Raw genomic sequence first — 253,139 nt, 5'->3', positions numbered from 1 at the left:
CAATGCCTTGGTAAGGCCACACTTGGCATACTGCATCCAGTTTTGGTCACCACGATGTGAAAAATGATGTTGAGACTCTAGATAAGAGTACAGAGAAGAGCAACAAAGATGATTAGAGGTCTGGAGGCTAAAACATATAAGGAACGGCTGCTGGAATTGGGTATGTGTAGTTTAAGGAAGAGAAGAGTGAGGGGTGACATGATAGCAGTGTTCCAATATCTCAGGGGCTGCCACAAAGAAGAGGGAGTCAAGCTATTCTCCAAAACACCTGAAAGCAGGACAAGAAGCAACGGATGGAAACTAGTCAAGGAGAGAAGCAACCTAGAACTAAGGAGAAACTTCCTGGCAGTTAAAACAATTAGCCAGTGGAACAACCTGCCTCCAGAGGTGGGGAATGCTCCAACACTGGAAGTTTTTAAGAAGAGACTAGACAGCCATTTGTCTGAAATGGTATAGGGCAGGGGTGTCAAACTCAATTTCATTGAGGGCCGCATCAGCATTGCGGTTGCCCTCAGGGGGCCGGGTGGGTGTGGCCAGGGTGGGCGTGGCTTACTGGGTGGGCGTGGCCTGAGTGCATATGGCCTACTGGGTGGGTGTGACCAGCTCTACATCCTTCGCATCAAGGGTGCCTATAGGGCCCTGGGCAGGAGTGGGACAGATCTGAGGGTCTCTGGCAGAAGGAGGGTCTCTGGGCCAGGGACCATTCCCTCACTGTTTCCAGGATGGCTTCGCGGGCCGCATGAAACCACTTCGCGGGCCAGATCCGGCCCCCGGGCCTTGTGTTTGACATGTCTGGTATAGGGTTTCCTGTCTGAGCAGGGGGTTGGACTAGATGACCTCCAAGGTCCCTTCCAAATTGTTGTTGTTGTTATTGTTGTTGTTATCTAATCAAGGAGAGAAGTAACCTAGAACTAAGGAGAAACTTCCTGACAGTTACAACAATTAATCAGTGGAACAACTGCCTCCTGGAAGTTGTGAATGCTCCAATACTGGAAATTTTTAAGAAGAGACTGGACAGCCATTTGTCTGTAATGGTATAGGGTTTCCTGCCTGAGCAGGGGGTTGGACTAGATGGCCTCCAAGGTCCCTTCCAACTTTATTATTATTTGGGTGGCTAATCTGACACCAGTACGTATGATTAATTTTGATGAGATACGTGCTTTTGAGCAGCTTTTATTCTTTTTCCTGGTTTTACATAGAAAACCTGGTTTGCATGAGATAGACTAAATGTCCTTGGTGCTCTCTGATCTTGCTTGCTTGTTGCTTGACTCCTTACTAGCACTAATGATGTCACCTTGTTAGGGTAATGAAATGTTTGCAGGAAAACAAGCTCAGAGAGCACAAAGAGCCCTCATTTCAACACTGAGCTACAAATATTCTCCTTCATAGGCTAAATATGGTTACCTAATTTGGGGTCCTGTTTAGCATTGATCTGGGTTTCTCAACATTGGCAAGTTTAAGATGTGTGGACTTCAACTCCCAGAATTCCTCAGCCAGCATGATGGGGGTTTGGAAGTCCACCATCTTAAACTTGCTAAGGTTGAGAAAAACTGGTTTAAGAATCTTTGTACTAAACTACCCTTGAGAACAGGTGTCACCACCCACAGGGATTATTGGGGGGGGGAATTACCACTGAGATTTTGGGGCCATGCTGAGTAGGCATTATGGAAGTCCAGTATATCTGAGGGCACCTGTTCTCTCTTTCCTTAAAGGCTGAAAAAAATGCAATGGAATTTTTAGATGCCTAGCTATTCCACTACATGAAGTGAGCTGTATCTTGTGAAAATTTATGTCTTCCAATATGATTTGTTAGTCTGAAAAGATGCTTCCAGACTCCTGATTTTTGGCTATAGTAGGCTAATACTGCTGTTCTTACAATGAATAGATGTATTTCTTCTTTCGAGTCACAAGGTGTCACTCCAACCATGCACTGTGTTGAGTTTAAGACTAAATTTGAAAATAAGACTTGATAAAATAATGCGTGCTACACTCACTAATATTCCTGAATCATATGTGGTGGATTTCCATAACACACTAGCCTAAATCCTACATTGGGCACATTATGCCAAGACCCAGCTCCTGAAGAAGATACTAATGCAGGGAAAGGTAGGAAGAAAGAAAAGAGAAGGATGAAAATCAGCAAGATTAATGGATTCAGTTACAGTGATGACAACCTTTACATCTGAAAAAGGTGAAAGATAAAATCACCATGTAAAAAAGTGTGTAGTTGCTAGGAGTAAAAAAATGACTAGGTAGCACAGAATCAATCAAGTCTACATTGTTTGAGTGGACCTATAAATGCAGCATAGCCTGGTATAAGTACCAAAGGATAATGGTATTATTGTGAACACAATTCCACATTGTTAATTAACGTCAAGGAGAGGAAGGGCAAGACCATTTCCTTTCCTGAATGTCTGTATCTCAGTTTATTCAAAGATGCTGAGAATGACAGAGGTGATTTTGGAGAAACTGCAATTAAAACTTGATTTAAGTCCAGGATAGGAAGAAAACATTAGAAAGAAACTCAAATTACTTCTCCCTTAACTCTATAGTAGAAGAGGGAAGGGGGAAATATATTGTGGGGCTTCAAGGTTTATGCCAGCCCTTCAAGCTGGGCCTGATGGGGAAAAGATTCCACAAGGAATACTGAAACTCGGCTTTATTGATACAGGCTATCATAGCAGAATTTTGAAAGGTGGACAGCATTTTCCATCCTTCCTTACACGCAGGAGATTCAAGTTTCTTTCTAATCTTTTCTTCCTGTTTTGGACTTGTTACGTTTTGCTAACTGCTGTGGCCTAATTAGTCCAAGGTCATCTCTGTGGCTCTTGACAACAAGCCAGCTGTGTGCTTGTCAAGAAGATCCTGCAAAATACTATCAGGATTACACTTTGCTTGGAGAAGTAGAAATGATCAACATTTTCCTAATTGTTTACTAGGATCCAGCTAATCTGAAATGGGAGACCAACAAATCCTATTGTGTGGCTTATGTGAGGCAATTCCTTTTTTTACTGTACTTGGTTTTATTTCAAAATGCTAAAGACTGCATCTTTTTCCAAATAAGGAATTTAAGGGTTTATGATAAAATCAGAAATTTAGCTGACCTAAATCAGAAATGAATCTGACCTACAGGTGCATTCAGTATCAGCTTCACCCTGAATTTGAGCAAATAAAAAGAGACCAGAAGAGTCCTTAGCCGAGAACTACATTTTCCAGGATGTATTATGACAGATGCCTGACTTATACCAGCCTGTGCCTTGTTTGAATTCCCTAATATGGAAGAGGATTCAGTTTTGACAGTTGCTTAGTCTTCAACAATTCTTTTTCTATGTCTAACAAGGAGAAGGAAGAGAAGAATTCAAATAAGGGGTTGAGGTTAAGTAAGTTAACAGCCTGCATATATTCAAACTTGCATGTTTGTTTTTAGAACACAATCAAGATTTGGTTGACAGCAGTGCTTCCAAAATCTGGGTAAATTACCCCAAATGGGGTGAAAGTTGTTTTTACTTGGGTAATGACATATGAACATCCCAATCACAACAGAGACACTTACATTGTGTTTTACCTATAAAGGGATTTTCTGGTAAGTGGTTTGGAGTGATAAAGTTTGGAAAGAATTGGTCTACACCAGGCATGTCAAACTGCCGGCCTGTGGGCTGGATGCATTAAGATGGAATCGTGCCCATCCCATTGCCGGCAATGGGGAAAAAGTCGCGATACATTATGCAACATCACGTGATGTCGTGAGTTTGACATGCCTGGTCTACAGGGCGGATAAAGGATTGCAAGACTTGTTTTTCTGGAGCTGGAAACCCTGAAATTAATCATATTCCTATTTCCAATTAAAACAGTAAGGAATAAGTAACTGTAAGTGTCCATATCTCAACTTCTGCTAACCAGCAAGGCCACAGTCAAGCATAAATTAATCCATAGTTTTTGAGATAATTAATTGTATCCTCTGGCATGAAAGCAAGCCCCATTTAATGATAGGGAACAATACCTGACCTTATTTATTTGTTTGTTACTTTATGACCAAAGAATGCAAAGCCATTACCTCAGGTATAACCTGTGGCTTCATCAGCCCTAGAGATATTCATAGAAAATTATGTAATTACTGCATAATCCAAGTATAGATTCTTGTGAATGGCTGCACCAACAACAGCATCCATTTTGTGAGAGTGGACACGGTGTGCTCTCAAAATTCCAAATATGTCTTTAAGGGCATTTTGAGTATTGTTTCTTATCCAATCCAGCCAAAAGATAAAAGGCACCCTTGAAGCACATCAATTGCAGAGAGGCAAAGCTACTACACGTGTTAGATTTTCCCATTGGGACCAATCATTGCCTGTGTAAAAGAAGAATTTTGTGTAACGGAGATTGGCATTCAATATTTTGAATGCAAGTTAATTTCACAAAAGGTGCTGACTCACCTTAATTGTAGCGCAATCAACCCAATTTTAAATTTTCTAAATTAGTGCTATTGAAGAGATTAATGACATTTTCTGTCGTGGCAGATAAATGTTTTGCACTGATACAATAAATACTTTGGAGAATGCAGGTTTTCCCATTTCCTCTTTTGACCTATAGAGTGTAGTGTGGGACTGCACAAAATCAATCTCTTGATTTTCCGATCACCTAGGCTTGTAATTTAATATTAGAGGCTGAAATAGAAGCAGGTGAACATTATCATCAGCTCGACCACATGGTAAGCGACACCAGGCCAGCTGTTCCTTTTGGAAGGACAAAACACTTAGGGGACCCAAGGTCACGAAAGGAGTTTAGGAGACCCTGCTTAGAATAAAACAGGTTTAAAAATATGCTGCAATTTGATATTTTCTGCATAAGCACAACAATTATATTACTTTGAAAGAACATCATTATCAGTTTTAAAACCTTACTCTGTACTCCCAAAGATGCTTTTTCCAAAAGGCAATTGGACTTTCTTGGTGTTTTTTCCCCCCCTTTTGCTTCTCATCCAAGAAGCTTCTTCACTTCTGTTTCTTGGATGAGAAGCAAAATATTTTTGGGAAAAACTCCCAAGAAAGTCCAGTTACCTTTTGAAAAAAAAAACACCTTTGGGACAACCACAACCTGGATGATTGAAAATCTCCATATACACTTACTGGTTACTGTACTGCATTGTACTTACCTCATTTTACCCACTTCTCCGGTAACCCCATAATTTTGAAGTTAAAAGGCAGAACTTTCTTTCTATGCATAATTTCCACCTTTACCTGTTCACTTTTTTCTAGCTGCTTTTACATTTTTCCTAGTTTTGGATGCCACCCATAATCTACTGGAACATTTTAATGTACATGGTGCGCCAGTTGCGGCCCTATCTAAGCCGGGATGATTTATGCACGGTCACTCACGCGCTCGTGACCTCTCGTCTAGACTACTGCAACGCTCTCTACATGGGGCTTCCCTTGAGGACCACCCGGAGGCTCCAACTGGTACAGAATGCAGCCGCGAGAGTTGTGTTGGGAGTCTCCCGATACTCCCATGTTACACCTCTGCTCCGTGAGCTGCATTGGTTGCCAGTTGTCTTCCGGGTGAGATTCAAGGTGCTAGTAATGGTGTTCAAAGCCCTCCATGGCATGGGGCCGGAGTACCTCAGGGAACATCTGCTGCCGGCATCAAGCTTCCTGCGCCCTGTGCGTTCCCACAGAGAGGGCCTCCTCAGGGTGCCACCGGTCAGAGAATGCCGACTGGTGGCCCCCAGGGGGAGATCCTTCTCTGTGGGCGCCCCGGAGCTATGGAACCAGTTACCGGTTGAGCTCCGGACGGCGCCCGATCTGCGCTCCTTTTGCCGCGATCTGAAAACATACTTGTTCGAGCAAGCCGGCCTGGCCTGAGGGGGGATTGGTGGGGTTTTTTATTATTTTTATTGGGGTTTTTTACTATGTATCAATTGTATTTTAATCGGGCATGCATTTAATTATCTTTTAGTTTTTGTAAATTTCTGTGTTTTATTCTTGCCCTGTACACCGCCCTGAGTCCTCCGGGAGAAGGGCGGTATAGAAATATTAATAAATTAAATTAAATTAAATCAAATTTAGATATCACTCATCTCACTCTCAGGGTGACTCATATGCTGATTTGAAGACTTGGACCATAAACTGAAAACTTATCTGAATCAGTTTCTCCCATCACCCAAAGCAGAATTTGCCAAAAACCCAGACAACACTTAAGGACAGGAAGAAGGGGGTGTTTCCATCACAGCCTAAACTGGCCCACAGGGCTGGGGTGATCCTGCCCCAAAGGTCACCTGACTGCACTACAGCCAGTGATGCTTAATGAAGTACCTCAGATTGCTCCATGGCAAAACCTGTATCATTTTAACCTGTATCATTTAAGTCAGGAGTCTTCAAGCTTGGCCCTTTTATGACTTGTGGACTTCAACTCCCAGAATTCCACAGTCAGCATGCCTGGCTGAAGAATTCTGGGAGTTGAAGTCCACAAGTCATAAAAGGGCCAAGTTTGAAGACCCGTTTTAAGTGGTTAAACATTAGCTTAAAGCAGGTCTTGGTTCATGTCTGAATTGCGAATTAAGACAATAACACAAGGACACAAGGAAGAAAGTATTTTCTGGGAACATTTGTGTTTCAGTTAGATCTAAATAAGAAATGTAGTGGAGAGGTACATATGATCAACCTGTTTTTCTTGAAGCCCATTCAAAATGTAATATTTAAAGTAAGAGTTGGGGAGGGAGATTAAGTACCCAGAGAATAATAGTGTTAATTGCATTACATTATATTCTATTTTAATCAAACATAAATTTTGTCTGAGCTCTGCTCATTTTTCAGGCCCAGGCCTACTGATTTTGGAATGGATCGCCACACTACACAAAGTTGGCAGGAACCCTAACTTTATTCTGGATTCAAACCTTCCTTATATATTCAGAGGTATAGGCCCGTTTGCACTCTTATCTGTCTGACAGCATGTGTGAATTAGCCTTGTAACGTATTTTTTATTATTCAGCCTGGAAGACCTTGAGGGAGATAACTCAGAGCAACTAGGAGAGGGTTAATGAAAGCTTGCTTTGTAAAAGCTTGCAGTTTTCTGCAGTTGCTAGGAGACGTTGCCCAAATCTCCAGAATGGATGGGCTAATTAAAGATCATCCTAGTGATGAAATGCTCCTGTCTTTGTATCCCATTGGCCAATGCAACTGTCATTCCAATTTCTACTTGAGGAATAGCTGAATTGATTTCAGGAACTGAATCTTAGGTTCAGATATATGTCTATGAAATTATATTTAAATTAAATATAGATAATATTGCACCCACCTGTTTGAAACTAGGAAAACCTCAAGCTTCTGTCTAGTGGAACAGATGGATTTTGAAATATGTGGCGACAGAAGGATACTAGAGTTCAATAGATGCAAAAAATAATCTTTTATATTTACTTAAGTAAAAGCTGTTGCAAACAAAAAAAGAGGCTGCTAGATGATTTCTGAAGGTGATTTTTAATTTCAAAATCATTTGTTTATTTTGAAGCTACACATTAGATACAGTCTTTTTTAGGTTACCGTCGGCCTCTCTGGGATTAAATTAATAGAATTCAAGTAGAATTATTCTTGAATAGAAATACATAAGAATCTATTTTTCCTTAAAAATCTTCGGGAGTGGGGTTTGTATTGGCTAGATCACAGGTGTCAGACTCAATCGTCTCACGTGACGTATCTCGATGTTTTTTGCCTTTGCAGAGCTGAGGTGGGCGTGGCCTGCGCATGATGCATCTGGCCTGCAGGCCACCAGTTTGACACCCCTGGGTTAGATCATGCTGGCTGGGGAATTCTGAGGGCTAAAGTCCACACATCTTAAAATTGCCCTCTTTGTCAACTTTAAGATGTGTGGGCTTCAGCTCCCAGAAACACTGAGATAGATCATTTTCATCTCAAGAACTCCTAGAGTAGAGCTGGACAAAGCAGGAATTTGATTTCTAATTAATTGTCTCAGGGCAGTTGGTTAGCAGAAGGAAGTTGGGACAATATTTTTTTTAAAAAATGATCCTAACTTTCTTCCTCACCCACTCACCTGTAAATAATACCTGAATTCAGAGGCATAAGTTTCAACCTACCTATAGGCAAGATTTGTATATTCTGTATGAGGATAACTTTCCTCAGCTGGCACTTTTCAGATAAGTTGGACTAAAATAGTTTTTGGGTCCTTTTTTGCTTGCAAGAAAGATTTTACCGACCAGTGAGTTTTCCATACCAGTTGATTATGCCTGATATTTTGGTTCACCCTTTTTTATTGCCAAATGAATTGGGGTTAGGTCTAGGTTAAGGTTAGGATTATTGATCAGTGGTGGACAATTACATCTGTAAATTTATACACCTACACCATAATCACATAATATTGCACCAATCCTTTTCATCTGTGGCAGGCACCAACTTTTCCAGTCTAAGAATTTAATCCTAGAGGTGAGCAAAAAAGGGAACAAAACCCTTAAAACGTTTAAAAAGCCATCTTTGCATGCTTAAGGACTAGAAACTTTTGAAAACTAAAAATGCAAAGGTGAGATTCTCCATTAAAAGTCTGAAATGCAGCCTGAACACTGCAGCTTGCTTGCTCTTTGTGACTTGAGTGAAATTGGAGAAGGTTCAAGAGAAAAGTTGGCAGGTCATCTGGGGACCCCCAACTCCTAGGAACATTGTTCTGAATGATCTAGAGGTGTTGATTCCTTTCTGGAACACTTCAAGGGCTCCTGCTCAATGTCTCTTCACTCTCGAAGACAGGAGACACTCAACATTCCTTTTTGTACATTGATTTGCTTTATCAACGAGCTCCAAATAGGTCCCCTTATAAGACAGCTGCATTGTGTTACAGCAGCCCTTTGCACATGTTGAAGTGTGGCTGCCATTAATAGCATTTGCGCAAGCTGTTCGCACAGGTGCAGTCCATGCAGAGGCTCTGAACGACAATGAAAAGTCTGATGAATAATTAAAGCACACTGTTTATGCAAAGGTGTGGTGCTTGGACTACCACAGCCATCATCATGATACTGTACTTCGGCTGAAAAGTATGTAAGAGATCATGGCTTTGGCAATCGTGCATTTATAGAATTGTAAAGTTCAACCTTGGGCTACTCATATTTCTTCTGTTGGGAGTGTAGAATTAGTATTAGAATAAGTCTGGCAGTCCTGTAGGCCACTCCTGACTTTGGGCTTTCTCCATCTGGCAAACCATTCAGGAGTTCTATGGATGTACAAGACAGAAAGAACTGGGGGCAGAGTTAAATGTGTCATCAGCAGGCCTTTTTTTGTCATAGAATGCTCAGAATGGAGTTCCGGCACCTTTTTTGGATGGAACCTTGTAGGGTAGGCAAGGCAGGTTGTATGACGTGTGAGTTCCGGCACCTTTTTCTTTTACAAAAAAAGCACTGGTCATCAGCTTAGAGTCGTTATGTTGCCATAAAGCAGGAGTGTCAAACTGCCGGCCCACAGGCCAGACACGTCATGAAGAAACCGCGCCCACCCCATTGCCGGCAATGGGGGAAAAGTTCTGATATGTAGTGTGACGTCATGTGACGTCGAGAGTTTGACATGTCTGCCATAAAGAATCCAATTTCAACCCCTCCCCCTTGAATTCTGTTGACCCTTATCTAGGGCCAATTTAGTGCTGGCTGTTGGTTGACTAGAGTTCTGCGTATAGCCTTGAAAATAAATGTTCTGTGCTGCAACTTAATGAATGGTTCTCATCCTTTGCACCTGACAATTCCCCATTCACAATGGCAAGTCTTCTCTCCAAGAAATTATGGTTATGGCTCTTTTACTTCCCTTAAATGTGGGTTAGTGGCAGTAGGTCAGACATGAAGGCTTCATCATGTCTGACATTGCCATTTCAGTGCTTTTGATAGACTTCACTTAGGACTGTTTCTGAGGTCATATAGTCACCATTTGCGACCGTCTCAGATGACTTCCAACAAGAAAAGTCAGTCGGGGAAATTGGATTCATTTAACAACCTCATGATTCACTTAAGAACTGCAGTGATTTGCAGAACCATGCCAAAAAAGTTTGTAAAATCAGACATGACTCACTTAACCACTTTGCTTAATAATGGAAATACTGGACACAGTTGTAGTTGTAAGTTGAGGACTACTTATATCATGCTCCTGGCTGAAGAAACATCCTTAGAAGGAGACGACCAATACAAGGTAACCAGGCAGCCAGAATCATGTAGCCTAGCCTCCCCACCCCCCTCCCAGTGGTGAGATAGAGTGGTGGGATGGCTGTAGCATTAGTAGATTACTTTGTGAACTTGTGATACTGTTCCAGAACTCATCCAGACAACCACAGGCTCAGTACTGGTTCCACATGAAGAGCCAGAAAGTGGTGGATGGAGGACTTCTTGAGAAAACCTGGTTTTAAAACCAGGGGAGGCTGGGAATTTCTTCCATTAAGGTCATCTGAGCTGGTCTTGGAAGCCTTCTGAATATAGCTTCAAATTATATTTCTGGTACTGATAGAGAAGAACATTGGTGCTCTCTGTGCCTGGCTATTTTGATGCAGACATTTCAGTTCCCAAACTAGAGTGTGGTGCACTGCAATGATGATGTTACCTAGTTTGGTTAATGAAATGTCTGCAAGAAAATAACCAAGGTCAGATAGCATCTAATTCCTGGTGCTATTATGCAGCCTTGCTTGGTTCCTTGCTATGAAATAAGAACTAGGAGTACTTCGTGACCTCATGAACGTTGCCTATTCCTTTTGATCCCAAACTTTATTTATAGCTTTGCCTTTACCAGCTGGATTTATAGCCGTGTACTTGATTCTAGCTTCAAGGAATCCAGGCTGCAAGGATTTTCCACAAGGTCAGAGGTTCTCAAGCTTTGTCCTATTGTGATTTACTCTTAAGATGATCAATGAATTGGTGCAACAACCCCCCCACACACACACAAACTCCTGAATAAAATGAATATTTTTAAGGTTGAACTACAAATATACCACTTACTTTTTATCATAAAACTTCAGTCTACAGGATATAGTTCAATATCTCAGTTTACATCTCAAAAACAATAAAATACAAGGGCACAATCTAATGCAGATTAAGATAGCCACAGAATAAAATCAAAGTGTTTTAAAAATCTAAGAAACGCTATTTTGTTGTTGACTGTAGAATTTAAAAGCCTAAAAAATGAAGATTGTTTACTTGCATGAAAAAAACACATAACTCACTATTTCACACATCATTATAAACTAGAAGCTTGCCCCAATATGCTGTTGGAGAAGCTTAATATAATATGTAACTTGGGCTTTAATCAGTACAAACAGAGAACAAAAGCAGACTTCATTTTAATGTTTGCTAATTGCTTTGTCCCATTGTTGTTTTCTGGGCAGACAAAGCCAGAATTCTACATTTATAAAATGGTCTCAGTTTATTTTTCTAAGTCTTGGACAACATGTGGGTCATTTCTGCTTAAAGATGAACTAAACCTTCTAATATTTAGAACTGTGTACAAATTAAGGTAGTATAATAACCCACAATAGGGGTTTCATGCCTGGAAAAGCTTTCTCTTGAACCCGTAGTGCTGGTGTGCATATTGATACAAGCTTTATTCTGACAATTGTCTCACAGAACAACTGTAGATGGACACAGTTTTCAAATCCAGCTTTGGGGAATACAACAAAAGCACATTCAACAAATAATAGCAGGTAGAAAAGAAACTTCAGAATCAGGCAGAATGCCGTTTTCTTCTTTATTTTGTATTATAACAAGGCAAGGAAAAAACCTTGACAACAACACAGTAACAATAAGTAGAAACAGGAGTTGGGGGGGCAGGAGTATGTGAGAAATTCTTTTCCAACTTCTTATTTTTCTATTCAAAATTCATTTTGCTTCCACTTCATAAGAAAATACGCATTTTTCCTTGCTGGAGCAGAGATAGGTAGCATCTTTTTGTACATTTGGTAGGGAAAGGGAGAAATGTAAACATCTACACCAATTGACAACACTGTAGTCCAGGGGTCTTCAAACTTGGCCCTTTTATGATTGAATGAATGGATGAATGAGCCTTTATTATCAAAGTACAACATGTGTACAGTGAGATTGGCTGAGCCTTCCTTCGTGCCCCCCCCCCCCGCCACAACTCCCGGTACTTATAACTTGTGGAGTTCAACTCCCAGAATTCCTCAGCCAGGCACACTGGCTGAGGAATTCTGGGAGTTGAAGTCCACAAGTCATAAAAAGGCCAAGTTTGAAGACCCCTGCTATAGTCTCTCCCATAGCTGTTTGTGCCCATGTGTCTGTCTTTCTTTAATTGGAGCCAGAGAATGCTAGCAGGTACAACGTGTAATGCTTGGGTTTTGACTCATAGTGAGTCTGGTTGTGATAACAGATACTGAAGAGCTGAATTGTTCTTTTTTCCCCCCTCTCTGAGTAATATACAAAATAGCTTCAAAGAAGGCTTTCTCAGATTTTAGCAAAATCTAAGACTCCTGAAGCTGGGGCGTGATGTGTGTGTGTGTGTGTGTGTGTGTGTGTGTGTGTGTGTGTGTGGTGGGAGAGGAGACAATGCAACATTCTACAGGTAGTCCTTGACTTACAACCATTCATTTAGTGCCCGAAGATACAGTGGCACTGAAAAAAGTGACTTATGACCACTTTTCACTCTTATATGCAGAAGCCCCTTGGTGACGTGATCAAAATTTGAGCCCTTGGTAACTGGCATGTATTTATGCCGGTTGCAGAGTTCCAGGATCATCACCATTTGTAACCTTGCCAGCGGGCTTCTCACAAGCAAAGCCAATGGGGAAAAGCTAGATTTGCTTAATGACCACACAATTAACTTAAGAACTGCAGTGATTCGTTTAACAACTATGGCGGAAAAGGTCATAAACTGGGGTGCAACTTACTTAGCAACTGTCTTGCATAGCAACGGAAATTTTGGACTCAACTGTGGTTTATAAGTCCATGGACTACCTGCATAGAGGTGGCTATTGAATTTGCCCTCCAGGAATAAGACTTTTCAGAGGGACCCCATCAGTGCAGTTGGAGGTGCAAATAGTGCCAATATCTCCGGATTGCACAGCAATGTAACGAATATGATTGTTATTCTGTCTGCTTCCTCCTTACACCTCTCCTTAAGAATGAACAAGATCCTGTTGCTACCCTTTAGCAGAGAGGCATTATTGCAAAAAGGAAAGAAAAGAAAGAAAAGCATAGAAAACTTTAGGAATTCTTTTCCCCCCATAAATGCAGCCCAACTGGCTATGGGTCTCATCCAAACTATCGTCGTTTCCTTTTTCTTTTCTTTTTTAGGTCGTTTGCCTGCTAGACTTAGCTGATACCCTTTGAATCTTCTGCCGTAATGACAAAATATTTGCACAGCTGTATGGCATGGGAAAGAGAAGGCAGCAAGGAAAGGAAAGCTTGTCTGATTTTATTTTAGAGCTGCAAATCATTAATTGTAAGCAGAGATGGCTTAATCTCTGCCTCCCTTCAGTCCAAAACATCTTTGCTTCAGCTGTTAAGCCATTCATTCATCCTCCCTGCACACCAAACTTGTCACACACATCTTGATGTGATCAGAAAACCATTCATCCCATCATTGGGACTGTAGGAATGAGGTAACTCAGAAATAAAACTAGCTTTAGTAGAAAGGAAGACTTGAAAATAGTAGTGAGGAAGAGTCAGTATGAATTGACAGGGTTTGAAGGAAACAGCACTCCCTCATCTGAGATGAGTTTTATTTCACACTGGCAGCTGTTCTATTCATTAACCAAAGATACATGAAAAGGAGAAAATGTTATCTTCACTAATATTGGGGTAGTAGAGCCTGCAAAGTGACTGCATTGCTACGAAATGAATGGTGCTCCCCATCAATGGTGTGAGGATTTTCTACAGTTTTTACTGTAATGATGTATGTTGTGGTTGTTTTGTATATTTTTTAAAAAAAAATTATCTTTGCAAGCTGCCCAGAGGTCTAGAAATAAGATGGTACTTTAGGTAAGGTAGTCCTTGACTTACAACATGGGTGTCAAACTCACGATGTCACATAACGTGTTGTGACGTATCGCCACTTTTTTCCCATTGATGGCAATGGGGTGGGTGCGGTTTTGGCGTGACGCATCCAGCCCATGGGCCAGCAGTTTGACACCCCTGACGTACAACCACAATTGAGCCCAAAATTTATGTTGCTAAGTGAGACATTTGTCAAGTGAGCTTTGTCTCATTTTACAATTTCTCTCGCCACAGTTGTTAAGTGAATCATTGCAGATGTTAAGTCAGTAACCCAGTTAAATGAATCTGGATTCCCTTGTTGGAATAAAAGTCTTCATCATATTACCATCCAAGCCGGGGATAAACAACATGGCGACTGCTTTGGGAAGAGGGTTACAGTTTATTGCGCGGGGGGGGGGGGGAAAGCCAGACAGGAAGATGGATCCAGAAAAAAAGGGCTGACCACATGTGAGTAGTGGGTTTTTATACCCCCTGGACTCTTGTTTGGAGATATTTTCAGTTCCTGTTTGGGCTATTTCCTGTGTGCCCTTAGTCCAGGTGTGCCTTTCTAGGAATCTTGCTGGTTGTATGTTTTTGTCTTGCCTAAGCTCCTGGCTCCAACCTTCTTGATGGCTCACATTTGCATGTCTATAGAACTGGTTTTCTGCTTGTGGGGAAGGAGACCTGAGACCATTAAGAAACCTGGGCGTGCTTTCCTGGTTCTTCAATATTTTTTTAGGAAATATTTTTTCTACCCTTTTAATATTTCCTTCTCTGGGGAGCTGACTTCCCACATCCTATTGACTTTGCTTGTCAGAAGGTCACAAAAGGGGATTACATGACCCCGGGACACGGCAACTATCATAAATATGAACCAGTTGCTAAGCATCTGAATTTTGATCAGATGATCATGGGGATGCTGCAACGGTCGTAAGTGTGAAAAATGGTCATGTCACTTTTTCAGTGGCATAACTTTGAACGGTCACTAAGTGAATTGATGTAAATTGAGGATTACCTATAGATAGATAGATAGATAGATAGATAGATAGATAGATAGATAGATAGATAGATAGATAGATAGACATACAGACAGACAGACAGACAGACAGATATGCATGAAAACACCATCTCTGTAGACCTTAGCCATTGATGGATTTACAGCAAAGACTGAGAAATTAAGCCAGTTGAAGAAATTGTACAGTGGCCATGTTATATAGCAGGAATGTCAAACTGCTGGCCCACAGACCAGATGCATCACACCGAAACTGCGCCCAGCCCATTACCGGCAATAGGGGAAAAGTTGATTTGTGATTGTTTCATTCACTTTTTAGGAGAATAAGCAGCTTTGGCAGGGACTTCCACCCTGAAAAGCCCCATTCAAGTATTATAAATAAAAGAAATAAACATGGATTACTTTCTCAGCATCAGCAGATAAGCATTTGAGGGACTTTGCCGCTCCATCAGATACGGCAACCTTTTGCACTGGGAGCTATGATGATGAGGTGGCTGATGAAAATGGCGCCTGCCATTAGCTGCTGTCACATTAATGTCCTCCTTGTGACAGATGGAGCACATGAGGCCTCTCGTCCCATTAACCGCTCCAGCAAGATGTGAAAGCCGCCAACTGCTGCCAAGGGAAATGGGCATGGCATGTTGCAGGCGGAAAGAATCCACAGGTGATCAACCCTGCAGAAAAAACAGGTGAATTTTACAGGGCCAAACGGATCTGAAAAGGCCATTTCTACACTGAATTGTAAGTCCCAGATTTGTCTTGGAAAGTACACGGAGGAAATCAGGCTTGGTTTTTTTCAGTACAAGTGTATAAAAGGTGCAAAGCCAGCCCATTGCCAGAAAATTCAGAACTTTTTTCAGGACCCAACAAACAACAGGCAAATGTGGCAAAGAATCCAGGCCATTATGGATGATAAGGTGGCTCCATCGAGATGCAAGGACGACACAGACTTCCTAAACCAGCTGAATACATTTTTTGGAAGATTTGAGGCATCAAATAGCACTCCTGCTAGGAAAGCTGTGGCCCATCCTGACGAGCGAGTGCTTAGATTTGATGTCACCTCTGTCCAAAAACACTGTAAACATTTGGAAAGCAGCAGGCCCAGATAATATCCCTGGACATGTTCTTAGGAAATGCGCAGATGAGCTGGCTTGTGTTCTCACATATATTTTCAATCTCTCATTGCAGCAAGCAGTGGTCTCATTGTGTTTTAAGATGGCCATCATTTTGACAAAGTCAAAAAAAGTCCACAATTACAGGCCTCAGTGATTACCCTCCGGTTGCACTGACATTCATCATTATGAAATGCTTTGAGAAGCTGATAAAAGGACATAGTTATATCTAGCCTTCCGCCAGCATTTGATCTGCTTCAGTCTGCTTATCGACCAAATTGCTCTACGGCGAATGTTATTTCTTCTGTTCTCCATCTGAGCTTGAAGCACTTAGAGGAAAGAAATACTCATGTGTGTTTGTTGTTTGTCGACTTCAGTTAGGCATTTAACACAATCATTCCCCAGCATCTAATAGACAAACTGGGCCTTTTAAGCTTAAACATTCCTTTGTACAACTGGATTCTTGATTTTCTTACTAACAGGCCCCAATATGTGCGAGCTGGAACAAATACCTCTAATACCATTTTCTTGAGCACAGGTTCTCCTCAGGGCTGCATCCTAAGTCTGCTGCTGTTCACCCTGTTGACCCATGACTGTTGTGCTAGGTTTGCCACCAACCATATTGTGAAGTTTGCAGATGATACAACAGTAGTGGGCCTTATTCATGATGACAATGAAGGTGCTTACCGCAAGGAGGTTGTGTTTGGTGAACTGGTGTAAGGAAAACAGCCTAGTTTTAAACACTGGAAAAACCAAAGAGATCATTGTCGATTTCACAAAAGGCAAGCACAGCCACACTCCTCTGTGCATTAGTGATTTACCTGTGGAGATGGTTACCAGTATCAAATTCCTGGGTGTGCAGTTAACAAGTAGTCTGGCTTGGTCACTCAACAGCGAGACACTGGTAAAGTGGGCACAGCAGCACCTGCATTTTCTGCATCACATGAGAAAAGCACATCTTCCTTCCCCTGTCCTGACCACTTTCTACAGGGGAAGGATCAAAAGCATCCTGTCATACAGCATCACAGTCTGGTTTGGAGGCATCCCTGCTTCAGACAGGAAGGCGGTGCAGAGAGTGGTGAGGATGGCTGAAAAGATCATTGGCAATTCCCTCCCTCCCATAGCACAGAAGCTTACACGTCCTCTTCACAACCTGTTTTCTTTGTTACCTTCTGGGAGGAGGCTTCATGGTATCCGAAGCAGAACATCCAGAGTCAGTCACAGCTTTATTCCATACAGTATTAACCTTGTGAACTCTAAAGCTTCCTCCTTCCATTATATATTCAAGATGGACAGTATTTAATATTTATTTGTTATTTATATGTAGGGGTATAGGTCTATACATATGTTGTATATAGTATGTTTACTGAGAGCAAGCAACTGAATTTCATTTTTAACATGTGCCATTGTGCTCACAGTAAAAAATGACAATAAAGGTTATCTATCCTCGACTTACAACCATTTGTTTAGTGACCGTTTAAAGTCACAAAGGCCCTGAAAAAAGTGAGTTATGACCATTTTTCACACTTATGACCATTGCAGCATCCTCACAGTTACATGATTAAAATAGGATGTGTGGCAACTGCTTCACATTTATGACATATTTACAACTGCAGTGATTGATGTAACAACTGTGGCAAGCAAAGTTGTAAAATAGGACAAACCTCACTTAACAAGTGTCTTGCTTAGCAACAGAAATTTTGGGTCAATTATGGTCGTAAGTCAAGGATGTATGGTGGTAAATGCTCTCTATCACCTATTTGTAACATTGATGTATAACTTTGGCGTACAACTGGTTAGTTAGTGACTATCAGACTAACAGTTAAAACAGACCCAGATTCGAAGTGTCAAAGCCCCCACACCTTGCAGTCACATGATCACATTTTTGGCACTTGTCAACTGGCCCAAATTTACGGCCATTTGCCTCATCCTGCAGTCACATGATTGCAATTTACAATGTTTTGTGCTGGCATTTACTTCTGTTTTCAGCAAAAAAGGAAATGATTCCATCAAGCAAATCCTAAACATTATAGATTTTAATTGCTGTCATTTTGAATTAGACTTGGATGCTCTGTTGCAACCTAGCAGTTAAATTGCACATTGAATGACCAATTAATTTTAAAAAGTAAATTATTACCGAGACCCTACAACAGGATTGTTCAGGTTGAGGATACCAGGCAGATTGTCCGACAATAAAAATTCCAGGCAATCATGTGTGAATTATCTCTCAGTCTGTCTTGAGAATAAAAAGTCTGTGGAAAGGCATGAAAGACTACAGATAGTCTTTGATTTATGACTGTTCATTTAATGACTGTTCACATGATCAAAATTCAGGCATTATATTTACAATGGTTGCAGCATTCTGGAGTCATATGATTGTCATTTACAACCTTCCCCAGAAGCTTCTGACAAACAAAGTCAATGGGAGAAAATAGGATTCACTTAACAACCATGAGGTTTGCTTAACAACCACAGCAAAAAAGCATATTGTGCAAAAAAAAAATCACACAAATCAATGACTGCATCACTTAGTAATGGAGATTCCTGGTCCCAATTGTAGTGGTAAGTTGTGGACTATTTATAATGAAACCAGACAGCATAAATTGCACTTAATTAATTAAAAGTTCTATTTAGGCAAATATTGGAGCTGTCCTTCTGGCTACTGAGATATATGAACTATATAAATGTATAGCAACTTGGAGCTGAAGAGATATTGATTCACTCCAGAAAAATTTGCTTTCTAATAACTCTCAAGTGTCCAAAATCATTCTCCATGCATTTTTCCTCTAATATAGTTGGCAAAGTAGCTCTGAACGTTTTCTGTTATTTCACCAAGAGGCTCCTCAAGGATTAGATTTGTTCAGAGGATTAATGAACATAAAACAACATTTTAAAATCCATATTCAGACAAGATTTCAGAAAACTGGTAAGCAGCTCTTAAGTTTTCCAGAAGTCTTAATCAAGCTGAGATTGTGATGGAAAGAAAAAAAGAAACTTGATGCTTTTAAAGGAAAGTTTATAAAATTTATATCTACTGCATGGAGCCTCATCAACTGCAGCAATAAATTCCATTAAATATTAATTCTCCTTAACAGAATTTCTTCTTGGCTACCAAACATTTATTTGAATGATAATTGCATCATTTATTTTGCCAAAAGCCAAGCAGTTTACTCATCCCAGTTTATCCTTACAATTAATCAGAAAGACCTGTTCTTGATAAGTAAAAATGCAGATCTGAAAACTGAGGATGGAGTTCACGCAACGCATTCATGTTCACTTGTAATGGATTATAGCTTTGTGATTTATATGAACTCTTCCATTGTTTATTCAATTAGTCATAGTTAAACAAATCATGGATTAGTATGATGTCTAATTCTGTTTGAAACTAAGACTGCTTAGTAAAAATCAACTTAGATTAGGGGAGCACTTTTGAAACTGGTACTTAGTTATCTCCAAACTGACATCCTTAAATAATTTTCAATTTCTAAAATTCTCTGCTTGCAAAAACAGTTTTACTATCAGAGGTTTTGCTACTAATAGTTAGTAAGCTCCCTGCCTGATATATTGAATTGTAATAAGCTTCACCACATATTAATGTCTGATTATCACATTGCTGAACAAAGCCCAGTAAAAATAGTTGCCAACCTAAATGTCTATGGAGACTGTCAGTCATCTGGGTTATAGTTGTCCCAAAAACCAACTGGACTTTCCAAGAAGCTTTTTCAGTTCTGAGAAGCAAAACGTTTTCAAAGGAAAAAACCCCCAAGAAAGACCAGATGCCTTTTATAAAAAACCACCTATGAGACAGTTGGCAGCCTAAATATAAAACATATGTTTGTGTAAAACGTGAACACATTTATGGAATAAGCATTATTTGTCTGCATACAATTGCACTGGCCTGGTGAAAAACTGGCATCTCTCCTTGCCTTAATATCCCAAATCTGGATTAAAAAAAAGACTTCTGGTAAGACCTACCAATCAGAAATCTATTGTACAAATTACTCAATCTTTCAGTCTTTAACATCTTCCTGGGATTAAATAGAAGGCACGTGATGAGAATAATGAGTAACCTCTTTTCAGATTAAAAGGTAAAGGTTCCCCCGCACATGTGTGCTAGTCGTTTCCAACTCTAGGGGCTGGTGCTCATCTCCGTTTCAAAGCTGAAGAGCCAGCGCTTGTCCAAGGACGTCTCTGTGGTCATGTGGCCGGCATGACTAGACGCCAAAGGCGCACAGAATGCTGTTACTTTCCCACTGTAGTGGTCCCTATTTTTCTACTTGCATTTTTACATACTTTCAAACTGCTAGGTTGGCAGAAGCTGGGATGAGTAACAGGCACTCACTCTGTTACGTGGCACTCGGGATTCGACCTGCCAAACTGCCGACCTTCTGATCGACAAGCTCAGCGTCCTAACCCACTGAGCCACCACGTCCCTATACTTTTCAGATTACTATACAGTAAAATAATTTTACTTTCTTAAACTGGCAGGAGCCTGTTAAAGAGGGAGGTAAAGCAAGGAAGAACTATTGGCAGGCTTCTTAATGGGGGAGCACAATTCAGTGCTAAGCAGCTTATACAGCTAAGATGGAGTCAGCAATCCAATCCAGTCAAATTTATGAACCTGTAATTTTTGCCAATGGACAACAGATTCTTCATTAGCGTGGAAATGGCCTAATTTCAAACATACACAAGATATTAAGAGAGGTATGCATAGAACTGCATTATTGTAATCTACTGAGAAATCTCACTACTGTCTGACACATATACCCAAATAATTATGCATAAAATTATTCTCCTCTAATCTTTAGATTTTAGCCTTAGATACTTCCATTGTAAACATACAGATGGTTCATCATATTTAAAAAAAAATATCAGGAATTTTTGTGGACGTTCTAAAACTACACAAAATAGGGTAATGGCAGAAAAAAATGGTGTTCTGAAAATTGATACTTTTTTAAAAAAAAAAAGGCATATATGAATGGAAATGTCTCTGGTAGCCTCTCCCCATAACATACGCTACACAAAATGTGTGTCCTACCTTTGCATTTGCATCATTCTGCCATAGGGACCACATTTTGGTTGTCATGGCAACAGTGACGACCAGAAGCCTGCTGCATCATCACGCCATCTCCAGAAGACCCTAATAAGATGCTCACTGAAAGAGATGCGCATTGAAAATAGCAGATTGTTTTCACCTTAAGTTTTCTGTTTCCTCCATTTCTCCAAACAGGGTTGAAGAAAGGAAATAGTATCTGTACGTTTTCCAAAGCAAAACAATTTTAAAAAAAAACTCTGCAAAGCTGGAGGCGCCGGAGAACAAAAAAAGGAATTTATGATGCTGGAGATTTACCAAGTCAGAGGCTGTTAAAACTATGAGCATGCTAGTTAATGGCAAGGTTTTAACCATGGAAAAGAAGAAGAGGACAGCTTCATTTCTGTCCTGTAAGTATAAATCCTTCTTATATATATTCTAATAGATGTTATTTGCCTTGTTGGAACTGAAGTGTTGTTTTTAATGTAGGAAAGCAATGCAAATAAGTCTCTTTGTTAACTGGCTCAAGCAAGATATTCTAAGGGGTAGATTGAGGCATATTATCAGTGCTGTCAACTAACTGAATATGCCTTGGAGATTGTTACTTTAGAACTGGCTCTGATGTTTCTGTTGTTCTGGTGTAAATGTAAATGATGCTTTGAGGAACTTTGTTTTTCAAAAATGCCACTTTTGAAGGTTTGGTTTTGCTGTTGTTCACATTTTGGTGTTTAATGGGGGGAAAAACAAAAACAGAATGAGGAAATTGTCCAGGGATGTTCACTCATTCAAATAAGCATGTATTACCCTAAAACGATCCCTTAAAAGAGCGATTTAAGCAAAAATACAGATTCCTGGAAGCTGGTTAATCTAAATTACAATAGAGGGATAAATAAGAGTGAAAATACTGGGAAGTACAGGGACAACAACAAATATGTAACATGGCAGATAAACACAAATCTTATCAATGCAATCCTTTACATGCTCGTTTTGATTTAAACCTTATCATTTCTATTGGAATCAGACCCCTCATGTCTGCATTTTAGATAAGGGCTCCAAAATCGAAGATATGTATTACAAAATAATAGGGAGCAAACACAGCAGTGTTTGTATCCAGGTAAATGTGAATACAATTGTATTAAACATACTTTTACTACATGAGGGTATGAGGGTGAAATATTGCAGACCTCTGTTCAGGGAGAGATGGTTCCAAAATCTGTATGGAAACAAAATTGTTCTGGTGCACATGTAATTGTTAGCTGGTACCAAACAGAAAGAGTTCCTCAGCTATGGAAGCTCATGATTTGACTTTGAGCAAGTTGTTGTTTCTCACCGCACTTTATCTCACAGGGTTACAGTGGAGGAAGAGATTGCAGGAGAGATTGTTGGTTATATCTTTGATGACCCTTGTTACAGCTTCAACAACAGCTGAGAAACAAGAAACAGGTCCTGTTAGAATCCCTCTAAGTTAAGACTATCTACTTGTCAATGCCTCTCCAGTAGGGTGACAAAATACAGAATCCTTTACTGTACCTTGAATAGCTACGTATATAGGAGAGGGAATTTCAGCAAGTGTAGATTGCATGCTTGCCCTTCTGTTGCATCCAGCAGGAGAAGTCAAAGGCAGGTTGTTAATTGGGAAGAATTAGTAGCTTCTTTTCCCAGCCAGAATTAGAAGGCCACATTGGCAATATAGCAAACATTCTTCTCTGAGGGTTGCAAGTTAGCTTGGGGAATGCAGAAGGGGTTGTGTTACCTTCTGCCCTTCTAATTCACAGTGTCCCCTGTCATCGCCTTCACCACCTTCTGTGGTGTTTCATTCAGCTAATGATAGGCTGAGCCCTGACATTTGACCACTTTAGGCTCCAGTATCTCAGATAGATGTCCCCAGTGCTTTTTTTGTAGAAAAAAAGGTGCCGGAACTCACGCACGTCATACAACCCGCCTTGCCTAGCTTACAAGGTTTACCTTTGTAGTTGAACAAAAAACCTTCAGTTTTTAGCGTATCTAAAAGACTAGGATTTTGTTCAAGGTAAGTTAATGCTATTCATGTTACCGTGCACAAATCCATTAAAAAAAGGTGCCGGAACTCCATTCCAGTGCGTTCTGTGACAAAAAAAAGCCCTGAATGTCCCTCATCACATACTTCCTGCTCCTTTTAAATTGAAGATGCTAGAGACTAGAACTTCTATATGAGAAAAAAAAAGTTCTCCATAAACTTTCTTTTTAGGACTGATCAATTGATCGATCGATCATATGATGCCACTGAAACTATAGATAGCTTTCCTCCAGGAAGATCTGTCCCCCAAACTACCCCTTAAGGTCTTCCAAAGGTGCACCCATCACCACTGTAATCTAGCCTATCCTTGTTGCTGGTTGCACTCTTCTCATTCCTTCCACTTTTCCCTCTTTAAGGAAACTGTATTTTTACACTGTGTGTCCAAAATATGATAATTTGAGCTTGATTGTTTGAGATCGTCCAGTGAGACTCTGGACGGATTTGTTGTAGTATCCATTGGGAAGGAGGGAAAGGTTAGCTATGTATACATTAACCAATGATATTGTTCATTTTTATACTTTAATAAAAGTTCCATGCTAATTAACTCCATCTAAATCCATAGAAGCCAGATTTTGGTTGTTGGCAGCCCTACTTTGTATTACTTATCTGTGTCTAGACAGTTCAAGAGTAGCCCCTGAGCTCCATTTTTGTTCCCTTCCTCAGATGCCTCTGAAAAATGTTAATAGGTCTCAAAACAAGATTAATATAGTTTTAAAAGTTCCAAAAACCAAAGCAACTCTGCCAAAGACAGGAGGTGGGTGTTTGTGGGGAGGAGAAAGTCTCAGCTCTGCTTACATATACCATCCTGCCTGCTTTTTTTTCACCACAGTTCTACCCATTATGGTCTTCTCCACTCATAAAGTTAAAATATTCTCCATCTTAATGCAGCCCCAATTTAATATAGCAGGAAAAAAGAAGAAGCACTTCTTGCTGAAACATAATTTATAGTCTTCAACGAAGGGAATTGCAGATCCAGATTACTACCACTGAGAAGGCCCTGAATATTGCACATTACAGAGCCTCAAAAAAATTTAACTAAGCAGATTCACTTGGAATTAGGCACTCACTTGTTCAACATGCTGTGGAATCATGGAGCTTATATAACTTATATGATCGGGGAATTTCATTATTTATTCAATTTGGCTGACCCGCCTAAACCAATGTTACTTTCTCTGTTCATATTTAGTGCTTGTTCTTTCCTTTCAAACAAGCACTTGAGAATGATGCTCAATGAGGTGGCATTGGACGTGGTTATTATAAGGCTATTACGTTGTGGCTCTATCCTAACGAGAAGTTTAGATGGACTTGAGAGGAGAGCAGAATCTCTCTCAACAGAGAGAGAGAACAGAGCTGATTTTGGATCCAGAAAGGGGGGGGGGGGAAAGGCCCTGATGATCTTACCCTAATCAAGTAACAAACTATCTACAAGAAAAAACCAAGTTTAGAAAGCAAGGGATTTGGCTCAGCTAGACAAAGGAAAAGGTATGCACACATCTCCTCACAGTGCTAATGGAAGTCACGAGATGAAATTCTCTAAGACCCATGAGCCAAAGCCACCCCCTCAGTGTTCAAGCAGTATAAAGACGTGTCTGTGTATGTGCTGGCATGGCCACAAGCCTAGCATGAAAGAATAATAGACATCAGAAATGTACATGAATTATTTGTACATCTTGCATATCCCCACAGAAACCACCCCGGGTTACACTCTGCTGTCTCCTCTGGAGAATACAGCCCCCAGTAAACAAACACACACAGAGAAGTGGAACTCTATTGAGATCATTCTGCAGCTCAACCACAGAGACCCTTGGAGGCTAGTTCTGGTTGAATTCTCCTCGCCTTCATTCATCAGCACTGTTTTGTATTAATCATATTTGTAGCCAATTGTTTCTTTAGGGTGCTTAGTTGTCCTGTTTATCTTCAGAATCTCTATTTGATTCCTCAGACGAACTAATCTAAGGGATTTTCACAGCTGAGCAGAGCTCTGAAGCCACATTCTAAGTCCAAGACAGTTGAATGTGTCATACACTGACCTAATCACATGTCACGTTAGACTAAAACAGGGTTCATTTGGTTTCGGCTTAGCATATACTGTGAATCCATCCATTGTGTCTTGGAAAGCATCCTTCATCACTCAGCTTGTTCTGTGAATTCAGCCAATGTATAGTTTATTCATTAAACCCAGGTTAAGAGAATCTTAGCTCATGTGAATTGAAAGGAAGATTCTGCAATATAAAATATAAATAAAAGGAGTGGGAACAGGGAAACAAACCATTCAACACAACCCATTCACTCACTAGTCATACAGAGAATGTTTGGATGAAGAGAGAGAACATCAGGATGGTTAAAAGATGGTGGAAGAAAAAGCTCATAGATCTCTCTAAAAAAAGAGACCATTCACAAGCAGCCACAGAATGGCACACTACATTCCTTGGCATTTGCAGTAGTTCTCCTCATTATTTCAGCTGTTAGGTCTGTAAAAGTAAAGCGGGCCTATCAGTTATCCTTGTCCTAGATCTCTATATCAGAGCCTTAAATCTGGCTCACTAGATAATTGACAGCCCAAGATCCATCAATTGTAATGGGCAAAATCCTCTGGGTCCAGGGAAGATTCTTTCAAGAGTGGGCAGGATGTAGCTTACTTTCAGTACAACACATAAAGGAGTATCCCTTCTCCCTAGTCAACCCCCCTCAGCTAGCATTAATAAGCCAAGATGGGTACAAGTTAAGGGAATTTAAGATAAGTTTCTGGCCTGTCTTGGATGATGTCTGTTATATTATCTATTTACAGGTAATAACAAATATATTTTGCTCTCTAGTATTTAGGAAGGGTTGTTGATGTTCAGTCGCTAAGTTGTGTCTGACTCTTTGCAACCCCATGACCCGTAGCGTGCCAGGGTCCCCTGTCCTCCACTGCCTCCTGGAGTTTGCCCAAAACCACGTTCATTGCATCGATGACACTATCTAATTATCTCATCCTCTGCCATCCCCTTCTCCTTTTGCTTTCAATCTTTCCCAACATCAGGGTCTTTTCCAATGAGTCCTCTTTTCCAAAGAATTTGAACTTCAGCTTCAGTATCTTTGCTTCCAAAGAACAGTCAGGGTTTCCTTTAGGATTGACTGGCTTGATCTCCTTGCATCCCAGGGGACTTTCAAGTGTCTTCTCTAGCACTGCAATTTGAAAACATCAGTTCTTCGGTGCTCAGCCTTCCTTATGATCTAACTCTCACAGCCATACCTTACTACTGGGATTTAGGAAGAGTAGAGCAGTGTAAATCTAATCAGATTTTTTTTTCTCTAACAAGTCCATCTTTTGACAACCAGGAGCATTGGAACATCCCACGGTTAAAATGATTTTCCAGATAAAATATTCATATACTATATTTTAATTCATCACAGGCCAATTACCTGCTTACCAACAACTTTCAAATTGCTAACTGGTGTGGTAGCTGATGCACTACAACAGCATCTAGTTGAAAACAATCTCTTTCCACCTGAGAAGAAAGGAAATCACCCCAATAGCAGAGGAACAAAAGATCAACTCCTAATAGACAAAATGATCTTGGAAAACTGCAAGAAAATGAAGACCAACCTGAATGTGGCATGGATTGACGACAAAAAGGCATTTGACTCTCTGCCACATGAATCAAATGCCTAGAAATAACAGGAGTCAGTAGAAACATCAGAAAATTTTGCAAAGATCGATGGCACAATGGAAGACACAGTTGCAGGTCAATGGTGAAAGACTGGGAGAGGTTAATATCAAGAGATGAATATTTCAAGGAGATTCATTATCACCACTACTATTTGTTATTGCACTGTTTCCTCTGTCAACAATACTGAATAACTCAATACATGGCTATCAAACATCCAAAACATCTGTCAGCCTATCCCACCTCCTTTACATGGATGGTCTGAAGCTGTATGGAAAAACATAATCTGAAATAGAATCGCTGCTGAAGACTGTCCATATATATATAGCCAAGATATTGCAATGGACTTTGGCTTGGACATATGTACCACACTTACTCTCAAACAAGGAAAAATAGTGAAAACTGAAGGAATAAAGATGCCCCACGAAAATAACATTAAGAGGCTGGATGAGGAAGATTACTACAAATACTTGGGTATCCTTCAAGCTGACAACATCAAGCACACTGAAGTCAAGAAAAAGATTAGAGGTGAATACATCAAGAGAGTGAAGAAGATCGTAAAGTCCAAACTCAATGGAGGAAACACCATGAAGGCAATCAACACCTGGGCAATTCCAGTCGTTAGATACACAGCTGGAATAGTGGACTGGACTCAAGCAGAACTAAAAGCAATGCATAGGAAGACCAGAAAAATAATGACAATGAATCATGCCTTTCATCCACGCAGTGACATTGACAGATTCTATCTATCAAGGCAAATGTTTATGTTTATGTTTTGTTTATGTTTTATTTAATTTATATACCACCCTTCTCCCTGGGGACTCAGGGCGGTTCACAGGGCATATAAATAAAAATACCATACTATACAAAAGTTAAAACAAAGATTAAATCAGTGCCCAATTAAAAAAACAATAATGCAATCTAAAATAACAATTTAAAACCCAGCTCCCCCATCAGGCCAGACCGGCCAATTCAAACAAATGGGTCTTCAGACCACGACGGAAAGTTCGGAGGTCCGATGCCGTCCGGAGCTCCACCGGCAGTTGGTTCCACAAAGCCGGGGCACCCACAGAGAAGGCTCTCCCCCTGGGGGCCGCCAGTCGGCATTCCCTGACCGGAGGCACCCTGAGGAGGCCCTCTCTGTGGGAACGCACAGGGCGGAGGGGAGTTGAAGCCGGCAGCAGGTGGTCCCCGAGGTACCCCGGACCCATGCCATGTAGGGACTTAAAGATCATAACTAATACCTTGAACCTCACCCGGAAGACAATAGGTGGATGTGGAATGCTGCAAGTACATCAGATGGTTGAAGAAGAAAAAATGGCTTTGGAAGAATATCTGAAGGACAATGATGAAGATGCACTGAAATTAGTATATCAGGAAGGCTTACAGACTACTGGAGAGACCAAACTGGCCTACAAGAAAGACCAAATGAAGAACAGAATAGAGGCATGGAAAGACAAAGCACTACAGGGCCAGTACATTAAAAAAAAAGCTGGGAAAGCAGATAATAAGATCTGGCAATGGCTAAGAGCAGGAAAGTTGAAGAAAGAGACAGAGGGACTAATTCTGGCTGCACAAGACCAAGCCTTAAGGACAAATCCATACAAAGTCAAAATTGAGAAGACAGCAACAGACAGTAAGCGCCACCTATGCAAAGAAGCTGAAGAAACAGTGGACCACCTGGCAATCTGCTGCAAGAAGATTGCACAGACTGACTACAAGCTGCGGCATGACAAAGTAGCAACAATGGTGCATTGGAAGATCTGCAAGAAATATCATTTGCCTGTAAGCAAGAACTGATGGGATCATAAAATAGAGAAAGTCACAGAAAATGATAAAGTTAAACTGTTCTGGGACTTCAGAATTCAAACAGACAAGCACCTGCAACATAACACCCCGGATTTAACAATTGTCGATAAGAAAGACAAAAAAGTCTGGATAGTGGACGTGGCAGTGCCTGGAGACAGCAGAATAGACAAGAAAGAACTGGAGAAGATAACAAAATACAAAGACCTACAAATAGAAATAGAAAGACTGTGGCAAAGGCAAGCAAGGGTAGTACCAATAGTAATAGGTGCCTTGGGTGCAATCCCAAAACAACTGGAGCACCACTTGAACACCATTGGCATTGACAAATTCACCATTAGTCAATTGCAAAAGGCGGCCTTACTAGGAGCTGCTTCCATCCTGTGACGATATCTATAATAGCATCAAACATCCATATCTGCCTATCCCAGGTCCTTTGTAAGGACTTGATAGGTAGACAAAAATCCCAAATCCAGTCTGAACATCTGGCTGACTGTGTGAATAATAATAATAATAATAATAATAATAATAATAATAATAATAATAATAAAATAATAAATAATAATAATAGTTGGAAGGTACCTTGGAGGTCATCTAGTCCAACCCCCTGCTCAGACAGGAAACCCTATACCATTTCAGACAAATGGCTGATTAGTTTCTTCTTAAGATCTTCCAGTGTTGGAGCATTCACTGTTTCTGGAGGCAGGTTGTTCCACTGGTTAATTGTTCTCATTGTCAGGAAGTTTCCCCTTAGTTCCATGTTGCTTCTCTCTTTGATTAGTTTCCATCCGTTGCTTCTTGTCCTGCCTTCAGGTGCTTTGGAGAATAGCTTGACTCCCTCTTTGTGGCAGCTCCTGAGAAGACTGCTATCATGTCCCCCCTCGTCCTTCTCTTCATTAGACTATTCCCAATTGCTCTTTGTAACATGGTTTAATTCAAGGTTAAGAGACACTGCTCTATACATAATATGAAGTTATCTTTCATTTGATTTTCCTTTTTAATTTGTTTTTATGTTAAAATGTCATTTTAGTCAATGGGATTTCTGTATTGTAGTCTGACATATGCATCCTACCAATGAATCATTCAATATCTTCCTGTTTTTGAATATGGCTTTATAGTATAATGACTCACTTCATAACCAAGAATATCATAGATACGTTCAGCTTGCTTTTTAGTACTAAAAAAATTTCTCAGAGGTTAAAAATATTTTACTTTGCTTTCCTGACTATAAAACTGGAATATTTGTTGTTACCTGCACACACACATACAATCTAAGTCTCTTAAAATAGATTTTTAATATATCCAGAAGAAACCTTGGCTATTATGATAGATTATGAAAATAAAAGCATACATAGGGTACTGTAAAGGGGAGCAGGCAAATGAGTACAAATGAGTACTAGGAGAAATATATACCTGTGCAATTTTTTAAAATGAACAGATTATAACAAATTTTCCAATCCTAAAATTAAGCATACAAGTCATGCATCTTAAAGTTGTAAATATTTTAACGTTACTTAGAATAAATCCAAAGATTAAGCTGTGAAACCTAACAGAGTTGAATAAATATTGTTCTGAACAAAGAACTGAATCTGCTGAAAACAAGGGAGAGGTATTATGCAAATAAATCACATCTGGTTCTATTTATGTTTCAAAAATGAAAAAAAAGATTAAAAAGTAAGTAGAGGTTTAGTTATTGTTTTCCTTAGCCTGCTTCTGCAAGGTGTGTGGGGGGATGACTGACTCAAATACAGATTTATAATATTTATATAGCAGAAGGAATTTCAGAAAGTGTGTCTATAGTATGTGTGTATGTGTAATTGTTATTCCCACAGCCCACAGATTTGCTCTTTGTAACATAGTTTAAGCCTCTATACCAAGATTTCTCAACCTTGGCAACTTTAAGATGTGTGGCCTTCAACTCCTAGAATTCCTAAATCAGCCATGTTGGCTGGGGAACTCTGGGAGCTGATGTCCACATATTTTAAAGTTGTCAAGGTTACGAAACACTGCTCTATACATAATATGAAGTTATCTTTCATATAATTTTCCTTTTAAATTTGTTTTTTTATGTTAAAATGTCATTTTAGTCAATAGGATTTCCTTATTGTAGCCTGACAAATGCATCCTACCAATGAATCATTCAATATCTTCCTGTTTTTGAATATGGCTTTATAGTATAATGACTCACTTCATAACAAAGAATATCATAGAAAGCTATTTTAAATGTTCAGCTTGCTTTTCAGTACTAAAAAAATTTCTCAGCGATTCTAATGAGTCTCATGGCAGCTCAACAAAACACATAAAGAACTTTTCCTAGATTGTTTAGTATTTTCTAATTCTGAGTATTATTGATGAATCTTGATGAGTTCTTAGCTTTAGTTGAAAGAAATTAAAACAGGTTACAGTATAGATTTTATCGTTTGGAATCAATACAATCTGGAAGAGAAGTATCAGTAATTGGGTAGGGGTTAGGATACAAATAACTGCCCAGAGTCACTGGGAGTCAGATGGTGTAGAAATTGAATAATAATCAAAATGGCAGCCTCAATTGCAGATTTGAAATGCTGCAGGTAAAATTGGGGCAGGGCTTCTATATCATGGCTGACGAATTGACTTTTTTTAACCTCTCCTTCTGTGGATACTTTTATTAAAGACTAGTCTAGCTCTCTGCGTTCAAAATGTCTGACACAGAGCAATGGGAGACAAGACCAATAAAAGTGAATACGGGCTAAAATTGGTTCCATATTAGAGGCATTGGAAGGCATCAGGGAAAAGTGGAAGGAAGAAGAATTTGGGATGCAATTTGGAAAGGAGGGTTTCCAAAAGAGGGCAAAAATGTTTTCTTGGACTTCAGGTGCAGATGAGATTTGTAAAATGGTAAGCAAAGAATTAAATGCCCTACTTTATAGGCCTGGCAACTGGCCTAGTGTCTTGGTAGATGTTGATGGATTATGGAAATTGTTTTCCATAAGGAGAGGCTACCCTATTCAGTCACAAATCTCACTGAATGACTTCTTAGCTAAGGACTCTGTTTCAGCCTAATTAATTATACGTGGTTGGAATGAGGATAAAATGAAGGGAAACTCTACTTGCTGAATTCCTAAAAGAAATGTTAAATTAATAATTACTAAAGAAATAAGCAGTCCAATATCTTCTGTGGGGAAAAGTTTCAGATCTTGCAGCTTGATATCAGCAAGGTCATCAGATAATTGTTGGGCAATTTTGAAGTTAACACCAGCAAGAAACCATGAAAAAAGTAATTGCAGGGCTATATATAGTGTAAACTTTAATCAAATTAAAACTAATTCTGGTATATCAGTATTCATGATACCAAAAATATATCTTTCTTTCACGACTTTGCTTGGATTGTTCCTATGGAAAAATTAATGTATATTTAAAAAACAAATCAAAACTTGTCAGAACATGGAAATATTAAGTACATTGGCAGAAGCTCAGTCTGAGATTAGGTTCAAATAATACATCAGAACATAATATCCTTTGTTTGGTGTTGACTGGTACTTTGTTTAAACCCACCCTTTTTTATTATTAAAATGTGCATTATGGCTTAGGGATGGCTCAGGAATTTTGGGAGTTGAAGTTCACAGGTCGTAAAGTTGCCATAGTTGCCTGCCCCTGGCTTAGCGTATTGATACCCAAGCTGTTGTGATTTATTCAGTAAAACACATTTTGCTGCACAATGGTTGTCTGAATACGTACTCAATCTTTGGCTTAAGATGCTGCATGAATTCAGAACAGGTTTTATCCCTGATATTGTCAAACCCATAGAAACATTTTTAAAAAAACTTTCAGTGTTCTCTTCTTGCTCCATAGAGAATTGCAATCTGATTAAATCTTATTTTAGCATTTTGATCCCTGTAGTTTATCAGTTAGAAAGTACCGCTTGTTTCTTAAGAGGCAATGATATGTATCTTTCTCAATTAAAATAACGAAGGGCTCCTTCGGGAAAAGTAGTAGTATAAAAATAAACTAAATATTAATGCTAAAATAATGTGTATAGGTTGTAAAGATAGGGTTTATAACTGACAAGTGTTAACTTGCAATAAAATGTTGGAATTTTATTTTACTGTTCAGCCGCATGCCTTTCCATTCCAGCCCCCAGCACCACCACAGGTCAATCAAGTTTGTGGCCACTGATGATGATCTCTTCCAAGTTTATTGTTGTTGGTGGGAATGTTCTAAAAATATTTTCTGCCTCTTCCTCCAGATCTGCTGATACCTCTGTCTTTTGGATGGGTGGTTTATTTTTGGCTACATGAACAAGGCATTGCCCATGTTGAGATCAGAAACACAAAGGGGATCATGAGAGTGGTATTCTTAGGCCAGAAATTGACAATTGAAGGTGTGGGAAGTCAGCCCCCCCAGAGAAGGGAAATATTAAAAGGGCAGAATATATATCCCTAAAGGATTTTAAAAGCAGAAACCAGCCCTGCCCCCAAGTCTCTCTGTTCCAAGCAAAAACCAAATCTGGAGGAATGTAGATATGATAATCTTGTCAGGAAACTGGGATTAGGAAGAAAGATCTCTAGAATCAAACAGGAATAGGAAACAACCTCAAGAGTCCCAGAAGGTATAAAAACTCACTCCCTACATGTGCTCAGTCCTTTTTCTGCTAGAACCATCTTTCTGTCTGGCTCTCCTCTTCAATAAACTGTAACCTTCTTCCTAAAGCAGTCACCATGTTGTTCATCCCCAGCTTGAACTGAACTATGGTGAGCACTTTTCCTTCAACAAAGGGAACAAGGCTCTCTTTGGATGTACACTTAAAGCTGCCTAAACATAATGGCTGAATTGCTTTTAAGTGACCAAATGGTAAAATGATGTTTCCTTAGGGTCAGCTGGTAACTTCAGGGATGTGACTATGCAGTTTAATAGGCAGTATGGAAATGTCTTGTTTTCTCTTGGGATAATGCTTCCAACGTCCCTGCTGTAGGTGCCCTCACCAGCCTGGGTTCCCTCATTACACCCACTTAGTTTCCAAGCTCAGACAAACCCAAATGCATGAGAATACAATGCTAATTGCAATGTATTTTAATTTGATGTTAAATATAACAGGAACTTATATCATTTTTCTGTTTTGGCCCTGTTGGCTTTAGGAACCACAGCCTTGGTGGAGCAAAAGGCTAATGCCTCCTTAAGTAACATCAGCTACCTGCAATTAGTGCAGGTTCGCATTCCACCAGGCTCAAGGTTGACTCAGCCTTCCATCCTTCCGAGGTAGGTAAAATGAGGACCCAGATTGTTGGGGGCAATAAGCTGACTTTGTAATAATGCTGCTGGGGGCCCCCGAAAGCCCTAATAAGCAGGCATATACATAGAATGAAGGCTATTGCTAAGCACATTGATTTGTGCTTTAGATTGTAAGCCGCCCTGAGTCTTCGGAGAAGGGTGGGATATAAATGGGATTTTTTTTTAAAAAAAAAGACACAACGCCAAGTACAGGTAGTTCTTGACTTAAACAATATTTGTTTAGTGACTGTTTGAAGTTACAATGGCACTGAAAAAAGTGACTGGTGACCATTTTTCACACTTATGACTGCTACAGCATGCCCATGATCATGTGATTTACATTTGGCTGCTTGACAACTGACTCATATTTATGACAGTGTCCCGGGGTCATGTGATCACCTTTTGCAGCCTTCTAACAAGCAAAGTCAATGGGGAAGTCAGGTTCAATTAACAAGGGTGGCAAAAGAAGTCGTAAAATGGGGCAAAACCCACTTAACAAATTTCCCACTTAGCAGCATAAATTTTGGGGTCAATTATGGCCGTAAGTCGAGGACTAGCTGTAGACTTTTAGACCCTCAAAAACTTAGTCACCTCTACCTGTTGTATGCCAACCATTGTTAGCAATCTTCAGGACATGTGCCATGGTTTACACAGAATCTCTTAAAGTGGAGGATACTTGGGTTTACAGATTATAGACCTAGAAGCATTGTACTTAGCCTTGATGCTAAGTAATGCTAATATGAACATTTGAGTTGGAAGTCATAGAAGTTTATTCTTGTTTTGAAGGCCATTCTATTTTTCCTCCAGAAATGTTTCACAGCTTCACAGAAATGTTTATTGTTTTTGACTCTGCAGATTAATATACCCATTAGTTCTGAAACATATCACTACAGGAATGGGCATTAGTGAAATCATGAATCCCCAAAATGAATTGATTTCTCTTCCAATTCATTCTTAAAATTTAATATAATGGGTGTATCAGAATTTAGGAGACTTGCCCAGGCAAATGTAAACAAACTGTGACTTGGATGATGAAAATAGAGGGATTCCCAACAACTAAATGGATTACTATCTGCCATGAAAGAGCCCTTGTTAGTCTTAACACAATAATCCATTATGCTGGGTGTTTATAATTTGACAGCAGTTAAGTTTTTGTCTTTCTCCTTAGTTTTTGCTTGTTTTCCCCCCTTCACTGAATAGACAAATGTAAGAGAGGCAGCGCTGTGGTGTTTATGGGCAAGAAAAGGCTGCACCAGGCAGGGAACCTGAGGACAATTATGTTGTTTCATTAGAGAAAGAAAAATCTGCACCTGAGTAGCTGTTACTCAGACACACCACTGAGTAACCATTAAGCAGCATTTAAACAGGCACGTGAATCAGTACAAGCAAAACCCCCAATACATTACACCCCTCTCCCCTAGAATGTACACACATTTACTAACTTAATCTTGAAGATATTTCGGTGATCTACGAGACCACTCAGAACGCTTGGGGGTTCCGGGAAGCTCCCGGTCTATCTGCTTGCCTGCCGGGCTGTGTAGACCAGGAAGGGAACTACCTTGTAAGGGGGTCTCTGTTCCTTGTCCTGGTGTCGTTGAATCTTGTCGACTTCGTGGTCAGAGTTGATGTCTTCTCATTGCTTGGCATCCTCACGGTGGACAGCTTCTTCATGTGGTGTGCTTTTGGCAGGCCGCAACACCTTCACAGCCCCGCTGGCGGCTTCGTCCGCCACGACCTCTTTCAAAGCTTCTTGGAGTGAGAGAGTCTCCTTCGTGAAAAGGTTTTGTTGGAGCTCTCTACTCCTGAGTCCACAGACAACACGATCTCAAAGTGTTTCTTCCAAGTCTGTGAATTGACAAAGATGCGACAATTGCCTCAATGCTGCGATGAACTCCGTGGCCGTCTCGCCGGGTTGTTGTTCTCGCTGTTTGAAGGCATGCCTCCATGGTACCAACGACAGCTTCAGTTGAAAATGGTCACCAAGCCGTTTCTTCAGGTCCACGTAAGTAATGGGCTCCAGGGTGACCAATTTCTCGGCAATGTCGAACGTTGCAGGCCTGCACACACAGAGGAGTGTTGTGGACTTCAGTCCATCTCTGGTGACTTGATTTGTCTGGAGGTAGTTCTCCACCCTCAAGATGTAGGATGACTATCCGCGTGTGTGACATCGAATTCTTCGAGCTTTCCGACCTTCGACATGGTGAGAAGTCTTCGCAGCTCATGTCTCGCGTTGCCTCGTGCTGCTGGCTTCTTCGTAGGCCCTGGGGCTGATCCTCAGGGCGGGGTGGTCTCCAGCGTGGCTTGCTAGGCAGACCAGGGGGGGGAAACACTGTCCCTACCAGGCGCTGTGCTGGTCTCACCCCCCTAGTGACTTCAAGCTCTTATGAAGAAGCAGCATCCCACCTTCGTCGCCAGTGTTGTGTAGCCGGTTCTTTGCACGCAATAAGCGAGACGGAAAGTTCCAAACAGAAACATGCTTTATTGGAGTCAAGCAGAACAGAACTGAAACAGTGGCTGCTGCGCAGCTACTTATATGGTTGGCCACTAGGGGGTGGCCAATAGGTTTAAAGGAACTTGTTCCCGTCCCAAATCTACCAATGATATTCCTGGAGACAACAAGTCTGGCTTGATCCATACCTGTTACACAGACACACCATTGAGTAACTGTTAAGCAGCATTTAAACAGACACGTGAATCAGTACAAGCAAAACCCTCAATACATTACATCTGGTTTAAAGTAAATCAATGAAAGAGTGAAGTTCTTTCTCAGTCCTGTTCTTATTCTTTAATCTACTCTAGGCTCAGCACACATTCGGGATCAGAGTACCAAGTACTTGGGTAATTTATAATTTAGCCGGGTGGGTGAATCAGGCCATCCTGTTAAATCATCATATAGTTATTTGATGAAGGATACCATGTGAACATAGACAATTGTACACTTTTCAAATTGGGATTTATAAGTTCATATGTTGTACGAACCCAATCATTGCTAAAGACCTAATATGCTGAACAATGAACAATCACAGTGGCTGGATCCACAGAATACAATGAGCCAAAAACCTAATAAATCACATTATGACTTTATGTGAATCAGTTTTAGGCTTCTACTTGCTGTTGGAGCCATTGGAAATTTCTAGCATGGATACAAAACAATCTGAACTTCTCTGGCACATTGGCATAAAAGATGCTGGGATTGTTCTGAGAAACCAGAAAATAAAAACTATGCCTTGTAGTGATGGTTGAGCCCACCTTCCACTAATATAGAGTGTGAATGTATTCATAAAAAGCTATGAAAAATGATGCCGATAACCCTTTTGTAGGATTAAGCCAAAATTTGAGTTTAAGAACAAGACTGATTGTGTAAATTTGAAGATGTATGGATTTGCATGGTGGCATGAAGAATTCTGGGAGTTGAAGTCTTCCCATCTTCAAACTACCAAGGTTGAGAAGCACTGCTCTGGAGAAAATTGCTTTGGTCTTTATTAGCATTTTATGGTGATAATAAATAGATGAGAAGGACAAAGAAATCCTAGTTCCATCACAGTAGCAGTACAAGGGACCCTGCATCAGTAAGGCTAATGTGTGTTTTCCTAGCTGTGAAAACATTATTTACTTGGTCCTTTTCTCCTCTTTTTGTCCTCCCTCTTCCAACACATAATTTCCATCTCTTTCTCCAGCATGTCTTTTACCGTAAATCTGACATTTCACAGCAAATGGTCAAGAATGTGGATGTTGACGCCCAAAATCCTGGGATTAATTACACAATTATGCAGCAGTCTGGTCACAAATCATTCAGAATGGAGCAGTGGGAACTAAAGTAATTTACAACCATGACTGTATTGCAGAATTGATCTAGGTATCATAACTGTGATTAAATGCAACCCATTGGAATCTTCTGCTCTTTGTAATAGCCAGTATATATAGAAAAGCATGCTGTGATGGTATAGAGAATATGTGTATTACTTCAGCCAACTGCAACATCTGTTAATGCTGTGGGAACTCTTTCACAATCAGTGTAATTCACATATTAAGCTACTCTACAAGCCCCTATTGTAAGTAATATGATATATTTTCCCACTGGCTTTGATGCTGCGATTGGAGAGACTAGCTATAAAATATGAGAAAAAGAGGACACTGAAGTTTCATTCCAAAGTATACATGTGTATGTGAGTGTGTGTTTGTGTGCATGTGTGTGTGTGTGTTCAGATATTCTTCTTAACCTTTCTTTTTCAAGATGTTTGTTTTGAATAGAATAGAATAGAATAGAATAGAATAGAATAGAATAGAATAGAATAGAATAGAATAGAATAGAATATTCTTTATTGGCCAAGTGTGATTAGACACACAAAGAATTTGTCTCTGATGCATAAACAACAAAGTAATGATAATAACAAAGTATTAATAAATAATGATACCAATAAGAGAAGATAGTGCAACAGGTGAGAACGGTATATGGGTAAATAGACATAAGACAGACCTGTGGGTTTAGGTGTTCCAATAGACTGATGGCATGAGGAAAAAACCTGTGTCTAGTTGTTTTGGCATGCAATGTCCTTAAGGAGTTGAAACAGATTATGTCCAGGAATGTACATTTAAAAGGTAAAGGTAAAGGTTCCCCTGCACATGCGTGCTAGTCTACTACTTAATTACTGCATTGGGAGTGTGTACTGCAAAAATGAGAACTAGGACCAATTTCTGATGTTTCCCTGGAGTTTGTGGATAAGATGTAAAACATAACATTTAGTTGTGACCTTGGTAAATGAGCACGTGTCTCTGAGTTTGGGTTTGGTTTTTTTTTGACGGATGTTTACAGGATTACCCGTCTACGCATCACAGCAAAATAGTATGTAACGTGCATTTCAATTGAGGCACTTCGTCTGGGTTGCTTAACAACGCAAAACTACAATTCCCAGGTTTCTTTCGAGAAGCAACAGTCTCCGTTTTGTTTTTCCGGCAGTTAAGGCTTCCATAGAAACGGCTTTTTAAGGCATTAAGGCTGCGATGTCCTGCGCTTCCTTGGAGAGTTACCTCCGTTACCCCCTCCCTCCCTCCCTCCCGTGTGGACTCTGGAGAGGGCAGCGACAAACATTGATCTATTAATCCAGCGTTTCCCAACCTTAGGAACTTGAAGATGCGTGGACTTCAACTCCCAGAATTCCCCAGCCAGCATAGCTGGCTGGGGAATTCTGGGAGTTGAAGTCCACGTATCTTCAAGTTCCTAAGGTTGGGAAACGCTGGATTAATGGCGAGTCGGTTGGGTCTCTTTCAATTTCGGTTTACTTCGTCGCAGCTCAAGCAACTCTGTTGCGAAATCCTAACGATCACAATTCAAATATATTGTTAAGCGATTGTGCGTCAGGCGTTTAAGGGTACATAGAGCGCAATTCTCTGAAGTTTACGCTGGAACAGGGCTGCAAACCTACAGCTCTATTTACCTGATCCTAAGAAGCCCTTTTCTGGATTTAAAAGGCATAGGATCGCATTGGGGGAGGCTCAGCTAATCTCAATGTACACATGTTGTACTTTGACAATAAAGGTTTATTATTATTATTATTATTATTATTATTATTATTATTATTATTATTATTATTATTATTATTATTATTATGCGTTTAAGGCGCCACAACGAGAGTCTTGGTGGTTTATATTTTCGAATACAAATATTCGGGAGGTTTTGACATATCCTCGCCCTCCCTCGTTGCTAAACTTAGCGCAGGATTTCTAACGCGCTGCTCCGACTGGACAGTTGGGTGTCCAACCTTGGCCGCTTCGAGTCTTGTGGACTTCAACTCCCAGAATGCCCTGGGAGAATGGGGGAATTCTGGGAGTTGAAGTCCACAGGTTTTCATGTTGCTAAGGTCGGCAACCCCTGTTGTACAGTGTTAAGGAAAGCCTTCGTAAACTCGAGCTGGCGGAAAAATACAGCGCAAAATCCTCAATGGCTCTCCTGAGCAAAGTCGCTGCCAGAACAATTTTCCCGAACCTAGAGGCGCCTCCTGGAATTTTCTTTTTTTTTTTTAAAAAAAAAATGTTTCTTTTCGGGATGCTGCCGTTTTGCCCACAAGGGAGGTCACCGCTGGTCTCTCCTCACGTAGCCTGTGACGTGGCCAGCAGGGCGTATGTTGCTTTCTTCCGTGTCTCCGCGCGCGGTCCTTTTCTCTCCGGTTCTTGGGACGTTTCCAGACACCTGAACTACCCGTCCCCGCCGCGGTCGCGGCTCCTTTAAGGGTATAGCGCCTTGGCCCTGCTGCAGTCCTTTGAGCCATGCTTTGCGCGTCTCCATTGGCCGCTCCGCTTCGCATCCCTCCACCCCTAATCGAGCCTTAACCAACCGCTGCCCTTGAGTTTGTATCAAAATTGGGAGCGTACCAACGCGGCCCCCGAGAGAGGGGTAGCACTTGGAAGCAACCATTAAAGGGGCGCTTATCCCCGCGCCTTGGGCTGAGCGTGTTCCCGCTCCAGCCGGAGAAGAGCACCCCCTGGCCCTTTAAGGAGCAAAGAGCAGGCTTCTCCCTCCCGCGTGTCCAGCGGAGGATAACCGCGGCCAAGGTGTGTGCGATTGCTTGGCGGCGCGGGGCGGCTGCTCTGGAGATTCCACCGCTTCCCTCCATCGCCCGCCGGGCGAGAACAGCCTGGAGCGCTCCTAAAAACGCCAAAGCGGAGCAAGGAACGCCGAATTCCCGGGGCGGCCGCGCGCTCTGCGGTGGGAAAGAAGCAGCCGCCGTCCTGCAAAGCGGGCTTGCCCGGGCTTCAACTTTCCCCGCGCCAGGTACCGGTCACGAGCGGGAGGGCAAGTACGGGGAGGCTGCGGTCTACCGGCCGGAGGGAAGGAAAGGAGGAGGGGCGGGAGGGGCGGGACTGTGTCCCCGCTGGCTGGCTTCCAGCCCGGGCGATTAGAAGCCAGCTTTGGCTGGCGGTGAGCTGGCATCGACCACTCTGCCGTTACATTCGTGTAAGCCGTCTTTGCATGGCGTTGGGAAAGGTGATCGGGCGGCGGCGGAGGCCGTCCTCCGCAGGGCAGTTTCGATGCCGCTGGCTCGAGCCTCGAGCCTTTGCAAGCGAATAAATGGAGATTATGGAGAGGTTGATTTTCTGGGAACAGCGAAGCCTTCCTCGCTCCCCTCGTTCCTTCCCTAACGGGAGAGCAGCGCCCTCCCTCGGTGCTCCCGGAAGCCGAGCCTTTCCCTTCGGACCTGGGGGGCGTGGGGGGGGGGAGACGGAGACTGCCGGAGAGAAAGCGCCGGGCAATTAAAAAAAAAACCCAAAAAAGGCTGCAGCGCCTGAGTTCATTCCCGATCCCTAAGGAGAGAGTAGGGTTTGCACAGGCGGTATTAATTATTCCATACGGCATTCCCCCTTTTTTTTTGGATTATTCCGATCTTGGGTAATCCAGGTTTCGTTCAACTCGGCGGCTTCCCAATGGGTTTAAGCTCACAATGAATACGATAAGACAGGTAGCCTGCCGTGGCAGGACGAATTATAATCTTGCGTATTTCGTGCCGACGAGGGCGAAGAAAGCTGTAACCTTCGACGGATCGTTTGGAAGCTCCTCACCCCCTCCGTGCCCCTTGCGGCGTTCAGGCTGGCGGAAGGAAGAGCCTTGAGGTGCAATGGGTAGTGTTTTAATTTCTACACTGCAGATGCTTCGGTTGGCCCTGGGGCCTGGACGTTACGTTTTTGATCTTGGACAGTCTAAATCAGGGGTCTTCAAACTTGGCCCTTTTATGACTTGTGGACTTCAACTCCCAGAATTCCTCAGCCAGCGTATGCTGGCTGAGGAATTCTGGGAGTTGAAGTCCACAAGTCATAAAAGGGCCAAGTTTGAAGACCCCTGGTCTAAATCCACCCAGTGTGTAGGCTGCCAGAGAAAGCAATTTTGCCCTTACTGTATATGTCTTGTAGATAAGTGATGATTTGGAGAGCAACAGGGTCGTTCCGTCTCAAAAACACTGAACTCTTGTCTGGGGTGGGGTGGGGGGAATGTCGATTTTGCAATCTAGTATCATTCCTGGTTAGGCGAATATATTAGCCCCTTAGGATGAGAGTGGATGGAGTTCAAGTTTGCAAATTCTGTATCCTTTCCTCCAGGACTCTGAGCCCAACAGTAATAGCTGATTGCAAAATGTATGCATGTGAAGAGTCCAAATAGTTAGAAATTTGTCCTTGCACACATTATGGTTGTTGGTTGGAGCTGCCAAAAACCATGGGACAGTCTGCTGTATAGCAGGCATCAACCAGTAAATCCAGAACCACCACCTGTGTCCCGTTGCTCACCTTATGCCATTTCAGCCCATTTTGCTGGGTGAAAGCATGATCTGGTGCCAAGGGCTGTAAGGCAGAGCAATTATCTCCAAATTGAGCTTAGGCTGGATTTGTGAGCATGCTAAATCCTGTGTGGGGTTAGTTGTGGCTAAAGGAAAGCCAAAAGAAACAAATGGAAAACAGCCTACATTTTTTTAGTGGTGGAGTCTTAAGGGAAGATAATACAGTTTTACTTGTGAGTAGTCTTCCAGGGGCAGAGTCAAGTTTAGAACTTAAATAGATTTTGGAATTGCTCTAGAAAGCTCAGCAACCTTTTCCCAAATGATTTCAAATGCAGTCATTTGAACAGGATTCATTGATGGGTTCTCTTGCTTCAGTATAAAATGAGAGATGAATAATGAACTGGTAAACTGTTTCACCTCTCTTATCTAAAGTGGTCTTTTGGATTAGACACGACTCATTGCTTTTTCTACCTCCTGGGATTATTTTATGTATTAGTTCCATTGTTTACTCCAGGCACTCCTTAGATTATTACTTAAAGCATCTTTCCCCAGGAGAAGTGTAAATCTTTCCATTCACATCGATCTGCAAATAAAAGAACCTGGTTTCTGCTATGCCTGTGTGTTACTTTGATATGCCTGGAGGAGATGTCCTTTGGGATGCAAAACTCTTCATCAGGTTTCATTGAGTCAGGTGTTGGTTGTACATTAACTGTGAAGTGAAGGAGGAGATCAGTTGCTACCATTTTTCTTTAGCAGGAAACTACCTCCAGTCATTCAGAAGAATGATTCCCAGTACTGACGTCAGTCTCTAAAATGCCTGTTGGATTTTCAAGTATCATCATGTTCAGAACTGATGATATATAGTGAGGAATTTTTGGGTGACGTTCAGAATGGGAGGGAAATATTTTTCAGTAGTACATATCTAAATGTTTCAGCTAAGATTTAGAGCAATAGTATGCGTATGGATTGTTGGACCTGATTTTCAATAGATATATTAGTGCCCAGTTGATTAAATAAATATTCTTCAGTTCAATAAGTATATCTCTTAGTACAGGTAATGGATACTAGGCAGGAGAAAAGGCCATCATCCATTTTCCTAGGTATATATAATCTCATCCTGACCCAGCTATGGCTGCAGAATTGTACAGGAAGTCCTTGCTTACTGACTGCTTTGTTTCATGACTGTTTGAGGTTAAGAAACCTTTGCAACTAATCCTTGTAGCAATAGCACTTAAACTGCTTTACAGCACTCTGAGTGGTTTACAAATGTCAGCGTATTGTCTCCAACAATCTGGGTCCTCATTTTATCGACCTCAGAAAGATGGAAGACTGAGTCAACTTTGAGTCGGTTAGGACCAAACTCCCAGCAGTGGGCAGAGTTAGCCTGCAATACTGCATTCTAACCACTGTGCCACCAGGGCTCTTTACAACCATCACAGCGTACCATGGTCATGTGATCGCCATTCAGATGCTTTGCAGCTAGTATGCATTTACGACCACTGCAGCATCCCACAGTCATGTGATTGCCATTCTTGTTCTTCACAACAAGCAGAATCAGTGGATAGTCAGCAGTAAAATTGCAGCTGGCATTGATCTAACGCAGGCATGTCAAATTTGCGACATCATGTGACGTATTCTTCCCCATTGCCGGCAATGGGGTGGGCACGGTTTCGGCATGACGCATCAGGCCTGCGGGCCGGCAGTTTGACATGCCTGATCTAATGTTTCACTTAACAGCCAAGTGGGAAGAGACATTGTAAGCCTATTGCAGATGCATGATTTTTCACTTGGTGGCCCTAGAGCTTAGCAAGAGAATTGTGAACATCTTGTGCCAACTCTGGTTGCTAATCATGGATTACCTGTGAACCCAAACACCCAATTTGAAGGGATTTTTCATTTGCCTTCCTTTCAGGGACCTCCTCCAAATCTTGATGCTCCTGTGGAGCAGAATGGTGCTTTGGTTTCTCTCCCCCCCCATTTTAAATCCCATTTTGCAAAAAGTGTTACCCCCAGGGAGTGGAGAGGTATGCTTGAACAGACTTAGACTGTGTTCAGATATCCAGCTCTGAAATCACAGACCTTATGCAATCATTATTTCCAGTAGAAGCTATCTTCCAGGGTCATTGCAGGGATACAGTGAATAGTGGAAGAACTGTGGATGTGCCCTCAGGGTGAGATGTTTGCAGTTAAATGCATTTTTCATATTTTGACTCATACATACAGCACATAACTCGGATTTGTAAAATGTTTTGAATTTGAAAAGCCTCATTTTTGAGTGTGCGACAGTTCAAGCAGTTCTCTTTCACTACACTTACTTACCTTAATTCTTAGTGTTTTATGCCCCCTTCCTTATTATATAACACTTACGTGTTGATGGTGAATTCCCCTGGCTTATTTACTGCTGGCACGTCAACTTTAATATATCAGTTAGCACCAGTGTATGTAATAAGTGCTTCAATATGATGGTGCGTTCACTGAAAGCTTACATGTGCATGGTCTCTGTCTTAACTTTTTTTGGAGTAATAATGTAGACCATATGCTCTTATCTCTGCTTTATTAGAGATATCTTTTTCCTTTCTGAATTGGAGGAAGGCCATCTACACTCTTAGCTATAGAAGGAAATAATGGAAAAGGAGGTTTATTTGTGAAATTACTTTTGCGTGCCATCCTTGATTCAATGCACATAAGGCATCTTTCTCTTCTTCCAGCAACCTTGTAAGACTCTTAAAATTTAATTTATGTCTCCACTAGCATTCAGTTTTGCAGAGGAGGAAGATATGGACTCAAAATCTCCACGTCCCATTTCACCTGTTAGGATTTTGATCATAGAGTTGATATCCTAGATCTGTCTCTCTAGTCCTCTGGGAGGTCAATGCCACTCTATATCTGGGAATGGTTTTGTAATATTTATTTATTTATTTATTTAGATTTATATACCGCCCTTTCCCGAAGGACTCAGGGCAGTTTACAGGGCATTTAAAAGAAAGTCAATACAAACGTTAAAACAAATTAAAAAAGATTAAATAGAACCCTGAGAAAATTAAAACCCAGTTAAAATTAAAATTAAAAAATTCTCAGCCTGGGCCAGAGAGCTCGAAGAGCCAGGTCTTCAGGTCCCAGCGGAATGAACGGAGGTTGGGGGCAGTCCTAAGCTCCGCAGGCAGCTGGTTCCACATGGCAGGCGCACCCACTGAGAAGGCCCTATCCCTGGGTGTTACCCCGCCGGCAGTCTTTAACCGGCGGCACCCTGAGGAGACCCTCCCTGTGGGAGCGCACTGGACGAAGGGAACTTGATGCTGGTAGCAGGTGTTCCCTCAAATATCCTGGACCCTCGCCATTTAGGGCTTTATAGGTCATCACCAGCACCTTGAATCTCACCCGAAGGGCAACTGGAAGCCAATGCAGCTCGCGGAGTAGAGGTGTTACATGGGAGTATCGGGAGACTCCCATCATGACTCGCGCGGCTGCATTCTGCACCAGCTGAAGCCTCCGGGTGGTCCTCAAGGGCAGCCCCATGTAGAGAGCGTTGCAGTAGTCTAAACGGGAGGTCACGAGCGCATGAGTGACTGTGCGTAGGGCATCTCGGTCCAGGTAGGGTCACAACTGGCGCACCAGGCGAACCTGGGCAAAAGCCCCCCTGGTCACGGCTCCTATATGGTCTTCAAAAGTGAGCTGCGAATCCAGGAGGATGCCCAAGTTGCGAGCCCTATCAACGGGGGGTAACACCTCACCCCCTATCATTAGAGATGGAATAGTCTGGTTGACCCGAGATGCCGGTATGCACAGCCACTCAGTCTTGGCAAGATTGAGATGAAGTGTATTTCTCCCCATCCAGACCCGGACCGCTTCCAGGCAACGGGACATCACGGCGAGGGCATCGCTGGGTTGGGGGGTGGGGGTGTGCTTTTTCCCTGACAGACTACTTTTCCAAATACAATTCTTTATCCAACCTCCCCCCCCCCCTTGCTATAAATCCAGAAGGAGTTTACTGTCTGTTGAAAGCTAGAGGTAAGATACAGCTCTACATTGCCAAATGCTATCCGTTGTAAAACAACAGCTGCTGGAGCCAGCAGACTAGTGTCTGTCTAATTTTCACACCATTTGAGATTTGCCTAGCTCAATGCTTGGATAAAGGTAAAGGTTCCCCCGCACTCGCGTGCTAGTCATTTCTGACTCTAGGGGCCGGTGCTCATCTCCGTTTCAAAGCCGAAGAGCCAGTGCTTGTCCGAGGACGTCTCCGTGGTCATGTGGCCGGCATGACTGGATGCCAAAGGCGCACAGAACACTGTTACCTTCCCACCGTAGTGGTCCCTATTTTTCTACTTGCATTTTTACGTGCTTTCGAACTGCTAGGTTGGCAGAAGCTGGGACGAGTAACAGGCACTCACTCTGTTACGCGGCACTCAGGATTCGACCTGCCAAACTGCCGACCTTCTGATCGACAAGCTCAGCATCCTAACCCACTGAGCCACCGCGTCCCTTCAATGCTTGGAAGGTTGATATTAATAGAGTATAGGAGAAATAGTATCTCTGTGCTACACCTGTAGGGTGATTAGTGTTTATGCTTCTGCTTGTGGTTCCAAATTTATCTCAAGAACGTTGGAAACATAGTAGGTTAAACTCACTTTTATGCTGAGAAGAGGGCAGGTTTCTCTCCCTAACATTTTAAAAAACTATTTAAAACCAATGTGAAACTTCATTATAGTGAGTTTCAAGCAGATTTAACAGCTCTACAGGTAGTTCTCAATTACGATCACAATTCAGCCCAAATTTTCAGTTGCCAAGTAAGACAGTTGTTAAGTGAGCTTTGCCTCTTTTTACAGCCTTTCTTGCCACAGTTGTTTAAGTTGCATCGTTGCAGTTAAGTGAGTAACACCGTTGTTAAAGTGAATCTGGCTTCCCCATTGACTTTGCTTGTCAGAAGGTTGCAAAAGGTGACCACATGACTCCAGGACACTGCAGCCGTCATAAATATGTGAATATTGATCACGTGGCCATGGTTTTTTTTGCTGCAATGGTCATGAGTGTGAAAAACGATCATAAGTCACTTTTTCCAGTGCCGTTGTAACTTCGAACAGTCACTGAACAAATGGATGTAAGCTGAGGACTACCTGTATTTGTTGATACTTATTTTGGGAGAGGATTTTAGGCTTTCCATTGGGAACTCGTTAAGTGTAGAATTATCGAAAAGTAAAGATATAAATATGTAATTTTATGTAATGCGTGCATATTCACTGTATTAAAGTGTATTAACTATCTTGGCCTAGTTTCTTAGAATTGTGGACATCCTGTCTTTGTTAATGTTAGGTATTAATTTATAAATAATCTTTGAACTACTGCATTCACTGTAAACTTCAGCAACACCAAATGACAATGCATGGATATTGGTTCGATTGCACAAATGCTGCTATTATGTATCTTTATTGAGATATCTTGTGGTATGTACCTTGTGGTACTCCTCTGATTGTGTCATTGTACAGGTATCACTATTTGTGCCTCCTTGAGCCCTGCAAACCTTTAAGATATGCGGTAAATTTAAGCAAGATGTCCCTCTTGTATAGCATAGCTCCTATTTTGCATAATGACTAAGTCTTATTTGATGTAATTAACAGCATTGTTTCCAAAACTGCCATCTGTTCAACAGTTTTGGAAGCTAATTAAAAATTATATAAAAGTGAGAATTTTATACACAACTATCTAGCATAGAGGGACGCGGTGGCTCAGTGGGTTAGGACGCTGAGCTTGTTGATCAGATGGTCGGCAGTTTGGTGGGTCGAATCCTGAGTGCCGCGTAACAGAGTGAGCGCCTGTTACTCGTCCCAGCTTCTGCCAACCTAGCAGTTCGAAAGCACGTAAAAATGCAAGTAGAAAAATAGGGACCACTACGGTGGGAAGGTAACAGCGTTCCGTGCGCCTTTGGTGTCTAGTCATGCCGGCCACATGACCACGGAGACGTCCTCGGACAAGCGCTGGCTCTTCGGCTTTGAAACGGAGATGAGCACCGGCCCCTAGAGTTGGAAACGACTAGCACGCATGTGCGGGGGAACCTTTACTTTTTTATCTAGCATAGAAGGGATGCGGTGGCTCAGTGGGTTAGGACACTGAGCTTGTCGATCAGATGTTCGGCAGTTTGGTAGGTCGAATCCCGAGTGCCGCGTAACAGAGTGAGCACCTGTTACTTGTCCCAGCTTCTGCCAACCTAGCAGTTCGAAAGCACGTAAAAATGCAAGTAGAAAAATAGGGACCACTACGGTGGGAAGGTAACAGCATTCCATGCGCCTTTGGTGTCTAGTCATGCCGGCCACATGACCACGGAGACGTCCTCGGCCAAGCACTGGATCGGCTTTGAAACGGAGATGAGCACCGGCCCCTAGAGTTGGAAATGACTAGCACACATGTGCGGGGGAACCTTTACCTTTACCTATCTAGCACAGACATGTCAAATTCGCATCGTAATGGAGCATTTCCGCCACTGCTCGGCATGGTTTCCCTATGATACGTCCGGCCTGCGGGCCGGCAGTGTGACACCCCTGATCTAGCAGATTCACACTGAATAGAATACATGTTTTGATGAGGTGGAAAAGAAAAGTCTAAAAGTGAGGTGAAAGGTGAGGAGAAAGCAGGCATTCCTGTTACCACACACACAAAAAAATCCTTTCCTCACCTTTTTCTACCCACACTTCCCTTGATCAAAAATTGGTCCTATTTTTTCCTCCCATTTATTTTTTAAAATCCTCACCATTTCCCTCTCCTTGCTTCTCTTAGATTAATTCTGCTTTCCCTCAATCTTTTCCTTCAGCCAAAGTTAGTCTGTGATTTTCCTGCTGAAACCTTTGGGCCACCCTCATGTATTAAACGACCATATTTATGCTGAGGATCATATTTATCTCCTGGGGAACCTGGTAGCTTCATAATGTTAGGTTTGAAGGAATAGTGAAAAGCTACTGAAATCTTAAAAATCCACAGCTGTAGTGTTCCTTGCAGAATTTCTGTTGAGGCCCATTATTTAATATATACAGATCTACCAATTATGTCTTAGGTAATAGGCTCCAGTTAACTACTGTCTGAAATCATATTTATTGACAAGTCCTGGACATGTTAAGGCTTCTGAATCATTGCCTAATTTAGCAAAGCAAGTCAGAATCTCACATAGGTTTAATGTTAAGTACCAGCCATCACAATTCTCAAATTTAAAAAAATAACTGAAATAGTTGTTAGTTGTTAGTTACAACTATTTCCACAAATAAATGGAGAATATTGGATTTTCAGTCTTGGTTCGTTAGTTGTATTGACCTTAAACCTGAAAATCCAGCATTGTCTTCTATTGCTTCCTCAATTTCTTAACCTATTTTTACACTCCTGTGAGGAATTGCAAAATATTAACACATATTCTTAAGAAATCGTACCCTGAAGTGTTCAGAAAATAAGGTCACTAATATTCATCTTACATAACAGACATTTCTTTTCAAGAGCTAAATTTGGAACAAAATAGAGTTCACGCTTGTCTTAAAGAGGTCATAATCAGTGGTATGTTCAGCAATAAACTTACATGTTCTGCACAGCTTGAATGTGGAAGAAGATTCTTGGCAGAAGAATTAATTACATATAATTATTGTACTTTAGTCCTGCAAATTCAAGAACTGTATTTGTATTTCTGCCATGGTTTTATAGAGAGGTAATCATTGACATAGATTTATTAGAGACATAGGATAGTACGGAATAGATAGTTGTGAGGCGTATAAAAATCCCTGTCACTTGAACGCTGCACAGCCAACTTAAGTAAATGTCTACTAAACTTTGATTCCAAAGGCCTTCTGTTCAAGATTTTCAACTTATTGTTCAAATTAAATAATTCATTATATAGTAAAATCTCAACAGACCTTGATGCAATGGATTTTGGCTGCAGTGGGCTAATTTTTCACTTAAACTGCTTCTAGAAAGAGGAGACAAATCTGTTGAATCTGAAGAGTGTTCCTGTTGTTTTTTCAGCTCAGCTTTATCTACGTAGAGTATTGCCACCCCTTCTACTGCCACTCACCACCCTAGAATAAATAGAATAATAGAGTTGGAAGGGAACCTGAAGGCCTTCTTGTGACTAGTCCAACCCCCTGCTCAAGCAGGAGACCCTGTATCATTTCAGACAAATGGTTGTCCTGTCTCTTCTTAAAAGCCTTCAGTGATGGAGCATCCACAACTTATGAAGGCAAGTAATTCCATTGGTTAATTGCTTTTGCCGTTAGGGGACCAAGTACTTGACTTGAATAACAGTGACAGCTCAGAGTTCTGCTGACTAATAGAGCAGTGAGCAACAAGGCGTTGACTGTCAGTAGAACCAGGCACCAGCAGAACAAGACATAAAAATGGCAAGGATTAACATTGGTGCCAAAATTTGCCCCTGAGGTGGCAGTTTAACGGAAGACTAAAAGAGAACAAATACCGCTGTGTCCTCAGTTCAGCTTAACATGGATGAGACTCTTGTCAACACATACTGTTCATCAGTGCTATGGTTTACAGCATTTTTTTAAATTAAATGGTTAATTTGATGTGACACCCATGAAAGCTCAACTCTTAAGCATCAAAAACATCTTGAAAGTATTAATATTTTATCACAAACATGAAATAAAAACTTTTTCCAAGAATGGGACCTGTTAACTAAAGCCTAGATCCTATTGTTTTCAGGGGCAGGTTAATTCCTATTGCTGGACCATCCCTGAGAATGAGAAGTGAGTAATGTTGGGACTCTGCACATCCGGACCACAGCATTTCTCAGGTGTGTTGGGTATGGCACTGGCTGAATTTCATGGCAGTCAGGAATTTGAGTCCTGCCCATCTAAGAACGATCAAGTGGAAGAAAGCTGGTGCACCCAGCCACACCTGAGAGAGAGAGAGAGATTGAAAGAACCTGGGAAAAGGTTATATCAGCCAAAAGTTATACATTGGTCCAAAGATCCATTGGGACAAAACCTTTTTAGGACCTTTCTGAATGCAAATAGAACAACCATATATCAGCCATAAACTGGGTTTCACAGACTGGGGATTGAAGGCTTGGGATCTTGCCACTGTCCCATGGATTTCTCAAGGGAGCAGAATCCTTAGCAGGCTTTGTCTAGATGACCAACCTGGACAGGTTGATAAGATGGTCCTTCATCTGACTTGGTGCCATGTTGTACAGGTCTTTATAGGTCATGATCAGCTCTTTGATTTTATCTTGCCCCCCCTGGCATGTAGTGCACCATATATAAGAACATGGATTTCCCCATGCACTTGACCACCACATTCTGTGCCAACTCTATTTTCCAAAATCATTTTCAAATATAGCCCTATGTATTATGTGTGGTAATAAACCACGGGTGATGATCAGGTGCCAGTCACCATTTTGAGAGCATCCTGGTCTAAACACAGCTATAACTTGCACATCAATTTAGTTATTTTATATGCTACTGAAGTAGATACACAGAAATGCAGAATACAATAAAGTCTCACCGGAATACATCTGATATGCATTACAATTTTATTTTAAACTAGCATTCTATATTAAAGAACTTAGAAATAATAAACTTCATAGTTTATTATAGCTTGCTATTGGCGCTGTTGGAAGGTAAATTTTGGGAAAACTCCCCCTTATTTAACCCTTTTCTGGAATGAACATAATAATAATAATAATAATAATAATAATAATAATAATAATAATAATAATAATAATAATAATAATAATAATAAAATAAATAATAATAATAATAATAATAATAAAAATAAAAATAATAATAAAAATAATAATAATACATATAGTATATTTTGGTGAATAAAGAGCCTAAAATAACCCTTACCATTCCTAAGCTTATAATTGTAGCCTACAGAGTTTGTGCTTTGCTAATAGCAAAATAGGTTAAGCACTATCAGAGGTCTATTGATTACATGTACGGTATTATTGTGTTTTTGTGTTGTCTGGGTCAATGACCATAATAAAATTACTGGTTTACCCTCAAAACATCTGATATGTAGGCATTGTCACCTGATTTCAAGAATAATGCTGACATTTGGTGGCAAAATGGCTGAATTCTTGGTGTGATTTCAGCTTGCTTTTCAAGGCTTGGGGTCGATTCGGAAGATAAGTATGCAACTAGTTTGTGTTCCCATGCCAACCATTAAAATCCCTCCCCAGAATCAAAAGATTTCAGCCACATCTCTTTTGGTAATGGCACACCAACCTCCCAATGGCCAGTTGTGTTCCGAAAGTCAGGAAATTGAGTTTGAGTCCTTCGTTGTTTAAACTCCGCCTGCCTCTTGATGTTAAGATTCATTAAACCTCAACATGGATTTTTTCCCCCTTCTCTTGTAGGAGTAAAATAAAATTGTACAGAGTATCAAAATTCTATGTATTATTATTGCGTTCAAGTCAGTGTTGATTCGTGGTGACTGCCAGTACTGGTTCCTGCACTTTACTTGGCAAGATTTTTGGAAGTAGTTTGTCATTGCCTTCTTCCTAGGGCTCAGAGTGTGTGACTGGCCCAAGCTTACCCAGCAGGCTTTGTGCCTAGGGCCAGGTTTAGAACTCTGGATCTCTTGGTTTTTAGCCTGGTACCTTAACCACTACACAAAACTGGCTCTTTGCTTTATTACTTGATTTTCTTAATTCTTGGGTGAGAATTTACAACACCATGCTGATATTAGCCATTTACAAGGCTAGTAATCTCAAGTCCCAAATATTTGCAGAGCATCAGATTGAAGAAGAATGTGAATCAAACCTCAGAGTTTGCTTAACTATGGCTTGTGGCTTTGTGTATTGAGCAAAGACAGTCAGTTGGAGTTTTATTAAGTAAGACATGTGTAAGGAAACCTTGCATGATGTATGAGCTAAGTCTATGCCCTTTGCACAGTCAGTATATCTGCTGTTTTACCACAATGGGATATAATAACCCACTATTTGTTATATATGTATTTGTTTAGTTTAGGTCTGCAACCCGCGGCTCCAGAGCCGCATGCGGCTCTTTCAGCCGTCTCCTGCGGCTCCTAGTCCTCTGCCATGTGCAGTCCAAAAAAAAAGTGGGACTAAAAAAGTTCAACCAATCAATTCAAATATGCAGGGTAGGTGCATATCTCGCCTTGGCTCCACTCTTCAGTCAAACCCTGTTCTGCGCATGCGCCCATGTACGCGCATGTGCACACATTTTTTGCGGCTCCCAGTTTTTCCTTTTGTGAGGGAACCGGTTCCGAGTGGCTCTTTCACTGTTTCAGGTTGCTGACCCCTGGTTTAGTTAGTATTTTTGCTTGATGTTTCTGGATATGGTATGTTGCTGCTTATCAGAGACCACAGCTAGGTGAGGCTGAACACTCTTAATATTTTTAATCTTGGATCATTTTGAAGGGAAATTTGCATGGAATTTAAGTGGTTAAGGAGCTGATTGTTTCAGTCCGGCAAACAACCTCTTAATAAGTACTGTATTGCGTTCTAAACACTGTATTTTAACATTTGGAAATTTTATACCTTGTTGCTGAAAACAAACTTTTAGGAGTGGTTTTTTTTAAAAAAAAATTGCTTAAGCTTGTAGCCATTGTGGGGAAAAAATAGTCTAAAAGGATATTGCATTTCATAATATGTATAGTGTGGAATTCAGCCAGTAATATTTCTTTCCTATTTTCCCCATGACTGCAGTGCATAACAATAAATTATGATTCAGAAAAAATATAATTGTTGTAGAATTAACTCATTGAAAGCTGCTTTTTAGGGCTAGTCACGACATTTGCAAATCATACTTTTCTTTTTTCTCTCTGTGTATGAGTTTCAATTTATGAGTAATTCATATATTATGTCTTGCGGTTTGCCCAAGTAGATTCTCTCTTCTGCTTTTTAAGCAGCAAACCTTGTGCCAACTGAGAACATCCTGTTAAGATCATCCATCCGTAAGTCATGAATACAGCAAAAGCTCTCAAATATTGACCGCCCAGGAACTAAGTAACTACTTATAAAAGCAAGTGTTGGCATATCTTAATTATGAATACTTCAGTCATGATGAATTACATGTTCTGTTTATAATCTAATATTTGCCATAGTCTCTTGCCATTATATGTGCTTATATAATTTTTTCTCCATATATTTTTGTGTTTCGATTTGTCTACCTGAGGCATTGACTCGGGCTAAAGCAAATTATTGACATTCTTCATTAAACTTCCTTATTGATTAGAAAAGAGAATATTTTCTGTGGTATTTTTAAAAATTATTTAAAATTTCAATTATTCTATGATATTTTTTAAAAATTCTTAATCTTAACATTAATATTTTAATGTTAATTTTGTTTGGTGTATACCAACCAGAGCCTTGGTTAAGAATAGAAAATATAAATAAATTAAAAACATAAAATTATATAAAAAACATAATGTTTTTCTCCAAAAAAGCTATGGGAAGTTTTTGCATTCTTTTTTTTTAACTCCAGCACAGCCTTTAAACATTGGGTTGTGAAAGGCCCAGCAAAATGGTTCTTTTCACATATCAAATGCTCTGCAACTCAGCCTTCTAAATATTAAAACCTTAGATTTCACAGGGAAGTTAAAAACACATGGAAATGTATGTGCTTCATTTTAGATTGCAAAACTGTTGATTTGTTAAATCAGCATGCCTGGCTGAGGAATTCTGGGAGTTGAAGTCCACAAGTCATAAAAGGGCCAAGTTTGAAGACCCTTGTGCTAAATACAGACGCTCTCCATTATGGGTGAGAGAAAATATATAATATATAAATATATAAAGGTTTCTAGAGGAGCAGCTTCCTTGAACTAGGGCCCACATCTGGTAAGTTAGTGTTTAACCAAGTTTTATTAAGTAAACCATAACTGACTGGATTCATACGACTGTATTTTACAAATACAGTAGTCCAAAAACCATGTTATTTATTTATTTTATTTATTTTAATTCCATTTATATCCCGCCCTTCTCCGAAGACTCAGGGCGGCTTACAAGCTTAGCAGTAGCCTTCATTCTATGTATATGCCTGCTTATTAGGGCTTTCACACACACACCCAAGCGGCATTAGGCTTTTGTCTGTTGCAGCTTAAAAAAATGTTGTGGCATCTTAAATCTTAACCCAGAGAGGTTTTTGTTTTTAATTACATTCTGCATTGTATTGAGCAGATTGTGATTCATTAATGTTTGTCCTTGTTAAAGTATTACAAGAGCTTTTTTTTCAAAGAGTAAGAATGATTTTTTTATCAAAAAATCCCAACAATTAATATAAGTGAGATTTCTTAAAAAGAATAGAAATAAAAAGTATACCTCACAGAGAAAATAATTAGGACAAAAGCTATCCACTATTAAAGATATATTTTACCCCAAAGGTTTCAGCATCATTCACAAGTTAAGCCTTGGTCTCTCCCCTGTCTCCAGTATGATTGTAGCTGCTTTAGCATAGCTGCACAGTTTTGCTTTAAATACCTGAAATGCATTAAAAATGGTGGGCCAGGGAAAATAATAGTTAGTCCTCGACTTTCAATAGTTCATTTAGTGACCATTCAAAATTACAATGTCACTGGAAAAAATGACTTAGGTTACGGCCAATTTTCACACGGCCATTGCAGCATCCCCATGATTATGCGATCAAAATTCAGACAGTTGGAAACTGACTCATATTTATGACGGTTGCAGTGTCTTGTGATCCCCTTTTACCACCTTCTGACAACCAATGGGTAAACCGGATTCACTTAACAACCGTGTTACTAACTGCAGTGATTCACTGAACAGCTGTGGCAAGAAAAGTCGTAAAATGTGGCAAAATTCATTTAACAAATGTCTCGCTTATAGCGACCTAAATTTTGGGCTCAATTGTAGCCGTAAGTTGAGGACTACCTGTAGCCCAAAGTCTCAGATACAGTTATTGCAAAGGGTAAATCTGCTAACCAGAAAGAGCAAAAGGGATGAAGGAAGACAAGTAGCAGATTTACCTCTACTAACGGCATTTACAGATTAAGATGTGGAGGACCTATTTCCTCATAAAATTACCCTAATGGAGTCTCCAGAAAACAAAAACAAAACAAAACACCCACCTTCATCTTTTTTCTGGGTTGAATAGATGCCACGCTATCCGAATAACCCTCCCACGCTAAACAGAAGCCTGGAATGGTATTGTTAATGGAGTTTACAGACAAAATAATAGCATTTCAAAGCAAATAGCAGTCTCTTGTTGCAAATGTAATCATATACAGTAGTACAGCGAACTAGCTATTTTGGTTAATCCTCATTAAACCCCTGCAGGAAATACCTTAAGAGAATTCAGTTTGGAAGTTTCGTATCGCCCACTTTGGAGGAAGCACAGAATGATCTTGTTGGTTATTCACCCATGGAAGGTTCCCACAAGCAATGAATGAGTAAATATTTACATTTATATGGAAGTATTGTTTTGCAAACAAGGTCAAAGCAGGCTCTTAAATAGAGCTGATAAACATTTTGATTTCCTAAGTATCATATTTATATAGATGTATTATTTTGCAAACAAGATCAAAACAGACTCTTACATACGTTGGAGCTGAGAAATATTTTGATATCTTAAGTATCCATGTGTCAAAAACTGTTTTTAATCTCTTAGAGCTATGTGTACCATTGAGATTTCAACCAGAACATCCTGTTTCTATCACTGAAAGATTTCGGGCAATTTTCCTAACATCGTAGACAGGGGTGTCAAACTCAATTTCATTGAGGGCCGCATCAGCATTGTGGTTGCCCTCAAGGGGCCGGGTGGGTATGGCCAGGGTGGGCATGGCCTACTGGATGGGCGTGGCTAGAGTGGGTGTGGCCTACTGGGTGGGCATGGCCAGCTCTACATCGTTCGCATCAATGGTGCCTATGGGGGCCTGGGCAGGAGTGGGACAGATCTGAGGGTCTCTGACAGAAGGAGGGTCTCTGGGCCAGGGCCAAGGCTGTGGGGGCCGTTCCCTCACTGTTTCCAGGATGGCTTCGTGGGCCACATGAAACCACTTTGCGGGCCGGATCCGGCCCCCGGGCCTTGTGTTTGACATGTCTGTCGTAGACCAACCTGTTTAGATAACATGGTATCTAAACAGGTTGGTCTACGATTCCTTATATTCAGAGATAGAATGGTTGAGGAAGGGCAGGCCTACAAATAGATTGGGAGTGGGAGGCTTATTCACTTTGCTATTGCTGGATTCAATTTCACCACGTTCAGTTGTAGCTTGGCACATCTGGAGGGAGAATGGGTTATGCAAAGTTTGGATGCTGAAATCATAACTTTAAAAATATGCACATGATCCCGGAGCAGTATAATTTCAAATCCCTTGTGATTTCAGACAGCTATCTCTATCCTGACTTGGTTATGTTGAATTTGGACATGGATCTTTGTCTGCCAACTCTTGGCGTCAGAACGGTGACCTTTTTGTGTCTCTTTGCATCATTTTCAAGTTGTGGAACCTTTGCCAACTATGCCTTATGTTTATGGTGTTAAATCCAAGTGTTTGGAGGGTTCTAAAAGTAATATCAAACAAGTCCCAGTGGTTTGTAGCAAAAATTATGACTCAGTTGTTGATTATATCAGTTTTTCCTTTTTCCTTTATACTGTGTCATACTCAGTGCGAAGCCCCCTTTTTATTGTTTAAAGAGAGTGCTATCTACTTAATGTACTTTTCCACTTTTCCCATTTTTTTAAAAAAGAAAGCTGTAACAACAATGACGAAATATGCTGTAAGAAACAAGCAAAGAGCATTCCTTTTCCTTTATTGCCTCTTTGCTGACTGACCAGCCTTAGGTCATATGATGGCATGTTGTTGCCAAGTCTAATGCAGTTTTGTGGGCTGTTGTCATAGAAGGATCTATGTTTTATATCAGCCTTTTTTTTAAAAAAAAAACAACAACAAACAGGCTGTTAATCATCATGATTTCATATTAGACAAGTGTTAGCAGATAAGGACACACCAGAAGAAAAAAAAGATTGCAATTAAAATTCTGCAGATGTGTTTATTTCAATCTGAAAAATTGCACTGCAACCGCCTTTTTTAACTGTTGCCTTTATCAAATAAAGTACCGTATGCGGTTTTTGGAAGATAGCTTACTTTGGCTTGGTTTTTATCGATTCTCCAAAGCGTAATAAAACTGCACAGCAACTTTCTGTACTTATACCTTATTGTGCGGTTGGAGAAGCTGTAACGTGTTTTTATGTGTGTGTGTGTGTGTGCTTAGTTCTACTTTATCTCCTTTTCGTGCTGTCAGGAAGCTTGGTAAGCAGAGCAGCAAAATCCAATTAATAGTATTCCTTGTTCTATATAGTGTTCTAAATAGTATTCTCTTTTTAGAAGCTTCATCATGGGGAATGCCTGGATGGAGACAGTAAAGACGGTTCCTGATTTTAGGCCAAAATGCCATTCATTCAACATTTCCATTTAAGAGAGTGCATTTATTGTTTCAGAAGAGAGAATGAAATAAATACATATTTTTCAGGTTCCTGTGCTTTCAAGTCAAACTTCACTGCTGGTGACTGCCAGATCACTCCCTTTGGTTTTCTTGATAGCATTTTTGGAAATCTTTTGTCTTCTCCTTCTCCTCCCCCCTCCTTTTTTCTCCTTCTTTCTTCCTCCTCTTCCTCTTCTTCCTGTCCTTGTCCTCCTCCTCCTCGCTCTCCTCCTCCTTGATATAAAATATAGGGCTTTTTTAAAATGCAAACTATAAATCATTACAGAAACTAGTAACCCATTTTTCCCCCTTGGGAATAATTTGCAAACATGCAGCAAATTATTTTACTGCATAATGATCTGTTTTTATCACCCGAGATCAGGAGTAAGGATTGGTAGATAGCTACTACAGAGAAAACTATTTGGTATTTTGATACCAAATTCTGTAACTTTCCCCCTAAATATTGATGGTCTGGGTCTTTGAACCTGGAAAGGCTAGCACAGGGGTAGGCAACCTGGGCTCTTTTATGACTCATGGACTTCAACTCCCAGAATTCCTGAATCAGCTGAATTCTGGGAGTTGAAGTCCATGAGTCATAAAAGAGCCGAGGTTGCCTACCCCTGGGCTAGCATAAAAAAAAAGGTTGCCCCATTTTATTTTATTTATTTTTTGCCTTTTGAGCTGTCCTAAATTGCTTGTGTGTTGGATTTTCCCTGAACATTCAGTGATGGTCTCTCATATATTTGCTTTTCCTTTGTTTTAAGTTTTGTTCCTGTTGTGAATCCTGTTGAACTACAATGAATAAACAATTTTGTTTCATCACAGTTAATTCCTGTAGTCTAATTTTCCTTCTCCCCCTCCATGGCCTTCCTAAATGAACTGTTGTAAGTCCAGGAACACCTGTACTCATATCCACAGCACAGGTATTCCTTGACTTACAACAATTCCTTTAGTTACTATGTCACTGGAAAAAGTGGCTTAGGACCATTTTTCATGCTTAAGACAGTTGCAGCATCCTCACGGCCTTGTGATCAAAATTTGGGTGCCTGGCAACTGACTCATATTTATGACCATTTATATTTATGATCATATCCCAGGGTCACATGTAATCACCTTTTGCCATCTTCTGACAAAGTCAATGGGGGAAGCCACATTCACTTAACAACCATGTTACTGACTTAACAACTGCAGTGTTTCGTTTAACAACTGTGGCAAGAAAAGTCATACCGTGGGGCAAAATTCAGTTAATAAATGTTTCACTTCGCACCAGAAATGTTGGGCTCAATTGTGGCCATAAGTTGGGGACGACCTATATGTACTGCATAGTATAACTTCTCCTGTATTAAAAATCTGTCTGGGAAGCTGCTGAGTTGTGCTTTTAAACACTGTAACTTAAAACTAAAAGAACTACTCCAGTTATATTTTACCCAAAAATGCATCCTTTCAACACCTCACCAGCTGTTAACATTTACTAAGGAATCTGTTGAGGGTGTTTCAGGCAAATGTTGGAAACCAGAGAAGGCGAGCACGTGACTTCCCATGGAACAGTTGAGCTTTTTAATCAAAGGGATTAGCAAAGCCTCACAATCCCTAAGATTCAAAATGCTGGCAGACTTTGCAGATGTTACTTGAGTGTTTGTTTGAAAGGGCGCCTTTCCCAAACTGGTTGTCTCCAGATGTGTTGGATACAAGTCCTGGAATTGCCAACCATTTCGCTTATTTCTCTGCCACTTGAGCAGCGTACCAGCGGTAGATCAACTTATGTGGAGGGCACCAGGTTAGAGAAGGTTGGTTATCTGGCTATGTAGGTTGTTGGATCAAAATATACGGTACTATAAATAGATCTGCCGTATTTCTGTCAAAGCTCATTCCCTTTGCCAGGCAGCCCATAAAAAGGAAACAAAGATAAACATTGGCTATAGGATACTTGGTTTCCTTTTTTAATGTCCTTTAGACAGTTGTATGCATCCTTTAGACAGTTGTGTGCATCCCAAATGGCTACCTGTATTGTGAAATGTTCAAACATAAAGCCGAACAGAGAGAGACAGAGTTGGTAGCAAAGTCCTTTTCTACTCTTAGACTAATATTTTTTTGGAGATGGTGTATAAATTTGCTTTAGGAATATAGTGTCTGATGCAAATAACCAGATCCACACACCAAAGTTCAAAATTACTGATTTATTGGTCAAGCTTATGCACATGAATCTTCTCAGATTAGTGGTTTGTACCTGGGTAAAACTAGATAAGGGTCAGTTTGTTCAAGGGAGGTTGGTCTTTGTCCCCTTGTGGCTATGTAGAGACTCTAAACTGATGCCTCGTTTGACTCCTCCCCCTGACTCTGCCATTCTGTCTTCTGCATAGAGGTAGTCCTTGACTCATGACTACAATTGGGATCAGAACTTCCATTGCTAAGCGAGGTGGTTGTTAAAGAAGTTGTTTCTGATTTTACAACCTTTTTGCCATGGTCATTAAGTGAATCTGGCTTCCCCCTTTGACTTAGTTTCTTGGAAACTATATGGGAAGATTGCCAACGGCGATTATGTGAAGCCTAGATACTATGACCATTGTAAATACAGGCCAAATGTCAAGGACTCGAATCACAGTGACTTGATTGTGAGAACAGTACAACAGTTGTAAGTGCAAGGATCCTTACAGGTTACTTTCTTCAGCATTGTCCTAATGCTAAACAGTCATTAAATGAATGGTTGCAAATTGAGGACTACCTTTATAGGCAATGATGTTAAGATTGTGCTTTTGTTGCCTTTGATAAAGATGTTTAGAAAAGTTGTGTTTGTGGTGGTATCTGATAATGCCCTGCTGCTTTGTCCAACCCTAACATTCTTTTGTTTAGCCTTAACAATACTAGGACTTATTGGTACTTACAAGGCTCTGTATCATTTAGAAAAAATTAAAAATTTAATTAATTAAGATGACAAGAGCAACATCTTACAGGCATTCTTAGAAAATAATAACCACAAAGATCTGTATGGAAGTAAGCAGGCCAACATAATCCTCTTAAAATGGGCTTAGAAAATCCTGGCTTGTTAGATCACAAAATTAACTTGGAATTAAATGGATTACAAATCATGGTTAATTGAAAATGAAAAGAATATATATATATATATATATATATATATATATATATATATATATATATATATATATATATATATATATATATATATATATATAAAAATCTGGCTAATTCCTATCTGGCCTTTGAAAATGGAAGCAGCACTGTGCAAAGTTACAGAAGATTCTCAGTCATCCAGGTCACGGTTGTCCCAAAGGTGCTTTTTCAGGAGGCAACTAGACTTCCTTGTTTTTCTTTGAAGATGTTTCGCTTCTCATCCAAGAAGCTTCTTTAGCTCTGACTGGATGGTGGGGAATGGAAGGATTTATACAGGTAATCCCCAAGTTACGCACGTTCACTTAACACTCGTTCAAATTTACATGATGAGCGCCCTGTGGTGCTTACGAGTAAGTCCCGAAATTACGAATATTGCAGCAGCACCCACAGCAGTCGTTCGCCCTTAGGAGCGACTGCAGTAGCTCTGCAACATTCACCCTTGTTATTCCCTCCCTCCCCACCCCTGCCTTGGGTCTTCCTAGGCACCAGGCCTTCAATACTCACCCTGTGAAGATCGGGATCCTTTGCAGAAGCATTCCTCGGCCTCAGATCTGGACGGCAGTGGCCTGGAAAAAGTGTCCAAAGCCCTGATCGGGCTGCGGGAGGGTGGGGGTGGGGGGAGGAAACATTAAATGAGGACTACCTGTATTTTTAAAATAGGCTTGATTTTTATTGCGTCCTCTATTTCAGAAGTCTCTAATAGGTGAGCATATTTGAAGTTTTCAGAGTGGACATTATCTTTTTTGACGTGACGGTGAGTAAAAAACATATTTCGGAAGATCCAGAGATGTGAACTAAAGAAAAATTAAAGTCGATCAAGAATCTTAATTAAGGGCACAATTGAAATACATTATATATTGTTAGTTGTTGTATGAGAAGAAATATAGGTAATAAAAAGGATCTCCAGGGGTGTGGGTGCACTGTAGTATTTGTACTTTTTTATATACTGTTTTTTATTTAGATGTATATGTGTTATGTTTGTACTGTTTGTATTTGAATAAAATGCAATTTAGAAAGCCAATATTTTTTTTAAAAAAGAATCTGAATTAAAAAAAAATAAACCTGTTGGTAGTTGCTCTAACCTTGTACCTCATTTTACTTTCCATCCTGTTAAAAAAGAATCTTAGCAACATAGAGCCTTTTAAGGCTTATTGGGAAGTTTTGGAAATATATTGGCAGCTATAGGCACTGCCTTGACAACCTAGAACTAGGAATGAAATACTGCATTCTTTAGATATTTTTAACCTATGCACAGATTCAGAAAGGCTGCAGCGGTCCGTCTGCAGTGGTTGCCAGGGTCAAGTGCCCATTTTGCTAGTGTATTTTCCAGTTGGACAAAGCATGATTTCAGCCAACCTTATCTGGAGAGCCAGATGTGGCATTTTCATGTTAGTCCTGAAAGCAAGAGCAGCCTCTTTTTCTACCTTCGGTATTCTTACCTATCTTATCTGTCAGTTCTGCACTGCTTGTAATAAAGATAGTAATGATGGTCTGAGGGACTCAAGCCTTTCCCCCTTAATGCTTCTAGAGAAATCAGATAAATTATTTCCCTTTCTTAGACGTGCCTCTGGTGACTGAGCATAAGCTAGAGTCCCGAAAGAACCCTTTCATTTGGATGTTAAAATTAAATTTAAAATTGGCCAACTCAGTCATATCTTCGACGGAAATAGATTTAGCAGATCTGTCAGCAGTGATTTGGGTAAGCTTCCCTTTTTTCAAATAAACCACTCGAAAGCAACCACACATTGTGCTGCTAACTGGAGATTACAATGTCCGGAACGACAAGAATTGTCTGTTTCTCTTCTTGTTACTGGAAGGCCAATATTTTCTACGTGGCCTTAGGGATTGAAATCTGCATTGAAGGCTGGCTGAAAGTGCCCTGTTGGGTGGATTGCTCACATTCGATTGTCCTTAAGTGTTCTGAGTGCCTTAGCTCTCTTTGGTCTACTGCGGTGCTCTTCCCCTCCTTAATTTTAGGAAGAAAATACTCAGAAGTAGGGACACAGGTAATCCTCGACTTATGACCACATTTAAGCCCAAAATTTAGATTGTGAAGTGAGACATTTTGTTAAGTGAGTTTTGCCCCATTTTATGACTAGTCTTGCCACAGTTGTTCCTTCAACCCATGAGTTATCCCTTCTAGATCGGGGGTCCCCAACCCCCAGTCCGTGGACCGGTCCCGGTCCGTGGCATGCCAGCAACCGGGCCGCACAAACAAGCAAAGTTCCATCCATGGGATGAAGGCAGCACACAAAACCACACACCCTCCAGTCCATGGAAAAACCCCTCTCCACGGAACCGGTCCCTGGTGCCCAAAAGGTTGGGGACATCTGTACATTATATACCATTATATTAATGTACATCATATACCATTATTTGCAGCTTTATTGATACAGCACATCTCAGTGAGAGAATGTCTATTTTCCCCAAGGCAGACAACTAACTAAATACAGGTAGTCCTCAATTTAGAACCACAGCTGAATCCAAAATTTCTGTTGCTAAGCAAAATATTTGTTAAATAAATTTTGCCCCATTTTACGTCCTTTCTAGCCACAGTTCTTCAGTGAATCCCTATAGTTGTTAAAATAGTAACCCTGTTGTTAAGTGAATCTGGCTTCCCCATTGACTTTGCTGTCAGAAGGTCACAAAAGTTGATCACATGACCCTGGGACACTGCAACCGTCATAAATATGAACCTGTTGCCCTGCATCTGAATTTTGATCACATGGTCATGGGGATGCTGCAATAGTTGTAACTGTGAAAAATGGTCATAAGTCACTTTTTTCAGTGCTGTTGTAACTTTGAATGGTCACTAAATGAACTGTTGTAAGTCAAGGACTATCTGTAAAGAGGATACAGTTGGATACTGTCTTGATCTGCTGCGGTCTGGAGATATTTTCAGCTGAATTGTCCTAGCCAGGCAAGATGGGAGTTATGATATAACATCCTTAAAGGAGACCAGAATTGCACACAGCAGTGCAATGATGTATAAAATCACACACAATTTGGAAAAGCATGTAAAATATTTTTCTTTTAATTGCAGCAAACATGCGTGATGACAGATTAAACAAGCGGTGGCCAGGATTTTTTCCAAGATGCTAGTATTTATTAAGCCAATTGGAAACAGTGACCACAATGCTATTTTATTCAATGCAGACATTATTGGATGCTTGCTGGGGGGAAAAGAAGTATGACATCACATTTGACTGAAAACAATTTCCTTCATGATGGGGAGATTAATAAAAAAAACCCACTGAAATGCAAAGTCAAGGGGATTGCCTTATTGAGAAAGCCATAAAATTAAATGTTATCTTGAGTGACAAAGGAAGCATGCCTTCTCTATTGTTGTCCATGCCCTTTGGGGGCAGCATCTCCCAGAGATCTGAATAGGGCCCAGGGGCTCCATTTTAACTTTGCTCTCAGGCTGGGCCTGTTTTTTATTGTTATTTTTAATTCAAGCTATCACATAACTTTTAATTCAAACTATCACATAACACATAATTTTTTTTAACTGTTTTAACTTTGCATTTGGATTTTGTAAGCTGCCCATAGCCTACTGATGGCCATAATAAACTTAGTAAAATAAATTTAAGAAAATAATAATTTTTCAAAGCCAAATTGTAGTAGTTTAGCTAGGAACTTTAGCTCGTACCCTGAAGAGCCTTGGTGGAGCAGTGGGCTAATGCCTCCTTAAGTAATACCAGCTGCCTGCAATTAGTGCAGGTTCGCATCCCACCAAGCTCAAGGTTGACTCAGCCTTCCATCCTTCCGAGGTAGGTAAAATGAGGACCCAGATTGTTGGGGGCAATTAAGCTGACTTTGTAATAATGCCGCTTGGGGTGTGTGTGAAAGCCCTAATAAGCAGGCATATACATAGAATGAAGGCTACTGCTAAGCTTGTAAGCCACCCTGAGTCTTCGGAGAAGGGCGGGATATAAATGGAATTAAAATTAAAATTAAAAATTAAAATTAAAGAGTGCCATCCAATTATGCTGAGGATTGCCAGCATGGTACCAAAGCTGATCAGAGAAACTGGTAACAGAAAGATGGTTTCCTTCAAGACAATGAAAGTCTTGTGCATCTAAAGAGGAGGAAAAGAAGGGAAGAACAGTATTGCAAATATTGTCTTGCACAGACAAATCCTTAGTCTCATTCATTGGGACAGTTCTTGTGTCCCTTGTTTGCTCATTTTTGAGGTGTTGGTAGCAACTACCTACCAACTTTAAGAGTGCTTCGGGAAATTTGTTGTCTCTTTCTGGTAAATAATGATAAAACTTTATCATTATTAACATTGCTTTGACCATCTCTTTCTTTTAAGTGTCCCTACTTCGTGCTCTTATTAGAGTTGTTTTTAATTACTCTCTGTGAGAGATCCTTAAGTTTGAATAAATCACCTTTCCCCTAGGATTGCAAAGCTGTTTGAATGAGCACCAAAGATGATAAAGGGTCTGGAGGCTAAACCATAGGATGAATGGTTGAGGGAACTAGGCATGTCTAATCTAATGGACTAGGGGGTGATATGACAGCAGTCTTCCAGTACTTGAGCGGCTGTCACAGAGAAAAAAGAAGCAACTTATTCTCCAAAGCACCTGAGAACAGCACAAGAAGTAACAGATTGGAAGCCTATCAAATAGAGATCCAACACAGAATGAAGGAGAAATTTCCTGACAGTGAGAACAATTAATCGGGAACAACTTGACTTCAGAAGTTGTTGGTGCTCCATCGCTGCAGTTTTCAAGAAGACTGGACAGCCATTTGTCTAGAATGGTATGGATCTCCTCCTTAAGCAAGGGTTTGGCTAGAAGACCTCCCTTCCAACCCTATTATTCTGTGCTCTATTACTGTAGCTATCACCTGGAAAATGAATTGCCTCTGTTCAAAGAGCTAGGATTATTTATACATTCCATAGTTTGCATCTGATTCATCTTATCAGTTTTTTTATAGCTACTTTGCATACTTCATGAGGGGCACATTTTCACCTTCTATATGTACTGTAGCCTTCAATATACTTTTTATAATTGAATGACTTAATTGGCCTATCTGGATTCTGTATGTGCTTCTGAATAGGAAACCCTATTCTGCCAATAACCCTATTCTGCCATCTGGTATCATCTTTTCAATATTTTGATTTGGTGATAAGGCTGTAGCTCAGTAATTAGATTACAAGTTCTTTTTCAGTATTTGTATCTTCTGATCTGTTCAAACAACAATGAAGGTTTTTTATAATGTATAATATTATCAATGTATAATATAAGCATTTAATCAGTATAGCTTCACTCAGTTGTTTGAATGCTGCAGATATCAACTGTTCCCCAGAAACATTGGTATATAATTTCTGAACTTCTCAATAAGAGTGGTGAAAAGTTTTTGACTTTTCATTGCCTGGTTTTATATCTGTCCGGGCTAAATAAAATTCTCTGTGCTGTTTTAAGTTATCTTTTGTTAAATCAGACTTTGAAGTGTGGATATTGTCAGTTCTTCATGGATATAGAACCAGTATCCTAAAAGGTTGTAAGAAGTCATGGATATCATGTTTTTGTTTTCTTTTAGGGAACTCTGTGGAATTGGTAGGAGACATGACAAAACAAATTCCTCTTTTGAGGTTTCTGCATGGACTCTGTGATTTTTTTAAAAAAATATCTGACCTTCTGGTTTACTTAAAGTCTCTTGCTGTGTGATTGCAATTTCCTTTTATGGAATTGTTAAATGTCGTGCCAAAGGATATTTGCAAAAGCTTTGCAACCAGAATTGCAGGTTTATAACCTTTATCTTACTTATCTAAATTAACAGTTGCATATTTCCTCCCATCATAAATATTTTATAACATGCTCTCTTCTCTAATTTATTTATTTTGCTTAGGTACAGAGGACTTAGGTAGAGAGGTAGGTTTGGAGGTAACTTACTCTCAGCCCAGTTATCTTAAGTCATTCATTCATTCATTCATTCATTCATTCATTCATTCATTCATTCAATAAATAAATAGGAAAGCTCTAGATTAGAAAATGCTTCTCTGCTTTTGGTTTAAACCTAATCAATCAAAGCAACTTGTATCTTGAGATTTTTCAGAGTAGGAGAGTGAAGAGTTTGGTTTGGGATAGAGCTGAGTTCAAAAACTTCTTCTGGAATGTGTTTTCTTGGAATGCGTGAAAAGATGGCAAACCAATGCTTAATTCAGTTGCCCCCCCCGCCCCTCCCAAAAAAAGTTTCCATGCCTCCCAATAGGGTCATCTGGGACATATATGAATGGGGGTGCATATGTATACTTAAAAATGTCTATTTGGGGATGTTGGTATTTGGGAGACCAGGTAAAAATCTGCCTGCACAATATGTGCTAGAAGAAGATCCCTAAACACCAGGAGATTTAATAAGGAGACAGCCCATAAGCCAACTCCCTCTACTTTGGGGAGAACTTACCCTGGTTAAAAAAAAGAAGTTGAGTCCCCACCTCACATTTCAAAATATGGTGACATCTTTACTTTCTCATAGAGCTTTCAAAGCTTGAGGGTTCATGTGCATTTATGGGAATGTTTTTCTCCTGGGTGATAGACGGTGTGTGGAATATGGGCTGACAGTACTTTGAAATTCAATTAGTTGAGGGGAGGGGTATTATGTGCATTTACAGAATATATTGTTAAATGTTGTCTAGGCCAGTGAGGGCGAACCGTTTAGAGACCGAGTGCCCAAACTGCAACCCAAAACCCACTTATGTATCATTGGGTGATGGGTGGGCGTGGCCCATTGGGTGGGCATGGATGTGGTGGTAACGGCAGACTGGGTGGGACTAAAAAGTTCAATCAATCAATTCCAACTTTGCGAGATCCTTTTTTTGCCCGTGAGAATTTCAAATTGATTGATTGATTGGAACTTTTTTTTTTTGCACATGGCGCTGGAGGCCTAAAGCGAAATGGTTTTATAAAACCCAGCTGAAGGCCTAGGACTGGGGCGACGGTGTGCGTGCCCACAGAGAGGACTCTGCGTGCCACCTGTGTCATGCGTGCCATAGGTTCACCACCACAGGTCTAGGCTTTGTGGGCTGCGTAGAGTCATTAGATTGAAGCAGCATAGAAGTCCCATTAAATAAATAAATAAACACTAGTATTGCAAAAGAAATCCTTCTAAGACTGATCTAATGCAGCATTCTTCATTATCTTGTCACTTGAAATTATGCAAGTGCACATCTAGCACAAGAGGAGAATTTGGATTAGCTCCATAAACAGGCAGTTGGCCTCAATAAATAATAAATAGTCCCATCCCTGCATGTGTATGCTGATTTCCCTGTCCTGCCTCCAAGAATTTGCAAAAAAAAAAAAGGGGGGGGGCTGCTTTTTTAGCCAGCTTGGTCATGAGGCAGTCTTTACAGCTGAAGCAGTGGTACGAACTTACTTCTTGATAATCCAGCTGCAGACTTCAGAAAAAGGCAAAATAGCATGGTTATCTAGCTGTTGATGCTGGAAAACTGACAACCCAGCCACCTGCTGCTTTGCATCACAGCCGCCTTTACACTCTGTTGTTGTTTTTTTTTTATTGGCAACTCACGCTACTTGGAGGAGACACAAAGCTTGTTTCTGTATTGGAAAGATAGCTCTAGTTGGATAGCTTTTGAAGGGCCCTGGGTTCTTTTCTCTGATGTTGTTATGGGGCTGATTTAAAATACAGAAGAAGGACACGCTGCTGTTCTTCTAAAGATAGTTCTTCTGGGGAACATGTCCCTACAAGTTGCCTTCAATTCCTGTGGGAAGGGCAGTGTTGATCTTGGTCACTCCCCATTAAGAGCTGGATATTTACATTCAGTTATTTAAAAGGGCATCTGCTTTTATTTGGCTAATTAGCTAGCAGTGTTTCAATGGACTTTGTTTTATACCCTTCTTCCCCTCTCACATTTAGAAGGAGATATGACTTTTCCCTTTCGGGTTTCTGAGCAAACAAAGAAATGATAATGATGCTCCAGTTTATCTGAGAGTATGTCCTTAGTACCTGGATGCTTGCTTGTTTGCAGATTACGGGAGGATGCTGGAAGCTGGTAAGGACAAGAGTCTTCTTTCATCTTCTAGGTTCACCTATGTTATATTATTGCCAAATACGCTCAGTTTAAATTAAGTAATAATTTATCTCAAATAATGCAGAGGAATAAACATTATAACATCAGAGGCTCGGATGAGTAGGGACTAGCTGCTAGGACTTCTTCCAGTCTTTTGTAAGTTTGCTTTTAGTGCTTCAGGAGCATAGAGTTGCTTACATATTTTATGACCTAGGATCCATTAACTGAAGAGAGTCTTATTCTCGTACTGCATGGACCTGCCCATGGCTGAATGTAATGCAGGCACCTAATCAGAGTGTGCCTTCAGTCTTTTTGGAAAAAAGAGGTGCTGGCTAATGTGTATTTGGGAAACACTGAATTTAGCTGAGTGTTGACATCTCTCCTTGTTCTTCTCCTGTGAATATTACTGTGCTTTCTGTGTCACTTGCTAGTGACAGTAGATTAATTTTTAATCTTTAGGGAAAATCAAAAGCAACATCCTCCGCAAGCTCAATTTTATTCCTGGTGCTGCATTCAATATTGACTATACTTCCCAACAGATTGTGCTAGGTTTATAGAATAGAATAGAATAGAATAGAATAGAATAGAATAGAATAGAATAGAATAGAATAGAATCTCAGATAAGTAACTGTCTAGCCTTTTTATAAAAATCTCCAGTGATGGAGCGCCCACAATTTCTGGGGGCAAGCTATTCCACTGCTTAATTGTTCTAACTGTCAGGAAGTTTCTCCTTAATTCCAGGTTGCTTCTCTCTTTGATCAGTTTCCAACCATTGTTTCTTGTCCTGCCCTCTGGTGCTTTGATGAATAATGTGACCCCCTCTTCTTAGTGGCAGGCCCTCAAATACTGGAATACTGCTATCATGTTTCCCCTATTTCTTTTTTTCTTTAGACTAGCCAAACCCAAGTCCTGCAGCCGTTCTTCGTATGTTTTAGTCTCCAGGCCTTTGATACTTGCTTTTCTCTGATTTTTTTCCCAAACTCTCAACATCTTTTTTGTGATATGGTGGCCAAAATTGACTGCAGTATTCCAGGTTTTACTAGGGTTTTATAAAGTGGTACTAATACCTTGTGTGATCTTGATTCTATTCCTCTGTTTATAATACAACCCAGGATTGTATTAGCTTTTTTTGCTGCTGCTGCACACTGCTGGCTCATAGCTAAGTGATCGACCACTAGGACTCCAAGGTCCTTCTCACAGTTACTGTTTTTAAGCCAGGTCTTGCCCAATCTGTACTTGTACCTTTGATTTTTCCTTCCTAAATGTAAAACTCCACATTGAAACTCATTTTGTTGGATAGGGCCCGTTGTTCAAGTTTGTCAAGATCCTGAGTTTGTCTTCTGGGGTGTTGGCTATTCCTGCCAGTTTGTTGTCATATGCAAATTCAATTCCCTCATCTAAGTCATTGATGAAGATATTGAAGAGTACTGGGTCTAAGACGGAACCTTGTGGTACCCCACTGCTTACTTCTCTCCAGGTGGATGTAGTGCCGTTGAGGACTACTCGTTGAGTACGGTTTGCTAGCCAGCTACAGATCCATCTAGTGGTGATCTTGTCTATTCCACTTTTTTCTAGCTTACCAAGGAGTAGGTTGTGATCTACTTTATCATCTTTTCTAGGATCTTCCCAGGTATTGATATTGAACTGATTGGTCTGTAGTTTCCTGGGTCTGTTTTTTCCCCTTTCTTGAAGATGGGGACCACATCAGCCCTTTTCCAATCCACAAGTATTTGCCCGGTACTCCAGGATGTAAAGATTTGGTGCAATGGTTATGAGATAACATCTGCCAGCTCCTTCAGAAGTCTGGGATGTAATCTGTTGGGCCCTGGTGATTTATATTCGTCAATGTCGAATATACCATTTCTCATACCATTTTCTTGCTTATTTTAATTTTTGTTTCTAATTTGTCTTTTGCAGTGGTTTTTTTTGTATGTTGGGCTATGGTTTCTTTTTGTGTGAAGACTGATGTAAAATATGAGTTAAGCAGCTCTACTTTTTCCCTGTTGCCTGTTATTTCCTTTCCTTCTCCGTTTAGTGGACCTACAGTTTCCTTGACGTTTTTCTTGTTGTTATGTTGGAAGAACCTTTTTCTATTATCCATGATTTCTGTTGCAAGTCTTCGTTGGTTCTGAGCCTTTGCTTTCCTGACTTCATCTTTATATGTTCTGGCTGTCTGTTGATAATCGGCCTTAGTTATGTGCCCTCTTTCCATTTTTTGTATTTGTCCTTTTCATCTTTCAATCTGTCAGAGAGATCTTTTGTGCAGCCATGCTGGTTTCTTCTTGAATTTCTTGTTTTTCTTTTTTAGTGGTATTGTGCTGGTCTGGGCTTTTATGATCGCATTTTTCAGAGTTTCCCACGCTTCTTGGGTTGTTTTTCACTTTAGGATTTTCATTCATGGGATCTTTCCTAGGTTCTCTCTGAGTTTGTTAAAGTCAGCTCTTTTGAAGTTCAAGACACTGGTTGGATTGTTGTCTGTTGCTAGTGTTTGCGTTATATTAAATTCCAGTATGACGTGATCTCTTTCGCCCAAGGTTCTGGCAACTTCAAGTCTCTCCATCACTTCTTCTCTATTAGTTAGAATTAAGTCCAGTATGGCTTTATGTCTAGTTCCCTCCTCCACCTTTAAGATGACAAAGTTGTTGGCTAGCTTGGTTAGGAATCTGTTTGATCTCCCACTCGCTGCAGAGTTTGTCTTCCAGTTGATATCTGGATAGTTGAAGTCTCCCATTACTATTGTGGTATGCTTCCCTCATACATTTGTTAACTAGTTGGCAAGGAGTTCATCTATTTCTTTTGATTGGTTGGGTGGTCTGTAATATACACCTATGGCAATGTCACTTTTTTCTCTCTTATATTGACCCATATGCATTCTGGAGAGATTTTATCTTTGATCATGTGCGTTGCTGTAGATATGTAGTGTTCTCTTACATATAGCGCAACTCCCCCTCCTCTTTTTGTAGAACCGTTTCTTTTGAGCAATTTGTATCCATCCATCAGTCCATTCCATTCATGAGTTTCGTCCCACCAGGTTTCTGTAATACCAACTATGTCATACCTTCCCTCGTGTACTATTGCTTCTAGTTCGCCCTTTTTGTTCCGCAAGCTTTGAGCGTTTGTATATAAGCATTGAAAGCTTTTATGCCTGTCCGTGGGCATGTTTCCTGCATCTCCTGATTGTTGAGTTTTTCTTTTTTCTCATCTCTGTTCACCTGATTGTTTGACAGCAGGCCTTGGATGAGGTTGGCTTTTTGGAAGTACTCTTATTCATTTAAGAGCAGAAAGTAGCTGCCACCTAAATTTGCAGGTAGAGCAGCTTCAGAACCCAACTGTTCACATGGCAAAGTGTTCTGTGTTGCCAGGGAATAGCTTACTACAACCCTGCCAGTACATCTCGGGTGTGTAGTGAGCTTCTCTAGTTCCTCTAAGAAGCCCTCTATCCTCAGGATAATAATACAAAAAATTATAGAAACAAATTTGAAAGGGATTCAGATGAATGTGGCCTTTTTTTATATTCAACATTGACTTGGTGGTTTGGGTTGGGTTCTGATAGTCTGTAACTTCCCTGACTCTGCATGGCATTTCCTCTTTCTAGAGTTGTTTGGGTCATATCCTGCAATTGCTCCCAGTGTGTGTTTGACAGTCGCATCCTCTTCCCTGATTCCAAAGAAATAAAGCTTCCGAGTCGGATCGAAACAAAAGGCTTTGTTAAGCAGGGATTGTACTCTTTGAGGATATAACCACTGCAAAGTGATGACTTTCATTCTGGAATCCAGGCTGGAGTATAACCTCTTCAAACCAGGTCTCCTTAATCACAGGAGGGGTTTTTAGAAATGTACTGCAGATTTGCCCAACTTGGTAAACTCCAAATGGGTTGGACTTCAACTCCCAAACTCCATAGCCACCGTGGCCAGCTACTTATATTGTATGCTGGCACAGACTCAGGCTATGAAACTTTCCAATGCACAGATATGTTTACTGCCTCATGTTGCCAACATATTCTTCTAGTCATTTGTGGCCCTTTCCCTCCTGTCCAAAATCCCATGTGTTGGCTTCTGTTGATGGGATGTAGAAAAAGTGGTATCCACACACATGTAGGTCAAGGGTTCATACTATCTCACATATTTTACTCTATACTCCATATTTTCCCATAAGGTTACCAAATCAGTAAACCCAGCAACCATCAGGCTATTTCACTTATTTGTACTTTTCTGACATTCCGCATTGATGTATAGATTAGTTGCAGCTCTTCAGATTCTTTACATTTCAGAGCTCTGGGTATACAAAACTGTATATAAATAACTTCGCCACATTAATTCATTGCAGCCTTGTATGCTTTTGTAATTCATAGGATAGTCGTGAGCGTACGTATTTTAAGACTTTACATTCTTGGTTCCCACCACAGCCTGTAGCAAGCTACTCCATAGTTGAAATGTGCATGGCTTGAAGGGAAATATTTCCTTTCTGTCTGTTGTCTTTTCCATATGGAGGGTCTGCAGCCCCTGAGAGCTGAGGCTGCGTTGAAAGAAAATATATTTCCATTAAAAATGACTCTCAGTTCATAGGGAGCAATGGAACAATAAAAATGAAACCCAAAGGCTGATTATGGCTCTGGAAAATGCAATAGTCTTTTATCACTCTTCTTATATTTTTTTCTTTCTGGCAATGTTTTTTTTTGTTGATGCCAAGTGGCATATTCAGTCTTCATGTTAAGACTGCTCCAGTTATCCACACACATTATCTTTTCACACAGACCACCTTCTTTATCTCAGTCACATAAGAACAAAGCTCTAGCTTCTTCTCTGTCTCGGTTGTGTGCAAGCAAGATTAGTATGAATTTAGTTTTTACATCTGGCAAGGTACTGCAGGTTGGGCTTTTTTTAGTGCTGCTTGCAATCATCCGATAAAATAGGGTAGAGCAAAAATAGTGAGTTCAGCAAGGGATGTTTTGAGCTTCATGGCCGTGTAGATGCATTCACCGGTTTCTCATTCCACGTCACTGTCCTTTATCCTATTCCTGCTTGCCACAGTATTATGTATCAGGAAACAGCTGAAGCCTCAGAGGGGATCATATTCTGAAACCCACAGATCTTGAGCCATTGTCCCCTGTCTAATTGATTGCTGCATTCAGTTCTTCTAGGAAACTTGGGCTGAGGCGTTGCATGACAGTCTGAATTTTGACATGGTGGTTGCCTGTCTTGTTATAGCCATCTCCAGTAATTATTTTTCCCACACAGCTTCCAATCTCTGAGTCTAGCGTAGTTTGCAACTGCTATTCTGTTTTTACAGCACGGTTTTTACAGTTAAATACTGTACATGATCATAGCTAAATAAATACAGGTAGTCCTTGACTTATTACCATTTATTATTATTATTATTATTATTATTATTATTAGTAGTAGTAGTAGTAGTAGTAGTAGTAATAGTAATAATAATAAAGTTGGAAGGGACCTTGGAGGTCATCTAGTCTAACCCCCTGCTCAGGCAGGAAACACTTTATCAGGGGTCTTCAAACTTGGCGCTTTTATGACTTGGACTTCAACTCCCAGAATTCCTCAGCCAGGCACCCTGGCCAAGTTTGAAGACCCCTGCCATATACCATTTCGAACAAATGGCTGTCCAGTCTCTTCTTAAAAACTTCCAGTGTTGGAGCATTCACAACTTCTGGAGGCAGGTTGTTCCACTGGTTAATTGTTCTAACTGTCAGGAAGTTTCTCCTTAGTTCTAGGTTGCTTCTCTCCTTGACTAGTTTCCATCCGTTGCTTCTTGTCCTGCTTTCAGGTTGTTTGGAAAATAGCTTGACTCCCTCTTCTTTTTGGCAGCCCCTGAGACCAGAATTTCCATTGCTAAGCAAGGCAGTTGTTAAATGAGTTACCCTTAATTTTGCAACCTTTTTGCCATGGTTGTTAAGTACGGTAAATCACGGCAGTTGCTGGGTGAACCGCGTGGTCATTAAGCACATCTGATTCCCCCCATTGACTTTGCTTGTTGGGAGCCAGCTGGGAAGGTCTCAAGTGGTGATCACGTGACCCCAGGATGCCGCAAGCATTATGAATACGTGCTAGTTGCCAAGGGTCCTAATTTCAATCACATGACTGTGGGGATGCTGTGAGGGTTGTAAGTGTGAGGAACAGTTGTCAGTTGCTTTTTTCAATGCTGTTGTAACTTCAAGGGTTCACTAAATGAATGGTTGTAAGCCAAGGACTACCTGTATATAGAAATAGCAACACTGGTAGTAGTAGTACAGGAAGAGGAAGAGGCCAAAAAGAAGAAGGTAAGGAAAAATACAATGTAAAATTACTTGTTTTACTCAAGAATGTGAAGTGCTATCTTTCAAACAAGAAAAAAAAACGTGATAGTCTTTAGTCTATCACAGCTGGAAAAGGGAAATGGTATAGGATGAAATGAAAGAGCTGCAATTTGGGTAGTCTGTGTTGGAGATGTCATTTTTTTTTCTTCCAGCTTGCAAACCTACCAGGGTGAATAACAGAATTTAGCAAGACAAGTGGATTTTTACATAAATGCCCGGCCCTTGACCCAACTATAGAGATTGCTACTCAGGTCAATTAAAAATAATGCAGAAGAACTACCCGAGCCTTGGTGAGGGTACAAGAAGAGTGAAGTGTGAAGTGTTTTTTCTGCTTTATCTTCAGGCCATTAAGGTTCTTATTTTGCCTCAAAATGGATAAAGATTTAAGTAGTTTTCACCCACAACAGCAAAACTGGAAACATTTCTATACTTGTGTTGACACTAATTTACCTGTGTACTATTGAAGTTTATTTTATTTATTTATTTATTCGGTTTATATACCGCCCTATTCCCAAAGGACTCAGGGCGGTTTACAAGGCAAAATTTAAAAACAATCCAATATAAAATTAAAATAAAATTAAATTAAGTCTAGCCGCAAAAATTAAATCAAAATTTAAAAACATTAAACCCCTCAGTCCAGACCAGATAGCTCAAAGAGCCAGTTTTTTAGGTTTATCCTAACACTATGAAAGCAGAGCAATAATTCCTAAATTTTGTGTCTTGAAATAATTGCTGGTCTTCTCAGAGAAATGCAACCTATAAAATAAAATAATAAAACCACAGTGCTACCGATAGCTTTCTAGTCTTTGAATAATTATATATTGCACTTCACATATGGTGGGCAATTTTGAGTATAATCATCCTGATCTCATATCAAGAATCAAATGTTCTTCAAGGCTGAAAGGTCTGTCGTTATTCTTCATTCTTGGTACTGTATCATTGAGAGAAACAGTCAAATTATCCCTCTGGCATGGTTGAACTTGATCATCTTCCTGGCTGCACTAGTCATGACTGTATAAAACAGAGGTATCCAATTTTGGCAATGTTAAGACTTGCAGACTTCAACTCCCAGAATTCCCCACCCAGCTCTGCTGATCTAAAGCAGTGGCCCCCAATCTTTTGGGCACCAGGGACCAGTTCCGTGGAGAGAGTTTTTTCTGTGGACCGGAGGGGACGTGGTTTCGTGTGCTGCCTGCATCCCATGGATGGGACTTTGCTTGTTTGCATGGACCAGTTTCTGGCTTGCCATGGCCTGGTGCTGGTCCACAGACCGGGGGTTGGGGACGCTTGATCTAAAGTATCTGATCTCTTCCTACCATTAGCCCTTCTCTTTCTCATACACTACAGATCCACCATAGGCAAGTATTTCCTCAACTTTTCAAGGCTATGAAATGTTTAAAATGTTTAAAAAGCTAAAAACAATACAAATATTAGAAAAGAAAATAAGAAAATATAGTAAAAAAGTAAAATAGAACATAGAAATAGAAAAGAAAGAAAAGAACAGAAAAGATGATAAAGAAACAGCTTCCAAACTTTTTGACATTGTAAGATTATAAATGCATTTATATTTTACTCTCAATAATTTCATAACTACCCTTTCTAATCTTCAAACTCATGAATCGTAAGTTCATTTTTCTTCTTGTTCAGCAAAAAATTCATAAAGGTTTCCAGTCACTGATAAATGTGGTTATTGATTTTTTCCCCCTTAACCAAACAAATTAATTTTGCCCTATCTGCTAGTTTGTCATGTCCGTCAACCAGTTCTCTGTTGCAAATATTTCAGAGTTTTTCTATTTTTTCACACATAGTAGTTGCATAGCAGTAATTATATCTAGTCTTCCATGGCTCTTTTTAATTGACTGTCAATTAACACAGGGGTCCCCAACCCCCGGTCCATGGACCAGCACGGATTAGCGGCCTGCCAGCAACTGGTCTGTGCAAACCAGCAAAGCCCCATCTGCAGAATGCAGGCAGCACGTAAAACCATGCTCCCCCTGGTCCGCAAAAAAACCTCTCTCCACGGAACCGGTCCCTGGTGCCCCAAAGGTTGGGGACCTCTGCATTAACCCCAGCAAGAAAAATTATTTTTCAGCTGAAAGCTGAATTTAAACATCCTTTGTATCATTGCATATATTTGAGCCCAGAAATTTCTGGCTCCTTTAAAAGTCCACAGGCATGATAAAATGACCCTTCATGTTTTCCATATTTCCAACATTGATTTGAAGTAACTTTATAGTTTTAAGACAATCTGTCTTCAGGGAGAAAGTACTTACTTTGCAAGTGGAATTCAGTGGATCCAAAGCCCAGACTGATTAGGGTTCTGTCTTGTGGCATTTTACAAAATGTTCATGTCCTCTTGCTAATTTATATTATAAATTCCACATATATCCTTGTTGGCCATGCTACTCGCAGCTGATAATTTCAATTCTTGGACACAAAATAGGATATAAATCAAACAAATAAATGAATAATTGCGCTTATTGTAGGATAAGTTGAAGAATTTCAAGTATGCAGGATGAACATCAGATGTTATAGGAGCCCTATGTTATCCAATAAACTTTCAGGGCATGTATGATTTGGCCTAAAAACATCTCCCAGCTCTTCTTTCATCGTTTGTCTCATGTCAAAAGCAATGTGAAACAATTAAATATATTGGTTTCCAAGGATTTTTTTTCTATCTGAAAGTCTACACAAATTTCAAGATGAAAAACTTGGAAATCTAATCAGCATTTTTTGTTCTGTCAAAATTAATAATAGAGCCACTTTGCAGAAAATGAATGTTTGTTTTATTTTGAAGTGATTTTAAATTTGAACAATTAGTGACATGCGTTATTATATATTTTTTAAAATAACATGATTAATTTTGCACCCTAGTCTTAGTAGTTAACCTTTTATATCTCATACCACATAACAATTGCAAGAAACAATGCTGTCAAGCTGTCTTCCTCCTACATATGTTGCAAAATAAAAGTATTCTTTTCCTCTCTTTCTTCTGTCTTTCATGAAAGTTGTCCAGCAGCAATATTGTGTAGGGTTAATTCAGGGTTAAGCTGTGCTGGCTCAGGAATTCTGGGAGTTGAAGTCCACGAGTCATAAAAGACCCAAGGTTGCCTATCCCTGGGTTAATGCATTGGCCTTGAACCAGAAATTGCAGATTCAAGTTCCCACATAGGCAAATATCTCGTTAACTGACTTTGAGCTAATCATGTCACTCTCAGCATAACTTATCTCATGAGATGATTGTTGTGAGGATGTAAAATAAAGGGAGACCCTCAAAGTGCTCTGTCTTGAAATCCTAGAGAAAAAAAGATGGGATATTAAAGTAACAAATATCTTTTCAGTTACGGCCTGATGTTGGTAATGGACTGGATGAAATTAACAGAATAACAGACTTGGAAGGGACATTGGAGGTCTTCTAGTTCAACCCCCTGCTCAGTCATGAAGTCCTATACTATTTCAGACAAATAATTGTCTAATCTCTTCTTTAAAACTTCCAGTGTTGGAGCATTCACAACTTCTGGAGGCATAAAAACTTCCAGTGTTGGGGCATTCACAACTTCTGGAGGCAAGCCGTTCCACTGATTATTTGTTCTAACTGTCAGGAAATTTCTCCTTAGTTCTAGGTTGCTTCTCTCCTTGATTAGTTTCCATCCGTTGCTTCTTGTCTTGCCTTCAGGTGTTTTGGAGAATAGCTTGATTCCCTCTTCTTTGTGGCAGCCCCTGAGATATTGGAACACTGCTATCATGTCACTCCTAAGTCCTTCTTTTCATTAAACTAGACATACTCAATTCTAGCAACAAATTAAAACAACTTATATCCATGCATGACAGAGATGATCATTAGTTGTAAACTCAATCAAGAAATAACAGAATTGATCTTCAGTGGGTGGTGGTGCAGTTCTCATGATTCATTTTCACAGCTGGGTCTACTCTCAAATCTAACTCTGAGCTTAGATACTCTATTTTAGAGAAATACTTAAATATACTAACTGCCTGCTGATATTAGACATGTTGACATGTTCCTAATCTGCTACAGTGCATTCTAGGATGTGGTGGACATGCTGTAAGATTTTTCAGAGAGTTAAACCCATTCAGAATTCTGCATTGAATGGAACTATTCATTGAGATTTGTAGGATGGACTGGTTGTAGGGGGTATGTAATTTGCCTGGTGCAATAATTTCATTGAGAACAATTCAAAGGACATGCCTCCAGAAGTTGTGAGTGCTCCAACATTGGAGGTTTTAAAGAAGAGATTGGACATCCATTTGTCTAAATGACATAGGGTTTCCTGCTTGAGCAGGGGGTTGGGCTAGAAGACCTCCAAGGTCCCTTCCAACTCTGTTGAAGTGCTGGCAATGTCCTACAAACCTTGGACAATTTGGAACGGTGTTATTGGGAAAGCCATGCTTTCTGCTGTGACTCTGCCTGGTGTTTCAGATCACTGGAAGGTACCTTTGGATTCATTGAGATGAAGAGAGGGCAAGAGATAAAGATCTTGAAAGACAGAACTAGTTTCCAAAAGGGTGAATAATTTTACAAACTTTGATAGATGAATATTTAAACAGATGTCTTACTCTGGACAAAACATTGAAATAATCTATATAAAGTCCCTTCCACGCACATCTAGTTCTATTCTGTGCCAAAAGAGGGCTGTTGAACTACAATTCATGTGGGACTCACTAGTTCCCACCCCCCAGTCTAAATCTGAAGGTGTAAAGCTGTTCTTTCAGTTAAACCCTTCTAGTATTACCTGTTCATCAGTATAGATCAGTGTTTCTCAACCTTGGCAGCTTGAAGATGCATGGACTTCAACTCCCAGAATTCTTCAGTCAGCCATGCTGGCTGGGGAACTCTTTAAGAGTTGAAACCCGTGCATCTTCAAGCTGTCAAACTGCTGAAGAGCATCGAAAGTGTTGCTCAAAGATAGCTGAAAGCCACAGCCACACTGGCGGAAAGGCACAGAACTAAAATAGATCTTTATTCCCACTGTGTAAACAGGTCCAGCTTCTATATTTATCTCTGATTGCCCTGCGCTAGCAAAACTCGCCTTGGGGTGAAAAGAAATCTGGGCTCTTGCCTGGAGAATGTGGAAGCACAGGATTTGGATTTGCACTGGGTTAAAATTTCTCTCTCCAAAACCATGGTTCAAGGGATCAATACAGAACCTAAGTAACAAGAGCCAGCGGAAAGCAAGACCAACATTAGCCGAGAGCTAGTGACCCGTTTTTCCTTTTATCTCTGCCAAGAATTTTCAGAGACGATTTGGCTGCCCAGGAATAGAATGAATTTTGCCAAAGCAGAAGTTTTCAGGCCTCTCTCTTGCTTTGGTCATTGTGTTCGTACACTTGGCCCTGAATGCTCCCCTTGTGCCAATATGTAAAAATAGGTAGGATGAGGAGAGTCAGTTCTCCATTGTGCCCCCAAACTTACTTTTTTCTTGGTGGTTCATCAAGCATAATTTTAATTTAGGTTGAGTGTTTGCTTTTCGCTGCTGTCTGTTCTGGCCTTCTCCTTTAGCTTTTTCTGGATATATTTTGAAGCAAGTTAAGCGCAATGGTTCAGCATGCTCCCAGCTGCTCATTCTATGGACTGAGAAATATAGTTCATTATATATAAATCATTATATATTTGTTACGTATGACACATCACGACTGCTGGCTGTTGTTCCAACAAAGCATTCACATATAAGCCAAACTTAAGCTTGGATGCTACATAGAAAGTAACACACACTTCTGTGCCTTCTTTGTGCATTTTTGTTTAATCTTTGCTTTATATAAACTCAGTGACCGTTTATAATTTATAATCCTCATTTATCAGTTAATAGTGGAGATAAATGAGGAGGGAAAATAGGAATTTAATAGAGAGATTCTCTCGAGCTTTTGCTCAAGAGAAAATAATCTGCTGTTATCTAACCTTGTTTACTCCATATCTTAGTATCTCTTGAGCGTAAGTCGATTCAGATATGAAATCAGATCCAATGTTGAGGACATCTCATTGTAATTTGGCATCCTGACTAGCCCGCACACCTCTTTTCATAAGGTAGATCTCTAAGTCATATTTTTTGCTAATCAATAACATTAATACTTGGCTTTCAATCAAATGGCTTTGTAGGAGGAAAGATCTGTTGGTTTATGATAGCAAAAGAGAGAGAGAAGGAGTTGAATAGCATCCTTTTAACTGACAAATGTTATTAAAAGGTGTGTTTATGAAGCTTTCCAAATGAAATTCCACATCAGTTTAGTTCAGGGGTAGGCAGCCTCGGCTCTTTTATGACTCATGGACTTCAACTCCCAGAATTCCTGAGCCAGCATAGCTGGCTCAGGAATTCTGGGAGTTGAAGTCCATGAGTCATAAAAGAGCCAAAACTGGTGCGTTTTAATAAGTTAGTTGAAAAAGGTGCTACCAGACTGCTCCTGACTTCAAACCTGTAGCTTACAACCCACTTTTGAATTTTCAAACCAACCTGTCCAGGTCTTATTTGGAAATCTTCACTCTAAAAAGTTGCATTACGTACATAATAATACAACATTCAAGTTAAAACATTTTTTCTTATGTCCTTTCCATTTGTGTGACTTCAAAGTGAGACTTTGTAATTTCACATTGTAATTTGAGTTTTTAGTTGTTGCCTTTCATTACAACCACTGGGTGTTAGTTTATATAAGACTCCTAACATAATGTATGCAGGACTGCAGGCAGCCTGCTATGGAATTTTATATTAGCCTAGTAACGTTTTAAGTAAATATAGAAAACAATAGTCTGGCTTGATGAGCTGTAACCCAGCCGCTGCCCTGCTGCCTGAACAGCCTTCCCAATCTAACTCTGTCCGTAGATGTTGAGGCACAGTTCCCGTAATCAGAAGCCGTCATGCAATAGAACATATCCGAAAGGCATCAGATGAGGAAGCGGCTTTTTCTTTCTTCACCCAGCAGATGAAAATTCTAGGGCTGATTTATCTCGTTGGCCTCTTTGGAAAAAAAAATATTCTTAAATTCTTTCAGTATTAGATTCATGTACAAGTATACTAATTGAGCTTAGTTTAATTTGGAAAGGATAGTTCCTCTAGTATCATATCTGAATATATTCAAAGAAGGCATTTCTGTATCTCAGATGCGGCTCCCGTCTCTTTTTTCAGTATGATTCCAAAGAACGGGCACTTGCTGTTATCCATACATACCCCAAATTCATCCAGCCATTGTCTTCAACATGGTTGTCTTTGTGTTCATGACATTCCAGAAAGGCTTGGCTTCCAGGACCGATTTTAAGAATTAACTTCTGTTGATAGACATTACCTGACTATCTTGGCCCCTTCACCACAATTTGCTTGGGAAAAAAACGCATGGCCCAACGAGAGTATTGGGATACATAATGCCATGCTTAAAAGCAGAACTCATAAGTTCATGTGCTGTCAAGGAGAGAAATCTAGTGATTGCAACCTATTTCAAGGGATACCTAACATTCAATATCAAGAAGCTCTAATAAGAGAATTTTCTGGTGCTGTGTTGTTGTTAGCTGCAAAGTTGTGTCCGACCCATCGCGACCCTATGGATAACGTTCCTCCAGGCCTTCCTGTCCTCTACCATCTTCTGGAGTCCATTTAAGCTCACACCTACTGCTTCAGTGACTCCATCCAGCCACCTCATTCTCTGTCGTCCCTTTCTTCTATTGCCCTCAATCTTTCCCAGCATTAGGCTCTTCTCCAGTGAGTCCTTCCTTCTCATTAGGTGGCCAAAGTATTTGAGTTTTGGCTTCAGGATCTGGCCTTCTAAAGAGCAGTCAGGGTTGATCTCCTCTAGAACTGACCGGTTTGATCTGGTGCTGTAGAGGCAGATTTTTCCGGATTGCAATACAATGGTACCTCAGTACTCATCATTAATTAGTTCTGGGAGGCACAATGAGTACTAAAAATGATGAGTATCAAACAGATTTTTCCCATAAGAAATAATTTAGTGAGCCACAAGTCGACACTAATAAGTTCTAGCTTGTTTGTCCCAAACAAGGGGATAAAATGTTCACATCAAAATGCATCAAGTACCAAAATTCGATGAGTTTCAAAGCAGTTGAGTACCAAGGTACCTCTGTATGTATGTAGGTAGGTATTTGTTTGTTTATATTTCATACTTCCTAACTTCCCTTCTCTCTTGGAGAGGGGCTCTGGGAAATGTAGAATTTAATCAAACTGTTCTGTACCAGCCTACTACCGGCCCTGCAGAAAAGGCAGGAACAACCCCTTTACAAAACGGCAAGAGGCTGGAACTAAGCCTGCCAAATTTATTAACATAAAACAGAGCAAACAGAACAAACAGAGCAAACACGAACCATGAAACAGGAACTATTCAAACGGTTGCCTTCAGCAAACCAGCCCTCCCACACATTCCCCTTTTAAACAGTTCAGGGCGTGGCTTCTCTCTGCCTCCTTCCGAGGTGCCCCATTGCCTTCCTCTGTTTACTCCTGATTGACTGCCTCCTGCGTTGGGCGTCCTTGAACAGGGCCAGCTGTGGGTCATCTTCATCCTCGCTGTCAGGCTCACACAGCTGGGTCTGCGTCGTAACCAGATGGGAGGGGCCTGGCTGAGGGCTCTGTGGAGCCTCAATATTATTCTCAGCAAGCTCTTCAACACCCCCCTCCTCCTCCTCTGAGTCATCCGACCCAACTGCCGAACCCACAGGCTGACCCTGAATCACAACACAAACATTAAAATCAGAATAATTTAGGATTAAACATTTTAAAATTATAAAACAACTTTATAAAAAAAAATCCAAAGATGAACTATTTGTGGTGATGATGATTATGATGGAGACTTGGAGGAAAAGGAATCATGCACTGTTAAGAATGTGGAAAGTGGAGCATTTTGGATTCTAGAGAACTGCACATAAGCTGTTGGAGCACTTGCATTAAGCTTGCTGGCCAACATTTCATACCCCACTCCCCAGCAAACATACAGTATAATCACTGAGCTATCTTTAGTCCCTCAGTGGCTTAACTTCACCTCGGTAGAGACAGGGCAGCACAGATGGCCTACGTTTTACTGTGTAAAAAAACATCTATGCCAACAAAGAATATATCTTTATTCCCGTCTACCAGGTCCAACAGATTTCCCCTCCTCCAAGCAAAGCATTGTTCAGTGGACTTCCCCTGCTTTTTAAATTTCCTTTGGATGACCTGCTGAAAAAGTTATATATGAAACTGACATAAGTTAAACCTTAACCTTTGTTCCTTTACTTAAAGTTTTTATTTTCTTTCCTTTACAATTACATTGTGCCTTTCCTTTCAAAGGGTTGCATGTGCTTTTTGGTTACCCTTGCAATGTATTGTGTGTAGCGATAAAAAAACCTTGTTGTGTTTTAGTAACTGGCTACAACAGTATTCATAGGAGCACTGGAGGTAACAAAACTTACTCAAGCAGTTAAAAAAAACACCACAAGTCCTGGACAAAATATAGTTTTAAGATCTCTACTTGGCAAAATTTTCTCATTGATGACTTGTGGTTTAGTTTTAAGACGTGCCTATCATTCTCATCATTCAAAGTATATCTTTGGGACTAGTTTACATTAAATGAGCACGTGAATCCTTGTGTTGAAAATTAAATGCGGTGAACAAGCCTTTCTTTTGCTTGCTTGTTACTTTAAAAGGAAAGTTTCAGCTTAATAGAATTTATTGCTGGACTTGCACAATAAGATGTTTGATTTATTCTTACAGCGGCCTGACAGAATTTTGCAGCCATTTTTTTTGAGATGATCTGTTTGAATACTGAATTAGAAATCTGTGGGACAAAAATATAGATTAAAACTCCATAGCTATCTGAGCATATTTTAACTGGGTAATATTTCAATGTCACAGACAATTTAAATGTAAAGCTGAAGTTTTATTGAGGCTTAATTGTGACTGAAATTATTTACAAACCTGTTTTGGATGAATACACAATTTCTAGAATATTGCTTAAGGCTGCTGCTAACTTAACAAAATAATGTACAGTTTCCATGTCATAATTTAGATAGATGATGGATGGACGGATAGGTAGGTAGGTAGGTATAGAAAGATAGAGTTTGGAATTATCTATCAGGAAAACACTTAGGATTAGATATCTACAGATTCCATTGTGAAATTTGCCCTAATTAATCTTGTTATCGATCAGCTGGTAATTAGGCTTTGCTCATCCATGATCATATTATCAATGAGAAGATCAATCTAGCATGTACTATTGAGTCCTGGTTGGCCATGGAGGGTGGAATTCTCAGGATTGGGTCTACCTAAATTGTAATCCCAGGTGAGTATGTTATATTCATCCAGGAATTTTGAATCACACCTTTCTCCCAAGCTAAGCCAGTGCTTGCCCTCTCATTGTTGAATTCCTCTATACCAGGGGTAGACAACCTTGGCTCTTTTATGACTCGTGGACTTCAACTCCCAGAATTCCTGAGGCAGCATAGCTGGCTCAGGAGTTCTGGGAGTTGAAGTCCACGAGTCATAAAAGAGCCAAGGTTGTCTATCCCTGCTCTATACCAATTCCCCACCATAGGGTGGAAGGACCTATAGATTGATCCTTTCCAAGCTCTTAATGAATTATTCTGGGTTTCAGAGAGTATTTAGGGAGGCTTTCAAGGATCTTGTGCACAGATTGACTGAGGTCTATTATGGAAGTCAGTCAACTCTTGTAAAAACAGAACAGTTTGAGACCTCTGGATCTGGAGCTTTTCTTTCTGTATTTCTAATGTGCATCCCCAGACAGAGCTGGTGGCTAATCTGCTTGTCTTCTTAGACTTATAGCCCCTACTTTGAATAACAGGTAGCAGCTGTGTTCTTGTAGAAATCCATCTTGGAATCTTTCTGTAGCAATGAGCCTTGCAGTCATTCATGCCTTGGTCATCTTTTTGCCTGATGTTATACAGATGATTCTATTTGGGACTAGCTTTTAATTCCACGTGAAAGCTGTACCTGATCCTGAATCCAGTGACACAATTATGGGTGCACTGTGGCAGGGCCTATTACCACCTCTATGAGTTACATTGGTTCTTAGAAATGCAATTTAAGAAACTGATTATCACTTTTATGGCCCATTGTGGCATTGGACCAGATTATTTGGAAGATAGCATGTTCCCAATCAGGTCTGCCTGCTCAGTAACAATTAACAAGCTCAAAATCCTGTCTTTTAAACAGTTTCTTCTTATGGGACCTAGTCATTGTGTCTTCTCTGTTGCTGGGCATACTCTATGGAATAAGATTTCTTGAGATATGGATAGCCCTCCTGCCTATTGTAGAGCCTTAAAATCTTGGCTTTTCTCCCAGGCCTTGGATCAGAAAGATTTGTGATTTGGTCCAATAAGACTGACTTTTGGATTCATGTATAGTTTCTCATATTTCCTATGAGAGTATATTCTTGTTTTGTTTTTAGTTATATTAAACACCCTGGATAAGGAGTTCCACAAGAAAGTTTCACAAAGTCAGAGAAGATGGAGATTCAGTTGGCCATTAAATTGCAACAATAGGGATATCCAAAGTGAGTTTTAAAAAGTTGAAATAGGTAGAAAGTAAAATGCAGAAAAACATAGTTCTTCAATGAATGGCAGTAGCCCTAAAGATGAGAAATGTCTACCCTAGCATGACTTTGTTCTAAGGAAACAAATCAGATGGGCTTCACACAGCTGGTTTGAAAGCTAAACCAAATGTTCTGCTTTTCCACTCCATTAGTCAATGGTGAGATAGCCTTCTGCGATAAAAAGGAGCAGTCCAGAATTTATTCTCTGCATGTGGAAGAGTTCAGCCTGTTCTTTTCTTAAGACCATTAGTCTTCTGTTTTTCACCATTCCTATAATAATCTGAGAAGCCAAATGAAGAATGATGCATTTTTTTTGCATGGTGGACAAACCCATCTTCAATTTCCATTTCAATTGTTTTGCTAGTCCATAATGGAACCCTACAGAAGTGAAGTAGTAATGCTTTTGGTACTTATTATGAATTGGAGGTAGGAGTTAAAGAGGGGGTAAAGTTTGACAGGAAGTACAATCCCAGTTTCCTACCACTCCCTGCTCCAGGTTGACACATTGCCTCTTGCATATCTCTCCTCTCCTATCTGTGAAAACTATGAAGTCACAATCACTCTAGTTCTTGTCAGTCTGTTGGCCAAAGGTCATTAAAGAGGGGGTATTCCAGCTGCTTTTTTGGAGATAAAACTTGTGGTCTTCTTACCATGGCCAAATGTGTGCCCTTTATTTGATAGTTGGCAATACTTTTCAGTGAAGCCCTCTTACTAGAGTTGAACCCAAGTATTCATATAAGTTTCTCTATCCACATAAATTCATATTGTATATGAAGAAAAAATGAACCTATTTAACTTTTAATGAACCTTGGACTTCTGCAAACTATCTGGAACAAACTTTTTATATAGTTACTGTGTTTATTGCCACAATTCTTTTCTCATAAAATTCATATTGTGATGGCTCCATCCATTTGGAGTGGAAAAACAGTAGTGAACTATTACCGAATTTCTGGAATACCTTCTGGTGAAGTGGAAATATTTACAACTCTTGTCACACTCACTTTAAAAATTATCTCAGATTTGTCATTCCTAATTTTAGCTCCAAAGAATGTATTTTAAAACACTAAGGATAAAGTGTAAGTTGGCTGTTACTGTGCATGGATATACTCTCTAAATTAATAAACAGTTATTGCTGATGTGTTTTTAGTCAGCTTGGTCAGTTCATTGCTTACATTTTGTGTTGAATATATTCTACAGGGTAAAAAGAAGGCAGATCTTGGAGGTGGTTGATAGCAATTTCCTGAGTGACTGGCTTAGTATTTATTTTGACATTCCTCCTGGTTGAGTATTTTTGACCTTATGGGCACTTCCTTATTGGAGAAGGCTAAGAGTCTGGAGTAGAGAGGGGGGAAAACAATAGTGTTTCCTTTCCACCAGAAAGCTCAAAATTATCTCCAGGATCCTCTAAAAAGGGGAATTAGGCACAAGCTTGCATTCTGCCTTCCTCCTTTTGTTTCCCTGATTTGGCAGTTACTGAATTGGACAAACTTGGAAAATGAATAATGAATGTTGACTCTTGGTGACTGCCAGCAGAGCTACTTTGAGCAGGAACAACTACCATAATACAGTATGTGATCTCAGTTGTGCCTTATTCCACCTCGAACAAGACATGATTTGATTTTTGTATTCAGGTTTGTTAGAAGCCTAAGAATCAGTGGTATTAATAGAACATGTGTGCTTCTTTTCAAAACTTACATTAACTTGTAAGGAAACAGTTGCCACACACACACACACACACACACACACACACACACACGGTATAAACATGAATGTCTAGATTTTCTAGGCAAAGAACAATTTTGAATTCAGTTTTTTTCTCAGAAAATAAGATTGGGGTGGTGAGGTACTGCAGGGTGGGTGTGGCTAGAGTAGGTGTGGCCTACTGGGTGGGCGTGGCCAGCTCTAAATCGTTCTCATCAAGGGTGCCTATGGGGGCCTGGGCAGGAGTGGGACAGATCTGAGGGTCTCTGGCAGGAGGAGGGTCTCTGGGCCAGGGCCAAGGCAGTGGGGGCCGTTCCCTCACTGTTTCCAGGATGGCTTTGCGGGCCACATGAAACCACTTTGCGGGCCGGATCCGGCCCCCGGGCCTTGTGTTTGACATGTCTGTGTTAGATGATAGCTGTAGCTGAACTTGGTCGCTCTGAAAAGGCTAAGGAGAATTAGACGTAGTTGGTTAATATTTAGAAAGAAGACTTCCGAAGGATAGCAGTACTGCCGACAAGAATATAAAGTTAAAGAAAACCCCAACCCTGACACTTCCATAAAGCTGCCAAGAAAACAATAGAGAAGTATCTAAGATGGTTTTGAGTCACACTGAACATTTCAGTCTTTGCCTTTTAGAGATTGCTTGTTTATGAGCTATCCAAAATACATCTAAAGTCTGACAAAATGCCAGTTTGTTTTTCTCCCTCTGCTCCTTGTTTCATTTCTTAAGCTTAAGAAAATACTTGATTCATAGCATAAATATTTTCTTTGTTTCCTCCAATACTGTAACTTGATAGGGCCTATCATTTAAAAACATCTTAATTGTTCTTAGTTGCCCTGTAAGAGAAGACTTCACAAGCTCCTTCACTTAAAGCTGAAGGCAGAACAGGAACTTGCAACTGATCTTCTACAGTTGAGAATCAGATCTGAGCATTAAGGAAGTATATACCTATTTTTAACAACTTAGATTTTTGGCTACGTTCACAGAATCTTTCTTTAATGTCTTGCCCTCTATTGCCCATCTTTCTTCTGGCTGTTATAGTTGGGTTTATTTATTTTGAATTGGGTCAAACATCGAGGCTCCTTGGTAGAAGCTGCCACCAACTTCTTCCATGTGGTGGCACTTTTATGTGATGATTCTCCATACATTTGCCTCTTATTTTATGCTGACAATGGCGAGAGATTGGTAGTGTTTGGAATGCAGAATGAGCTTTTAGTAATATCTTGGTGATGTAATTCTCAGTTCTTCCCTTGTCAACCAGAGGCCTATCCTATCTATATCTTTTAAAAATAAGAAATAATAACGTGACTTACTTGCTAGAAATCAGGTGTTTTAACAGCACAGACAAACGTGGCCATTGTTTTATGAAGCATTGATATTATAGTATGGAAAAAAATTTTTGTTGGAACTGAACATTTTATTCTTGAGTGTTTCAGATGGCTCTTGGTAATCTTTGACATGGTTTTCTCTGAAAAGGGCTGCAGCAACCTTAGTGACTGTAGATTTGCAGGCACACATTCTCAGGTTTACTCACAAATCTCCAGGTATGTATGTTTGGCTGAGATTCTGCCGTTTGCTTGTCTGTCCGTCCGTCCATCCCTCCATCCATCCATCGCAAATGCTATTACTAGAGTCTTCTGCAAATAAGATAGCTTCTTTTTAGCCATTTTTAGCCAGATCTGCCTCTTTGATTTGGGTTCAAAATATAGAGTCATTTACCAAGAACCTAAAGACATAAGAGGTCTCTTTTTCCAAAGACTGCTTTTACTTTGTTGCTCTTCCAAAGGTGCTTCATACAATCACGTCAGAGACTTTAATTATTTGGATCTATTATAGCAGGGGTGTCAAACTCGCAACGCCACACAACGTGTTGCGACGTATCGCAACTTTTTTCCCATTGCCGGCATTGCGGTTTCAGCATGACGCACCCGGCCTATGGGCCGGTAGTTTGACAGCCCTGTATTATAGTCTCAAGTGAAAGGGCATAACCAGACTTTCAAATCCTGGAGAAAGACTTGAAAATAGTCTACTTTTCATCTGGGGATGTAAATGTTAAGAAGTTGAACTCAGACAAGGACAACATGATCGAAGCCTTTATTTAACCATTGAGAACATTGACAAGAGAGACAAAACTTTATTTCAATCATTGACCAATAAACTTACAATCAATAACATGAGCAATACAAAACTATACCCTCTAACAACAACTATTACCAGCCATTTATCTGAGATCAACGGGTGACTTTGAACCACTTACTGTTTCCCAGTAGTACCAATTTTAGAGGACCGTTCAGAAAATGAGAAACAACCCCTCAAGAAATAAGACACAATACCCATGCACCGTAATAAACAAATCAATTGCCTCTTCTTCTTTTTTTGAACTGCTTGGATCTTTTGGACTACCGGTACTTTAGAAATATTGTAGATTATCTCTATATTACATTGTACTTAGCAATACACATTTTTTTGCCCTTTGATATATAATCAGCATTTAGGAAGTTATGCCATCCTATAATTCCTGTTTTAAGTTTTTTGAATTATGTTAAAACACTGAAGTTTTGTTTTTTTTAATTGCCATGTGATTGGTAGCTCTGATTTTTTTCACCAGGAACTGCTCTGTGAACTTTCAATATCTGTCAGTCCTCAAAAAGTTCTTTTAGCTGTTAAGGTTTGTAACCATCCTTTCAGCTTAATCATTTGTAAGCTTGCTTGAATCCTATATATAGTGCACAGACACACTTCTGCTGTAGGCTCACTGAACTGCTTAGGTTACTCGTGGATATAGTTGACCAAAAAATACATACCTCAAAGGATTTTTATTACACTGTGTACAATAAAAGGTAATAATACACTTTGTCAGCTGAAAATGATAAATGGGCACTACTAAATGAGGTGTTTACCTTAAAACCATCCACAGCCATGTCCTGATTGGACTTCTTAGAAAGTAAGAGAATGTGTGCTTTTTGCTAAAAAGAATAATCTCAGTGCAGTTTCCAACAACTCAAGAGTTAAGAATCATTCAGCAAATTTTGTGAGAAGAACTTAAGAACTGATATTGGAGTGGACACCTCTGGGATGACTAGACAACAGTTGATGTGGCAGAGAGCAATGACCTGTGTCAGTGCCCGTGTGTATTTAGGAAGAGGGGAATGCTTTTGCCCATGCAAGTAGTGGATCTCAGTGAGCAGAGATCTGAAAGATTTGCCACAAAACAAAGACAACCTTCAACCCATGAGGTATCCCTTCTAGATCACATGTACATTATATACTATTATATTAATGTACATCATATACCATTATTTGCAGCTTCATTGATACAGATCTCAGTATCTATTTTCCCCAAGGCAGACAAGTAACTAAATGCAGGTAGTCCTCAATTTATGAACACAATTGAGCCCAAAATTTCTGTTGCTAAGTGAAACATTAAATGAATTTTGTCCCATTTTACGTCCTTTCTTGCCACAGTTGTTCAGTGAATCCCTGCAGTTGTTAAGGTAGTAACAAGGTTGTTAAGTGAATCTGGCTTCCCCATTGACTTTGCTTGCCAGAAGGTTGCAAAAGGTGATCACATGATTCCGGGACACTGCAACCGTCATAAATGTGAGTCAGTTGCCAAGCCTCTGAATTTTGATCACATGGATGATGCTGCAACAGTTGTATGTGTCACTATTTTCAGTACCGTTGCAACTTTAAAAGGTCATTAAACAAGCTGTTGTAAGTTGAGGACTATCTGTAAGAGTACTCAAATGGAGTATTTCTCATTCACAGAAATATGAAGCCTGCACTATATATTGCTTAAGCTTGCTTTTGAAGAATATGGTCTGCGATCTTTGTAAGCCCTGTGGCCTAAGATTTTTGCAATTTCAATTTAGGATTGAAATTGAAGTTTGTCTACAAAACATGTTCTGTCATTGTCTATTGTATGCTTTAATGTGGATGTTGCCCCAGTTTGTATAGTCTAAATCAGTGATGGCAAACCTTTTAGAGACCAAGTGCCCAAACTGCAACCCAAAACCCACATGTAATAGTCAGGTGTCGGGTGGGTGTGGCCAGTTGGGTGAGCATGGCCAATTGGGTGGGCATGACTGCGGTAACGGCATACTGGGTGGGACTAAAACATTCAATCAATCAATTCCAACTTTGCGAGATTTTTTTTCTTGCGAGAATTTGAAATTGATTGATTGAACCTTTTTTGTGTGTGTGCACATGGCAGTGGAGGCCTAAAGCTAAAGTTTTATAAAACCCAGCTGAAGGCCTAGGACTGGGGCAACGGTGCGCGTGCCCACAGAGAGGGCTCTGCGTGCCACCTGTGGCATGCGTGCCATAGGTTCGCCACCACGGGTCTAAATGGTTACTTCCAATTCTGTACATCCATAGGCCTTCCTCTGCCTGAGCTGGGTTAACTGTGTTGTCAACATTTGTTTGATTCTCTTTGGGGTAGGTTCTGAAGAAAAACCAGATGTCAGTCACTTCCCTTTCAACTTTTTCTGAGATTTATAACAACCGCTCTATCTGTACATCATTCCTGCTTTGCAATATGTGAACTTCAGGAAGACAACTTTAAAATACCAATATTTTGTTGTAGGTTTTGCAGTTGATTCTCTTTCCTCGATACACAGAAAATGCATCAGATGTTATAATGTGGAATGTTGCAGCTCTGAATCTGTGCACTGCTGTTCTTTTTAGAGTTCAGTTTAAGTACTTATTATATGTAGCCTGTACTTACATCCATGGGTGCCTAGGCAAGCAGGGTGAATAAAAAATGAAACAGTCTGTAGTGGAATCTAGCTTACATTTTAAAAACAAGTCGGTACTCACTCTTTTTTAAAAAACAAGTCGGCAGCCTTAACCTGAATCGAGTGTTGATTATAGTACAAGCTAATTCCCTGCTAAATTATAGACAAAATGGAGATAATACTACTTTATTTTCCTTAAAAGTAAAATTTGGTACTTCTGCAAGGGTTGTGAAGGGACTTTACACCATTTCACTTCCAGCAAGCCTTCTACAAACCCTGGAATGTGGAGGAGTCCTAGCGTGGATCTGCTTGGTGGTTCCAAGCACAGATGATGTATCCTTGGAGATGCCTGCAGGCTGGATGAGCAACACTGCTAATCTTGTTACCACCTATTGATAAAACTGATTTCTTAGTAGGATTTTATTAGCTCCTGTTTCTAAAGTTTTAGTTCCTTTCCTAGCTTAGACAGAGCTGGTGTCTTGAGGCAAGTCCCTGTGAATGAACGTTACTTCCAGCCTCAAGTAGGAGTCAGGTGTCCAAGCTGGGAAGAGAACATGTTGCCCAGTTGCTATTTTTAAGTGCTTGAACAGTGCACGAACACTAGTGGCCATCTTCTGAAGCAGAAACTCTGGTTGTAATCAGCTGTTACTTTTGCCAAATCTAGGTCAGGGCTTCTATAGAGTGCTGTTTGCACAAGAAATTGCAGCAAGCAATTTCCAAAGAGAAACTGCATGGCCCTTGCCAATCCTACGAGAGTGCTTCATGGGAAAATAATTTGTTTTGTTAACCCGGCTAACAAAGCCTGATAATCTGCCTTTGCAGACAGGGGAGGATTGATACAACACCAACCTAACAAAACAAGATTTGTTTTCTGGAATTCTTGGTCTCTTCCACCACTGAGGAGATGTGGTAAATAAAGTGTGGTTGACTTGAGAGTGTGGAGTATTGAATGTAAAAGCCTAGCAAATTTGTTCCTAATTGCTTTGCTTGATCTTCTGGTTTCCATGATGGCAGTGCTTTTTCTTCAAAAAACAAATAAATAAATAAATTATGGGAACAGAGACTAATGGAAATTTAGATAATTGATTTGGTGTGGATTTAATAATCCAAAACTGGAATAAACAAAGTAGAGCAATGCTCTCTCTCTGTCTTCGGGATACATTCTGAGGATCATGTAATTCAAGTTGCTTTATGGGTTTAACCTGTAAGTCTGTAAGGAATGAGGAGATGCTAATTAACCTAATCATCATAACATACTTGAATTGTGTGCTGAATATGCAGCTGGAGAAAATTAGTTAATTACATCTTATTTTCTTGAGGTTTCACCTTTCTAATTTAAACAGGTGGCCTTAGGGAACCCAATAGTTCCCAGATGAATCTTAGTCTTCATGCGATATGTTTTGTTTTGGGTTAATATTGTATGTAAATCTAATCATGTAAGCCACAGTTTACAATTGCTGTCATCCTGACAAGTTGTGATTTATTCAGTAAACTATAGTTAATAAGCCATGCTTTATTGTAATGTTCAAATCAAGTCAATATTTCTCAGTCTCATTTGTCTTGTACTAATTCCAGTGGAAGTTGTTATAAAGAATACAGAGATGCCTTAAATGCTTTTAAAGTTGCCTAAAATGGTAATGTTATCCCTCACTATGATGGGGCTCGGGATCTTTTAATGGAGTCAGGCTCTTAGCACAATAAAATGCAAGTATTTTGATTCCTGGTATGTTAGTGCATTTATCTGGTAGAGTAAGAACTGGGAAAGAGAGAGATAATTAGAGATTGTAATGTGGCTGTTGCAGGGAATAGGATGGACTAGTGGTTGGTCCCCTATCCCAGGGGTCTTCAAACTTGGCCCTTTTATGATTTATGGACTTCAACTCCCAGAATTCCTCAGCCAGTGTGTACGACTGATGAATTCTGGGAGTTGAAGTCCACAAGTCATAAAAGGGCCAAGTTTGAAAACCCCTGCCCTATCCCTTCTGATTGAGTTTAACCAGGGAAACATAGAGGATAGAAACAGTGAACCATTTAGACTAAAGTTCTTGCTTTTTAATGTCAGGTCAGTTGCTCATAAAACATCCAGAATTCAATGCTGGATAAAAGCATTGATTTGCCAAGTATTAAAGAGACCTGGCAAGGGAAAAGAAAATCAGTCTCTTTAAGCTCTAGCAAAAGTTGGAAAACATAAATTTGTTTATTTAAAATATTTATATGGCTGCCCATCTTTCAGACAACTCCCAATAAAATCATTTTAAAAACTATAAAATACACTCAAAATATTAAAACATTAAGAAAAGTAAAAACAGAAATCTGGTGCCAGTCCAGGTCAGCATATCATTGTCTAATCTCCCAACACTTGAGGGCAAAGCCAGGTCTTTAAGACTGTATGGAAGGCTAGAAGGGTGAGGGCCTGACAAAACTTCAGGGAGCAATATGTTCCATAGACAGTGGTTGTCACAGAAAAGGCACACTTCTTAGTTTGCATTAGATGAAAATATTTCAGGAACCAGGAGTGTGTCCAGTCCTATCTGACTTGGTTGAATGGGTAGATGTTCTTAGGGAAAGATGATCCCACAAGTAGCCAGGCCCTGTGCCATATAGGACATTAAAGGTGATGGCCAACACCTTGAATTGCACCTGGAAAGAAACTGAAAGCCAGAGCAGCTCATGCAACAGAGCTGCACTCCATTACTGTGTGTGCTGTTGTATTCTGGACCAGTTAAAGTTTCCAGGTGGTCCAAGGGCAATCCCACGGAGAGCATGTTGCAATAATCCAATTGGGAAGTGATCAAGGCATGGGTGACTAAATATAGTGTGTGCTGCACTCAATAACTTTCCATATTTCCATGGTATTTTTCTTGGCCATCTAACAGGGTTGGACCTTGGAGGTTCTTTTTTGCAATGGTTCTGGTCCTTCAGTTGGGATGTGCCCAGAAAGTGGTGCTGAGAGGTTAATGAAACTTATAGATTGCTGACCTATTCTGTGAGGTTCTTCTGTCTTCTCTTATCTACTGTTTAACTTGCAGAAGTTTGGAGCTTGGGATATTATTAATGTGCTGATGAGCACAAATCTACTGCTCTCTACCTTGAAACTTCACAGAAGCAATCTGTATTCTTGATCATTGCCTAAATGTGAAAGTGAACTGGTTGAGAAAGGACAAGCTTGAAACTAAAGCAAGACAACGGTGCTGTTAGCAAGAGAAAAGCTGACGGGAATGAAGGTTGTTCTGGATTTGGGTCTGCACTTCCCCCAAAGAAGTAGATTTGCAATGTGAGAATATTCTTGGCTGTCACACTTTGCTGGCTGAAGTTCACGGTGGAGAGTGTATTTTTTTTTTTTACATCTATGCAACTCTTCTGGACTGGTAGGACTAGCTAACATTTGGCATGTTTTAGTTACAAACTGACTTGGCTATTATATACTCTGGTTAGACTGCTGACTAGTGCAAGATGCAGAGATCATATGATGTCTTTACTGAAAGATCGGCGCTACTTGCTGAGCACAACTGAAGATGTTGGGTGTTGAACTATAAAGTCCTAAATGGCTTAGGGACTGATGATCTTCCAGACCACTTCTCATCTTATCAGCTGTCTGGTTACTGAGACCAGCAGAAGAAGCTTCCCAGTACCAGATGCTCATCTACGGTATACACAAGAAAAGGTCGTCTTTATGGCTCTCAAGCTATTGAGATGTTTTCCTAAAGCGCTTTCTTTGGCTTTCCCTGTCGCACTAGTTAGGAAGGTAGTGAAAACGCATCTCTTTCTCAAAGCTTTTAGTTGTCAGTTGTTTTAGTCATTGGTTTTAATTGTATTACTTTACTTCTGTTTTGTATGTTGTATTGTTTTTTTATTGTTTGTAAGTTGCACTGGAATAAAAAAGAAAAATGGGGTATGAATTGAGTAAAGGTAAAGGTTCCCCCGCACATGTGTGCTAGTCGTTTCCGACTCTAGGGGCCGGTGTTCATCCCCGTTTCAAAGCCAAAGAGCCAGCATTTGTCCGAGGACGTCTCCGTGGTCATATGGCCGGCATGACTAGACGCCAAAGGCACACGGAACGCTGTTACCTTCCCACCGTAGTGGTCCCTATTTTTCTACTTGCATTTTTACGTGCTTTCGAACTGCTAGGTTGGCAGAAGCTGGGACGAGTAACAGGCGCTCACTCTGTTACACGGCACTCGGGATTTGACCCGCCAAACTACCGACCTTCTGATTGACAAGCTCAGTGTCCTAACCCACTGAGCCACCGCCCACCGTGTCCCTCATGAATTGAGTAATACATATCAATTGTCCAGTTCGTTGCCTTAACTGGAACTTGGTTGTCTCTCTGATCTCTGTTTGCGAAATTAATACTTACCGTACTACTTTTACCTGTACACAGGTGTGACTGCCCTCTCCTGGATGGGATTGGGCAAATTAAAGAATTGGTTGCCTTTTATCTCAGTAGAAGGCATCCATCACCTGGCAGACCATGTCTGGCCTTGAAAGATAAGCAGGGCTGGGCCTATTTAATATTTAGAATATTCTGGGGACTACCTGGCTATAGACTAGACTAGGAAGTTGAAACATATCCCAGGGAAAAAAAATTAGAAACGTTGCCAAGAAAACTGCATAGTTGTGACATACATTCACTAGGAGCCAAGCTCAGCTTGAACGTAGCTTTACTGCTATTTTTTGTTAAGCTCAGACATGGCATACTGATTAAGAGCCAGAATAGAAAATAATCACTTTTGCAAAGCAAGGATAAAAGCATGGTGGAACAGTAGAGAAGACTGTCAATTCAGGGCGGAATTGATTTAAATGGAAATAAATTTAAAAAAAACCACTCAGGGGGAAAATACTCTTTAATTAATTAGGCCACTCAATTCTGCAATGACTCTGGGCAATATATAGTAAAAGCAATTGTGCCTCGCAGTTTAAAAGAAAAGCACCATCAAATGCTATTTAAAAAACAGGCAAACACACAGAATCCACAAGTCTGGGGAAACAGCCAGTTTTAGAGCTCTTTTATAGAGGACCAACGTAGGGGCCAGTTGCATGGGGAAGGGGATGGTTTCCAGTATTCAAATCACTAATCAGGAAAATTATGAGTGGTGGTGTTGTTTACTCACTAAATTGTGTCTGACTCTTCGCAACTCCATGGACCATACCATGCCAGCCCCCCTCCCCCCCCGTTCTCTACTGTCTCCCAAAGTTTGCCCAAATTCATGTTCATTTTGTCAATGACACTAACCATCTCATCCTCTGCTGTCCTTTGCCTTTTGCCTTGTCTTTTCCAAGGAGTCCTCTCTTCTCGTTTTATGGCCAAAGCATTTGAGCTTCAGCTTCAGTATTTGGCCTTCCAAAGACAAGTCAGGGTTGATTTCCTTTAGGAAGAGTGTATGCAATCAACATTTTCTTTTAAAAATGCATTTGCATCTCTCTTCTGTGCAAAGATATCATGGCAAAATGCATATTTAAAGGCCAGATACCAAGAAAGAATCTTGGCTTAATAGAATGTGAGACAGGAGTGGATAGTGTGCGAAATGAAAAGGCTGAAATAGCTTCCCTTAATATAGGTGCCTTTGGCTGTTTGCACTTCGATCTTTAGCCATCATAAAGGGAATTGAGTTAATTAGGATAAATCAGAATACTTTATTGGCCAGGTTGATTAGGCACACAAGGAATTTGTCTCTGATGCAAAAGCTTTCGGGGTAAATGAAAAGCAACAGAATAATGATAGTCATAATAATAATACCAATAACAGAGGGGAGTAAGAAGGGTAAATAAGAAGGATAAATAATATTACAGCCATACTACATGGGTCAAAAGACATTGATATTAGACAGCCCTGTGAGGATTAGGGGTTCAGCTGAGTGATGGCCTGTGGCTCCATCACCTCAGTGCTTGCCATAATGAAAACAATGAAATTCTGCAAATGGAAATAAGCATGTTAGTAAGGAAATTATCCAGAGGCATCTCCCTAGGATGCCGACATTGTTTTGCGAAGGAAATTTGTGGGCTGGACAGGAACCTTCTCCTGGTTGTGGATCTTGGGTCATCCTGAAGAGCTGCTGACCAGAGCTCCAACAGAAGCAACTGAATGCCTTAACCACAACAAAACATCTAACATATGATCCTCCTCCCACCTTTCACTGAGATCATTTGTAAATAACATTCAAGTCAGTAATGCTTCCTATACTCATGCTTAAAATTGGCAGTCGGATTCTCCAGAAGCGACTAGAAGTTAGTACAGAAAAGATATAAATTTTGAACTGGGGGGGGGGGTTTACTGATCCAGACCCATTTCAGCGGTGAAGTTTTTAAAGGCAGCCCAAGTCTTATTTCTTGGTGCGCTTAGAAGAAAATATTTTTTTCCTGTATTTATTTTTAGCTCCCTAACTGATTTCCATGTGCTCTTATAAGGCAACATCTAGCAGCAAGAGATGCCCTAACCCTTGGTAGCTTTTTCCCCTCCATTTTTCTTGGAAGGATCAGCATAGTGTTTGTGAACATAATGTGGTTATGATTACTTAGAATGTGACTCATTCATGCAGCTCAAAATGAGCCTCCAGGCACAAAGTCCACAACAGAGTTGGCAAAGATCACCTGTTCTCTTCTGTTGTATAAAAATTGGAAGGAAACTCAACACATAGTTCAGCTTTTGATGTTCTTCCTACATAAATGGAAAGATGGCTAGGTGACCACACCTACATATTCAGCCTGTTTTTACTGGATATTCATTATAGGAACTTTCTACATTTTTCCATCCATGATTGGAAAGCTGCCATGTGCCATTGTGGGTACATTGAAAGAAGTAATAGCTGTGCTTTCATATAAGAATAAACTGAATTCTGGCTTGCTCAATTGCAGTATAAACATTCAGGATTCTGATTCATATCATTGCTCAGTATGCTTTCTCCTTTTTCCAAGTCATCCATGCTCATTGGTTTATAATGCCCAAATAAGCCACCTGTAAACACTAGTTTGTTAGCTTAGAAATTCCTACCAAACTATATGTCCGAAGTTCTTTACCTACTCATCTGAAAATTGGAGCAAGAGGAAGAGAAACAAGCTGTGCCCTTACTATATGTTTTTTCTTCCTGAGCTTAGTGAACACTTGCCAGTAAATGGTTGAAGAATGAGACAACTTTTCAACCCATTTCTGAAGTGTTCTTTTTTTTTTTTTAAGCAACATTGGTTACTCAATTCAAACTTAGAGTTTTGATAGAGGAAAAACCCTCTGCCTCCTGGATCTAACAACTGATTTCCCATAATTTCCAACAGCTGAGAATTTGAAGACTTGAAAGCCACTTCCAGAGGGCACCAGATCAGAGAAGGTTGGCATTGAATAATGAAATATGTTTCACAAAGAACACTGAATTTATACCAGCCCTGTGTCTTGTTGAAGCAACATTGTGAAATGTTCTAAGGATGAACACTGTATGTGTTAGGTGTTGTGCTGTCCTGCCAAGTATAGGAAGCATTTGTTGTTCATTATGATATGCAGGGCTTTTTCAGTTGTGATACTAATGTCTTGAGATTCCCTCCTGAAGCAGCTTAATTGCTGGTTGCTTTAATTTGCTTTTAATGCTGTTAGAATATATTTTTCTTTTAAGACAGCTCTCTGTCTCTCTCTCTGTCTCTCTCTGTCTCTGTCTCTGTCTCTCTCTCTCTGTCTCTCTCTCTCTGTCTCTCTCTCTCTCTCTCTCTCTGTAAAAAATATTTTTGGATTGCTAACAAAGAATTTTTTGGAATTAGCAATCCAAAAAAAAAAAAAAAGAATTTACACAAATATGAGCTGTCACTGCTGTGACTACTGCCTGTGGATGGCCTTGGGTTAGGCTGAAACAGAAAATAAGATTTGTCCCGTGTTTGGGGCCTAGCAAGGTATTTTATATATATATATATATATATATATATATATATATATATATATATATATATATATATATATATATATATATATATATATATATATATATATATATATATATATATAACACTGCCTTGTATGCAATCAGCCCAGGTTCGAATCTCAGAAGGGTATAGCTGACTGATGAAGACTAAAGAGTTAGAAATGCATCTCAGTTTCCCTTTAAAAAAATTCTTTGTTAGTAATTTACACACACACACACACACACACACACACACACACACACACACACACACATATATATATATATATATATATATATATATATATATATATATATATATATATATATATATATATATGTTAAGTCTCATTTTATCTTGATAGCAATCCTCCATGAAAAAATTGACAGATTAAATTAAATTAAATTGTATGATTTGATAGATCCAAAATCATGTTCTTGGGGTGATTTGAGCAAACTTCACCCAGAAATCAGATCTGTATAGGAAAGGAAAAGTCAGCATTAAAGTTGTTAAGGTTAAGAAACACTGTTCTACAGTATCGTTAGTAGGATTCCTAGTGATAATATTTTATCAATCTTGGCCATTTTAATTAGTTTTACCTGAACAGTTGGGTTAGCTTGCATGTAATTTCTACCAGTAGAATATTTGTAGCTTAGGGTTGAATGGTGAAGCCCTGGGTGGACTGACTGTGAATTTGATTGTTTTCTTGCAGACATTTCAGTACCCAGCAAGGTAACATCTTCAGTGCTAGAAGAGAGTGGAGTTTGCTCTCTGTTCATATAGAGTGGCTTGCCTTGTCAGTGTTGTTGGTATTTCCTTGATCAGGCTCTTGTTTACTATTTGATTGTACTGTGTCTGCATGTTGATTGCTGGTGAGAAGGAGTTCTGGTCTTTTTGTTTCTTTTTATAATGGACAAATATATCAATAAATCAGAGGAACACTCATGGGATCACCACGGCCAGGATTCAAAGCAGGGACTGTAATGCAGTGTTTAGAAAGTATTGTTGTGATTCAGGGTCAGCCTGTGGGTTCGGCAGTTGGGTCGGACAACTCAGAGGAGGAAGGGGGTGTTGAAGAGCTTGCTGAGGGGGTTGAAGATCTTGCTGATGAGAGCCCTCAGCCAGGCCCCTCCCACCTGGTCACGACAGAGACCCAGCTGTGTGAGCCTGACAGCGTGGATGAAGATGACCCACAGCTGGCCCTGTTCAAGGACGCCCAACGCAGGAGGCAGTCAATCAGGAGTAAACAGAGGAAGGCAATGGGGCACCTCGGAAGGAGGCAGAGAGAAGCCACGCCCTGAACTGTATAAAAGGGGAATGCGTGGGAGGGCTGGTTTGCTGAAGGCAACCGCTTGATTAGTTCCTGTTTCATAGCTCCTGTTTCATGGTTGGTGTCTTGTTTTGCTGTTTTATGTTAATAAATTTGGCAGGCTTAATTCCAGCCTCTTGCCGTTTGTAAAGGGGTTGTCCCTGCCTTTTCTGCAGGGCCGGTAGCAGGCTGGTACAGAACAAGTATAATACTCCCATGCATACAACCACAAGTATAGATCTGGTATGGATTCAGTATCAACACCATCAACAGAAAAACTAGGATTAACACTAAGATTAATCCCAGACCAACGATCAAGTGGCAGAAAATGTGCAGCCAAGAAACGACCAAATCAGACAAACAAACAGTAAAAGACAGCATAATCAAGGAACTACCAAGAAGAAAACAACACTCCCACACTGACAGGGCAAGCTACTGTATATAAACAGGGAGCAAACCCCAATCCCGGCTAGCACCGAATGTGTTGCCTAGTTGGGTGATGAAATGTCTGCAAGAAAACAACCAAGCTCAGAGAGCATCAAGGTCTCCATATAAATTTCTTTTTGCCGGTATTCCCGCTTCTGTTTGTTGTAGAGCTCAACTCAGATATGTCTTTCTGTACATCCTCCTCAGCAACGTAACATCTGGGCAGGCCTAACGCATGGTTTCTATAGCTCAGCTTTCAAGGCATGGATGTCCTCATCGTTTTGAGCCTCTTGAATTGGCTTTCTGTTTGTTTATATAAATGTTAAAACAAATACGTTTCTTCTGCCAGACTGCAAAATTCTGCCTGATAATTATGGATGGTTTACAGTACGTTCCTCTTTTCTTTCCCCCTCTACTGATTATAGGCAGCACATCTGCCATACTTATAATTCACAAAGCTATCATGGAGGAGTGGAAAGAATTAGGCTGCTTTTCTTGGTCTGCCTGGTGGCCTTGCCCTTTGCAACTGGAAATCTTCTGATGTCAGCACACACCAAAGGATTGAAAAGGTGTTTCAGCAGCTCTCTGAAACAAAAGGAAAGATGCACATGAGTGGCGTAGATGTTTTTATCTTGTTGAAGGGTGGATGGACAGTGGCCTTTCTTTGATCTCTGCTACTCTATTATGAATGATCTCACTAAATTGCTATGGGCCTCTGACCCAATCTCTTCGCTTGGAGTCAGAAACTGTCAAGCCGGCTTGTAAGACTTATATTGATCCTTTTTAGCCTGGTTGTCTGCATTATGAAGCACCAATTCTCCTTCTGCTGACTGTGGAGTGCTAAGTGTTGAGTAGATTCATGCGGAGAAAAATTAGTGTACCGCATTTCCCTTAAGTTTGTTAAGTAAAGCTGCAAAACACAGCTGTTTTTCTCGGGAAAAACAACAACACCTGGTTGGGACTTTTTGCTATCTTTTAGGGACTTTTTGCTATCTGTCCTCGTATTATTTAGTCTTTTGTTGTTAATTCTTTTTGTTCTGGAACCCAAGAGGCACATGGAGTCGTGAGTCAAGGACAAGCACTTGCCAGCAGTTTTACAGAGGAAAAGGGATCTTCCTGCGTCTTTCCTCATGGATTAAAAATCCATCTGTTCCCTTTCTTTCCTTTCTTCCTCCTCTCCAATGCATGGACCAAGGAATATATAGAGGCTCTGAGTCAGGGTTAGGACAAAGTATTCAAGATGTTGCAGGCTCATAGCAACATCCAGCCCAGACATGCATAAGCAGCACCTTGGAAATTTGGCAGGCATGTCTCCCATCTTACTTCCTGCCCTTGGGATTCAAAGGGGGCGAGGAGGGGGTGCCTCCTCTTGGGAGTAGGATGGAAATTATGGAAGATAGATCGTATATTACAGTTAGTTTTCCCACTAACAGAATTTCCAATCTTGTCTGGAACTCTTGACTGCCCCATCTTGGCATCATGCAAAGCTTTGAGTATATTACACCAGGAAAAAAAGGTAAAAGATTTCTTTCCCCTGTCCAGTCGCGTCTGACTTTAGGGAGTGGTGCTCATCTCCGTTTTTTAGCCAAGAGAGCCAGTCTTGTCTGTAAAGATGATCAGATTTCTTTTGGCAGAGTTTTTTTTTTCCTAGAGCAGATCAGAGTTCATTTCCACAGATGTCTGAAGGGTTAGCCTCACTTGGTCAGTGGATCACACGTGAAGAATGGGCTGAATACACGGAGGGAGATCCTATTGAGGACTTGGCATATGGTACATTTTGGTTCTTGGAGATGAGAGAATTGCAGGATTTTCTGTTTTAGGCTCCTTGGAAATTCTTTACATACACCTTATCAGTGCTTTTTTTGTTAAAAAAAAAAGAAGTGCCGGAACTCACACACGTCATACAACCCACCTTGCCTACCCTACAAGGTTTACCTTTGTAGTTGAAAAAAAAAACCCTTCAATTTTTAGTGTATCTAAAAGACTAGGATTTTCTTCAAGGCAACTCTGGAAAATCCGTTAAAAAAAAAGTGCCGGAACTCTGTTCTGGTGCGTTCTATGACAGTGATGGCAAACCTTTTAGAGACCAAGTGCCCAAATTGCAACCCAAAACCCACTTATGTATCGTTGGGTGCTGGGTGGGTGTGGCCCATTAGATAGGTGTGGCCAATTGGGTGGGCGTGGCTGCGGTTCTAATGGCAGACTGGGTAGGACTAAAAAGTTCAATCAATCAATTCCAACTTTGCACACGGCGGCGTGTTCCTAAAGCGAAAAGGTTTTATTAAACCCAGCTGAAAACCTAGGACTGGGGTGACGGCGCGCCGCGCGTGCCCACAGTGAGGGCTCTGCGTGCCACCTGTGGCACACGTGCCATAGGTTCGCCACCACAGTTCTGTGACATCCAGGTTAGGCAAAGTGTCTTTTTCTCCTTCCAAAGCAAGATGCAGCAGAGGATATGATGTGCTAAATATAGCTTTAAATTTGGTCTATAGATTTCTCTTAGTACTTAATTGCTGAGTGTTCTTTGGTGTATGGTCCCTATTAATATATAAAGTGTTTTATCCGTAGTAGATGAGCATAAATGTAACTTGGCACGCTAAAGAGGTTTGGAAATACATGCAGATAGGGTTTCTGAGAAGACACATTCTTTAGTAGGGATCAGAAGATTTAGAATACGGTACTTGCCCAGAGTTCTTTATTATTGTTGTTTTTGTTATTGCCCAGAATCTTTCGAAACAGGGCAAACACATTTAAATGATAATAATAATAATAATTGGTCTCTGTTTATATTTTTTTTAAAAAAATGGGTTTTTACCTTAGATTATCAACAATTGTCAGAAGAGAGGAAACAGATAGCTGCTGTTTATGTTTTGCTCACTTGTTAGTGGCTTTATAGTGATGACTATTTGTGCTATACACAGCATTTGAAAAACAAGCTTTGCAGACCATGGCCATGCAACTGAGCAGTTTTATTCGCAGCATTAGCACAGCTGCATCGTTACACAGTTTGTATCACTGCTTCAAAAGTTGTCTCTGGTTGCCTTTTCTTACATATACATGCACAACTACTTCACCTGCCTGGGAGTCCCAGTGGAAAGGTTATTTGCACCTGGACACAAATGTGGAGACATCTGCTAAACCAGCACATGAAACTTTAAAAGGATGCAGATGCTTTAATGTTTCCAAAAGAGGAGTCTTTTGAAAGAGCTCTTTTGAATGTTTTGCACAGCTTTAAGCATTTGTTTTTGTATACATTAGGTGTACAAAGTATACTTTGCATGGAAATAAAAAGTGTCCCTCTGATAAAGGGACATAGTGCTGCCTTTGTGTCAATGCTGAACCAGGATTTTCAAGCCGTAGTCAACCCTATCAATCGTAGTGATTTGACTTACAAATATTGAAGTGTTAAAACCTGAAGCAAGGATGGACAATTGTTTGGTAGCTGCAGGCCACATATTTCAGAGAAGTCTCATACCCATAGTGGGTGGAGTCATTATGCAGATGGATAGCTTAAAAGATTTTTTATTTTTATCTTCCAGAGATTGGGAGAATAGTTAGAGCTTTCTAAAGTTTGGCTGAGACTATTTTAAGACCTATATTATAGTTTTCACATGTTTCCTGACTCAGAGTGCTAGAAAACCACATTTTCAGCGCTTGTCAGAGATGGCTCTATAGTCCTCAAGTTAGAGTCATCCAGAAAGTTATGGTGATACCCAAGCAGTTGAAGCCTTGCCCTTTTTATATGTGAGTATATGACACATATACCAAAGGGATTAGATTTTGTGCTGTTGCAGACATCTTTGACCCCTCCCACACCCCAGGCTCAAGCAGCCCTCTTGTTACAGATTTCCCACCTTTGCTGCAAAAGCCAGTTTGCACTTCATGCTAAATGAAAGCCAGGATGCACAATGGTATTCATGAAACATCTAAGGCTTACATCTAAGGTTCCTCAATACCTTGATGCCTTTAAAGAGGGAGACAATGGAAAGGTAGTGCTTGGGGAGTTTATTCAACACAGCTGCACTTCTATGTCTGGACAATAGACAATAGCTAATCTGTCATGTAATTAGTCTAGGATTTGTTTCAGGAAGTGGGTGGGATATGCAGCATGGCTAACTCATTTTTAAACCATATTAAGTGGGTAGAATTGGATTGCTGGCTCTGTAATGTATATAATCTTTGGTTTTTCAACCGGCACATATTGCGAGTCAAAAGGGAGTTTGGTCCAGAACAAATAACAAGCCCATCATTTGTGGAGGTTGCTCTGCCTGGGAGGCTCAATGCATCCTTTGCTATTTTAATATATTCCTTAAATATGGTATTAAAAAACCAAATGCCTCATGATGTTAGTGGCTATATGTAGGTATATATTCTAATAGTTGTGTAACTATAGTTAAGCATTATGTCTGAAGATATACTGACTCCAAGTGTCGGCCATAACCCATGTAACACCGTAATTTGAAGTTGATTTGTAAATCATAATTGCACTGACCAAAATTAAGCAGCATATTTGACCTAAAGCACACTTATGGCAACATCTTCTTTGCTTATACATTCCTAAAAAGATTTTGCTGGTAGTTTATTATATGAATGCTGCTGGATATAATTTATAATGTCTAGTTTAATGAAAAGAAGGACTAGGAGTGACATGAAGCAGTGTTCCAAAATCTAAGGGGTGCCATCAAGAAGAGGGAGTCGACCTATTCTCCAAAGCACCTGAAGGCAGGACAAGAAGCAACGGATGGAAACTAATTCAGGAGAGAAGCAACCTAGAACTAAGGAGAAATTTCCTGACAGTTAGAACAAATAATCATTGGAATGGCTTGCCTCCAAAAGTATTGGACAACTATTTGTCTGAAATGGTATAGGGTTTCCTGCTTCAGCAGGGGGGGGTGAATGAAAAGACCCCCAAAGTCCCTTCCAACTCTGTTACTCTGTATTCTGTAATCCAGGGGTCTTCAAACCTGGCCCTTTTATGACTTGTGGACTTCAGCTCCCAGAATTCCTCAGCCAGGTATACTAGCTGAGGAATTCTGGGAGTTGAAGTCCACAAGTCATAAAAGGACCAAGTTTGAAGACCCCTGCTGTAATCCCTGTCACGCTTCTCTTGTGATGTATAATCAGAGTTGGCTACATGCAAATCCCATTGATTTCACAGCATTTCTTTGTTCCTTTTTCTTCTTTGTCCTGCCTCAGGTTGTGAAAACAGCTCTTCTTGGAGGGCCATAAAACAGCTGTTCTCAGACATTTTGGTTTTAAGACCCTATACCAGGGGTAGGCAACCTCGGCTGTTTTATGACTCATGGACTGGGAGTTGAAGTCCATGAGTCATAAAAGAGCCGAGGTTGCCTACCCCTGCCCTATACATTCTGAGGGATCCTTGGTGCTCTCTGAACTTGGTTCTTTCTTGCAGAATTTCATTACCCAAATTAGGTAACATCATCATGACTAGCACTGATGATGTTACCAAGTTTGGATAATGAACCATTTGTAGGAAAACAACTGAGTTCAGAGAGCTCCAAGGACCCCTCATTTCAACCTTGAGCTACAAATATTATCCTTGATTGATACATTTATATTCTTAAAATTAACTGAGGGTCCTGAAGACTTTGGTTTTATGTGACATATCTTTCAATATTTATTGTATTAGAAATTAAAATGGAGAAACGTTAATCTATTTATTTCCTTGACTTTGTGACACTTTGTGACCCTTCCTGAAAGGGTATCAGGGAGCAGCAGAATGACTACTATAGAGTCTACATAGAAGTAGTTGTTTTAGCTCTGCTTATTTTCCTCACAGAACCTCATTTGCTCAGAGACTGAAACTGATAGACCAAAATAAGATGTGTAGTAAGAAGCAGGGGAAGAAGTACACTATATATGTTTTGGAAGTACACTTTTCGTTGATAGTTGTGCGGCTTTCCATGATTGCTTTCATTTTGGAGGAAGAGGTAGGCAGGCTTAACTCTTCTACAGAGAGAAAACTCCTAGATACAGTAATGCATTGTGGATTTACTAATGATGGACGAATGATGTAGAGATCGATAGAGCTCACGAAGCATTTTTTTAAAAGTCTTCCTTAAAAACAGAATTCCTAACATGTATTTTGCTAAAAACATGAAATCTCTGCTTGATGAAATTAAGGATGTGATAGAAGGCAGCACATATGGTTTTATTATTCAGAATGGACCTTTCTGTGCCCTTCCCTCTGTTTAGCAGATATAAACTGAGTGGGTTTTTTATGCCAATAACAAGATGTGAATGTAGATATAAATTCATCTGTGCCTATCTAGTAATCTTTTTTCTTTTCCTTTGTCTAGATTAATTATGTTTATGGAGTAAAAGAAGCAATTATTGATGAGCAAAATACTGGACCAGAAGACAGGTAGACTGGAACGTATCAGCTGTCCGGGGGTCCCCTGGCTGAACTGGAAGCATGGAGGAGGGGATTAATGGAAAGATGAACCAGGCCCACGTCCTCTTTGACCGATTTGTCCAGGCTTCCACTTGCAAAGGAACTCTAAAAGCCTTTCAAGAGCTCTGTGATTATTTGGAGCTGAAGCCCAGGGATTATCGTACTTTCTACCACAAGCTCAAATCCAAGCTCAGTTATTGGAAAGCAAAAGCTCTTTGGGCCAAGTTGGATAAGAGGGGCTGCCACAAAGACTATAGGAAGGGGAAAGTGTGCACCAACACAAAGGTGAGCATGGAAAAATGGCTTACGTTTCTTTGACTCCTACTTACAAGAATGGCTTCTGTACGCTATATGTAGTTAATTATGTGTGGATGAACATAAAGCAACAAACTTTATTTTCCCAAAGCATTGGTCCATGTTTTGCTAAATTGAGCTGAACTATGTTCTTTGTAATGTTCAGATTCCCTCCTTAAAAAGGAAAGACCCTGATGGCTTATGCTTGCTTGTTTGTGCTGTTTGCTCATCTGGGTTTGTGTTCAGTTAACAGCCTGATACATGACTGCCTTCATTGGCAGTTACTCATGGTTTTGCTTGAGTAATGTACATGAATAGATGAAATAACTATTACAAATGCTGGTTTGTTCCCATTGCATCTATTATGCCACTTAAAATGATGGTTGGCTCCCCCAAAGCCAGTGTTTGCTTAGAGCAGCGTTCCTCAGCTCAAGCAACTTTTAAATGGTTGGTCTTCAACTCCCAGAATTTCTCAGCTAGCATACCAATTGGGGAAGTCTGGGTGTTGAGGTCCAACCATCTATAAAGTTGCTAAGATTGAGAAGAACTGGTTTAGAGCAGTGAACAAGTCAGTCCCCCGTTTAATGTCCTGCAAATTGCTTTTTTCTTTTTAAGTTCATCACCAATTTCTCTCTTACTTCATTCCAGTCAAACAGGGAAAAATCTGTTTACGTTTTGAGAAGAAAAAAAAAACATTCGGCAGAAGATATTAGGCCACTTAGCAATACATTAGACAAGAAAGTGTTTATTTTATTTTTTTAAAAAATTCTATTTGGATTTTGATCTTAAGAAGGCTCTCTTGAATAAACAAGTCACCAGTTTTATATAAAATGGTATAAAGTGACGTTAGTCTCTGAAAGCGTCGGTTAAACTTCAGTGCCTGACTTTCTTGATCTAGACTCCCACTTCTGTCAGCAAATCTAGTAACTTTTCTGGGTTCTGTCAAACAAAGTCATATTTAAGCAATGATTCACTTGAGCATGTGGCCTGCCTTGTACCAGCCATGAGGAGAGAAATGGTCAGCAGCTGTGTCTGCTTCTATTCCTTATGTGCAGTTACGACAGGTTCCTAAGCTGTGTACAGTTCACTGTGTGCTTTGGGGACCATCTGCGCATCGTTTGTCAATATCCAACTTTTTAGCCTTATGGTTTCTATTCTGGCTGCCTGGTAGCTTAATGAGGCATATCCAAATATGTCTCCCTAAATGAAATGAATCAAGGGTCATGATCCCCCAAGAGGAAGACAGATGTTTTCTTCCCCCCCCCCCAAAAAAATAGAAAGAGAAATGAAGCAGTTCTCTTACATTCTAATGATAAGAAGAGCTGTTTGAAAACAAAGGAACAGGCAGGAGATAAAAGGGACTGTAAACACGAAACACCGTGCCTTTGAAGATTAGGCTGAAAATTAACTGGAGGGGGTATTTTCCTGTGGTTTCCAGATTTTTTTCCCTATATTGTTTCTCTCCCGTGGCATTTTTTTAATAGAATCATAAAGTTGAAAGAGACCTTAGAGGTCTTCTAATCCAACCTCCATTGCATTCAGTTACTTTCTTCCTCTGGTCCTGGGGCACTACACCCTTTTGACTTACTTCTCCCCCTTTTTAAACTGTTTTGCCTAAATTAGGGGGTCTTTTATGGACTTCATCTCCCAAAATTCCTCAGCTTGCTGTCTGGTGAATTCTGGGCGTTGAAGTCCACAAGTCTTAAAGTTGCCAATTTTGGAGACCCCTGTGCTAAATGATGGAGGGAAGGGTGTTTGTGTCTGTGTCGTATGTTTCTGAAAATATTTTGGGTATGCAAGAAGGAATGGTGTGTGAAGATGAGCCTTGGTGGATCAGTGGGCTAATGCCTCCTTAAGTAACACCAGCTGCCTGCAATTAGTGCAGGTTCGAGTCCCACCAGGCTCAAGGTTGACTCAGCCTTCCATCCTTCCGAGGTAGGTAAAAATGAGGCCCCAGATTGTTGGGGGCAGTAAGCTGACTTTGTAATAATGCCGCTTGGGGTGTGTGTGAAAGCACTAACAAGCAAGCATACACATAGAATGAAGGCTACTGCTAAGCTTGTAAGCCGCCCTGAGTCTTCCAAGAAGGGCGGGATATAAATGTAATAAAAATAAAAAAATAATAAAAGATGGAGATCACTTTATTTTGTAAAGGTGGTGTCTTGATTTACAGACCATTAATTGCAATTGTACGTTTTTCTTCTTCTTTTATGTCCCAGGTGGTCCTTGTTTGTTTGTTTAAAGAGCATGAGTTCTCTAGGTATATTTGCACACATTTGAGGGGTGGATGGAAAAATCCCCAGGTCTGATCTCAGATTAAAACCAGTAACCCAAGTTGATGCCAAGATGTAAAAACTAGGCAAACCACAGGAATTTTCTGCTTGCTTTTAATTCATTCTGATTTCTTTGTCTAATCTCCCTTCTGTGGGATCATCTTAAATTTAGGACCATCCGTTTTTTGAGTAAATGCAGTATTTCCTTTGTAACGCTGAGCCATGGTTGGTCCCACCGCATTTGCTTATATGTCCCAAAGGTACTTTTTCAAGAGGCAACTGGACTTTTTTGTTTTTCTGTGTAGACGTTTCGCTTTCTCACTCAAGAAACTTCGTCAGTTCTCTTGTCGCTTTCTCACTCAAGAAACTTCGTCAGTTCTCTTGCATGAGAAGTGAAACGTCTTGAAAGAAAAACAAAGTCCAGTTGCCTCTTGAAAAAAGCACCTTTGGGACAACTGTGACCTGGATGTTTGAGAATCAATCTCCATATAGACATTTGCTTATATGGATATTTGCTGTGATAATGTCAGATGTCTTTGTTGTTTTGGATAAATATCTCCCATCAATTTTGTTTCATTCTAGTAATACCAAGAGGCAAAAGAGAATAAGACAGGGAGGGTTTGAGGTTCAAATCTGTAATGTGGTCTGCATATGCAGCAGAAACAGGGTTCTAATATGTGTGTGTGTGTGTGTGTGTGTGTGTGTAGTTATAAGTAGTCCTCGACTTAAGATCACAGTTCAACCCCAAATTTCTGTTGCTAAGCAACAGAATTTTGCCCCATTTTGCGACCTTTCTTGCCATAGTTTGTTAAGTGAATCACTGAAGTTGTCAAGTTAGCAACATAATTGTTAACTGAATCTGGCTTCCCTATTGATTTTTCTTGCCGGAAGGTCACAAAAGGTGATCCTGGGACATGGCAACCGTCGTAAAAATGAGTCGGTTGCCTGGCGTCTGAATTTGGATTGTGTGAACTTGGGGCTGCTGCAATGGTTGTAAATGTGAAAAGGAATTATAAGTTACTTTTTTTAGTGCCGTTGTAACTTCAAACGGTCACTAAATGGTTGTAAGTCAAGGACTATCTGTACTTCTGGCTGTAGATGTGGGTTGCCCTTAATACTTGATTAAAGATGGACAGTATTTAATATTTATTTGTTATGTATATGTAGGGGTGTGGGGCTATACCTATGCTGTATAATATATAGTATGTTTAGGTGTGTGTCATGTATGTGTTTCACTTTGAGAGCGGGCAACTAAATTTCATTTTTGATGTGTGCCGTTGTGTTCACAGTAAAAAAAAATGACAGTAAAGGTTATCTTCTTATCTCATCTTAAAACTCCTCTGCAAATAAAAACTAGTGCAACTAAGATGGGACTTGGAACCTTTCTCCATAATTTGTTCCCCCCTGCAAATTTTCAGGGACTGATCTGGATAAGGGGAGTCATTCCAGAGCTATGTGACCTCTGAAGTTATATGTTTTGCTCCATCAAGTTGCACAGCTGTATGCCCGTTTGACCTCTTGGAGGGCGTAATTGGAGCTTCTGGACAGCTGCAGGTGGCTAACCAGATGTTCTCCCTGGAAAGAGCAGAGCTAAAATGTTTTAACTTAGTTAGAAGGGGAGGGGGAAGGGATTCCTTTGAGAAGCAAGCTAATTTGGTAGTCTTCCTGAATTTTGAGATGGTACCCACAGGTGGGTACTTCATTTAGCCCACAAGCTACCAGTTTCCTGCTGTTTTAATTCAGCCATCCATGGCCTGGTTTGGTTTTAATTGTGGTGTCTTGGAACTTGCTTGAAATTTTGTAGAGGGTCTCACTTGAAGCTGCAGGATTATTGTAAAGGAAAATATAAGTACAACTCAGGCAATAATCTTCCTGAACATCTGCAACTTGTAAGAATTTTTAGGCTTCTGCCACTGAGCTTTACTTCTCCCAAAATGCTCTGATGTCTGAATTGGAAGTCTACTAACTGCTTATTTGGAATCCCATCTGTTTCTGTGCCAAATGGCTTACATGTTGTAAAGGTAAAGGTAAAGGTTCCCCCCCAAATGCGTGCAAGTTGTTTCCAACTCTAGGGGCCAGTGCTCATCTCCGTTTCAAAGCCGAAGAGCCAGCGCTTGTCCGAGGACATCTCCGTGGTCATGTGGCCGGCATGACTACACGCCAAAGGCACATGGAACGCTGTTACCTTCCCACCGTAGTGGTCCCTATTTTTCTACTTGCATTTTTACGTGCTTTCGAACTGCTAGGTTCGGGATTCGACCCGCCAAACTGGCAACCTTCTGATCGACAAGCTCAGCATCCTCAGGATTCGACCCGCCAAACTGGCAACCTTCTGATCGACAGGCTCAGCGTCCTAACCCACTGAGCCACCGTGTCCCTACATGTTGTAGAACTGCATTATTTTTGCAAAGCAGCATATGCATGCAGGTAGCATTAACTTTTCTAAGTTAACAAAACTATGTTGTAGTGGAACTTGTGGTCTGAAATCCTGCAGTTCCTTGATGCAGGTAAGTGGAGCTTTGAAAAGGACTAGATTTGTTGTTATTGTAAGTGTTCAGACTGAAGCTATGACACTGTTTTGCAGCAGTAACTCTGGGAAGCTTATTTAGGATATTTAGGATACAAATAGTCTTCACTGTCTGCTTCAATGGGATGCAGTGGCTCAGTGAGTTAGGACACTGAGCTTGTCGATCAGATGGTCGGCAGTTTGGCGGGTCGAATCCCGAATGCCGCGTAGCAGAGTGAGCGCCTGCTACTCGTCCCAGCTTCTGCCAACCAAGCAGTTCGAAAGCACGTAAAAATGCAAGTAGAAAAATAGGGACCACTACGGTGGGAAGGGAACAGCGTTCTGTGCACCTTTGGCGTCTAGTCATGCCAGCCACATTTATTTATTTATTTATTTATTTATTTATTTATTTATTTATTTATTTATTTATTTATTTATTTATTTATTTATTTATTTAGATTTGTATACCGCCCTTTCCCGAAGGACTCAGGGCGGTTTACAGGATAATTAAAACAAGAAACACAAAAGTTAAAAACGATTTAAAAAATTACAACAGTCCCTGAAAAGGTAAAAGCCCCCAATTAAAATTAAAATTAAAATTCTCAGCCTGGGCCAGAGAGCTCGAAGAGCCAGGTCTTCAGGTCCCGGCGGAATGAACGGAGGACGGGGGCAGTCCTCAGCTCCACGGGCAGCTGGTTCCAAAGGGCAGGCGCACCCACCACATGACCACGGAGACGTCCTCGGACAAGCGCTGGCTCTTTGGCTTTGAAACGGAGATGAGCACCCGCCCCTAGAGTTGGAAATGACTAACACGCATATGCGGGGGAACCTTTACCTTTATCTGCTTCAATACCTCCCTAGTTTTTTGATTCATAGAAAGTCTGTTCATGTGTGCATAATAATGCCTGTTCTTTCCTTCTCTCCTAGTGTCTCATTATTGGGGCTGGACCCTGTGGCCTTCGGACAGCCATTGATCTCTCCTTTTTAGGAGCAAAGGTGGTGGTGATAGAAAAGCGTGATGCCTTCTCCCGCAACAATGTTCTGCATCTGTGGCCGTTCACCATTCATGACTTGAGAGGCCTTGGCGCCAAAAAGTTCTATGGCAAATTTTGTGCAGGAGCCATCGACCATATCAGTAAGGACCACTTGCAGTTGGAAGGAGTGGATAGTATATATGATGTCACCATAGTAAAGGTTGAGGACAAATAGATTGTGTCAGGTTTCATGGATGAGGTAGACAAGAACGAGGTGCTAGTGTGAAAGTCTAAGCATAAGGCATAGTTGAGGAGAAAGCATGAGTAATTTAAAATTTGGAAGTTTATTTTTTATACATATACCACCACCTTTAATAAAATCTTCTTTAAAAAATCAGAAGTATGCTTTTATTCCAGGAGTGATGCTGAGATCCACAAGGGAGGTTTCAGGCCTCCTATCCCAAAACTCAATTGGGTTCTCATTCTCTAGCCCCCTGCTTTGCATTGTGATAGCAGCTGTGTGTTTCCTGTTGCTACCTACTATTATTCAGAAAGCTTATCACCTGGCATCTATACTATAAGTCCAGTGGGAGAGAGTGGAGCAGGATCTTGTACCCTATGTTGCCTTTCTGGTGCTTAAAAGATAACAATACGAAAGATGAAATAATTTCTACCTGGTTATATATCATAGAGATGTGGTGATTAGAAGATTCCCCTTTACCTCAGTCAATCTCACAGAAAACAAAGAAAATCAAGCTCTTATAAAGTAAAATGAAAAATTGGGTGTTTTTTTCTTGCAAGTATTAAAATGATAACATTTAGTATGGGAGAAAATAGATTCAGGAAACCCCAGTTCATGGTAATGCGACACCTTACAAATTCATTAAGAAATAATATTCCAGAAGATAATGCAGTATTCTGAACAGACCAGCAGGTGGTGGTGTCTGTCACAAATATTGTAGATCATAAGTTTCTTTTTGAAAAAAGTTATATCTTCATCAACATAGCCTGCAGCATAAATGAGAGTTGAAATTAAACACCCATGTCCAGGATGTTTACAGATATAAAGAAAATGAGGATTAGAACAGCACAGAAAACAGAAGTCAAAAAACCTAGCACAAATTCTACGTTTTACCCGTATACCAGAAATACCAGGTTTCCTGAAGGATCTTGGCTTCAATTTCTTGGACTTCTTGGAGATCCCAAGTGTTCATCAAAATCTACTGGGAACAATAGAAATTAGTATTCAAACCTTTTTATAGCCAGCATTTGGAAGTTATGGGTACTCTGACTCCATATTAGTCAATGTATGTGTCAAAGAGCCATCCCTCACTTTTAGGGATGTGGATTCTGATTTCACATGCAGCTTACATTCACAACAAACTCTGGTTAATAACAGATCCAGTGTGATGCTTTTAGACTGAAATGTAGCTGTCATCTGTATACGACAAATTTAATAAAATTTAATCAACTCTCCATGGAATAATCTCTTATTTTGGGAGCTGTTACTACCTGAAAGAGAACCCTAAAGGTGCCATAGTCAGCTTAGTTGTTCAAGAAGGAAATCCACATAATAATTTTCTCCTGACCATCTTGAGTAAATGGAGCAGAACTTGGAATAGTGGTGTGTTTTTTTTGGTCCGATTTATGGCCAGTTGCATTTGAAACTTACTTTGGAATGTTCTTCTGTAGACAGCATTTTCAGGTGCTTTTAATCATATTGTTGACTAGATTACATTTTAAGTGACAAATTCTCCAAGCAATCTTTCAGATTTTGGAGTGTTGCATCAATTGTGAAGAATGTCTCATCTTTATTATTTATGCTTCTGTTTCTCAGGTATTCGTCAGCTTCAGCTGATACTCTTGAAGGTCTCCTTAATCCTCGGTGTTGAGATCCATGTCAATGTGGAATTTCAAGGTCTTTTCTGTCCTCCAGAGGACCAGGAGAATGAGAGTAAGTAGGGTTGGCATTTATAGCAGACTCTGGGTGAAAGTCTTGCTCTTTATACAATATCTAAGGAATTACTCTTATATAATGCAGCGTGATGGCTCAGCGGTTCAGACACTGGGCTTTTCAGCTGGAAAGCAGACAGCCCAGGTTTGAGACTGGAGCATCGCACAACGGGGTGACCTCCCGTCCTCATCCTAGCTCCTGCCAATCTAGCAGTTTGAAAGCATGCAAATGCACGTAAATTAGTAGATACCCCTTCAGTGGGGAAACATTGCTCCGTAACATCCCGCTGGCCACATGGTCGCGGAAATGTCTTTAGACAGTGCTGGCTCAAAGACCCTTGAAGCAGAGATGAGCGCTGCCCCCTGTAGTCGTCAATGGCTAGCAGAGTAAGATCCATGGGGATTTCTTTACCTCTACTCTTGTATAATCAGGCCATCTTGGGGAGTGGCTGTATGTGACCATTCGAGTTTACAAATATAATGAGGTGGATAACTTCCCACGCTGATGCTGAAAGGCCTAGTTAAATATTGCTTGATTGTTCAAGCCATTTACATGTCTGTATCCATTTTTGTACATGCTTTGTTAATATATAATTTATCCACAGGGATAGGTTGGCGTGCACAGGTCTATCCCAAAACACATCCTGTGTCAGAATATGAGTTTGATGTGATAATTGGAGGGGATGGAAGGCGAAATACTTTGGAAGGTAACTGTGGCTGATGTTTATGCTGATGTGTAGGGCATGCCTGCAACCCAACTATTGCCAGGTTAGCCATGGTGGCTGAGGATGATAGGAAAAGAAGTCGACCACAGAGGCAAGACTTTTGTAGCCTCTGCTTATTACTGCATTATGCTGTTTTTCTTGTGGCCCTTTATTTATCCAGGGAGACATTTCAGTGAGAATAGATTATAGTAGATACATAGATTGTATGTTGAAGCATGTTATTTGCATACAAGAGATTCCTTATTAAGTTCTTTTCCAGTTTTATGTCCTAGATAATGGAACTGGGAAAAGAATTTTCAGCTAAGATCTTCCAGAATTATTATAAGGCAGAGTTGAGAAAGGCCAGACAAAGTGATGATTTAACTTAAGTGTGGAATTGTTTGGATTGTATTTTTTCTGTAATGTTTCATTTGTTTATCGTGTTTCAAAAAAAAATAATATTAATTCCATAGCTCTTTACACATTACTTTGTATATGGACATGATAGTGTAGTTTCATTTGGAGGGGAGAAAATTTAATCCATGGTAGATTACTATAGATGTAGAACTAGAGTCTTTTTTCCCCCCTCAGGCAGTTGATTTGAAATTTGAGGCCTGTTTTGTCATGGTGTATTTGTTCTGTAGGGTTTCGGCGAAAAGAATTCCGTGGGAAGCTGGCAATTGCTATTACGGCAAACTTTATCAACCGGAATACCACAGCTGAAGCCAAGGTTGAAGAGATCAGCGGTGTGGCTTTCATTTTCAACCAGAAGTTTTTCCAGGATCTTCGAGAAGCAACTGGTTTGTAGAAATGATTGATAGCTGGAAATAAGCAATGTTATCTCATTATGTCTTTGTTCCAGAGATGCTCCTAGCCTATGAATGGTGTGAGTTTTACAGTTTGCATATAACTAATGAATTAAAAGAAGGGGCTTGTTTTGCAGCTTCTACAGAATGTTTTCTTTGTGTATTCATGGCAACCAGAACTTCTGCAACTAGAACAGATAGTCTTCATTTATTTTTTATTTTTTATTTATTTATTTTAATCCCATTTATATCCCGCCCTTCTCCAAAGACTCAGGGCGGCTTACAATCTAAGCACAAATCAAATGTGCTTAGCAATAGCCTTCATTCTATGTATATGCCTGCTTATTAGGGCTTTCCCCCCCAAGTGGCATTATTACAAAGTCAGCTTATTGCCCCCAACAATCTGGGTCCTCATTTTACCTACCTCAGAAGGATGGAAGGCTGAGTCAACCTTGAGCCTGGTGGGATGCGAACCTGCACTAATTGCAGGCAGCTGGTGTTACTTAAGGAGGCATTAGCCCACTGCTCCACCAATAACCACAATTGAGCCTGGAATTTTGGTTGTATGTCGTCGCAGTCATTAAATGGGTTATGTGATCTGATTTAATTTTATGACCATTTTTACTATGGTCAGAGAGTGAGACCCTGTAGTTGTTTCTTGAACAGGCATTATTTTGCCAGAAACCAGCATCAAATGTCACAGATTATGGTTGTGTTATTACAAGGCACTACAATTGGTCGTAAATGCAAGCCCGAAGTGTGACTTCGAATGTTTGTTAAGAACTACCCATATGTGGTTTCTTAAAGCTTCTGAAATCATTAGAACTTTGCCAGTGCTGTGATAGGCCTTATTTGAAATACACAGGAAACATTTTTTAAAAAAACCATTAAAGGAACCAGATTTTTCCCCTGGCTCATGCAGTTGCTTTGGGAGCTGTTGTCATTTGTCTCTGTACACAAAGTCATTTTCCCAGCAAGCAAAACAGTTTACTGGGTTCAACGTCCAAAGCAATTGGACATGCCCGGAAGAAGATGATTCTGCTTTGACCATTTAAAAGAAAGTGCTTCCTAATTTGTGCTTTCAGAAGCCGTTCTTTTGAAAGACAGCCAAGAATCAGTATTAAATGAATCATCCAATATTGGAGTGGAAGGAATTTTATAGAGAACCTGACCTTGTGAGTTATGTTCTAAGTGATCTTTTGAAGCTGAGTGGAAAAACGTGCTAAATTGATCTGCACAACTACTATTGGTGGCAATGTTTAGCTCATTTTGCTGATTTGGGCTCAAGCATTTATGGTCCTATTCTTTGACCCTTGATCTTTCTTGTTTCCATTTTAGGCATTGATCTAGAGAACATTGTCTACTACAAAGATGATACCCACTATTTTGTCATGACTGCCAAAAAACAAAGCTTGCTGGACAAAGGGGTCATATTACATGTAAGTGTTCTCATTGCAACTTCAGTTATTTATTTATTTATTTTATTTATTTAGTTACATTTATATACCGCCCTATTCCCTGAGGACTCAGGGCGGTTTACAGGGAATTAAAAAATCCACCATACAAAAGTTAAAAAACCAAATTAAAAAATATTAAATTGACCCTGTATACTTAAAACCCCAGTTAAAAATTTCTCCTCAGCCTGGGCCTGAGAGCTCAAAGAGCCAGGTCTTCAGGCCCCGGCGGAATGATCGGAGGTCGGGGGCAGTCCTCAGTTATATCTTGATGAGGAGGCCATTGACCTGCTTAAAAAGGTTAGGGGATCATAATATTAGTTTTCATTGCCCTATAATCCTTCAGAACAGATTGTAATGAACAATTATCCATCTTTCTGTTTTGCTGAAGGAAATTTACCTTGCAGCAACCACTGTGGACAGCCCAATGTCGCAGGAAGGGTTATTTGAACAATATCTTTTTGTTTTAAGACAGCCAATGTGAAATCAATTGTCCTTGGTAATTATTTCCTTCTAATTTATTCAAAATAATAGAATTTTTATACTATTGTATTAAATGTCATTTGCCAGCTTGTTCAAAGTATGGAGGGTTTTTCTCCTGCATAAGCTTCAAACAATGAATTGCACCCATTTTTTCTTTCTCTGGAGAGACATACAGATTTGTGGTGTGTCACAAAAAGATCACAACAGGGAACGATTGAGAAACAGATAAAGGAAGATGCGTCTACTTCCACTCATGTTCCCCAGCAATTGATGCATTTCATATTTTTTTTTATTTAAAAAGTTTTACAATACATTTTGACTTTAATCCCCCCCTCCCCCACCCCTATCCCTCTCCCCCACTCCCTCCTCCCCCCCCCCGACTTCCCAGAGCTAAATACAGGGCATAAAATCAAAAAACAAACATAAACACCCCTATATTATCAACAATAAACTATAAATTCTATCTCTCTCTAGCTCATATAAAATGAATACAAACAATATTAATATTACAAATAAAGTAGAGAAGAAAAAGAGGAAAACAAAAAAAGATCTTTACTCAAAATAAATTTTCTTAATCCCAGTCCTTATTCATATTAATTTCAAAAAAAAAAGGGAAAAGAAAAAAAAACTTTCACCTGCTATTTGCATTCTCCCACCTTTCTCTAATTTCCAAACAAATTCTCAGTTACGCACCAAAAACGCTTATCTCTGTTAATCTTAATAATCTCCAACCAAACTAAACTATAATCTAAAATAGTTCTTGCGTGTATCACGCCAAATGTCTCACAGTTCCAAATCATCCTTAAGTTCAAATAAAAGTTCAAATAAAAAGAGTATATATAAAAAAAAAAATTTTAAGCAATCTCTAAGACAACTTGTTATTAATTAGGAGCTTACATACCCACTCTTAGTTCAACACATATTTTAAGTCCGTAACCCTAATATACTTTTCTAGCAAGCAAATAACATCAATCTTAAATTGTATAAAATATTAAAAAAAAGAAAAAAAACTTTCTTTCTCCTCTATAATAATTTTACTCCATTGACATTCTAATCTAAAAATTTAATCAGCAATCTTAACGCCCCAAAACTTTTGGAGCACCTGTCATGACCCCCAAAACTTCTTTAGACCGCTCTCCTCCTACATCTTCATTGTAAGCACACTTTGAAGATTCCATAACTTTCCGCTGGTCTTGCTCTTGCTCTCGTCTCGCTCTTCTTAGGGCGGCATGCGTCATCTTCTGGCCTCCTGCAGCAACCGATGAGACTGTAGCTTGATCCCCTCCACCACCATTGTCCTCTGTCTGTCTGTCTGCAACATCTTGAAACTTTCCCACACCGTGTCCTTTTGCAACTTCCAAAAATGATAGGGGGGTTGCTTTTAACACATTACTATAAAAATCACGTGCCTGAGCCACAGTAACCAAACGATGTCTTTTACCTTCGTGCGTTGTCACCAACCCAACTGGAATCTCCCATCTGAACTTAATATCACGTTTCTTAAGTTCCTGTACTAGAAATGCGAAATCTTTCCTTCTCCTTAGGATCTTCGGAGGAATCTCTTTTAAAACCAAAACTTCTTGCTCAGCCACTACCAAATTAGTATCATAAGCAGCTTGAATGACTTCATCTCTAATTACTCTCTTTGTAAAATAGACCACCACATCTCTGGGTAACTTTCTCTGTCTTGCAATCCATGAATTTACACGAAAAACTTTGTCCATATTTCCCTCAATTTCAGATGCTGACTGGCCCAGTACCCCTTCCAGAGCCTCAGAAATCAGCTGCTTTAAATCTTCTTTACCATTCTCCTTTAAACCCCTAATTCTAATAGCATTCTGCATCTGATTATACTGAACAAGGCTCAATTCTTCATCCATTTTATCCCTTATATTTTCATTTTCTAATACCTTTGCTTCTAATATAGAGTTCTTTTGACTGAGATCCTCCACTTTTATATCCAGCTGTAGCACACATTCAGCTACGGATACAACCTTAGACAAGATGTCCACCCTCATTGCTCTCAGCTTCTCTTCCATCTTCTTCTCCATTTTCTCCTCCATTTTCTCCTCCAATTTCTCCTCCAGCTTTTTCAACTTTTCATCCATCATATCAGACATCAGTTGTGCGTGCTTTCCAAGAGCGTCTTGTAAATCCTTAAGCGACAATACCGGAGGAGATGCAGGAGGAAGCAAAGCTTGCAGTGAGGTCTCTTGCACCAGGGAAGACCCCGCATTCCGAAGAGCTTTAGAAGTTTTAGCCGCCATCTTCCCCCACTTTCACTTATTACGCACTTTCACTTTAAAGCTATAAAATCCATTGAGCTAGAGAGTAAAAATAAAGAGTCCACTTCACCTTGACCTCCTGTACCGCTCTGCCTGCATCTTGATAATCAAAAGTATTTCCTTTTGGCAGGGGTGGTTGCTAACGCCTGGCTCTGCTCCAAGAATCCCAGACCAGAGGCGCTGCGCAGCTCGGAGCAACCCAGGCTTCGGGGGGGCTCATCCTTCAGCCGCCCAAGCTCTCAGCTCAGGCGGCCCCAGAGAGCTCAACCCCTACCTGGGGCCTCACCCCCTCCTCTTCTCCCGAGGAGGGGGCTTCAAATCCATCTAAACAGCTGATAGACGCTGTTTACGATGGAAAAACACAGCTGCGGAGCGGGCAGCCCGAAAACGGCTGTCTTTCGACGTCGCGTCGCCACCGGAAGTCGATGCATTTCATATTTTTGTATGAATATGAACTGCTGTGTAAGTCAAACTGACTGTTCTGGCCCATAATGAAAAATGTGAAGGCAGTCCATTGCAAAGAAACACCAGATCCACCTCAAATGTCAGTATATTGTGCTGCAAATAATTGGATCTATCCAGTCAGATTTTGCATGATCTCCTTTGTAATTTCTGCTCCTCTAAGGAACATTGGGCAGGTAGTACAGGTAAAAGTACAGGTAGCCCTCGACATACAACCACAATTGAGCCCAAAAATTCCATTGCTAAGCAACAGTTGTTAAGTGGGTAGTATCCCATTTTACAACCTTTTTTGCCACAGTTGTTAAGCGAATCACTGCTCGTTAAATGAACCATGCAGTTGTGAAGACAATCTGGCTTCTTGGAGACCAGCTGGGAAGGTTACAAATAATTGTCACATGACTCCAGGACAGTGCAACTGTCACAAATACATGCCAGTTGCCAAGCATCCGAATTTTGATCACCTGACGATAGGGATGTTGCAACAGTCATAAGTGTGAAAACCGGTCACAAGTCACTTTTTTTGGGGTGCCATTGTAACTTCCAATGATCACTAAATGAATGGTTATCAGTCAACTATCTGTAATTTAGTACGTAGCTCCTGTACTGTATCTTCAGTGCATAGCTCATAGTTCATTTTTATTTCGCCTGGCAGGATTATGCAGATACAGAACTGTTACTGTCACGAGAAAATGTGGACCAGGAGGCTTTGCTCAGCTATGCCAGAGAAGCTGCTGACTTCTCAACTAATCAGCAGCTGCCATCGCTGGACTTTGCCATCAACCACTATGGACAGCCCGACGTTGCGATGTTTGACTTCACGTGCATGTATGCCTCAGAGAACGCAGCCATGGTTCGAGAATTGAATGGCCACCAGTTGCTTGTGGCATTGGTTGGGGACAGTTTGTTGGAGGTTTGTTCTCCAGATGTCTTACTTGAACTGTTTCTTTTTTTTTCTTGTTCTATTTTCTTTTTTATTTTCTTTTTAATATTTATTCTCACTTTACTACTAAAATGTACCACCATTTCAAAGTACCATCATAGGCTTTTTTCCTGAGGGGAAATGTGTAGATCGTTTCCTGAAGCAAAGTTGAGTTTTATTCAAGTTTTCCAGTCTAGGATTTTAAAAATTGCAGAAAATAATGAAAATAATGTTTTTAAGGAAAATAAGTGAATGTGGAGATAGATTCCAGCAGCCTAGCTACCCACTTATGAACTGAATTATCATTTTAACTGTTTTTCTGTATGTCTAGCTTAGTTATTCTGCTTCTCTAAAATCTTTTTTGCCCAAGAAATACAGATAGTCCTTGACTTAGGACCACAAATTGGGTCCGAATTTCAGTTGTGAGTTGGTGTGGTTGTAAGTCATGTCATGACATGATCAAACCCAATTTTATGTCAATTGTTATAACTGTTAAATGAATCATGTGGCTGTTAAGTGAATCCAGGTCCCCCAATGAACACACTAAGCTGGGGTTTTTTTTGTGCCACGGGGGTGATACAACAGTTATAAGTCCAGGTACAAGTTTTGAAGTAATTTTTACATGGCCATTGTAACTTTAAACCACCATTAATGAATGGTCATAAGTTGAGAACTACTTGTACATTATATGTTTTAGCAAATACTATTAAGTTATTCAACATAATGAAATTTCATTTTGTCCTGAAAAATTAAATGAGTAGCACATGTGCATATCTGAGGTAATTTCGTTGTTATATATTGAGGGCATATTTACGCTTTTCGGAGTCACAGATATCTCTGAAGATGACTGGAAATGCAATATGAACAGTTCAGTTGAGATTAGAATTATTGTTGTTTTAAGAGTAAATGACTTTTGTTGTAACTTTGATTTCAGCGTAAAAAGGAGTGACATGAATTTCTGACATTTTAAACACAAGGCCCATTAGGGCACAAGGCCCCATTAGAAGTAGTCCTCTACTTGATATTCCATTGGTATGAAAAACATGGTTATATAGAGTCTTTAATTTGGCATTAAATGAGGTTGTTCACGATGTAAATATTGGACTTCAGGAAATTATTCCAGGACTTTGAGTGATCTCTAGCAGTCCCATCTGATCTTGTCCTGCAGATCCCTTGGGGTTTTAAAGTAATTTTGCAGTGTACATACAAAGGAATATGTTTTTCCTTCTCTTATTCCTCCCAATTCCTTTTTATGATTGCTTCCAGCCATTTTGGCCAATGGGAACTGGAATAGCCAGAGGCTTTCTTGCTGCCATGGACTCTGCCTGGATGGTACGAAGCTGGTCCCAAGGAACAGGTCCTTTGGAGGTCCTTGCAGAAAGGTAACAAAATGCCTATTTCTCTGTCTGCATGTTTGTACATTCATGTGTATGCTGTCACAAGCAGGAAATGTATCTAAAAGGTATCTACTGTATATCTAAGAGTATGCAACTTCAGGCTCATCAAATATGCAGTGAATGTGCATTTATTAGCATCTTCCTAAATGTCAATTCTGTGCCCTCTTATTTGTCCCAGTGCTAGTCAATATGTTATCCAGAGATACTTGTTATTTTCTGTGTTCAGCTACAATAGTTTAGCAAGGAATAACACACTTTTCTCTTTGTGCATGGGGTAAAAGATGGCTTAAACTTAACTATCTGAACATAATCAGGTGGACACAGGGAAAGTTGCCTAATTATGCTTCTAATTGGCAACATTCTTAAACCCAAAAACTCAGGTTAAAAAACACGATTGCTATGTTCACATAACACACTAAGCCCCACAGGAAGTGATCATTTGAAAATGAGCTATTATACAGTACACTTACCTATCTTAAAAAGTTTGAGGTAAACAGCAGTATAATTAAAAATGATTCTTTTCCAATATGCATTTTTCTTTCATTAAACAATAGCATTATTAACTTCACTTTTTGTACATTGGAGGAGATGGTAAAATATGGAAAAACGATGGCAGTACAAAAACCTGGAACAAATTAAATGGATGTCTTTTTGCTAAATATTAATTATTTCCTGCTCCCCTTAAGTTTCATTTCATAAAAGAATTAACAACATAATGCTCATTCATATTGCCTCTTTTTCTCTTGTTTAACTCCCTTAAATATTCCAACCTAGCCTCACTCACCTTTTTCAGTTTTGGCTCCTCTCAACAGACCCAAAGCGCTGTCCTGGTTTGAAGACTGCATGAAATGTGCAGTTTGTCAGACACCACTTTACTTATCTTTGCATGGCAAAAAAAAAATTCTGTTGGTATATACTTCACTGGCAGTCAGTAACCATAATCAAAATGACTTCTTCTCTATTATACTCACCTCTGAAGAGGAGTTCCAGTTAAACACAGAAGTCTCTTGCAATATGGAAGATTCAGAAAGGGCCCTGTTTCATTAATTTGAAAATATAAATGCTAGCTTTAAGCTGTTTGATTATGGATCAGGCAATTATCGTAGATGCAGAAAAGTATTTGACAGAAATAGAGGTAGTCCATGATTTATGACCGCAATTGAGCCCCAAATTTCTGTTGCTAAGCAAGACAGTTGCTAAGTGCATTTTGCCCCATTTTGTGACCATTTTTGCCACAGTTGTTAAAGGAATCGCTGCAGTTGTTAAGTTAGTAATACTGTTGTTTAGTGAATCTGGCTTCCCCATTGATTTTGCTTGTCAGAAAGTCGCAAAGGGTGATCACATGACCCTGGGACATTGCAACCGTCATAAATACAAACGAGTTGCCAAGTATCTGAATTCTGATCATGTGAACGTGGGCAGTGCTGCAACGGTCATAAGTGTGAAAAACGGTCATAAGTCACTTCTTACAGTGCTGTTTTTAACTTCAAATGGGCACTAAATTAATGGTTGTAAGTCAAGGACTACCTGTAGTTGGGACACAACAGTAGATGCCATCCTCCCAGTAGAACATAGTCGTTTTGCTCTTAGAGGTAAAGTCATGTCGGTCAATGTCTTTTATATCACTAAACCTGGTATCATTGTCCTATTTTTCTTAGAGAGAGCATCTATAGGTTGCTGCCTCAAACTACACCGGAGAATGTCAGCAAGAACTTCAGCCAATACAGCATTGATCCTGTCACTCGATACCCCAACATCAATGTCAATTTCCTAAGGCCAAGCCAGGTAATTGACTCTGTCCTGTGATGTTCCAGGATATATGATGGATACCTTATGCAACAAGTTGAAGAAACAGCATTAAAGTAATATAAATACAGCATTGAAGTGCTACAGTATAACACAGTGAACCTTTTAGAGACCAAGTGCCCAAACTCCAACCCAAAACCCACTTATGTATCGTCGGGTGCCGGGTGGGCATGGCTGCGGTGATAACGACAGACTGGGTCAGACTAAAAAGTTCAATCAATCAATTCCAACTTTGCGAGATCTTTTTTTTCCTGCAAGAAGTTGAAATTGATTGATTGAACTTTTTTTTTTTTTTGCACACGGAGGTGGAGGCCTAAAGCGAAAAGGTTTTATAACACCTAGCTGAAGGCCTAGGACTGGGGCGATGGCACGCATGCCCACAGAGAGGGCTCTGCGTGCCGCCTGTGGCACACGTGCCATAGGCTCGCCACTATGGGTATAACATGTCAGCTGCAGCAACAGAACAGAATAAATCAAAGCTGGTCACGAAAGAAGTCTCGGTATCACTTTTGACTTTGAGTAGTTATGTTCACTTCTGTCCATGGAAGGATATTAAATAATGGAAACTATTGTTTATTTTATATGCCTGTCCAAATAATTAAAACAAAAGGTCTGTTGGAAAAGGAAATAATTTCAGAATTATGTGGGCAGATTTTTTTTGGTAATGTTTATTCCAAAAAATGTATGAACAAGTGGTAGCCACTGGCTACCCTAATCCAGATTTGGAGGAGGAACATCATTGGTCCTATTAAACAATTAGATGGGAGATCTCAGTGAATCCTGGGGTGTCCTATAGAGGTAAACGTGGAAACAGTTTGGGGTAGTTTTTAGACATTAATACGCAATGTTCAAATGCATTAAAATATAAGTACAGCTGTCATTCCAAGCAAGAATAATTACCCATCAATCTTCCTGGCTTCCTATTAGAAGTGAGTTTTCTGCAAATACTTAATACAGTTTGCCCACTCTTTGGCCAATGAACAATTACGGTAATTGCTTGGCTGTTATCTTGACATTTGATGTGATACGTGCACTCTTTTTGGATTGCTGTAGGTACGTCATTTGTATGATACAGGAGATTTGAAGGATATTCATCTGGAGATAGAAAATTTGGTGAATTCTAGGACACCAAAGTTATCACGGAATGGTAAGTTGTTCCATGTATTCATTTGTTACTGTCTTTTCTTCGTCCTTTCCTGGAAATTTGAAATTGAATTCCATGCCAGCTACCATTTTCAAATAGTGCATTAAGAGAATATTGGTTGGATACTTACTTAAGCTGTGTTATAGCCATTAGTGATCTCTTTGACCCTCAGGCTGTTATAAATATACTTGGTATTCACTTATGTACACTTGCATTCTTAATGGATAGGAACGAGAATAAAAACATTTTCCTTAGTGCTCTGTGTGCATTAAAAGCAGAGAGACAGAGGGTTTTGCCATGCTACTAAAAACCTGGAAATTGGTATTTTGTGAGTGATGTAACTCTGAGTTTATAAACAATCTTTTCTAATGTGAGGCCCTATTAATTGTTGTGTTACAGCCTTCAGAATTCTTGGCCAACATGCACTTTAGTTATACAATATTGGCATGAAATTCTTTAGTCCAATATATACGAAGAGCACCAGTTAGAATAAAATTGATTTATAATGGGGATGGAAAGCCCATAGCCCTGGGGCTTCATGTTGCCTTGAGTTCCATTTTCAATGCCCAAGCTATCCCTCCTAGGTATGATTGTTGAAGACTGATGTCACAGTTCTTAGGCCATTTTGAGTTAGGAAACAGAAATAGTTTTTAAAAAAGAAAGACAACGGTCAAATTCCGCCCCAAACTCTAGTTTTATCCATGTGCATGCACCTCAGCTATTTTTTGTTTCTTAGTTCCCTGCTCAAATATTACAACTGGCCCTTGTCCACCAAAATGATTGAGAATACTAGTACTTGCATAGTCACATCAAAAACTAAAATACTGCATCACAATGTTTATTTCAGAGTCTGTGGCCCGTTCTAGCAAACTTCTGGGCTGGTGTCAGAGGCAGACAGATGGATATGCTGGCGTGAACATAACCGATCTTACAATGTCTTGGAAAAGTGGCCTAGCACTGTGTGCTATTATTCATCGATTTCGTCCAGACTTGATGTAAGCAGTAGAATTTGCTTGTGAATGGCTTTTTGAAGAAATTCAGTTAGGCAATTGAGAGGGTGTTTATATTTTCCTAAGCAATAGCAGATAAGAGTTTTTGTTATCATTTAGAAAATGTATTTTTCTCTTCCAGAGATTTTGATTCTCTGGATGAATACAATGTTGAGAAGAATAATCAGCTAGCCTTTGATGTTGCTGAGAAAGAGCTTGGAATATCCCCCATCATGACGGGCAGAGATATGGCATCAGTTAGTGAACCAGACAAATTGTCCATGGTCATGTACCTCACCCAATTTTATGAGATGTTCAAGGACTCTCTTCCTTCCAATGGTAAGATACATATTATGAATCTACTACAATCTTTGAAAGTTGCAATATAGAATTGACTGCTCTTGTTCTATTCTAGAAGAAAATTTATTTTCTTTTGATGCTGAAAGAGAAGGTTTTCTCTGCCTAACTTTTTTCCCATATTAAGATAGTGAATACAATATAGCAAGCTGGAATCCCAACTGTTCTCATAAGACATCATTTTGTGAAGTGTTCTGGACCGAATTATTTCTGAGGTGATGAGACAAAAGGTTGATCTGTCTGCTACTGTCATAATCATAGTATCTTCCCATTAAGATTAGCTCTTTACCTTTGTGATATTTTTTCACTGCTGATGAATTACGCAAAAATGTTCAAAGTGGTTCTGCTTCTGTTTAATATTAAAGGCAAAAATGTGACCTTAATAGAAGAAGTAGGAACTTCTAGAGCAGGCATATCAAACATGCGACGTTACGTGACATCGTGCAACGTATCACGACTTTTTCCCCATTGTCAGCAATGGGGTGGGTGCGGTTTCAGTATGATGCATCCAGCCCCGTGGGCCGGCAGTTTGACATGCCTGTTCAAGAGGGAGAAAGTTGAAGACTTTCTATTAGAGCAAGTCTGTGAATAACAGGTTGTAGTGAAAAACATGTACCTTATATCACCTAACCACATGGATTGTAGTAATGCTATCTGAAAATGTAGTTGCGTTGCCAAAGCTAAAGTAATTTTGCAGTAGGGATATGAAAATAAGTTGATCACAGAAAAATAATATCTTGTGTTTTAACTTTGGAGATAAAGAATATATAAATATGTTTTAAAAATAATACCTTCCTTGTTTAGCATCTCCACCCTCATGCTCTCCTCTCTACTTGAGGGAGGCAAATATTGTCTTATTATGGATCTTAAATGATCAGAATAAAAATCAATTCCTAGAATGGAAAAAAGATTAAATGGAGGATTAGGTTTTATGGGTTTGCCATCAAACATAGGCAGTGGAAGTAGCTATACTTGTGTCACAAAGAGCCAACATCAAAGTCCCAACTTTGGGAGATTTCCGACTTTGTGATGCCTCCATTGATTTTTTTACTTATTTTTATAGATAATCTGGAACTGAATGCAGAAGAAAAAGCTGCTTTAATTACTAACACCAAATCACCAATTTCCTTCCTAAGCAAGTTGGGACAGACCATTTCACGGAAACGGACACCAAAGGTAATAACAATGCTTTTGAAATAAAGGTACGTAAATCTCCATAATGTTGTGATTTAATAGCCCACTTGAAGGAACATCTGTTAAATCCAAATTTATATTATTTGCATTGTGTAATTATGCAAATGAAACAATTGGTCATAATTTTCTCAGTGTTGGAAATAATTTCAGAAATAATAGATTTTGCTCAAAGTTTGAGGGTGAAGTCCAAACTAAAATATCCAGTGTATCCAAAGTCAACTGAATGGAAGTTAGAGAATCAAGTTTGTATTGTATTGAATTCCTAGGGCTGTGTTTTGATGTGAAGCTGGGTGCATGATTTCTGAGCATCATATGGTTATTGGGTAGCTTGGAAGAGAAGCTCTGAGTGACTGGTGCTAACAATGCTTATCTACTAGAATGATGACTATGATGGTCATTCACTGGCTTTTTTTAGAGTCTGCACATCTGTAAAAATTCATTTTATCTATTTCGCTCTGGAAGATTGTCATTATTTACTTGGTTACTTTGCTAGTGTACAGTAGGTGGAATGAGTGTAAAAGGTATGCTTCATGTAGATAATCAGTAATATCTTGAAAATCAAGAAAAAGTAGCCTTGCAAATGGGTGCTAAAGGTTTGTATGCAAAAGAGTCGGTTCCTGGTGGCCCTTGTTTGAACTGAAGTAGAAGTTTCGAATGGAAACACCTGTAGTCTCTGAATTACAAACAGATCTATAACAGATACATATAGATATGTGTAATAGGCATGGATATCTTTCAGAGATAATGCAGTTCCCAAGATGTGTATGGCATCAACTCTGAAAGGTTGTTGCATGGATGACTGCAGGTACTCCTCGACTTATGAACAGGCACTTAGTAATTGTTCAAAGTTACAATGGACTCCCCCTAACTATTTATGACTTGTTTTCAAAGTTAACACATACACACACATATATACAAACACACACACACACACACACACACCATATGATTGAATTTGGGGCAACCAGCTCACCTTTATAACTGTTTGCAGCATCCAATGGTCACATGACTACTATGTCCAGCTTTGAACTTGACAGGCAGACACACACACACACACCCTCCCCCCTAAAATGTAGTTGTAATGTTTTTGCCAGCTTCCAGTATTTATTTCCGTTTTCCAGCAAAAACTGCCCTGTGGGGAAAATTGATTCACTTAATGATCGCAACATCTGCTTTACAACCATGGTTGTTTGCTTGGTGAACACCACCCAAAAAATTGCCAAAAAATAAAGTTTGGTCATCTGATGCCTCAACTTACGACTGCGGTGAGATATGACCATAATTCCAGACTCTGTTAAGTTGTAAGTTGAGGACTACCTGTGATCAAATCAGGGCACATTGTCTCAGTTTTCCCAATTGAGGTTGCAGTGGATCATTGAGTAGGCTGAACTAAAAAGTTGCAGACACACTGGCTCACTTCAGAAAGAGGTCCTCAGATTGTCCTCAGATGGGAAAAACAGGAATAATAACATTATCAAAATATAAAATCTGATATAGAGACAATGGGAGCTCAGAATTCTCTGTCTTCTGCTTAGGATAAAAAGGAGAAAGATCTGGATGGTTCAGGAAAGAGGAGGAAAACCAGCCAGTCAGAAGATGTAAGTAATACTGTTTTCATTTTTCAAATTCCTGTTCATTTTAGAATCCTAGCTAATTTAAATTAGAGGAGTCAAGGATCATATATTTGCAGAGTGCATTGAACTGTGCATTTTTAAATTAGCAATTTCTACTTCAAATGGAATAAATGCAAAGGCCGAAATAAATGGAATGCAACAGTTCAAATAGCCAAAAAAACTAAATGAACAGCTAAAATATTCCAGGTTTGATTTTGCCAAACCACAGTCAACTTAGAACTATTAGCACTCATTCTGAGAGTGGGGTTGTCCCTTTGTCCCCTTTGGGACTATCTTCTCCAGGTTAAATTTGCTCATCATACCTTGGCTGTGAGAAGATGCAATGGGTACCTTCCCCTTTGAGAGATCAGAGGTGTAGGAACCCCCCCCAAAACAGCATTCTCAGTGGTGGGCTACTCATTGTGGGACACTTTATTCTCTGGGTTTAGGCTTGCCTCCATCATTTTATACATTAGGAAGCAGCTGAAAATATTTTGAGTTCGGAAGACACAGCACCAGTTTTTTTAAAAAAGATATTTAATATTTGGATTTTATGGATATCTTGCTCTTGTAAACTACCTAGAGTTGCTTGAGTAAGAAATGTACATATCACTGTAAATAAAGGAGTAAGAACTTAATTTTAAGAGGTTGAGATCTGACCAGAGCTCAGAAGAATCTTGCATTCGTCAGCACAATTTTGGGATTTCTAGCAGCAAGAAACCTGAAGCCCTCATTACTAAGCTTCTTACTCAGAGTCACTGGGGTTTCTAATCCTTAAGAAGTCATTGAGTGGCTGCCATGTAGTTTAAAAGATGCTTAATCACCAGCTTTAATTTCTACAAATATTAGATGGGGAGGAAAATGTGTTTCTGGGCTTTCATTTCCAACAGTTGATGTGATTAATCATGGACACAACTGAATATTTTATCAGATTTCTACACCACCAATCTCACCTAAGTGACCCTGGGCAGTGTACAGTAACAATTAGAATATTTCTAGAATAGTCCTGTTTTCCAGCGGAGCAGTCGGAAGATTTGGAATGCCGAACCCTTCAGCTGAAATTTCTTTTTGTTGGGGACCCTAAGGGGTCAGAATCCACCCTGAAGGGGTGGAATGAAGGAAGGAAATCCCAGGGACTTAGGAGAGACAGCGGTCTCCCCAAACGGTCCAGGAGAAGCCTCTCAAACCAACAGAAGAAAAGGCTGGCTAACTCCATCTCCAGTCATAGCCGAAAACAACGGAAGTCATAAGGTTTTAAACTAAGCAGATTTTAAAAAGCATGCTTGAATCTGGGTAAGAATATTGATTTTCTCTATCCTACCTATTTTCCTGAAGAAGAAAGTCCCAAAAATAAGAGATCTCCGGAAAAAAAAGGAGGGGGATTCTACTCCCTCCTTTTGGTTACTGGAAGCAGCAAAACTTACCCTTTAGAGAGAGAGAAAAAAAAGACTAGAAAGACCTGAAAAATGAGCAAACGCTGACACCTACTGGTGGGTGAAGATTTTTTTTCTCTGACCTTCAAAGTTCTTAAAAAATGCAGCTGTGTAAACAAAGTGAGAGTAACAAATCTGAAGCAATGAATACTTTACAAAAGGAAACATATGATAAGCGGCAACAATTTCAAAGCACAATGATTTTAAACCACAAAGAAATACAGAACAACCTTGAGAGTATGAATCAACTTATCTCCAACTTAATTTCACTCCAAGAAATTTCCCAGGAAAATACAGTAGAGATGACTGGACATAATTCTGAGGATAGAGACTTAAAGATGGTACTGTATAAAATAAAAAAAATCATGATTTAATTCAAATGGAAAATATTTCAACACGTCCAAGCAACTTTGAAGATAAGGAAAAGAATGAGAAAAAATACTTTACAGAGAAACAGATGATGCAGTGAAACATACTGATTAACAAAGGCAATGGCCAGAGAAAAAAGATTAAAATGGAAATCAAGAAAATAGATGATGGGACTTATCAGAGAGAATACTTTAAAAAGAAACATTTGTTTGAATATGGCTAAAAATGGAAAAACTTTGGAATATATTACTCTTAGAGAGATGATTTTTTTTGTTAACTAATACAATAAGAAACATTTGTTTGAATATGACTAAAGAAATGGAAAAATTTTGGAATATATTACTCTTAGAGGGATGATTTTTTTTAATTAATACAATATGGGTTTTTTTCTTTTTCTTTTCTGTAAAAAAAGTTGAAATGATTTAAACAAAGCAAACATTTTAGTTATTTAAATGTGACGATAAGAAAAGCATAAAAAAGTGTCTTGAATGAGAGTTAAAGGATTAGATGATTAGATCTACTGAATGGAATACTTAAAGTTTAAATAGATTAAATACATTCTCAGCTATGGTCAAAAATAAGAAATTGAGGGAATAAATGTATATTAAATTAGGAGGGATACATACTTTAAGTCGTATGTTAGTTTTTGTATCTCAGTGCTTTTGTCTTTTTGTCTTTTGTCTTTTTTCTTCTTTTCCCCCTCTTTTTTGTCTCTCTCTTCTTTTCTCTTTCTACTTTTTTACTTATTGATTAAGAAATATAAAAGTATGAGAGAGCTTATATGGAAAAAATAGAATTAAATCCACCAATGTAAATGTAGTTAATTGTTGAGAAAATTGTCACTAGTAAGAATATTTAAAATTTGGGGGGAGAAATAAGCTGAAATTAGCACAGTAACAGGATTTACGATAAGGCAACTAAAATGACAAATAGGATTATTGGAAAAACTATATACTTAATTGATGTTTATCAAAATAATGAGAATTGTCTTAATCTAATGTTTTGCAAAGAAGGATACTTTGGGGAAAGGGGAAATCAACTGAAATTAACATATGAAATATAAATTAAAGAAATCAATTGTTAAAGATTGTCTTATAAATGTTACCCAGACAACATACTGCTTACAAATTACTGAATGATTTATGTTATGTTAAAAATATCAATAAAATATATATAATATATAAAATATGGGGCCTAGCAAGGTAATCTAAATAGTTAACAAGCATTTAACACTTATCTCCCTTGCTTCTCAGCTAACAAAGTGAGATAGAGCTTGTGGCCTAGAGGTTAAAACAACTGCCTAATGTGCAATCAGCCCAGGTTCGAATCTCAGAAGGGTATGGATGACTGATGAAAACAAATAAGTTTGAAATGCATATCAGTCTCCCTTTAATTCTTTGTTAGCAATCTAAAATTTACCAAAAAAAGAATATTTCTAGAATAAAGTAAGTAAAATAAAGTAAAAATAAACTCAACCCTACCTGTGCAGTTGAAAGGTTGAGGGCAAGAGAAGAAGGGGACAACAGAGAATGAGGTGGCTGGATGGAGTCACTGAAGCAGTAGGTGTGAGCTTAAATGGACTCCAGAAGATAGTAGAGGACAGGAAGGCCTGGAGGAATGTTGTCCATGGGGTTGCGATGGGTCGGACACGACTTCGCAACTAACAACAACAATAACCTGTACAGTTGGATATTAAGAAGAACCATTCTGCCTTTGCTTTGACATTCTCTTTTGTACCTTTAGGGGTTTAGCTTGTACAAAGGATTGGTCATTTATGTGATTCTCCTTGTGCTAAAGCTCAGAGACTGCTTTCCTCCCTTTCTAGGGTTTAGTAAACCATCTTGTGTAAAGGGAATTTTAAAATACATGATATATCCCGATGGAAGATTACACATTAACATTTGTAATCCTGAACCAATATGATTTGTTTTTCTTTGCATTCTTTAGTTGAACATGGGGATTTCGCATTTTTAATTTGTTTTTGTAAATGGCCATAGATCATAGGAGAGAGAAAAATAGAAAAATTTATTATAATAAAAATAATGTATACCCAGAAACAAAAGTCAGTGTAATAAGTATGTGGAACTTGTTAAAGAGTAATGTATTATGAATGATATCAAAGTTGTTCTGGGTTAGACGTCGTGGCGTAATGGGCGCAGGAAAACGAGGCTCCATTTTCCATGTCCAATTTTGCTCTGCTGGGGACCCTAAAAAGGGTCTAAAGTTGCCCTGGAGAAGGGGACCCTCATCAATTGCGAAGGGGCCGCGGCCCTTCCATTTGATTCAAGGAAGCCCTTTAAACCAGCAGAAGAAAGACTAGCTGCATTTATGTGGCCAGCTAGAAGCCACCGACAACCCAAGATAAGCACTAACTAGCAACCTCTGAACAACATGGATGGAACTGGGTGAGAACGATCCTCTTTATAGTTTTAAAGCCTCTTCCTGAAAAAAAGAATTCCCAAAGCAAAGAATCCCCCAGATGATAGAGAGAAGGGGAATTTTCGCCCCATTCTCTCAGGAAAAGAGAAGCGGCGAACAACTTACTTTGGAGGTACATTAGAGAAGACTACAAGATTAATTTGGATTTAATATAGAGACATAGCTTTGACAAATTTGGGGACTAAAAGTATTTTTAAGACTTTCTTTTTGAAAAGATATTTGGAAAGTTGTTGAAATAGGTTTGGACTTAAAAGCTGGAAGATGGATGTTAATGACATCTAGTGGTGAACCTTGGCATTGCAATTTTTTTAATGCTTAAAATTTGGCACGAAGCCCAGACATAGATAAGGCTCTTCCTTGTTCCTGGAAACTTTCACTTTTGCAGACTGCAGCTGGAAAAAGAGGAGGGGGGAATCCTTGGGCTGTTTTATCTGTTTGAAGGAGAAAATAAAACATTCTAAGTTGGCCGACCTGGATTACAAATATTGACTGACTTTTAATTTCAAGAATTATCAAGAAATATTAAGAAACAATGGGAAAGTTGCTTCTGGACTATTTCTCTTTGGAAGAAACATGTATAATCAACAAGAAAATGTAAATGGACTTCAAAAAGAAATTCTTTCCATCTTGAAATCAATTCAAGAAACAATTGTTTTAAATTATGAGGAGACTAAAATAATTTAAATAACATAAATGAGCAACAATCCACCTTAAACTTGCAAGCAAAAAACATTCAGAAAATGACCATAAAGAATGAACTAGCAACTCAGAAACCAGAAGAAAAAATAGAGGAAACTGACATAAAGATAGAGGATTCGAAAGAAGAAACGATCAGAAAGGCACAGATAAATAAAAATTTGGAAATAACACCGGAAATGGGAAAGACATTTTACTTTTCAAGACTTCAGAACATATTTGAGGACAAGGAAGAAGAATTGATAGAATGGATGACAGAGCTGTTAGGAGAAATGCTGAAAACAGGGGAACAAGAAACTAAAAGAGAAACTGAAGGAGAAAGAAAATGGAGGCTGTTTAACTAATATAAATGGATTAAACGTTTTTACAAAAACACTTTAATTAAATTGTCTTTTTTATTCCAAATAATATATACAAAAACAGAGGAAGAAATACTTGGTGACCTAAATGCACTGATTTGCAAAGTTATTTGGCAAAGGAAGAAAGCTAGAGTAAGACTGAAGAAAATAGAGGTCCTGACTAATTAGATGAGGTATTATACTATCTAGTGGATGTTTGAATATGATTAAAAGAATAGACAATTGTTAGAAATAAAAGAACCATTATAAATTAGAAGGATGTGATTTGTAACTAGGATAACATAATTTTTATATGATGGGAAATATGAAAATACTAAGAGGGTTGGTATAAGGGAAGCTTTTAGTTAAAAGGTAAAGGTTCCCCCGCACATGCGTGCTAGTCGTTTCCAACTCTAGGGGCCGGTGCTCATCTCTGTTTCAAAGCCGAAGAGCCAGCGGCACTCGGGATTCGACCCGCCAAACTGCCGACCTTCTGATCGACAAGCTCAGCGTCCTAACCCACTGAGCCACCGCGTCCCCTAACTTTTAGTTACCTATATGTAATTAATTATGAGAAAAATGATAATTGATAGTTATTTTGAATATTGATGGGAAATTAAAATTAAAAAAGAGAAAAAAACGATATGGATTGAATAAGGGAACTCTGCAAATACATTTGAGATATGTTTTGGCTAGAGAAGATATTATAAACTAATATTATTGACACTCTGTATACATTAGAAACATGTGACAAAGATGTTTTATATTTAATTGTATAGGTAGCAGCAAGAATTATAGTTGCATAGTGTGGAAAAATGGTGATTATTGGAAGAATAGAGGACCAGGGAAATACTGGATGGTGTAGTATTGGATATTTTGAGTGAAAGTTAATATATACCACTGAATGATAAAGGAACCCAGACAATGAATTCTTTATTAAGTACTTATGATTGTAAAACTTGAAATTAATAAAATAGTTACAAAAAAAGTTCTACACACAAATTAGCAAGAGGATCTGGAACAAGGCACTCAAAGTTACAGAGGAGAGAGATGAAAAGAAAAGAATCTGGACTATTGCTTGTAGAGCAAACACACACTAATCACCACAATTTGGAATTTTGAAACCTGCTTAGATGTTTCAGTGCTGTAATCTTACAGCAGCTGATCTATAATCACTGATTGTAACAATTGGGAAAGCTTGATAATAAATGATTTAATGAGCCAAATGTAATATAATGGGTTTATCTAGCCACACATGTGCCACAGATCCAGTCTTGTCAGAGAAAGCTGTTGCTCCTCAGGCTTTATCAAATAGCTGATCCTTCTAGTATGTGTGCATTAGATCTAAAATATTTTCTATGCACAGCATATTCTCTGACAATGAGGAATTATGCCTACTCTATACTCTGGTTTCTCTTCAGATCATATAAATCTTTTGTCTATACCGATTCTTTTTTTAATTTGATGGTAAAATGCAGCTACTTTGAACTTGGAGAAAAGTAGGCATGGTGAGCAAAACAAAATGGCAAGAACGAGGCTATGTTTCAGAATTCATAATGATGCTCAGAACTGGAATTGGGTGGAGGAATTTTCAAGGGCACCCAAAAGGAATCTCTTAATCCATACTTGCCGCTGATTTATAGGAGGACACTTCCAGAAGCTGTCGTGAAGACAGGCCCACCCTTGTAAGTGCTCTCACCGAGAGAAGAATTGATGCTGCTATTGGGAACCAGAATAAAGTGAAGTCCATGGCAACCCAGCTGCTAGCCAAATTTGAGGAGAATGCCCCTGCACAGTCCACAGGCCTCCGGAGACAGGTGAGAAGGGAGATCATATTGGATGCATTTGGGGCTTTAGTCAATGCTTTGATAAAGGATGGATCTTCTTGCCTTGGGGCATCTGAATTTGATTGGAGGGCTTGCAGTCTCCCTCTGTAGCCAAACAAGTTATAAAAGCTATTCTTGCATCCTAGGAGTAAAGAAGCTCTTTTTAATCCTGGTGGAGTTTTATGCCAATCTGTCAAAGAGAGCAGTATTGGAATACAGAGATATGCTGGCAAGTTGCCATTTCTTTGCTCAGTGTCTAGAAACAATTTGGGATTGGAGGCCTGATCAAGTTCCCAGGTCATGAAAGCTACTGCTTGAGAGCCCCCACTTTCTGCTCATCCTGGAGTTAAATGTAGCCTTCAGGGAACTCCTTTGTAAAATAACCTCTGATGAATTGCCATCTGTTCAACATACAGAAGACAGTTTTCAGTAGCTGTGGCAATGAATCATTAATATACAGCCAGCTTCTCTGCATGAGAAAGTGGTTCAAATAACTGGCTTTACCCAGGAATCTTTAGAGGGTTTATTTAACTTGACTGAGCACTGCAGGAGACATATCTTTTTCCAGTGAGCATTATATCCAATTTGCAATGTGCTGCAACCGGAATGCCAGAATTTCAAACGATACCCCGGTAAAGATACTGTTGGCATGAAGAATGGATTAAAACATCTGTACTGTGATTATTTTAGGGGTTTTTTTGTCTGATAGTTCACTTCCAATCTAAACCCTATTCAAATAACTTGTCTAAATAATAGGAGACAGATGGCCTCCTCGTGGCTAAGTTTCTGTCTTCCTTCCCCTTTTTTCCCCTTCCATTTTTAAATATTTCTCTATTTTTTTTTGTTTGCCAACTAATTTTTCCTTACTCCATTTTTCCCCCCTCCTTGGTGTCTGTCTTCCAATCACCCTGTTCAATATCTACCCTGTCCCTTTGTGGGTTTCTTTGTGAGTTCCGTTTTTGCCTTTTGTGGAAATGCCCACCATCCTGGGCATGTCATGACCTGCATGCAACGTTCTGCCCAGCCTTATCAAGACCGTGCTCTCAGCCATCCCATCTATCGACAGCGAGAGCAGGGCCGCCATGCCCCAATACCTCAGTGGAAACAGGTAAAACAACCCCCAATGAATGACTGTCACACTGCCAACCCCATTGGCTACTGCTTTTCCATCCCACACTACCACTCCTGTTCCTTTATGCAGGCCCTGCTTTGTGATCATGATCTCAGAGCCTACTAAAGAGTTATGGCTTCTATATGGTTCCTAGTTTTTAGTCATCAGTAAAATTGATAGCATAGAAAAGAGAGCAAAGATCCTTTCTAACGCATCTTATTAATAAAACCTTGAGCAGTCATGACATCAGTACTGTGAAAGTATCTAATACATGTAATTTCATGTATATGGAAGCATTGGTTTCCCATCAGTTTATATAATCATGATTGGAAGATATTTACATTTGAGTCTTGAAAACACTTAATATTATTGCATTCTAGTATCTATGAGGAAGATCTAATCCTCAGTACTGACAGACATAATATGAGAATAAGCCCGGACAGAAATACTTCACACATTTTGAAATATACCAATTGTGTATCCCTATTGTACTAATGTAAAGGAACTGGCAGTGGTCCAAAGATGCACAGTATATTTCTGTTATAGATGATAAGAAAAGATTATTTCATTTGGCATTATGGATTTTTGCTATACTTAAACAGTAGTTGCTGGTCCTTTTCAGCTTTAATAATTTTTAAAGAGAATTCATTATAGTGTAAATGTAAAAAAAAGTTATTTAATTTGGTTGGGAGAAATCATTTAGAAATTAATAATATTCTGTCTTCAGAGTCCTATTTTAGTATTGTTTTAAGTATTCAATATATAGATTCTTAAAGGAAATCAGCAATCTCTTATCAGAACGTGAGCAAACCCCCCCAAATTAATGTGGGGATTATTAATATATCAATATTGTTTTTACATACACTAGGCATATAGATTCTTTTAAAGAAAAAGTATAGTAGTACTAGTGCTTCTAATATTTTCTCGGTTTACATCTGCTTAAAACACAAATGAAAATGAAGATGAGTTGATTTGCTCTCAATAAATTCTTGCTGGTGAATATCTCTTGTTGGCTTAATTATTTATACAGCCATTGTCCATCGTTATTATCAATCTATGGATAGCCTCCTTCAACCTGTTACCATCAACAGGACATCAGATTATGAAATACTCCTGTAATTCTTTACCAACATACTTTAATTTGGGTATCAGCCACTCGGTCAAAACAAATATGCTTCCTACTTACCGTAGTTTATGGTGAAAATTGTTCGCAACATTCTGAAAGCAAAATGGAGTGGAAAATAGCAGACAGAATGTAACCACGCCAGATGGATATGCTTCATTTCCAGCTTAGCTCATGTGCTAAGTGCAGAGCCAAGAAACATGGAATTAATCTTCAAGAAAAGAATATTTTGAAAATCATTCTGCCACATGGCTCTCTTTTTGGTGTGTAATTTAAAATACCAAGTTTGTACAGTAGAATCCTTGCTATGTTATACAGCTTAACTTCTTACTTCTGAGGAATTTTTGCACAGGACTCAGGGATGATCCACACAACTCTCAGACTGGAAGATTTTTCACTTTTCTTTGTAGCAGATTGTTTAATTTCTTAGCCTAGATTCAGGTGAGTCCCTGAGAAAAAGCAATTGTCTGAAATACAGTTACGCCATTGGAATGATTCTGGCTGCCAAAGTGAAATTGCTTTGAGATCTTAATCTTCACAATTGTCTTATGTGCTGCTAAAAGTATGTTGCTATCTTGATCAATGAAAAGCACATCAAGGGTGAACCACTGGAACAAGATGAATTATCATAAGAGATTTCAGCATTTGAAGAACTTTTGGTGGGCAGCTAATGGAGAAGACACTAAAAGAATATACAAAACAAATATCCCACAGGCTATCCAAAATCAGTAGTTAAAGGAAATGTATCTTTCCAACAATGATTGCAAGATCTTATCACTTTGTTTCTTATATTATTTTTTCTGATTGCATCAGGTGGTAATTGTTCCTGAACAAAACTGTCTTCTTTCTCTTCTATATGCACCATAAACACCTTTTTTCCCCAAAGAGGCAATGTTTAATGGACATTTCCATTTTTATTACTACTAACACAGAATCTTGTAATTACAAAGAAAAATTTTAGTTAGGGCATTTTCTTGATGAGCTCATTCTGGTCAATATCATGTTTTCTTCTTGAAGATAAAAGGTATATGGTTTTGAAAGTGAAAGGTACAAGGTTTTCCAAAGCACCGTTTAGGATGCTTATACATTACAGTGTGAACTTTTGATGATGCTCATTGAATAAGTCAACTATCTCTTTGCTCAGCAGCTTGTCCATGTAGGAGCATGGTATCTTTTCAAAAGAAAGACGAGCAAATTTCAGTGGATTAACTCTTTGATGTTTAAGTTAACTCTTTCAACTGATGGGCCAGAAACGATTTATCCCACATAAGCTTTGATCAGATCTAAGAGTGTCTGAGACATTAGTCCTTTCTCTTTTGATTGTATTCCACACACACACACACACAAAAAGATGTGACCAAAAGAATCTTATTTCTCTTATTCACTTGATGCTTTTCTTTGAAGAAATTTAATTAAGTAGATTCAACATCTTTCTACCAATTCTAATCATCCTCACATTTTTTTATTAGCATTGAGTATACACAGTCAGAGTTATAGTCTATTTTATTTTTATAAAAACGAGCATTATTAAAAAGATTAAATCTACTCTTCTACTGTATTGGGAAAATTCTCACAATATTTTGAAGGAATAAACATGACTGCTCTATGGTTGAAGGCAATGTCATCTTATATTTAACAGCTTTACTCTTCATTTGCATACTAATAGCACAAGTGTGTGTGAGAGAGAGGGTGGAGGGGGAAATAAGGTTTTGAAACTGGAAATTGTAGATTGGAATTCCGATGGCAGGTCATTGTGTCAAGATAGTCAAATGTGTTTATTACTTGATATGGAAAAGAATTATATTGGTAACAGCATCAGATCTTTTAAACTGAAATGGTAAGAGATGCTCCTTATAGAAGAACATCAACAGTGAATTCTGTCATGCCCAATCTCCTTTTACCTTCAACGCGTTGATCCACAGAGTATCCTTCATCGTTGTATTTTTCTGAACCAAGAACTGAGTGCCACCCCCAAGTGGAAAATAGTTTATCCTACCTTTTTAGAAGTTTGATGGAATGGTCCATACTTTAGGTGGATTTTTTCGGACATGGTAGATTGGAACCCAGGAGCAAAAGTAGGAAAATACAAAACTGAAATAATAAATTGCAACTGTGAATTTGGTTGCACAAATTGTAGTGGTATTTATGAAGAATAAGGTTATTAATCATTACTGATGATGAAGACTTCATATTGTGCTTAAAGTATCAGAGGTTGAATGTCATTGCACTCTGTCAGCTGCTGGGGAGTAATAATGTGTATGGACTGACACACTGACATATGTTTGTATTTTTTCAAAAGATGAAAAAGATAGGCACCTAGTGGCGTGGTCTGCAAAGTGTCTCTTACATTCCTATGGAACACTCTGACTCCATCTCTAAATACATAGTCATTGTAGTATCAGGAAATTTGGAAGATTGGCAATGCCATGCTGGCTCAGGAATTCTGGGAGTTGAAGTCCACGAGTCATAAAAGAGCTGAGGTTGCCTACCCCTGGCTTAGGGGAACTAGAAAGAGATCCAGGTGGAGTCTTATGTTACTCATCATCATATGAGTCAGCATTAGGCAAACAGTAAAGTTGATATACCCAGTATGTTGTACGACTTGTATATTCTGGTATGTTTTGCAACTGATACTATTGGATTGGGAAAATAATATAAAAATAGGAAACAGCAGTATATTTGCATACAGCAACAATAGATTGAGATTTTTCATGCAAATTGCTCAACACTGCATAATAAAGGGTAGGCAGTTTGTTTTGCTTCACTCTATTTTGATGATTTTGAAACTGCACACAGGATTCCATATCTGGGCATTTTTGAACATTTCAGACAAATGAACCAACCTGTCATGAACATTTGTGAAAGTTTTCAAGTGATGTGAAAACCCTAACCCTTTAAGAGTTTGCCCTGCAGAGGTTCTAGCTCCTAAGCTAAGAAAGAAAAACAAGGTCCATTTCCTTCAAATCACTTGTTCACGTTTTTGATTCCTTCCCCATATATTCACCTGCAATTCCCATTATCCCCAGCAACATCGCATTGGCTAAAGGCTGCAATCCAAATTTCGGGGGACCCCAAAAGTTTAAAGAGCACTGCTCCAGATGATGCATTTTTCAGCCACAGCTCAGGCAAAATGCAGGGGAAGGTGCTCAAATGTATTCCTTGGCTACGCAACCTGAGATGAGCCTTCTGCATTTAAGTGAAAGTGTTTTGCTCCTGGGCTGGTTTTCTCTGCAGGAAAAAAAAAAGATGTTGAGTTTTCTATGCAGGGTGTTAAAAAAAAATAAAGCCGGTGATATTGTTTCTTGTTCTATCGTTTTCCCCTCTCGTCGTTTTAAAACAAAGATGAGGAAAAAGGAGCGATGTCGGACCTGTCCCAAAAAAGTGATCACGCTCTCTTCTTCCTCCATTTCTACTTCCTCTCCATCGTGCCCCAGTCAGCAGGTGATTTCATTCTGCATGCTCTGTCCTCTTTCCTTTTTTCTCTTCCTCTTTGCTTCCTCAAATGACAGGATGACATGCCCTTCTTGGGTTGAGTTTCTCCTTAAAAGCCTGCAGATCTCTTGATCTGATTCTCCATTTTCTCCCAAGAGAAAACTTAATGGTACACATTGGATTTCAGTTTAGTATCTTCAGATTAAATGGAATCTACTTGTAGTCCATTGTGTGTTATATACATAAGTTGCTGAAACCAATAAAATCCTGAGCTTAAATAAAGGCTGATGTTGAGATTGCCTATTATTATTATTATTATTATTATTATTATTATTATTATTATTATTATTATTATTATTATTATTATTATTATCAATAATAATAATAATAATAATAATAATAATAATAATAATAATAATAATAATAATAGTGGCAATAAATGCTAGCAGCTTAAATTCAAAGTAGATTGATTCTAGTTTTAGTTTAAGGTCTTTGTAATTGCCTGTTGTTTGGCTTTTTGTTTTGTTTACTGCGATTAAAGTACGTACTCTGTTTTTTGCCGTCAAACATTAGAGGCATTGTTTCTGTTGAAGTGTTCTTCCTGATAGAAAATTTGTAGGCATTTTCCTCTTTTTTAAATGTTATTCCTATTTTATGCATATGTATTATTAATATGAGGAAAGAAAATGAGGTATTTGTGCATATTAATGCAGTATATAAATTTATTTATGAAACAAATTTATGTAGCCTCACACACAGTGGCTTGAATAATACATTGTTCTTTTGATAATATCAAAATCTACTTGTTCTTATTTGACTCTTGGTACAGTTGGATATCTGTGATGTTCAAGATGTTTTTTTCTTTCCCTGTCATCATCACCACTGGTGAAAAGCAATTTTTTTCAAACCTTGCTCATTTTATTTTCTAAAGAGAGAAAGCAAGATGCAAAAACATGTAGATCAAGTTTTTGTGTTGTAAAGTGACCTCTGTATTACTCAGTTCTTGAGAAGCCTTTTGTTAATGAAGGTTCTTTTAAAAAAAATCCTGCTCTTCAGTGGAGCACAGACACATTATCTTCTTCTTTACTTGTGAGATTGGAAAACTCAATTATGTTTGACATTTAAGAAAAGAGTTCCCACTTCTGCTGATCTAGCCCACTGCCATTTTTCCCTTACTTCCTTTAGTGCTTTATTTTATCTTCTCCCACTCATAAAGCACTAATAAACAATTGAATCCTTTAAAATGTCTACATCTTGCACATTATCTATCTTTGGGGGGACCTACGCTTTTTCTGGTTATTCTTTCCGGGCATTGTTCCTTGGTGTTTTGCCAAATGTCAGGGCAGTGATTGAGTGCCCAGGCAATTGGTTCTTTTGGATCTAGAAACAATAAGCAGCCCATAAAAATAAAGGTAGATTAAGCTGTATTATTAGCTCAAGCAAACAGATTGAAAAGCTACCCGCAAGGAGCTCCTTAATAATACCCCAAGGGTGGCCAGTTTCCATAGTTCCCAGTGGTATGTTCCATGCAGAAGCTCCCAACAAACAACAGTCTCAAGGTTTTTATCAAAAGTTGGCATCATGACTTCATGGCACTGTTTGGTCGTAAGACCTGACCTTGACTGGGTGGCACATGACACTGAGATGGGAAGAAAAGCTTGGCAGCTATGTGTAAATTCCTCCCTTCTCCTTTATTTTAGTAAACAAGTAAGAAAAACCAAACAGGTTAGCTCAGACTTCTAGATTTTTCTTAATGTGAAGGAGCAATCAAAACATGTCACTAAACTTGGAATAACAATGGTCATCTGCATTGGCACTACACTTGGAAAATAATGTGTTTCTGTAAGTATAGTTATGCAACAGCATGACAAATTAAGAGACTAAATCAGCCGTAGCTTGAGAAGCAGACTAATTTTTGTATTCTCATTTGTAAAAAAAAAATTGATCTTCTAACCATTGTCCTCATGGTTAGAAAAACAGACACAAATCAAAATGTGTGCTTGATTCAATCGAGGGGGGTGGGGAACTGCTATAGCTAATTTGTCATTCCATTTTGTAAAGCTATGCTGTTAAGACCACATCTAGCATTCAAGAAATAGGCTGAGAATTCAAAAACAGATTTCAGGGGGGAAAAACCCTAAATTTATTTTGTTGAAATATAATATCTTTCACACTGAACAGTATATCCTTCCATTTATATTCTCACTGGCTCTTTTGAGGGTCTTTGAATTGTATCCAAAGGCATCCTCGGAAGAGTTAAGGAAGCCAGGCTGATAAAGCAATTTTGCAGTACCTTTGCAAACTATGCCTGTTTGTTATATATTTTATAAGACTGCAATAGTCCTTGTTTAGTGACCACAATTGGAATCAGCAATTGGGTCATTAAGGAAAGCAGTCGCTAGGGGAAACTGTGACTGCTTATGATCTTCCTTCAGCTTCCCTTTGCTTTACAGACCAGCGAAGGCCATACATGTGAGGCTTAAAGTTATTTTTTCATCACTGTTCTAACTGTGAATGATAACAGTTGCTAAATGGGACTATTTTTATGTATGCACATCTCCCATTGTTAGAGCTTGAGGTGAGATGCCAAAATGCTGCTTTCATCCTGACAAAAGGGCAAGATCCTATATAGAAGCAGCTGTCCATTCCCAAGCCTTTGGGGAAATACATGCTTCAAAAGTCTGAGAGTGTTACTTCGGCCACAGATTGTGTACCCCTGTTGTAAATCGTAGCTCTTTAAAAATATGTGTAAAAAGGTTATGATTTGAACATGGCAGCTCTGGATTTGTTAGATCAAAAGATATTATCTTTCTATATTGGCACTTCAAAAAACAATGCCATTTAAGCAATATATAAATATAGACTTGATAGAAAGATTATAGCTATAGTAATTTCTTTGTGAAGAGGTGGTAGTTTCTGGTGTCCCTTGGAATTTCAGTTTGATAAAACAATTATGTCCTATGAAATCATTGTCAACTCTTAGAAACCAGATAGATTTTCTCCATGATGGCTAAATGATAGATGGGTGAATTATAATATAGGCATCAAGATTTTTTAAGGCAGGATAGCTTATGGTCACTATAGAGGGAAATAAGAGCATAGCTGGTCCAAAAGCCTATTTATTTGTCTTGTTAAAGAGAGTTGGATCTTTTCAAAACAATAAACGCATTTTTAAAAACTGCAGCATAATAAATTTATCTGGTTTTAACTAGCTGAATTATTTATGTCTAACTCCCCGAGGTATTTCTAAAACAAGGAAGATTTTAAGGCACTAACTTGGTCATTTCTCGGAAACTGTCTCTTTTTCTTGCACACCCCTTTTATTACTGTGTGAATATGCAGTGTTATACCACCAGTTACTAACACGGTTTGCCTAGAATGTTATTTTTAATCGTGCCTCATAAAATTGGATAAGTATATTCTCCCATGACCTATGCCGAAATCAAAATATTTCCTGGACTTGTGATATTTTTCTCTTCTGGGGTGATCCTAATTAAACTGTGCTGTTTTTTGTGTGTCTGGGGGGGGGTTGTTAAGGTAACTCTTTTGCCTGCAGACCACCAGAGATCCTCAGACAGATCCACCTGGAGAACAGAGCCCCAGGCATCAATGGGTAAACTGGCATGACCAAAGCAAGCATGAGTTGTAGAAGACACTTCGTCAGCTGGCAGGGGAGGATGGTTGTATGTTTACCTGTGTGCTGATGATGCTAATAACCTCAGCGCAGCGCTGCTGAAGATCTTTCCAAAATTAATATTTCTCTGGGTGTATGGTGTTTACCAAAGTGCTTGCTTGAAAAGGCTCTTACCCACCTTTAAGAATATGCAGTATGCTTTTTTAGTTTGGCGCATAGCTCACTGCAGATTTGGAACCAGTTTTGGGGTAGGAAATGCTGTGGTGAAGCAGAAGGAGGTTTTTCCAGCATGAAAGGTGCCTTTGGTATGATTCCCCTTCAGTGCTATGAGTCTTACTACATAGCTGCTGAAATATAGATAAGGGATAACCTTTATGGTCATTTTTTACTGTGAGCACACTGGCACACATTTTTAAAAAATGGGGAGCAAAGTTGGAGTAAGAAAAAAAATAGAGCACATTCTTTCTCTTTCGCCTAACCCTTATATTGCAACCATCTTTCTGTCCTTGATCTCTAACTCTCACAGTGCTATATGGATTCAATCCCCCAAAGATCCTTCAGAGCACACAGGAGCCCAATTCCTCTCTCTCCAGTATTTCAAAGGAGCCCTACCTTTCCCCAGCCTTAATTTCTCATGCTGCATCGCTTAGAATGATTGTGGCGTTTGGATAGACGTGAAAGCATGTTTTATTTCACGCTGCTGTGAGATGCACAGTTCAGAATTCAGCGTATACTTTCAACCCACTGGAAATCAGTAGGTCTTCAACAGCAGTCGTGCTCAGATTGGGCCGCTCTAAATGGCTTTTATAACAAGTTTTGGTCCCACCTAAGGAGGGAAATAACTTCTATTCCAGAAGAGTTTTAGAGCTCGCTCAAACGTCATATTGTTCAGCTGTCTGGCATGGACACTTGTCAGTTCGGCTTCTCTGCTTCCATCTCTCTCTCTCTCTCTCTCTCTCTCTCTCTCTCTCTCTCTCTCTCTCTCTCTCTCTCTCTCTCCCTCTCCCTCTCCCTCTCCCTCTCCCTCTCCCTCTCCCTCTCCCTCTCTCTCTCTCTCTCTCTCTCTCTCTCTCTCTCTCTCTCTCTCTCTCTCTCTCTCTCTCTCTCTCTTTCCTGTGCATATTATTTCCTCTGGTCATTTTCTTCCTTCGTTGTTCTGCAGAGGACTCATCAGTTCTTTTCAGATGACCATATGGCAGAGCAAACCCTCACCATTGAAGAGAGGGCAAGCCAGCTGGCTGCTCTTCTGGAGCAGAGGCCAACAACCAGGCACCAGGTGATGGATTTCCTGCTTGTCTGGTGGTTTGATCACTTGCTGTTCTCTTAGAAAGGGAATGAAAAGTTTGCCGCAGCTCTAGTGTGGCAGGCATCAGATGCCACGCATTGATGGCTGATCACTACATACTCACATTATAGCAGAATTCAATCTATTATTCTGAGCTTGCAAAAAAAAAATATGATCCCCCTTTTTCTAACAAATATTCCCACTTAAAGAATCAGTATTTCAATAAATGCTTCTGGCACTAATGAATGGAATGTGGATTCTGTGGGAAGGAAGTGACTAAATTAAAAAGGATTTTTGACCAAGAGCATGTTTTTATATCTCCAAAGAATTGGGATTGCATTTTTCAGAGACTGAAGCAAATTCAAGCAGTATTAGTAGAACATTGCTTGGCCAGTCTGGAGCAGAATAATGTCTGCAAGTATTTATTAGGTTTGGGGGACCATGTTTTGTAAAATTAGCTTAACGTAGCTAAACCTAAGACATCAGAAAGTAACTTAACCCATAACTGGATTTAAATCCAATTTAAAAACAGATCTTAGGGGAAAAAAGAACACACCACATTCCTGCATTGCTCTGCTTCATTGCTCTGATTCTCAGTACTAGGAATTCAGTCATATATTATCCTTTGAAAATTAGAATGTATTGTGAAACAATCCTCAACACACCCTCTGAATGTGTTGAGACTGCAGATCCTAAAATTCAAATGTCTGGGAACTCTGGCATTTGCTGTCTAAACACAATGCAGAGGTTGTCAGATTCAGGAAAACTAGAATATACTTTCTAGTCTTGTGTAAGCTGCTGCTGTGTCAAATTCTGTCCATTCAGCTATCAATTTTGGCTCATAGAGTCAATCCCCAAATTACTCCTGATGATATTTTTTTTAAAAAAACAACTTCTCTTTTGACACATTCCAGTCAGCAGTTTTGCCATACAGCTATAAACTCTTGCCATAGTTTTTAAAATAATCTCTTCCAAAACCCCAATCTTTTGTTTATGTTTGTGTTTCATATCCGGAATATTTCTGTTTACTATTACCAAAGGATATCCTACTATATAAACTTATTAGGAAGATTCCCCTGATTTTCTTCAGAGCAGACTGATGACTACTGTGTAGTTTTAACGATTTCCAAGGCCCCCCAGGCCTCATCAATTTGGATAGATCCTCATTTTCTGAATTTGAACAAAACATGTCAGGAAAGCCCTCAGGGTGACCCTAGCACTTAGGCTCTCTTGTTTCCCGCTGAAAACGTCTGATACATTGAAACTGGGATGGATTTCATTTTCCCATGACTTTAAACATGTCATTGCCTGACTTTCTCGCCTTTATTTTGTAGCCAGAGACAGAGCGAGCTCGTCGATCAGTTGTCGAGCAGTGGGAGCTCTCCCGTAACCTCCGCTCTTCCGGCCGCCCCTCTTCTCCCTCATCTGATTCCCTCAGACAGGTAGCATGGTGTGGGGCTTCTCGCTACACCTGGCTGCATACACGAGCCTGCTCCATCTCCTGCTGTTGAACAGACCTCAGGCATCTCCAAGGTCTTTGTCAGGGGTTTTCAAACCTGGCCCTTTTATCACTTGTGGACTTTAACCCGCAGAATTTCTCAGCCAGGCATGCTAGCTAAGGAATTCTGGGAGTTGAAGTCCACAAGTCATAAAAGGGCCGAGTTTGAAGACCCCTGGTCTTTGCTTTGGGGAAGCTGAGTGCTTGTGAATGAGAAAGCTTAGCCTGCTTTATACCCAGGGTATCCCAAGGCGTCTAGAAGTTGGGACTAATGTGCATCTTGACTGTCTTCACATCGCTGGCTATAGTTTAGAGTATGCTTGAAAGTCATTCACAAAACACAAGGACACACACCGTGGAGGTCCTCAAGAGTCTCTTCCTTCTAATACTGTTATTTGACATGTATCGGTCTGCTTGAGGCACCCCTGGAGCTCAATTACCAAACTATGGTTTGGTCAACGAGTACTGTATATTTCTTTCTCACCTTGCTCCACTGTTATCTCAGGATCATGTCCTCCTTTTGTTCTCACTTTTGCAGCAGTTGTCATTATGATGACTGACGTTGCATGGCAACTTACAACACAGCGTATTGCATTTTGGAAATTAAAAAATGGAGACCAGTAAACCGTGATGAAATGAAATGCTTATTGCTCGCCTTGTTGAAACTAAAGCTCGTGAATATTCCTGAACTAAGAAACATTTTATTTATGATCAGAAAATGTTGCTTCTTTCTACAGATAAACATACATTTATGATTGAAACTGAGTATTCCACATCTAAGCTTGTTTTCTTGTGCGTTGGTTCACTTTTATCTGGATAGCAGAAGGAGATATGGTTTTGAGTGGGTATATCCAACATGATAGCTAAATTTATAAGTATCCAGAAACACTTTCTGCTTAGAAGACTGAGAATATAAATTTCCTGTTGCAAGCAAAAAAGGAAATTCTTCCAACCAGATTTGGGGTAGGAAATCAAGACTTAAGAGGCCTCTGTAGTCATTTCCTCTGACTGAGGCAGAACCTATTTAAACTAATTGCTAAAAAACTTTGGGTAACCCCACAGGTCACACACTTTCTCCAGCTCTTCCAAATGAAAAGGAAGAAGCATTTACAAGTCACAATCTACTCTCTGTGATATAAGACTTGCTGACAAGCAGAGAGACACTGGTTTCTGGCAGTTATCCAATATAATTGGCCAATTATACTGTCAGTACATGAATAAGACAGAAGGTCATGATTTATGGAAATAAACAGGAATTTTCAAAGGCCCTTAATTTCCAGACTTCAAGATAATATGCAATTTTAGAAGACTTGCTTGCTTCATTCATACAGAAACAGGAAGTAGCAACATTATCTTCAAAACAATTATTACTTCATGGATGTTGATTGCAAGGTGGGATGATTATCTGTAGATTAGCCAGACTTGTATATGCTCCTGAAATACTGGGCAGGGTGAAAAGCAAAGCAAATTGTGAAGAACTTCAAATTAGATGAATAGGCAATATAATAAATAAACTCCAAAATTTATAGGAGATTTACGGTATGTTAAGGCAAGAATCCCAACTTTATGTATAGCATACATAAATGAAGTCCAAACTCTGTGATTTCTCCAGCAAAAAAAAAAGGTTGGGTGTTGTATTCTTAAGTAAAACTTTGCAGTCACAATAAAAGGCAACTTAAGAATTACAGATTATTAAGTAATCAGCCAGGATTTGTAATAATTTTATGTAAATCTGTGGACTCTCCTTCTCTGAACAATGTGTACAGTTTTGATATCCCAACTCAAAGTGGGCATTGTAGAGCTTTCCATGCAAAGTTGAGACTAGCTTGTGGGTTTTAGTTAAAGAACATCATACTGTAAGCTATTTTCTGTGAACACAGGATAGGCTTACATAAGTTTGCCCATTATGGGGATTTTTCTTTGTCCTAGTGCTAGGATTATTTCACAGATGATTGGCAGTAGAGTTGGGGATAGATTAAACAATTTCTTCACAGTCATCACTGCCAACTCTGAATTTCGTGAGCTTCAGTGGTTCTTAAAAAAGAGACCAAATGAATCCAAAGAAACTGAAAAATATTTGTAGAAACCTCGGTCCCCCTAGTTTATTTATCACGGTGAGATGGGCAGCGAACAAATTTAATAAAATAAATAAAATAATTATTAGATTTATATCCCTTTCTTACTTGTACAACTCTAGGCAGTGTACCTAATGTTTCTGTCTCCCATTTCCCCAACAATAACCCTGCGTGATGGATTGGGCTGAGAGAGGGACAGCCCTAAAACTGCTCAGTTGTCTTTCATGTCCACGGAAGGACTAGAATTCACGATCCCCCCCCAGTTTCTACTCCAGCACTTTAACTACTGCAATAGACTAGCTCTTACTGACCAATGGGCATCAATTTAGGGGTTGGAGCGGGGCAAAACAGTTGGCAGGCCTTTTAATCTTCTAGCTACATGTGTCTAGGTCAGGGGTCAGCAACCTGAAACAGTGAAAGAGCCACTCAGAACCGGTTCCCTCACGAAAGGAAAAACTGGGAGCTGCAAAAAATTTGTGCGCATGCATGTACATGCGTGCATGCGCAGAACAGGGTTTGACTGAAGAGTGAAGCCAAGGTGAGATATGCACCTACCCTGCATATTTGAATTGATTGGTTGAACTTTTTTAGTCCCACTTTTTTTTTTTTGGACTGCACATGGCAGAGGACTGGGAGCCGCAGGAGACGGCTGAAAGAGCCACATGTGGCTCCGGAGCCACGGGCTGCAGACCTGTGGTCTAGGTTGATGTTGCTCTCATCTTCAGAAATGGCATTATAGTCACACCAGCTTTTACAGACCTCTCCAGTTTTGGTAGTTGGGCAAGATGGAAGTGTACTTCTGCATATCCGCCCAACGTTAGGGTTGGAGAAGGATAAGCTATCATAACTTTTCTATTGCCTTCAGGTGCCTGGCACTCAAGAAGGCAAAAGGGAAAACTTGCAGGTCCTAGCCTGTGTTCTTCTATGCAAAGGAAATTAATGTATAATAGTTGGAACGTTCTTTGTTTTTGAAACAACTGAACTGCTGGATGGCTCTACTTTGTTTCTGAGTGTTTTTTCAAACTTGTTTTTCTTGAAGAGACGTCATCCAACATCAGTCTGTTTTTCCTTTCCCATGGAGGTGTTGGCAGAATATATTTTGTGTGACTTGTCAGACAAAAGCTTTCCTCTTCCAATATAGTTCTGAATGGTAATTCTGCCTGTTTTTTTCTGTAGTGCAGTTTGATTTATAGTTTGCTTTTAGAACCCTCTTCTTCTTGGGCTATAAGCTCATATCAGCAATTTTCATAATAAGCATCTCTTTCTTGCTCTCATTTTCTTTTTCTTCCAAAGTAACCTTTATTCAGAATATACAGTTCCCAAGCTTATGTTTTGGGATGTCATGAGTCCATATAATATCCAAATACTTGGATATTGCTGCGAATAACATTCTTTCTGTGTACTGTATATGCCTGAAATAGCAACATGACTTTTTTTTAAAACACATGTATCTTTCAGATGGGAAGATTAGTTTAGATTTAGCAAAGATGTGGTAATGGAAGGAAGTTTTTAACTGTCCAATATTCCATGGGTGGTTTTTTTAAATTTGGATTGTCTCACTTTGAGCACGTACAGTACAGGTCTCTTGCTGAATTGGGAGTTTACTCTTATTCTCTTGCCTTGTGCGTCAGCAGGGCTAAATTACTGCTAGAATCTCTAGACCTGTCTTAAGAACCATGCCTGGTTTGCAGTGTAGAGATAAATACAGCGTATTGGAGAAATAGGGTGCTGGAGAAACTTTGGCCTTTGAACTTCTTCCCATTTGCTGAGGTGTTTTCTGACAAATGAGTTAGTGTCTCCTGAGAATCCATGTGGAATTGGTTATGGACTGTGAGTGGTTACATTTTGTGTTGCTTATACCACTGGTTGCTGCTGTCTGTCACCTGTTTTGCTGGTATCACACCCACTTGCGTGGTCCACTGCCTTGGCATGGTTTTGTTTCGTTTCCGCACCCTTTTTTATCATTTTTTTTCCCTTTCGTTGGTTTCAACACAATTTATATTGTTTCTCTTTCCGTCCATTGCCTTCCCTCTCCCCAATTATTTTCACCTGGTAGAAGTATATAAAGATGTATACAGGAGGCGTGAGCTCATTGGCTGAGCAGATAGCCAATCAGCTTCAAAGGAAAGACCAGCCTAAAACCCTTCTAGACAAAAAGGAACTGGTAAGAGAATGACTTGCAGAAAGCAAATGTGTGTTTGTGAGTGTTATATTTTAAATTAGCTTCTCTTTCTTCATCTCATAATAAAATATTATTTCCCCCCCCCCTTGGTGCTTTATCTGAGGTAGTCAGACATCTGTAGAGATTCTCAATCATCCAAGTCATGGTTGTCCCAAACCTGCTTTTCAAAAAAGCAACTGGACTTCCTTGTTTCCCCTCCCCCCTCCCCATTCTTTTAAAGATAGCAAAGTCCACATTCTGGACAGAGAGGACCATTAGTTTGAAAGAAGGATCAAAGAGGCCATCTGTGTTAAAATTGAATTACCCTCTCTCAATGGATCAGCCTTCAGAGTGCTAATGACCAGATGATTGCAAAAATATAAATCCTTTCATTCCCCACCATTCAGTCAGAACTGAAGAGGCTTCTTGGATGAGAAGCGAAACGTCTTCAAGGGGAAAAAAAACACCAAGAAAGACTTAAGTTCAAAGCAAAACCAAGAAAGCCGTTTTGAAAAGCATCTTCGGGACAGGTAGTCAGACATACCTGTTTCTGTTCCTCATTCTTATAAAGACTCCTATGAATAAAAGATGAGTTCTTTAGGATTATATATGCGGACGCCACTTGATATCGTATAGACAGGTTGAAACTCTTGCCTTGATAAAATGAGGAGGTTTGTTACCCTTGTAATTTCTATACCACAAGTATCTATTTCATAATAACCTTACAAAAGAAATAATGATTTCCTCATTTAGAGATGGGAGATGAAGGTCAACGAGACGGTATGAATTATTTATGTAGCCTCTAATCCATTCACATGCCATGGGCTTGTATACTTCAGGTAGTTAAGTGCTACATCTTCTGGGTTACCTGTAGCACTTGACAACCTTTTCTCACTGTCTCAGGAATCTTTGATTTATTTGTAAGTTGCCCTGTTTCGGGCATTCTCTGGAGCATCCTCTGTAGAAAATTTCAAGACAACCCAAGAGAAAATGAAGGGCATCAGTGGATTGAAAACAAGCTTATAATGCTTTCCTGGCTTCTGTCGCTTTAGGGTTCATTAAAAAAAGAATTCCCCCCCAATGTTGGAGGCAGTGATGTCTGTTACTTCTGCCACAAGCGGGTCTACGTGATGGAGAGGCTCAGCGCTGAAGGCAAATTCTTCCACCGCAGCTGCTTTAAATGTGAATACTGCGCCACCACACTGCGCTTGTCATCCTATGCCTATGATTTGGTGGACGGTAAGTGAAATTGTTTTTGAAGTTGAATTTGCCTTTGTCTTCTGGGGCTGCAACGTCTACAGAAATACACCTCAGGATATGTCCTTAGAGGACAGTAAGGAGGCCATTGCATGTTGCTTAGGTCATTTTAGGATAATCTAAAAAGACTTGAGGTGCAAAAACAGAACTGTTGGTAAATGGCAATATCTGAAACTTGGCTGAATTAGAATTATTTTAATTAATTTGATTGATTGATTGATTGATTGATATCCTGCTTCTTCAGGAGCTCAAGGTAATTTCCTTTCAATTCTCTCCCCCCACCCCTTAAAAACAGCCTTATAAAGCGGTTAAAAAAGTGTCAGACTCAAAAGTTTTCCAATGAGTCTCAAGGACTAATAGAAAAATTAGCATGGAGGTCCTTGATATTAGTCCACAACCTTAACTGCAGGGGTCACAAGCAGCCTAGAGGAACTCCCTGACTGACAGTCAGTCCATGACTTTTAACTACAGAAGTCACAACCTTAATTTATGATCTTAACAACAGGGTTAACAAGGAACTTATATGAGATCATAATTTCAAAAAAAAATCTGATTAGATTTGCAAAAACAAGTCAGAATACCATTAAAAATCATTCTGGGGTTTATAAACCACTTTGCTTAAGTCAGTGAATTGGGTGGGGGTGTTTCAGTTAAAGTGGAAGTAAATTTTAGCAGCATTTTTGCTTTACCTGCAGAAGCTACAGGGAATGGATAGATTCTTTGACAACGGTGATATATAGATTAAAATTTAGCTATTAAAGTAGTAGATTTGTTTCTTTCCCAGCCCTAATCCCAATGAAATTATTAGTTTTATGCATGGAGGGAGGAATTCACAAGTTCAATTATTATTTTAGTGGGTTGAATTACTGCAAAATGTAGGAAGCATTATCTTAGCATATTAGGATACAATTTAGCTATTTTGAATGTACATCTTTTAATGTTCCTGTAGATTGTAAATTGAAATAAAAACCAGAAAATGCTTTTGTAGACAATAGATGCTGAACTACTGTGCTTCTCTGAAAGTAACACCCAGTCTTACTTTCTTTTGGGCTCTGAAATAAGCACTAGGACTTACTTTCGGGTAGGTCTTTGCCGCTACCAGCAGGCCGCGAGTGTGCAGGGGTAGGGCGGGGCCTGTGCATGGCGTGGAGACACAACACGGCAGCAAGAGCGTGGTGGTGGACCAAGTACCAGGGCGGGTGGGGTGCGTGCCTTTTCTGTGTCAGGCCAGCCCGGGGCAGCAGTGCTGGGTGGTGGCGGGAAGGGTGCCGAGATGGGGGAGGCCAGGCTTACGCTCCTCTGGCCAGAGAGGGGGGCCTTTGCCCCGGGGATCCGGGGAGGCCACCTTCCTGGCCTGGCCCGGCCCAACTGAACAGTGAGCAGGGAGGCGGCAGCCCAGGACCAAAGCAGCAGGTGGAGTGCTAGACCCTCAGGATGGGAGGGTGCTGAAGCAAGCAGTCGTCCTGCTGTCAGGGCCCATGCTGGCTGCCCCTTCCCCATGGAGCTGGAGAGCTTGCCACACCACCACCCAGATACCCTCGCTTCCCCCAGGAATTGCATGTCTTTGCTTACCTGACTTCACGATCCTCCGCTGCTGCATGCAGGGAAACAAAAGAAGTTTGGTGTGCGTGGGGGGGGGGAAGGTCAATCAATCAATCAATCAATTCCTGCGAGTCCCTTGGACTGCAAGGCAATCAAACCGGTCAGTCCTAGAGGAGATCAATCCTGACTGCTCTTTAGAAGGCCAGATCCTGAAGTCGAAACTCAAATATTTTGGCCACCTAATGAGAAGGAAGGACTCACTGGAGAAGAGCCTAATGCTGGGAAAGATTGAGGGCAATAGAAGAAAAGGACGACAGAGAATGAGGTGGCTGGATGGAGTCACTGAAGCAGTAGGCGTGAGCCTAAATGGACTCCAGAAGATGGTAGAGGACAGGAAGGCCTGGAGGAACGTTGTCCATGGGGTCGCGATGGGTCGGACACGACTTCACAACTAACAACAACAAGATTTACTAGCCTTTTGCAAAAACACCAAGTGAGACTACTCAGTTGCATTTGCAACGAACAACAGTTACTCCTGTCTCTTATAGAAAGGTGGCTTTTAGCTTTAGAGACACAACAGGTAATTTAAATCTCAGCTGCAGATTTTCAGTGAGGCTAATTCCTCCAATAGAGAAGGGATAGAATATATATGGTTCAACTCCTAATTGATGTTATTGTTGTGGAAAATGTTGCTTAACATTTAGCAAGGCTGGTTATATTTTATTTTTACAGTTGATAATACTATTTCAGTGCTGAGACTATAGATCTTTGCAGCCACATATTGATTAGATTTCTCTTTAGAAATCCCATACGTTGCTAACAAAGATATTCAGCGAGGAGAGGAATGGCCAGTTTCTCAACTTTTAAGATCTTTGTCTAAGGTTGTAACTTTTCATCAGTGTCCTCAGAGACTCTTCAGAAGGTTTCGTGGGTCATCAGAGGTTCTTGTACCTCTGACTTCAGTAGCAGATCTGTTAGCTGTTAGAATATTTAAGACAAATATTTAAAAATTTATAGTTGGAAAGCACCTGCCTTGGCATGACACATTCCAACCATTTTGCCCATTCTTAATCCTCCAAAGTTTCCCAGAGTTCTTTGTAAGCAGTAGCCTGTTTGGAGTTAATGCCCAGCCCTTCTGTTTTTGCATTCATTTTTCTAGCAGTTTTTCTGCCAGATTTTCATGTGATACAGCCTTTGTCCCTTAACAGTAGTGCTTTGTTTGGGATAACAGGCAAGTTTCCCTGGGATGCTCGGCTGGCTAACTGGGTGTTGGTTAATAGATGTCAGGGAAACGTAGAAAAATTGATTGTTTTTGAAGCTGGAATAAGTTAAATTCAGACTTGGGGGATATAATTTCATAACTGACATGACAAAGTAGAGACGACACAATCAAATTCCTGCACTGCAAGTGTTAAACAACTGTGGCGTTCGCCTATTATCTTATTGTCCTCCTTGATCTGTCTATAGGAAAATTCTACTGCAAACCTCACTACTGTTATAGGCTCTCAGGTTATGCCCAGAGGAAGAGACCAGCTGTGGGTCCATTGTCAGGGAAGGTAAGATGTAGTTTTATTTTATTTTAATAAGAGTTGCTTCTTGGTATTAAAAAATGACTTTGAGTTGCTTGCAAGGGGAGGGTCTCACTTATTTTTAAACCTTGCAGAACTGAAGAGACCAGACAAGAATGTGTTGGTAGATGTAAAATTATATTTCTCTGTAGTCAAAATTGAAAATATCATATAGAACCATAAAAATACTCTCCTTTGCATTATTTCCGTCTGTTCAAGTATTTCACAAAAGAGGACTTTTTTTTCAATCAGTTGATTCAAAATCTGCAGTGCTGGCTGTTAATGGGTATGTCCAAATGTTTTGGGCTATCTCTTTCATAAAGGTGAGGCAAAATGGGCCACGGAAAGGATTTATGGAAACTGCAAGCCAAAATATGTGGAAGACCCCAATCCAGAATTTGAGATCAATATGAGATGAATGAATAAATTAAAACAGTAACATGTTCTTTTTATCTCTGTAGTTGACTTTATATTCTTTCTTTGCATTTAAAACTTTAGATAACATAACATCAAATGGCCAAATCCACATCTTTATAAATCCATGTTTTAGTTTGTTTACATATATAGTACACACAATATTTATAACACACACACACTGTATATTGTGTGGTGTGTGTGTGTGTGTGTGTGTATATCCACCTCTGATTCAAGGGCCGCCCATCTTTTTAGCCTTCTGGAAGGTGACAAAGACTTGGCTGTTTTCCCCAAAATTGGGCTAGAATGGGGTTCATAATAGTGTGATTGGCCTGGCACCAGGTGAAAAGGGCTTGTTATGTTTTTTATCTTGTTTTTGTTAGCTGCTATGAGCTGCCTAGGATCACTATGTGAGATAGGCAGTCATGTGCATTCTTTAAATAAATAAGGAAATAAGTGATGGTGTTTACCTGTTATCCAGGGAGCATCAGTAATGAAGGGAAGCATGTATTGTATTTAGGGGGTCCAACTTCCAGCTCACGACTGGTTTCACCGCTGACATTTTGCCAGTAGACTTTGCTAACCCATTCACCGTCTGATTCACAAGCTGTTGAGGATTGGCTTTGCCAAGGGATAAGTGAGGGAGGGAGGAGACGGATCAAATGGACTTGTATGTGTTTGTAGGGTAGTGCAGCCTCTAAAAAATAGGTTGCTGTCAAGCTCTTGAGTCCCTCCCCCACCACTGGTATCTTTGGATCAAGCAGCAGCTTATGATCAGTTTAGTCCTCTGGATATGCTGAAAATCAGTTTATCAGTTCTGAAAAGCTGTCTTTGTTTTGAAGGAATTAAAAGCATTGTAACGAATCAGATTATGATTAAGTAAGATCTCAGCAGTTCACTGTTGCAAACATGCTTAGCTTTTTAAGCAAAACAGGGTCGCTTCTTGTTCATTTGCATTTGCCTCTTCCTTTACCTACATTTAAAGTTGTCTATTTCCTTACCTTTCTTTTCTCCAGGACAACAAAGGGACTGCACAGGACAGCATGGCAGCTGACGGTGCAGGGCGTGCCAATTCCATCTCAGCCTCATCAGAGAAGACTCCAGGTAGCTCTGCTTCCTTGTTTGGCAAGATGATGCGATACTCGCTCTGCATCTTTGACAGAGTTAGGGAGGCAAGCCAGCTGCTGCAGGGCACGGTTTCCTCCATTGGGTACCACGTAGCCCAAAATCCTTTGGACTCCTTTTTCATGTGCCAGCTGGTAGCTTTTGGAGTCCCCTTTCTCTATGTCCAGTCGGAGATCCTTGTGCAGATACTGGGAGAGTTTTTATCAGCACTAGGGTATTAATAACAGCATTGTAACCTTGATTTGTTTGGGGAGAAGCTTGGGGACCAATATGTATATGTGTGTGGGGGGGGGAGAAGAAGCAACGTATCATGCAGTTTTAGAGAGAAATCTCTCAAAAACGATCTTTAAGAATATTGTTTTGAATCTGGTTCAGGTAAACACAGACAACCAGTTCAGCATTTCCTTGTGGTGGGTCCAGTTTTTCAAAAGAATTGATCTGTGAAATGGTAACCGATGAATTATTTATGATGTTAGTGTTGCTTGAAATGGCTTGGAATATGGCTTCATTAATTAAATTTCTGTGTTTACCCAAACTCTGACTACTGTATCCCCTGACTCTCACTAATGTGGTATCTGAATAGCAAAACATCAAAACCTCACTGGTAATCCTCCATGATTTCTCTGACAGCTAAGGGGACCCTGTAGCCTTTAACTCTAGTGGATTCTGTGGTTGACAAGCTTTGATGTCCTCTGACTAAATATGGGGGGATTTTCCTCATGGGGTTTCAGGAATGGGCTGTCAAGTCAAAGTGCTATTGAGAGGATTCTACTTGACCTTGAAATTGATCAAGGAAGCATTTTGTACCAAAAACATTCAGGTGGCTAGGCTGTTCTTTTGGACCATTGGTAACCAAACTGGAAGGAAACCAACCTGAAGGAAAATCAGAATGGATTTAGTTCTAGGGGCCTATTTAGTTTTTCACCAATATTTGGAAATGAAGCCACGATGGTTTGGCCTTTGAATGAATATTTAAAAGACATTAAGACTTTTTTAAATGCATGAAAAATTGTAATTGCATGACTTGAGCCTGAGGCTTTCCGTTAATGTAATTGCTTAGTGGCTGTCACTGAGTGAATCCCTTAAAAAGAATTTAAATCTAGTCGTTCAGGCAAATATTGAAAGGGCAGGTTTAATTTAAATTTGTTATTTGATAGGACAATAGGTAATTTGCAAGTGGAGCAGATTGCATATGAACCAGATTTCTAATAATGCTAGGGAGCCTCTGATTTATTTTTCCTAGTTTAATTTGAGTTAATGCCTGGTGTGGATTCTTCAGAAGCTACTTACCTATTAATTCCTGTTCCCTGCTGGTCAGGAAAGAAGATTGGCATCTGATGATTGTCTGCTAGGTAGAGTGGTTTTTCAGTAGTGAGTGACAAGTATAGGAAATTAATATATGTGCTACACTAAGCAACTAGATAGTACTTTATATATTTATAGTGTGACTTCAGGGGTCAAATAGCTATTTTGTTAACATGTGTGCTTTTACATGTTTGAATTATAGAGGTAATACTATAAGCATCCTACTGAATTGATTATAGCAATAATTAAAGCATGGATTAATCCTGTGGTTTGTGGTATAAATGCTTTATGACTTGATAGTTAAAAGTTATTTCAAATCATTGCATACCAGCAACGACTCAGAGCTGAAGAAATGTTGAATTTTATCTAGGTCAGACTTGACATCTTTGGATTTTTCAGACCTAGCTTGCTTCCAAAAACAGGTTCTTGCAAAGTCTTGTGCAGATTCTGAATTGCCACCAAGAATAAAGAGAGTAGATTCTTTTAACTGCCAAAGAGAGAAACTGAAATTAAAGCAAATTGGAATTTTGAAGTGTGCAAATTATTCCTGATTTGCCAAGAAAAAGTGTCAGAGGGATTACTGATGCATTAGAAATGCTGGACAAACCTCATACCAATCTATGTTTGTGATCAGTTGTCCGTTCCAAGCTCTTGGCCCAGGGCATGAGAGTGGTGTGCTGCTTTTGCTGTTTGCATGTTTCAAGCAAATTAGCATTCAATGTTTGCTTGGTTACTATGGAATTTTAAATCTCTACTCTCCCTTATCTGTTAGCTAACTTGGATAGCAGAGAAGAGAATTTTACTGTATTCAGGCTTGTAGTTTAATAGATAAAATAGGTACGTTCTGTAAGTTGTTAATAGTTTTCCTAGCACACTTTACAGATTGTGTGATTGTCATTAGAATATAATTCTAGATCAAAGATCTCATTCACCGAACTTAAAGAAATACATTTAGTACAGCTATTAAAGCAGGCCACATTTCCTCTTCATGGCTGCTTCTGATTTGCAAAGGCCCCTGAAATCGTTTTCCGTGATCTGCTTTTGATGTTCCTGCTATCTGGAGACATGTTTTGGAAATTGACTGTCAAAGGTTGCAGTCCTCTCTGCTGGTCCAAGAATGATGAAAGTCATAACTGGTGCTTTTTGCACTTGAACTCCGACATACTTATTGCAGTTCTTGTATTAAACCTGTCTTTGTACTATTTTTTTCCTGGGACTCTTGTGCCAAATAATCACTTTACTTTAACCTCTATGATACAGTTGCTGCTGTTGTCAATTAAAACTGTGTTGGGGGAAGATGAGAGTCCTTGCTTTTCAGTGGTTATCTCCTGTAACAGTTGCTTGTCTTTTGTATTTTTTTTAATTGTTTTACACTGAGTGTTAATTTTTTAATATGCATCTTTAAATACACAAATGTTATTCATTCTGTTTGTAAAGTGTTCTAAATTATGTCGATTGTCCCAAGTCTAGTTCAAACTTTCCACACTGGTGTCTTCTATCTTCGAGAACAGAGTTCTCAAAAATTGGCAACCTTAAGACTTATGGACTTCAATTCCCAGAATTCCCCAGCCAGCAATTATTCATTTTATTTATTTATTTAGATTTATATACCGCCCTTTCCCGAAGGACTCAGGGCGGTTGAAGGACTTGAAGTCCCCAAGTCTTAAAGTTTCCAAGTTTGGAGATCAGTGTTGTAAAACTGCCAGTCAGTATGGATGAATCATGATCCAGCACATCTGGAGAACATCAGATTGAGGGAAGCATATTTCAGGGGCATGGAACAGTCTCATGGATGTAACGAAACTATGGCAATTTTCTTTTCATGAAAAACCTGAATTGTTACATGCACAATCCAGGATATCTCCCATGATAAAAAAAACACCACAAGCACATTTACATTATTGTTTTAAACAAATATTCTTGCTTCTGAGACGGAGATTCAGGAGTTCATTCCCTTTGGATTAAGAAGTTAAGATACTGTTCAGGTAATTAATTTTTCTCAGACTGGTGTTCCCAAGGTTAATTAAACCACCACCTCTCGTGTTTCCAAGTACTTCAGTTATTAGTTATTCTGGCTGATGATGATGGAAGGTATAATTCAGTAGTCTGGAGAGCACTAGTAGAGAAGGCTACCCAGCCCACTGGCCAAGATACTTGGGCCACTAGGAAATTAATGTTTACATTCATGGATTAAGATCTGAATATATATTTAATCACATAATGAGTGCAATGTTCTAAGTAGAGATTTCATAAAGCTCCATACAGACTGCATATTGGGGTGGGGGTGGGGTCTCTGCTTCTTGATATTCTTGAATGAGATTTGATTGAATTCCTAATGGTGGTTGGAATAGATTGCTTGAATGGTTGAAAGGATTCTAGTTTTAGCTGTCTATTGTAGAACAAAACTCCACATAATTTTCCAAAATTATCAGAGATGGTTCCTAAACTCACATGGTTTAAACTAATCAAACTTAGTTTCTACAAATTGATTAATCCAGTGCATACACATAGAATTGAGGGTTTCTGTTGAGAGGCAGTTAAGAGTTGTTGATAATTAACTGGCATATATGTTTAATAAATTATTAGATTCACAGTCTGACTGGTGGAAATTAATAATTCAAGTCCTAACCAAGGAGCTAAGAATTACTAAGAGAGCATCTAAGGATAAAGGCAAGCCTAAGCAGGATGGGGTTTGTTTTTTTTTTGCAAAATTGGGATGTTCAGATCTGATAAATTCAATATTTCCACATACCAAGAAAATCCTTTCGGTATCCCTCTTGAGAGCACCAATCAATTATTATCATTAATTTAGCTCACTGCTAAAATTTGATAATGGTATTTTATAGCAACATAGCTGTAATAAGGAATCAATGACACATGTTCCATGCACTATATGCAAAAATAGAGTAAATTATCTTTAAAAATTGTATCCCTTTCTTAAAGCCAAGAGGTCTTGATTTAAAACTAATTTTTTGTTGTTTTTCTTTACTACTCTACATGATTTTTGTGTGCAGATCATTCAGTATACCAAACTTGGGTTTGGTTAATTTAAGCTTTTCACCAAGGAGTAAATGACTGTTTTTGTTACTTAAATCAATTGCCAACTTTAAGCAGAAGATAAAGCTACATATAGTACAATATTGCATTGTCATACAGTACAAATAGACTTCTGTATGTCCTGTGTTGCTGACTTGAAGTTAACCATGCCTAAAACTCAACTTGAAACTACTTGTCCAGCATCAATTTTTGTATTAGTGACACCAGTTTTTCATTAATGTAGCACCTATTTCACCCAACTGACCATTAAATTAGTAAATATTTGGAATATGCAAAGCACTTTTGCATATCTCAGAAACCCTTTAATCCTTCCTAAAATGTTTCCCTTATATAGCAAATTACTTTGGAAACCCTATATGTCGTCAAAATTTATACTGTGAACTCCAAACATACAAGACTTAAGGCAAGGTGTTTTTTTTATTATTTTCCTCGACAACTGAATAAAATAGCGACAGTCAAACTATTATGTTAGATTAAGTGACATGTCAAAGATAGAAATAAGCCAATCACATCCAAGAGATTTTGGATCATTTGGTATATCAAAGCAGCCATTCAGGGTTTGCTAGTTTGCATCTTATCTGTGTTTGTTTGCAATGAGACCCTAAGTTAGACTTCCATAAACTGTATTTCCTCCAGATGTGTAAGCCTCAGTGCCCAGAATTATCAGCAATAGACATGTTGTCTGGACAGCTTGGAAGTCCTCATATTTAGAGAGCACACAGTATGGAGAAGACTGCCACTGTACAAATAGTACCCTAGAACAATGCCTATTTTACGTAGGCTACACACCTTTAACATAGATGATGCTGTTATATAAAAGTATCATCATGTGATAGTCATTCTATGAAATATATTGCTTAGATACATTAAAGTTTCTGGAATAGATGGTTTAGACCACTGTTTCCTAATTTCTGCAACTTTTAAGATGGGTGGACTTCAGCTCCCAGAATTTCCCCAGCCATCACATGCTAGCCAGAGGGATTCTGGGAGCTGGTCCACTCATCTTAAAGTTGCAGAGGTTAAGAAACACTGGCTTAAACACAGCTGTTGCAATGTATGAAACTGCCATTAGACTAATGTTTATAAACAGCCTTGCTCTTCAGGAGGGATAATTATTACACTATATGGGGGAACTATAGGTAGGGTCTCTCTCTTTTAAAACAGAGTCTTTCAGAACTTGACTTAGAATTGTCTTGTTCTGGGTTCCCATCACATCAATGTTCTTACTCAGTTTTTAAAGCACAACAAAATCACCCTACCATACAAATACATAAAGGTGAAATAATGAATATGGAATGCCAAAGAAACTATAGCAAAAGGACAGGGATAAAAATGGGGTCTTCTGCATTTTTACAATGTAAGAAACACTTCTGGAAGTGCTACAAAGCCATAGGATACTGGAACTCCAGCATAAATTGCAGTGGGGAACATTTTTTGCTGGGGAAATGAGTTTTTCCCCCTCTCCCTTTCATCTCTTTTTCAACCTTACAATGACTTGCTTTATTTGTATGTAAATGCATTTCTTGAAAGATATGGGTTATTCTGGACATTCTCATAAACACTATGCAATTCTGCTTGTGTATTGATGTTAAAATACTTTGAATCTTGGAAAAGAACAATAGTTTATCTCTTTTTGACTCCAAGGTACTTTTATTTAAACCACTCATTTTTTGAAATGAAACTTTACCAACGTCAGCCTACTTGAGATTTAGATGGGAGGGCCCTCAGGGAGGAAAGGGGAATGTACTCCAAAAAGCTTGATATTTAAAACTGCAGATGTTGCACCTTACTTTTAGCTTTTGCTTTTTGCACATATTGTGGGGGTGATGGTGCATATGCATGTTTACATTATGTAATTTTGGATCTCTTCCTACTGTGAAACCAAATTATGTTTTTGTGCATTTAAAAAAAGGAAATAAATTCCAAGCAATATTCAATATTTTCTGAGTGTTTATTTGCTATTCTATTGTTTATCTTGTGTGACTTCAGCTTGGTTGGAAATGAAAACCAGTTAGGAGGTTCTGCAGCTGGCCCACAACAATGAAATTAAGGTCACCCTGGCGCTAAAATAAATACTCATTATAGCAAATCTGAGAGAACTAAGGTTTGCTTGACACAATTCAAATGCTTGTATTTCCAATTTCTGATTCTAGACAGAGATGGGGAACGATGGCCCTTTTATGACTTGTGACTGGCTCAGGAATTCTGGGAGTTGAAGTCCATAAGTCTTAAAATGGCCATCGTTCCCCACCCCGCTTCTACAGTACGCATAGAATCCCAATAGGGTACCTTAAAGTAATGGAACATATACATCTGTGCGTAAAGCAGAAAGCTGTGCATGAACTGTGACTTCATGTCTTTCATCTTACTTCTGCTTATTATCTTTTGCTTTACTTTTTATTGATTTTTAATTCTATGTTCATTGCCCAGTCATAGCTGTAAACTGGGCACTTACATAAATGGAGTGACTGATTAAATAAATAACTCTGCACATGTCTTGTCTCTGATTCTTAGTAGGCAAACTAAATTGTAGAACAGTATATGAAATACCAATAAAGGGGAATATTTGTAGCTCAGGATTGAAATGAGGGTTCCTTGGTGCTCTCTGAGCTTGGTTGTTTTCTTGCAGACATTTCATTATCTACGCTAGGTAACTTCATCAGTGCTGATGACGTTACCTAATTTGGATAATGAAATGTTTGCAAGAAAGCAGCCAAGCTCAGAGAGCATCAAGGATCCATCAGTAAACCAAATAATCAAGAAATCAAGCAAGAGACCAAAAATGAAAAAACCCATGCTGTTTACTCCCCAGTGGGTTGAGGTGGTATTTTTATATTAAGAATACTGTACATAAGTTAAATACCCACAGATTGGCTGACTACTGAATAAATGAAACTAAAATTTTAACCTCCAGTATTTTGCCTATTAGGGACGCGGTGGCTCAGTGGGTTAGGATGCTGAGCTTGTCAATCAGAAGGTCGGCAGTTTGGCGGGTCGAATCCCGAGTGCCGCATAACAGAGTGAGCGCCTGTTACTCGTCCCAGCTTCTGCCAACATAGCAGTTCGAAAGCACATAAAAATGCAAGTAGAAAAATAGGGACCACTACGGTGGGAAGGTAACAGCATTCCGTGCGCCTTTGGCATCTAGTCATGCCAGCCACATGACCACGGAGACGTCCTCGGACAAGCGCTGGCTCTTCGGCTTTGAAACGGAGATGAGCACCGGCCCCTAGAGTCGGAAACGACTAGCACGCATGTGAGGGGGAACCTTTACCTTTACCTTTATTTTGCCTATTAGGCTATAATCACTGAAGTTGTTTCCCACTTTGTTGTAGACTACTGATGTTATGTTCCTCATAGTGGCAGCACTTTCTGCCACTAAGAAAATGTGGGTGAATTATGTCAAGAATGAGGAATGAAGTGTCTGAACTCTGGAAGACATTGTTATATAAATATTTTGGGTCACTTAACTCACGATGCAGTAAGAAAATGTCATAGCTCCTAAACACCTAGTTTTCCCTCTGAGTTCCAGACAATTAATAAAAGCACTGTAAAGAAATCTGTCCCTTTTCTGAGAAATATTTCTCATTGTTTAAAGTGAGAGCGATAGACGCATTTGAGAAGTCTTCTCCTAAATCCTCTTTGGTCTCCAGTAGGGCTGAGTCATAACACACATGGGGTGAAGGTAAATTACAGTAGTGCATATAAAATCACAGTTAGGATAAATGGCATTCTGGGAGCAAATGCTACAAAATGCACCGGGAAATATTCTTTCTCTGCTACATTTAACAGTTTGAGGAACATTTTATATATTTATATATAAGTAATTCTACTTGGAAGATAACATTCCTGGCACCTGACGTGGTTTGTACTCTATTTGTAGTTGCAGTTTTATTAAAAGAGTTCTGAATTCTTTCTTGTAAACCAAATGTGCAGACAGAAATGTTCTAAGCTTGTTCATCTGTCGTATTTTTTTTCCCATATGAAGAATGAGTGGGCTGTTTAATCCTGAAGATTATAAATTCCACTTCAAGAGAAAAAACAGTATTAGTCTCTTTGAATAAACCAATCAGGCAAGTTCTTCAAGAATTATACTCTGGGGAAGGAAGGGACTACTATAAATCAATTTATAACTACCCTTGTTTTGGATGCTGAAGAGAACAGTAGCAATTACAAGAGCTTTGGGGGCATTAACCAGCCTCATGGCTGTGTGTTCCTCTGGGAGTCCCAAGCTAGATGGCAAGGCCAGGTCTTTCAAAAGGCCTGGAGACTGGGGGTCCACCTCACCTCAGGGGGGGGGGGAGAATATTCCAAAGTCAGGGGCAACAGCAGACAATGCTCTCTTCCTGGGGCCCGCTATTCGAAATTTTTTAACTGATAGGCTCTGCCACATACCTTCCCTGTCTGACTGGGTGGACATGCTGATGTGATGGGACAAAGATGGTTCCATAGGTAATCTGATCCCATGTCATTAGGGCTTTAAATGTCATAAATTAATACCTACAATTAAACCTAGAAGCAGGCCGGCACCCAATTCACTGTTCTTCAGGGAGCCAAGTTAGCTTGTGTGGCTGCATTTTGTACCAGTTGAAGCTTCCAGATGCTTTTTTCAATATCTCTTTCCTCCTACTTCTTCTGAGATATGGTGCCTCCTAGTTCAATTGTATCTGAATTGATGCAGTGTGAATATTTTAACTCATTTCAAAATAATACTGCTTGCATAACAGATCAGCATTTTCAGACTTATGAGATCGTCTAATTCTTTTACTGTATCGCTGCAAGTTTTTGCAGTCTTGTTCTTATCATAAATAAATAGAATTTTTAAAACTCTTCTTTTGTATCCTTTCCTCTCTGAGTCTTTTGAAAAAAATCTAGTTGTGAGAGCCACACTTCAAGGACTGTGAAAGAACAGTCTAAACCAGTTTTTCTCCGACTTGGGGACTCTTAAGATGTTTCACGTCTTACATCAAAGCCCTCTGTGAAATAGTATAGATTCTTTCTAGATGGCAGAGACCACAGTTTCTCAAGCTCTGTTTCTTTAAGATGTAGGGACTTCAGCTCCCAGAATTCCCCAGACAGCGTGCATGAACTGTGGTCCAAACATCTCAAACACCCAAGGTTGAGAAATACTGCTCTAAATATATAACATCCCCAGACAGCGTGCATGAACTGTGGTCCAAACATCTCAAACACCCAAGGTTGAGAAATACTGCTCTAAATATATAACATAAATGAGGTACTGATCTTCAACAATTATGATGCATCGCTGCTGCTGCTCCATTTGGGTTTGCTTCTTCATTTGCTTTTTAAAACATTTCCTTGGCTTCTTCTTGTGCTGAAGTCATATAATGTTTGAAAACCCAACATGACATTTTTATTCCTTCTTTAGTGAACTATGAAAGAAATCTTGAAACTTGTGCAGGGCACACCATGTGAATTGATTGTAAAATTACCAGTCAGGTTAGTAATTTTTAAATCTATCATGTTCCAGGAGGAGTTGAGGTTGCAGACACAACAAACATCAAATATTTATTTAACATTGCCAACCAAATAAAATAAACAGCAATAAAACTGTAAGAAAAGGAAAAACTTGGAAAAAAAGACTATATAAGGCATGGAGGGAAGGTTAAAAAGCCTGCATTGATCCACCTCTTTAATTAATCCATCTGGTTTGATAAAAAGTACAGATGATAGCTCTGTAGCTTGTTAATATTTTCCCTACCCAGCCTTACTTGAGATGCTGGGAATTTAAACCGATATCTGTATAAAGTATCTGCTCTACAGACTATCTGTAGGCCCATCTCAGATGGCAATTTGGTTCATATGATGTCTTGATGATTTATGCTTTAAAATAATCAGCATTTTTAAATAGCCCTCCCCCCAAATAACAAATAGTGAGGTTGACTCAGAATTGCAACAAAAAGACAACTAAAGTGTACCAAAATATTAGTTTAGTAAAATCTGATATATCAACATACAGGAGAGCCAAGATAGCACTTAATTTTGTTGGGAGTTACACAATGACAATAAAAATTATTCTATTCTATTCTATTCTATTCTATTCTATTCTATTCTATTCTATTCTATTCTATTCTATTCTATTCTATTCTATTCTATTCTTTAATGTCTTGGTTAAAGGCACTGTGTTAGCAACCAGGAGACTGTAAATTCTAGTCCAGCTGGGTGACTTTAAGCTAGTTCTTCTCTCTTAGCCATAAGAAGAAGAAAGCAATGGCAAACCACTTCTGAAAAGATTTCCAGAACTCGTCCAGGCGGTTGCAAGGAGTCGAAGGCACACATAAACACAGAGACAGACACACACACACATACACACACTTATATACATAAACTCCACCAGATCCAATAACCTGTTTCAAAATGAAACATATTTGAATAACAAATGAGATAACAATTATAAATGTGTTTCTTGAATATGACAAGTTCTGGAGCTTCCTGGAGCTTGTTGGAACAAACCCTAAGGCATTATGTGACTTAACTATCCAAGATATCTTAACATTGCCAAAAGCTCTACAAGAAACTGAAAGTCATTTGGCCAAGCTAGAACGCCTCCAATACTATTGTCATTTTACTGTGTGTGTGGGGGGGGGAAACCAGCCGAGCCACCCAAAGTAATTTTTCTGTTAATGATGAAGTTACAAAAATAATTGACTTTGAATGGAGGAAGTTTATGGTTTTGTATTGGAAAAAAAATCAGAAAATGAAATGAATGAATTTCTATATAAAATGATTATACCTCTATAGCTCTACTGCGTTAACATCCACAAGGCAATTCCTTTATTAGGAAACACTCAGAAAAATTACATATATTACAGTGTTTGTACTTATCCAACTCTGGATGATTTTGAAAAAGCTAGGCATGACTGTAGTTGATTACTGAGGCTGTAAGCTAGACTGGAAAGTTGAAATAGAAGAAGGTAATGACAAACTGTTTTCATATTTAATCAAGAATTAATAATAATAATTTGAAGTTAAGGAAGTTTCCAGGAATATTTCCTTAATGGTTACATCCAAGATGTCTAACCTTGCCAACTTTAAGACCTGAGGACTTCAACCAGAAGGAGAACTAAGGAGAAACTTCCTGACAGTTAGAACAATTAACCAGTGGAACAACCTGCCTCCAGAAGCGGAGAATGCTCCAACACTGGAAGTTTTTAAGAAGAGACTGGCCAGCCATTTGTCTGAAATGGTATAGGGTTTCCTGCCTGAGCAGGGGGTTGGACTAGATGACCTCCAAGGTCCCTTCCAACTTCTTCTTCTTCTTCTTCTTCTTCTTCTTCTTCTTCTTCTTCTTCTTCTTCTTCTTCTTCTTCTTCTTCTTCTTCTTATTATTATTATTATTATTATTATTATTATTATTACTATTATTATTATTATTATTACTATTATTATTATTATTATCATTACTCTTAGAATTCCCCAGCCAGTCTTAGTGGCTGGGGGATTCTGGGAGTTGAAGTCCTCAGGTCTTATAGTTCCCAAAATTTGGGTACCCCTGGATTATATGAACAGAGATGTGTTTGGACCCCAAACCCAGCAGTTGAGCTAAAGAAAACCACTTTCTGCTCATACTCTTAAGACTAAAAATCCCTATGACTAAAGAACTTCAGCAGCTGGTACCTTTCAGAGAATTGCCAGCACAACCTTCACTTCCATTATTGATTGCATCGTGGAATGGCCCTTCTTTTTGGCCATTAGTGCCTTCCCAGTCCCCCTGCCTTCCCAAGATATGTTCCAGTTGGAGAGTAGTTTAATATGATAAACACCTTAGCTAGCCTACTCTATCCATAGTACAATCCCTCATGGATTATTGGTGTCTGAATTTAAAGAAGTGTTCTTCTAAGGTAAACCAGTCTCTCAGATCAATTAGAGGAAAAAATCCTTACGGCTCCACAAGTGTACACATGCCAGTCGACACTGAAATCCCTACCAGTTTCCAAATCAACCTAATCCAGACTTCCCCTTCTTCTTGCTCTTTTCCCCAACTTGATTATTTGTGAATCTTCAATGTGACTCAAGATCTCTGTTATATGGTAGAATAGTCTCTTCACTTCTAGGGACTCCAGGATGCCATTTTGCATCCTCAGTATTATTTCATACTTTTCAGAGGCTGATAATGGACAAAAGGAACTCATCTGTATCTTCATGTTTTCATTTCCATATTTGAAAATTATTATGAAATGAACAAGATGATATCCAGTGGCTATCCTCCTGGCAATACATATTCGGAGACCCTACAGTATGGAATGTTATCTGCCCAGGTTTAGCATCTTGGTCTAGAATTCCTAAACTCATAAATTGGAACAATCTCCCAGCTCACTTCAAGAATTCAAATTAAAAACCTCTGTTTAAATACTTCCAATGAAGGAGATATACCAATCCGTTCCATTATTGTCAACCTTGTGAGCTAATCCAAAACATGCCTAGATGAACTATTACTACTCTATTGTCAAGTTACATTAACAGAATTTTGCAAGTCTGAAAGTACCTTCCTTCTCCGTCACCTATACAGCCCAAGAAATTCGGGAAGGTCCCTCATGCCCACATTCCTTCTGACCTAAGCTGTCTCTTATTTGACCCTTCTTCTGGCTGCAGCTCTTTCCTCTGTCTCCCAAGGTCAGCCCCACATCTCACTGCAATTGTTGAACTACAGTACTCTTACATCAGGAAGTTTCTTCTAACATTTCACTGGAATCCATCTTCCTGTAACTTTTTCCAGCCATAGAAAATAAGCTTTGCCTTCTTTTAGGTATTTGGACAAAGCTGTCATCCCTCTCTCGTTTTTTCTTCTTCTCAAGACTAGCACTGTTAATTCCTTCAATCTTTTCATAGGTCTTAGTTTCTAGTTCTGTTGCTCCTTTCTGAACCAGCTCTTGATTCATTGATTTCTTACGTTGATCTGTACTAAACAGAGTCCAAGATGAGGTCCCATAAAGACCCAAATGAAGTGAATTCATGACTTCCTGTGATTTACAAACTTCCTTCTGTTGATAACAGCCTAAAGTGGCATGCCACACTGCTTCACAGTGCGATCTCATATTCGATTTGTAATTGAATACAGTTCCAAGATTCCCATATGCTCCCCATCCCTCCACAAAGGCACGTTCATACTATAGCTAGTAATGCTGAACCACGTAACATCTATTCTGTACTTTTACATTGGCTACTATAGGTAGGAGGCTTACTGACTCACAAAACGCATGCCATGATGGAATTGGAAAGCAGAATAGGAGAGATCTTTGGGCACATTGAAGACCTAAGAATTAATGAGGCAATTAGGTAATTTTGAAAGTGAGTAATGTAACAGCGTTGAACTTTCTTGGAAACTTATAGTCACTGTTTCCAGTATTCCACCAGCTTTATCAAGTGAATGCAGAATTTAAAGTAATAGATTGCAAATACTTGCCTGCTGTACAGATAAGAAAAATCTATGCAAAATATTCATGCTGCTCCTCAGTTCCTCTCACAAACATGTGGTATTCATGTACACTAACATTCCTTTACTTGCAGATTGCCATTTTTTCCCTTAGTTGGGCTTTGACTACATGACTTTTGACATAAAGTTTTGTTGATATGTATGGAATTTAGAATTTAGAAATGTTTTATGGATGCCTTTGCCAAATATACTTATCTATATAACTTCAGTTATATACATGAGCATTAATTTTGCTGAAGGGTGCTCAAAATTACAATTCTTGACATATCTCAGGCTTTTAATTATTCTAACTAATAACAGTAGACATGTACTACGGATTCAAGTGCCTGTTATTGATAACTTTGTCAGTGGCCCAGGTTCAAGGAATTATATTTGACACTGGTTAGAGATAATGATAAAAGGAAGATAATATAGCTGGAATTTGTGATTTAAAATATACAAAACTGCATGAGACAGTGAAATTATGGGCACTCCATGCTGAATAGAAATCTTGGGAATATTTAAGACTTAATGGCTTATATTTATTATAATACAAGCATTTATTAATGATACAGATTATCAGGAACCAGTTGCCTGATAAACTGCATATTTTGAGTTGATGAGCAATAGATTGATAAATAATTTAATCGTTTTTAACTTTTGTATCCTGTTTTTGTATTTATTGCCCTGTACACCGCCCTGAGTCCTTCGGGAGAAGGGCGGTATAAAAATATAATAAATAATAATAAATAATAAATAGACATATGGTACAAATACCGCAGAGGAAGAATATTCTGTACATTGGCTGTCTGCTTTGGTTTGTAGTAGGCTTTGGGTATTAACAACTGGGAATTAAAAAGACTGAGCAAAATGCTATTCTAATTCTAATTCTGACCAGTGCAATTGTCTAGTAAAAACAGAGTCTAGTCCCTTCCTCTTCCTCTTCCTCTTCCCCTTTCCCTTCCCTTCCCACCCAGCATCTAACACTATCCAGTAGCAGTTTGAGCAAAGACTGATATTAGAGAACCAGTGATTACTTTTCATGGTCTCTCTGTTTCACACTAACGGGTTTGCATTCATGCAGAGGTTCATTCTGAAACTTTTTATAATTGGTCTGAAAGGTGGCAGCTCTCTTCCTTCAACTATCAATGGAAGAGTAATCTGCCAAAACTGTTTCAGTTCCTCTTTGTCCTGGCCATTTTGGCGACCTTGTGAGGACCATTCTCTATATTGTGACTTCAGCATGTATGTTTCCTCTTTCTTAAAAAAAGTGCACTTGTAGTTCACAGTTCTTCAATACCTTCCAGCCTTAGCCCTTCCAGATCTATACCTTTGAAACTGTTTTTCTAAACTGTGAATTACCCAACTCATGGACAGCCAAAGCTCTTTTTTCATCCTTGAGAAGACCAAGGGGTCAAATTTTGACCTTAGTGTTAGAATTTCGTACCCAGACATACAAACAAGGGAGGGGCCTTTTCCTTTCCATACCTCCTTTTGGGAGCAGGCCCTTAAGAGTACTATCTACTTTGGGTGGGTGGGTAGGAGTTACAAGGCTCCAGACCTTTCCATTTTGATTTTCCTACCAACTTCAAATATAAAGGTAAAGGTAAAGGTTCCCCTGCACATGCGTGCTAGTCGTTTCCGACTCTAGGGGCCAGTGCTCATCTCTGTTTCAAAGCTGAAGAGCCAGCGCTTGTCCGAGGACGTCTCCATGGTCATGTGGCCGTCATGACTAGACACCAAAGGCACACGGAACGCTGTTACCTTCCCACCGTAGTGGTCCCTATTTTTCTGCTTGCATTTTTATGTGCTTTCGAACTGCTAGGTTGGCAGAAGCTGGGACGAGTAACAGGCGCTCTCTCTGTTACGCGGCACTTGGGATTCGACCCGCCAAACTGCTGACCTTCTGATTGACAAGCTCAGCATCCTAACCCACTGAGCCACCACATCCCTTCTTACTTCAAATATAGGGATGTCCCCCCAAAAAATTAAATCCAAGCCAATTTCTCTTTCAGGTCCTTCCAAACTTGCCTGAGACCGAATTCCTGCTGATTTTAAGAAAGATTGCCAATACTGAAATCATATTATGGGGTCATGAGTCTTTGCCTAATTTCCTGGTGGATATTCTCTAAATCTTGTATTTTTCCTTCAAAATATTGTTAAAAACTGAAGGAAACTTTCCATTTTGTGCTGCTATAAAGCAAAATGGAGTAGATTTTTGCCTTTCTACTTACTAGGAACAGACTGGTTCTTTGTCAGCAAAGATGCCTTTTCATTTTCTGTTAAGTGTTAAATACAGACCCCATTAAGCTTTTGGAATTTATTTTTGCAGCAATTTCAGTTTTTCATTCTACTATATAAATACTACTAATATTTCATCATTTTTCTTTTCTTCTGTAGTTAAACAATTTAGATTTAGCTTCCATAGCTTGCTTCCTCCTTTTACCACAGTGGGCCCCTTCTTGGAGTCTTTCCATGGTCCTTGCTCAATTATCGTCCAAAATATTTGAGGATCTTCTGCGCCTTATATCTTCTCACTATGAAAACTGTCTTTCTGCCTGCCATACAAGTAAACGGTTGTCAGCTCTTCATAACTTTGCATAAACACAAGATTATCGTCGGTGATAGGAGAATCCTTTCTTTAAATTTTCTCTACTTCTCAAATGTCATAGGTTTTAGTGGCCTGATGTTTTTTTGTTTGTTTTCATAATCCTAGTACCCCCATCTTACACTGTCTTTGTGTTTGACATATTTTGGGACTGCTTTCAGCTAGGAATAAGACTAGGAGTAAACCTTCCATGCAATGACCTCTCTGTCTAAGCATGACATTTTTTGTACTCGATCACTGAGTTGAATTAGCTCACTTTTTGCATTTAATGGTTTAGCTCAGGGGTCGGCAACCTGAAACAGTGAAAGAGCCACTCGGAACCAGTTCCCTCACAAAAGGAAAAACTGGGAGCCGCAAAAAATGGATGCTCATGCGCGCGCATGCGTAAAACAAGAAGCTTGACAGAACAGTGAAGCATAAGGCGAGACATGCAGCCTCCCTGCCTCCTCCACTCTCATTCACTCGCCTTTGCTTGGAAAAGCTTCTCTCTCACTCTCATTCACTCATGTTTTGTTTGCAAAAGCTTCTCTCTCGCTCTCTAATTCCCTCACTTTTGCTCTAAAAAGCCTCTTTCACGCTCTCATTCGCTCACACTTTGCTCAAAAATGTTTCTCTCTTGCTCTCATTCACTCACCAACTCAAAAGGCCAGCCGCGGCGCCTCCATTGACTTTCATGGGGACGCTTAGCAATTAAAACCACTCCCGCTACTGCTGCTACTGATAACTTTTTCACTTGCTGCTTGGTTCTGATGAAACCGGAGAATCCCCAGATGCCACTGCTTGGGGTGGAGGAGGCTGCCCAGGTTCGGCCGTAGCGGAAGCCAACGACAGTAGCGGTGGAGGCGGCAGCAAGACAGACACTGGAGGTCTGCCGCATCTCCGTCAGCCTCTGCCTCCCCCGCAGAAACAAATCCCCGTGCCGGCCCCCATGGCAGCAGTGAGCCCCAAGGAGCGGGCAATCACTCCGCCGGTGGCAGCTGCTGTTGGGGCAGCCTAGTGCACTCGCTGAGACACTGGAACGTCTTTGGCGGCAGGAGTAGCAACGCATGCCTGTCGGGTGGAAAAAACAGGTTGGTAGTGGTGGCAGCGGCAGCTGCTCTTGAGGCAGCTTAGTGCTCTTGCAGAGATATGGAAGTGCTCCAGACCCGTGCTCCGCGGCTTTGACGGCAGGAGTAGCAACAGCTGCCTGCCGTTATCCCTTTCTTCCAACACCACCTTCCCCCCGGTCGTTTCTCCCGAGTCACCAATGTTCACAGCTCCCTGCCGCTAGCAAGAACCATCATTTTGAGTTTTTTACCCTTCTTTTTCCAGGCTAAGGGATTGCCAGCCCTGCTGATGTAGGAGAAGCGAAGCAGGGGCCCTGCTGGCTCTCCAGAATAGAGGGGCCGCTTCCTAATAAATGCAGCTGATCAGTCTTAGTTTCTTCTGCAAGGAATGGTTGGGGAAGGGGTGCATTTGCTTCACCCTTTCCTCCCCCAAAGGTTTCCCTGTTTGGAAGGAGGAACGTGAAAGGGGTGGCTTTTGGTTTCTTTCCTTCTAATGGACAGAGTGGTGCCCATGGGTATTAGGGAGGGTGCAGATTGGGAAGGGGGATTGCGTCTTTCCTCATCCAGCAAAACTGGTAAGAGAAAGCTTGTGGGCTGACCAACTAAGCTGCTAAATCCCCTCTTTGTAGCGGACCCTCCTCACTGGGAAGAAACCTTGCCAATGAACAGTTTTGGAGGCGCGCGCGCATGTACACACACACACACACACAGAACTCTCCCTCTCTGGCACGCCCCATCTGACCGACCCACTCACCTTTCCAGCAGTCCTCCTGTCTCTTCCTCCGCTGCCGCCATGTGCAGTCCGAGGAAGAAAAGAGGTTTGTGGACAGTCCCACAAACAGCTTGTGGGAAGTCCCACAAACAAAAGAACTTCAACCAATCAATTCAAGCTTCGCAAGTTTTTTTTCCCATGAGAAGTTTGAATTGATTGGTTGAACTTTTTTAGTCCCACTTTTTTTGGGGGGGGGGAATGCACATGGCAGAGGACTGGGAGCTGCATGCGGCTCCAGAGCCGTGGGTTGCTGACCTGTAGTTTAGCTCTTCCAGATGATGGTCATGGTCATTTCTTCAGTGCAACTGCAGCTTCTGGAGCATCATCCACAGGAATACCCTCGTCCACCTCTGTGAAATATCATTGGCTTGATGTTGACTCTATCAATGGATGCTTCTTTCTACTGGCTGTCCTTTGTTCATTTTTAGAACGACATAATTTATGTCCTCAAATAAGCTCTTTATTCTTCAATTAACTGCAACTGAAGTTGTTTGCTTGGTCACTTGACTCTTCTTACAACTATCCTGCCTTACTCTCCCTGATAGTTCTTTCCACACTGGAGGCGCTGAGGTAGCTGGAGAATCATGGCTCTAAATGTGGCCCAGTTTCTCAGTACCCAAAGTTTAGTCATAGGATGGGGGTGGGGTGGGGTGGGGCTGACTGTTGGAACTTCAAATCTGCTCCCTTATGATCATCTAATATTTGCAGCCCAGATCTGGAAGCACTAAAGCTGATACAATCTTCTGGCATTCCATTCTGAGCCATTGCGGTTACTGCTTCTTCCTGAGAATGGCTAGTGTCATGGTGGCGAGCCTATGGCACACGTGCCACAGGTGGCACGCAGAGCCTTCTCTGTGGGCACGCGCACCATTGCCCCAGTCCTAGGCCTTCAGCTGGGTTTTATAAAACTTTTGCTTTAGGCCTCCACTGCCATGTGCACACACACACAAAAAGGTTCAATCAATCAATCAATCAATCAATCAATTTCAACTTCTCGCGAGAAAAAAAAGATCTCGCAAAGTTGGAATTGATTGATTGAACTTTTTAGTCCCACCCAGTCTGCCATTACCACCACAGCCATGCCCACCCAATTGGCCATGCCCACCCAATTGGCCACACCCACCCGGCACCTGACTATTACATAAGTGGGTTTTGGGTTGCAGTTTGGGCACTCGGTCTCTAAAAGGTTTGCCGTCACTGGGCTAGTGTGTGCAACCCCATTAGCAAAACCCCTAGCAGCAGAACTTCCTCAGAAGTAGCCACTAGCTTTTTAAACCAACAATTCATGGACTGGAATGTTCTACTTAAATTACAGCAGATATGTATCAACTTGGTTCTTACAGTCCCCAGCTAGCATGAGAAGATATCTGAAGGACAACGAGTTGAAAAGACAGTTGTTTTGGGGTATTGAAGTAGTAACACAGCATGCTATTTTTATGTGGAGAAAAGGAGAAAAAGATCACCTTTTTTGTGTGCTTTCTTAGAATGTAAGAAAAAAAATACTTATAAATTTTCCACAGAACATATTCCCTCCCCTCTTGCAACTTGCTTTCAAAGACTGCTTTAACAGGAGTCTCCTGTAGTCAGATCCCGGTTGGAAATCAACAGTTTAGCATCTTGGTGGGACTATTACAAAGGCAATTATATATAAATCTAATAAAATAAAATATTCCAGGTTTGCCCCTGCATGATTGGGATCCGGGATCATAATATCTTCTGGTTGTTTGTTTCTTAATTCTTCTCCAGCTCCCAACGTAAATGGCGTAGAGGAACCCAGTCTTGCTAAGAGACTGCGTGGCACTCCGGAACGGATTGAACTGGAGAACTATCGGCTCTCGGTACAACGGGAAGAAGACTTGGAAGAAGTGCCAGAGGAGACACTGGCAGAGCACAACCTCAGCAGCGTGCTAGACAAAGGAACCGAAGAGGATGTACCCAGCAGGTTATTTGATTTGGGCATCTTTAAAAGCTTCTGTAGTTAGTTTTCTACGGTCTATGATAAAATACACTTTTTTCAAATTAACTAGCAAAATACCTGTTAATATATTGTGGCACCACAGACTGAAAAGGAGGATGGGTTTTGAGTTCCATTGTAGGGTCACTATTATACTCTGGTTTCTCTACAAATCTTATAAAGCTTTTGTCTTCTAGTTGGCGATCTCAACCATCTTTAGCACAGGACACATTTTGCCCTGAATAATGTTGACTGCTGTGGGTTTGTTTTTTGTTTTTTTACTTTTTATCCTATAAAACTCAGTAAAACCAAACAAGATTTGCATGCTTCTTCAGATTTAAGATTTGGGGCTACTTACGTGAAATGAAAGATCTGAATTGTCCAAATAAGAGATCAACCAAAATGCTACATTCTGGGTGCAGCCTCTAAATTCAAAAATGGCAGCAGCCAAATTATAAAGCTTGCAATTTTCCACCTTTTTTTTACAGCAAAGGTTTGTAAGCCTTCTTCTGCAAACATAAAAAATGCCCCCAGATATTACCACTATACTTTAAAACAGGGGTATCCAACCTTGGCAACTTGTGGACTTCAATTCCCAGAATTCCCCAGCCAGCTATGCTTCCTGGATATCCTTGCTCTAAAAGTACAAAAGCCACACCACCGTTGCAGTGGATATCCTTGTTTCTAGTGCATGGTGCCATCAGAAATCTGTTGATTACTTGGAGATTCACTCACTCAAGTCATAGAACCATAAGGCTGAAAGGAACCTTAGAGGACTTCTAGTCCAACCCCTGCCCAAGGCAGGAATCCTTATACAATCCTGGACAAATGACTATCCAATCATTTCTTGAAAACCTTTAAAGGCAAATATTAATATTGCAGAGCAGGGCTTTTCAACCCTTTCACCGATTGTACCACTTTTAGGAAATGGCAGTATTCGAGTACCACCTAGCAAGGTGTCAAAAACTTGATGACCAAAAGAAAAAACTGTTGAAATTTGCAATTGCACTGAAATGACTTATGACCATTTTTCACACTTATGACCATTGCAGCATGTCCAAGGTCATGCAAATTATATTTGGATGCTTGGCAACTGATTCATATTTATGATGGTCACAGTATCCCAGGGTCATGTGATCCACTTTTGCAACCTTTTGACAAGCAAAGTCAATGGCAGGGCTGCTGGCAGCCAAGTGCTAAGGTGGGGCTTCCCTCCCTCCCTCGTTCCCTGCCTCCTTCTTTCTCATTCCCATCTCCTTCTGAAGGAAAAAATTTGAACCCACCCCCACCCCCTATTTTCCCTCTTCCATATATTCATCAAACAAGGAAAAGCCTCCAGAGACAGAAAAGACAAGCTGATCAGGGAACTAGCTTAAAAATGTGCATTCCCCTTTAAGAATTAGCTACTGGCTAGAAAGGAAAGTTACTGAAGCCGGCACTTAAGGAAGACAAAAATGTAGTAAGTACTGGCTGCCTGCTAAGGCAGCCTCCCCAAATGGCTCCATTCATAAGTAAAGGAATGCTACAGGCAAAATCCATTCAGGAGAAAAATACTTCAAAATCCCTTGCAGCAAAACTTACAGCTAACAATAGCAGAGCAATAAAATCTAACATGAGACATCAGCCATCCGCCAAATAGAAATTGCCAAACACTCCTTAAGAACACAAAGCCCACGTTACACAAATCCCAGAACTTCAAAGTCACAAAAGCACTTAAGAATCCTTCCACTCTCTTTCTCCCTCCCTCCATGCCTCACCTCCAGCCAGTGCTGCCTTTCTTCATTGCTGCCTTTCTTCATTCCTCCTGGAGGATGACCCCCCTCCCCTCTGCGTTTCTTGCCTGTTTGTTGCTGGCAGCACGGATGGCTGCCAGAGAAGTTGTAGATTGGCTCATGGCCAACCTGCTTGATCTCCTCTCCTCTCCCCCCACCCTTTTCCTCCTTTCCCTTCGGTGCAGCTACAGCTGACTCCACCTCCTCCCAAGGCTGCTTTTTTTCTCTCTCTCCCTCTACCGCCCAAACTGCCTCCTTTTATAGCCTCTCCTGTCTCCGCTCCCCTCCTCCTCCTTTGTCTTCCGGGTGAGCCAGAAGGCCTGGGGCCTTTGCCTCGCTGCAGCCACTCTGCAGCTCTGGAAGACTCTCTCACAGTAAGTCCTGCTCTGCGCTGGCTCGTTCCCTCCCCCACTACACTTGGCTGGGCAGGACCACATAACACCTGCCACCTGCTAATGTACCACAGGTGGTACGCATACCACTGGTTAAAAAGTCCTGTTGTAGAGAAACAATCGAAGAACTTCATTTAATTCATAGGTTCCAGCCTAGAGTTCTTACTTTGAGTTATACTCTGTTTTCAAGTGACAGAAAATAAAGCTAACATTCCATCACAAGGGTTTCTAATCTGACCAAGTAATATACTAAAATAAATAATATTTTTATAGTGCAGGGGGTGGGAGGGAGGGAAATATATTCTTAGAAGTTAAAAAAAATGCAGATTTCTTTCATACTCTAGATGAAATTCCCAGATGATTTACATTTGCTAAGTTTACCCATAATTTTACTTAGCAACATTATTTTTTTAAAGAATCTGTTTTGCACACATACTATTTGGGGAAGATAGATATAGAAGATAGAATGAATGATTCTCTAAGATTGGTGATTTTTTTCCCCCAATGGGGGCCATTATTTAAAATGTATTAATAAAGCATAGTTGAAGAAATGAGACACAGACATTTAAGTGAAAAAAAATGCAATTCTCAAGCTCTCTTTCCACTCATACAGTAGATTACAATGATTTCCATAGGTAAAAAACGGTAGGTACAACTTTTTTTCTGTGAAAGTAGCAAATGAAACTATCATAGAACATCTGAAGGAAGTTTAAACTGTTGGCACATTTAAAGTCAGGAATAAGTAATATTCCTTCTGATATTTTGGACAATTGCTCTCATAGTCTCTGCCCATTGGTCATGCTGGCTGCTATTGATGGGTATTGAAGTACATGCTCTTCAGATAGGGGTATGGTATGTATCCTTATTCTTAGTAAATCAATTTCCCTAAATAAAGTTCTCCATTCAGTTTTGTCTTTATGCCACAGAATACCCAAGAACCTAAATTTCAGGTTGTTTATGAAGACGGAAGCTCATTCATTCCCAGGGTCTTCTTCTTCATTAAAATAAGTGGGAGGGGGGGAATAATTGGAACAGGAAATTTCCATAGACTACTGGGATGTATGATCTCAGATATAGCTGTTCATCTTTTGAAAATTCAGAACCATGGAAATACCATAATTTAGCACTAACTGCATGTTTGTGTGATCATCTATTTTATCCCAGGAATCTTTAGTTGAAATATAGTGTATTGAATATAGTGTATAAATATATGAAATCCGTAGCTGACATGCCAAAAAGCTATTGCCAGCCGGATGTATAGGTTATCCTAATTTATGACCACAGTTGGCGTCAGAAATTTCCATTGCTAAGCAAGGGAGTTGTTAAGTGACTTATGTTCGATATTATGTTGTCTACAGTTGATAAACAAATCACTGCAGCTGAATCACGTGACTGTTAAGCGAATCCAGCTCCCCCCCCCCAATTGACTTTGTTGTCAGAAACTGTTTGAGAAGGTTGCAAAGGGCAATCATAGGACCTCAGAACTCCACAACTGTTGTAAATATATGCTAGTTGCCAAGCGTCCAAATGTTGACCATGTCACTGTGGGGATGCTGTGATGGTCGTAAATGTGAAGACCATAAGTCACTTTTTTTTCAGTGCCATTTTAACTTGGAATGGTTGCTAAACAAATAGTTGCAAGTCGAGGACTACCTGTACAATATTAGGCTAAATCAGAGGTCCCCAACCTTTTGGGCACCAGGGACCAGTTATGTGGAGAGAGGTTTTTCCATGGACCGGAGGGTGTGTGGTTTTGTGTGCTGCCTGCGTCCTGCGAATGGGTCTTTGCTTGTTTGTGCGGCCCGGTTGCTAGCATGCCGCGGCCCAGTATCGGTCCACAGACTGGCGCTAAATGGTTAGATATTCTGAACCGGTAGAAGATCGTTTTCTTTGGCTATATTTATTGAAAAATATTACTAGCTGAAAACCTCTCAAGATGTCTCTTGTGTACTTTCTCAACAGTAGCTCAGAATCTGAAATAGAGGAGGAAGAAGAGGAGGAAGAGGACGAGGAGGCAGCAGAGCAGCCCCAGCAACCCACCTCCGACCTGGGTGGTGTGCCTTGGAAAGAGGCTGTGCGAATACATGCCATGTTGAAAGGAAAGAGTGAGGAGGAGCTGAAGACTGAGAAAAACCAGGATAATGAAGAAGAGGATGAGGCAGAAGAGGAGGAGGAGGAGCTGGAGGAGGAAGAGGAGCAAGAGGAGGAGGAGGAAGAAGTCTCTAGTGAAGGTTAGTATTTTTTTCCATCTAGATTCAAATTTGTGTGCTGATGAATACATATGTGTATGTATTCCTCTTTTTTTCTGGAAAACTTACATATTAATACCTAGCAGTGAATCTGGCTCAGTTTGATATATAAAAATTTCTGGGAGTTTAGAGAAGACATCTTTTGAGGATATAATAGGATCCCAATTGATGGCTGTTTTTTCTGACTGTATTTTGTCTAATCCATCTTCCATTGCCCTTATTTAATTTTAAGATCTTAAAACACAATACTCGGCTGTTGTATTTGCGTTTACCAAAAGTAAAAGCTATGAATAAATAAGTTGCACTCAAGATGAAGAGAGAATCACAATGTTAGGAGCCAGGAAACCAACTTCCAAAGCAGACATTTCAGAAAACAGCTATATCACTGTTGTAGAATGTATTCATCATCTACGAAGTTCAGTGTTCAGCTTCTGTCATTTGCAGGGGAGGCTGAGAAAAACCTCTGTCTGAAATTTGTGAAGCTGTTACTACAAGCTGCAAACAGTTTGGAAACAGTTGCAGCATCCTAGGATTGTGTGGTCACCATTTGCAAGCCAGCTTCCAACAAACAGTCAGGGGGGGGGACTTAGATTCATTTAATGACCACGTGATTCATATAACAACTGCAGTGATTGTCTTTACAAATGTGACCAAACAGGTCATAAAATCAAGCGCAACTCACTTAACAAACCACCTTGCTTAGTAATGGAAATCCTGGCTCCAAATGTGGTCCTCAGTCAAAGACTACCTGTAAGTAGCAAAGACTGTGAAGAAGGAGAGTCATCTTATCTTTTCTCCAGCTTCTCTCCATGAACATCTCCTTTAGTTTTCTAAAAACTAAACATTATATTCAGCAGAGAAATGAGGTGGGATATTGAATGGGAGAGCCTAACTCTGTAAAAAAATTTTAATTTAATTTTATTAGATTTATATACCGCCCTTTCCCGAAGGACTCAGGGAAATTTTACAGGGCATTTTAAAATCACACCAATACAAAATACAAAAGTTAAAAGACAATTAAAAAGATTAAATTATCCCTGAAAATAAAAACCCCAGTTAAAAATTCTCAGCCTGGGCCGGAGAGCTCAAAGAGCCAAGTCTTCAGGTCCCAGCGGAATGAACGCAGGTCAGGGGCAGGTCAGGTACATGACAAACAGCCATTTCTCATTCATTCTGAGCCTGCAGTTTGGGATACAGGCTACATTCGCAGCTGTGTAAAACAGGGCTTTTCAACCTTTTCACCCATTGTACCACTTTTAGGATATCTGAGTACCACCAGTCGCCTAGCAGGGTGTCAAAAACCTGATGACAAAAAAAAACAGGAAAAAAGTGATGAAGTACAGGTAGTCCTCGACTTAAAACAGTTCACTTAGTGACTGTTCGAAGTTACAATGGCACTGAAAAAAGTGCCCCGCAAGCCACAGCCAAGCAAGACACCTGCCTGCCCGCCCAGAGGCGCTCTTCCTCCTGTCTGAGGTTTTCATTGTTGTGAGCATTTCCATTGAGGATTGGCAGCGGGGGTGGGGTGTTTGGTTTTTATTCCCCCCCCCCCCCCCCGTCTGCTGGGTGGTTGCAGCAGGTTTTGGTCGCTTCATATTTATTTTTATTTTATTTTTATTTTAATCCCATTTATATCCCGCCCTTCTCTGAAGACTCAGGGCAGCTTACAATTTAAGCACAAACCAATGTGCTTAGCAATAGTCTTCATTCTATGTATATGCCTGCTTATTAGGGCTTTCAGGCCCCCCCAAGCGGCATTATTACAAAGTCAGCTTATTGCCCCCAACAATCTGGGTCCTCATTTTACCTACCTCAGAAGGATGGAAGGCTGACCCTGGGACACTGTGACCATCATAAATATGAATCAGTTGCCAAGGATCTGAATGTAAATCACAAGACCCTGGAGATGCTGCAACATTCCAGCTGATCGGCGCTTCTTTTGGGCTCAGAAGCACCAGGATCAGCGCCAAGCTCCAGCTGGAGCCTGGCGCTGATCCTGGCGCTTCCACTGAGCCCTGACAGCTCCGAAGAAGCGCTGATCCTGGCGCTTCCGCTGAGCCCTGACAGCCCTGCAGCTCCAGCCATCTCTCCCTCAGCCTTGTGCGGTGCTGCCACCGGTTCAGCTCATTCCCCTCCCCCGCTACCACTTTTCTAGGATGGTTGCGTACCACCTGCCAGGTGCCAATATACCACAGGTGGTACCTGTACCACTGGTTGAAAAGCCCTGGTGTAAAAAAAACAGTCTAAAAAGCTGTGAGTCAACTGTTGTCAAAAACTGTAAGTCAATATTTCCTGTAGCAGCTAGTAGAAAACCATAAACATGTAGAATATTTAGGCTGGAAGGCGAGTAGAATCATTACTGACAAAACCTCTAACTCTGTTACTTTTGAAACTGATCTTTTTTAAACAATTGGTTCCAATTTTAAAATAGGTCTGGTCTGCCAGAGCATTTGATCACTCTCTCAGGTTTTGCATGGATCCACTCCTTTAATAATGGAACACATGGGGAATTTTAGCCAATAAGAGCCTTGGTTGAGAGAGCCATCTCTTGAGTAAAGTAAAATTAGTTAAATAGGTGCGGGGAAATTGCTTGTAAATCCACACAATTTTTGGAATATATATATGAATTTTCCAATTTTGTAATCTGTAATATGCACCGTGGGATGGACATGTATCCGTTACACATGTATCCGTACATATTTTGCATGTTCAGATTCCTATGTGAGATTGAACATGTGTAAGACTATTTAGAAAGGTGAAGCCTCTGTGGGTTTCCTCAGCATACGCTTGTGTTCCTTCTCACTCTCTGTCCTTTTCTTTCACTCTGACAATGCTATTTGTTGGTGTCTTCCTCCCCCTGCTGTAGAGGGAGAGTATTATCCTTGGGAGCGAGAACTTCAGCAAGGCCTCTGGCTTCAACATCTGTCAAATGAAGAGGACACGGGTACTTTTAAAGGTACCCTCGCACCGTCACTGCATCCCTTGAGGAAAAAGGGGGAGCTCCTTTATTACAAAGAGCAGGTCTCATGTGGTACAACCTATTTAGAAACTGCTGTATTCAACATATTACATTTTAAATAAAAACACATGTATATTCGTCTTTCCCTCTAGATCAGTGTTACTCAGCTTAGCAACTTTACATTATGGGGATTTTAACTCCCAGAATTTTCCAGCTAATTCCCCAGCCACCCATGCTAACTTGGGCATTCTGGGAGTTGAAATCTCTATATCTGAAAATTGCTAAAGATAGAAAAAGTGCTTTAGGACAGTGAGATGGTACCTCTTGTGGTTTACCTTCATTTTTCATCACAATAGCTCTGTGAGATAAGGAATAGAAGTGAACTATTCAGTTCAATCCCTGATCACCATGGTCAAATGGGGCCTGGTTCTCTTTAGTCCTTATTGAACATTTTAAAATTATATTATTAGGAGCAAATATTATATTGGCTTTTTTTCTGCCTCTTTCATTAGATAAATAGAGTAACAGCTAGATTAAAGCTCAGGCATTTCTAGATTAAATTCATTAAATTCCATGGCCAAATATGTGTCTGTTGCTGCACATTTATATACTGTCTTTTTGTGCTGCTTATCTGGGAATGAGTCAAACCCTAAGCATTCAAAGACTAGCAGCATTGTGATCTTGTTTTTTCACTGTGCAAGATTTTTTTTATTATTTATGTCATGGCTTGACATTTTTGTTACAGTGATAACGTCATCAAAAATAATCCACACTATTTCTCTTTTTAACTAACCAGAAAAAAAGTATTTTTTTCCCAGTTTTTGAAGACTTGGTTTGAAAAGCCCTCCATTTTGGCTTAATATTATATAATACTTTCACATGTTATTGTGACATTTATTATAATTTGATAAAAACTCATTGCTTCTAGTATCTGAAATTCAGCTGCAAAAACAGTTGTATATAATTAGGGAACAGGATACAATAGCAGTCACTATGGCTATACATTGTAATAAATTTTGAAGAATTATATCTTTCTAGAGAACAAGCAGAACAGGACTGTGTGCTGTTTTGCTCATACACAAACCTTGCCAACATTTGTGGATAACAATCAGAGACTACTGTATCTATGTTTTGTTTATTGGGACATTTGAACAAGGGCTTCTATCTTTTATAGAATAAGCCAGATCCACATTTTATTCTTGCTTTCAAGGTCCCATTTTCAGAGAAAACAGGGGTCTTCAAACTTGGCCCTTTTATGGATTGTGGACTTCAACTCCCAGAATTCCTCAGCCAGGCACGCTGGCTGAGGAATTCTGGAAGTTGAAGTCCACAAGTCATAAAAGGGCCAAGTTTGAAGACTCCTGAGAGAAAACCATCAGAATTCATCAGTGATCAGAGCAGTAGACAATCCGCAAACCCTTTTTCTTTATTCTGTGCTACAGATTTTCAGAAATTCAACATAATAATCCCCTGTGTTAAAGTTCACCACTAGGTCAGAAGCTTCAGGGGAGACAAATCATCTCTATGGGCTCATAGAAAATTAGAAATAGTGAGTTTTGTTGGATACTATCAGAATAACCAGCTTTAGTTTCTGGTGGTTGATGAGGCCTGCTCTTTCAGAGCCTTGCTAAGGTTCTGTGTATGAATTCCCAGACATTCTTTTAATCTTGCAAATTAAACCCATCCTGTTAACTCCCCAGCAGTGTGTTCTAACACTAACAATACTTACCCAAGGATTTGTGTTGGAAAAGGACAGTTGGCGGCCTGAGTTGCCATAATTCAACAAGAGAACTTGAGTGCATGATGTTCTTCAAAATTCCACAGGATAGTTTCATAGTTACATCATACTTCTTGGAAGTAAAATGGGATTGAGTGGGAAGTAAAGAAAAAGAACAAAATGTATTTAACATTCTGCCTCTATTCTTAGTTTCTTTTGGGCTGTTCTATGATTTAAGTTGCACGTATTGGGCAGTTATTGTTTGAAATGCTGCTCATTAAAAAAGAAGAGGAAAACTGTGACAAAACCATACTGGTGAACGTGGTAGCTTTATTAGCAGTTTAAAAAGAGTGACAAAATAGACATGATGGAATTAGATGCTTTTCTAGTAGTCTTAATGATGGTGAATCTTCAAGTATTGCATTTTGAAGGATTGTTGCATTTTGCAGAGAATGGAATATACAAATGGCAGTGTGGAAGGAGACACTTGCATGCCCAGTGATGATCTTATCTATTTTCTCTTTCACTCTATTTCAAATAACCGTTTTTTCTCTCTCCCTGTCTTTCCTATCCAATGATTTGTACTCCTTTTCCTCCCTGTTTTCCTTTGCCAATGCCTTCTACATGATCCACCACTGGCCTTTTGTCTGCTAGCTGGAAACCTGAGGCTCCAGCAGATAGTAAATCCAATTGATCCCCTGGAAATCTTGGCTGATGTGCACTGGACACACATCCGTCAGAAGGAGGAGGAGGAGGAGGAGGAAAAAGTGGGTCCCACTTCTAAGTCCTCCACCTCAAGAGGTAAACATGTCCCCTGCATTAAGGGCATTTGATTCCCATTAAATGCAGAAAGACCAATTCTGAGACCATCTTCATGTTGCTTTTAGAGCTTTCATGTTTGCCATCATTTGTAATGGAATGGAACATGTCTTGCGTTTATGGTACGAACATTTATTTGTAATGGAAGATGGATCTGCTGGTGTGCATGAGGACCACAGTAGGAAGTATCCATTTTAAGCTTTAAGTACCCATGACTTCTTAAGACAGGCAGAATTAGCTAGATTAGTCTAGCCCAGGGGTCTGCAACCTTGACAACTTTAAGACTTGTGGACTTCAGCTCCCAGAATTCCTCAGCCAGCATAGCCATGGTCTAGCCCAGACATGTCAAACACAAGGCCCGGGGGCCAGATCCGGCCCGCGAAGTGGTTTCATGTGGCCCGCGAAGCCATCCTGGAAACAGTGAGGGAACAGCCCCCACTGCCTTGGCCCTGGCCCAGAGACCCTCCTCCTGCCAGAGACCCTCAGATCTGTCCCATTCCTGCCCAGGCCCCCATAGGCACCCTTGATGCGAACGATGTACAGCTGGCCATGCCCACCTAGTAGGCCATATGCACTCTAGCCATGCCCACCCAGTAGGCCATGCCCACCCAGGCCACACCCACCCAGCCCCCTGAGGGCAACCACAATGCTGATGTGGCCCTCAATGAAATTGAGTTTGACACCCCTGGTCTAGCCTAATGCAAGAGAGAAATCAAGTCTATACAGTTCTTTAGGCTGGCTTCTTAATGGAGAATAGCCTTCCTCAGCCTGGTGGATCCTAGATGTTTTCCATCTCCCAAGAATTTCAATCCAGTAAGGATCAAATTGATGATTTGGTAGTTTCAGAACAGAAGAGTGAAAAAGGGAAAGACTGATAAAAACCAAATAGTTAAGAGAATTTGAGAGGACTGTGGGCATTGCATCTAAAGGGGTGGCAGAAAGTTAAGAATAGTTGAAATAAAACACTTCTAGTAATAAAATGGCACAAGATCTCTTCAGCATGATGACAACCGAATATCTGAAACATGGATTGTTCACTAAATGGACAGAGAACAGGATGGTGAAGATTGAAATTATTTTTTGAACATTAATCTTTAAGTGAGACGCTAAAGATGCTCTGTGTAAAAGACAAATTTGGCTTCAATTACTTTCTTCATGGAGATTATTTAGAAGCTGAAAAGAAATGTAAAGGACAGTTTTCTCCATTCTACACTTTCAGAATGTGTTGGATTCCAATTCCCATCCTCCGTAGCCATTTGAAAATGATGGCACTTGCTTTTCTAGTAACTGGAAAGTGCTGCTAGGGAAAATCATTAGAGCAGAGGTCCCCAACTCCAGGTCCGTAGACCAGTACCAGGCCAGGACATGCCAGCAACCGGTCTGGACAAACAAGCAAAGCCCCATCCGCAACATGCAGGCAGCACATAAAACCACGCACCCTCCAGTCCATGGAAAAACCTCTCTCCATGGAACCGGAGAGAGGTTGGGGACCTCTGCATTAGAGGACATCTCAAATATCGGATTATTAATCCGATTCTGAACAATTTGCAACGTGTAGAGTTATCAGAATCCAGATAAAAATATTTCTCCTGTAAACTACAAAAAGTAGGGCAAGCAACTTCTTTCTCTGATCTTCTTGAGTGCTCCATACAAAGTAAATCTCACACAGTATTGGGATAAGAAGCTCTTACTTATATTTAGCCTAGCAAATGCTTGATCTTTCCATGCTCTAGAGCTTCTGTCAGATAGGTAATCCTAGGTTTGTGTTCCAGACATTTTTTTACATTAAATCTGCAGCTTGTTACTTTTCTGAAACAAAGGTAAGGCAAGGCAAGGCAAGATAAGACAAGACAAGACAAGACAAGATAAGATAAGATAAGTTGATAACCTTTATTATCAATTTTTTTACTATGATCACACTGGCCCACATTAAAAATGAAACACTGTTGCCTGCTCTCAAAAGAAAGTATATATCTACCCATACATAACACCCATAAACACATGCTATATACATGCACACACACGCATGCACACACACATATAGTAAATTTTACTGACAAAGAGTTAAAGGGAGACTAGTAGAGCTATTTCAAGCTATTTAACTCTCATCAGCTGGCCATACCCTTCTGATATTTGAATCTGGGCTGCTTGCATATTAGGCAGCTGTATGTTAGGCCACAGGTTTAACTCTTTGTCAGTAAAATTTACTATATACACAGACTTCGTTTTAACTACATCTGCCTGCAAAACGCTCCTAGATTGGGGCTGAAAGGCAGATTACTCTGTCCCATATTTGGGTAGACCGGGTGCTCTGTCAGACACTTAATATATACATATAAATATTAATCACAGTCCATTTTGAATACGTAGTGGAAAGAGAAATACACAGTGGAGAGAGTTCACAAGGTTGAAGCTATATGGAACAAAACTGTAGCTGAATCTGGATATTCTGCTTCAGATACCACAAAGCCGCCTCCCAGTAACAAGGAAAACAGGTTGTGAAGAGGATGAGTAGTGTTCCCAGACAATCTTACGGACCCTGCTCAAGCAACGCTTACATGCTATGTCCTGGATGGTAGGGAGGGAACAGCCAATGATCTTTTCTGCCACCCTCACCACTCTCTGCATCACCTTCCTGTCTGATGCAATGATGTTTTCAAACCAGAAAGTAATGCAATATGACAGGATGCTCTTGATCGTCCCTCTATAGAAAGTGGTAAGGATGGGGGAAAGAAGATAATGGGCAAGGTGCCCTTTATCCTTCACTGTTGGCTATCCTGGCTGGGCTGCTAAAACTTGTATTTGAGCAGCATCTGGAGGTCACTCATACCTCATTCTAGCTCAAGACAGTACTTCTTATGATCAATCGTATTCCGAATGCTGAAATATTAATACTTTGCAAGGAGAGGGAAAAAGTTCTCTGTCTCAAAGCCACTGAAATTGCAAGTCCTTTTGGTCCAATTACGTATTGACTAGCTTTTTTCCAAATCCTTTAGAAAGTTTCCTTTCTTATACTTCCCTTGAAATGAGGGGTGTGTCTGTGTGTGTGTGTGTGTGTGTGTGTGAGTGAGTGAGTGAGTGAGTGAGTGAAAGAGTGAGAGAGAGAGACAGCAGACACACAGAGCAAGAGAGACTGACTAAGAATAACTATTAGCGGAAAAGGTATTATGAACTTTACAAGAGAAAGATTGCTTGTTTGTTTAGTCCTACTGTAGACTTCTGCACATGTCATATACCATGAAATGTTACTCCATATATCTATGCTGCAGCCTACCAAAAATGATTTTAAATATCAATTTAAAACAGTCCTTCCAAATAAGGAAAATTGGATAGAAATAAACCCTCATCTGACTGCACTTTTCACGGAATGTAAAAGAATCTTCCCATTTTAAAGGTAAATTATTTGGATGAAAAGGTAACCTTTCCTTTGAGGAAATACAAGTAATGTTTCCAAGTTATCGTTGCATAATTATTCCAGCTCAGGATCTGTATGCTATTTGAAAGCATCACTTGGATAGTTAAATCTTTCACCAAACCCTGTCCCTCAGTCTGTTTTCAGCCACACATATAATCAATACCTTGAGTGCTATTGGAAATCTCAATCACTTTCTTTTCAACAACAATCTGTAGTTCTTAAATTATAAGCAGTTTTAAAATTTGACAATTTAAAATTTGGCACCTCTGAAATTGAAAACGAACAGCCCAAACACAAGAGAGCTTACATTTTGATCGTATACTTTCTCTGAAGAAAAAAAAGAAGGCATATTTTGAAGTTCAGTAATTCTCACAATTTGAAAAGCTTAATATGTTCATTATACTTTCCTTGTGCTATATTCTATGGATTTTTCATAATTGCCTTATTCCCTTGGATTTTCTCCGATGATCTGGTGTATAGTTTGGGGTTTCACTGTTTATTTAGCATCATGGGAACTTTCCTCTGCTTCCTTTCCTTGATTTCCCTAATTTGCTGTACCCCAGTACGGTCCTTTTTCTTTTTGTTGGGATGAACTCTTTTAAATTCTCAACCAGGGGAGCCAGACCTAGGTAACACTGGTGCCAGGTAGAACTTTGATTCAACCTTTTTAAGGTTCCAGGTTAAATAGTATAAAAGAACTCAATCTTGTCTCTTAGCTAAGAGATATACCAGGGAAGGCTAAACATGCAGTTTTGTAACTCATATTAAGCAATGGGCTTTAAATTGCCCTTTTTACATTGTTTGTTATATAGCCTTTATCAAAGCTGGATGTATTTGGCAGGAGATCCTGGGAGATGAGGACTACTAAGAGTTGGGATCTCCATGGCAGAGTAATCATCAGAAGAACAATACATCCACTTAAAGGAAGGTAGTGAATATAATAGGGATGGAGGGAGTCCATTGATCAGAGCATTTCTGTTTAAAATATTTTTTTATTTTACTGGAGATCTTTTTTTTTTAATCCCATTTATATCCCGCCCTTCTCCGAAGACTCAGGGTGGCTTACAATCTAAGAAGCACAAATCAATGTGCTTAGCAATAGCCTTCATTCTATGTATATGCCTGCTTATTAGGGCTTTCGGGGCCCCCAAGCGGCATTTTTACAAAGTCAGCTTATTGCCCCCAGCAATCTGGGTCCTCATTTTACCTACCTCGGAAGGATGGAAGGCTGACTCAACCTTGAGCCTGGTGGGACTCGAACCTGCACTAATTGTAGGCAGCTGGTGTTACTTAAGGAGGCATTAGCCCACTGCTCCACCAAGGCTCTTTGATTTCTGCAAGAAAGGTCAGACCTCAGGCAAATGTCAATCTCAGTTTGTAATAATTTTTCCACACAGTTTTCTACAGGTAGGTAGCAGAAGCCATGGCAGAAGATACCAAGATCAAGGAATTCATGTTTCAGCCTTCCCCTTCTTATAATCCCATTTAGGGTCCTTTTGAGTTTGCTTTTCCATGGTGTGTTTTTGTTTTGTTTTTCTGCTTCTAAACATTTTCTTTTGTGATTCCATTTCAAAATACATGTTTAGTGTGCTGTGGAATTTATTATAATTTTATTTTATTTTAATTCAGCATCTGACCTTCCCTCCATTCGCCACGAGGCAGTACAGGCATGGCTGGATGCAGTCCCAGGAGGTAGTTTTGGTGATGTTCTGTTTATAGCTCACAAGTAACCCTGCCCACCATGCTAGCAATGCCACTTCTCCATGTTTCCAGTGCCCTGTTTGCTGGCCTTTTTTAACCCAGGAACTATCAATGTCTTCATTGCTACTGCATGGCAGAGTTGGGGAAGCAGGGAAAGGGCGCTTGCATGTCCCAAAGAGATGAGCCATTCTTGCATGAATTAGACCACCATCTTAATTCCTTCAGCTTCCCTTCTTGCAGAGAATATTGGAAATACAGATGTAGTTGAGAAGAGAAGTAGATTTTCTAGATATGCCATAGACCAGTAGGACCTATTTAAATTTAACACTACCTGAAAGGTGAAACCAAGCCAAAAGCTCTACATAGGTAATGCTCTTAGATATAGTCCAGATGATTAAGCACCCGTCTGACAGTTTGCTAAAAACAAAATTTTCATTGTTGCCAGTAGAAGATTGCACCCCAAGATAAATTACTTCCTTTACTCAACTCTCATAGTCTTGATTTTAAGCAAAGCCGTTGGTGGCAATTGTTTTCTAAAATTACATTTAAGTTAAATGCTGTTTCAGGTGATCTGAAGTGTGGCTAATCAGTTCAACCAGTAATCTTTCAAGTGGTTCCATCTTTAAAATTCATAATGGGAAGATGCGTGATCTGTCCCACATCACATAAAACTTATTGTAATACTTCATTTTCTTCAGGACATCTACCTAATGTGGGAAAAACTCTTCTCACTTGCTTTATTCTGTAGCCATTATCTTCAGTACTTTAGCCAGTTTTGAAACTTTTTTTATTAAAAAGTAGAAATAATACAAAAATTGTGTCTACAGTTCTGAAAAGAGGTATAGTTTGAAGGATCACTGAGCTGAAAGAATGCTGATCTAGATAGACCTTAAGTTGACAAAAACGTCAATGAGGTCAAGTATATTAAAGTCAGAATTGAGATATGTTTGTGTTCCTGGAATTCCATCATCTAGATAGATGTCATAAACTGACTTTACTGTAGGACGAGGCATGGTCATGTCTAGTCCAGGGGTAGGCAACCTTGGCTTTTTTATGACTCGTGGACTTCAACTCCCAGAATTCCTGAGCCAGCATGGCTCAGCTTGGAAACCTCTCCCTTTCCCCTCAGCATGGCTGGCTTGGGAATTCTGGGAGTTGAAGTCCACGAGTCATAAAAGAGCCAAGGTTTCCTATCCCTGGTCTAGTCCATAAGAAATAGCTAAATTGTATAGGTTGCTTCTAAACAGCCGTATCCTTTGATCTTATTGTTAAGGGTAAGTCCTTCTAAAAGAATTGGTTATACGTAATTATAGGTAGTACAACAGAGATTACTTGAGACTTGACAATTTGGATTTTGCATGGTGGAGCTAGTGCATTTCTAAAACTTTTTTTTTTTTTGCTTCTGTGAGCAGAGTTTGCATATTGCCTTATTCTTAGCCAGTTTTGACTGCTGACCAACTTGGCCAAAATATTGCTTCCAGTAGTTTGGGATATAGTAGTGCATCGCTCTTAAGTTTCTATGTGACAGCTTCCCCCCACCCTGCACTTCATGTTTCACTGCTTAATATGTGCAAAGATGTATTTGCAAAATAACTATAATTTCCCCAAGAATAGGTATGCACCAATATATGCTAATTTGTGCCTCCATTAACATATCACTGAAAATTTTATTTTATTCATGGGAATATGCATGATTGCTTAGGAGAGACTAGTCTTTCCTATATTGGAGGATGGTCCAAAATATTACGTCAATTAATTATATAGCACCAGTTATGTTTGATTCTAAAATGCTATATTTGACCTCCACATACAGTGCTACCTTGGTACTCAGCTACTTTGAAACTCATTGAATTTGGTACCCAACGCATTTTGACAAAAAATGCATCCCGGTGCTCGTTGTTTGTTTGGTACTCAATGCACAAGCTAGAACTGGTCACTGTCGGCTGCCTTGTGACTCACTACAGTATTCCTTATGGGAAAAGTTTATGGTACTCTTCGTGCCTCCTGGAACCAACTAATGATGAGTACTGAGATACCACTGTAGTTTGGATGGTTGCTTAGAACAGCTATAGCTATTATGTATATGCCATAAATATATTTCCAACTATGTTTAAACTTCAGTAGGACTACATGGTCCAAATGTATAATATTACAAACATTTAAATGTAAATATTCTAAAAGGTCAGCCTCACATTTCAGGGCATCATTCATTTCATATGTTGACCAAACATATTCTACTTGTTTTAAAAAGATGCATTTGGCTAATGACCTGAAGTTTCTGCTTTTATCCAACATGCATGAACTGAGCTTTTATGATTAGAAAAATTATGTGCTGATTGTCTCAGCTCAGATGCATCAGTGTCACATACATCAATGTTCTTCAGCGTTCAAATGAAAAAAAAAAGGCAAATCTCTATTCCAGGATAGTCTTGTCCCATCACACACATATCAATTTCAATCCAAAGTGGTACAGTCCTAGCAGAAGGCTCCATCACATGTTTGTTGTATTTGGATTACGGGAGTGTGTCAAACAGAAGTCTATTTTTTCTTCCATCCCATTGTCTCTTTTCAAAATTTCTACCAACAATTTATTGTAGCCTTGTGTGAAGAGAACGGTGATGAAGATGAAGTGGGTACCGAGCCTGCAGAAGCTATTGAAGATGGGGACACGGGGGCAGAGTTGGATGACGGTAGGAGTCTGAGAATACCTTCATATAGTATGCTATTGGTTGTTATAATGGAATGTGTGGATGACCTTGGGGGACGAGGGAAAAAGAGCCTTCCTAGAAAACAATCAGATAAGAGAGGGAGGAACCCCCCTGTGGCTTAACGGTCAGAGAAAGAAATTTAGGAAAGACTGCCCTAATTGATTAGATGGTTAAAAGTAGTGATGGGAAGTTTGTACCTTCAGACTTAAGCCAGATTCTATTAATATACCCTTACAATAAAGTAGAATGAGCCCACCTAGTCTTGTTCCCTGCCTGATTTACCTGTAAGGGCCAGCAGTTAATACTGCAGAAATACAAAGTCATGTTGCAAAACGATTGTGTGCAGATTTGACCACCCCAAACAAAAGAGCTCAGCTGATATAGTAATTTAAGTAGTGACTTAATGGCGTGAGAGTTGGAGGTGGCAGAGAAGGATTTCAAGATAATTATACATGGCATCTTTTAATCATATGTGGAGAAGCCACATGAAATAAAAATGTGGTAAAGGGCTCCAGGAACACAGAAGTAAAGCCTATTTTTACTCTAAAATTGTGATTTAGAACTAACAAACTAGGTAATTTAGCATACACATAATTTACTCTGAGTAACAATTTGGAAAAGGAAGGAAGGAAGGAAGGAAGGAAGGAAGGAAGGAAGGAAGGAAGGAAGGAAGGAAGGAAGGAAGGAAAGAAAGAGAAAGAAAGAAAGAAAGAAAGAGAAAGAAAGAAAGAAAAAGATAGATAGATAGATAGATAGATAGATAGATAGATAGATAGATAGATAGATAGATAGATAGATAGATATATGGGGGCCACAACCCTACATAGTTTCACCATTCCATTCCCTTGTTATGAAGTTACTATAAATGTCTATAACATTTTAACCTTAATTCTTTTTTGTTTTCCAATTCCTGGTTTAGATGACATCCCTTCTGATGCAGAGGCAGAGTGTCGCCTCCATCAAGAAGAAAAAGGAGGAGGAGGAGGAGAAGAAGAAGAAGAAGAAGAACTGGAAGTCTCTGAACTCAGGGAAGCAGAAACAGTTACCCCTTTCATTATGACGGAAGGTACTAAACATTTTAGCACTACAGAGCACACTGGATTGGCTAAGAACCTGTAAGCCAAATTATGCAGTTTTTCCTGTTTTTTTTTTAAATTTAGAACAAATCAGACAATGATTCCCATTAACTGTGTTTTCAAATAAATCTATTATCCCTTGTGAACTCAGGAAATTCTTGTAATAAATACCGCAAAGGTTTCGTCGTGGAAGGTGTCATTTCAGAACTATTTCTGCCTCACAGTATTGCTTCCAGAAATCGTGGGCGCTCCATCACTGGAGATTTTTAAGAAGAGGCTAGACAGTCACTTGTCTGAGACAGTATGGGTTCTCCTGCTTGAACAAAGAGCTGGACTAGAAGACCCCCAAGGTCCCTTCCAGCTCTATTCCATTGTATTCTCTTGCATTTTTAGCCTGACTATCGTAGCAAAAATGGGAGCAAGGAGTCTGTCTGTCTGTCTCTCTCTCTCTTTATCTGTCTGTCTGTCTGTCTGTCTGTCTATCTATCTATCTATCTATCTATCTATCTATCTATCTATCTATCTATCTATCTACCAAGTTTATATGGCTACCCATATCACAAAAAGTGACTGGGTGGCATCCAATAATCCAGTAAAAACGATAAATAAATAAATAAGACAAACATTAGTTAAAACCATTAGATAATAATAATTAAAAAAAATTAAAATTATAGAAGCAGAACTAAAACTGGAAAAGAGAACAGAAGGATGTCAGTAATAAGATAGCCATCTCTTGATTTCACCATTCCCCCAAGATCCCCAGGCCTGTTGGCATGATCAGATTTTGAGGGAACTTTGGAAGCTCAGGAATGATGAGGACAACCTTATCTTGTATCTAGAAGCTTATGAACTGCATGTAGTAATCAAATGCTTAGCCTTTGAAGTAGCTGGTTCTGCTTGGGTATTCAGGCCTCACAAAGGGGAGTAAAGTAGAATATAGAACTGGGTCATTAATTTCTGCCATTGTGCTTCAGAAGAGCATCTAATTAGCCAATGCGGGACACAAGATACTGGATTTATTAAGCAAATATTGGATCCTTTATGATTAAAGGATTGTTTGGCCAATGTGGGACACAAGATACTGGATTCAACAAGCAAATGTTGGATCCTTTATGATTAAACATATTGTTTTCTAACTAAATAGCAATTCACACTGCTGTCCCAAAAGAGCTTTTTCAAAAGGCAACTGGACTTTGTTTTTCTTTGAAGACGTTTTGCTTTTTGGAAGAGGAGTAGAATGTCTTCAAGGAAAAACAAAGTCCAGTTGCCTTTTGAAAAAAGCACCTTTGGGACAACCATGACTTGGATGACTGAGAATCTCCATAGAAATTCACACTGCTATTACCACCAGAGCAGTGTACCATTTTTTCAAAGAGTCCAGCATGTAATGTCTTCTTCCTTGGCAATGATCTCTGAAATATAGAGGGACTTCCTTCTGAGAATATGCATAACAATCATAATAATTTGTACAAGAACAGATTCTGCCAAGTATAATGACAAGGAGCGTTGAAGGGAGAGAGAGTCAAATTTGGCTCAGGTAGCAAATTGACTATCTAGAAAGGAGCGTGAAAGGAGGCAGTTAACTCCATGTACTTTATTTGGTTTTAAGATGCTCATATCTTTGTTTTTTGGTTCTTCAGATACTTGTAATCCTTGTCTTCCAGTCCAGTCACCGTGTGAAATGACTGGTCCTGTTTCTCCAATTTGTAACCATAAGGAAGAAGAAAAAGAGGTAACAAATTGTCTTCATCCATAAACCTAAAGCATGATTTTTAATTGTACAGGTCATAGTAGTCTTATTTATATACAATTAATACTGTATATTTATTTTATTTATTTATTTTAATCCCATTTATATCCCGCCCTTCTCCGAAGACTCAGGGCGGCTTACAATTTAAGCACAAACCAATGTGCTTAGCATTATGATTATTAAGTTCACATATTACATTTAGTCTAAGATAAACCATATTATAGGTGAAGAAGAAAAGGTGGCAACCACAGTGACTTTCTTTCACACAAATAATACTGGGGTTCAGTCAAATCAAGGTTTGTTAAAAGAGTACTTTAATTTTCCAGGCTGAATGGGAAGCTGATATTTCTCAATGTAGAGATATAATCTGCCTACCAGGAATGGGACATTTCAAGACTTAAAGAGAACATTGCAATGTCTGCTCCTTGGAAGCCAATGCTGGAAGGCCCACTTAGCTTGGGGCATTTTTATAATTTTTGCCCAGTTAAGGAAAAAGAGCATAAGACAAGAGGGCATTAGGTAGACAGTGGCTGACATTGCTTCCAGCTGAGTGGCCATAATTTCAAATTCAGTTTCAAAATGGCAAAAGTTTATATGCCCACATAATAGAATGTCTTTTACACCAGAAACTAATGGTAGTGTGTAAAATCTTCCAAATGTAAATAATGTGCCTCAGTTGGTTTCACTACTACTTCTATTCTTACAGACTTGCATTCTCATTTCTGTATTTTGATTGTCTGAACAGGTGTGGAATTCTTTGGAACAATACATTTTATATTGTAACCACATATGCTATTGTGCTCCTTGAAAATTTGTCGAGAGTCCCTCAGTAAGATGGCCAGTAACGGAATAGCTGAAAAATAGCTTGACCAACTGCTATTTATCTTCTGAGTGATGTACACTAATCAGGGAAATTTTGAATAATAGTGTTGACTTCAAGTATAGCAAGAAGTAGTCTTGGTGCAACCCGGAATATCTCCCCAGAATCCAGTAATAATATAATGGTGTTCTGCGACAAAACTGTAGGCACTGTCCTGTAGATGTATTGATGAGGAAATATTATCAGAAAGTAGGAATAGGAAGGCATTATTCTAGAACAGGGGTCTCCAAATGTGGCAACTTTATAACTTATGGACTTCAACACCCAGAATTCCTTAGCCAGCCAGGAATTCTTAGAATTTAAGCCCACAAGTCTTAAATTTGCCACGTTTGGAGTTCCCTGTTCTAGAACTTAGTGAAAGATGCTTTAGGCCACTAACTATGCTCTGATTTTATCATGTTTATAGGAATCTCTTATACCAGTATCATACAGAGAAAAGTCTTCAGATATCCATTTTTTCTCTGAGCCTTTCCTCCCGGAAAAAGAAAAAGAAGGCAAGATCCTTGAGGATCAAAAAGCGCAAAATCCACCAGCATCAATTTCACCAATACGGTCACAGCCAGTTGCACTGCCTGAAGCCATCACACCAATATCACCTGTAAAATCACCGTCAACAGTACCCATAGAACCAGTTTCTCCACCTCTTGCCCCCTTGCCTATTTGTTCACAGCCTTTACCCACCACTGAAGCCTCCATTACACCTCCAGCAGAGCCACCAGTGTGCTTTCAGCCAATCCCAGCTTTTACTTCTACTCCTTTGGCCAAACTTGCTCTCAAAAGTAAAGATGAGCAGATGGAAAAACCTGGAAGTCCCACCACCACAGAAGAGACTTTGAAAAGGAATAACCTGGTGGAGGAATTCTGGATGAAGAGTGCTGAAATCCGAAGGAGTTTAGGTCTCACCCCTGTCAACAGAAGCAGGGGTTCAGATCCAAACTTTACTTACTCACCCCTTGAATCTGTTCCTCTTAAATTATATAATTCTGATGTGGGGTCAGAAGACAAGGTAAAGCCACCAAAGGCAATCATACCAAAGTTGGATAAGGAACCATTTTCTTTGCTGACACCAACCTCCCAATCAGAGAAAGAGCTGAAAAACTCAAGGGATGTGAAAAGAGATCTCTCCAGCAGTTCTGGATTGGGACTTCAGGGTAGTTCATCCAACATGAGGACGCTGGCCAGCCAAAGTTTTAACACATCGGATTCCACCATGCTCACTCCTCCATCTAGCCCTCCTCCGCCACCACCTCAAAACGAAGAACCAGCAACCCTGCGAAGAAAACGGCACCAGGCAATGTGGCAGAATGAAGCAGAGCCCATACAAACCCCTCAGATGATACCAGTAAATGAAAGGATCCGACCCACCAGAAGTTCATCTCAACCACCCAGAGAGGAGGTGAGGAAGTCATTTGTTGAGAGTGTGGATGAGATACCATTTGCTGATGATGTAGAGGACACTTACGATGACAGAACAGAGGATACAAGCCTTAATGAAAAATACTACACTCCGCCTAGCAAGCCAAGGCCTGAGAAGCCTCTTCAACTGCATTTGGTTAAGGAAAATGATAGGCCGTCATCAACTGAAGGAGGGAAGAGAGGCCTTCCTCAGGTCTCTGCAGAAGCTAAGGAGTTAGCTGAGGAAAGAATGAGGGCCAGGGAGAAGTCTATCAAAAGCCAGGCCTTACGGGACGCCATGGCTAAGCAGCTCAGCAGGATGAAAGATCTGGAGATGACCAGCGGTGCTGTTGCCGCAAAATCACGCAAAGCATCTACAGTACCCACAAAGACCAAAGAACTTACTTTAGACACCCCAAAGCATCTGACTGGCAAAACCAGTGAAGGCCCTACTCTGAAGCACGAAGCTAGCAGTGAGAGGTTCTTTCCACCATTAACGGACATGAGTGGTCACGATGGGTCTATCACATCATCAGAAGGTTCCGGCGGGAAGAATAAAAAAAGGACTTCTCTCTTCTCTCCCCGGAAGAACAAAAAGGAGAAAAAATCAAAGAATGAAAATAAGCAATCTGACAAATCCAGCAGCGCAGCTGAGGAATCCACAAAGCCCAAATCCCTTTGGAAGTCTGTTTTCTCCGGTTACAAGAAAGACAAGAAGAAAAAGGCAGATGACAAATCTTGCCCTAGCACACCTTCCAGTGGGACCACAGTGGATTCTGGGAAGCATAAAGCATCTCCATTGATTAGAGCAGCAGGTATAATATCAGTGCTTATATTCGATAATGATTTCAACCATACCTGGAAACTCTTCCAGATATGTGTACACATCCTAAGATTTGTTCCAGCAGGTCAGTTTACTGAAACCCTTTCAATGGTAACTGAAAAGGAAGACTTAAGTGTGAGAGGACAGAATGAGAACATGCGGTCTTTTTTTAAAGGCATTAGGTATCTTTAGCTTTTCTGCCAGATATTGGAGAGATACTTTCTGCCAGATGTTAGCTACATTAGACTGAAGGATAGTGATTCACCTAGTGCAGGGGTAGGCAACCTCGGCTCTTTTATGACTCATGGACTTCAACTCCCAGAATTCCTGAGCCAGCATAGCTGGCTCAGGAATTCTGGGAGTTGAAGTCCATGAGTCATAAAAGAGCCGAGGTTGCCTACCCCTGACCTAGTGTCACCAGTGAACTGAGGGAAAGTTGAAGATTGTCTGCCTAATCCTTGTCTCGTCCTCTTGTCTTCTCGTATCTATGCATTTATTTATTTATGACATTTATAGGTATCCCCATCTGTAAGACACCCAACTCTGGTCCAGAAAAAAGCAACCATCGCTTAAAAAAAAATCACAGAAGGGATCCACCACTCATTCTAACCCAAGACCTGGAGAATGAGTCAGTTTAGGGCCTGATTGAGGGGGGAATGAATATGCATCGGGGGGGGGAGGGGAATGGTGTTGAGAAACCCAACTTCCTGGAACCCATTAGGCAGCATTGTTTAATCACTAGCATCTAGAATGTGCTGACTTTCTCAGACTGTGTGGTATGAGCAGAAGTTACAGGGGATAGGCAGTACCTCAGATTTTTTAGAAATAGTTGACTGCAGATCATTTATCTCCAGCTTCATCTACACTGCCCGGGGAGATTCTGGGAGTTATAGCAAGGCAAAAAAAGTTTGGTTGTTGTGTTGGGGAAAGAGGGTATCCTTGCTTCTAGAGCAGCCTCCATTGACTGGGACCTGAGATGTGGTTAGTAAAGGCTGAGTTGAATCACCGTTGCAGGAAGGGATGATATGGTCCCTTTTCAACAATAATTATGTGTCTGATCATTTAGTTCATTATCAGTTTTACTCCTTAAGTTTTGCCATTTGACACATTTCCTTATTGTCTCAGATTTGCAACTGCGCCAACACTTAAGCTTCTCGGAGGATTCTGATCTCTCCAATGAAGATGTCTTAGAACGTTCCTCACAGAGATCTAAACGAGAGGTAGGCTGATAACTGTCATGATCATTTGAAGCCAAGATGAGTCACAGAAACTTCACAAAGATTGATATGGGGTCATTTGAATATTTCCCTGTGATTTTGGATCTCTGGATCCAATAAGAATGAGAAAAATTAATTAGACCAAGCTTCATATGTTATATATAAAAGGTTCATTTCTGTTCAAAAGATTCATAAGTCTGTTTGAAACTACGTTGAGGAAGCAGTCCTCAGATTACAGCCACAATTGGAACTAGAATGTCTATTACTAAGCAAGGCAGTTGTTAAGTGAGTCACACCCGATTTTACAATCTTTATTGGCACAACTGTTAAGCAAATCACAGAAATCGCTAAGCAAATCATGAGATCATTAAGTGAACACAACTTCCCCCACTTATTTCACTTGTTGGAAGCCAGCTCGGAAAGTCACAAATGGTGATCACATGACCCCCGAGAAGCTGCAACTGTAATAAATATATGCCAGTTGCCAATTGGCCAAATTCTGATCATGTGACTGTGGAGACGCTGCAATGTTTGTAACTGCCAGAACTAGTTGTCAGTTACTGTTTTCAGTGCTGTTGTAAATTCAAACAGTCACTAAACAAATGGTTGTAAGTCCAGGACTACATGTAATCTCAGCATCTTGTGTGGTCCTGAATTCTACGTGAGTTTAGGCAGCTAGCTACTCCAAAAGTTATTTTAATAGGAGTGGAAAAGATGTTTAGTTACATTGCCAAAGGGGCAATATGTACAAAGAATATTTTTTTTCTAAATTATGCAATAACCATAGGAATTGGCCAGTTTTTTTAAAAAAATAATCATATATACACTTTCATTTTTTAAACAAACTTTGACAATGGCAATTATATCTATATTGTTGCTCAGTAAAACTTAGCGGAAATATTCCTATAATCACTAATAGTCAACTTTGAATTGAGAAAGCAGTAACCACCCATTTTGGCAATTGTGCAAGATTATTATCCTACAAAGTTCTTGGTGAAAATAGCAGATTGGTTTTATTTGCAAGCTGAACTATTTGCATGTAGTTCTTTTTGCTACTCAAGCCTACTTGTGACTGAGTTCGCTACCAGACTTGCTTTTATCCAGGATAGCTTAAGGCAATTCTGGTGGGGTGGAGAATAGTGAAGATAAAGCCGTTGATTCAAAGTAAGTTCAACTTTTTTCATGTTCAGTGCCTGAATTTTTCTCCTGGATTAACTTCTCTGTAACCATTCTTTTTGAATTGCTCTTTTTATTTGATTTTTTTTAAATCTACCACTTTTATGTTTCCCTTCTAGCTTTCCATGGCAGGTTTTACATTACATGTGGGAATTTTAAAAAAAAGGATGTACTTGTGATACTGGAAAGGGATAAAGATTGTAGCTTCCTATGAGTTCCAATGTAATCATTCATCTTTAAACCTAAACCTTGCTAGTTGAGGCAGGTTGGGCCTAAGTGTATCTGAGAGAACAAGTTCCCCCTTTGAAAAACAAAGTGAATATTTTGTTTTGGCTTGCTATTTTGCATAACATAGAGATATTCCAGATGTTGTAATCCCTAAAGAGCAATGAAGCTAGGAATTACAGTATTAAGATTTAAATTGAAAGTGGGAGTTAGGAAATCTTACTCTGTTAGGAATAAGAGTTAAATTTTCCATAGATTAGCTAATCCACTCTCAGTGTTTTAATAAGAGTACATTTAGGGGCATTTCCTAGAGTAGTTAAAGGATCAGGCTGAAAATAACAACAGATGGTTTAACTCCTACTTTAAACATAATTGTTGAAGAGCTTTTGCTGTACCCCTCTCCTTAGATAGCATTTTTTCATAATAGTGGCAAGGTGGCATGGGATATTTTGACTTTAACTATGTGAAATAAATAGATGAGCAGATAACACAGTTTTACATGATTGTTCTTGAGTCATGGGGTGTGGGATTTGGAAGGAAACTCGAAAGATTGGAAAGGAAGAACAAGAAGGTTACATAAATCTTACACAGAGCTTTGGTCTAAGGCAGATTGAGTGTGTTTATATCTTAGTGCAGGGGTGGGCAACTATGGCCCCTTTTCGATCTGTGGTTTTCAACTCCCAGAATTCGTGTCAGCCATGGGTAAAGGGGCCATAATTGTCCACCCTTGTCTTAGTGGGAGACCCTAACTGCAGAAATAATTGTTTTTCTAAGTGATGAAGTCACAGGATTAACAGGAAGATATTCTGTAGTGTCAAATGACTACAGAGATATTGCTAGAAAGGAAACATACTAGATATGATCATAGAACAGTATAGAACAGTACAGAAATTAAAACCCAGTTCTTAAGAATGCTACATGAGAATACAGAGAATGATATCTCTAAACAAGGTACAGAACAGTACAAACAGTACAACACAGCTGGAAGGGACCTTGGAGGTCTTCTAGTCCAGCCCCCCCCCACACACACACACTCAAGCAGGAGAACCTATACTATCTCAGTGGCTGTCCAGTCTCTTCTTTAAAAACTCCAGTGATCGACTGCCCACGATTTCTGAAGGCAAGCTGTTCCACTGGTGAATTCTAAATTGTATTGTTAATTGTAAATTAGTGCAGGCTAACTTTTTATTGCAGCTCTCAAGTTTTCTAGAGAACATTGTTATGCCAGGAAAACAAAGCAGTCAGTATGATTTTCCAGGCAGAAAATGTTACTCATGCATGGCTTCTAGACCAGGGGTAGGCAACTATGCTGACTCAGGAATTCTGGGAGTTGATGTCCATGAGTCATAAAAGAGCCGAGGTTGCCTACCCCTGGTCTAGACCAAGGCCCAGCTGTTTGTTTTGTGGTGACTAAAATAACATTAGTGACTAGCATTTGAGGAGAGATGGGATCTGATGTATAATGTTGAAAGCATCTGCTAAATAAATATATCACTTTCTGTGGCATGTATTCCTGAATCAGTTTTCGTCAGACTGTATGTGCTGCTGTCGTAAAACATTTAAGTCATGTAGGTGCAGATAAGTTGCCTTTTTTTCTAAATGCAGGAATTTTATCTAAAACTTACCCAACCTTTCTCACTTCCCTGTTCACGTGTTTGTGTTTGTTTCAGAAAAAGCGAATGTGCAGCTAAAAGTATTGAAAGGCACGCATTCAGAATAAGACATCATTTTGTGTTTTGTGCTGTGCTGTCAGTGTTTTAGTGTACTTACCCAAATAAAGTGTTAAATCCAAAAATTAATATCCCAAGCCCTTAAAATCTAATACTGACTGGGGCTTAAGGAAGAGATTGCTCTGAGGTTGGGGACCCCAAGATTATTTTATTTTATTTTACTTTATTTTTTGTAAAGCTGTATGCTTCCGTTGCATATTTCCAGATTCTGAAGTATTTGTATTCTGTAGTTTCATGTAACATTTCAAGCAGCTTTTTTGTTTGTTTATTATTGTCTTTCTGTATTGAGTGTTGCAATGTTGAACTGATCTTGCTCCATTTTATGTATTTCTTTTATTTTTGCCTTTGCTATTCCTTCCCCTCCCTCCCCGTTTTTTAAAGTTGATTTACATACCACACGCCTTGGCATTCAAGAGATCCTATGCATCAAAGGTAGAGTTTCCATTCTCATTGACTGGCCATTGTTGCATGCATTCCTGTTATTAACCTGCCAGCTCCATAGCCTATATCTCTTTTGCTTTTCCCTGCCTTCATTTATACTAATACAACCAAAGATTGTGCATGTATGCAGCAGTTAACAAATCAACACAACAGATCATCTTCAAGTCCCAAACCATCAAGTCCATTTGAAATGTATCTAATATCTTCACTGAAGATCCAGCTGGAAAATCTGTTGATCTTAATCACAGTTTTTTGAGGCACTCTACAAAGTGCTTACCTTGGTGGGTTAGATATTTGCACTGTACTAAAAGAGAGTTTGATAGAAATACTACTACATATTATAGATTCTACCTCCATTTTATTCTCACAACAACTCTTCAGAGGTAGGTTAAACAGAGAAAAAAAGAATGGGTTCAGAGTCAACCAGGGATTTGTCTTTGGAACTTCATGATCTTAATCTTGCAGCCCAATCACTGTGTCATGTTGAGTCTTGATTGATGAGCATCCACTGTATCCTTCTGTGGGTAAGAAAGACTTTTAAGAAGCATAGATCTTGGCCTATAAGAAGCAATTATGGTTGTAGGTTTGAGTCGTGAAGGAAAAAAATGAAATAATGAATAATGAAAAAATGAAATGTTTACCTTATGCAAATTACATGAGCTATACATTCTCTGCAAGGTATTACTTTAACTATTGGAACTGATTATCAGACTAATGTAGTAGAAGAAGGCTTAAAGCAGCTTTTATCAAGCTCCAAATGTATTGTAATTGGAGCTCCCCAAATTCTGATCTTCTCTGATCCTAATTGGAGAAGAGTAACTTAAAGGGACACTGAAGAGATTTCTTGTATGACATCTTTTTAGCTCTAATGAACTCTGGTGGTGACTTTAATGGTATGCCTTCTCTTCCTTCATCTTACCTGTTGAGGGATTCAGCTACAATGATCTGTCTCAAGTGATTTTTTAAAACGAGGTGAAAATGTGGGAAACATGAAAACAGTCTTTAGCTGCTTATATAAATGAAGTTCTGCTCTCTTAATATAAAAGGAGATGCAACGGATGGTTATAAAGCATATTACATGGATATATTTTTATTAGACACATAGGAATTTTTAACTCCAAAAGAAATTATACAAGTCACATAACTACCTTGAAAGTAACCATGTGCATTAATCACTTAGATGACATGGATTAGTACATATTTTAAAAAATTAAATGAATCATAGCATTATAGGACAATTTATATCAAAAATATATAGCTAAAGTGTAATGCAGCTACTGCTAATGTATCTTTTAAGACTATCATTAATGTGATCCCGTTATATTTTCATTGACATGAAATTTTCCCTGAAATATTGACCTGATAGGCCAAATTTTTCTAATAAAGGAGAATATTTACAGCTTAGGGTTGAACTGAGAGGTCCTTGGTGCTCCCTGATGTTACCTAGTTTGGGTAGTGAAACATCTGCAAGAAAACAACCAAGATCAGAGACCACCAAGGACCCCATTTTCTAGCTTACCCTTCTCCCAAGTACTTTGGTTGAAGATACGTTGGAAGTTGATTTGTTTTAAATATATATTAGGGAGAATTCAGTCCTTTTCCTGTGGTATAGTTTCCAAGTGAATCACAAAATACATAATGGCTGCTGCTGATTACATCTCCTCTCCCTATGATGATTGTGCAAGTTGGGTCATTTGAAGGGTTTTTGAAATGTGAATTGCGTTGCAGACTAAAGTCTTAGCAACAGCATCAAAAAGGCCCTTGATCATGTACCATACTTTGCTCAGATATATTTAGCTCAGTTGTCCCCAAGGTGCTTTTTTCACGAGGCAACTGGACTTTCTTGTTTTTCTTTGAAGATGTTTTGCTTCTCATCCAAAAAACTTCTTCAGTTCTGGAGGAGAAGCAAAGAAAAACAAGAAAGTCCGGTGAAAAAAGCACCTCTGGGACAACCATGAGCTGGATGACTAAGAATCTCCATGGACATTTAGATCAGTTCTTTACATGTTTGCTCAACAGATCTATAAGAAATAATACATAGGATTTTATATACGGTAAGAACATGAATGAAATCAAGAGCATCTCCCAGGTATGTGACAAACCATAAGGACCATTAAGAAGATAGTCATAACTTGAAGCTGTCTGTAAAAATCACTGCTTTGCATCTGGTTCAAGCCTCTTCCTTCCCCTCTTAGAACCCCACCAAAGCTTATCTGCTGCACCATTAGCACACACGCGCACACACACACCTGGAAGGACAACTTGCTTGCTGAACTGAAAGCACAGCAAGTGGCACAGTGCGCTAGAAAAGTAGGACGCTTCAATCCCAGAAACTAGGGACAACTTTCAGCAAGGGATTAAACTACGTTTTATTTCTTGTTACTGCAGAAAGCCTACACGGAGGAGGAACTCAATGCCAAGCTGACCAGGCGAGTACAAAAAGCTGCTCGTCGTCAAGCCAAGCAAGAAGAACTGAAGAGGTTACACAGGGCCCAGGTACAGCTGTGCTTTTCTGGAAAATGCTTTTCATAAATTTGTAAGAAAGGAAACATGCTTATCTCTCCGCATGGTGGATCAGAAAATATACTTCAGGTTTATGAAGCCCTAAAAGAAGATTGCAGTCATTCAAGTACAACTTGAAATTTTGTCTCCCTCTGCTTGCTTTAATGTTGGGCAGTGTAGTATATTGGGGTTGCTACTGTAAAAGTCTACAACAGGAGTCTTCAAACTTGGCCCTTTTATGACTTGTGGACTTCAACTCCCAGAATTCCTCAGCCAGGCACGCTGACTGAGGAATTCTGGGAGTTGGAAGTCCACAAATCATAAAAGGGCCAGGTTTGGAGACCCCTGGTCTACAGGATCTGAGGCCCAAGAAGAAAAAGAATAAATTATTGCCCTGTTAATCAGTCATAATATATAGAAAAGTTTTTGTTGCCAGCTGTGAGTATTGTTCTGTGGCGGCATCTCTATGTGTTGTTGTGGTAAAAGCTAGGGAGGGAGAGGTGTCACTAACAGTCACTAGAGTGATGGATATGCACTTGACTGTGTTGTAATGTTCCTACAGAATCAACTGGTAGGGTGTAGAAATGGGACTGCTAATGGGTATGTCTTTCTTTGCAATACTAGAAGGGGAAAATCTCATATATGCAAAGTGCATAGTCATTAGGATCGTTGTTCTCCTTCCATAGATCATCCAAAGACAACTAGAGCAGGTTGAAGAGAAGCAAAGACAGCTGGAAGAGAGGGGAGTTGCAGTGGAAAAAGCCCTCAGGGGTGAAGCAGGTACGTTCTGGCATTCCTTATTGTGTCTGTCCTTTTTAGAAAGCCTTCTCAAATTTTCCTGCAAAAATATGTAATGACGGTTATGCTGTCTCTAGAAAACAGGTTGCCTTCTAAGTTGCAAATTCATCAATCCTTTCAATATATGAATAAAAATTCACTAGTTCTGTTATCTGCAAAGTTGTGTTCATGTTAAGATAACACCATAAAAGGGGATTTCATCCCAAACCTCTGTTTTTCAGCTTTTGGCCAATTCTTAATGTTTTCCAGAAAGTTGTGATGTACTTGCACTTCGTTTCGGAACTAAAACTTGCCATAGTAAGACTCAGCTGTTTTCAGCAAGTGAAAGGGAGACAATGAAATCTGTCATGGTTTTAATTCATCATGCTGTGAGTTAAAATTAGTGACCTTGCAAGGGACCATCACAGAACAGCCCAAACCAATGGCACATACTCTTTACTTATTTTTCATCAACCCAGTCTTCTCACCAAGATATATGGAACATACATTCCTACAATGCACGAAATGATGTTCTGCATCTTCTCGTCATAGAATGACTTTGCACCCTTGGTAACTCGTTTTAGTGAGCGGTTCCTGGAGTTTACACAGATAGAGAAAGAGGGGAGGAAGTAAAAGTTCACAACAAACACCTCACGTTTCCCTTTTTAAAATGTCAGTTGTAATCTTCCCTCATCTGGTAGTTCCTCAGAAGAGTTGGGCTTAAGTCATGCCAGCATTCTAGATTTTATGTCAAGCTATCTGGGACTTGCAGCTTGAACAGATCTGGAAGGCAACAAACAGATTAAGAAAACGAAAGCTTCTTGAGCAAGATTAGTCATCACATCATCTGTAGCAGATGTCATTAAAGCGTAATGATATTGTGTCATGCAGTAAGTTTCCCTGGACTTTGAGATGGGGGTAAATTCTAAGTGAGGATATTTTTGGTAGAAGAGAAAACATAAATGATGCTTCCCCTTTTCTTAGAATAAGGCAAAACTGATCTTCTCCAGTGAGGAAACTGTTGCTTCGGAAGAAGAAAATCAGTGTAGTGAAAGTTTCTTCTAAAAACTTAGAAAACCATTTTTTTTAAAATTCCATTTATATCCCGCCCTTCTCCGAAGACTCAGGGCGGCTTACAAGCTTAGCAGTAGCCTTCATTCTATGTATATGCCTGCTTATTAGGGCTTTTATACACCCCCAAGCGGCATTATTACAAAGTCAGCTTAATTGCCCCCAACAATCTGGGTCCTCATTTTACCTACCTCAGAAGGATGGAAGGCTGAGTCAACCTTGAGCCTGGTGGGATGCGAACCTGCACTAATTGCAGGCAGCTGGTGTTACTTAAGGAGGCATTAGCCCACTGCCCTACCAAGGCTGTTGTTTTTTCCCACTTGAATTTTCTTACAAGAATACAATAGAGTTAGTCTTTGTCTGTCAAAATAGACTTGTTACTATCCTAGGTAGTTCCTTGGCAGTCCCCAGGTTAGGAACTTCTGATTTAAGGACAAGCCCTAAATACTGAGGCCAAAGAAGCTACCAATCCCAGCGGTCCTTTTGCAATCTGCACAATTATTTTATGTTATTTGGTATCCAGAAACCCCTCAGTTCACCCACTTTTTAAAAGATGGGAACAACAGTGGAAGAGTGGTTCTGACATTCTTCTATTTAAAGCTTATTTATCCATTTACATTTGATTGTAGATAACTGTCACATAAGCCGTTGGTATACAGCGTCGCTAAGAATCTAACAGTTACTTTAAAACATACAAGACATAAGACAGTGTGTACAAGCTTGTATTGAGATTAAATGATGAGCGCATGAGAAAGGATAAATGTTTTCTTAAAAAGGCAGATCATTCTCATAGGTCATTAGGAAAGATATGGGCTTAAAGCCTTTGTACACACAATGGGTGTAGCAATCCCTGCATTATGTTGGGAAGTGAACTCCACAGACCCGAGATTGGAGTGGAGAAAGATAGACCCAAGGCTTGGCCACCATTGGAGATGAACTCTCCAGTTTGATAGACAGCAGGAGTGTTTTAGGAGAAGGTTTTCTCTTCCCTTGTATTGACCCAAAGGTGCTTTTTTTAAAGGAATCCTTACCTGTTAATTAGAACTGAAGAAGCTTGTTGGATGAAAAGCAAAATGTCTTAATGAAAAATCAGAAAATCCAGTTGTCTTTTTTTAAAAAAAGCATCTTTGGACAGCCTTGACCTGGATGACTGAGAACCTCCCTTGAGCTCTTGCATTGTATTGTAATTTCTTTACTAGTTCTAGAGACATTACCAACCCTGCTTTTCTAAAGAAGGTAGATATATATCTTCTTCCTAAGGGAGGAAGATACATTTATAAACATTCCATTAGTCTGTAGATAATACATGCCTTTGTTAGTCCACTTTCCTGGGTCAACAACAGGGTGTAATCCATTAATCCATATTTGCAGTGCTTTTTTTTATAAAAGAAAAAGGTGCCGGAACTCACACATGTCATACAACCCTAACCCTTGCCTACCCTACAAGGCTCCATCCAAAAAAGGTGCCGGAACTCCGTTCTGAGCGTTCTATGACAAAAAAAAGCCCTGCATATTTGTCCTTTCATATGTAGGTTTCCCTCAACGCAGGTGAACTTTTTTTTTTACTTATTTCTTTTATTTTTGGTTGGGTTGTCTATGACATCCTGGTAAATAGAGTCATAAGAGACTGAGCAATCTTGTAAACAAGAGATCATTACCTCCCACATATTACATGCAGTGGTGGTGAGTAAGTAGGCAGATCATCACAGTTTCACTATGTATATAAAATGTGATGGTGGGTGAGGAAAATATCCAGAGACCTGCCTTCCCCAAGGCTTCACTTTTGGGCCAGCCCACCATTATTGGTAATTGTCTTTTCAACTCAGGGTTAAGAATTTAAAATAGTTTGATACTATTATTAAAAAAACATTTTTGCAGAGAAATTTAGACTTGGAGCAAACTCTTCTGCTATCAAGAGCAACATAAGATTTCTAGATGTTCATGTCACTGAAATCTCAGTCGTGACTTATCCTCAACTATTTCCCACCTATATCTTCCCATCTTTTTTTTAATATAGTTTGTCAGTTTGATGCATTAAGCAGTAATCCTAAGTGAGTCTTCCTGGTCTCTAAGGACATTTAGACAGTGGCCAAAATACTATTGTATGTGAAGCTAGGAGGCCATGGATTAAAAAGCAAGACTTCTGTGTGGTATCCCCCAAATCTTTCAAAATTCTGTCTCCACAGATACACCTACTCCAATCGCTTTTGGCATTTAAGAAGTTACTAACATTACATTCATTTGAAGTAGGCCTTTAGTGCCTATATTATACTAGTGGGTCACCCTGGACTTTTATTGTACTTGATTATAGTGTATTATCGATATTGTTTTGTTGTTTTTGTATACTGCACAGAATGTAGGGGTATAAAATTTTTGAAATAAATTACAGGTAATCCCTGAGTTATGAGTGTTCACTTAATGCTTGTTCAAAGTTACACGATAAGTGCCCCCTAGTGCTTATGAGCAAGTCCCGAAATTACGAATATTGCAGTGCCACAGCAGTTGTTTTCCCTTACGAGCAACTGCAGTGGCTCTGCAACATTCAGCCTGGTTATTCCCTCCCTCCCCCTCCCCGGGTCTCCCTAGGCACCAGGCCTTCAATACTTACCCTGTGAAGATCGAGATCTTTCACTTTCTTGGCTGCTCCAGGCCTTCAGTGCATTCGCAGAGAATGGAGGCCAAAAGTAATGGAAGATCATGCGAGATCAGTGGGGCGAGATCTCACGCTACTGATCTCGCATGATCTCATGGTACTTTAGGCCTCTGTTCGCTGCAACAGAGAATGGAACCGAAGCTGGGGGACGCTTCCGCGGCCCTCCGGTGCCCTGATGCAGGCACCGGAACCCTTCTCCACGCCGTTGCCGTCTGGAAGGCTGCGGAAGCATCCCACAGCCTCAGATCTGGGCGGCAGCAGCCTGGAGAAGGCCTCCAGTGCCCGGATCGGACCACCTGAGGGCCGCAGAAGCCTCCCCCGGCCTCAGAACCGGGCGGCAGCAGAAACCGCAGCAGAGAGGAGACGGATCTTTTCCAGGTGAGTCTAGCACGGCAGGAAAGGAGGGGGAAGCATGAGGTATCTTAGTGATTCTGGAAGGCCTTGGGGCCTATTCCATCACTAGGTCCTCCCTGGCCTTCCCCACCCTGAGATACCTCATGTTCACTTAATGAGCCGTGTGCATTTTAACAAGCAAGGGAGTGATCTCATTCAAGGTGCAAGATTCACTCCCATGAGTTTTGGAGTTATGAGTGAAATGGGCAGGCTCCATTACACTCGTAACTCGAGGACTATCTGTACTGAAGAGCTACATTTTGCTTTAATAACTAATTGTCAATGTGGCCAGAGATGATACTCTTCTGACACTGCATGATGGGAAGAGAAACTTTATAAAACAGCCATCCATGATTGGCTGATGATGTATGTTAAAAATAAGATCCTTGTGAAGTGGGTTGTTTCACTCTGGAGGTACACCTAGACCAGGGGTAGGCAACCTTGGCTCTTTTATGACTCGTGGACTTCAACTCCTAGAATTCCTGAGCCAGCCATGGGAGTTGAAGTCCACGAGTCATAAAAGAGCCAAGGTGGCCTACCCCTGACCTAGACCCTCTAGTTATATTTCTGTTTAGTATACATTTGATAAAGAGCCAAAATGGTTTGGTGGCTAAGATGTTGGACCACAGAGTCCCAGACATAGAAACTCATGGGTGATTTTGAACCAGTCCCATCGCTCAGTCCAGCTTATCTCACAGAGTTGTTATTGTGAAGATGTAAAGAAAGGAAAACCTCTCTTCTGCCTAAAGCACAAATTTGCACTCTCTATTTTTTCTGGAGATTATAGAGTTCTCTGCATCAGGCAAAAATTCTGTTATGTATCAAGAGAAGTATAGTTTGTACAGTTTAGAAGTAGCCTGAGATATTTTGGCACTGGAAGGGGAAAAAAATCAAACTTCTACTTTTTCCCAATGACAAACCAACAATAATCAAGTAATAAGTATTTTAATGCTTTTTAATGGTGCTCACAAACTTTGGCAGTTGCCACCAACTTCTGTCTGCGTGCTGTCTAAGAAAGCCACCAAAGGAAAGTTTGGTATCTTGGGTGTGTTATTGGCAATTTCTTACTAGAAATTGAATTTTAAATAATTCATATTCTATGTCTTCTTCTTTTACAATCCATAGAGGGGGATGCTTTTAATAAATAAAAAATATTCACATAATTACTTTGCAAATATTTTTTAAACCAACATTTTGGATCTAAAGGATGTTCTATTGGAAGAATTTTCCATTGGATTTTCATAGAACATAATTTTGGGGAAGAATATTCCTTTTCTACAAGAAGAGACATGGCAGCTCCTTAATGTCGCTGAATTTTGAGATTTTGTGTTACTCAGTTCAAACAGTATCGGCCCACACTTTTTAGTTCTGTGAACCTATCAAGAGACCTAAGGTGGACTAAGTTAATTATTATTTTATTTATACAAAGTGATGTTTTGTTGAGGAAAGTTGTTACAAGTTATTTAACAACTCAGAGCTTCTTAGGATCTCATAAGCAAACCCCTGGATTCTATTGAGTCCTATTGGTGAACACTCCTCTGAAAAATGAGTAAAAAATAGTTGCAAGAGGAAAACCTAGCACTTCTTTAGCTGCCTAGATAAAAGTGGGCAACATGGCTGAGCAACTGAAGGATGAAGGATGAAGTGAGAAAGTCATCCTGGAGGGGTCCTTGGTGCTCTCTGAGCTTGGTTGTTTTCTTGCAGACATTTCGTTACCCAAACTAGGTAATATCATCACTGCTAGACTAATGACGAAACAAGCAAGTTCCGAGAATATCAAGGACCCCTCATTTCAAACCTGAGCTACAGATATTTCCCTTCAAAGTCATCCTTGCATCCCTCAACAGTGTCCAGTCCAGCGGCATCCATGGGAGCAGACTGTATCAACAAGTCAAGATAGTGGCCACAGCAGCACGATCAAAGCACTTCCCCTTTGTACATAAGTGTAGTGTCAACACACGTACACAAGGATGGAATTTCGGCCATACTTCTATGCCTACCGTCTTGACATTCTTGATCTCTCCCCTATGGACATGGTTTCCCCTTCCTACTTTATTGAACGGAGAATACATATAACATACATTGACTTTTTTCCCTACTGGAAAATGTTTGCGGAACCTTCCTTAACGCCCCTCAATGCCCTAATAAGAAACAGGGAAGTGCATATGCTGAAATAAACTTTACAAAACTTACGGTAGCTTGTTCCTTTTCTTTGCTTGGAAGTCCATCCCTGCCTGTCTCGCCTGCCTGTTTTTTTAGGGAATGTTACTCCCTTTCCTTGCCTTTTTAGTATATATCATATATATGTATGTGCATATGATGATTATAAAGATGCATGATTTATTGTTGTTTCTGTCTCTCTCTCTCTCTCTCTCTCTCTCTCTCTCTCTCTCTCTCTCTGTCTTTCTCTGTGCCTTCTCATGTTTGCAATTTCTCTAATAGAATGCTTGTGATATCTTGGCAGGGAGTGGGGAGGGCAGACGGCAGGGCGGGACTTGAACCAATAACTCTCTCTCTTCACCAATTCCTTGTTGTAGACTATTGGGGAGAGTCTTATTACAGTGACCTCATCGACTTGCATCTGGGTGGTATGTATGGCAGACCCTCTCTTTTGGCACTAACCTTGCTGACACCCTCTCCTGCTCCAGTTCCCCTGCACTGACCTCTCGCCACCCAAACTCACAAGCAATGAGATGGAACCACCCAATGGATTGGCGAGGGCACAACCCCTTTTCCAGCTCAAAGGAAAGACTTCATTCACTAGAATGCAGCCCTTTCATTCGTAAGCTTTTGCTTTAGAGCTCAGGGTTGGCTGGAAAGCACCCAACCGAGAAAGCAAATTATACCTGCCAGGTGTACTTAACTTTTGTAGCATGTGGAATTTGTCTTGTCTGGAGATAAAGTACATGGTTTCTTCTTTTTATTATTGTTTTCTAGTCTTCCAAATTACTGTATAAGCCACCTAAAGTTGTTTTAGAGTCAAGCAGCCTTTAAATCTAATAAATAAATAAATAAATGAGCAAACGATCCAGCTTGTTGCAGTAAAAAAGGGAGGGATGGAAATTGATAAAGAGAAAGCTCCTTGTGATCCTCTAGATTAGAGGGGTGTTCCTCAAACTTAAACCACTGTAAGATTTTTGGATTTCAAGTTCCAGGATTCCCTGGTCAGCAGTTGCTATGCTTTCACTTCCTCCTTCAGAACCTTGGCCATCATTGCCAAAAATAATGGCAATAATGTAAGATGTAGTCCAGCATTAAATGATGGACACAGATTGCTTACTCTTGCATCACATATAGTAACACCATATAGAAGAGACCTCAAAATTGCAGAAAATATGTGAAAATGCACAGATTGCTTTGTATATTAAAACAGTTTTTCAGATGGGCCTGGTTCAACTTCTGTCAAAATGAAATCAGACTTAGCTTTCACATCAACTCAAGCTGTCCTTCCCTGAAGAAGAATCTCACTGCTCAAATGACCTGTCAGGAAATTTGTCCTTTATTCATAATAGAAACATCTTTTCTTTTTGTCCTAGGATTAATCCTATATTGCTATAGTGCAGGGGTCTCCAAACTTGGCCCTTTTATGACTTGTGGACTTCAACTTCCAGAATTCCTCAGCCAGCCTGCCTGGCTGAAGAATTCTGGGAGTTGAAGTCCACAAGTCATAAAAGGGCCAAGTTTGAAGACCCCTGCTATAGTGGACTGTTACTTCTAGGATTTGTGGTTTTCTGTTTTCATCCAGCACTGTGAGATCCATTCCTAGATATTTGCATAGCTCTAAGCATTGGGGACATTGACTAATTTAATTTTGGGAAGTTTATTTAGTAACAAAATAATTATAAATTCTGTTCTTCTAGCAGTTTGATAGCATGACAGCTTATTTAGGAAGTTCAGGTCTCTAATGCAATAATATTGCATTGTCTCTTTCCTTATGCAGCAGACACTACATTGAAAGGGGGACATTATAATTTGCTATTCTGCACATTTTAAACTTAAGAAGTACAAGATGGATGAGCAGAAAGTCAGGAATCAGTGATGACCACTAGGGTTAACAGTAGGAATGCATTTTAAGATGCTGCTGCTGTATCAAAAATGGGACTCCTGTTGTCATGGGCCATCACTTCTATTTACAAATCTTTTAATTCAGACTTGAAATGATAAATCCATGCTATTATTCAAGGGTTTTGTTTTTAAGAGGCCAAAGGGGACAACTATGTCCTGTTGCCAGAGTTGTCAAGAATGAACCACAAAGTTCAAACCTGCCAAGAATTCCCATAAAGTAAGAAGAAAGTGAGAAAGTAATTTGGATAGCCAGAAAATGTCTTGCATCATTATATAAGGAAATTATATAAGGAAATTTCAATCAATCAGAATACAGCTAGAAGGGACCTTGGAGGTCTTCTAGTCCAACCTCCTGCTCAAGCAGGAGACCCTATACCATTTCAGACAGGTGGTTGTCCAGTCTTTTCTTAAAAAAACTCCAGTGATGAAGCACCTACAACTTCTGAAGGCAAGCTGTTTCACTGGTTAATTGTCTTCGCTGTTAGGAAGTTTCTCCTTAATTTCATTATCATATTGTGCTAGGGCTTCAAAATACAGCTTTTAAGCATTAATTTTAATACCAAGATATCCCTGAATAATACAGAACATTTTAAGCCATAGATGGGCACGTGTAATTCTTGAGTTCCAGAAGACTCTACTAATAGCAGATTGCTTATTTTTCTAGAACAGTGTTTCTCAACCTTAGGCACTTTACGATATGTGGATATTGGCTGGTGGATTCTGAGAACTGAAGTCCACACATTGTGAAATAGCATTCTAGATCAGGGGTCCCCAACCCCCCCCCCCCATCCATGGACCAGTACCGGGCCATGGCATGCTTTCAACTGGTCCACATAAACAAGCAAAGCCCCATCCGTGGGATGCAGGCAGCACAGAAAACCACGGAATCTCCGGAAAAACCTCTCTCCACAGAATCGGTGCCTGGTGCCCAAAAGGTTGGGAACCTCTGTTTTAGATGATTATATTATTCTTGAGCTGATGACTTTAGGAATGCAGTTCATATTTTTGTTTTTGCTTTGAGCTACTTTGAATTCCACTAAGTGTCACGAAGACACATCCAACTCCAGTTTCAATATTCTTTCTCTAAAAGTCTCAACAATCCTTTTTCCAAGGCTGTTAACTTTTTCTTAGCCACCCTTGAAGCCTCACTTCAAGGAAAAAGTGTAATCATTTATGCTTCATTTACTCTATAAAAAAATTAAAAATGTATTTCGGGATTCAATGGTTGCAAAAAACCCCATACATGTTTCACTCATAGATTGCTTGAACCTTCACATATGTGGCACCACATGGCACAAACACTACAATTTATAGAGACACAATGCAAGTCCAAAGTATTTTGTTTTATAGGATACAGGACAGAATCATGTCATGTATTTATTTATGTTCAGTTTATATGGCTGCCTGCTTGCTAAACAATTCTGGGTGACTAACATTAAAAGCAGCCAAGAGATGCAAATAATAAAAATCCAGCAAACAGTTTTTAAAAAACGCACAGTATAAACACCTTCAGTGCCAAAGTAAAAATTCATCTCACTTATCTTAATACATAATCATCACTGACACAACATCTTGCTCCGAGGGAAGAGCCAAGTTTTCAGAGTCTTTCTAGAAAGCCTTGTGTCTATAGATGGAGCTGTAAAAGGGTTCATGCTAAATTATACCTAGCTCTCCTTCCTGGCTGTTGTTCTTCCCACTCTACTACTATTTCTGCTTCCTCTTCCTAATTCCCCCTGGAAAACAGTCTTCCTTTCACTTTTGCTAACTGATGGCTTTAAAAAATAGTCCTTGAAATAATTTAAAGGAACACTGTCATTTTTCATATAACAGTTACATTGCTCTAATTAAAAAAAAATAGTCAAATTTGTTTTCCATAACCTGTGTCCTTTGGCTATCTGTATATCCCATTGGGACTATATGCAACACTACTACTTATTACTTCCTGCCTCCTTTTGAAATTATTTGTATGTGTTTCTTTCATTGAAATTTATGCTAATAGAATGTCCCAATTTCCAAATTTCTCTTAAAGCATGGCATATTTGCTTTTCAGTTATTTGCGAGGTTTCAAAATCTAAACCACTCAAAGTAAAAAATGGGTATTCCTTTAATTAAGTGGCAGTATCCCTTTATATCAGCTGTCTCAGACTTGGCAACTTTAAGATGTTTGAACTGCTGGCTGGGATATTCTGGGAGTTGAAGCGCACACCTCTTAAATTTGCCAAGTTTGAGAAACGTTGCTTTAAATGCAGTGCTGTGTTAAGTGCAGAAAAGGAAAGTTGTGGCTTTCTAGTTGTAGCTCATGTTGTGTGACTGATGTTGATGCAATTACTTTGTCATGGGGCTGCCAGAATGCTCGCAAATAGATTTGGAACTGAAACAGGAATTTCCAATTAAAATAGCCAATTAAAATATCTGCAATAAACCTAACAGCCTTAATTAATGTCTAATGAAGGAAGCCTTCAGTTACTATTGTGAAAATCTTAAGGGATTAGTATTTCCTTCCACAAGAAACCCTCAGAATGTGACTTCCTCCGAACAACTTGGTCAGAAGTGAAGAATTCTAGGAGCTGTGCCCCAATATACCTGCAAAATGCTATGTTGGGAAAAGCTTTTTACATCTTAAGGGAGGGCATGTGAAGGCTCTAAGATAATTTATCACCAGTTTTAGCTTATTCATGATAAATCTCACGAGAGGACCTTGCTAACTCCACATTGAGTTTGATTGAAGTTGAATTTCCGAAATTAATTAGATAAGAAAGTACATGAAGCAAGGGTCCTTAAAGATGCAACAGTGGTCACAAGAGCTATTCCCTCATCTGAACCTGCCAGAGACTGCTGTCTTGCAACCTCCTCATGAACAGTGCTATTTGGAGCACTTGTGGGTGACCTCATGTCCGTTCCTTATCCAGAGAGGAATTACAAAGAACCTGTCTACTCGCCGAATCATCTTCATTCTGCCAAGGTCGTCAGCTTCACTTATAGTGGAGTTGCCTTCAGTTTGCCATTTCTGCCCCAGAGGTCCAATGTTTCAGTGTTATTTTTGTTTCAGATAATACCTGTTTAGACAATTGTTTCACCACTTAAGTAGTGGCAAAGGGATATATCTAGGTTTTTGTGGCAAAGGGGAAGGGAATCACAATTTAAGCGTAAGGTGTTACAAGATCCAAAGGAAAAGGGAAAATTAGGTTTACCTGATTTGAAATTGTATTTTGTGGCTTGCTGTTTGGTTTGGATAAAAGACTTGAGTGCTGCTGGGAAATAAAAGGCTCTTAATGTTAGAAAGACATGTCCTGAAATTTGGGAGGCGCGGATATTTGTGGTATGATAAAGTCAAGATTGATGTGATTTTTTTTTTAAAAAAACCTTCATGTTAGACATGCCTTATTGAGAATAAGAAACAGATACAAATCCTAGCTGTGTCCAAAAATCTATTGTGGCTGTCAGCATTAGAAGATGATAGAACTTGCTGAGATTGCCAGCAAGTTAATTTGTTTTACTAGAGAAAAAATAGTATTTATTGCCAATTCGAAACCCGTTAAATACTTTTTGCGTACAGCAGAAAAATGAACCTACGATTTATGGCTTTGATAATTAGGATAAATCATAGAAAGAAGAAAGACATAATGCAGCTTTGGAGAAAGAGGTAAATTTATCGTTATACCTGCGGTAAAGATCAGAAGCCACTTCCTTATGTCTTTTTTTTTTCTTCCTATTTTTCTTTTTATTTCTGTCTTGCACTTTTAACTTTATCTTTGATTTCTTTCTTTTTATTTTTCTTGTATTCCTTATTCTACTCAAAAGAGGTATCTTTTGGCTTAATTTGACCACTTACCTATTACCTTGTTGTTACAAATCAAGATGCTGCCCTGATAAATGTTAGGTTTCTGAATGCAGTAGAACAGGAGCATCAAACTGCTGGCCCATGGGCCGGATACGTCAGGCCAAAACCATGCCCATCCCAGCTCCGGCAATGGGGGAAAAGTCATGATACGTTGCGACACATCACATGACGTTGCGAGTTTGACACCCCTGCAGTTGAAGATGCTTGCTGCGAAGACCTGTACTGGCTCAAGCCCTGGATATAGTAGAGATTGCCTTTTTCTGCTTGTCCTGTTCAAACAATTCGGAAGCATTTGCTAAGGGTCCCCAACTACTAAGAGACCCAGTGGAGAAGGCCCAGCAGCGAGCAGTCTCTTAACAGCACCCATTGAAAGAAGGGTGTCCTCCATCATGGCCTTCCAGAAGATCGTTGGGGATTAATTTTAACCAGCAGTGCTGCACCAAGTGAATTTTAATATTAGTCTCCAATTTGGGGAAATAGATTTTGAATGGATTTTGTGCTGTGTTTTGTTTTCCAAGCTCTGTCCGTTCATTAGACTCCATTGGGTTTCAAGGGGTGGTCAAATCTCATTTTAAAAAAGCAAACAAACATGGGAGAACCAATTCTTGAGTTCTGTGTTAAGCGTTGAGCTTTGCAAGCCTGTGAGATGTACAAGGTGTAGGTCTGCATTGGCTGATCAGCAGCAAAACAGTGGAGATGAATGTTATGTAATTCTCCTGTTTAATGCTTTGCTTCAACATTCCCTGCCCTGCACTATTCGAGATGTCTTCTACTAAAAGATCTGTTATAATTGGACCATGTGGGAGATGATGGAGTTGCAGCCTGACATATCTGAGAGTAGGGGAGTTTACCTTATTGTGTAGTATTTGATAGAAGGGATCTTTTTAGGATTGGGGGAGACGTCGCTGGTGGATTGGATAGGGAGTTGTCTGGGACTCTGGTGACCTCAACAAGGCTTTTTCTGAAAAAATTAGTTATTTGACAAATCAAAGGATAGTCACGCTACAAGGTTTTATAGTTTTAGTTAAAATTAATACTTGGCAGATCATGTAGATCTTTGATATGTGTCGTATAACCTGTGGTATATCAGTTGGCAACCTAGATGCTGCATTTTATATATACTTTTTGAGAATTAAGTTACATAGGAAACACTTTGCAGTAGTCTAAGTACGATGTCCTGGTGCACAGGTGACTGTTGCTAGTTCAGAAATAGTCACGGTTGGTGCAGTGAGTGTTATTGTGCAAACATTTTCTTTGTTATTGTTGTTACCTGTCAATTTACAGGCTGTGGAGGCTCAAAAGAACATTCCCATGCTGCTTTGTTGATGCAAACCTAATCAGTTAGAGCTGTAAAATTCCAATAGCTTGAAATAGATACCCAATCCAGGATCTTGAGAGAGAGATCCAAATTAAAACTTATTCTTCCAGGTATATTTTGTTATTTAAATAATAGATTGTTCCTGTCAATGTGCGTCTCCATGTTTGATTTCCTCAAACAACAACAACAACAACAAAAAACCCACTTTGGGGACATTTGAGCTAGTTATTTTATAATGATATATCTCGTGATATACTGTAGATATCAGCAGTAGAATTTCTTCAAATATGATTAAGTACAGAAAATATCTATTTTGTAAAATATTTATGTAGCTATAGTACTGTACCCTCCTTCCCTCTGATTAAACTTTTCCATACTCAATATAAATGTTTCTTCTGTCCATGAAAATTGGTTTATTCCACCCTGTGTGCAGACTGGTGTTTCTTTCTTTAATTTTGATCTGTCCTGTGTGTTTCTGTTCTAGTTCTGTGATGGTCCCTTCTAAAAGACCTTCCCTTCCCAAATTGTGTAGTTCTTCAAAATGGAAGACATGACTCTTACTCTTCCATTTTGAGTACATGTAACTCTGGCTTCTACTGAATGCTTTGAAAGGAATGTGATAGGTCTTCCTCATTTCATAGTGGTTTCACCACAGTTCATCTGCTGTAATCCTTAAATTACACATCTTTCTACAAGAATCCTTTGTCTCTTTACATATAAACTCATGTAGTTGCTCCTATTGGTCCTCCCACATGCATTATTGTTCTGGGCCTGCCATATCTAGTAAACACCACTGATATAGAGTATATCTTGAATTCTTCATGATTTTTTATTTTATTTTATTTTAATTCCATTTATATCCCGTCCTTCTCCGAAGACTCAGGGCGGCTTACAAGCTTAGCAGTAGCCTTCATTCTACGTATATGCCTGCTTATTAGGGCTTTCACACACACACCCCAAGCGGCATTATTACAAAGTCAGCTTAATTGCCCCCAACAATCTGGGTCCTCATTTTACCTACCTCGGAAGGATGGAAGGCTGAGTCAAGCTTGATGTTGGGTGGGCCTTTCTAGTCAACATAGCTATATTGGAAATGATTGGAGTTGTTGTCTAAACAACAGCTGGGATCTACAATTGATTCAGAATATCGAACAGTGAGAAATATGCCTCCTCCTGTCTGTTCAGAGGGAGGAACTCTGTGCCTGGATCGGAAATATAGGAATGTTTGTTTATTGGTCCTGGTTCCATGCAAATATTTTCTTTACAAATATATTACACATCAATGGAATATATTCCATAGTTTTTTGCATTCTCTTTCTGTTTGAAGTCCTAAAGTCTAAAATAATATCTGATGGAGTTCTGCTTGGGGCCTTAACTTACTTATGTTTCACATGAAATTAAAAAGGGGGAAGTATCTGTGCTTAGTAATAAACATGGTTCAATTTATAATAATAAGGAACTTAGAAAGATTCAAGTGTATATGTGCTAAGAACAAAATTGGCTGAAGTTAATGCAGACCCAGTCTAAGCATATTATTTGGTAACAAGATGTACCCAAAGATTCTTTTCTGTGATTATAGGTATCTCTGGCAGAAGGAGAGGTTTTTGGCTCTAACCCCAACATATTTAACATAAGTGATACATAATCCTGGTCATTTTGCTTTAGAAAATGTTGGGTAGTTGGTCCTTCTTTACGTCCCTTTGTTTTCTAAATTTTTAAACATTTTCTATCTTTGGCCCATTTTTGTGGGGGAGCCAACGCAAAGCCAACTGTAAAAGTGGCCTTTCGTACATAAAGATTTTCTAAACCTGCTTTCTTAGAAACTTAATATTGCTCACCATCCTCTTAGTATTACCTTCTCTTAATATCCGTAGAATGTAATATTACGTGAAAAATCTACATGCACAGAACGTGTCAAATCTTGGCAATTTTTCTTCATCCTGGTAATGTTTGTGGCTCTTGGTGTTTTCCTTTCCAATGTCCCAGTCTGTTCTCCTCCCTCAGTGTTGACAAGGGATGTTTCATTTATAGACTGTTCTCCTTGTTTCTGCTTCCCCATTTCTTGAATTATTTTTTCTTTCCGATTTTCTTCTTGTTGCTTTCCTTCCTTTCTCACTCTTGTGCTTTTTTTTTTTGTCCTTTTGCTTGTCTGTTTATTTTCACCCTGTTTCTCCTCCTTTTTCTCTCCACTTCCGATATCCTCTTCCCGTCCCTTCTTCCTCTCCCATTTTTGGTCCTATTGAAGTTGAGCCCAATGCCGGGACACCACGCCGTAGACCTCTCTCCTTCTGCCCTTGCTGTGCCCATGAAGGTAACGTAATTTCTTGCATTCCCTCCATCCACGTTCCAAACTGCAGTTGAATTTCTATAGGGACACTGGTCAACATGTGACAGTTTAAGTATTTCACAAAACTTCTCCTTTCTTTCTTTCTTACTCAGTGATACCTTCACTATCAAATGTATTGCAAAATGTCCCTTATAATATTGTAAAATTAAAATATTCCTTTTTTTAGATGTGAACTGTGAGGGTAACTATAATACTACAGGCTACTGAAGCTCTTTCTCTGGGGTAATAATAGTGCAACAAAGCAAAGTTCCTGTTTGGCGTGCTAGCTATCCCAAAGAGGTTTTTGGAAAATATAGGAGAAACCAAAATCCTTATAAAATTAATGGGAAAAAGAAATACTGTAGTTTGGTTGGTTTGGTTTTTTGCAACTGATTTTCCTTGATTTTCCTCAAATTTGAATGGTCAACCTCCTGACTTATGTGATCCAGCTTGATTTCCTGAAGTCCATGCTAAGCATTTTCTCAACTTTTATCTCATATGGACCCAATATCCATTGTAGAGTTTCCATTTCCCAAGGCATGGGGCTAAGGGGTGGAATGTGACTGTTGTGTGTAACTTACGCTAACCACTCTATCTGCTTTTCATGGTGGGCTTTCATCTACCGAACATGCTTCTTCCCCACCTCCACCTTCTCCTTCTGCTCATTGGCTTGTACAAAATAAGTCAAATGAAAGTCAAATATAGCTCAGCAATAACGCGCATTTGGCTATTTTGTTTAGGAATTTTTCTTTGATGTATCCTCTCAGTGGAAAGAGCGGGGAGGATCTCCAACGCTATTCATGGCTCCATCATTCTGGCCATTTGCATGTATAAGCTTCTCTTCCTCTCTCTCCTTTCATCATGGCTATAAGGGCACTTGTGCAGAGATGCTCAGAAAAGCATGCTTGGAGTGAGCAATGGACAGATATTGCCACTTACAACCCGAAAACCGTAATGCATTGGATGAAAGGTTCATAGGGTTTCTCTTCCCCTAATTCCATAGATGTTTTAGTGGTTTGAAGGAGAAAAAAGCACAGGATGTCAGTCCACTGGAAGTAAGGATACTACCAAGAACCAGTGGATCATACTTTCAGTTCAAGGTGTCATGCATCAATGAGATTCAAGTAACAGTGAGATTCCTGAAACAGTGTCTAGTTTCAAGGACTATTGGATTTTCTCAACAGATGCTAGAAATATTGTTTGTTATCTAAACCAGACAGGGACGCGGTGGCTCAGTGGGTTAGGACGCTGAGCTTGTCGATCGGAAGGTCGACAGTTTGGCGGGTCGAATCCCGAGTGCCGCGTAACAGAGTGAGCGCCTGTTACTCGTCCCAGCTTCTGCCAACCTAGCAGTTCGAAAGCACGTAAAAATGCAAGTAGAAAAATAGGGACCACTACGGTGGGAAGGTAACAGCGTTCCGTGCGCCTTTGGCGTCTAGTCATGCCGGCCACATGACCACGGAGACGTCCTCAGACAAGCGCTGGCTCTTTGGCTTTGAAACGGAGATGAGCACCGGCCCCTAGAGTCGGAAACGACTAGCACGCATTTGCGGGGGAAACTTTACCTTTACCTTTACCTATATAAACCAGCTGCTGCATAATGTGACTAATGATATAATCAAACAGTGAAAAACTGTTCTATTCAAATGGAATTAGAAAACTGCACATAGAATCCAAATTTATTATGACTTCAGCAATTTTACACTGTATTGATGAAATTCTGGGGAAACACTCTTCGGTTAGGAATGGGGATCTACCTTGTTAGTTGATTATTTCATTTCCAGTATTTCTTCTTGGCCTTTAAATGTAATTGTACACTGTTGAAGGCCCTGCGTTTTTAAATATACAAAACACCTTTTAATATAGTTGTGGATGATATTTTCATTTTACTGTCTGTGAATTTTGGAAATGGCAGTTCCAAAAACAATTGGCTTGTGTCAGTTCAGGACACATTCACCTTAAGAGAAAAAGCTTATTATTTGGATATATGAGAGTTTGGGAAACATTTGTTGATGGTCTCTTCATTTGCCAGTTTACTAAACTGTTTCTAGGTCAATTTAGCTAACAGAGGCAAGTCCTTCATAATCAGCATCACCTAAGAAGCACATTGTTTGTATTTGAATTGGTATTGTCTGTAATGAACTGCCACTGTATATTATACATTGGTTGTGGATGCAATTAATTTGCAGAAACATAATGTCCCATTTAAGCTGCCCTCAGAGATTGCTGTTGGATCTGCTACTAGAAAATACATTTAGAAATTATTGTGATAGAAATCAGGAAGTGATCGCTTTTAGTCGTTAATATAATGTCAACAAAGATGTCCTAAATTAGCTGTGACACAAATAAGTGTGCTGAATTTGTACAGTGATCTGTCTGTTAAATCACTCTGTAGCTATGTGTCAAGTTCATCTCTATGTTATGAGAACGGGTGAGGAATTCACACGCGTTTGAGTATCTAGATCATCTAATATCCATTATTTAAAGCTAGGCTGCTTGAAGGCCTGAAATTACACAATTAAGAAATATAAGACAGTACCAAACGGAGCATTGCCATTTTGACTATTTATTCTGGGGGTGGGAAGCCTACCGTCTAGGGAAGAAGCTAGATGAATGCATAGATCCAAGGGAGGGTTTGATTTTTTTTTTTAACTTTATGTGTGTTAGAGGCAAACTAACAAACAGATGGGAGCGCTCTGGCAGCATCTCGCTCAGCTTTCTTTGCACATTTTGCCCCCCTCCATTTTTGTCCCTGCCTGACTGTTGAGTTTGTGAAAACGGCAGAGCATGTGTCTGAAAGCTGACTCAAACATTTCTCTTGGCAGGCATGGGAAAGAAAGATGACCCTAAGCTGATGCAAGAGTGGTTCAAGCTGGTACAGGAAAAGAATGCCCTGGTGCGGTATGAATCGGAACTCATGATATTGTGAGTAAGCATTCTATATTTTGCACCCCAGCATAGAAAAGTAACAAATATGTGGTAGCACCAATATGGCCGTGGTGCTGATGTACTGCTTTCTGATAATTTTTTTTTTAATTCCATTTATATCCCGCCCTTCTCCAAAGACTCAGGGCGGCTTACAAGCTTAGCAGTAGCCTTCATTCTATGTATATGCCTGCTTATTAGGGCTTTCACACACACCCCCAAGCGGCATTATTACAAAGTCAGCTTAATTTCCCCCAACAATCTGGGTCCTCATTTTACCTACCTCGGAAGGATGGAAGGCTGAGTCAACCTTGAGCCTGGTGGGATGCGAACCTGCACTAATTGCAGGCAGCTGATGTTACTTAAGGAGGCATTAGCCCACTGCTCCACCAAGGCTCTTGTGATAAGAAAAAGTGGGAAATTGCTTTAAAGATGAATGAAAAGACTTGAATGAATGAAACGTGAAAAGATGAATGTAATGAATGAAAGGTGAATGAAAAAAGTCAGAATAGATAGTACTGTGTTAGATGACTCCATGATAGACAGCTTTCAATTTTGTCAAGGGGTCCAGCAGTTCTAGACTGTGATTCCTGCAGTACACCCATACAAAATTCCGATTGTTCAAAACTGCTGATCATTAACTGGAATAACTTTACAACCGATTGATATGACAGTATGGATTGTTTGTGTTGTAGAGAAATCATGATTTGGAATGCCCTTGGCAGATTCCATCATAGATTTCTTTCTTCTTTGCTGTGTTTATTTTCTCTTTCTAGACTACGGTTCACATGTAATACATAAAACTAGAATTCCGCACCTAGAATTTTCACTGGGTGCACTATTCTCAGTGTCCTTTTCTTCTTCTACCAATGTACATCGGAAAAAGTACAAAAGTTCTGATGTTGAAATGTCCCACCTGTGTGTTCACCTCATCACCTTAGATTAGAGAATAGCTTCGCTCAGATCCTCCTTTGCAATCTGTAGAAGGGAATTGAACCTTTGATTTAATTGAAGATTATTCATGTATTTGTGAAGTTCCTCTGATCCTGGAAATAGTGCTATGCCACAAAAATAGCACAGGTGTTAAAACTGAAGGTTGTCACTATTGTTTGAAAGCTTGCTTGACTGTTAATCCTTTAAAAAGAGAGAAAATATGTCATTTCATGAGCATCCTCAAGTTAATGTTCATAGGTGAAATGACCCATAATTACCGTAACTGTTTTCTGCTTTTCTCTTCAGTGCACGTGAGTTGGAACTAGAGGACAGGCAGAGCCGGCTACAGCAAGAGCTTCGAGAGAGGATGGCAGTGGAAGGTAAGCCTGGTGGGGATTTTCTTCTTCTCAGTAGGAACGAGAAGTCCCAAATCTTTAGGACCTCTTGTCTTGACAGGTATTCCTATTCTCCCTCTATCCAGATCAGCTAAAGACAGATGAAGAACTCTCAGAGGAGAAGAGGATCTTGAATGAAATGTTAGAGGTGGTGGAGCAGAGAGATTCTCTTGTGGCCCTCCTTGAAGAGCAGCGCCTTCGAGAGAAGGAGGAAGACAAAGATCTAGAAGCTGTTATGCTGTCCAAAGGCTTCAACTTGAACTGGTCCTGAGTATATCACCATGCCTGGTTGCTGGTCTGCATTGTCCATTTGGCCTATGCCAAGTTAGATGGAGCTGCCTGGTTAGAGGAGAGAACGTGGAGCAGAAACTGCTTCAGGAATCTTGCAGCAGCCAAGTGCTAGAGTCAGGAGCTTCTTGCTAAGTGGGTCGCTTGCAAGGAGTCCCGTGTGAGGCTACAGAGCCAAGAACGAAGTCGTGATCTGAGATTGCGTGCCTTCCTTGAGGACCGGTGCAAGAGGTCAATAAGTCTTTGTGTGTGTGTGTGTGTGATCTCTGAGAGAGACTAAAAATGAAAATATTTTGTGTGATGTTTTTTTTTTAAAAAAAGAACTTTAACCAATTTAGGTGGGCCATAACCCGTTCTTTTCATATTTACCCAACCTATGGTATTAATGGATTCGTTCGCTTAAATAACAAAGGAAGGGGGTGTCTAATATCTTCTGAAAGATCACCTTGTAGCAGCCTTTGGAAGAGCAAACCACTCACAAAGCACACTGTGTAGATGCTCTTCTCACCAAAGAAATCCAAAGCTGCCACTGTGGTCTAGGTATGGAGGAACATTCACATCTGGATGTTGGTGGGAAACCTGGAACACTAAGAACTTGAAACATGATTTCTTGTGATTTCTACAAAGACAGGGACAGAGGCAGACTTCCCCACCCCACCTTCTCTGCAATCTCCACAAGTTGCCATCGTTCCAAGCAGATCCAGCATGTAAACTTTTGGCCATGAAGTGCTCCGGACTGAAAGAAGCTGTTTCCTGTTTTCTATTGATTTTGGGCTGCTCTGTTGTGAACTCGGTGACCACTTAGACACTGGAAAGTGCTAATTATCAAAAGATGGCTTCATTCTGAAGCGTTTTGAGGGATCACATGGCCGATAGTTCCACAACTTCAAACTTCCCGAGAGTGAGCTGTTCAGTAGGTTTTTGTTTCTTGGTATTTGAGGGAATATTTTTTCCTTTTTTTTTTTTTTTTTTTTTTTTTGCACGTCAGACATGAAGCAGAAGACCTATCCTGGCCCTGTAGTCACTTTAGATCCTGTAATGTTCATTAACTTATTTTTTAATACTTGAAAGAAAAATTGGTTTTGTACCTTTTTAAGAAGTGAACAGATGAGTGTATGGTAAATCTGTGTGCCAGCCCTACCTTTCCATCTTGGTGTGTTTAATGCTTTCCCCTCTTCCCTGTACCTATTTATTAGAGTCATTATTAATGATATTACTGTTACACAGTACACTTGATCTAAAAGAAAGATGCTTTTCAATTCCAGACTATTGATTCTGATTTGGGTTTCTTCATGTTTAAGGGAAGGACCTGGGAAATATGTGGGGAGAATTCCCACATAGTATTTTCTTGTACCCTCAAGGAGAAGTTTAGAAGGAAAAAGCAATGATCATTGGCAGGGCTTTTTTTCTCATAGAACACTCAGAACGGAGTTCTGGCACCTTTTTTGGATGGAACCTTGTAGGGTAGGCAAGGTGGGTTGTATGACATGTGTGAGTTCCGGCAACTTTTTCTTTTACAAAAAAAGCACTGATCATTGGTTTTATTTCCTATACTTCAAAAAGTCCTTTTCTCTTCCCTGAATATTGGTAAATATACAATATTATTTAGTGTTGTAAGAGTTTTGTAACCAGAACAGCGTTGGTGCTTCTCTTCATGTAATCAGCCAATCAATGACAGTGGGCATCATAAAGTCCACCTCCAAGGGAAGGATTAGCACCAATTTCTGTGGTTCTATCCCGCGTCCCCTGTTTCTGGTTTGTCCAGGAAAGGAAGAGGTGATTCTGTCCCGCTGCAAAAGCAAAAGGGACATGAAATAGACTCATGTTTAACACCAGCTCTGAGATTCCATAAGCACATATCCTTCACCATATGTTTCTCAAAGGTGCTGGCCTGCAGCTTGCAGAATTTTTCCATTACCAGTGCACTGTGTTAGGGGGAGAAAACACCAGTCTCTGAATTTAAGTCCTTTATGGCATCTTAATTTACTAGACTGAACAAATAATGGAGTTCCAATGCTGTATTTATGTCAAGAAGGGAAGCTGCCAGCAAATTCTGCTTCTTCAGCATTGCAACAGTACGAGAAGATATTCCTGCCGTGATAGCTGTAAAAGCTTTCCAGCATTTTTTAGCCAGATGTTGGCTAATTGGAGCAAGGATTTCCTTTCTGGTGTTGGCAGCACATACCTTGGAAAGGGACTGTACCTCTTCTTATCTTGAAAGAAGCCTTAATTTCTACTTTTTTTTAAAAAAAATATGGCTGAATCAATAGAGTGTTTCTTTCCATGAAATGCTACGATGTTAGATTGTATGTGTTCAAAAGCAGCATTCTGTTTTAGGCAGTGCCTAGAAAGATTTTTTCCAGAAACCTGCGCAGGTATTGTTTTATAAATATGTATGGTATATATATATATATATGTTTTAGGCTGACAAGCAACTGTGGCCACCTTAAATATCTATTCCAGGAAGAAAAGACGAAAAGAAAATCCACTTCCAGGTCTTGATATGATATGACTGAGAATGGAAATCATTTCCCCATTTTTGCTGCCCTTAGCTGCTGTATCTTGGCACCTATTCAGATGAAAGAGGCACTGGACAGTTCAGTGTTTCTCAGCCTTGGCAAGTTTAAGGGGTGCTGACTTCAACTCCCAGAAATCCACGGATGGCGTGAGAAACACTGGTGGCTTATAAGAATCATGACTGTCATTCTGGGTGCACTTACAAAGAATTAGAACCTACTGCATTCATTAAAGCAGTAGAAATCAGGCTCTTTTTTTGGAAAATCTTTTTTTTATCATGACAAAAGAAGAATCGCCGTCAGTCTTATTAATTATGCTTCTTCCTCTTTGTTTGTGGGGATCATGACAAAAGAAGCGACTCTATCCTAGGTTTGAGGATGGAATAGCTTCATCTCTTCAGCCTCAGCTCTAACGTTGTTCTGGAGATTCAAGACCTTTCTGTCATTCAAGATCTCCATGGCTAAGACACCACTTGCCCTGGGAATCTTAATCAGTTTGGCACTCATAGCATTTCCTATGTATGGTATATATATATGTTTTAGGCTGACAAGCAACTGTGGCCACCTTAAATATCTATTCCAGGATGTCCAAGCTTGGCAACTTTAATACTTGTGGACTTCAATTCCCAGAATTCCTCAGCCAGTCAATTCTGGGAGTTGATGTTCATAAGTCTTAAAGTTGCCAAGGTTGGACATCTCTGATCTTCTCCACCTAGGTGATTGGAAGGAGGACAGACATTGTTTCTGTAATAGCTTTGTAAAAGAGGAATCTACGGTGCAGTTGACCATATGATCTCCTTTAAAAAGGCACAGATATCCTATCCTCCTTTGCATCTGGCTACCTACCACAGCTCAAAGAGCAACAGTTTTCTGCAAGAATCCAACCACCACCGCATTACAGCAGCAGATGACAGGCAAAATCCTACCTCTGAAGTTCTATCTCACCTAATAAATTAGATACAAATACAAATTGTTTACACATGTACAAAAATAAAATCCTTTTTAATATTAAACTCCTTTCTTTACCCATTGGGATAAATTGTTAATGACCATGGCAGCTGTTAAGAGTTTAATGTTCATTTTTTCCCCATCAACAGATAAAGAGTACAAAGGGAAATTTGATACATTATATTAGTATTTTTGGAATTTGGCTTTTAATTTCATCAGTAGGAAGATTCCAGACAAACCTTTGTTTTTCAGCTTCATTATTTTCTAACTAAAATTTGACATTGATGAAAGAAAGAAAAAAGGAATTTCACAAGCAAAACTCTTCTAGTTGTTTTTTTTTAGGACCTTGAAGTAATATTGTGAACTGAAGAATTCATCCTGTGCAATGCAAGCTAATAGTTATTATCCTTTTCTGTTACAAATCCCCGTGGAGGAGGAAAAGGCAGATTTGAAGCAAGTTTGTGTGATGATAGATGTACACAGAGAAAGCTGCCCTTATGCTGTACAGTATTTTGGTGATTACAGCTGCTCTACAAACATAGCTCTTTGTAGTCCAGGCAAATTCAGGTAAGGAGCCGAGGTAGCATGTCTCTTTTATTACATTCCAGCCAAATCAAAGCCCTCTTCAGGAATGGGGAAGAATGCCTTTCAACATCTCAATCACAAATGTCCAATTCCAAAGCATCGTTCATGTTGCCGTGATATCTAAGAATGGATATCAAAGCGAAATATGAGAACATCCAAGGACAAAAAGTTGGATTTAGACCCTTTCACAAAAACAGGTACTTCTTTAATATTATGAGTACTTAGTAAGTCCCTTCAGCATTTCATTTCCATTCCAGCTCTTCCAAATGGTCATGCTCCCTAAAGCAGACATCTTTATTCCTCCACAAATTGATAATTGCTTCTTTTATCTCCACCAACCATTTAGTGCAACAATAAAACCATGAAACAGAAGATGATTATTTCCATAAGGCAAAATTATGAATGTTTACATTCTCTTTATGTCCCAACTGCAAAATGAGGAAATTAGGCTATTTTGGAAGTAATTCACATGGTGACTGCATCTTTTCAATGGGTTGAATTTTGATGAAATGTTTTCTGAGCATTGATAACCATATTTAAGAAATGGTATTTATCTGCAGGAAAACCTACAGAAAAAGTACATATGTTATAAACTCAAAAAAACAAAAGGCAGAATGCTGCTGGAAGAAGGGAATGTCTTTAGAAGAGCTCAAATCACACTTGAAAAACTGATGCTTATTATTACACATGATATATGCTGAACATAATGGGAGATTGGAAAGGCAGAAATAGGTAGCACAGAGAGGTTTCACACCAAGTAAGATTACAGAGCAAATACGGTACATATTCTCCTGGGTTAAATATTTTTTTCATAGGCCAGATGGAGGGCAGGTGCCTATTCCTGGTACCCAGGAAGAAGAAAAGAAAATCAGCTTCCAGGCCTTGATATGATATGACTGAGAATGGAAATCATTTCCCCATTTTTGCTGCCCTTAGCTGCTGTATCTTGGCACCTATTCAGATGAAAGAGGCACTGGACAGTTCAGTGTTTCTCAACCTTGGCAAGTTTAAGAGGTGCTGACTTCAACTCCCAGAAATACATGGATGGCGTGAGAAACACTGGTGGCTTATAAGAATCATGACTGTCATTCTGGGTGCACTTACAAAGAATTAGAACCTACTGCATTCATTAAAGCAGTAGAAACCAGGCTTTGTTATTATTATTTTGGAAAATCTCTTTTTTTTATCATGACAAAAGAAGAATCACCGTCAGTCTTATTAATTATGCTTCTTCCTCTTTGTTTGTGGGGATCATGACAAAAGAAGCGACTCTATCCTAGGTTTGAGGATGGAATAGCTTCATCTCTTCAGCCTCAGCTCTAACGTTGTTCTGGAGATTCAAGACCTTTCTGTCATTCAAGATCTTCATGGCTAAGACACCACTTGCCCTGGGAACCTTAATCAGTTTGACACTCATAGCATTTCCTGTAATATTTTGCACTCACCGAGATTATCATTTGACTGAATTATCAGGGAGTTTTGTTCGCTTTAAATGTGGCATCTAGCCTTCTTTAAGACACGTAGTAAGCATACATGTTGTGCCCTCTGACTTTTTAACCTTTTTATAGTACATATCATTCAGGAGCCTTTTAGAGTACCCGCAGTTATGTTTAGAGTTGCATGATCTCCGGCTGCATATAGCAAAAAAAAGTTGTCACTCTCTTTGTATGGATTTAAGACAATGTAATCAACAGTATGTTTACATTTGACTTCTCTTCGGAGGGGACTATGTATTCATTTTCCATCCTCTTCTGGAAAGAAAACAAAAATACTGTGAGTTTGGGAGTGTTTGCAATAAAAAGAAAACCCCTAGAAACAGCCTTTTTATTAAGAGGCAACCCAAAAAATATATTGTACCATAAGTGAACAGACTATTTCCTAATACAGGTAGTCCTCAACTTACGACCACAACTGATCCCAAAATTTCTGTTGCTACTTAATTTTGCCCCATTTTAGGACTTTTCTTGCCACAGTTGTTAAATGAATCACTGCAATTATTAAGTTAGCAATACAGTTAAGTGAATGTGGCTTCCCCGTTGACTTTGCTTGTAAGAAGATTGTAAAAGGTGATCACATGACCCCTGGGGCAAGGCCACTATTATCAGTATGAGTCAGTTGCCAAGCACCTGAATTTTGTTAATGTGACCATGGGGATGCTGCAACGGTGGTAAGCATGAAAAATGGTCATAAGTCACTTTTTTCAGTGCCCTTGTCACTAAATGAACTGTTATAAGTTGAAGACTACCTGTGATGCCTGCATTTATGATAGTTAATGGATGTTGACAGGCAAGTGTATACACAGAGAGAGAGAGATGTATGGGAAAACCTAGTCCCAATATAAGAATTTTGGAGCAGATGAGAACTATCATTATCAGACTGTTTTATTGTTGGTGTATGTGAAGTGTGACAGGAAATTACATGCTGTATGTTTCATATCCAAACCATACACAGTTCTCCTTTGCTTTCCAATATGACCACATTTCATTCTGTACCCCTTAAGCATCCTTGTTTTCTTAGGGATCAGATTTTAACATCTTAGGTCACCAATAGAATTTTTTTAAAAAAAATAAAGTCCTTTTTTTCTTATTTTGTTATGTGTATAATTTGCCTCATAGCCTATTGGGGAGTTACTTCTACTTAATTTGGCTAAAATCCCAAAGGATGGCTTTTATTATTTCCATACCAATCATTTACCAAATAGCAACATATTATGTGTATCATATATCACTATTTGGCCATTACAGCTGGCAAAAGAAGTCAGAATTTATTATGGCACAGTGGTTAAGTGCAGTATTGCAGGCAAACTCTGCCCACAGTCAGGAGTTTGATCCTAACCAGCTCAAGGTTGACTCAGCCTTCCATCCTTCTGAGGTCAGTAAGATGAGGATCTAGATTATTGGTGGGGGATAGCTAACATTGTAAACCACTCAGAGAGCGCTATAAAGGCACTGTGGGATGGTATATAAGTCTAAATGCTATTGCTCTTGTGTAGAAATTGGTCTGTCCTTAAGACTGTTAGCAAAAGTAGATCTATGATCTGGTCAATTTCTTAGCCACCCTTGGCTTTCTTGAAACACAGACATTTCTTCAGGTTCCAGAATTCACCGGCCAGGGATTGGTAAGAATCTGATGGGTTAGCTTTCTGCTATTTTTTTTTAATGACAGAAAATGCCCACTATGACACCTATTTTCTGACATGTTCAAAATTCTAAATATTACCCAACAGGTCAAAAATTTGAATTAGTCTCTGAGAAAATGAAGTCACCCATGATTGTAACACTTTGGCTTTTTAATCTCATAAATTAGGAAGATCATTTAAGGCCAAGTTGGTACTTGCTCTCCAAATAGGTTGATATTATAATTCCCAGAATTTAAAATGGCTGGAAGTTCTCAGGGTACAGTTCTGAATTACCTGAACGGCATCAGTTTGAAGGAATTCCACTTTTGATGCAGCTTTTTTATGTTACAGCCAAATAGCTTTGTACTGGAATATTTGTATAGGAAATAATCTGGACTGTTTTGTGCTAGAGTGAGCTCTTGAACAAATAGTTGACCCTCTTCAGTAGACTGCTGATTCAGCAGAAGTGATCAGAGGATTTCCCATGGGACTCACACATTATGCCCTGCAGGAAATTGACAGTACCTAAATAGAAATCTCAACTTTGTAGAAGAATACTATTTAAAGTGTATTTAACAACAAACCATGTACTTCTTCATTGATGAAAGACATTTCTAAAATAAATTGCTGTGTACTTTCCTTTGCATGAATGCGGATAGCATTTTAAAATGTAGAAGTCATAGAATAACAAGAGTTGGAAGGGACCTTGAAGGACTTCTAGTACAAACCCCTACTTGAGCAGAAAGGCCCTATACCATTCTAGAGAAATGACTGCCAATCTCTTCTTAAAAACCTCCAGTGATGGAGCGCCCACAATTTCTGGTGGCGAGCCATACCACTAATTAATTGTTCTCATCAGAAAATTCAGCAAAATTCAACAAAAGACAACTTCCCGAATTCACAATTAGTTTATTTTGCTTTTGAAGCAGTAACATGCTGCTCATACTTCCACTTCAGCCAGGAGGTGATGCTGGTGCTTCAGAAAGGAAATTTGGACATTTTAAACAGTGCCTCTATGCAAACATAAGGCGGAAGGTTGCAATAAAGTTAGGGAAATGAAACTGGAGCAAATACAGAATGTTTGCAATGAGAGGCAGGACAGTAACTTGTGTGCTAAGAATCTAGGTGTCCAGGGTTTGTAATTAGCCAGGGGCAAAAAATAAATGGAAAATGGACATAAACAAGGGAAATTTGGTAAAGAGATCATGACATGAGATAAAGAGTTTCTCAATGGACAGCAGGGAGTCTGCAATAAAAAAAATTAAGTAAATCTTCTGATGGGAAGGAATGGTTCCCATAGAACTGAGAGGAAGAAACAAAAGTTGGAATTTGGAAATAATATAAAAAGATGTGGAGATGAGCGGTGCAAATGATGCAGACCCCAGAACTTTGCTGCAGACTGATTTAACCCAAGGAAAGAGCATGCCTGGAAGAGATGCCTAAGGAGAAGAACAGGAAATGGTCAGTTTAGCAAAGCCACACAAGGAAATAAACAGAAATCAGAGATGGAAGGGATACAAGGAGATTACTTAGTTGAGAGGTAAAAGGAGAACACACAATTGTTTCCTCCCTGGTGTCTGTCTGGGTTTAGCTTCAGTAGTTATGAAAGGGTCAGATGCAGTGATGGGATTCATCCAGTCCGCGCCAGTTCGGCAGAAGCGGTAGCTAATTTTTTGTTGCCCAGGCCCAGAATGGACTTCTGGAAGCAGCATCCACACAGAGAACCGGTTGTTCACATATTTGAATCCCACCAGTGGTCAGATGGAATGAGGAGAATACCGAGTGACAACTGGGAAAAGGGAAAGCAGAATCTGACTGGGAAAAAACAGTGGGTGGCCAACAACTTGGATTAGGGTGAGGGCCAGTAAAGAGATGTAAACAGAATCCAGTAGAGACAAGAGGAGGGTAGAAACTGCTCCAATAGACTTCACAAAGCAACTAAGGTGGTTGAACTGAGTAAATAAGTTTGGTGCTTAAAATGCCCTGGGGGCTGCCTGTCTCATCTGTGTGTGTGTGTGTGTGAGAGAGAGAGAGAGAGAGAGAGAGAGAGAGAGAGAGAAACAGAGACAGAGAGAGAAAGACAGAGAGACAAAGAGACAAAGAAAGAGAGAGAGTGAGACAGAGAGAGACACAGAGAGAGAGTGAGACAGAGACTAAGAGACAAAGACAGAGGAGACAAAGAGAGACAGACAGACAGACAGACAGACAAAGAGAGAGGAGACAGAGACAAAGAGAGAGAGAGAGAGAGAGAGAGAGAGAGAGAGAGAGAGAGAGAGAGAGGTCTCCAAGCACATCCCAATGTTGTATAGAAACCTGATGTAGATCTATATGGTTTTCATTCCATGCAAAGCTATCCTCAGCAGACACTTCTGAAAACTGGAAAGTAAAGTGTTACACTCTGTTGTCTGGTCATAACTAGAAGTGTCTTGGATCTTAGTGGATCTATGATTGCCCCTTATGATTCCTGTGAGGTGGAGAATTAGTGGCTTAGGATAGAAATTAGATAAGAAACTATAAGGGACATAGACTTTGTGGAGTTTTCCACGGTACAGTTTCTTGTATTGAGGTCTAGGCACTGTGTACAAAATTGGATTATCTAAAGAACTACACAAAAATGTTGCTAATTCTAGAAAACTGAACATTGGATTAGATTGGGATTACATATTCATTGCAAGAAGAACACAAATTGAATTAACCATGTTATGGAAGAGCTCAATTTTTCCAGTAAAGATTTGGCCAATGGTTGACAGTGGGACAGATCACAAAATACTCACATGCAAATTCTAAGTGAAGCTATAGCAGAACAATGGCAATCAGTTTCCTTGATATGAGCATGCTCACCATTTTCAAGGAGGACATCAAGAGCTGCTTTAAAGTCATAAATCTCATTGGTAGCAAACCAGAGGAACAATGGTGATGACCTATAAAGCCCTAAATGGCTTGGGTCCGGGATATCTGAGGGAACACCTGCTGCCGGCATCAAGTTCCCTTCGTCCAGTGCGCTCCCACAGGGAGGGTCTTCTCAGGGTGCCACCAGTAAGAGATTGCCAGCAGATGACACCCAGGGATAGGGCCTTCTCAGTGGGTGCGCCTGCCTTTTGGAACCAGCTGCCAGTGGAGCTTAGGACTGCCCCCGACCTCCGTTCATTCCGCCGGGACCTGAAGACCTGGCTCTTCGAGCTCTCTGGCCCAGGCTGAGAATTTTAATTTTAGTTTTAATCTTAATTTTAACTGGGGTTTTACTTATGCAGGGACGAATATAATTTTTTAAATCTGTTTTTAACTTTTGTATCTCTGTTTTTTAATCACCCTGTAAACCGCCCTGAGTCCTTTGGGAAAGGGCGGTATATAAATGTAATAAAATAAATAAATAAATAAATAAATAGAATTTTTTTAAAAAAAGTTCTTCAGGATGACAGTGACAAGAGATTATAAAAGATCAAAAGACAGAAAAAAAACAAACTGGATGTCAGAACAAATACGGTAGTTCAAATTGCCAAGGAAAGAAGCCAAAGAAAGGCAAAGACCGCAGAAAGGAAGTTAACCATTTCAAAGAGCTGATGGAAGAGATAAGCAGTCTGCAACCATATCTGTAAAGATGTCAAAGGTGGAAACAGACATGGAAAGATCTCCAAACTTAAGAGATTCCAATCTTAAATTGGCATATTAAAGATTGCAATGTACAGATAGAAACTGATTCAAAGACCAAAGAAAGATGAAAATAGTATCCTGAAATTCTGTACAACAGAGAGGTCAACGTTCAAAGGACCTTGAAGGATATTCCCTATTTACAAAACCTCTAGTACTGGAAGATTCAGTTTAAATCAGCACTCTATTACAAAGTCTACAAAGTTAGAAGGCTGCAGGAGCTAACAGAGCATTTACAGAAATATGGCATGGCGAGCAACAGAGGAAGATTCAGCAAAGGTTTTAAATTGAACTATGCCAGCAAGTTGTACTTTGAAATATAACAAGAATATTGATACTTTTGAATTTTGCCGTTGAGAAAGACACTTAAAATATCACGGTTAGTCCAGAAAAACAAAAACAAATGGATCATAGGACAGATCATTCTAGAGTTCTCATTCAAGGTGCAAATTACGAGGCTGAAATTATCATAGTCTGAACACCTTGGGCAAAACGAGCTCTCTGGAGAAATTCATAATGGAGAGAAAGGTGAAGGAAAAAGAAGATTGCTAGCAACAATGGGGATGGTCTGTATTATGGCAGTGATGGGTCCACTATTGGAAGACGTGAAGGACCAGGTTGGAGACAGATTTCCTGGAGAAAGACTATATATGTGTGGTTACTAAAATTCAACATTGACTTGATGGCACATATTCAACTGATCAATAGTACATGAACTCAAAAAAAAAAATCTGGAACTTGAAAACACTGTGTTATTTTGTCAGGTGTAGATCTACCCTCATGAATGATTTGTTTTGCAGTTATTAGATGATTTGGTAGCTCCAACTGAAATAAGAGAATGATCAACCTGTAACATGTTTAGTGTATGAAAGACAACACAGATATTTAGAAAGGCGTGAACACAAATTTCCACTCAGTTGTGGATCTTACCTTGAGAACTTCACTATGTCGACATCACAAAATTGGTTGTGAATCTAAGATGGAGGGTGGGATGAAAATGTTATTCATCCTTTCATAACTGGAATAGATTTCATAAAGTTTTTGGTTCTGAAAACTTTGCTGAAAAATAATTATTTTACATAAATAGAAATTTATATTCGTGATGTTAAAGAGCAGATTCCAGAGGTCTATTCTTTTTCAATGTTTAAATCTTTTTAGGTTCTAAAACTGAGATGATGGACCAATTTTAAATGTGTTTTAACTTATTTGTGGGCATTTTGTTTAATCTTTTTTAATATTTGTATTTTGTCTTTTAATATGTACTGCCCTGTTCACCGCCCTGAGTCCTTTGGGAGAAGGGCGGTATACAAATAAAATTAATAATAATAATAATAATAATTTCTTTTTTATCTAGTCTAGATTTAATACTACCTTAAAAGTTTTTAATCAAATGTATGCTAATGCCATGTAGATCTCTCTTTTTACCCTATTTTTTTTTTGCCCTTTTAAATTTTAGTTTATTTTAATCACTGTTTTGGCTATTTCTTATTGTACTATATCACTGCTACATTACTTTTATGCTTGCTTTGTGTTACTATATTTCACCAAAGATCCGGGAAACATGAAAATAGGTTTTGATTTCACTTTCAGTTGCTAGAAAAAGGAAGATGTACTTTACTGCCAGGAAAGTTTCTGTATATGGACACACGGCAATTATTTAAGCCTCTTTCCTTGTTGAATGATTCAGGGTGACCAGTGGGTATCAAGAATACTATCTGTGCTGCTGTGCTATCCAAATAGTCAACAGTTTGCTCAGTTAATTAATACTGTTTACACCTGGAGTAGCACAGTGGCACAGAAAGGAGATAGTGTATGCTGGCTTTCAGTCAGTTAATCAACATTCTTCCCCCTCCCCGTAATAAGCCAACCAGGAACAAGACTTGGGACAGTATTTTGCCAACACAGCAAAATAACAGCAAAGGTCAAGTTACACCAAAATAGCTCTCCTGAAGTCTCATGTTGCAATCTTGCACTCTGATTGCAACACACCTTTTTTTTAAAGTTGATTTTAAAAAGGATTTAATTTCAGAGAGTACACATAATAGGAAGAAAATGAAACTGCATCTCCAGAGATTTTATTTTTATTTTTAAAGTTCATGTTTGATTTGAAGAGAGTTTCAGTTGGGAACATTGGATCGGAAACACAGTCAAGCTAGGTCAAAAGATTTAAAAACCCACAGGACCATAACATAAGGGAAAGAGGGTGTTTCCCCACTCTCCAGGATTTATCTGGTGATAGTGTGGGAAGATTTCCCTTTCCAAAGATGAATCTATTTTGTCTTCTTTCCTTTTTTTTTCTTGTTTATTTTTCTGTCCCAGCCTTTACTCACTGAAGAATCCATTTGGCTTCTTCTCCATCTCTGATTTGAGAACAACACTGATTAAAGTTGCCACCCCTCTTAACTTCAACCTTCTGATGGGGCAGCCTGGGAAAATCCCAATGCAACAATCAGTTGCAACAATCAGTTGCAAGTAGCCACTGCACAGCCACAAAGAGCTGGGCTGACTCATCAAGGAAAGTACCACCTGGCATTCTCTTTTGCATAATCTTTTCACCATCGAGGTCCCTAGCGAAGGATAAATTGGTGTCACAAATACCTGGGGGAAAGGGAAATTCCGTCTTCCCCAGAAAACAATGCCACAGTACAGCTGCAAAAAGAAAAAATCACCGCCCAAAACACAACTAACCTTGTGGCTTCTTTGAGAATTAACATTTTGGTGGGGGTTACGCTTTCATGGATGAGGATTCACTGCATGTTTTATTTGTCTATGATTTTGTTTAAGGTTTTTACATAATGAAGAAATAAACAAAAAAACAAATGTATAAAAGTAGAAAAGCAAAAAAGTGCTGGAAATAAAGAGAAAAAAGTTAAAGAATCAGCTTTTCTTCCCCTTTATAACTACATTATATAGTTCCCTTCTTCTCACATTCAACCCCCTTCTCACATTTTAGATTTTCATCCCACTTTTTTTTCATATACAACTCAAGGTGGTGAATGTATTTCATACTCCTTCTTCCTCCTATTTTTCCCACATCAACCCTGTAAGGTAAGCTGGACTGGGAGAAAGAGTGATTGACCTAAAGTCACCCAGCTGGAAACTCAGAAATAGACAGTTCTTTTTTTTTATCCACTTTCAGCAAAAAGTTCATAAAAGGTGTCCATGATCCATTAAATCTGATCCACTCAAATTGTATGCTGTTATAAACATGTTAGCTATGGCAAATCTAGACAGCATACTAAAAAGCAGAGACATCACCCTGCCAACAAAAGTGTGTACAGTCAAGGCCATGGTTTTCCCAGTTGCAATGTATGGCTGTGAAAGTTGGACCATAAGAAAGGCTGAGCGCCGAATTATCAGCCTAAATGTTGGAGGTGCGGTGATGAAGATGCAACATATTTTCATATATGGTGGACATGTAAAAAGGTTAAGGCCTTTTGGATAAAAGTTTGGTGGAACATGCAGAAGATTTTTAAACAGAGGATAAAGTTTTGTCCGCAACTTTTTTTGTTGGGAATAATTACAGATGCTACAGTTGTGGACACTAAGTTGATGTTGAATTTAATTACAGCAGCAAGACTCTTGATAGGTCAGTATTGGAAGAAAGAGGAATTGCCGTCTATAGAAGAGTGGACTTTAAAGGTTTCCGACCTGGCAGAGATGGCGAAGATTTCGGCCTATTTGAAAGATCACTCGCAAGAACGCTACATTATGGAATGGAGAAAATGGATTGAGTTTATCCAGAATAAGTATAGGGTTAAGAAGTTTTATGTAGCATTTGAATAAGTCTTCTTTCTTTTTTCTTCTTTTTTTCTATATTAGGTTTTTTATATATATTTAATATTACTAAGGTTTGTTTATCCTATATAAGCTAGAGAGTGATAGATTTTAGAGTTTATGGTTGTTAGTATATGATTGTTTATGATTGGGGTTTTTTATATATACCTTGAATTTAGCTCTGGGAAGTCGGGGGGGGGAGGGGGGGAGGGGGGAGAGGTAGGGGGGAGGGTGAAGGGAGGGGGAGGGGGGGGTTTAAAGAAAAATTGTATGTTAAAACTTTTTAATTAAAAAAAAAGAAAGGCTGAGCGCCAAATAATTGAGGCCTTTGAACTATGGTGCTGGAGAAGACTCCTGCGAGTCCCTTGGACTGCAAGGCGATCAAACCGGTCAGTCCTAGAGGAGATCAACCCGGACTGCTCTTTAGAAGGCCAGATACTGAAGTTGAAACTCAAATACTTTGGCCACCTAATGAGAAGGAAGGACTCCCTGGAGAAGAGTCTAATGCTGGGAAAGATTGAGGGCAAGAGAAGAAAGGGACGACAAAGAATGAGGTGGCTGGATGGAGTCACTGAAGCAGGAGCCGTGAGGTTAAATGGACTCCAGAAGATGGCAGAGGACAGGAAGGCCTGGAGGAACGTTGTCCATGGGGTTGCGATGGGTCGGACACGACTTCGCAACTAAAAACAACAACAAACATGTTAGCACTGAGATTCTTTGCTCTTTATTTCCACAGGAAAAAGCACTGGTTAAAACCTTTGAATTCAAAGCCACTGTTCTATCTATAAGGAGCATAGGTAGTCCAGCCATAATTGAGCCTGACAATTATGGTCATAACTTGTGACAGTAGTAAAACAGGTCACATGTGACCTGACCCAATTTTACGACCTTTTTTTTTGCAGCAACCATTAAGCAAACCCATTGTATGCTATGGGCTGGGGTTTTGGGGTGTTGTTTTTTTTTTGCCAGAAACCAAAAGTAAATGCCGGTTTCCAGAAAAACCACCATAAATTGCAGTAACACGACTGTGGGTCATTTCAAATGGCCGTATATGTGGTAAATGACCATGCGGTGGGGCGACACTGCAACTTCAAAATTGGGGTTGTAAGTTTTGGGGGCTCCACTGTAACTTTGGTTATTAAGCAACCAGTTGTAAGGACTACCTGTATTTATTTAGTTCATTTTTATTACTTATTTACTTTTTTATTTATTTGTACCCCGCCTTTATTATTCTTACAAATTACTAAAGATGACAAACATACCCAATGCATCTTCCTTCTCTAGTTTGTCTACAACAACAATCCTATGAGGTGTGTGGGGCTGAGAGAGAACAACTGAGTCAACTTCATCCAGCTGGCTTTCATGGCTAAGATGGGATTTGAAGTCACAATTTCCTGCTTTTTAGCTTAGTACCTTAACCACTAGACCAAACTGCTCTCACTCTTTCTACCTTAAACATAAGATTCAATATGCAGCTCCTGAGTTTATTCCAGGTGCACAGGACAGACATTTTACTTGTGGACCAAAAATTCTCAATTCAAACTTTCTGGATCAATGTTTCTAAAAGAGCAAATTGGTTACTGTCACATAGCACCTTTCTCTCAGAGGACTTCATCTTTAACTTGTTTCTCCTTATCTTGTCTCTTACAACCTCTGGATACTAATCCAGGAAAGCCTTCTACACTATCTCTGTCCTTGTCTGTTGATATATTATTACAGTATGTATCATCAGCATATCAATGATGCCTCAAACTGATTATTCCCCCCAATGATTTCTTACAGATATTGAATAACATGGGCAAAAGGATCAAGGCCTCTGCAGCCTTCCACCTTGGGACAATTGTGCGCTGAAGTGTTTTTCCCCATGGTGGACCCCTGTATTTAGGTAAAATGATATATCTGACTCTCAACCTTTGCAAGTAGTCTAGAATGATACTATGTTGGTGATGGGGTCAATAGGATAAGGAGGAACATATTTCCCCCATTCAAATTCTAATAAAGTTTAACTGACAGGGCTTAATGGCTGTTTCTATGCCATTTTCACGCCTGAATTCTGACTAAAAAGGGCTGTAGGTGTAATCTACTACATTTAGGATTTCTTGTAATTCATTATCACCACCTTCTCAACAATCTTCTCTAGAAAAGGGAAGCTTGGAGATGATGTGACAAATGTACAACATGGCTGGTTACAGAGATGGCCACTTCAAAAGAGGAAGAAGCAGTCACCTCTTTCAAATATAGTGGCAATGCAGCCTTCTTCAAAAAAAAATCCACCTCTCACTGTCCAAGAAGACCAGGGAAGATGCTTCGTACTACAGAATATCCTATCCATGTCATTGGATCTGGAGGTATTGCACCTTAACCCAATTGTTGTGACTTAATATCAGATATGAACCAATATTGTGGCTGGTTTGGGACATGTAAGGCTAACAGATTTAAAATATGGATGATCATGTTTTTATGTTTGTGTGCAGTTTTCTTAGTCTCTTGGCAAGATTTCAGAAGTGGTTTGTCATTGCCTGCTTTGTAGGCTAAGAGAGAGTAGTCTAGCCCAGGGGTCTTCAAACTTGGCCCTTTAGGCACGCTGGCTGAGGAATTCTGGGAGTTGAAGTCCACAAGGGCCAAGTTTGAAGATCCATGGTCTAGCGCCCAAAGTGACCCAGCCAGCCTTGTGCTTAGGGTCTCCCAGTTTCTAACCTGATACCTTAACCACTACACCAAACAGGCTCGATCATTAGATATTGATATCAAGAAAATCATGATCCTTTCCTCCCAAATTCCTGTTTCTGCTTCATTCTTTCCCCTTTTCAAACAGCCCACTGAAATACATCTGTAGGCCACCTTCCTTGTGAATAACCTAACGCCACTTGTGGCTAAATAAGGGTGTCTGGGGTTTAGTAACATATATGAGTGGGGAAGGGCTTGAATTTATTAACAGATACCCTCACATACTTTCAGGGTCTTATACAGCAAATAAATGCTCAAAGGAACGCACATTATTGAGAATTCAATCTGAAACAGGAACACAACATTGAGAAGAACCATATTTATTGCAATGTATTTACAACAATTTATGTTTATAGTTGGTTGCCTGCTTTACAAGAAAGAGGGACCCTGAACAATGGAAACGCAAAGTTTTTTTTTTGTAGGTTACAAGGTGGGAAATTCTAGTAATCTGATTTTTTGGCTAGTTCGGGGAAGTCAGACAAGTCAGTGTAGCTGGAGTTAGGCAAAATGGTCCTTCCAAGAGAGCAAAACGTTGGGGAAGTCCACTGTGAAGAAGATGAAAGGTTGAGATCAGGTGATACAGGATGGATGGTTGGGATCTCTCCTTCAAGAGGAGTGTTTTTCAACCTTGGCATGTTGAAGATGTGTGGACTTCAATTGCCAGAATTCTGGAAGTTGGAGTTCACCCATCTTAAAAGCACTGAGACTAATAAACACTGCTCTACATTGCAATTCCTTTGCAAGGCGACCCTTAGGCTATACTGTGAGCTGTTGAAGAGTCTTCT

The 253,139-nt window shown here is 39.7% G+C and overlaps 1 protein-coding gene and 1 long non-coding RNA gene across 2 annotated transcripts; one reads left to right on the top strand and one right to left on the bottom strand.

Moving 5' to 3' along the window:
* Nucleotides 1-40,398: 40,398 nt before the first annotated feature.
* MICAL3 (microtubule associated monooxygenase, calponin and LIM domain containing 3) lies at nucleotides 40,399-237,277 on the top strand. The gene is made up of 43 exons (XM_083365265.1): nucleotides 40,399-40,629; nucleotides 109,895-110,274; nucleotides 115,990-116,197; nucleotides 117,874-117,990; nucleotides 118,595-118,696; nucleotides 119,338-119,493; nucleotides 120,838-120,938; nucleotides 124,836-125,093; nucleotides 126,369-126,484; nucleotides 128,158-128,284; nucleotides 129,359-129,452; nucleotides 130,297-130,444; nucleotides 130,581-130,777; nucleotides 131,859-131,971; nucleotides 133,525-133,587; nucleotides 140,521-140,694; nucleotides 141,728-141,811; nucleotides 146,280-146,378; nucleotides 149,926-149,982; nucleotides 151,166-151,279; nucleotides 152,623-152,730; nucleotides 156,918-157,025; nucleotides 158,075-158,261; nucleotides 161,289-161,377; nucleotides 162,820-162,907; nucleotides 182,896-183,091; nucleotides 187,230-187,498; nucleotides 190,383-190,472; nucleotides 192,847-192,993; nucleotides 198,056-198,118; nucleotides 200,725-200,817; nucleotides 201,755-201,901; nucleotides 203,552-203,643; nucleotides 204,948-206,751; nucleotides 207,885-207,979; nucleotides 211,489-211,539; nucleotides 213,937-214,044; nucleotides 214,737-214,830; nucleotides 221,482-221,532; nucleotides 230,414-230,479; nucleotides 233,320-233,419; nucleotides 234,659-234,732; nucleotides 234,834-237,277. Exons 2-43 carry the CDS (start codon nucleotides 110,011-110,013, stop codon nucleotides 235,016-235,018), a joined length of 6,897 nt encoding a protein of 2,298 aa, XP_083221391.1. The 5' UTR covers nucleotides 40,399-40,629; nucleotides 109,895-110,010; the 3' UTR covers nucleotides 235,019-237,277.
* Nucleotides 237,278-238,607: 1,330 nt separating this feature from the next.
* LOC310641953 lies at nucleotides 238,608-241,632 on the bottom strand. The gene is made up of 2 exons (XR_014492818.1): nucleotides 240,530-241,632; nucleotides 238,608-239,650 (listed from the first exon to the last, which is right to left on the bottom strand). It is a non-coding gene; the product is annotated as an uncharacterized lncRNA (long non-coding RNA).
* Between the last annotated feature and the right edge of the window lie 11,507 nt (nucleotides 241,633-253,139).

Source organism: Vipera ursinii (genome assembly GCF_947247035.1).
Source record: "Vipera ursinii genome assembly, chromosome: 6".
NCBI lineage: Eukaryota > Metazoa > Chordata > Lepidosauria > Squamata > Viperidae > Vipera > Vipera ursinii.
The sequence above is the reverse complement of the archived record's forward strand: the minus strand, read 5'-3'. Positions and strand labels throughout refer to the sequence as shown.

What these genes read in the sequence shown, in the direction of transcription:
- MICAL3 (XM_083365265.1), top strand. Translation starts at nt 110,011, where the DNA reads ATGGAGGAGGGGATTAATGGAAAGATGAACCAGGCCCACGTCCTCTTT. An exon ending in ACCAAAGTTATCACGGAATG is followed by an intron (nt 129,453 to 130,296) that starts GTAAGTTGTTCC and finishes TGTTTATTTCAG; the next exon opens with AGTCTGTGGCCCGTTCTAGC. An exon ending in CTCATCAGAGAAGACTCCAG is followed by an intron (nt 162,908 to 182,895) that starts GTAGCTCTGCTT and finishes ATTCTTCTCCAG; the next exon opens with CTCCCAACGTAAATGGCGTA.